The sequence below is a fragment of the Myripristis murdjan genome, chromosome 11, assembly GCF_902150065.1.
Source record: "Myripristis murdjan chromosome 11, fMyrMur1.1, whole genome shotgun sequence".
In the NCBI taxonomy this organism is placed as follows: Eukaryota; Metazoa; Chordata; class Actinopteri; order Holocentriformes; family Holocentridae; genus Myripristis; species Myripristis murdjan.
In genome coordinates, this window is record NC_043990.1 from 23,900,988 (window position 1) to 24,144,304 (window position 243,317).

Below are 243,317 nucleotides of genomic sequence, written 5' to 3' on the forward strand. Positions count from 1 at the left end.
GACCGCTCCTGCTCGACTTGAACCAGATAAGATTGGAGGCACAACTTGTGAGTTTTTATCTGGCCCAGAGTCGGGGAGAGAGGTGCAAGACGAATGGGAAGTGCTTACTGATCAGTATTCGAATGAGCCCGCAGAAATCGATAGTCGACGGGACAGAGTCGGCTCCAGGCTTTTGGGTTACAAGCAGGAGAGACGGAAAAGGAAACTATCCACGGACAGCCAGTTTCTAGCCATAGCCCACGAGGAGCTGAAAATATCAAGGCGGATGATGGAGAAGATGGTGGAGACCGACAACAAGCTGTTGGGGACAATGAACAGGCTGGCCAACAACCTGGAGAGACTGACCGACTCCATCGCTCAGGGGTTTGCAATGATGCGGCAGGTGATGCTGCAGCCTCCCCACGCCTCTCCTCTGCATCTCTTTCCACACAGGCCAGCCACATCCACCGCCACGCAGACAGAGGAGGCAGCGGAGGGCCTGCCCACAGTGAAGGAAGAGTACAATCAGCAAGTTGTGATCCAGGTCGAGGTTAAAAATGAACAAATAGAGTGAAGCAAAGCTCTCTCGATTCATTATCATCATCAGCGACAGACCTGCATACAGAATGACTGTATAAAGCCAGAAACCTGACTGTGTTCATACAAGCAGCATATTTATCACTCTTCAGTGGACTGATGTTTTCCTGGAAATGTGTCTGTTTTGATACCCAGTTATACTGTAGACAACATAAATTAAAAGATAGGCTGTGTAATTGAACCAAGTAAACTTCTGTTCATTTGGTTATGAGTGACTATACACTTTATTAACCGCTTAATATTCTGGCCCTTTCTTGGACCAATTTGAGGGGGAAATAAAGGGTCAGCAGTAGATGCCACATGGCTGATTCAGTGTCAAGTTTAAGGAAACTGTCAAACTTATTTGTAGTCAAAATTTGCAAAAAGAGAGAAAGGAAGCACTACTTGGATATATAAGTGCTCCTCAGTTAGGCAGGTGAATAGTAGATCTCAAACATAAACCAAGGAAGTCCTATACTCTTTGTAAAAAGTGCAGAAAACCAAGGAAAAAAGGAAACTGAGGCACTCCGTCTTCAGGTAAAAAAAAAAAAAAAAAAAAAAAAAAAAGTGAATTTATTGGAGCAAGGCAACTGCCAGACCTAAGCATATCGACCAAAAGTCTTCTTCAGGGTCTGGCAAACAATCAATCAATCTCAATTATATACAGGTGAAGTTGGTATTCAGTTTGTCACAACATGTATACAACAGGGGGCGCTAAAGGCCATATTGATAGGTCAAAAAAGGAAGAGGTGCATCCCACAAAAAATATAAACATGCAAAAAAGTAACAAGGAATAAACCCCACATCAATAGATGTCCAGTGCTGACATTCAATGTCTATAAATACCACCAAAAAATATATACATACAGTTTGAAAATATAGTGATATATATCTAAAGTAATTTTAGATGAAATAAAGTATTAATTCAAAATATATTTTGGTAAGCAATAATTGTTTTGTTTTTAACATAGCCTCTGTGCATTAGCTTTTTCATTTTAAAATATTGCCTTTATGTATTTAACAAGGACTGCTGTGTCAATTGTTAGAATATTTCAACACACAAAATACATTATCACACATTTCGTACAACTGCTGGGAATCAAAGAAATGGCAGAAAGTCAATCTCATCATTAAGTCCAGGGGGTTCAGTGGCCTTTAAAGTGACAAACCAAAAAGTCTCTCGTGGAAGGAGTTTTTTTAGTCTGTCCCCACTTCTTATGTGGTTAGGAATAACTTCAATAGCGACCGCTTTCAAGGAGGAAGGACTTCAGTGTTCTGCTTGATCATAGTAGACAGCCATGGGATAATTAGGATTTTTTTGTGCGGATTGCAGTTTTATGTTGCCCAAGTCTGTCCTTGAATCTTCTTTTCGTCCTCCCAACATAGAAAGATCCACAGGGGCATTCAGGACGATATACCAGAAAAGAGGTGTTACAGTTTGCGAAGTGATTGATTTTGTAGCTCTTGTTAGTAAACACATCTGCAAACCTATCAGTTTTAGAAACATTCTCACAGTGGCAACAGTTGCCACAAGGAAAGCAGCCCATAGGCTTGTGTTTTTGAAGCCACGTCGTGTTAGGTGTTAAATAGCTGTGGACCAGTTTGTCTTGTAAAGTGGGGGCCCTTTTAGAAACAAAAGCAGGAGGTTCGGGGAACAGCGTTTTCAAAGATGAGTCACTGTGCAATATACTCTAAATGTGTTTAATGATACTGCGAATCTGAGCAAATTGTTTGCTCTAAGTCGACACAAAGTAGACATATACTGATTTGAGGGGGGAATAAAGGGTCAGCAGTAGATGCCACATGGCTGATTCAGTGTCAAGTTTAAGGAAACTGTCAAACTTATTAGTAGTCAAGATTAGGAATAACAACTACAAACATTCATCCACTTAACTTGAAAACATAAGTTCAAGTGCTGCCTTAAATATGTGAGTGAACTTGACTTGAGATGGCAGTTGATATGAACATAGTTGAAGGTATCTTTACTTGAAATTAGAAGTTAAAATAGTTGGTAATTGTATGTTTATTTGACAAGATAAAGCAAGTTGTCTTTAATGGGCAATGTAACACAGTTAGGTCCATAAGAATTTGTACAGCGACACAATATTCACAGTTCTGCCCTTGTACACCACCACAGTGGATTTGAAATGGCAGTGTTTCCCCTATCATTCTATTGGCGGGACGCAGTGCCTCGCCAATGGAGCCTCCCGCCTCGCCTGAAAGTCACGCTAAATTAATTAAATTTTCAAATTAAAAAATAAATAAAATCACAACAGAAATAATTTAATGTCACGTGTCACATGTCACACCTACAGACTCTCTGATTTTGGGAAGGATTCTAGAAAAGAAGGAACACTGGCAGGAGCTTTGTTTACATTGGCTGATGTTTTTATTTTAGTTTTGCTTTTAAATCTCCGCTTTTCCCATTTTTTGGTCTTTTTTCAGTGTCACTTGTGCTTTTTCCCTTTGTTTTTGTCTTATTTGACGTATGTAAAACATGTATTTTTCTCATTGAATGTTATGTTATCTGTATGGTCTTTTATTGTTTTTAAATCGATTGTTTTTTAATTTTTTAATTTTTTTTTTTTTTTTTTTAGCTTTTACTGATTTGAAAATTCATGTTCCTCATTCTTTTTTCTGAATGTGTTTCTATACCTTGGTAAAGTCTGACGCCAACTAGGGCCACTGTGTACGAGAGGGGGGAAAAACACACAGCCGGGGGAGGGAAGGTAATAATCTGAGATATGAATCTGAATTATATGAGGGGAAAAAAAACATAAATTCACAAGAAAAAAATAGGATATTCTCTGAGATTGCAGGGACAATGATAAAAAAAGAAAAACTCACAACTTTACGAGAAAAAAAAAAACCTCCAAAATTTTGAGATTATAAAATCATAAATTTGCTTCAGATTGTTTGTGCGGTATTTTTCCAGTCGGTGCCGGTTGCTGCTCACTAAGCCTGGACTCGCTCAGGATCTGTCTCTGCTACCGCTTTCTTCTCTCCAGTCTTCCAAACTGGTTTCTCTACATCACATCATCATTTGGTTTCCTGTGACTGGTTTTTGGAAAGTGGTGCTGGTGTCGGAGTGCCAGCTGCCTTGCTGCATAGAGAATCAAATGTAACACAAGGTCCTGGTTAAAGTCAGGTTCCACCGAGATTTGAACTCGGATCGCTGGATTCAGAGTCCAGAGTGCTAACCATTACACCATGGAACCATACACACACACACACACATACACACACTAAAATGAGCAATGACATTAAGTGGATTTCTTACATGAATTGATGTTGTATTGTAAACCACGCCAATTCCTGGTAGCCAACATGTGGTTCTATGTAAAATAGATTTCATCAATCACTTACTCTGTTTGTGTGTACTGGTCATTCATTATGCTTTTAAACGACAAAATGTTATCGTTATACAGATAATTACTGACAATAAGACGGGTTTTGTCTCTGTGAAATGAGTACTGTGGCTCTAAAGAGACGTTGTGAATGAATGAAATGAATAGAAAAAATGTCACTGATATGAAAATCAGGTGATGTTCAAGGCCCAGATTACCTCGAGGAACGTGCTTTTTTTTAAGTTCTATGTCTGTCAACATTCAACTCCACAGTCTTCCCTTTTAGAGATTCATAGGTTGCTCTCCATCATACCTCCAATAATTTCTAACTGTATTTAAGATGCACTTTAGAATTCCCTTGCCATTTCTTAGAAGTTGCCAGGAGGCAGGAGCAGCAAACACCTGTACAGATAACCTGTGGCAGAGACTGAAATGTAACACAAAGTATACACCGATTCGGGTGAGCGGTTTGTGTACGCCGCCATCTTGTGGCGGCGCCATTGCTGCGGTGTGCGATGTCATGAAACTGTCATGCTATCAATAAAGACCGATATGCCAATAAATAATGACCGAGAGCATCACTGACAGCATGAGTAAAGTCACCTGGTTTGACGATGTCAGACAGTGGCCTCCGGTTACTGATGAAGGTATCTTAAATTAATACCGATATTAATTTGGCAATTAATAAGATGAAAACTATGAAGTATTTCAGAGGTGAAATACTGAAGTAGAAGGAAATGTGTGACTGTAAACACTGGCTAGGCTACGTTTATACTGATCTTCGCAAGCTAACAGGCATTTAATCATTGTGTACAAGCCTTCGTGATTAAAAAATAATGTAGGGATTAAATATTAGTTTCGTGGGCTAAAAGTGTTATGCCGAGAAATGCATGCCTGCCAAGATCTACACACAATAACTGAGAACTGAATGGATGTAACATGAGCTCAACCAAGTCAAAGTTGATAGAATAAAATGTGCGGACGGCGCCGCTTGAACTAAGTTAAAACTTGCTTAAAGATATTTTTAGACTCACCAGCAAACGTCGGAGATGGATGCGATATACGGCACAGCTAAGATCTGCCAAGATTTATATCCCCTGTCTTTTCAGCCACACACAGTTGCATGTGTGAAATTCACATTCATTTGCATAAACGGGTGGATCTCGGCGAGAAGCAATTTCTGTACATAACAGTGGTGTTTAATCAATATGGCCAGGCTATGACATGATTAAGAAAAAAAACACGTTTCTGTTCCATTTTTAGATATTCAGGAGTATTTTATTCATCGGCTGGCCAGCGATGACCAGCAAAAAAAAAACTACAGGTCACTGATTGAGGGTCAGAATTACCTGAGCTCTGGATGGGTCGGCCAAATACTACACTGCTTTTTGGACGACCACAGAATAATACTGAAAGGACACACCGCAGTAATGGCGGCCGCTCTACTTCTGGTTATCTCGCCGAATCAGTGTATTGGTTAAAGTCAGGTTCCACCGAGATTTGAACTCGGATCGCTGGATTCAGAGTCCAGAGTGCTAACCATTACACCATGGAACCACACACACGCTCAGAACATGACCACTCTGTCTGCTGATGTTGCTGGAGAAGCTTGACAAGCTGGCCAAGAAACCTGCCGCTAAGGAAGCAACACCACCACGAAAGCCGTAGCAGAGAACCCAAATCCCAGCAAAGTGGACTGATATTTATCTGCAGGTGATTTTATGCTCATCTCCAATACTTTTTGAAGAAAATTGTTTTGATAATATATCCTTTGAGTAGGTCTCCTGATGTTCTGCAGACAGCAGTGGTGTGTGTGTGTGTGTGTGTGTGTGTGTGTGTGTGTGTGTGTGTGTGTGTGTGTGTGTGTGTGTGTGTGTGTGTGTGTGTGTGTGTGTGTGTGTGTGTGTGTGTGTGTGTGTGTTTATGTGAGTGTGTGTGTGGTTCCATGGTGTAATGGTTAGCACTCTGGACTTTGAATCCAGTGATCCGAGTTCAAATCTCGGTGGAACCTGAAGGAGCAGCTTCAATTATGTTTCTGTCTCTCTGCTGCTAATTTACAGAGCTGTACCTAACTTATAGTTTCCTCGGTCCAATCAGATACAGATGCACAACACAATAATTAAAAGATTCAGCTACTTTAATTTGAGTTGTTCTCGCAATCAGAAAATGAATGAGGTGCAAGTTTCAGTGTAGACAGACCAATAATAATCAAAGCAGTCCCGATCAATCATAATCAAATACAACAGAGTTACACAAACCCAAACATGTGAAAACAGTGCTTATGACTTATTTTTTATTTTTTAAACATCCAAAAAAAATGTAACTGCTCAAATTATTGAACAAAATGACTACTCAACCCAAAGTATCTTAGTTAACTGAGGGGGTCTGAGATGGATTTGATGCATCAACTTTCAGGTGGCTGCCTCGCTAATGTAAAGTAAAAAACTTAAATGTTAACAATGTTACTGAAGTACAAAACACGGTTTACAGCTAACTTGATATTGTATGGGCAGTAATGTGAATGTAGATCTGAAAACAAGAGCAGAGGGCAGCAAGTCTTTCCACAAGTAAAGACACATCCACTAGAAAGGAGGAATGATGGTCATTTTGCACGGTTTGACTTGTAATTGAATAGTTTAAAAATAAAGATGAATTACTGTATTTCATAGTCTCATAAAACAGTTAAAAAATGTAGAGCTAAGAGAATAGTAAATAAATTCCCATTGTGGCAGCAGCTTGTATGAACTTAACATTTACTGACCAGTAACATCATGGTCAGAAGATGAGTGAACAGCGTTATTCAGCAAAAAATCAAATCAGTGCAGGAACCTAATTAGTGTACCACAAAAACAGTGCTTAAGGTGTAAGACTAAGAGCAGTGCGTTTTATTTTTCTCAGGACATCTCCTTTTTCTTTGTGGGCCATCATCTTCCTCCGGGTATTTTCTTTTTCTGGTTTGTGGTGTCCCATTTTCAGAGCATCTCCTGTTGTGGCTTGACACCGTGGGAGACTCACTAGCGACTGCTGTAGGAGTGAGAGCTGAGGGAGGGGGCCTGGTGATAGGTCTGGACTTATCAGGGGGAAATCCTCCTCATCCTCCTGAAAAATCAGCTCTGCTTCACCATTTCGGAGCCTAGCAGGCAAATGGCCTGTTTCGCCCTGGTGTTGTCTGTGTGAACCGTCACAGTCACTTTCAATCGCATCTTTTTCAGCTGCAGGGATGACAGTGATGTAGCACACATCACTTGAGGGGTCTTTTAAATCTAAAAGATCCAAAACCTCTGAGAGTTTGAAGCTGTGTAGAAAAAAAAAAAAACACACGATAAATGGAATAAACAGCTAAAAACCTTTAACACCTAGCATAACGCTAAGACTAGCCTATGTGTCATGCTAGCGGCAACAAATGTTGCCGTGCTAACATTTACTCTTCTTGTGTTCAAAATATGCATGCAGGCATAAAATTCTCATTATATATCAGTAGTAGACCCTTTACAAAATACATGTGCAAAATATTTCAGTTATATGTGTTAATTAAGGTATTTTACTTACTTCCTCTTGTAGAAGTCTGAGCCAGACATCTCACTCAGGAGGAGGCCTGGTCAGGTGACCATTCACACTAGTTACATGTAACTGATACAATTTAGAGGAGACAACATATTTATTCATTTTAAAACTTTAGGCACTGTGACTAAACATTAGGCACCTAAAGCCAAAACAAGACTTTTAGAGCTTCCAGAAGTTTAAAAAATACACTAGGGATTGTAACATCTTGTCCTTTCATCGAATCTTGTTACTAGTACGAATATGATGTTCACAAGTTATAAAATATACTTTAGATATCTGAAATGCAATTCTTACTTGTTACAAGCCAACATATGTTTTACACTTTGACTAGTCAAAATTGAATTTTCCATTTCTGATATCTTTAATGTAAGAACAATTGCGGATATCCACAATGAGCATTGCCACTAGTTAAAACTGATTTGTTGATATCAATAATTAACATTTTGACTAGTGAGAATTGAGTCGTAGATATCATTAATTACAATTGCAACAAGTCAAAATGACATTATGGATATGGCAACTTGGAATTATAACACGTCAAAATTGATTATCTGTAATTAATTTTGAATGGAAGTCAGTGGTAAAAGTTGACCAGTTGTAATTAAGTTACAGTTGTCTACGATGGAAATTTCCAGTAGTGAGAAATTAATAGGTAATAGTTAACATTTCGCTTCCACAGGCTGGGTCGGGTTGCGGTGGCAGACGGGTGGGGCTGTGGCCTGTTGTTGGCCATGCTCTTGCGGCATGGCTGTGTGTGCACCCAGCCGGCCTGGGCCTGGGTGGGTGCTGTCTGGGTAGGCAGGGGGCTGCTCCTGCGGCTGGGTGGCAGGGCTCCCTGCAGCCTCCACCAGGGTCATGATCAATGACAGACTGTGGAACCTTTCACAATAAAAGCTCAGTCAGCAAAGGTGAGAAGAGTAACCTGCTTCTACGTTGTTGCTTCTACTTTTTGTCATTTTCCAAATTTCACAATAAAAGCTGCACCATGAAAAACTGCAGCGAGGACCATTTAGACTCAACTGGCACAAAAATGTGGAGTATGTGTGGGCAATGAGAACCATGGAGACTCAACCCAATTCAAATTATGTGCTTGTTCCACTTGTGTCAGCTGAGTTTACAGGGTCCTCACTTCAGTTGGGTGTAATGCCCCTTTAAAAGCATGCAGTGTGCAGCGTGCTCTCTTCTCCTTTTCTAACTGCATGGTAAAGATTGCAGGTAACGCAGTTACTGTTTGGAAAAAGGAGCTCAGTCACTTTTACTGCCAGGACATTTGAAATGAGAAACTTTTTACTTTTACTGCAGGAGATTTTTAATGCACTACTTCTAATTCTACTGCAGTCAAATACCAGCAGAGGAACAGCTTTAGTTCTATCTGTATTTACTATGACAGGCTGCTACCCTCATTGACCTCTCATGAGAGTCGGACATTAATACATAAAAAAATCTGTCTTATGAAGAATGTTGGTGTTGGTATTGTGACAACATAAAGGTTTTAGAATGTTGTTAACATTTCTCAATACGAAGCTTCTAGAATGTTGGTGTTGGTATTGTGACCACATGAAGGTTTTAGAATGTTGTTAACATGTGACAATAGAAAACTTCTAGAATGTTGGTGTTGGTATTGTGACAACACAAAGGTGTTAGAATGTTATTAACATATGACAATACGAAGGTTCTAGAATGTTGGCGTTGGTATTATGACAACACAAAGGTTTTAGAATGTTATTAACATGTGACAATTCCGAGGTTCCAGAATGTTGGTGTTGGTACTGTGATGACACAAAGGTTTTACAGCGTTATTGACATGGGACAATACAAAAGTTCTCCAATGTAAGTGTTGGCATTGTGACAACACAAAGGCTTTAGAATGTTATGAACATGTGACAAAACAACAGTTCTAGAATGTTGGTGGGGGTACTGTGACAACACAAAGGCTTTGGAATGTTGTTAACATGTAACAAAAGAAAACTTCTAGAATGTTGGTTTTGCTATTGTGACGACACAAAGGTTTTACACTGTTGTTTACGTGACAGTGCCACAGTTCTAGAATGTTGGTGTTGGTATTGTGACGACATAAAGGTTTTGGAATGTTGTTAACATGTAACAAAAGAAAACTTCTAGAATGTTGGGGTTGGGGTTAGGAAAACACAAAGGTTTTACAATATTGCTAACGTGTGACAATACAAAGACTTTGAACAGGGGACAGTACAAACATCCTAGCATTTAGTGTTTGTATTGCAACTACGCAAACATCTCAGAATGTTGCTAACATGTGACAATTCCGAGGTTCCAGAATGTTGGTGTTGGTACTGTGATGACACAAAGGTTTTACAGTGTTATTGACATGGGACAATACAAAAGTTCTCCAATGTAAGTGTTGACATTGTGACAACACAAAGGCTTTAGAATGTTATGAACATGTGACAAAACAACAGTTCTAGAATGTTGGTGGGGGTATTGTGACAACACAAAGGCTTTGGAATGTTGTTAACATGTAACAAAAGAAAACTTCTAGAATGTTGGTTTTGCTATTGTGACAACACAAAGGCTTTGGAATGTTGTTAACATGTAACAAAAGAAAACTTCTAGAATGTTGGTTTTGCTATTGTGACGACACAAAGGTTTTACACTGTTGTTTACGTGACAGTGCCACAGTTCTAGAATGTTGGTGTTGGTATTGTGACGACATAAAGGTTTTAGAATGTTGTTAACATGTAACAAAAGAAAACTTCTAGAATGTTGAGGTTGCGGTTAGGAAAACACAAAGGTTTTACAATATTGCTAACGTGTGACAATACAAAGACTGAACAGGGGACAGTACAAACAACCTAGCATTTAGTGTTTGTATTGCGACTACGCAAACATCTCAGAATTTTGCTAACGTAACAATTCCAAGGTTCCAGAATGTTGGTGTTGGTACTGTGATGACACAAAGGTTTTACAGCGTTATTGACATGGGACAATACAAAAGTTCTAGAATGTTGGTTTTGCTATTGTGACAACACAAAGGCTTTGGAATGTTGTTAACATGTAACAAAAGAAAACTTCTAGAATGTTGGTTTTGCTATTGTGACGACACAAAGGTTTTACACTGTTGTTTACGTGACAGTGCCACAGTTCTAGAATGTTGGTGTTGGTATTGTGACGACATAAAGGTTTTGGAATGGTGTTAACATGTAACAAAAGAAAACTTCTAGAATGTTGGGGTAGGGGTTAGGAAAACACAAAGGTTTTACAATATTGCTAACGTGTGACAATACAAAGACTTTGAACAGGGGACAGTACAAACATCCTAGCATTTAGTGTTTGTATTGCGACTACGCAAACATCTCAGAATGTTGTTAACATGTAACAATAGAAAACTTCTAGAATGTTGGGGTTGGGGTTAGGAAAACACAAAGGTTTTACAGTATTGCTAACGTGTGACAATACAAAGACTTTGAACAGGGGACAGTACAAACATCCTAGCATTTAGTGTTTGTATTGCGACTACGCAAACATCTCAGAATGTTGCTAACGTGACAGTTCCGAGGTTCCAGAACTTTGGTGTTGGTACTGTGATGACACAAAGGTTTTACAGCGTTATTGACATGGGACAATACAAAAGTTCTCCAATGTAAGAATGTTGGTGTTGGTACTGTGACAACACAAAGGTTTTACGGTGTTGTTAACATGTGACCAAGCTAAAGTTCTAGAATGTTGGCGCTGATGGTGTGACAACACAACGGCTTTAGAATGTTGTTAACATTTGGGCAATACGAAGGTTCTAGGCTGTTGGCGTTGGTAGGTATTAGGTAAAACACAAAGGTTTTACAGTGTTATTAACATGGGACAATACAAAACGTCTCCAATGTAAAAATGTTATAGAATGTTGTTAATGTGACAATTCTAAGGTTCTAGAATGTCGGTGTTGGTATTGTGACCACACAAAGGTTTTAGAATGTTCTTAACATGTGACAATACAAAAGTTCTAGAATGCTGGTGTTGGTATTGTGACAACATAAAGGTTTTAGAATGTTGGCGTTGGTATTGTGACAACACAAAGTTTTAGAATGTTAACATTTTACAGTACGAAGGTTCTAGAATGTTGGCGTTGGTATTTTGACTATAAAGGTTTGGAGAGAGAACTCTTAGCGTTGGTTTTGTGACAACACAAAGGTTTTACAATGTTGTTAACATGTGACAATACAAAGACTTTTAACAGGGAGCAGTACAAAGGTTTTAGAATTTAGTATTTGTATTGTGATAACACAAACGTTTTAGAATGTTTTTAAAATGTGACAATTTCAAGGTTCTAGAATGTTGGTGTTGGTATTGTGACCACACAAAGGTTTTAGAATGTTCTTAACATGTGACAATACAAAAGTTCTAGAATGTTGGTGTTGGTATTGTGACAGCATAAAGGTTTTAGAATGTCGTTAACATTTGTCAGTACAAAGGTTCTAGAATGTTGGCATTGGTATTAGGAAAACACAAATGTTTCATAAGAATAAAATCAGCAGAAACTGATGTTGATTCTCTCATTGTTTTGTCATGAGAGAATAAAGTATGTGTGTATAAAGTGTATAACGGGCTATAATAAAAAAGGCAAACTCACCAAATGCAATGATGTTCTTGTGTTAAATTTTTACTTGCTCCCACATTCTTTCAACCCAAGGGGTCACACCTGAAGGAATTCAACTATACCTGTCATACACGCAACACATCTGCGCAGTGCAGTGATTTCATCTGTTTCAGCGTCAGATGTGGACTACTTGAGCCACTGATGTGTAACTTGCACATTTATGCAGTCGACTATTCGTTGCCAAGCGTTCTGCCTTCTCTTGGCGGCAACCACGGTGTTCAATTTATAGTGTAAATTTTGCTTTTCCTCCTCATACTTTTCCAGTATAATATGCTGCTTCTCCAGCGTGAAATATGTTGTGCGTTTTTCCTTGTAGGTCATGTTTGTGATTGGTCTGCTGCCTCGGAACCCAGCCCTTATATGTGCGTGTCCATGGCTCTTGATGAGGCAAACCTGGATCGAGTGAGCAAGTTGATGAGCAGCGTCATGATACCGCTTATCTCTGATCACCATGATCTCGATTAGTGTAGCCGAATAGGTCTGAGCAATCCAGGGAAAACTAAGCTTGTTTCGTGATACAGGCTTCAGGTTTTCAGATCTCACCTCAGCAGCATCACAAATGAGTGAGGAGGCTCATGTTCAATATGAAAGATGTGATTCCCCTCATGTCCACTAGGTAGCAGACTCTCCTCAGCTCAAGTACAAAGACAAGAGTATTATGGCAGACAGATATTGTTGTTTGGCTGTGTGTGTGTGTGTGTTGTTGTTGTTGTTGTTGTTGTTGTTTTAAAACTACTTTTCGGATCATTTTCTTGAAACTTTTTACTAATTTTCTTACAAATTTTCAGGTCATTTCTTGCTAAGATCCTTATCGAAAGTTAGGTGTTCTTTTTTTTTTTTTTTTTTTTTGATGTGCTGCACTTCACCCTCCAGCTCATGTCACATCCTCTTAGTATTTTCTCACCAATTTCTGTGAAGATGTCTTGATGTTTTCTGGCTCTGACCTGAACCTCCATAGGATGGAAAATTCATTGCTAGTTGTGAATCAGGTGTTAAGTTCAGGTATAAATCTGGGGCTGTGTGCACAAAACATGTTGTCTTACTAGTGAGAATCTCTCTAAGCATCAGTGAGACCTCATAGGTAAGAGTTCTCTCTCCAAACCAATTCACAAACCTGCCACCAACTTTTACTGTGGAACTGGGGGAACTCTTAAACTAAGAGGAGGGGTGGGGTTTACCTCGCATGAGGTGATCATGCATGAACAAACTGTGCACACTGTGATTGGCTGATAGGGGATGGCTCTCTGACACTGAAATGACCATGGAAGCACAGAGCAGATATCATGTTGATATGTTTAACAGAAGAAGGGAGCTGTGGGTTACAAGTTAATGCTGTTCACACAGTGACAATGTCTCTAGGTTTATGCCCCTGCCTGGATTTTGCCCGAACAGACGTTTGCAGACTCTGCACCACTAGATGGAGGCATCACCATATTAATTCTGCTGTCAGACTGATGCTATAAAATCATCACTGTAAGCAATACCACAGAGTGATTAGGCCAGCACTGATGCACATTTTATTTCAATCTCCAGTCACACTCTGATTAATTGGACAGTGGAGGCAGTGCAGCTCACAATAAAGAGTCATGTGAAGGGAAATTACAAAAGATTGAATCATATTTGTTATGTTATGGTCCTTCATTTCCACCTCATAGGCGACAGCTTGACAGCTGCTTTTTTACAGAACAAAGCTAGGAAGCATGTAGTCGTCCACTTCCTGAAAGTATCGTTTCCTGTCCCTAAAAGCAAACAGGGGGGAAACCAAAGTGCAACAGGAAAAGTAGATAAATCAGATTTATCTGTCAGTGCTGCTGAACTCGATGTAATGTACAATTCAGAATACACCAATGAGGAGTTTATAGGTGGTTTGTATTGGGGTTTAACTGAAGTGGACTTTTGAAGACCACAAATTGCTTGTATTGGAGCTGTTGAAAGCCTATATTATATGCTGGCATTAAATATCTTTACATTTGCCCAACAAATTCTCAAGATTCAGTGATTGCACCAGATACTTCCTCTTGTCAGGGTACAGAAGCCTGTGAAAATCATTTCACAGTGATCATCTCTTTGAGACAGTGTGACCTATTCATTGGTAGAGAAAACTCATGAACTGTCTCCTAATGAACAACTTGTTTACAAAAATGCTCCTGAAACATTAAATAATAAAAATGTGCAAAAGAAAATGAAATGTCCTTTTGTAGACTGTTTATATGCAGCTTTGATTGAGGTGAAATGTCCATCATGTTACAAGTCTATCACGCTGACTGGCCAATATCTAATATTTAATAAAAGCCCAGTATCAGCCCAGTATATTATCAAACTGATTTACCAGTGTAACCCTGGTTTGTTTATTTGTTTTTGTGTGGACTTTAGCACTGACTCAGAAGTCTTGAGGTCCAAACAGAATGCCATGCTTCAGGAAAGCTTCAGCGTCTGCTGACCGATGGGAAATACGCTTTATTTTCAGGTGCTACGTCACAGAGGCTTTGTCTGGCTTTTCCTCTGCCCTCCTCTCCAATAGCATGTTTGTTTTCGAGCCTGTATTTGTGTAGCCAACTGCTACCAGTAGGGGAAATCCTGTCTGACCCCTTCAGCCCATTCTCCTGACAACACTGGCACTTGGTGACGTCCAGGAGACGGAATGTTAATTTTTCTTTAACCCTTACGTAATTCACAGCTCTAATCTTTGTTTGCGCAGGCGATCCTTGGAGCCTCATGGAAACACAAGCGCTTTGCCTGGAAATAGAGGTTTTGGTAACGGTCTCAGACATCCATATTCTGCACATGCACAGATGTTTGCAATCAGTTTGTTTAATGTTTCGACTGATGTTACCTTTGGCATTCATCTCAAGAACATATGGGTTTTGTTTGTTTGACAAATCCTCTCTTATCTAATGCCCTTGTGCTGCTAATCATGGTGTCAGGGGCCAAAGCATATTGTGTCAGTTGGAGCAGGTGGTGCTTTAGTCATCTGTGGCTGTGCTCATAATTGATCCTCCAGCATGCACTGATTCCCTAAGAATAACAACTGCACCTAGTATATATCTGCTAGTGAATCTTAGATAATAAAAGCCTCCACCTGTTTGGATTGATGTATGAGTGTACACTAAAACACCCATACAGCAAACGTCCTGCGTTTCTGAGATGTTATAAAAAGACAGGAAAACTGAAATCTTACAACCGAGAGTGTATTTTTTCAAAATACCTCATTTGTATTAAACTCAAGGGGAAGCCATTAGCAACAGATTATATCTTTCACCGGCCAATTCTTACCCCCTTATTCCACTGGGAGCCTTTCAGAGGCAGAGCATTTTGCTGACTTGCTTAGAATTTGTTGATATCTTGTATTTCTCCACTCTCAAGATTAGCCTCTCGTCAATCATGGTGTCAAAAATCCCCTGACCAGTTCACTTCTGGGCTGGTGAAATCAGTTATGACATGATGTTGTTGTAGTGATGTGATATATGATCAAGAGTGTGCGCGGGGTGTTTTATTTTTAAAATCAACCGGATGCTCAGTGCCGCTCCTGTGTCTGACTTCCTGCCTGGCTCGATCTGCTCTGTGCAGTCTGAAGTGGCTTCCCTCAAAAATAGACACATCAAACGTAGGTGCGGATTTTTAGTGGAGCAGGGAGGAGAGCTACACCTCTGAAATGTGCTGTGGTCCATGTGGTCGAATCGCAAACATTGTCTAGAGTGGGCGCGATCAGCTGTGGTGGAATCAAGGGGGTTGCAGTGATCCAGATTTCCCACAAGGTTTTCAAAGAACTTTCTCCCTGAAAAGAAGGAAGTTCCCTCAAGAGACAGGCCATCCCAAATCATGCACACAAGCATCTCGCCAGCCTTCTTTCCTGCTTGTTTGTTTGATGAGGCAGGACTGCATGTGGGTCAGTGCAGATTCCATAGTCCCGGCTATTCTGAGTGCAGCTCCTATGTTAAGCTCTTCCTGGTATGTACCAAACCCTCATTGAGAGAAAACCACCGAAACAAAAGTGTGTCCGTTTGGGTGTAAACACTGCGAGCTAGAAGCCGAGAACACTGTGATTGTTTCTTGTTTTGCCTGTAGTGAGGAAAATACTAGCAAAGTACGTCATTTGTTGTTGGAACATGCTGAAACAGGCCAGTGCCCACTACACACACTCACCACGGTCAACAAGCGCTTTGTGAATGTCCGAAACATGAGGATCGTTGTGAATGACTATTCATGTGTGAGTGTGCATGCATATGAGTGTGTGCGGGTGAGCGTTAGGTTTGTGTGTGCGAGTGTGTGTGTGTGTGTGTGTCTGGTGTGTTTTCACGCCAGTCTGCTATGGCTGATCCAGACTTCCAGACAGTCCCAGGCCAGGCAGCGGCGCAGCAGGGGGTTGCTGGCTTTCGAAGCAGCCGCCGCCGCCGCTTCCCATCAGGCCGTTCAGCATGGCCAGTTCTGAATGGGTGACTCAGCAAGCCCTTGACGGACATTTTCATGCCGCTGCCCCGTGACAATGACAGGAAAGCAACACAGCGCTCCCCACAGTGTTTGAGTGTGTGTGTGTGTGTGTGTGTGTGTGTGTGTGTGTGTGTGTGTGTGCGAGAGAGAGAGAGATAGGGAATGTGTGTGAAAGAAGCTAGATCTTCCTCACCGATCAGAACCTCACTGTTGCTTTTACTGCCTCTAATGAAGACTCAGCTTCACACACTCTGCACAACAAAGACTCATGCATGCATTACGTCTGATAACACGTGTGTGTGTGTGTGTGTGTGTGTGTGTGCGCGCGCGTATGTGTTTCCTGGACCAATGTATTTGCTTGCATTCAGTTCTCACGCTCATTTGGCATTACGGATACGCTGATGATGTTTTGTTTTCCAACCTGAATGTATTTTTCAGGCGTCATGGTTGGTCAGCCGTCCCATTAGGACCCAGTCCGTTCACATCAATGGGATAAACCAAAAAAAACAGAGCAATAGATGATCAACCTGAGAAAAGACTGCACGATGAAATTCTCTCTGGAACCACAAAGGAAGACAAATTAGTTTTTCCAGTGCTGCTGCTCAAAAATACAACAAACAAACCAGAGCCAGTGCTGGCCTTATGTAACAGGCCATATACAGAGCAAATGGGCCCAAACCTTAGTGAAGCTGTCATCTGCTGCAGTAGTAAAACAATGGGAGTGAAGGGTGAGAGATAACAGAGTGCTACCCTGCTGTGATAATAACACTGTGGGACAGCTATATTTAGGGGCTCACTTTGGCAAAAATCACTCGCTGTGTGTGTGTGTGTGTGTGTGTGTGTGTGTGAGTGAGAGAAAGGGTGTATGAGTGAGAGAAAACACTGCAACTGGTCTGTATTATGAACTCAGCACCAAAACCGCATAAGGTTACCAGTGCATCATCCCTTAAATGTTGTTCTGGTTACACAAGTATACACTTCACAAGCCCAATCTGCATCAGTGGTGCACACTGGGACAACCGTGACCTTCAATCAGTGATGCTTGTAAGGCAAACATAAAAAACATTATTATTCTCTTTAAAAAATACTATCCACATATAGCTATTTAGCTTTAACCATTTTAAAATGGTTTGATAATAAAGCATGATGTTTAGTATGAATTTACCTCATAAACATTTATGTTAGAGGAACAAAGTGAGTACACTGAATATAGGTGTGGTTACCCTTCACTTCCTCCCTGCTTGGCAAACACACTCACAAACGCACACACACACACACACACACACACACACACAAACACACACACAATTAACTTTAAACTTGACCTTTTTGTAAAAGGACATTGTGGCCTTTCCCCTGCATTCTCAGGCCAAAGCACACCACTCATTAAACCAGCACCGGAGCTCGCTAGGAAGACTTTACCTCCTATAAAGACAGCTTAGGGCCTGGACAGCAGAATAATAAGGACCTTTCACTAGATTTTTACTCGGGTTTGAGGTCAGCTGATGCGTTTATGGGAGGTGCAAGGCTCAGAACCCTGGCTCTCTTTCTGCTCCTGTCCTCTAAAGAAACCCACACTTCCGCTGGGACTGTGGTTTTCACATGTTTCATCTACGTGTTCCCACTGCAGCCTTTTTGAATTTATGACAGACTTGGGCTGGGAAACTCACCTGGACAACAAGTGGAACCCCTCTATATCCTGCAGTTGTGTACCAAGGCACATTATAGTAAATCAAATATTTAAAACATATTAGAACAGAAAAAAAGGATCCAGAGGGTTACAGACAAATTTTTAAGGAGAAAGGCTCACTGCAAAATACCAGACATAGTGGATAGCTCTTCAGTCAATATAGTTGATTTTTCTAAGATTGCTGGTTAATGGATACGTGTTAGATTTATCTGATGGTCTGTCTGAATTGGAAAAAAAAACACCACTTAAGTTACCATGCCAGTGATTTTGGTCCATTTACATTTCCCCACATTTTATATTGGAAAAAAAAAAAATAATAAAAAAAAAATAAACATTTTGCAAATTACTGCTTGGTACTGCAAATTCACAACATATAAATCCTCACCGAAATCCAAAGATTTTTAAATTTGAATTTTTGTTTGAAATACCCAACAAAGTTGTCACCATTCATAAACCACAGAACTGATAATTGTTTGTGTACAGTAGATGTTTACCTGGGGACTATTTTCTGATGGAGGGACGGTTTCATTCTGCCCAATTTCAAAAACTAATGCGGATGACTTTAGTACAGTGATGGGATACTGGTGTGAAGAAAGTTTGAAGTCTCTGAAAGTTTATTTTTATATCATAGAATGATAAAGGGGAAAAAATGAAATGGGAATTCTAAAATACGATTGCTTACTTTGGGAAAAGATTAGCAGAAATGTTAGATTTTATGTTAAACATTGCACAATCACCAGTATAGCCTTTTATTAATGTATTATGCTGATTTTCTATCAGCCTGCCAGGTATAGTTGAGTGATGTGTGTTCAAAATGCTATGGAAAAAACGATATGTACAGCTATATAAGTCTGCCAACAAAAAATGAATGCCAGCTAAATGCATCCTCCTCCTTCTTTGGTTAATGTGAAAGAACTGATCCCGTCAATAAGCTAATCTGCTTCCGTTCTTGCATCCATCAAAATGTACCCAAAACATTGAGCAAATCATGAGCTGGCGCTGACACTGACAGCCAAAAGTGAAAGGACTGAAACATTTGCATGCAATCATAATCTGTTAAATATGGGAGTAAGCCAGGAAGCTTAACCAGCTTTTTCTGAGTAAGATCTTACTCAAGCTACTCGAGCACAGTTTGTGTACATGCATCAACCCAGGGTTACTTGGCTAACCGGGTTACCAAACAAACAAAGCCACTGAAGGGAACATAGCATTTGCTGGAAAACGAAAGAGACTGAAGGCGTAGAGAGATGGCAGCAGCTGTTACCACCAGGCGAGAGGTGAAACCAGGCGCTGGCAGTGACAGACAGGCCATATCTATAGTAACCCAGACCTCACCTCACACTCCACTCACCTCCCATCCTCACAGCGTCATTCCTTTCGCGCTGTCTCAGCACAGGATGTTTTCTCTCCACTGATTGGGGCAGAGCATTCCCTGCCCTGTTTCTATTGGCTGGTAGCCAGGGTTTTTTGAAGCCATCGTGGAGAGATAAGCCAATCAGAATGGCCACAGTAACCTCAGGGCTATCAGCATTGCTGTTTACCTAACCCTGTCCTCTGCTGTTACTCAACACTGGTGTGTGTGTGTGTGTGTGTGTGTGTGTGTGTGTGTGTGTGGGATGTGGGTTTATGCATTACATCTGTGACTATGTATATTTGTGTGTGTGTGTGTGTGTGTGTGTGTGTGTGCGCACTACCACAGCTCCATCCTGCTATTTGAGCTGAGTTTACACTGTGACCAGTCCAGTGTTTTGTTGTTATTATAGGAAATGAACCATCACAGAAGCAGAGGTATTACAGGATGTCACATCAGACACTTATTCCATCAGACTAGTGAGAACACATTATGAACACACTCACACACACACACACACACACACGCACGCACACTCACACACACAAACACACCCTCTGTGTCTCTCTCTGTTCCCCAGCACCTCCTCTCTCAATCTGTTTCAAACTCCTTCCCCCTCCTTCCTCTCTTTTTGTCTGCAGGCTCTGGACAGATGTGTTGGGGTTTGGGTGATTGCCAGTTCCAGAGATAGTGGAAGTTCACACATGGTCCTGCAGAACACACACACACACACACACATACATATGCACGCACACAAACACACAAATTATACACCTCTCCATGACAACCTCACCCCCACCCTTCTTCCTGCTGGACTGTGTCCCTGCTGTTCTGAGAAAAATTAGGTTTGACTTTTAAAAGGGAATGTTCTGCTCTTTGACAGCAGGGTTCGGTACCGGTCATCCAACTACGGTCACCAGGGACAAACCCAGTGTTAAATGTTACATCACGCCCTCCACCTTAGCTCCTGTTCGACCTTCCTCTGTCATCCTGTGCAGAAATTCACGTGGGGCTTCGACTGAATTATAATCTTGGGAGTTTTGTGAGGACGCCCCGTTGCACAATTAAGAGTCATGACTTTAGCACAATGCCTTTTGTATTGTCCAGCAGCATTATGAAGGTTGGAAATGAATCACATTACGTGCAATGTGACAGTTTATTAGGCGTGTCTTGTTTCCTGTGAAGTATTCAACAGTGTTAAAATCATCAGTGTTAATCAAACGCAGTTAATTTGACCATTTTCAGATAGAACAGCCAAAATTTGGCCATGTCACATCAACCTGCTCAGAGGGTGCACACTTTTTTTTTTTTTTTTTTTTTTTTTTAGGCCACTCCCATTGCCACGCCCACTTTTGCCAGTCAATCAGCTGTCTTTTGGCTCATGCACAACCTTCTCAACAAATCCTGTGCAAGTCTGTGAATCCATTTGGAAGTTATGTGCCTTTTTGCAATAGGCCGCTCCCACTGCCACACCCCATTTTAGGCAATTGGTATGAACACAAACACACACCTTCACACACACACATACACACACACACATGCTTGACCTCCATGCCAAATTTCAGCCTCCTTGAGGAAATTTTTGTGGATTTACCAATTGACCGGCCGACCAACAGAGTGAACCATAGATCTCTTGTTCACAGCTAAAAAACACTGAAAAAACACTGGAAGATTTGCTTTGTGTAGCTTGTTACACAAGAGTAACAGAATGTGCTGCAGAAAAAGATGCCGTCCAGTTTGTGAATAAGTTATGGCTGGATATGGAAACATCCTCCACTTTGACATTGAGATGGTTGGACCGATAGTCTGCAGAGGCTCGTGCACCAGATGTCACTGTTTTACACCGAGAAGCCCCTTGTGTCACATTACACCTCTCATTACTAGTGCTTCTTTTATAACTCCTGGAGACGGAGCGGCTTCTTCAACGCACTCAGCAACACAGTCACGCTCATATAATGAGGGGAGAATGGCATGTGAGCTCATAGTGCAGAAGACACCATGTTGGATCATGTAGATTGCAAACTGGAGACCAATTTTCAAAGTGAACATAAAGGAAACTGTAACGGGAAACCGCATAGATCCTCGTCCAAAAAAATGATAAATGGCTGTGATGTAAAGCGGAAAGTCTCAAAAGGCTTTTGGCTTCTTGGTCTTACAGTTGATCTTTGTGCTGCAGGGCCCACAAATCACCCTCACTGTAAGCTTGGCTGGCAGTCAGCAGCGAGAGTCCAAGTTCCTGGCTGATGCATGTACAGTACACTCCCTCCCCCTGAGTTTAAATGATTAACCTCTTCAATCAAGTTCTCCTTTTTCCAGCTGAAGCAGTTATAACATTGGAGGTCTGTTTAGTTTATCTCTCATTCCTCCTCTTCATGCTGCCAGACATTTGAGTTTCTCTGTATTGTTTAATGGACACTGAACTCAGCCTTGACCTAAACAAATGTGGTTTGGATTCGGGGAGTGTTGCTATTAATATCCAGTCAGTCTTTTGGCAGGAGATAGCTGATACTTAAAGAGCGAGACAGGGGATGGGAGGGAGCTGCCTGCCTGCCTGGTGCACAGGGGAAAATCTCAGCATAACTTAAGAATACTTTAATCTGTTCCACAGCTGAGAGTTTGACGGGTGTGCATCTCCAGATGCACAGCAAATTGCGCATCGCTGTTTTCAGATATGATTATTTGGAGTTGATGTGTTGATTGTTTCTTGACTTGTGGTTCTAGAGCGCATTTTTAAAACTATCCAACAAATGAACTCTCATGGTGTGGGCTCATGTAAATACTGGCACACTGTTGATTTTTTACACTCTCAGAGCTGAATTAGCACTGATGAACTCAAGACGCTCAAGGCATGATTGCAATTTAGGTCTCGATCCAGATTCACTGTCTGAGAATGTGACCTCTTTATGATGCACTGAAAGACAGCCTTTGAGCTTTCGTATATCACCCTCACAATCTTATTATCACTCCCCACTTCTGGTATTGTTTGTTATTGTATTTCTGTTTCAGGTGACATGTCTGATCATTCCTCATGCCAACACTCAAGATTCATTTGCCCTGCTTGTAATGAAAATCCTTGCGCCGGGACTGAGACGCAATGTAAACATTCCAAGTGATTTAGCCCGGGCAAAATTAAATTCCTCAAATGATTATTGCTCAACTCTTTTTTTTTCCTTTTGGTGGACTAAAAGAAAAGACTTGCAGGTGCAGGAAAAGCATTCCTCTATCATGCTATTGCCATAGAAAGGGGAGTCATGTTCCTTGCTCTCTCAGTGCTGTGTTCCTGCATCCCACAGAGTCGGAGCCAGATGGTAGGGTGGCGTTCCACCACGCAGCAATCCAACCCGAACATCTGCCTGGCAACAGCCGGGGGCCTTCTCACTGAGACAAAACACAGACCCGCTCTGTGCAATACCATTACAAATGATTTCTCTGTTTGATCGGGTGTAACTGCATCCTCACGCTGCCTCTTGCGAGGGAGATACGATGTTGGAGAGAGATTTGGGCCTTGAAGTGGGTGAAGGAAGTTCGGGTGGTGAGCCGAGGCCAAGTGACATGAAATGACCCAGGCCTCGCCCATTTTGGGAGGCAAAAACTCTTCTAACCAGCTTGCTATGTATGGACATAAGGCAGAGTTCAAGTTTGGAGTCTGGCCTTACTACCAAAGTGAGCCATCTGGAAACCAGCCAGGAGGTAGGGAATGTTCATCTTGGATGGATGGTAATGATTACCAGCTGACATGAATTACATTAACATATCACATAAGTTTATAAATAGGTCTAATGTTTGGATCTTATGTTGTAGAAAGAAAGCAACTATACTCACATCACGCACTGTAGGCGCAAGGCCATCAAAAAACCGTCAGCGAAGAAAAAAAATAACACCTACACACTCTGTTCCAAGCCATTAATTTTATTAGAGGCAACGTTTCGATCCAAACTGGATCTTGGTCAAATAAAGAATGAAGTGAAACAATGGAAACTACACCCATATTTCTACATCATCATCCTAAGAGGCTGACAAGCTCCGTGCTGGCAGGTGCGATTAACCATCTAAGATAGCATCCAAAAATCAAATACCATTAGAAAAAGTACTTCAAACACATTAAACATACATCTTATGTATATAAACATTACATCAGGTTCACTATCGCACATACCAAAATCTGCATGACCTGTTCATAAAAATGCTATATCACCTAAGAGGCAGCCTTGCACGGAGAGTTTGTCATTAGACAATCCCCCTACAAAAATTTGACTAACATAAATAATCATAGGCATAAGACACACCTGCTTGACATTTACGCAAGAGTACATGTTAAGATCTAGAAATGTAAAATATATACACACTGTGTAGAGAGAGCCCTAATAAACTGTCTGACTTTTGTCATATTCAGAGAAAATGTTTGATGTCATATTCTTGATTCAGACCTCTAGGTGTGAAGGTCTGAAGAAAGAAATTATAAAAACTTTCTTTTCGGAGAAACAGGGTCTCCTCTTCCTGGAGATTTAACATGCTCGATGCCAGTGTACCTGAGCGAGGCCACCGGGTGATTTACCTGATTGTATGTTATATTGTAAAAGACAGATATTACAGTCTAGGAGCTCACTTGTTGCGTATATAGCACAAAAAATATTATTAAAATGACTGTGTGCCAGTTGGTCCATTGTGAACTCTGAGGTTCTGCTTCTGTTATCTAAAAAGGTAGCCCACTGCTGTACGGTGACACGCATGACGTCAGGGTTTCAGCTTAGGTCACTTTATCCGAAACTAAAGGCTCACTATAAATAGAGCTCACTGACCTAGGCTGCCAGCTGGCCCTTTTCAAAGCTGCCATCCAAGATAGCCCTGCTATTGGCCTTTGTGTCATGTGATCCAAAACTGTCCCATCCTCTATATATTCATTGTCTGTGTTTCAAACAGAAAATTGAGTAACCCTTTGCTTGAAGTACTGCTTACAAGTCATTATGTGGCAAGACATTATTTTATTATGTGGGACCATATTGAAAAAAAAAAATACCTTGACTGAAATGATCATGATTTTCAATATTATTATAGCATTGTTGAAAATGTGTGGAAAATTTAAAATGTTAAAAATAATAATAATAATAATAATAATGCTCATTGAAATAATTTCTCCATGTTTTGTATTTGTTCTCAAGACATACACTAACAGTGTGTCTCCAGGTGGAACACATTTACAACCAATTCGATGACCTGAAGAAGGTCAGGTGTCCTGGGCCCTCGGTCAAGGGAGGACCCTAAATGATCTGCCCGGGGCCTTTGGAGATCATCTTGTCCTGGACACGAGCAACGGACTTGATAATAGTATAGTTACATAATGTGTTCATTTATTTAAACATAAATATTGAGCATTTGTCATTTGATTGTATTGTGAGAAAGGCTCTGCCATGCTTTTGCTTGGTTTTGAGTGTCCATCTGAACTCGTCATTTGATTCCCCACATTTTCAGCCTGGCAGAAATTAAAACAAATGAGGGTATACAGATTATAAAGGGGTGCAATTTATATGAGGTTTTTCACGAAAAGACATAGATTAATATAGCGTGATTGCTTTTTTTTTATATATATATTGGTGCTTCTTTGTTCCTTACATGCAGCACCTTTTGCTGTTATGCTCCCTTTCTAATGCTGTATAACTGTCTGTCTACCATTTTCATCTTTGTCTTGTAAAGGACTTTGTAACTTTGTTTTTTTGTTTTTTTTTTTTTTAAATGCTATATAAATAAAGTTTATTGTTGTTATTATGATGTCACAGGCAGTTTTGTTGTGTTTTTATTTACCACCACATCAAGTGTGACAGGATTTGCTGCGTGACATTTCTAAGGGCCTGGTTTGGAGTGTGTGTGTTGGTGTGCCTGAGGAGGCTGGGCCGCTCTGACGTACCCGGCCAGAAGAATGACAGGAATGTTCTGTTATTAGTGAAAAATCTCCTGTTATGTGGATTAATCAACGGCTCCGGCTTTGATCTCCTGACTCACTTTAAGCCACTTTGGAAGGAAGTTTGGGCAAAGGCACATTGTAGACTTGTTCAGATTTTGAGCACACACACACACACACACACACACACACACACACACACACACACACACAGAGAGAGAGAGAGAGAGAGAGAGAGAGAGAGAGAGAGAGAAACACACACATTACATTACATTACATTACATTACATATTACATTACACACATATGCTGCAAAAAAAGGTAAATTAATCTATTTTTGAAATTATATCTTATAATGTGAAGTTCTCAGTGGGAATGAAATTGATAATGCCTATTGTGCTGTGTTTTTGAATACCTATAGTTGTTAAAAAAAAAAAAAAAGTCTTCCAACAAGTGAAACTGCATTCATATAAAGTGGAAATATGCCATCCAGTTGATCACTTTTTCACTTGTTCTAAGAAAAAAAAAGATTTTATGATTTTGAGACTAAATAACTTGATAAGATGGACATTTTTTGCAGTGTGCGTACAAGCTTTTCAGGTGTGTGTGTGTGTGTGTGTGTGTGTGTGTGTGTGTGTGTCAATCCCAACAGTGCTCCAAGCTCTTAAAGGATTTTTAGGTTTGTAAAGTGGATGCCTCATTATATCCCAGAGCCATGCCAAGGCAAAGGAGAGAGAGAAAAAAACAGGATTATTTTGTTGCTAAATTAGCTCTCATGATTACTGAGTGACTAAGGCCCTGATGATGTTAGAAAGTACCAAAACAACAAGTGTCACCACAGCTTTGAACCGGCCGGAAAGCGAGTACAGGCAGTGCAGCTGGAGATGGAGACCTCTTCACTTTTTCCACTTTGGGGTTTTAGATTTCACACAGCGTCAGATTTTGAGAAGCAAAGACTTCATAGTAATAGAGTTTAATTCGTTTCATTGGCTAAGTTTGCAAATACAAACAATTAGAAGAACAAATTAAAATAAAAGGATAAATATACAAAAATACAGCCAATGTGGCACACTGTATATGATATGATGAATGCATAAATAAAGCAGTAACTGTCCCATTTCATGTAGGCTTCATGCAGCCTTTTGCTCTTTCACCCATTTCCTCCGTGTCTCTGCGCCAAAACCCCATGCTGTCTGGCTGATTAATGTTTGAGCGAAGCCCAATCCTCCCGCTCGGAGGTGAACATCAATACCAAACAGCAGGATGTCAACAACAGCACTCAGACCACCCAACCACACACACTTCATCCACACAGACACACCCACCAACAGGCGCACGCAGTGAATCACCCACCGTACGATGCCGCTTCGTGCACACGCTCCGGGGACATGTGTGTGCACACGGACACAGGCACACACTAACCATGTCGGGGTGACCCACTTCCATGTGGCCAGACTCAAAGTCTTGTTTACTTCGTGGAACCCTCCGAGGTTTTGGAGCCCTCAGAAAGGTCACAACACACTGAGTTTGGAACCCAACCATTTGCGGCATTTGAACCATCCTCAACACATCAAAACACACTCGAGCGTTTTGATGTCACTTTTGAGCCCATAATTCACCCCATGCAGGCCTACTGTACACTGTGTTTACAACTGGAGACAATTTACCCCATACTGATGGTGGTGGTGGTGGTGGCGTGTTGTGTGTGTGTTGTGTGTGTGTCTGAAGTATCTAGGTTCAACTCTAAAGGCCTTGGGAGAATTGGATTCCACCACATCTCTATTTCCCAACATGGGTCCGTGGAATTTTTATGTAACAGCCACATTTCTCCGCTGTTTTCAAAACACTGTGTATGCCCGTGTGTTTGCACGGCTAACCCATTTCGGCGGGAGGCATCAGGCTGTCTCTGCTGTCGATTGCGTAACTCCGATGCACTTAACTCGTGAATACAAACAAATAGAGCAGTGGGACTCGCCAGCCATCAGACCAGGCCAGGGATTATCCTTTAAAGTCTGTTGACCTGACAAGACCCAGGGAAAATCCAAACCTAGTTCTGCACAAAATTCAATAAATTTCCTGGCAGATATTGGGCTTTGAAGTGGTGGAGAGTCTCAGCTCCATAGAGAGGGCTCTATGAGAGTTTGTGCACTGCAAAAAAAACAGCTTAGAGCGATGGTAAACCCAGTTAAAAACGTGGACTTTCTTATCTCCTATATCCATCATCCACCAAGATTTGAGAGTTCCTTAAAGTCAATAACTGTAATAAAATGCAGTGATACAGCAGTAATACATTCCAGCAGGGCTGGGTGGGCATTAGTCCCCCTGCCGTGACTCTGGTAAGGCCAACCAACTGTCTACCAAAACAAACTCAAATAGATGCATATCTCACCAGCATTGCAAACAAATATTTTCATAGAGCTCCCTTGCAAAAAACGTGTAGTTCCATCCTGAGGCGGATCTACAGGTGGGCCTGAATGGGCGTAGGCCCACCCAGATTGACAGCTTGCCCACCCTATCAGATTCAAGACCAAAAAATAACTAACTACATAAATGTTTTAATGTCCTTTTTCCAACGTTTATTTTCTGCTCGTTTACAACCTCTCGGCTCGTTTACCGAGAGGTTTTTTTTTCTTTCATCATATCATTTTATACATGTCTATCTAAAAAAATAAACAAAATGAAATAACAGGCCCATCCAGAATTTTTTAGGCCCACCCATTAGCCATGTTCTGTATCCGCCACTGGTTCCATCTGTCAGACTGAAGTGCTTTGCTAACTATAGAATGGCAGATTGGTAAAAAAAAAAAAAAAAAAAAAAATCCTCTGCAAAATGGTGGATTCATACTGAGGAGCTGCAGCTACTGTTGCTGTTTGTTGAGGCTAATGGAGGGCAACAGGTACAGCTGAAGGGTCAATCAAACATGAACGGGAGGAATAAAAACTGTGATCTGATTGGATCGCTCCACTCTTATGTGTGAGAGAGACCAGTAATGTCCTACTAAACTGATCAGTCGCCTCAGGAGAAATCAACTGATAGACCCCTGACTTCAGATTCATTCCACACCCAAACCATTTTAATGAGAAATTACATATTTTGGTTTCCTATCCCTTTAACATGCCATGCTTGCACTGAGTCTTAGGCATGTTTGAACATGTTACATATAAAAAAAAAAAAAAAAAAATACATTTTTTTAGACTCAAAACTAGAAATAGTGTAAGATGGAAATTGCTGCAATGGACCCTAGGTTTCCTTAAGAATGTGTCAGATGATCCAGTCTAATGTGCTTCTTTCTTCCTGTGCAAGGCATAAAATGAGTTTGTCAGTGTGTGTGTGTGAGTGTGTGGGGCAGTTAATAAATTTCAGTTGCTGGTGAGTGGGTAGAACAGGTGCTTGCTCATGAGTACACCAACAGATTAGGCCTTGCTGACATGCCCGTGTGAAAAGAAGCCCTGGCAGTGGTTCAGCATCTGTTTGCTAATGTGCATTTCAAACAGATCATCCTTAGAGAAATGAACCATAAAAGAGTTCAGGTGGTTAGGAAACGGCTAAGTTGAAGGCCAGGCTGCAGCTGTCACCGGCTCACCACATCCTGAATCCCAGTTACATTTAGAATCAGCTGTACGATCGGTTTAGTGGAGGGCTGCAGGGGCGTAGAGGACACAGGGGGAAGGAGGGACACATCTGTCACTTCTGCAGTCTGTCCGCCTTTGTCCCCCACACTTTATTCCACCTACAAATCAATAGGGTTCATCCACTTACTAAATAGTTCACCCACTGTCATGAGTCGGCTGTCCTGCCTCATCTTTTTTACACCTTTCACAAACATTAAACCCCCTGAAACCAGAGCAAATTCACTTGATTTCTTTAAAAAAAAAAACACAGGGAAAAGGTCAGTTGGCAAATCAAAATATACAGGAATTTTGTAATAAAAAAATAAAAAATAAATAAATAGTGGAAAAGTAGCCAAAAAAAAAAAAAAAAAAAAAAAACCTGACATAGAATACATGGTATATTTAAAATGAACATAGAAGAGAATTACCACAATATTACCCCAATAATTTGTTAAAAAAGAAAGAAAAAAACACAGAAAAATGCAAAAATAAATGATAAAATCCAAAATTCCAAAACATTCCACTGAAAACATGAAAAATAAAAACAAATAAAGTGAATTTTGTTCAGAAGGTGCCCTGCTGCAGTCTCCTGGGTTTCAAAGGGTGATTGTATACATAATAAAACTGACACAAGCCTGTTGATATAATTTTATATAAAAGCATGAGAGTATAAATGAGCAGATTTGGGGCCGTCACTTTGGGCTCTGTGTCCGTCTGGACTGAGGAACAGATAAGAGGTGTGGCCTCTGCTGAAAAAAAGGAAAGAAAGAAAGAAAGAAAAAGGCGGGTAGATAATCAGACAGGGTGAGGCCTTTGCTGTTTCCGATTGGCTAATGGCAGGTTAAGGGTTAATTATGAATACTGTGAAACAAGAAAGGTTCAAATGGTTGGATTTGACAGATGAAAAAAAAAAAAAAAACAGTGTCATCTGCCAGCTTATCAGGAGAACACAGTGGCTCGCCCTGGTTTCAGCAGATAACAGATACAATCTGAGAAATATAAATAAATTTGAAGCGATAAAATCTCTGCCTGCCAGCCCCTTAATCACTACACATGTCTGCCAAACGCTGGAACAAAGCATAAACACTGCTGCAGTGACGGAGAGGTGGTTTGACATTCCATGTGATTTTTTCCCCCGTTGTGCCCAACACGCCTGATGTTGTCTTTGTAAACAAAGGCCTTAGAGAAGCCCTGATTTTGGAAATAGCCTGCACCTTTGACCTATATGTGGATCAGGAGCGTGTATTAGCCTCACGCTGTGGACTGAGGTTCCTGTGTGGGCCCACGGTTTGGATTTTGACCAGCAGTGGACACGCCCCTGAGACACTGCTCCATGTGGGCAGCCTGCCCGTGTGCTGGACGGAGCGCCACCAGCACCAGTGGAGCGGCCAGAACTGCGGAGTCCTGTGTTGTTATGTGGTTCAGCACGTTCAGATAACATATTTAAACCTCTGCTTACCAGATCCATGTTCCCGGCCCTCCTCGGACCTCGTCTCCTGTCAGACTGAGCAGGTTTCCACGTCGCTCTGAAAGCAGATAAGCTGCAAGGTTTGGTTAACCTGTGAGTGGCTGATGGATAGCTGAAAGGGGAGGAGGTGTCAAAGATTATCTAACGCAGTAATGTGCAAACAATTTATGGGCTGTAAAATAAGTCAGACGGCATCAAGGCCAGAGGGGACACGCTATTGGTGGAGCCAGAGTCCGAAGCTGCTGTTCCTCGAACATTTTTTTTGCCTGGTCAGACTCAATGTGTATATTAAGGCTCTGTGGCATAAATGATATCACATGCACACGAGATGACTCACCAGAGTAGATCAAATCTCCGATGCATGGGTGTAGTCATTTTAAAAACTAATAAATAAATTAAGAAAGCCTTTTACATCTTTTCATTCATTCATTTTCAAACCGCTTGTCCGCTTATACAATGGCCTGTACTGGGTGATGCTCAATAAATAAATAAATGAGCAATAAATACAGCAAATGGCATGAATGGATAAATAAATAAATAAATAATAGATGGATAGATACATAAATTTCTCTTGTATGGTGACCTTGGGTGTCTGGAAAAGTGCTTATCCAATAAAAAGTATCATTAATAAACAAAATAACATAAAAAATAAAAACAAATTTTTAATTTTGTTTATTAATAAACCGATGAACTAACAAATAAATGAATAAATAAGTATTTTACAAAATACATTTATTTTACAATAAATAAATGAATGAATGAATAAATAAAAGCAGACAGTCAGTCATAAACTGCACAAGGCTTTCCATATATCCCCAAAAACCACAACAATATCCAGTGAATATTATATTATGCTTGATTATATTCTGTATCACTATATATAATGTAATCAAATAGAAGAGAGTAGAATATGTGTTTATTGTGTGTCTGCTCAGAGGCCTGGTCGAGACCTGATTATTGCACTCCATGCTGTGATTTTCCTTCATATAGAGTGTACAGTGCCCAATAGTAGTTTTACTGAGATTATAGTATTTATCTCTCCTGTGGTGTTTCTATAGGGCCTTAGGTTGACATATGTATTACAGGATTACTGTACTTCTTTGACCTGTGTGACACTAAACTGTACTCGTCATATGCAGGCACAGGTCACATGGAAACCTCGAGACAGCAAAATGATACTTAAGTGTTTTTTAGGTGACAACAAATGGTTTCTTTGACACTGCAGGCTGAGCTGGGGCCTCCCTCCTCCTCAAGGGTTAAAGTCAGGTCTCATGGCTTCAGCACACTGCAAAGAGTGTCCACCTGCACCGGCCTCCTTGCATGAACATAAACATGAATGAATGTTCATGCTTTCTCAAAAGACACACATTGAGATCCTGTGTGCCAGCCGGGGAGATGGAGCACCCATGTCTGTCAATTTCCAGTGCACTTTGACTTGCTTGGGGAATGACAGGATGCTGAAACAAGGCGCAGTAAGGCTGGGCGCTCCACTGGAGACAAGAAAACCACACCTGATCTGCAGAAAACCAGAAAATCAGCCTGCTGTAACATCCGCATTAGGGCACAGTCAAACAATTTGACCTCGTTCTCTTTTTTCCACTTGTTTCAAGTCATCTTAACTTGTTAAAGCTGGATATTTTTTGCAGTGTGCTGCTGTGGAGAGGGGCGGGTCGCAGGGGAGGTTTCCTTCGGCGAGAGCGAGCGAGCGTGTGTGTGCGTGTGTGTGCTTGTGTGTGCGTGTGTGTGTGTGTGTGTGTGTGTGGAGAGAGAGAGAGAGAGAGAGAGAGAGAGAGAGAGAGAGAGAGAGAGAGAGAGAGAAGTCAGCTGGTCGAAAAGTGCAGCGTGAGATCGGTGTGTGCGCGTGTGTTTGTATGTGTGTGAGCGCGAATGTGTGTGTGTGTGTGTGTGTGTGTGTGAGTGAGTGTGTGTGTGTATGTGTGTGTGTGTGCGGACTCCGCTTCGGGGGGACAAGGTGAGGACAACAGCTCGAGTTTTTTGGGAGCCAGTGTGTGTAGAGATCCAGACGAGGACAAGTCGAAGAGCACCGGTGCCGCTGCGTCGCGCGTCCTGGACCCGATATCCCGAGGTGCGTCCAGCCCTTTAATTTATCATCACACCCGCTTTGTTTAATGGTTTGTTTGATGGGGAAAGCCATATGTCTGAGTAGGAAAACACATGGCTGGTGTCATGTTGGTCTATCAGCAGCCTTAGAGGCGACTCATTGCACTAGACAGGGATGTAAAGGTGGGAATAAAAACAACCTAAACTCACTTTATGCATCTTTTCAAATGGAGATTTTAGTGATCTAAATTTTCTTATGAGTACTTCAATGATGATAGTGTTTTAAGCCGGTTAAGTTGCATAAATGAATGCTTTTCCGGAAACATGATTTGTGGTTTATTTTTATTTTTCCCAACACCACCTCATTGTTGCATTTATACTTTGGCATTAAGACATTTCCACTAGCTCTCCGCCACAAGAGCTTCTCCTGGAGGCTCCATCAGTGCTACAAGCCGGGCTCCAATTGACTTCTCCTCTCCAAAGTCTCATCCATCTCTCTACTGTAACTGTACTTTGCTTTTGCTCGGGTGCAGGGCTATGCAAGAATGGTTGCATCAGGCAGAGCCGGCCTTTACTTTGAGTGCGCATGTGTTTTTTTTTTTTTTTTTTCCTTCTTCTTCTATTTGTACTTGTGTGTGTTGGTTGTCTGTCATAAAGGTCCATTAGCTGTTACATAATGCACACTAATCTCTGCACCCTGCTAAACTTCCTTCCTTCCTGCTGTCTAAAGGAGGCTACAGGTCCGTTTAGGATCAGGCAACATTACAGTGCATTACATATGTGAATGGCAGAATTATACTGCTGTGTTTATGGATCAGGTGAAGCACACTGGACAATATCCCATCAGTGCTGGCGAGGTTGTAGTGTTACATTTCTCTCCCTGAATGAGAAAATACAAGCATGTCTTAGTTAAGAGGATAGCCATGCTGCTAGAGGCAGCACTGCCCTACTCCTCAGTGGCAGGAGTTCAGTCCATTTGTAGTTGGAACGGTGTAGGAATGGGTGCGTTACATGCACACAAACACACACTCCCACTCTCACTTGTGACATTATTAAGTTGCTCCCTGCCCCGTTTAATTCTCTAAGATCTCCCTGTATGACCAGTAAAGCTGAATTACTCTCATTCTCTGCAGGCGGAAACACAAATGTCAGCAAATGTCAAGCACTCAGAGCACAGCTTTGCTTTCAGGCTTATTAGCTGCACATACAATCAGGCCCGCTTGCCCTTTTGGCCAGCTCTTTGATTAGTGTGAATGCACAAGGAAGCCTGTGCACGAACATGTAAAATACAAAACCCCACATTGCAGTAAAAAAAAAAAAAAAAGTGCAATGATCAGTTGCATGTAGGCACAAGTGTACACTCTTGCACACACATTCTCAGTCATCAGAGGGACCTAAAGATAGCAGAGCCCCAGTGGAAACGGTAATTAGAGGGGTGAAAAGAGAGGGGGAGGGACAATGAGGGGAGAGGGAGAATAGAGGAGGAGGAGGAGAGATATTGTTTGAACCATCTGATATCTGTTATATAATGAGCTGTACAATGGAGACATGCTGAGAGAGAAAGTGTAGAGAAACCAACAGTGCTGAAGAGTGAGAGGGGCTATTTAGTGAGAGAGGAACACCGAGAGTTCAGCATGTGTGTGTGTGTGTGTCTGTGTGTGTATCTGTTAGAAGAAGCCCACTAATGTCTATAGTAAATCTTTTGGCAATGCGACAGTGTGCATGGTGCTGATTTGTGTCACTTATAAGTTATTCGAGTTCACATTCAGTCTGCTGAGCCTTTTATAGGAAGTGGTATCAGCTGTAGCACCGTATCTCCCTGAGGTATGCACTGCAAAAATAACCCTTTCAGCGAGTCATTAAGTCCAGCGTTGCATCTTAAAAATGTGAAAAACCTGCGACCATGTGGTGAGATATCTCCACCTGTGTGTTCCAGCAAGGAGGTCATGTTTTTGTTATCTCAAAAACCTCGGAATGAATTTCCAGGAAATTTTGGTGGACAGATAGGAGCTCAGCCAAAGAATGACTGGTTTTATTTGCGATCTGGATCTTTAGTTTCTTAGACTGTTATTGTTTTTTTTTTTTGTTTTTTTTTAAGCCAAAACTGTGAAACTTCCAGAGTCAGTGGCTTGATTCCAGACTCTAAAGATGTGTTGACAGGAATGAGGTTGTAACAGCGCGTTGTTGAATTGTTGAACACTGACAAAGAGTTTTTGTTGACGTCTTTCAAGAAAAATGCGAATTTACGACTCAGGATGGGTATTCATCAAGCTGTGTGTACGTCCTCTAAGGTTGTGCGGTCAAAATAATTTATAACTGAACACAAAATACAAGACGGTGTTGGAGGCCTTCCCCCCGCGCACTCAAAGCAGATAATGCTGCACAATGCAGTGGAAAGAGCTGACTCCTATTTTAAGTCCCTTCAGAGAGGGTGCACCCTGACAGAGCATGTTGACTCGCTCTCTCCGCCCCCCCCACCCCCATCCCATTTGTCTGCAGGTGGTGAGCGGTCATGTGTTGCTAGCTTAGAGAGGGTTTCTTATTTAGTCTTAAGCCCGAGGCTTTGTTTGGGAACTGACTTGTGTGTGTGTGTCTTATACAATGGCTGTGTTTACCTTGGATTCACTGCGTGTGCACATGTTCATCCGTGCATGCACATTCATTCGCACACGCAGCCTTTGTTTTCTCGTTCAGCGAGAGGGCTTTAAGTGATTTATTTTTTTTAGGCATGTCAGATTAGATACCAGTTCCCTCAGAACTGCAGTGTGGTATTTCACACAGGCAAGCGCCACGCTCGCTCGGACCGCTCAGTCTATCCTGTGTATTGTCACCGTAATTTCCTCTCTCTTCCTTATTTGTTCCATCTATTCTGTGAGTTGTCTTTTTTTTTTCTTTCGTCCCCTTTGCTCAGTCTGTTTTGTGCGTTGTTTCCTTCCTGTGCAGGGCTCTGGTGAGACCAGTGGATGTGATTCCCCGCAGAGGGAACATTGAAAGAACACCATGGCCTTAGCGGGTTGCCCTGACTACTTCCTATGCCACCCCAACTACCAGGTAAATACCCTGTGTGTTGTGTGTGTGTGTGTGTGTGTGTGTGTGTGCTTCTCAGTTGAGGGATTTAGCATTTCACTCAGGAACCTGTGACTTAAATGTTACAGTTACTAGTGTAATAGTAAGTCACTGCTTTCGTTATTAGGCCTGGGTGATGGTCAATATTAGTTGACATATTCAAAAATATATCCCAATACCATCTCCCATTCATGCACACTGAGCTACCATAGATAAGGAAGGGCAGAAAACTTCACTTTCTCTGTAAAAATATCCCCACTTATGTGATAATGTGCATCAAAGCACAGGCAAACAACAGTGGCACTGCTATCAATTAGTATAAGTGAAGTAATTATACTACTTTTGAAATGGGTGAGAAGTATTGCAATGCTTTTTTTTCAGCACTTGGTGTTGCATGGTGTGTGTGTGTGTGTGTTACCGCTTGCTCCACAGTGAGTGACTCCTGGCCTCGCTCGGTGAAATGTGGTGTCTTCGCCACAAAACAAAACCCACTTCCAATCCGCTGTTCAGCTCCTACAGAATGAGGCCTTTGTTTCTCCGCTCGCATTCTCCCCTCTCCGACCCACCAATAACCTAAAGAATTTGGCATCGCCGGGGTCTATAAATAGAGCGCAAAAACAAACAACAACAATAAGGTCTGGGCTTTGTTTGTGCGACGGGGCTGAAAGTGTGGGATTGTCGGCGTGTGACGTCCCGACAGAGGCTGGTGGGGCGCTAAGTGACGAAGACTCAGCTGCCTTATTCCTCTTAGCGGAGGGACAAGAATGCAGCGCCTGCCAGCCCTGACCCTGGGCCTGCTGAGCCCCCGTTGAGCTGACATTAAGTTGGATTGGTTCGAGTTAGGCTTCAGGACGGGGTTTTGCTCCAGTAAGACGTCGCTGAATGGTGAATTGGACCCGCATCGAAAACATTCCTCCACCCTGAACCCTGAAAAAGAAAGGAAAAAAAGGAGTTTGATAGTTAGAGGAGAAGTGGGATACAGCCATGCACTGTATGCGTGTGTGTGTGCGTTATATAAAGCTGGCCGGTTGACATGACACAGCACACGCACACACACACACACACATGCTCACACTTCATGGCATCTCTCTGTGGGCACTGACTGTAGGTTTAGTGTGTACAGATAAGGAGCTAATGAGCTCTCTTTTCTGCATACTTACATAACGCTATACATAACGCTGGACATGTTTGGGAATCTGGGCAGTCTTCCAGAGCTGTCTCACAACAGGAGAAGTGTATGTGCATGTGTGTGTGTGTGTGTGTGTATGTGTGTGTCTAAGCGAGACCTTTGGATCTGAGCCAGAGATGTCTCAGAGGAAGCAGTCAGCAAACTCTCCCTTTCTTTCTCTCTTGCTCCCTCTCCCCTGTATGGATGCATGCATGTATATGTGTGTGCGTGTGTGTGTGTGCGTGTGTGTGTGTATGCACTGCATAGCACCAAACCACAGCCCAGATACTAGAGGCTCACTAAAGTTCTGACTTGAACCGGTCCAAAGGGTGGAAAGGACGGAAAAGGTGATCCGTTCTCCTGCATTGAACAATAACAGCAGGGCCTGTGGACTACTGGCCCTTTGTTGTTTATGTTCTCCAAGGTCAGAGGTCGGCGGCTGTAAGCAGTGGTTGCCACGGCGATGGGCACGCTCAGTCTCGTGCTTGTGCTTTCGAGGAAGCAAAGCCTTGGGCGCTCAGAGTAAAAGCGTGCTGAAACTCCTCGATTGGGATGTCCCGGGATAAATTTATCCTGGGAGGTTATTATGGGATGTTTACAGTAAGGTTATAATGGGGAAGGTCGACATGAGTGTTGACTGTTTTTACTGCTGTTACTAATGTTACAAGTGTCCTTGATAGGGGAAGGGATTTGCCTAAGCTATATTGTGCAGCCACTGATGTCCCTTAGGCCTGTCCTGCTTGCAGTCTAGAAGGACTTTTTCCCAAGCCACAGGACTGAAAATAGAAAAATAGATACATCGATAGAGCCGTGGTGTCCACACATTATGAGTAAAAGCCTGGTATCACCAAATGGCATATAAATAGCATGCCACTTAGTAGTTTCATTTTGTGCTATCACTATGCATGTCTTGCTTTTCACATTGTTACTTAACACCATTTAGCCCCTGTAGACTTCCATTGTGAAGCAACGGTGTGTCCAGATGATAGTATAAAGAACGACAAAGTCCACGTAAGGGTGTGGTCGGGATGGAAATGAGACTGGAGTTTGATTCCCCTGTGGAGTGAGACCAGTGCTCATTTTCTGTGACGACTACGTTTCTGTAACCCAAACCGTGACCTTTTTCTAACCGTAACCACGTAGTTTTGGCGGCTAAAGCTAACCAAAGTGTGACGTTGAAAAGCGTGACATTAAAACGACACGCCATCTCTCGTCAGTGGAAGTCCATGGAGACTAAGCAGTGTTAAATGACAACGTGAAAAGCAAAAAAAAATGTGTAGCGGTAATCCATGAAACTGTGCCTTAAAAGCAGCGAGCCACTTATACACCGTCCCATGGTATCATGTTGCGAGTAACAGAAAAAAAATTCAATTCCTGAACACACTGGATCAACCCCTGCTTTCGTTTATTTACTTGGAAGACGGTTTTATGACTGTTATGTGGACAGAAAAATAAATTAATGCAGATGGTATCCTGTCTGTGTTTGCAGGAATCTACTTTTCTTTCTACAGATTTGAAACTTCAGGGAGAGTCATTTCCTGAGCCCAACAGAGACCACAGTGCTGTGCATGTTGGCTTGTGTCTTTCTCCTATATGATGAGTAAGACATACTATATATCACAGGCAGTTTAGTGGGTAAGTTGTCTTGCTGTTCAGCCCTGGCTGAGGCCTGCAGACTGGAGTCTTCTCTGTCAGCCCACAGGCACTGCAGCCAAGTTGCCTTCCTTGGAAAGCCTTTGGCTGCTTCTTCTCAAAGCTATAAATCTTACTCTGGGCATTTATGGATGTTTTCGGAGCGCTGGGGGGAGCTGCGAGTGTGTGTGTATGTGCATGCATGCGCGACGGGACCTCTGGCCACGAGTAGTTCCTGGAATCGTTGCTTCCGCGTTCTTCTTTTTCCTGGAAAAGTGCAGATTGAAAATTTGTTTGGCTTTTTTCCCTCCCTCTCTCTCTCTCCTCTGCAATGCTCTTGCCTCGAGGCTGCTTCAAATTAGACAATGTGTGAGGAACTTGGCTGAGGGTGCGAGTGTGCGTGTGTATCCAGGTGTGTGTGTGTGTGTGTGTGTGTGTGCCTGAGCATGTATCTGTTTTTTTTAGCTCATGAAGGAAGTTCTGATGCAAATCCTGCATTTGAGAGTTTTAGGTGAGAAATGCATGTGTGTGTGTGTGCACGTGTGTGTGAGTGCGTGTGTGTGCGAGTGTGTGTGTGAGAGGGAGAGAGAGAAAGTCAAAGGGCATGGGGTTACAAAGTCATGGTGTTACAGGGTCAAAGTGTCACTGGTGTTTGAACTTGAGGCTCGATGTTCCTCGAAAGCAGAGACGCAGCCTCAAAGCTACTTGTTCGCCCCAAACTTTTTCCTCAGTAAATTGCTGTTAGATTCACGACATGCTCTCATGATATTACTTTTTGTGTGTGTTTTTTTATTTTTTTCTACTTTTGCATAGGAAACCATGGACCGGGCTTCCTCTCACAGGCCTGAAGAGCTAATTGTCCCGGGTTTTCAGCGCTCGGCCAATCAAAACTCTCCACATCACCATGGTAACTCTCTTCTTCCTCTGCTCTTCCTTTCCTCCTCTTCTCCTCTTCCCTCTTCTCCCCTGCTCTCCTCTCCTCCTCTCTCCTCTTCCTCTTCTTTCGTCTCCTCTTCCTCTCCTCAGTGCCAGATCTAAATAGACAGGAATTTACTGCCTTGAAATTTGCTGGCACACTTAAAGTACTTCCTCTCTTCCTAGAAATCCCTCCCCGGCCCTCTTCTCTATCTCTTTCTCCCACATTGTCTCCCTCCCTCTGCTGGTTCTGCTTTCCAGATGGAGAGGTTATAGACAAGATTTTTTTTTTTTTTTCCCTTTTTACATTGCTCAGCGCTTTTCTGCCCCAACTCCCCCTACCTCTTCCCTCCCCCCCCTCAGCCCCTCAGTCAGTATATTCTCAGAAAGCCCCTTGGTCATCAGGGAAAATCCTGGGAATCCTTTTGGAAACTGTCCGGTCGGAGAGGCTTTAAATCCTCCTGACCTCCTTTTCTTCCTCGGGGTGGGGGTGGCGGGTTGTCTGCCCGCGCGGTGTCTGGTGGTCATGCTCGTGTGAGAGTATTGTAAATATAGCCTCACCTGAAGACGATGGTTTATATAGGCCTGTAGGTCATGCAGTGCCACAGGGGAGTTTGCTTTACAGTAAGTAGGCCATAGGTCTCCAGGGCAGGGGTGGAGTTAGGAGAGGTATGCTGGTTCATGCACTAAAATAGGCAGCAGCTCCGCAGAGGATGCAGGTCTGACCGAGAGATATTTTATCCTGGTCCATGCCACCATGAAGCCCTGATTGATCACTGTACTGAATGTGATATCAGCTCTCTGGCTCATTAGTTGATCAGCTTATCCCTTATATGGAGAAGAGGGAGCCGAAATGGAAGTTAAATAATACAGGTTAGCTAGAGGCTCGGTGGCCGGCACAATTTATCTTAATCTCGCCAGCGCTTGCTAGGTTCCTGATCACTATCTGCTGGTCATGCCGTTGTAAGCATACACCTGATTTGGCTGCTATCTCACCACTGAAAGGACCTTATCAGTCATAATCACCCCCACAAGTAGGGGTTAGTGGGTCCCAGCTGCACCTTCTAGTGGGTCAGAAAGCTGTTATCATCTATTATTCTTGTCAGTCTGTCTTATCCAGTCAAATGAGACCCTCGAGCCAGATGTACTGTGACACAGTATGAAGCCAAAATCAGTTGCAGAAGCAGGTGGTTGGGATCCTAACTAGAGTGCAGATCAGGCTGCATGTTTTTGTCAGAACCCGACCCGAGCCAGAGAGAATAGTAACTGAGCCCCACCCGAACCCGACAGACAGACAACGGCAACCCAACCTGCACCCGAGCATAATTTCTACATTTTAGTCTGAAGCTGGCCTGACCGGATCGCCCCCTGGATCCCTCCTAACCTTAACCAAACTCTCCAGAGTGCAATTTTTTTGTCAGTGTCCTTACATTTCTGGTTGTATTATGTTGTTTGGTGGTGTGTTTACATGTCCATGGATAACTAAATGGAAATTATGTGATATTTAGATATTTCCAGCATCTACAATGCGAGTTTGACAGCAGAAATGTTTTCTTCAATCTAAATCATCTACAGTCAACACACGGTTTAGGCTAAAATCCTTCAGAATCAAAAAAACAAAACAATGGCTTCTCTCTGGGCTCACATTTTGCACTGAAATTCAACAACCACACCGGGAGAAATCCAGTGTAAAAGAGGCAGAGTTACACATTTCTCTAGAATAATATTACATTTCTTCATATTTTATTAAAGAGATAATGCCCAATAAAGAACAGATGATTTGTAGGAATTTATTTTTGCTTAAAATTTAACAGTGCTAAATTTCTTCATTATGACTGGTGCCTATAGTAGGTGTTATTATCATTGTTCCATGCCTAGGACTAGTGTAACCTTCCCTGATGACATGTATAATAAACCCACTGATGGGTGCTGTGAGGTGGCAGCCGGTGTCAAAGTCATCCGGCTACTGTTTCACTCTGACTCAGCACTACAGAAACATCACATCAACCTCAGTGACAGGCTCTCTGTATATTTAGACCCTGCCTGGCTCAGGTTACCTGCCCTGCCCTTCCCGTAGTCCTGTTTTTTTGTTTTTTATGACCTGATGACATGTGTTTGATACTTACCATGGTGTTTGCTGCATGTACAAGTTCTGGATTGCTACCGTTTTTTAAAATCTATCCAGGGAAAGTCAGCTGAGTGTGCATGCTCTTCTCCAGTGTTGCCAGGCTTCACATTCACTTAAACACATTCACACCTGGGAGCTGACAGTAAGAGGGGGGTTTACATGCGTTGTTGCGGAGGGAGAAGAAAGCAATACTCATTCACTTTTCCCAACCCACATTTACCCAGCCAGTCTGGGGATTGAAACTGGAAACCTTCGAGGCACAAGCCCTCACTTCACTTCATTTCACTTCACTTCACATCACTTCACTTCACTTCACTTCATCGTCCAAAAGCAAAATCCTGCTTGCAGCAAGGCACAGTGAAATCGCAATGCAGACACCATTACCCCATGCTACATATCGCAGTTTGTATCTACTGCATTTTGTAAGCTGAAGCTTTGGCCCTCTTCTCTAACCATCCAGGCTACTGTTGACGATTAAAGGTTGTAGTGGCCAAGGCAGGGGCGTCGTAGTGGGGGGAAAAGCGGGACTGATTACCCAGGGCCACAATGGGGGAGGGGGCCCTTGAAAGGCCAGAAATAAAAAGGTTTGCCTATTGGCCGGCTATACAAGGGCCCAATAAGATTTCTTTTCATGGGGCTCAAAATCCCTGGCGGCACCCCTGGGCCAAGGAGGGATTCGGGCTCCTTCTGTGTTTTCTGGGATCTTGCAGGAATTAATTCAACTGGCTATTGTAGGTATTGCTGTTAAATACCAGAGCAGCTGAGCGTCTACACAAAATATTGTTAGTAGAGGAGTGGATAAAGAGGATATTTTCCTGGTGCTGCTCTGGCTTCCGTGCCTCAGGCCATTGGCTCAGAGGTGGCCAAGTCAGGAGTTGGAGGAGCAGGAAGAATGCCGAGGCTACCATCATTATCCTTCTAAAGCTGCACTGGGCAAGAGTTTGAAGTAAAAAAATCTTATCCTTGTCAGTCAAAATATCATGAGGCTACAACAGAGAAGAGCATCCCAACCCCTCCCAGGGCTGTCAGCCCCCCCCCCCCCCCCCCCCCCCCCCCCCCCCCCCACCCCCCCCACCCCCCCCCCCACCCCCACCAGACATAACAAAAATCTCAGACTCAAATCCCATGAATAAGCAGTGACCATTGAGCAGTTGATCCAGATAAAGCTGAACCTCCTTCAAAAATCTTCAAAACAGTTACCTCTGCTGCCATTTGGGGACACCAATGGACAAACAAAAGCTGTCTCTACAGTACATGCCCATTTCTCTTTCAATCTCCCATACTTAATCATGTTCACATTATTTTCTCTCTCTCTCTTTAATAATTAATTCTTTTCTTATTTTTCTCACATTTTGCCATTGTTCCAACATCATCTCCTATTATTATTTTTACTGTCTCCCACCACTGAAGATTGCGGAAGTAGCTATGGATTGGTCTCCATCCGACACATACAATTTCTGAGCTTCTGCTTGGCTGTTTTGGTTGAAACTTAGGGAAGTGATGGATTTTTGACAATAAAATTGATTGGCTCGCCACAGCGCCACCACCAGGCCAACAGCATCCTAAGCTTCACACCCAATTGACCCTGCTGAGTCAAATTTCATTAACCTTTGGGGAATGATGAGTTTTTACACTGATACCCAGCATCTAGAAAATGAAACTGGTTGGTCCACCATGGTACCACAACCCAGTCAAAAAGTCCCCAAGTTTCAAGTGTCTCTGACATCTTCATATCAAAAACAAACAAACTTAAAAAATCAACAACAACAACAACAACAACAAAAAACAGTTACATCCAGGACTACTTACATCAGTCCCATTCCTCCTCTTTCATGGTTGTCTGTTTGTTCTGCTCTACTGTTCTTTCAGCATCCTCAACGTCCCACAGGGATGACATTGACGGTTTCACTCAGTGTGTAACTGGCTAAATCGGGTTCTGTGAGAAGAGTGCTGTCCCCACCAAAAAGGTCCACTGCTTCTTCAGCAAGTTTTGGATCAACAGGGACATCTAAGCCCTGTTGAACAGGAAGAAGTGGACAGGGGGCACTGAAGATACCAAGAAAGAAATCTATAGGAGCTGAGGAGAGAGTTGAGGAGAGCTAAAGTCTGCCACAAGAACAGGATTGAGAGGAAGCTGCAGTAGAGCAATCTGAAAGGAGGGGCTCACAAGTTAAATCAGTTTTACAACAGGTTTTAGTCACCGACTCAGGCTGAACCTCCCTCCTCCTCCTCTAATGTCTCCATTGACACCTTGGCTACCCCCTCCTCTGCATGACTCCCTGTGGCAGCGCAAGACTGGGCATCTTTTTGACGTCTCCCTGAGGCAGAAAAACATGCCCAAAATCTGGAAGACATCCTGCATAGTCCTTGTGCCCATGAGGGGACATCCCAGTGCTCTCACTGACTTCAGACTTGTGGGTTTAACGTCATGTCATGAAAACTTTTAAGAGGCTGGCTCTACAGCGCCTCAGGCCCCTAGTGCACAACAGCTTGGATCCACTGCAGTTTGCATACAAGGCTGACCATTCCATCATCTACCTGTTTCACAGAGATTACACACACCTGAGAAACCACAAAGCACTGTGTGGATCATGTTGGTTGACTTCTCCAGTGTTTTAAACACCATCTAGCTACTTCCGGTGCAACAAGACGCACCCGGCTCTTTTCACCATAATGCAGGAGGAAGTGGAGATCATGGACACCTTCAAGTTTCTAGGGGTACAACTCAACCAAAAACTGGACTGGTGGGACAACTGTAAAGGACAGAGTAGACTGTTCTTCCTGCGGAGGCTCAGATCCTTTAATGTGTTCACTAGGCCTCTATAGATGTTCTACTAGGCTGTAGTGTCCAGTGCTATCTTCTCTGCTGCGGTGTGTATGGGGAAGGTGGCATTGGGACTTGTGGTGCCAACAGACAGGCCAAGCTGGTGAGGAATGCCCGCTCTGTGGTTGAGATGGAACTGGACAGTGTGGAGGCAGTGATGGAGAAGAGGATGAGATGGAAGCTGAAAGCTGTCATGGACAACCCCTCGCATCCTCTATATGCTGAGCTGAAGTGGCTCAGGCGTATGCTTAGCCACAGACTCATCCAGCCATGGGCCTCATAGTGCCTAAGGGGCTCTTTCATGTCATCAGCTTTCTCCTCAACACCACAGCACCCAGTGCCTCCTACTTCCACTGACTGAGACTCACATCCATACACAACACAAAGTTGAACTCTCACCACCACAGATATTAATCATGTACATCCAAACAGATATTGCATGTGTGGATGTACAGTATGTATATTTTATAAACGGCAAATACAAACAGAGTCCCCATCTTCTGTGCTGCATAAAGGTGAGGGGGTGTTTCCATTAGGCTAGACAAGTACTGAGCATCAGGGACTCACATCAACTCTGATCCCGAGTTGTAGCTTGCAGTGCTTCAGAACCAGGACTTACACATGTTAAGATAACCTCTGTGTGGCTATGGCCACAGCTTGTTGGGCTTATGCATACAGTGCACACAGATGTTTTGTCTTGTCTTGTCTATGGTTCTTCCCAACTGTTTCGCCCCATGTCTCAGTCATGAAGACGGGAATCACATGACCCAGTGTCCCAGACTGTCCCCTTTTGTGTGTGTGTGTGTGTGTGTGTGTGTGTGTGTGTGTGTGTGTGTGTGTGTGTGTGTGTGTCTCGTTTACCTCTCTGTGATCTGAGATCAGACAGTCTGACTCTTGCTGTGCTTGGTATGGCATTGGCTTCCCCCTTGCAGTTTCTAAATTCATGTTCAGTTTGTGTGGGTGTACATGTGCATTTTTTAAAGAGTTAATTTATGTCCTTTATTTATGTGTGTAATTGCCTGCATGTGCTCATCACCACATAGCCTCTATGATGTTCTAAGCTATCTCTGGTGTGTGTGTGTGTGTGTGTGTGTGCATTTTTGCCCTACTTTTTCCTGGTCATTTGGCCACCACGTACCACGTACAGGCTGGTGAGCGTTCCCCGAGTGCGGTAGTTTCTCTGTGCAGGAATGTCAGGAATTCTGTGTGTGGTGTTGGGGTGGGACACACTCAGGACCAAACGGCCTTGGACAACACACACACACACGCACACTTCCGCAGACATACTTCACTTGTAAAGACATTCAGCTGTATTATATTTGTTCCTACTAAATGCCTAGCCCTCATGGTAACCTTAGGCTACCCCTCATGCTGACCATACTTCAACCCTTCACTCTAAATTGGGACCATTCCACAATGAGGGCTGACAAATTATCCCTTCTTACATAATGTTTACCTCATCTCTCTATAATTGTGAGGACATTGTGAAAAAGTACAAGAAAACATGTGCACGACACACACCACCAAGACATGGAACCTCAGGCCAGGAATATAGAAATCAGGATTGCTAGACATCAAAGCTGTTCCAGTGTAACCAGCCCTTCATTATTCTGTGAGCATCATCAGATACAAAGACTGCCAGTGGGAAACACAATAAATGCAAAATCATTCTGGATCTTCTGTTGTTTTGATGAGGTTTTAATCATCACAAAGCATTGCTGCTCTGAGCCCCTTAATTAGACCACAGCAACTGAATTAGGTTTTTATCTTGTAAGCTGTGTCAAGCAAAGTTGTTCACTAAGAGCATTACTACATAAAGCGCATTGTCACAATCTTTATGGGATCATTTTTATGGCCATCAGCTGGTTTTACAGGGTTTTATAGCTGCAAATGGATGTAATCCATTGTGTTTTATTGTTTTTTGCAGAATAATCTTTCCCATGCTGTTCTTCTCTGAGGCGACACCTAGTGGGTATTTGTAGCCTTGCAACGTGGACCTCTCACCCTGTTCACACTCTGCATACAGAATTAGTCATGCATAATCTAATAATATCTGATTGTACGTATCCACATAAAAATTCTAGTTTAAACACACCCAAGAAGCATCCAGAAAGTATTCAGGCGGTTGATCAATTAAATTTTAAATACTTCTTGGATTGCTTACACTTGGATTTTATACAATTAGCTAGCTATCTGGCCACTTAAAATGCATTTTGTATGCCAGGTGTAATATCTTTCTCTCTCTGTCTGTCTGTCTGTCTCTCTCTCTCTCTCTCTCTCTCTCTCTCTTTGCAGACGATGATGTGGATCTGGAGCAGCTGGTGAATGAGATGAACTCCTCCATGGAGAGTGTGTACTCGACGCAGGCCGACACGGCACTGCTCCTGCACAATGGCCACATGCACGGTGGCCACCACCACCATCACCACCCTCACGTTCACACTGCCCACCCCGCGCGTGGCCAGGCCCACCAGCGCCCTGCCCCACCCCTGCAGCCCTCTTCCCCGTCCAGGGAGCGGCTGCGGCGCTCTCAGCCCATGCACATCCAGGCTGTCAGGTAGACCCATGCAAAGATTTAATTTTATCCTTGTTAGATAGAGGAAATGGGGAGAGAGTGTGCATCTTACTGGAGTTATAAAGATCAACAGTGTTTAGTCAGATTTGAGCAATGACACTTCTAGAGGACTCAACAGGAAGTTACGACATGCTAGAATCACACATTCTCAATTTTTAAGGAAACACAGTCTTATACGTACATTGATTTTACACTTATTGCACTTTGTAAAACAACCCAGTAATTTATAAGCACCCTCCTGGTGTCTATACCAATAGGCCAAAATAATAGCTGACCCTGCTGGCTTGACGATACTCTTCAAAAACCTGATAAACAAGTTGTCAGTGATTACAGGGATTATAGTCCATAGATCTTTTCTGGGTTATTATGATGGTTTTGTGATGCAATTATGGCCTGGGGTGTCAATGCGCTAAGCCACTATGGTCCCTCATTTACTTTGACTTACCAAAACTTCAAGAACTGGCTTATGTGGATTAGACTAATGAGTGATGACAGCCAGGCTATTAGGATTATATAACATGAACCTTTTTTTTTTTTTTTTTTTTTTTGAAGATACATGGCTTCCAGGTATTTTTTATTTATTTTTTTTTCATTTTTGGAATGACTGTTGCTCTAAATGATGAAGATATGGTCAAATGTGGGCTATTGTATGACAAATGTTATACCTTTTTATATCCAAATGATGGCCAAGATGTTGTGTTGAACTGTTCAGCTGAGACACGTTGACATGCATGTATGTATGTGTGTGTGTGTCTCCCTCTGCAGGCGTTTGCAGGAAGAGCAGCATTTGCGCCCGTCCTCCATGCCTGCCATCCCCAACCCTTTCCCTGAGCTCTGCAGCCCAGCGGGCTCCCCCATCCTCAGCCCCATCCAGACCTCCGACAACCACGTAAGTTCTCTTGCACCACCTGCATGCAGGTGTATGTGTCTGTGTTCACACACACTCACTCTGTTCTAAGCTTTTTGAACAACCTGTGTGCAGCAGCTCCTTAAAGGTCGGTAGTTAGTTATGTTTATACTCAGGTTGAGGCTTCTTTGTGAACATTCTTCTTCTGTCACCCACACAGGCCTTTTTAGGGTTGGCCTGATATATAACCAGACAATCAGGATTAATCAATATGAGCTGAATAAAGCAATATCAGTATCAGTCTGAAAAACAATTTAACTGCTGATATTCAGCTCATTGTGAAATCTGGCAATTTTTTTTTTTTTTTTTTTTTTACCTTTTTTCATTGGAATGATACAGCTGTCATGTTAACAACAGACCAAACGTAACACGGGATTTTATTTACAAAACACGTGACTTTCTATTCCACTTACAAAAATTCATATCGGTACTGCCTATGCCAGATATTGATTTTGGTGTAAAAAAAAATCCATATTAGTCCTTTCCTTAACTGCTAACTGGTTGGACCTCCTTCAGAAATGTCCTGCACAGTTGCCGCTTTTTCTGCACATTGGACGCTGGCACATGGCAGCGTGTGCTGCAGCACGTAAACAAACGCACATGGCGAACTAAAATATAGTGTAGTATTATTTGGACATTTTATCAGTTTAAAATACCTGATATGATTAAGTTTACATTTACTGATGGAGTCCTCATTGTGTTGGTTGTCCTTTTCTTGACCTTACTGCAAGAGTGTGTGTGTACGAGTTGAAACCAGCTGACCGTGCAGTGCAGCATGTGTGGACTTTGGCTGCAGACAGCCTTTCTTTCCATTACACAACAGCTCGCCCCGAGTTATCTGACCATGTGTATGTGAGCGTGTTGTTGTGGAAGTGCGGCTATCTATCTCACGCACACACACACACACACACACACACACACATACACACACACACACACACACACACACAGCAACGGAGATGTTTTGTTGTGGAAGGAGGTGAGCGGCGGTTCCAGGATGCTGATGACGGAGTTGCGTGGAGGGCAGGCTTCCGGAGCGGAGCTGCAAATACGGCTGGGAACGTCTGCAGGTCGGATCTCTCTGAACCCTCAGAATCCGTCCGGCGGCTCCAGCAAGACAGACGCTCGTTTCCCGTTCACACGCTTCCTCGCCGGCTCTGCGCGTCACAGCATGTATGTGTGTGTGTGTGTGTCAGAGTCTAGCCCTTCCTTCCCGCAGCAGATCCTCCCTAACCCAGGAATGTTCTGTCCTTGTCAGAGAAGTTCTCAGGATGCCCATCCTGAACAATAAAAGTTATTTTAGATGCACTCTTTCTCCCTCTTACCAATACACATGCACGCACACACACACACACACACACACACACACACACACAAATGCATTTGATAAGGCAACGCGATTACTTATTCTGTTGACATCATCTCACAAGGTCTGGAGTCAGACAGAAAAACTTTGCACAAGGGATCTTTTGTGTGTGTGTGTGTGTGTGTGTGTGTGTGTGTGTGTGTGACTATTTTGAGTGTGAGAGAGTTGACTGGAGGTTGCATCATATCTCTTCCAGAACATCTCCATCTTGTCTCCAGTTTTAAGCCTGCCTCATCTGTTTGCTGTTTTCTCTGTCTGGAGGTTTGTCTCACTTGCAAGTAAGCAGCTAGTGTTTGTCAAAGGCATCAAGTATTCAGTGTGTTTGTGTCTCTTTGGTTTTCTATTGCATTCAAGTCTGATTTTCCCTTAACTTTCCCTTGAGTATCTCCAAAGCATATTGTACTACGGTGTCACATACATATTTTATATTCACCGGTTGCAGTATTTCATTGAAGCTGCCGCACACTTACATCGAGTGAAATATTCAAAGCCAGGATGCCGCTGTTTCATGGCTGCAGTGTTATGTCAGATCCAAAACATCTTGAGCATAATTTTATACACATTTCTCTAAACACAGCAGCATATGTTTGGGATCTGTGGAAACCTTGAGATCTCCACTAAATAATTATAATAAGGTTCTGTGGGTTACACTTTGAGACATACGTATACTAACTATGAACAAATGAGACCATCAGCCTCTGGCCTCGACACTGTATTTCTCACCAGGTCAGATTTTGTGTGAAATCTGTTGGAATTGCAAAATCAAAACGGAGCTAAAGTGTGCAGAGTTTGTGGCAGAGGGTGGAGGCAGTGAGAGGCTGATGGAAGAAAATCCCTTCCAACGTGTTTATCCTCCTCAGTCAAATCAAAGAGGAAACCTCGACTGACTCAGCAGAGAGGGCAAACGAGGATAGTGCTACATCTGCGATAGGATGCGATGGGGATTATGGGAAGTGTGGTCTTAAGTTTGAGAGACACTGGCACTAACAATGCCAGTGTGAGACTAAAGCTCACGATTCACTAGCCGGCAATCCGCTTTGAAATGATTTATCTTCCTGGAAACCTTTCTATTAGGTTTGTAAACCACCATTTGAGTCAACAATTTGATACAAAACGTTCAGCCAAAATGTTGCATCCATGTGTGATTATCCTTTTTCATCTGAAATATGAAAACAGTCACACTACAGTATTACTTATACCATTCTAAAAAAAAAAAAAAAAAGCATTATTTGCAAGTCATGAGTTACCCCATGTTAGATAGATAGATAGATAGATAGATAGATAGATAGATAGATAGATAGATAGATACTTTATTCATCCCACAGGAAATTCACAGTTTTTCAGCAGTATCCACAGATTACAGATTAAATAAATAAAAAAAGATAAAAAAAAAAAATAAAGAATAAGATCTAAGTACAACAGAATAAGATCTGAGTACAACAGAATAAGATCTGAGTACAACCCAGTGTGCAAAAAGCAATGTGCAACAAAATAAACAGAAAAAACCGTGTGCATGGGTGTATAAAATGTGCATAGAGGTAGGTCAATGTGCAAATTTGGAAGAAATATACAGTATACACATGATAAATAGCAGTAAGCAATATAAACACTATAAACAAGGATTATAAAAAAAAAAAAAAGAAATATGAACAATTTAAACAGCAGTGGAAAATAACCTAACCCATGCTGTTATGTCTTTTTTTAAATTAAAAAAATCATCAGTTTATATGGAGTCATGCCAATGTCAGAACGATTCAGTTTTCTTATTTCTTCCAGCAAATTGATAATTAATACAGTGATCCATTTACATTTAAAATGTTACATTCTGTATAGTGCTTTGGATCTAGCCAGTGGTGCCAGGATAAAGTGGTGTCCCTCTCTGGAGCTGCACCTGGAGCCTCCAGTTGTGGGTTCATGTGGACTCACCGTGCACTTCAATATGCTCTAATGCTTAAAATGAAGCGTGGTCGATCCGCGGCTCATTAAGTGAAACCTTTTTACCAGTTGAATCGGTTAAGACCGGCATGATCAGTGGCAGACTGGCCATGTCAGGGCATTTAGCTCGGCACGCCATGTTGTGTAATGTCTTCCGTGCGCTAAAAGAATGGCGAGGCTGGGCTGAGGTTGCGCCTGGTTTGCATGCATGGGTGTGTGCCGGTTGGTGGGGTTATGTAGCATGAGCAGGATTACACAACAGTGCAGATGAGGCTCAGACATGCCTTGTGGTGGTCTAGCAGAGACACAGTTACATCGTATTTGCCTTTGCAAAGTTTTATCACACACCCGACTCGATCTCTCCCCCCCCCGCTCTCACCCAGCTGTTGAGCTGGAATCTGAACATTCTCCACAGTCTTTTCTCATCGCTCTGATTCACACAGGCTTTATGTTATGAGCCAGTAAAATTGTGTATGCGGTGTGTGTGCATTGCAGATTTATGGTCTGCATGGCCTTTGATAAAATAAATGGATTTGTCCTCAGGCTATCATTGGTAAATAACATTAAGTTGTGTCTAGATCAGATTTTACAAGGAAGGTTAGTGCAGTATCCATCTGTGCAGCCTCAGTTAACCCTGCGCCGAGGTCTGCTAGCCGCTAAGACGCTGAACTAATTCAGTGGTGTGACTACAGTTAGCACCGAACTCTGATAATAGCTGTTTCCCACGCAAGCTGTGGTGAGGCTAGTCTTACACTATACAATTCAGACATCGCACCACAACTCATAAAAGGCTTATTTAGTCAGGTCCTCAGGGATAGGTGTCCCCTCCGCTGCCTGTCATCACTGGAGGGATGGATTTGCTTTGGCACTGCGACTGCGGCTGTAATGCAATTCTTGTTTTTATTGGTGGCCAGGGGCACAGAGTGAGGAACAATGGGCATGGCCTGCTGCTTACAGAGACCATCCCTCAGCCGACGGAAATGGGTCGAAGGCCTCCGTGTCGGCAAGAGCCTTCCCTGCTGAAATGCCCTTGAGCAAGACACTGATTCACCCAGCAGCTCCTCTGACCTCTGACCTCCCCACCAAGAAAGTGAAAGGAGTATTTCAATAAAGAATAGATGTGCACAAGTGCATCTTTCTTCTCATGGCTGATTGTCAACGTAACACTTACCTGATATTTGTTGTTTGGTAAAAAGTACAAAGCCTAGCGCAGATTATGGACCACAGAAATTGAATTGGGCATAATCGATTTAATCATTTTATTGACACTTCCATCATGACAGGACAAGCTGTTGGCTGGGTTCATACGTGGATCTCTCAAGGGGCGCCCACTAGTGGTCATGGCTCTTACCTGTCAGGTTCTCTATTTTAAAAAATAATTCCATATCTCAGTATTGGGGAAAAAAGTCCACATCCAAATTCCTACAAGCAAATATTGAAATGTTCGATTTTTATGACCCGTCCCTGCAATGAAATGACGTTATGCGGATCAGTTATTTACAGTGTCATAAGAACTAATGTAATACTAAAGCTCTGAGTGACACACACACACACACACACTACAGTCAGCTGATGTACCTCTGCACGCAAAGGTCTGCTGACCCACTGCAGACAGATCAGGTGCTCTGTGTGTGTGTGTGTGTGTGTGTGTGTGTGTGTGTGTGTGTGTGCGTGCGCGTGTGTATGTCTCTGATTATGAGTCTTATGAAAGTTTTGAGTGTTTGCAGAGCGGTAACACTATTTTGCATGCTATGTTAACATGATGACCTAACGTTTCATTGCACAATTACGGTTCTTTTTCCTGCCATGTAACTCAATAACATTCGGTTCAGAATTATCCAATGAGTGGATCAATCACAAAGAAAAAAAAAAAAAGATGAAAAAAATCAATGAGTGGATTGTTCGGGACATCTGCGTCAGTCTTTGCATCAAAACGTCATGTTTCTGCGAATCCGATACATTTAAAACGCTCAAAGAAGTGTGCTTTGCATTGGCCTGAGATGTTTGTGTCTTTTTGTTTTGCATAAGGTTTGTCCATGTGTAGAAAAATTGCACTCCAATCTCCTGAAATTTTGTAATGTGATTTGCTTAGTGTAGCTGGAAATTGAGTTGGTGTAGATCAGCCACGGCATTTTAGGGTGTTAGGCCCATGACTGTCCCGCTGAGTCGTCCATTTCTACCAACTTCTACTCTGACAAGTTTTTTTTTAATGCGCCACAGCTGGCAAAAATGCACATTCTGCACAAGGCGCAACATTTTCGCCCATTTGGAGGTCACCCATATTTACAGATAATCCTGATTAATTGCACTGGTTCTCAACAACTGTGAATTCAACCCACTGCCACAATCCAAATGTATCCAAAATACATTCCAAAAATAGAATACTATATACACATGTATCATTAAAGGAATACTTTTTTCTGATTTACCCAGACTTCACCTCTGTACCTCCAGTGGTTCAGTTCCTGTGGGTAGCATTTCATGTTAGCTTAGCGTAAAGACTTGAAGTCTATAGGAGTCGTTAGCCTGGCTCCATCAAAGTTAAGAAATAAACCTTACAGCAACTCTGAAGGTGTCTTATTTACGCTGTATATCATGTGTAATGCTGCCCACAGGAAGCGAACCCCTGGATGCACAGACGTGAAAATGGTATCAAACATCTTTTCTCAGTCTGGGTAAGTTGGAAAAACGGCATTTGGTCCAAAGTGTCGGAATATTCCTTTAAGCATAGAAAACCACAAGAACCCCACAGAAGGAAAACAATAAAAAGGAATAATGCAGTGCCAGATCTTTGTAAAAGTCAAAGTAAATGTCTCGCCACAGGAGGCATTTCATCCTGCGCTATCTTATCACTTTGCTGCGTTGTAAAATTGTAGTCTTTAAATATGACTTTTCACTTCACATAACTATCTCGCCTACAAGCAAGTGGGGGTGGCAACGGGAAGAGAAATCATGTGCTACCATGGGATCACCTTAATTATGTGATCAGCCTCCACAGGGACTGATGTTACATGTGTCATCCATGCTAGCGATGATCAAAGTCGTCTTTCGAGGCAATTTTCTGCTGGCAGCCACGCGTCGTGTCGCTGCCAGCATCATGATGGCCAGCTGCGCCATTGATCAAGCCGTTTCAAAGTTATGCCCTCGAAATAATACAAGATATTTCCTCCCCCCAGAGGAGTAAATGAACAGACCTCTTCAACTCTGTTACGTCTGTCGTCAGAAACAAGAGGAGTCAGCTCGTAGACGACCGAGCTGTTCATCAGACATTCATTATGCCGTGGGCTTGAGGCTGGAGAGCCTTGTGGTTCCTGTTCAGACATATTAGATGAGATGTAATAATATGTGGGTGGGATCCTTGTGGGTAAAAATATCAACTGTTTTGTCAAATCCCCTGGGGCCCAGTGAGACTCCTTGATGTGTGTGAGCAGCCATGTGATTTCATACGGGCCAAGCTCCAGCAGGGACTCCTATGAGCTGCTAGCCATCAGCCAGTCTGTGTATATCTGATATCTGTAAAGTACTCAAATCCTTCACTTAATGGAAGAATACATTAAATAAACATATGTTAACTGGACAAGGTACCTGGGATACTACAAAGGAGTAGCTCACCCAAAATGCATCATATTTTTTATCAAGTATCCACCGTGTGCTGACTTCAACCTCCGACGAAGAAAGCTTTACTCGCAAACCCTCTCATGCACAGTCATGAGATGGCTGGCATTTTCAGAATACAAGTTTCCTGTGAAGGCCCACGAGTAAATCAATCTTGGTCGGAGGTCGAAGGCAGCACACAGTGAGTACCTTATACAAAAGGTGAATTTTGGGTGAATTATTCCTTTAATATCGAGGATACTGAAGGCTGAAAACCTTTACCCTGAATGCTGTTTTTTCAAGCTCTTTTTTGAGTGAAATGCAACAAAGCAACAAAGCATCAACAACCGTGTACCTCTCTAACATCGAATTAGTTCAGATTTTGGGTGTTTTTTAAAGCAGGTGTAAAGCAACTGGCTGATGACAGTTAACTGCTCGGGTACATGCATGTGCAAAACGGAAATCTGTGGACTGGGCAAATTAATGTCGTTGAGATGCAAATTTGGATAAAGTAATTCACAAAAGCAGGAAATTCAATGATGAATGTGAACAGCTTATCCTGGATAACACTGTCCCTGGGATGTGAGCTAGTATCCGGGATTGTATCCGTGAGAGTTTTTTTGAACTTATTGTATCTTCTGCATGTTCAGTGAAACCTCATCCTGCTATGTAAGAAGTAAAGAAACACAAAATTTCCCCCCGTAGTGCAGTGGAGTGTCACAAGCCAGAAGTACTCAAGTGAAGTTACAGCACCTCAGTTGTACTTGGGTCAACTTTGCTCCTCTCCACCTCTTTCTACGTGTGTGTTTGTGTGTGTGTGTGTGCCGTGTCAGTGTCAGGTCATGGGGTAGGTGAGGAGGTGAGCCACTGAGTGAAGCTTTGTAGTGACGCTCCAGTGGGGTGAAATTGAATTTGGCCTGTCTGCAGAGCTAATCAGCTCTGTCTGGCCTGCGACCCGCCCAGACGCTCTCAGGCATGGAAGAGGCCTGATGCTGGAGCGGCTCGGCTCAGGGAGGGGGACCGCCGCCAGCAAACAGCCAAATGCTGCTGCTGGGGGCGGCGGGCGCTGCACCACCCTTACACCAAGCCGTCATCTGGAGGTAACCGGTAATAATTGTTGGATCGTGAGATAACTGATCAAAACAACACAGTGTGTCCCCCTCCATGGGTCGAAAGTGCAGGTAAAACTATTTAAAGGTCCACCATGTAGTTTTGACAAATATTTGTTTCCGTTGCCAGAGCCTGCAACTATACACACTTTTGTAAACAGCAGTGAACCGGTGACTTTTCAGTAATATAATATAATGTATATTTTTTTGTATACTACGTTTTTTTTTTTTTTTTTACATCTCTGCATTTGAAATTTATCTCTCAAAACTACATATTGCACCTTTAAGTGTTGGTGACCAATGCACATCCCAGGAAGGAGGTTCATGGGAAATGGCTTTAAAGCTGATCGAAAACAATGAGGAAGTACCGCTTATGGCCAACAGGCGCCGCCACTGTGCCAAACTCCTGTGGCGCAGTGTCGCTTTAATCCCTTCAGCCCTGCCGGCTCCGTCTGTGGGTTTGTCCCTGCTGCACAGCCGAACTTAGTTCAGACCAGCAGAACTTTATTTTAAGTTCCAGTGGAGATCCCAAGGTTCCCAAAGATCCCAAACATGTCTCGTTGAATTACAGAGAAATGCGTATTACATGGTGCATCTAGATATTTTCTATTGGATTTAATGCTGCAGCCATAAAATAATGGCATCCTGACTTTGAATATGTCACTCAGTATAAATGTGATGTAGCTTCAGTGAAGTGCCTTCACCAGGCATTATTACATTTTTCACATTTTTGACGTTTGGTTACTTATATTATTATAGTTCCATTGTGGCTCTCATTTGCCACAAGGTGCTATTCTATTCTATTCTATTCTATTCTATTCTATTCTGCCAACATATAAAAGACTGAAAAGATTGCAATATTAATCCATTTTTCGCCCATTGATAAATTGCATTTTAAAAATACCCAAAACATCTATACATTGACTCAAAATAAAACAAGCGCTCTGTTCTCTGAAACACCTCCAATCATCATTACTGTGGAAAAGACCTGCCTTACGTTAAAATGTGTGTGTGCCTGCATTTGTGTGTGTGTGTGTGTGTGTGTGTGTGTGTGTGTGTGTGTGTGTGTGTGTGTGTATAGCCTGATGGGTTTAGGGACCCATAAACCTCTTGGTCAAGTGGACCTGACCTTACGCAGATTACTGTTTGACCTCTGACCTCCCCTGCATACAGTGTGTGTGTGTGTGTGTATGTGTTTATGTGCATGCAGGTGTCTGTCCCTGACCCTTAAATCCAATATGCCGTGGCTCCAAGCCCTCTTTAAGTGTGTGTGTGTGTGTGTGTGATTGCTATAAGCAGCCAGAGTACCAATAACCCTCCACATTTCTTCCCCTCACCCTCTTGTAGTGGAGGCAGAGGAGGAAGTGGGGGATGGGACGGGGGGGAGAACAAGGTGAGCCAGACTTCATCCCAGATGGAACACGGCGACAGGAACAAGGGAAAAGGGGGCAGCTGTGAATGGATGAAAAAGTCGTCCAAAAGTAAAAGAACAAGCACACACACACACACACACACCGGCTGACATAAATAGAAGAAAGGAGGGAAGAAAGAGGAGATTAGAAGGAGGGAGAAAGAGAAGAGGGAGGCCTGTTGAGTCCCACGATCAGATCTGCCCCGCTTGGCTCTCTCTCTCTCTCTCTCTCTTTCTCTCTCTCTCTCTCTCTCTTTCTGTCTTGCTCTTTCTTTTTTTTTCCACACCCAACCTTTTCTTCCTTTCCCCACTTATTCACGTGTACATGCGTTATCTTCATTGTGCACACACACTCACACACACTCACTCAGTGAGACCCCCTGTTACACTCCTCCGACCCCGGACAGCTGTAAAATTGCTGGCTGAGAGTCCAAAAACGAATAAATAAATAAATAAATAAATAAGTAAAAATAAAATGAAATTGAAAAAATCCATCGGCCGCTGAAGTCAAAAAATGGCTGGGGCCGGTTAGCATAGCTTACATTTCTTCTTCCTCTTCTGTGTGTGTGTATATGTGTGTATATGTGTGTGTGTGTGTGTGTGTGTGTGTAGCTAACAGTTCTCATGCACAGTGTATTAAGGGCCAGCTGGGTTGGCCCAGTCCGCACATGAGCCTGATTATGACTCAGTATTGCATTACTGACATTCCTCCTTGCCTCTCTCTCTCTCTCTCTCTCTCTCTCTCTCCTGTCTTTCTTTATGTCGCCCACCCCCCCCCTCTTCCACCTCTCCTGAGGCCGGGCAGAATCGCTGAGCAATGCCCCTTGCAAACCCCCCGCTCCCTCCCCCGTCCCCCCTTTACGCCTGACACACGATCTGGACTGAATCTTGAAAGGACCTTTTTTTTCTCTCTCTCTCTCTCTCTCTCTCTCTCTCTCTCTCTCCCTCTCCCGACTCCCGACTTTGAAACCTCGCCGCCGCAATCAGCGGTGCGTTACACGTGTTGCTCCGGTCCAAACACTCCCGCCTAGTATTTCACATACAGCTGAGGAGGGGGAGGAGGAGGAGGGGGACGAGGAGGAGGAGGGGGAAGAGCAGGGGGAGGAAGATGAGGAGGAGGAAAAGGACGGAGGGGAGGGGAGTGGGTGGACTTTGTGTTTCTCTTTTTTTTTTTTTTTTCCCCCTTGTGAGGGAGAAATTGAAACCGTGAGGCGGCTCTGAGGAAATGTCAGTAGATGCATAAGAATTAGTGGTTGTATGTCTAGATGTGTGTGTGTGTGTGTGTGTGTGTGTGTGTGTGTGTGTGTGAGTGTGAGCGCTCCGGTGCTTCGTTTAGTAGTTTAGTGCCCTGAGCTCGTTCTCTCTATCCTTGTGTGTGTGTGTGTGTGTGTGTGTGTGTGCGGCTGTGGGCGTGCTTGCACTAACTGAGAGAGAGAGAGAGAGAGAGAGGGAATCTGTTACTTTGGTTGCAGGAGTTGCTGGAAAAATCTGGTATTTTAATTCTTTTTTTGGTTTGAGGAGGGGTGGGGGGGCTCTGAGCGCGGCCGGTGCAGGTCTGATGAGGAGAGGGTACGTGACAGGTAGCAGCTCACCGTTTAAAAATCCCACACTGGGTTAATCCACTGGCTGAGGAGGAGGAGGAGGGAGGAGGAGGAGAGGAGCGCCGGCTCATACCACTCCTCGCAGCTCAGCCTTTATCCTGCCCAGCAAGAGAAGAAGGGGCAGGCTGTCTCTCTCTCTCTCTCTCTCTCTCTCTCTCTCTCTCTCTCTCTCTCTCTCTCTCGTCCTTCCTCTGTCACCCCCCCTTCCTCCTCGCCTCTTACCTCTCTCGCATTCTCCTTGCCAATCTGTCCCTCCCTCTCTCTCTCTCTCTCTCTCTCTCTCGCTCTTCCCGACTTCCTTCCCTCCTTCTCTTCCTCCCCTCCCTCCCTCCCTCCCCCCACCCTCTCTCTCTCTCTCGTTCTCTCTCTCTCCCTCTCTGTCTCTGTGTCACTGGAGAGCGTCTCAGTGTGAAAATGCCATCCTGCTCTCCAGACTGTTGCCTCTTTCAGGCTGTGGAGGTAAGAGACTTCTGTGTGTGTGTGTGTGTGTGTATGTGTGTGTTTGTTTCTGTCGTGCGCTCCGTCTCTGTGTTTTGTCCCCGCTGAGTGATGAGGTCCTAACTGCGTTTTCTTCGCCCTCTCTGACGTTTTTCCACTCCAACTTTCTCGTGCATCGTGAAATGACTTTTTTCTTTTTTTTTTTTCTTTTTTTGGCGTTGGGGAGGGGGAGGTTGTGCGGGGTGAGGGAGAGCTGTGACGTCGTTTTCTCGTAGCGTCCGGGGCTCCTGCTGTGCCGCCGGTGATGGTGATCCTGTGGTCTTTTTTTCTTCCCCCTGCTTGTTGTCTCGTTTTTTTAAAATGTCATTTCGCGGCCGCTGTCGCTTGTCGTTTCGCCGTCCCGTGTTGTTTCCATGCCGCCGTGCCGTTGTTCGACTTCACTTTCCGTGCCCACCCCGGGCGCTCACCCCCCCTCCCCACCCTGCCACCCACCCACCCAAGCACCGGCTTTTTTTTTTTTTTTTTTGGGCCTTGTTTTGTGCCATTTTCAACAGTTGCCCTCCGCTGGATTTGCGCAAAGTGCAGGGCGAACTGAACGCTCAACAGATCCAGTGTGGGGGCGTGCGCCGAACAAACACCAACACACACTCCACACACACACACACACACACTGCACTCTGCGATGCCTGGAAGGTGATCCAAGTTGTCCTTGTGGTTCGCCCCGCACTTTTACATGTTCATTTGCGCATATTTGTGTGTGTGTGTGTCACCTTGTGCGAGGGAGCGAGCCTCGCATGGGTCTGTCCCCGGTCCGTGTGTGTGTGTGTGTGAATCTGCGTTTACAGCCGTGTGAGGCGGCTGCTCTGTGGTTATCTGTGGAGAAACTCGCAGTTGAAATGTCGCTTGGGGCAGTCCGTCGAAATGGGTCAAAATGGCGCAACAATGGGAGGCGCTTTGGCTGCGAAACGCACCGACGTGCTGCTCCCAGTGATATTTTAAGACTGGAGGCATATTTAAGATGAAACATGTGCAAATACGGGTGCATGTGCAAGTATGTGTGCATATGAACTTTTTCTGTCCCACTGTGGATGTTCTGGTTTCGTATCAATGTGCTTTTGGATGTGTGTGTGTGTGTGCGTGTGTGTTCGTGTATGAGCTGTGGACAAAAGGGTTGAACTGACAGTCCTGGGGCCGGCCGACCTTCCTCCACATCTCCCTTCTGTTTTTTTTTTTTTTTTTTTTTTTTTTTTTTTCCTAAGCGGCTAGCATTGCATTTCAAGTCAGAGCGCCGAAACAATGTGATCAGGACTTCTCAGAGGCGATGGACTTGACCAAAGAGTTGCTTGTGGAGGTAAAGGCAGCCTCTGAACTGTGTGCATCCTCGCTTTTTTTTTTTTTCTGAATCTGAATTCCTGGAAGTGGCACATGATGCGTCACGCCAATGCAACCCTTATCCCACGTCTCCCGGCCTGCGAGGATCTGACCTCCGTCGCTCCTCTGTGCATGCTCCCACATCTGTTCATGCGTTTTCGCCTTTTCTGTGTCTTTGCAGATAGTGAAGGTGTGGAGCGAGGATGGGGCCGGGAAAGTGGTGGAGATCCCGGCCGACATGACGGCCCGAGACGTCTGCCAGCTCCTGGTCTACAAGAGCCACTGTCTGGACGACAACTGCTGGACGCTGGTGGAGCACCACCCCATCCTCGGCCTCGGTATGGACGTGCTCACGGTTTGGATGTCGACATCTAAAAAAATCACTCAATATTTGCAGAAAAGCCTTGCCCGCTTAAAAAGTCTCCATTTTCACGCAGCGCACAATGAGTTTCATGCTACTTTCCTCGAACATACGCTATGAAATGACTTATGTCGGCGTTTAAAGGGTTGTTCCGCAAATTAAAACGAGTTAAAGTGAGTTTACCCTCTGCTACATCTCTGTACGAGTCATGCATTGTGTGCATGTGTTCGGTGTGTGTCTGTACTCCTATTGTGTGGTTGTGCATGGGCGGGGATACTCTCTTGTGTGTACCCCCAGTGTGTATGTTCACTTGAGCATGGCACGAGTGCTCGTATGCCTCCTATATGACTCAGGGAGGGGGGGGGGGTGTTGCGGTGGTCGTAGGATTAAGCGTTTTCCATGTTCCGCTCACATTCCTCAATACGCTCCGAGGGGGGGAAAAAAAAAAAAAAAAGGGGGAGACTCGTGCTTCACTCCTGCTCCGTGCCTTTCGGAGCGTTCTATATTTCTTTACTTTATTGTGTGTGTCGCTCTTTGTCCCCGGTGAGGCTTTTCCTGCTCCGAGTCGTATTTTTAGAGTCAAAGGATCGCTTTGTGCTTTGCTGCTTGATCGGCGTTTCTGGAAAAAAGTGCACTGGAGAGATGGAATGTGAGGTGAAGAGAGGAAGGGAGGGGGGGAGAGAGAGAGAGAGAGAGAGATGAAGAGAGAAAGAGAGAGAGAGAGAGAGAGGGAGGGTGGGGGAGGGTGGGGTGTAGAGGCCTGGACTTAGCGTCATACCAGAGCAGCAAGGAGCCAATCACAGGTCTCCTTTGGACGAGCCCCTAGCCTTCCCAGCCAATCAGTCTGTCCTTATCCCTCCACAGGAAATTCCCCTGCTAGCAGACAGGGTGCACAGACACACACACACACACACACACACATGCACGTACGCAAACACACACATACGTACACACACACACACACACATGGATGTAGCTCAACCATTTCCACCCCTAAAACTGCAGCCAGCACTTTATTTTAGTATAAACTCTGACTACAGTTTCAGTAAAATGTCTGTTGCACAGTGTGTGTGTGTTTGTGTGTGTGTGTGTGTGTGTGTGTGTGTGAGTGAGTGCGCTCTTAACAAAACTGTGACTGTCTGACTTAATCTGGAAGAGGGGGGGAATTACTGCTAAATCCTAGTTGCTATCATTTCACATGTGTGTGTGTGTGTGTGTGTGTGTGTGTGTTCATGCAGAACTGGAACATCCTGTCACTATCAGTTTCTAATCGGCTGCGCTCCGAGATCATGTGCCCTCAACTTCGAGAAAAGGGAGAAACAAGGACGCGCGAACACACACACACACACACACACACACACACACACACACACACACACACACACACACAGAGGGAGAGAGAGAGAAAGTAATTGGGCCTATGTGGCACACAGTGGGAAGGTTGGGTCTGAGTGAGCTCTTAATGTGTGGTTGTGTGTCCCTGTGGCTTGTACTTTGCTTATGGCTTCGCTGCTCTCAGCAATCAGCCTAAATACATGACATCATCTTCCTGCAATGCCCCCCCCCCTCCCCCTCCATCTCATCCCGCTTTTTTCCTCCTCTCCTCTTCACCTCCTTCCCCTGCCTCCCTCTGAGTGCTCCCTCCTCTCACAGCCCCTCCTTTATCAGCCTCTCCCCCCCCCCCCCTCCCCCTTTCTTTTCTCTCGGTCACAGTAATCCAGCACATATATTTTTATTTTTTGCTGTGTCACTGTTAACCTGCAGTGCCACAGTTCTGCACACCGGTGAATAAAAATAATAATGTGAGTAAGCTGCGGCACCATGTCGGTGGTCGTTTGGGGGAAAATAATCAGTGCAAAAAAAAAAAAAAAAAAAAAAAAAAAAAAAAACAGAAAAGAAAAAAAAATCCTGCTGTATCTTCAGTGCAATGGCTTGTTCCATTATGCTCTTTCCTCTTAAAGGTGCGCTATGCAAAACTGAGGGTTGATCGTAATGAGGATTGTTTCGACTCAGCTGACAGAAAACATGGAATAAGCCTGCAGATTATCAGTTAGTCAAACCCAACCCTCAAATTTCATGCTGTTTTCATCTAACTTACATCAGTTACTGTGATGTTAACAATGAAAATCCATTGTAAATATTTATGTCTGACTAAATGAAAGCTGTCAGATTTTTTGCAAATAAAAATTTGTGCGATTTAAAAAAAATGGGTCAATATAGCGACAGTATAGAAGACAATATACATTAGTGCACCTTTAAATAATGCTACTAAACATCAGTTTAGTACTACTTGCTATGATGTTAGCCATGAGTTTCCATCTGACAAAAAGAATGCTATCAAACTTTTCTTTATTTAAATAAAAAAAGGTTTTATTTTTATTTATTTTTATTTTTAATTTTTTATAATAGAAATAGGGACAAGCTGCAACAATATAGAAGACAACATGCTGTTTTACCGAATGCACCTTTTAAATGATGCTGTCATCATCTACAATACACCAGTTCAGTACTACTTACTTACTACTAGCTGTGGTTTTCTAACATGATCATTTATTTCAGACTACAAGGCAGCTGTCAAATGAAATGTCAGTTGTTATTAATATTTTTAAAAATCTGGGTTACATCTCTGCCTCCACAGGTAACAGAAGTGAACAGCTGATGATCTTTCTCTCTGTCTCTCTGTCTCTCTCTGTCTGTCTCCCTGTCTCTCTCCCCAGAGCGGTGTCTGGAGGACCATGAGCTGGTGGTTCAGGTCCAGGCCTCCATGAGCAGTGACAGTAAATTCCTCTTCAGGAAGAACTATGCCAAATATGAATTCTTCAGGAACCCCCTGGTGAGCCTCTCACCGCCTCTGACTCATTTAGCCTCTCTCTCTCTCTCTCTCTCTCTCTCTCACACACACACACACACACACACACACACACACTGGAACTGGATTCAGCTGAATTGTTTATTTTAATGGTGATATTTTTTGAAGTTGCTGATGACTAAAATTTTGAGCTGATGTGCAGTGTCGTTACGTTTGACCATTTCAATGCAATCATTTACAGGTACTCAGTGCCTCCACTATGCCAAAACTGATCTTGAATAGATCCATAAGGAATATGGTATATGAATGAGTATCCATAATATTCACATATGTAGGCCAACTGTGTGGAATTGGATCTGATAATCTTTTCCCAAAGCAAACAGTCGTATTTTGGAACTGCCATATCACTCTCCTCCCTTTTTTTTTTTCCAGTCATTTGTTTCCAGTCGTTCCACTACGACATGAAAATGAACTTTCAGAGACTTCAAACTTTCCTCACACCAGTATTCCATCGCCATAATAAAGTCGTCCACATTAGTTTCCCTAAAAGCAGCAGCTCTGTTGTGTTTTGACCATCTCAGAGGCCCATCGCCTGTCAGCCAACAGCGATTTGCCGTCTGGGGCTCACCGGCCAGTTTTTCAGGGCTTCTGGCGGAGCTGCTGGCTGTTCGCTTCTGTTTCCGTTGTGCATTAACGTTTCCATTTTCTTTATTACACGAGTCGTCTCTTCAAACAAAACACAAAAATGAATACTTTTTGTAGGTGTTCCTTGGAATACAAAGGGAAACCGGTACACGTCCAATCCCAAACTATTGTCCCTATGGATTCCAAATCTGTACATGTGTAGAGTCTGTTTACAGAGATTAGTGTTTGGTCTCTCCACCTTTAAATAGCCCCCAGGAATACAGTTGACACAGTGATGACATTATGTGGTTGATGAATGGTGACGACATTGTTAGCCACAGAAGCAGAACATTATCAAGTAGCTGTAGCAGCCAAAAAGTCAAATTTGATATTGATATTGATTATTTTGATTAAATCTTTAGCACCTCAGCCTGCTTTGCAAAACAGCTTGTTGTGATGTAAAAAGTGGGGAGATTGTAGTAAATGGGCCAAACATTCAAACTCGGTGATGTGGTCATGAAGGACCTCCCATATATAACCTAACACTGAACAGTTCTGCAATAAACATATAACACAAACATTCACATTCATCATATCAGAAGTGCAAAATATTAACTAGATAATGTCTTGGATAAACTAAATGTATGACTCTTACCCTTCACAACACACTCTCAGTAGATTACAGTGTTATCATGTTATGTACCTTTAATGGATGGACATTTGCCATTTTCTTGATGTTTTTTTTTTTTTTTTTTTTTTTTCCCAAATATGATGCATAAGTCAGATTTTATTCTGCTGGGTCAGTCATTGTTGCTTTGGATCAGAGCGGGAGCTGAATCGTTCAGCCCTTCGAGGCTTCGCTCGTTTTGAGGATGGCATAATGACGGCTCCCAGCTTGGCAGCAGACGGTTTGCGTGGCATGTTTTGCTGCTGTGCGAGCGTGCGGCGTGGCTCTCTGCTGTTACACTCCGGGTATACGGGGAAGTTATTGCCGAGGTGATTTAGGTGTGTGTCACAGCCAGCAAGTGACCTCAGCTCTGTGGTAATGAGCACAGTAAAACACCGGAGCGCTGGCCACGGCTTGTCAATCACACTAAGAGTAGCGCTGCCGGCTAAAGGGGATTACATCAGCGGGTGAGATCATACTGCATCTACTCCCAGGCTGGAGTGCCCTCGCTCTCCCTCCCTCCTCTCTCTCTCTCTCTCTCTCTCTCTCTTTCCCTACCTCGCTCGCTCCCACCACTCCCACAGCTTTGTCTCTGAGTCCTTGTGCTCATCTGACACACTCACAGGGAGAGAGGGAGGCATCCTCTGCATACAGAAACCCAACCCTGTGCTGCTGAGTTTGTATATACACCAAGTAGTTTATAGTCTCTCCCTCTCTGTCACTCATCCATTGCTCTCTGTGTGTTTTTCCACCCAGAATTTCTTTCCAGAGCAGATGGTGGCTTGGTGTCAGGAGTCTGATGGCTCAATCCCACAGTCACAGCTCTTGCAGGTGAGGCCGGTTTCCATAATTATCTCCATTTTCAAACCCAAAGCATAACTCATTTTAAAATCACAGCCAAATGACAAAAAGATATTTTGTGACCTTCTTAGCTTATTTTCCGTATCATACACACGATACAGCTTTTTAAAGGATAGGTTTGATATTTTTCAACGCAAACCGTATTAAAATGTCGACAGCCATCATTTAGAGCCGCAAATAGCACCACCAAAATGACACTGTGCTGCAGCTTCTTATCATTGGCCAGGACAGTTTTTTCATATTAAACTTGTTTCAATTAATAAAACCTGTAAGAAAGCACCGTTACTATTGGACTGAAAATTCCAAAAAGTTTTCAAAAAGGACATTTCCACTGGTTTTTCCCGTGTTGAAGGCTGATGTTGCAGCAGAGTGGTGAGTTTCTCCTCACTGAAGCTGGTGATGAGTTTGTGCTGAAAATAGTGCATCTTGTGCCAGTAGGTTCACATAAAATAGCACATTATGACCATCTCTCTGCAAATATAACAGTCCTTCCCTCCCTAACTGGTGTGCCACTAGTTAACTCTTTATAATTTTATAACTCTTAAACTAACGTAAACCTTTCTATAACTGAGCCTTTAGCCCATTTTTTTCTTTTCTGACAATTATAAAAAAAATATTTGGCTTTTGAATGGATTTCACAAAACCTAGCAGCAGGTCATTTTCAGGACACAAGCAAGAAAAACACCGGCGTTTTGAGTCATAAGGATTTCACTGAGTGGTACCGTTGCCGTGTGTGTTTACTTGCAGAACTTCCTAAACTCCAGCAGCTGTCCAGAGATCCAAGGCTATCTGTACGTGAAGGAGCCTGGACGCAAATCCTGGAAGAAGCTCTACATGTTCCTGCGGCGCTCTGGCCTCTACTACTCCACTAAAGGAACGTCCAAGGTACTCAAACTGTGTTTTATTGATTGAGGGCATTCAGCAAACTTAAAACAGGCTGGGAATGAATGACTTGCATGAAGGGGACCAAAGCGATTGCTAGACTTGCATCTTAATTGTCATCCTGCTGATTTTTTTTGTGTGTGTGAAATTCAGTGTCCAAGCCAATATTAGCAGGATGTACGACGAAGCGGTTTAAACCTGTTTCTAATCCCTCCTTCTCTTCATATTGTGGCTGACATGTCCTCCCCTTCCCCTGCCCCGACCTCCGCCTCCCTCTGACTGGACAGGAGCCCAGACATCTGCAGCTGCTGGCAGATCTGGAGGACAGTAACGTCTTCACCATCATTACCGGCAAGAAACTCCACAACGCCCCGACAGATTACCAGTTCTGCATCAAGGTAAAATGCAGGAATTGGATGGGGCAAAACATCCACCGCAGCAAGTCACTGAATCCAGTATAAACGATTGCTTTTCTTAGACAGTAAAACAAATAAATCTTCCAGTGGGATGTGGTCACTCCACCCGGTCCCAATCAACTTGCTCCACAAATTTGTTTTTGAATCCTGCGTCATTATTGTATGTTATTATCTTGTTCCAGGCAAAGTGCTAGCTCTCATTTTGCCTTGTTTTAAATTGTAGCCACTTGTTTCCCAGTGAGCCAGACACTGAAGTGGATTTACCTCTCTGTGCTGGCACAGTTTAGCACCTGTTTTGAGGGAAACAGCACTTTCAGACTCAGTACCAGTTGAATTAAGTGCTGAGGGTTTTTTTTTTTTTTTGCAGTGTTCATGTTAATCATGTTACAATACACCAAACATTTAAAATGACTTTTGGTAGTTCAGTATGTTTGTGTGTTATATGTCGTAGGTAATGGATGGATAATTCATATTGTATGATTTTTTTTTTGTCTGCAGATGAATTTCTGATTGATGTTGTTGATGAACAATATTTAATTTTCAGTATCAGTATTCAGTATCTTTAAGTCTGAACAGGCTTTATCTGAAAAAAAAAAAAAAAAAATGACACCAAAACCTCTGGGAAAGCCAGGAAAGCAATGATCATAATCACCATGTTCATATATACTTGTGTAGAATCCAGTCCAAATTTTATTAATCAGTTAATCAATTCAGGTTAACTGTTTTCCATTGACCAGTGTAGTATTTACCAATATTACAAAAATAGGTAATCAGTCAAACTGGATCAAATCCATTATATATACACATCCGCTGATTAGCTGATATGTGATCTTAATAAAACCCTAACCCAGCCTCGTAATAGATGTAGCTGTTGGCTGTGTGTGTGTGTGTGTGTCAGAGGGCAGGGAGGTTAACACTACCCAGCAGGAGTTTGAACAGACACTCAGCACTGTGTGTCCTGCTCCCAGTGTTACCCATGGTGGGTCACCTGCTGATCTGGGATAAGACCAGCAGGATAAGCTGGGATGGGACAGGGAATCCAGCCTGCTAAAACACTACCTGTCCACACACACACACACACACACACACACACACACACACACACACACACACACTGACAAGCATGTCAGATGCTGTCTGCAGGGGTGACTGTGTATGACTGGGTAAAGGATTTTGTGTGATAGGCGGGTGGTTGGATTGTCACCATGGAGACGTGGATGAATTCATCCTTACGAGTTGATTTGAAGGAGCGGTGTGTCTAACGGCTTTCTTACTGCTGGAGGGACAGAGAGCAATGCTGTGCTATGAAGCTGCAATCATCCTCACCAGAGTTAGATCAATATGTATCAGGCCGATATGGGCCTTTTTATTAAAAATGACATATCTGTCAGTTTCAGCCTCCATATAGTGGATGTGATCCAGTTTACATGATTACATGTTGTAAGTGGGGAACAAAGGCTCTAACATGAATTAATTGATGAGAAAAGACAAGACGAGACATTTTGATCATATTCCACATTAATATGCATGCACACATGTAGCCTGTTACTATCAGCAGGCGTATTATCATGCTGGATTTAAGTGTCTCATGATGGTCTAAATGCTGTTGTTGAGGGTTTTCCACCATGACAGCAGCTCAGTTCTTAGGAAAACAGTTGCTACTTGAATTTTGTGTTTAATTAATTAATTAATTAATGCATGTATGCATTGAACAAATCTGGTCAGTCCGTTGAATTATATTGAATTTGCCGTCCAGTGTAGTTTTAAAATACTGGTAGTTAATACTTTGATTCTTTTCTTTCTTTCTTTAGTTCATTCTTTCTTTTTTCTTTTTCATTTCTTTCTATTTCTTTTCATTTTGTTGTTGTTTTGATGGAGCAAAACAGGCAAATCAATCAGTTGGCACCAAACATTAGCATTCAACTTCAATCCAAACATTACTGGTGCAGGTTATCAATGGAAACCAAGGCATCATCGGCGTACAGACGCTGATGATGCCATGACAGTGGGTTCAGTTTGGCTTGGCGCATTCACAAAGTTGCATAAAACACATAGTCATGAAATTTACAGGGTAACGCTATTATGTGTATCTTATCCCTTTAATATTCCATGAGTGACCTGATGACTGTTGTTTGATTGACAGCCCAGTAAAGTGAGGAGTGACTGTAAGGAGCTGAAGATGCTGTGTGCTGAGGACGAGCAGAGCAGGACCTGCTGGATGACTGCCTTCAGACTGCTAAAGGTACTTCCCTCGGCTTTGACGTGGCAGTATTATAGCTGTAGCTGAGCCTAGGACTTGCATAAGAACATAAGAACAATTTGCCAGCACCTTGAAAGGCATGTTAATGCTATTTCCTCCCTCTTGTCTTCACAGTACGGGATTTTACTGTATCAGAACTACAATGTTCCCCAGCAGCAGAAGTCTAACCTCTCGCATTTCTCTGCGCCTGTGGTAAGGATCTGCTCTTGACCTACTCTCTGAGATCCCCTTCTTACAACCCTGCTTAAATGCCTCTATTCAGGCAAGGCCAATCCACATTGATCCATTAATTAGCTGATGGTGAATTAGAAACCAGTCCACCTCGTGGCTCCTGGTCCCGCTCCTTGGTCGAACGGCGATGCTTAAGAGGAAACACAGGACCGCTGGCTGGATTGGTGTTTTGCATAAGAGGGATTTATTAAATGTTGCTGAAATGAATTTCCGTCGGAGTGATCGTTGCTGGGTTTGACCTGTGTTAATGGGGTCAAAACAATGTTCCGGGCCTGTTGTGTAGTGATTGGCTTACGGTCCAGATTCAGGTCAGTGTTGGCAGGCCGCTTGATAAAACAATCAACACTCTATAACAGAAAGTACATCCTACACATAACATCTTAGCCCAGACTTATTATAAAAACAATGAACATTTGCATAATCTTCATATGCACATAAATACTGAGCAAAAGTTGGGATAAATCTGCATATAACAAACAGGAATACGTGTATTTGTGCATATACAGTGCAGTGCAGTATGCGGCATTACTCTGAGGCTGATTACTTCACACAATAAGGTGTGTTTAAGAGTGTTATAAGCTACTTTGGAAAGATTTTAAAGGGATTAGTAGATCCCTAGATTCTATACAACACTTGTATTGGGTCTTAACAATGTAACACACTTGGCTGATACGGTAAATACAGTTGAAGGGCTCATGCAGTCATGGAAATGTAGATTTAGCTGTGAGCTGTAAAAACATTGCGTGAGCATCAGTATGTCTAAAGCAACTTAACTACACTGCTGTAAATTGCTAGGACTTGAAAATTCTTGAAAGTCTTTGGATTTGCAAAACCTAAATGGCCTCAAAAAATTGCTGATAATGACTGAATGGCCTTGAAAGTATTTTTTGATTGATAAATCTTTGATTGAGTGAAATGCAGCACCCATATTTCTCAGCATATCTTAGCTCTCTGGACCAATCCTCACACCCTGGGGAAATCACTGTGGTGGAGATTTGCTTTGCAGCAGTTTTAAAATGATTTCATCAGGATTTCTTGACTGGACAAGATCGTTGCTGAAACATGAAGCCTTTATGAAGTCTCACTTCAAAACAATTTTGAGTCTTTGAGTCTAAAGTTCCCCGCCAGTCATTTATTAACCCCCTGAAAATCATCTCTGTCCATCAGTATGACATATTTAGAAGTTTTTTTTCCATGGAAAAACATCCCTCAGTGCCTTAAATATAACTGTATATGTTGCCGTCATTAAAAATGTGCAGATCTATGAATATGCAAATAGTCCCCGCCCACCCCCTTGCCTGCTCACGCACCAGCTTGCAACCAGAGCTCTGTTCACAGAATGAGGAGGTTTCGTCCCGCCACAGTCACGAAAACTGTGCCATATTTGAAAATCGAACCATGGAAAAACATACTTCACTTGTTTAGTGAATCTCTCAGTTACAATAATTTTGCTCATGTGAAGCAGCCATTTCGAGTTGGTCTCACTGTTGAAAACAAAACCAGACCAGCTGTCCAGCACCAGCACCACGACTGGCAGGACTGGTGCTAATGATATGCAAAGCGACACCCTGTCAGCTGACAGGATTGGCTGTTGGATTTGTGACGTATCAAATCTAGCTCACTTTGGGTCACACACACCTCCACCTTCAGCAGAGGAGTGTGAAAACACATCTGTAGGTACAAACTTTGCACAGATACAAGTCAGCATAGTCAAGCTCATATAAAAAACACATTTTTGAGTTGAGGGAAACTTTAAATTTGTATCAAATAAAGCCTTAAATGTCATTGAGAAATGCTTGAATTCAGTGTGCCAGTGAGAGTGGGAACCCTGTGTGTAGAGTGCAGTTGAATTAAGTCTTGCACATAAATAAAATAACAATCCTTTTGGAGAAGGCTATAATAAATTGTGTGAAATGAGCTAAAGCAGCCAGGCTCGCGCTGTTCATCCTAAGGGTATTTGTGGTTTTAGTGAAGTCATTTAACTCCAGTATCGCCTCGTACTCTATAATAATATGACTTAATTGCTTATGAATTACGACTGTGACTCCTCAACATCTTGCACAACTGTTTTAGTTTCATTAGACACATAATACATCATTATATTTTAAGAGAAGGGGCCTAACAAAGAGGTTGAAATGAACATTTGAGGCTCAGCGTGCCTCAAGTATATAAGTGTGTATTTCCCAGGAGTAGTGATTAATTAAAAGCATACAAATTATTATAGCAGTTCCTCAATGCCACAGTTGTTTAGTTTAATTTATTTTCAGCTGGAAATGGGCCTGTGCCATTATATTTTTATAAAAAGGGCACAACCAAAACCAATTGGGCAAAAATGAACAGGAGAGCCAAGAAACTCAGGAGGGGCTTGTGCTTTTCTTTGGAACGGCATTTGTGGATTGACTGAAGTGGGTCTCTCTGCAGACAGGATTTGTCACGCCTCAGTGAGTGTGTCTGGCTTGTTTGACCTCTGACCCATGTCTGCCACCCCCTCCACACACCCCCATCCTCCCCTGCCCCCCCCCTTGCACCCCCACCCCCACTCCGTCCGCTCATGTCCCTCTGCAGCGGAGTGTGTCTGAAAACTCCCTGGTGGCCATGGACTTTTCTGGACGGACCGGCCGCGTCATCGAGAACCCCGTCGAGGCCCAGAGCGCCGCCCTGGAGGAGGGACAGACTTGGAGGGTAAGAACTGAGGGAGGGGGGGCATATGAGAGAGGGACAAATGAAGGGAGAGTGGTGAAATAGAAAGGTAGCGAGAGAGAGGAGGCATTTAGGATAAGCAGGGGAAGTAGGAGACTTCAGTATCAGAGCATGGAGGGAGTTGAGAGCTTGTCTTATATGAGAAAAACGGTAGATGATGACACTATCACCTGTCAGGTGGTAAATACTACCTAGGAACTGAGGTTTTGTCAGTGCACTCAGATTTCCCTGAACAGCAGGGGAAACAAATGTAGGTAATGCTAAGTTCATTTCAAATAAAATCAGCAAAATGATTGATTTTTCATCCTATAAAATCATTTTGTGATCCTAGCTCTTGCTCTGACACAGGTCTGTGATTGAAAGCGTAGCAGTTTTGCCCAATAAAAGAGAAATTTGCTGATCCTGCGAAACCAAAGTTAACAAAAATCTTCCAAATTGTTGCTTTTTAACCATCAGAGAATGTTTTAATGGGTAATTTCTCTATGATATGAATGCAGCAGCATTTGTCAAAGTCAGGACGCAGCTTGAGGTCTGGAGGCTGACCACACAGATTTTGGTTGGCGTCTTCTTACGGCTAATATTGCTGCCGTGTTTTTTCTCCCATGCAGAAACGGAGCCAGCGTATGAATGTCCTGGGCAGTCCCAGCCCCCTGCACCCACCCTCTCTCAGCACAGGTAAGACCGATAAGAAACACAACTCTGATCACCTTCTATGGACTTTGGCTTTGGCTCAGCAGCAGCATTAAGTCTGTGTAAATGCCGTGTGAGATTCGTGCATTTGAACTTTTTAATGCAGATACTCTTGTTTTCTATTCAAAGCTAACTCAGAGTGGTTGTGAACACGCGCTGCTTGAGACAGTCTTGAGAGAACAGAGGCCTTGTCTCATCCTGTAGTTTTGTGTTTCAGTAATCCACAGGACACAGCTCTGGTTTCATGGTCGCATCATGAGAGAGGAAGCTCACAAAATGATCATCCAGCAAGGCCAAGTAGACGGGTAAGAGCTCAGCAACTTTGTTTGAACAGCTCGATGGAAGGGACTCTGGTTTTACCCTGTGGCATTTAGATTTAGTGAGTAGATTAAACTTTAATGATGTTTCATTCATGAGGAATTTTGGTCATTGTAGCAGAATAAGCCACAGCAAAGGAAAGGATATAAATAAGAATTGAGGAAATGAGGGCCATTAAACATGACACAGTGGATTATTGCAACACTGGAACATATTAAGTAGAAATGAATGAAGGAAAGATATGAAAAATGTTGCTATCGCTTTTATCCCATGAAATCCCGTTGTCTCCAAAAGTCAACTAAAAAAAGCTTTTCAAAAAAGTGCCACAAGACCCAGTGTCATGGAGTTTCCCGAATCCATACAGCAGCATTCAGTCATGCAATCAAAAATAAAACATGTGGCATCGTTTTCACAACAGCAGCAATTGATTATATAACATGCTCAAAGATTTTTTTTTTCTGTTCCTAAAAAAGAAAAGTTGAATAATTGCTGATGGTCTGTTCATGGACATTTCACGTTCTTTGTGCCAGGTTGTTCCTGTTGCGGGACAGTCAGAGCAACCCCAAGGCGTTCGTCCTCACCATGTGCCACCACCAGAAGATCAAGCACTTCCAGATCCTACCGGTCAGTTGGTACTCAGTGCAAAAACCAAAAAAGTCTCAAAAGAAAAGAGTCTTAAAGAGTCTTCTTTATGTTAAAAGAAATGAAATAGAGGGGACTGTTTCTAATGATCAAGAAAATTCCCAATACAGTTGTCCCTCGCTATAACGCGGTTCGACTTTCGTGGCCTCGCAGTTTCGCGGATTATTTTTAGTGCAATTTTGCATGCTTTTTTTTTTTTTTTATTGGACTTATTTTTCTACGAAGGTTTGAACTTTGAGAGTGTTTAAACAAGAGAGAAAAGTGAGAAAATGTTAATGCCTGTCTGAGAAAAGTGTATAAAGTGTGTAGTGAGGGGTTTTACAGCCTTAAAACATCTAGAATAATTGAAGAGCTCATTTGCAAAAACAGATATCTCCATTTGAATTTATTAAACCTTTTTAAACTTTTTTGAATTTTATTAAAATTTACTTAATATTTATTTCTATTTTTTATATGTTTATTTAGTCTGGCATAATGTTTATTATCCTAAATCATGCTTTGTGTGTGTGTGTATGTGTGTGTATATGTGTGTGTGTACTCCAAGCAGTATCAGTGAAAAAAGTGTATCCATTTTAAGAATGGCTTTTATCTGTTTTTGCAAATGAACTCTTCAATTGTAAAAAATAAAGAATGACTACTTCGCGGATTTCGCCTATTGCGGATTATTTTTAGAACGTAACTCCCACGATTAACGAGGGACCACTCTATCTTGAAACAAGGTAGATTACTTGACTAGTATCAAGAGAATAACTTTTGGTTAAAAATAAATTCACAGAACGTGTTGATTTGAAGTGGAATCAGGTGCCATTATTTCATTCCAGTATCAGAGTTTTTTCCCCCACTTGTTTAAAGAAAACTAAGAACTTAGATGCTGCATTCTCTTTTGGTGTTGAAAGTGCTGTTTGTTATTTGATGGCTCACTGTCCTCCTTCCTCCCCCTGACGCCTGTGTGCAGTGTGAGGAAGACGGTCAGGTGTTCTTCAGCCTCGACGACGGCAGCACAAAGTTCACTGACCTGATCCACCTCGTGGAGTTTTACCAGCTCAACAGAGGAGTGCTGCCCTGCAAGCTCAAACACCCCTGCACCGCCGTGGCCTTGTGACCCCGTCCCACCAGCCGGTCTCGCAGCCCTCACTCGGACAACCCGCCCCTGAAATGCTCTCCCCCTGCCCCACATGTGGCCCTCCCTCACCATCACAAAGAGGTTGAGGGCGAGATTCAAGGTGAAGTCAAGTTGTGTGGATGTGAAGAACTCAGCAGAGGTGGGCTTCGGGCTTCGCTCCGCCCTACCGCTGTCCCATGTGGACCCAGCAGTTGCCAAACTCCTGCGTTGTTTTGTCGTGGAAATTTGGTTGTTTTGTCGTTGAAGTTCGGCGTGCAAGAACATCGTGAAAAGACAGACTGCTGAGATCTGGTAAGCCGGAGGGCTGCGGGTCCCCTGGGTGGATCCCTCCCTCACGTAGTCCTTCCCCAAACCTGACCTCGTATCCCCGCCGGCCTGATAAGCTGTAGTGTCCCCCAGCCCTCTTGCACCAAAGCTGGTGGAGATGGGCCGGGGAGCGCCACCCCTCTGACTTCTGACTCATCGATCATCAGGGATGGACGGGAACCTCTCTGGGTCTCATCTGGTTCAAACGGATCCAGGAGTTTTCTCAACCTGTGCAGTCCAGTCTGGATAAGCTGACAACCTGTTCACCCTAAGCGGACTTGACGTGGCCTCAGTGATCGCTACCGTGTCCTATCCCACAACTCCACAGTCCCCTCCCCACTGCACACACACATACACACACACACACACACACTGCAAAAACTCAAAATCTTACCAAGATTATTTGTCTTATTTCAAGTAAAAATGTCTTATTCCTAGTCAAAATATCTCATTACACTTAAAATAAGACATGATCACCTCAGAAGTAGCTTGTTTTTAGACAATTGTCTCTTGTTTCAAGTGAAAATTTGCTTGAAACAAGTGAAAATTTGGCAAAATTTCTTGTTTCTAGCTAATTTTCACTTATTTCAAGTGAATTTTCACTTTTTCCACTGGCAAATTTTGCCAATGAAACAAGCAAATTTTCACTTGTTTCAAGTGAAATTTCACTTGAATCGTCTAAAACAATTTACTTCTGAGGTGATCATGTCTTATTTTAAGTGTAATGAGATATTTTGACTAGAAAAAAGCCATTTTTGACTTGAAATAAGACAAATAATCTTGGTAAGATTTTGCGTTTTTGCAGTGCACACACACACAGCCACACAAGCTCAGAGACATTTCGTAGAGTTAAAAAAAAAAAAAAGTTAATGGCTAAACAAGCAGAAGAGTCGCGAGGGTTTGCTGAAAGGGCAGAGGAATGTTTCATCAGGAGGGCCGTAACGGGCCTCTCTTGAAGAGTTGATTACTTGATGTCATTTTAATGCTGTTTTATTACTGTTGATTCAATGCAGAACTAGTTTTGCACTCTTGGGCGGACAGGCGACAGCTGTCCCCTCTAGCTGAATGAAGCTGCCCACTTTCCGTTGGTCGTCATCATCGTTCTCCTCCTCCTCCTCCTCCTCCTCCTCCATCCCCATGTTTTTGGGAAAACGTGTGCACGCATATTCCCGGCTCTGATTGGATTACAGCGGCGTGGGAGTGAGGGAGTCATGGCCGATGGTGCCGTGCCTTTCAGAAGGGTTTCAGGAAAATCTTGGACCTTGGCGTGGCCTGTGTCAGCGTGGTGAATGTGAATGTGCTGTGGAGCCGGCTGCAGTATCCCGAGAGCAAGAGGAAGGAGAGGAAGACTCCTGAAAAGAACGCCCCCCCCCCTCCCCACACATACTCCCACCATTTCAGTCATTTTTGGAATCTTGAGTCTAAGGGTTCAGTGTGTTGGTTTCCCAGTCAGTGAATTGGTCTATGAATGTCATTTTCTATTGCTAAAGTCTGTTCTGAGCTCACGGCTTGCACATTGTAGTCCCCCTGACGGATGATCTGAGATTTGGTGGGTTGGAGAAGAAGCGCGCCGTCGTCACGATAGGATTCAGCTCCGTGTGGAGACACTGACCACTGTCCCCCAACTCCAGAGACAAAGACAAATCAACAAAAGCACTCCCACAACTTGTTTTCCTTTTTACGTTGAACGGAACAAATGACTTGAAACGTGGACTCGTTTGACTGAGTGCTGATGCGCAGTCAACCGAGCTCCACTCGCCTTAAGTGAAAATTGTGAGCCTTGTGTATGAAATGGAAGCTACGTTGCGATGCACATACAGTGACACATTTCCGATTTTGCGAGGATGGACTAATCAACAAGAGTCTTTGTATTTTGTCCTGATGACATGGTTTAGAGCTCTGTTCTGCAGCTTACAGGAGAAATCCACCCGAAAACATGTCGACGCTGTTAAAAAAAACATCATGTTGGGGATTTACACCGCATTCCTGGATCCAGTCTTGTGGCTCGATGGTGCATTTTTCATATTGCCGTGGACACCTGGCCATATGTAGACAATGTGACTTCAGTGTGACTTGTCTAATATATTCAGCCGGGGCTCACTGATGTGCTGTCAGATTGAATTTATTCTAATTCACATAAGAAAAAAACCTGTGCTGTGGGCATTTTGAAATGCCATAACTAGTCTTACATCTAGATTTTCAGTTTACCTGACTGGATTCTCCAACTTGGTGGGGTGTTCATGAGCATCTCCTGCTGCAAAACTGGAACAAAAAAAAAAAAAAACTGAAATGCATCAAACAACAGAAACTGACAGTGTGTGAGGGTGGATTTTTCCTTTAATCTGGCAGTACAATATAATTTCATAGTCTGGTTCCTTGTCTTCATCCAGAACAAAATTAACCACCATATCTCTAATAGATGTCCCAACAGGAGAGGAGGCTCGGGACAGTGTGTGTGTGTGTGTGGAGATGTGGAACGGTCCTCTTGTCTTTTCCTGTCCCGTCTCAGCCTGCGTCGGTGTGTCATGTGACTATCAAATGGAGAGCTGCAAGCCACGCAGGCGTGCGACAGAGTACCTGCTTTAGCCTCGCCCCCTCTGAACTGCCCCACCACCCCGTCCCCCTACCCCTCACCACCGCGCCCCCCCCTCCGCCCCCCTCCCATTCGTCCCGTGCCAGATTTACAGTAAATAGGGTTAGTGCAAGGCCATTGGGCTCCCTGCCAGGCTAACTCTCTCTCTCTCTCTCTGAGTACTGTCATTGTCACACATGCCACTGCCACCACCCGTCAGCCAATCACTGACTTTCACCGACTCACCAGCTCTGCGCTCCACCAGTCAGGCCTTAGTCAGCCAGGGCAGACTCTCCAGGGATTGGATAATGCTTGAACCCCCCGCCCCCCTTTCCCACCTGTGTCCAGCCTGTAAGCTATGACCCTGCGGTGAAAGTGTGTGTGTATGCAAGCATGTGTGAGTGTGTGAGTGTGTGTGTGTGTGTGTGTGTGTGTGTGTGTGTGGAGAGTGCCAGACTGTTATATTCACTATTCAGGATCGCTAACTCTGCTGGTTATCGTGCTTGCCTTTTAGATGCAGTTAAACAGGAAGGTTGCATTTTGCTGGGCGCACTTGGTTAAGTCAAGCGATGCCATCGAGTTCTCAGAGGAGGGAGGGAGGCGTGCTGGGGTTCAGGGCGCCTTGTTTTGGGGGTATCCCGGCATTCCCAGCAGGCCTCTCTCGCTCCAAACGGAGGTCCCTCCTGTGTTGTCCGAGAGGGACGCGGAGAACGAAAACAAGAAAAACTACATCCACATGGGTCAAATCAGGACGGCCATGCAGCGTCCTCTCATTTGCTCTCTCCTCCCCCCTCCACTTAAATCACTGTGCTCTAATGCAGTCCAGTACTCAAGTCCAAGCATATGAATATACCAGTATACAGTATCATTTGTTTTCCAAGTATGTGAAGCTATGGAGAAGACGTAGATCTAACACTGTACCTAGGTCACAGATCACTATGTATGGGGTGTTATGCTTTTGCTCATAACTCCATGTAAAATGAAGAATGATTTATTTTGTCCTTCTTTCCATTATGATTGTGTGTATATTGACATTATTGTATACTTTTGTTTTTGCCACAAAATGACCCTATGTATACACACACATATGTGTATATATATGTGTGTGTGTATATATATATATATATATATATAAAAGAATATACCACAGTATATACAGTATTAAATTAAGCTGATTTTTTTAAGCAATCAAACTGGATATTTGACTTTGTCAAATTTCTGAACATCAGTTGTGTGTATAAGCTGACAGGCTGTCAGAGTCTTTTAGATTCTGCTAGCATCCAACGCTGTCTATTTACATGATGTCGTTCATCTAAAACCACATCTTCTGAATATCCTCTCTCTCTGGCTGCCAGTTGTACACTCAAGCCTCAAGAAAACACACATCATCATTTTTCACACCAGGTTTTTCATCAACACTTTATCATTGGGGATATTCTTGCCGTCTCAACACTTTTTGTACACTTTTCATCACAAGTAGTGCAATTATACGCCGTAGGCTCAAGAGGGTTGTGCATTTCATTATCAACCTCCATTTATTCTGATTTCATGGTGCATAACAAAGCGTTTTTTTTTTTTAATCTTTTTTCTTAAGCAAGCCTCTTCTTGCAGCAGGTGCCTCTTGTTTCTGAACAGTAGCGAGTCTTTAGTCGCCATCCGTCCACTACATTCATTTACAGTTAGCTGGGACTGTGAATCATAATCCTACTGGAACTAATCCCTGATTTCAGGTATAAATTGCATAGATGTCCCATCCACGTTGGTGACTCACAGTGTAGATGAAAATGTTGACTCGATTTTAATCTTTTTTTTTTTTTTTTTTTTTTTTTGTGTGTGTGTGTGTTTGTTTTGGATTCAAGTCCTCATAAGCTGTCTTCAAAAGTAAAAGAAACATTTCAGGGAAAGAAAAAAGGAGCAAAAGAATGGTAATCATTTTTAAGATAACCCCACTGTGCTTTGCTTAATTCTGTAAACGTCTGTAACGCCTCCTGGATCTACATTGTATCCTGTTCAGGTATTTTTGTACAAATAAGGGACTGATATATTCTCTGTTTATTGGAAATTAGAATAAAAGACGACATTGCTATAAACTGAACGTCTGGCCTGGTGCTGCGTGTAATCCATGCTGTTCTGCTCGCAGGGCCTGAGGGGTTTTACAGCAGTGACCTACTCATCTGTCAGCTGTGTGCTTTGAGGCACCAGGCTGCACATTTTATTGCTGATCCAAAGGCTTCGGTACTGTAAGTTTTCACCCTCCCTTCACTCTTAATGCGTGGATTAGCCCTGTCAGGGTGGAATAATCCGGAATGTACTGAAGATCAGATAATCCAGCCGGGTAACTGTGCCAGTATCACATCTCCCACACGCCCAGCACCGACCTGTCCTGCTGCAAGCTGCTCCGCTCCACGTGCTCAGGTGTGCAGCGCCTTCCTGCTGCACTTCCACGTCTGAATTTGAAACTGAAGCTGTAACGTTCATATTGAAGGAGGACGCAGAACTTTCCCTTATGAAATCAAAGCTGAGACGATGCATGAGGACTTTGCCCACCATCTAGTGGTGAGATTAAGAAGCATAGATCACAGTGAACGTCTGCGTCAGTGTGTGAATGCAGGGATCTATTCGGTTATGATCATATTTACTCGAGTGGGAGCGCTTCACTTTATGGCTGACTAAGTCATGCATATCGATTGGAGACAGACTCTTCTCTCAGCAGCCATTTTGACAGGAAACAGCAGGATCATCACAGGCGTTACTAACAACATTAACGAGAGCAGAGGCTTTCCAGTGAGCCAGCAGGAACAGCACCTGGCTCTGCTGGAGGAGAGCCTTAATTAATGTTATTAATAACCCCTGTGATTACCAAAACTGTGCTGGGAAAAACGGTCTATTAAACATTAAGCAAGCAGGTGCTGTGTTCCAGTGCTGGTAAACTAATGCGCTGATTAATAAGCAAGCATTAACTATAAAATAAATAAATGATATGCAGAAATCTCACTGAGCAATGGTTTCACGTTCCATTAGACGAATCTTTGAGTGAACTGTTTATTTATTATATTTGAATGATAGATCATAGAAAAGTGAATCCTACCACAATCACTGCCCTTGTTTCCTTGACAGTATTTTACTCGTCGCAACATGTTATCATATTCATCAAGATTATATTTCACTGTGGCTGCTGCAGAGTTGGTGAATAAATGAAATCATGGCAAATAATTAAACTGTTTGCATTCTAGGTATTAATTGATCATAATGCAGTGAGACATTAAGCAGCATATAACTTAATAACATTAAGCAGACTGTAACTGAAGCCTCAAAAAAATGGATGTTTGCACACTCCTGACCAAATGCGTGACCACACACACACACACACACACACACACACACAGGAGATACACCAGCCTACACTTGAGATTACATCCAGTTATGCTCCAGTTATATAACATCTTGGTCCTGCAAAACTTCATATTGTAAAATGGTTTCTTTTTATTTCTGCCTGCCATGCAAACACTGCATGCCTTCAGACTGTATCCAGTGTAAGTAGCTAGTACTATTAATGTTAGTACTATTAGTACTATTAATGAAATGTGGATGACATTTAGGGATTATGCAACAGGCCCTCAAAGAGACTTTCGATAACGCTCGGTGAATGATTAAGAGATCACACCCACGCGTGTAAGTCTGTTAACAATTCAAGGGATTTCCCCAACGCTTTCTAAAGATAGCACAGCGCTAGATTTGCCTCAAAAAGATTATTCAAGTGTGCAACATACACACTTGAATAATCTGAGCTGTCAGTTGACTTTGAATTCTCTTGCTTTAGGTTACGGCACGGCAACTGATGAGATTGTGCTGTTTTTAAGGTTTCATTACTGTAAAATGACCATTACAGCAGTGTTCTTTAAATGGGTATAATTTATGAAACTGGAGAATGTCAGGAAGGAATGTGATCATTAGGATTGCTAGACGAGCTGCCACTTTCCCCTCCCAGTACAAACCTCCTCAGCGGTTTACTCACCCGTTTGAAGGCGTCTGAAGACGAAGCTGACGCTCCTTCATGGCTCCCGGTCTGCGGCTCCACGGCGGTGAACCTCAGCTTCCCAGGACACGACGTGCTGCCAGGAGGGAGGCAGTGGACTGCAGCCACGTGTGTGTGTGTGTGTGAGGCAGATGAGGCCTGAGAAAACCTCAAACAGACCTTTCCTACAAGCAGCTTCATCACCAGCTGGCACCTGCACTGCTTAGAAATGACAACTTTAAATGTCACTGAATGTTGTTTCCACAGCAAGTCAACCTTTTAATTCTATCTAAATTACCGCTGGGTGATACAAACAAAATTAATTATCACAATATCTCTGATCAAATACCTCGATAATGATATTGTGACAAGACGATATTTAATTTCATACTGATGTCATGCCCAGCCCTTTTTTAAATACTAACGTGGTGATTTGCATTATTTGTCAAGATACTGGCTTTTATTTCTAAATCCAATTCATTTTCAGCAGGTGTCAAGTCAAAACTGAGACCAAAGCAAATCCAGTCCCACTGAAGGCCACAACAGGCAATAAACAACAAATATTTCCAAATGTAAAACATTGCAAAGGGGATTCAAGGCTCAACAGATTTTTTTTGCTGTGAAGAAAAGACAGCAAAAATAATAAAAGGACTTGATATTTTTAGGCAGGCAGGAGGTAACCAACGTGTAATGAGGGCTGATATTCAGATGATTCTGGAGTTGTGAAATGAGAAATTATCCCCTCTAGCAGATATTTTTTTACATGTTTAAAAAAATATTTTAAGACTGAATGACATTAAATGACTCCACACGTCCTCCACATTCAGGACAGTAGCTGAGTGAAGAAAAGATATTTTTCCCATTTAAATGATAAAACAAAAAAAATGAATGAATGAGAAAGGTACAAATAAATCAAGCAGGGGTGCATGTGTTCAGTATGTTTAATTCTCAAATAACTGATGGCAAATGAAAATATTTACAAGAAATAATAGGTATGGTCTGTACAAAGGAATATACATGCAATGATAAAAACAAAACAAAAAAAACAAAACAAAACAAAACAAAAAATAATAATCATGAAACAAATTAAACTGGAAACACAAGACAAAAAAGGAAGAAATTAAAACTGAGGTATCCAGTCCAAGTCCTTGTTTTTAATGGCCTTTGCACACTAAATAATAATAAATAAAAAAGGTCATAGAAGCAGGACTGGGGTCTCTTTCTCTTCCTGGTAATGCATCCGAACCACAAAATAACACATTTAGTCAAGTTAGGCGGTGATACTCTTGGCTCTGCATGTGTGTGAGCTTTCATTTCCAGCAAGGATATTGATGAAGCTAAAATAACGTCAGTGATAGTCAAATCACTGGAGACGCTGACACTCAGAGTAAATCTTGCGTTTGGGTTTGTGCCGTTGTAAGAGCACAAAACAAGAACATCACTCTTCCTCTAAAGTGTTTCCTCCTCTACAGGAACAGGGGTTTTATAAAAGACAGATTTTGGCAAAACAGTATCTGTACACAGAGTGTGAACGGCAATCATCTAAAGATGCAAAAATATCTGCCATGTAGCTCTTCAGATTAGACTGCACTGCTCATTCCTACCTAAATTAAAACAGCATCGTCTTTCAGTGATTCCCTGCATTGCAATGAAGGGAATGGAGGACGCAGCAAAGTAATCGAGTCCTTCCGATGTAGTGTTTGTGTTGTGTAAACAATTATTCCTTGTGGTTATAGTATACCTAACTTAAGTGAGCCATAATCACAATAAAACATTTAATTAAGTACTGTAAAGCTAGAGCAACTTTGGTGTACCAATAACTACATAGGCGTACAGTACAGTACAAAAAGTGTTAAATTATTTTTGATCAAACTGTCATGTGAGATTGTGACCCCTAAAAATTGGCCTGGAAGTCATAATACTCAACAGATCAAATAATCAAATAAACACAACTACCAGCAGTGCTTGCAGTACCAAGTACATGCTTTTCTCTAGATTTATTACAGATACAACAGATGTCTTCATAAATAGTTGCATAAAATGTTAAAGCCGCAACATTGCACATGATAAGAATCAGAAACGTAACATACAATGAGTGCATTTACAGTAATTTGTCTTCCTCCCCCTCCACATTCGCTCCCATCCGATTGGCGATCCCTGCAGCCGCTCAGGGCTCCGACACCTAACGACAATCAGTCTGAGAGTTATCTGTCCTGCCGCTCAAAGAGCAGGCGTCCGCTGTGAATGTGAGGGAGAGAAGGCAGTTGAAAGTCTATATACAAAGTAAGGCTTAAACATCTTATATCTGCGCAACACAATTTTGTTCTAGGAAAAGCCAACAATGAATCGTTTTGTCTATTGTTTCTTCTCAGAGATTGGACAGTGCAGCATTGTTACTTGCGACATGGTCATCATGGTATCTTAGATTGGGTACATACTGTAAGCGCAGCAATCAAAAAGCTCTGATCGGATGTATAAATGTCTCAGTAAAGTCGAGAGGCTCCGTCGCTGGGAAAGTCTTTCCAGGACCGGGTGTCTACAGAGTCCCAAGTAGCACAGCAACTTTCAACTGATGAACATTTTCTACTATATTTGTGTTTTGTTTTGTTTTTTTTCAAACATGTTCTTGAAAATTTATAGACAGTACTTTCCTTTGTATACATTGTTTCTTTAAGAAAAGGGGTGCTTCTCAAAAGTCTTTGACTTACAGTTAGTGTAAAAGAGCAAAAACACAATGTCTCTGTCCCTCTCTAGCAACAAGAGGGAAGCGTGGCGTTGCTCTCAGCGCTATCACTAGCTTGTTGGCATCACTTTCTCCTGAAAGCTCTGCTACTCTGTGCAGTGGCGTCAAGGCTCGATCTCGTGGCTCTTTTGATCGGCTTTAACTCTCGCAAAGGAAAATAAATTACTTCATAAGTTTTTTTTTTTTCTATTTTTGTTTACTTAACTACAAAATTGGTTTTGAGTTGAAACCAGCAAGCAGCAGTAGACAAGGACATCCATCTTTTTGTGTGATTGGTGAGAACTCTGTTCTCTAGGGCTCTGATTGGCTTAAGACCTCAAGTTGGCCTCAATTTAATTGGTGAAAGGACCACAGAACTTTAAAAAATCAACATTTTGTGAAAGAGGATGAGATCAGCATTCATTATTTCCGCTCCCTTGACATTGCCCAATTCCGGAGGACTTGCTGCCCCTTCAGCCTTAGCGCTTACAGATAATAAGCTACACAACATTTTCAACTAATACGTGTACTATCGTTTTCACGATGTTACTTCTGTCTATCCAATCTGGTCGGATCTATGAAAAAGCTCAAGGCGGTAGGGGCTGAGGGTTGTCAATCTCTCCTTGGGGCTCAAATCCGGGGCTGGAGACGAGTTTGGATGAAGGTCCGGACTCCTCCGATGGGCCGGGCGTCAGTCTGATGTTTCCTCCGGTCTATGAAGGAGATGAGGCGGGCGGTGTCCAGGCAGCCCTCCGCTCTGGCCCGGCCGTCTGCCTGGCCAGCCTGCAGCCAGGGCTCCTGGAGGCAGAGCCCAGCCGGAGGCCTCCTGCCGGGGTCGGTCCTCAGCAGCAGGCAGACGAAGTCCCGGGCTGCCTGGCTGACGCCCTGGAAGTAATCCCTGGGGAAACTGAAGTCTAGCCGGCAGATGTTCAGGCACGTCTCCTCGGCGCTCTCGTCCAGGAAGGGGGAGGCGCCGCTCAGCAGCACGTAGGTCACCACGCCCAGGCTCCACAGGTCAGAGGTCAGCGACACCGGCTCTCCCAGCACCAGCTCAGGGGATGCAAACTCGGGGCTGCCCAGGAGAGGGTGGATGTAATGGGCACTGTTCAGCTGGACAGCATCGCCGAAGTCTGTGAGTTTGACTGTCGGCTGGCCGCTGGAGCTGTGAGCCACCAGCAGGTTCTCAGGCTGGGGACAGAGGGCACATGCAGAGGATCAACTTTAACCTTGTTTTTCTTGATTACTGTTGATGTAATGAATACCTTCCATCATGAAGCCATGTACCACAAGGAAATTAATGCAGATGGTGGAGACAAAACATGATGCAAAGGCCAGGAACACATTGCATGACTTTGAACCACCATTGATGACGAATGGCCAATGGTCGTCATCAGTTTCATGGTAATCACAATGCACCAGTCCTTTCAGATGGTCTTGTAGTGTGTTGTCCTGTCTTTCTGTCACAAGCATTTGCTGCCCAAGTGTATAGAATATATTTTGGTTGCTTAAAAGTCTTAGAAGAACTTACCTCTATTCAATTCAATGCATGTCGCTAAACAGAAATTGAATTTGCCTGGAAATATATTTGTGGTATGTTTACATGCCAGCCGAGTATTCACAAGATGGAATAACCTAGTGAGTTGGAGCTAAGTTAACCTTAACTTAAGCTACCAAAGCATATTCTGGACAAACCTTTGAAACTGATCTTTGTGACATGATCATAACTGTTGACGACAAGTCGAAACAGATCTGGCATGGACCTTTGGACCAGTTTCCAATGTTGTGTGACAGAAACTGGTAACAGTCAATGAGGGTTGAGCAAGAGACAAGAAAAGACATATGCCGAGTGTGGAAAGAAAACCGCTCTGCCTCCATGTCTGTTTTTATCTTGTTCATTTAGCAGTTTAGCAGCAATATCTTGCAGTTTGAGAGCTGTATGTTTTTAACATTGGGGGTGGGGCCTGATTACAAAAATCAAACACTGCCTTTGGTTAAGTTTTGATGTCCAATCTTCTCAGGTTATCTAATCGTGTAGTGTGTCCCCTGTTTTGTGTATCAGGCACTAATGGGTGAAATTACATACTTTTACGTCCAAATGTACTATCCTGCAGTTGTGAAGGTAGTGTAAAGCTTCTAAGATGTCCCGAAGGTAGCAGGCCACTTTCTCTTCCGTCAGATTGCCCCAGCTCACGATGTAATCCAGCAGACGGCCTTGGTCGACCCTGAAACACACACATGCAAAGACACACATGGTAAAACATCAACTGGAAGTAATGGAGCTGAAGCTTCATCAAGTTTCACTCCAAATTACACTGTCCATAAAAAGGCCTAATTACTGTGGTTGTGATTACAGTCATTACTGATTACTATCTATTAAAGGCTGCAAATGGAGCATCCTTAAAAAAGCAAAAAGAAAAAACTTTCTTGACCAAAACGGTTAAGTGCTTTGGTACTGTATCGAATGTGTGTGTTTTTGAGTATGTACACTACAGGTACTCACATCTCCAGGACCAGGGCATAGCTGCTGGGGGTTTCATACGTGTCTATGAGACTGACTAGGTGGGGGTGTTGGAGCCTCTGGAGCAGGTTCAGTTCCTGGGTCACCTGGTCTCTCCTCATCAGCTTCTTGTTGACCATTTTGACAGCCACCGTGCGCTTGGTGCCCCGGTGGTCACAACGCTTGACCACAGAGAAACGACCTCTGGCCAGAAGGAAGAGCCCATGGCAACCTGTTATTTCCTTGTTTTCCATTATCACTATCATTTGCATTTCCTTAATTTCCACAGTAACAGTTACAGTCATCACCATGATTGTAACTGTTACCATTATTGATATCATAGTTTTATACACTTGAGTGTGGGGTCAACTGTGGTTTGTGGAGACTAATACCAATATTTATTCAGATTGAAGCAAACTGAAACAATTTCTTCAATTATTTTCATACCAAAACTTTACAAAAAAAAAAAAAAAAAAAAAATAGTATTGAGCATTTATGCCAGCATTTGAGAAATCGTGGCAGGATGGTAAAGCCACCATTAAAACAAGTGATTATCAAAACAACATTTAGACCACAGGACATATAATCGGCAAACCATATGTACAGGTTTTATCCTTCTATCTAGAGTGTACTGTATGCAGATACTGAGAGGTAAGAGTGGATTTACCTGCCCAGCTCCACCACCTCAGCATAGTGAGACTCAAAGTTGTCTTTCCAGCTCACTCTGACCCCGTCGCTAGACACAGCTGAGAAAAACATCCACAACACAAGAAAAATGAATTCAACACCAAGTTGAGTTAAAAACTAAAAAAACATGCAATCATTGGTAACACTCACCTAACACTCTGAGGCTAGCTGACGATGTTACGCTGCCCAGGTCGTTGGTGGCAACGCAAGTGTAAACGCCGTCATCCTCAGAGGCTACGCCGATTATCCTGAGGGTCGCTTCACCCGTATCACTGGAACGAATCCATACATACATGTAAATATACTCGAGTCTCTCAAAGATCAGTCGCTTATCTTAGCACCAAAGACCAAATTCATCCCTGCCTGGGAGTTCATCTCTGTGCTAAAAGACAACAAACCCAACTCTCATGGCCTTAGCTTAACTGAACCGAGCGTGTGTTTCCTCACCTGTAGGCGATGCTGAAGTGTCCGTTGTTAGTGAGGCTGCTCTGATTGGGTCCCTTCCAGGTGACGGTGGCTCGGGGTCGACCGCACACCTTGCACCTAAGGGTGACGCTCTCTCCGTTGTCGCACGTCACGTCACTCAGGGGTACAAGGAACTCTGGGGGGACTGGAGGAAGACGAGGGTCAAAGGTCAAATGCTGTTGCAAACAGGGTTGAGAAGATTATAGCTCAACTTTGAAAAACTGCACCAAATGTGTTAAGGGCAGCTGGTTTACAATCAATAAATATATAAAACTGCTTTAAATGCTTCCAGGAAAATCGCTAGCATTTACTGAAGATCAGCACTTGATGCCGTTGTTGCCTCCTGATTAGATCTTTGCTTGTGGTGTATAAACATCTCATATGTACATCGCTTAGGATAAAGCATCTGCCAAATGTGAGCTGTAATTGTATTAATGGGTACTGCTCCTACAAAAACAATTTTCCAGGAAATGAAATAAAACAACAACAACAACACTGTGAGGTGTCTAATCAACTAGCACTTCATAGGTCATTGGGTGTGACAGTTATTAAAAACATCAACTTACCATCATAGATGTAGTTTGGATTTAGAAGCTGGAAAGAAAAAGTAAAAATGTCAGAGGGAAAGATGAACTACAGCAGAGGCAAAGCAGCTTGAGTTTCCTCAACTGTAAGGATGAGCTCACCTTTACTGAAACCTTATTGGCCAGGCCTTCTCTGGACTTCCTGTAACCATTTTCCAGCTTGGTCTCCTTCTTTGCCTCCTTCTCCTTCTTCTCAGACTTCTTCCGGATGCGCAGGGACGTATGCCAGGATGAAGACTTCCGACTAAAATAAAGAGACTCGAGGTCAAATGAGAATACTTAATGCCAGGTGGCATGACTATAGGGGCTTTCAACGGATATTACCAGACTCAGGATTTCTGATAAATAAACATTAGTAATGTGGCCATGCAGGTGGAAGCAGGTAACAGTCTAATAATCTTAGAAAATCCCTTTACTGTCATATTACAATGACATTAAAATGTCTAAAATCCCAGACAATATGTAGCCTCAAATCAGCATATCGATATATTCCTTACTTGATGGTTCCCTCTGTGCAGTCGGGAACGATGGCCGAGGTGTGTCCCAGCACGTATCCGGGGATCCAGCCCTCGGCGGCGGGGCCCTGCTCAGTTGCTGCCCTGAACACCAGGAACATGTTTTGCTGGTTGCTGGCCAGGATCTGGACCACCTCGCCCTGAATAACGCTGATCTCATCCTCCTTCACAGCCACGTAGTCCTGGGTCACCAACATGGTGGACATGCTACTGCTGCTGCTACTTTCACTCTGCGGCACAGGAAAGAGGGAGTGTAGAAGGTTTTTATTAGACAAACACACACTAACAGAGACTACTAAATCTAAAACTACCTTAACCCTTTTTTTTTTCCCCAGATCCGTGTTCATTTAAAGGGATTTTTTCAAGCTCTTACTGAAGTCATACATAATGAAAATTGAATACATTCAAATTTGCAAAAGTTGCAACTCAGCTAACATCTTATGAGTCTTATCTTATGAGTCATTGTTACACAAACACAACCTTATGACAGCATCCAAAGAACAATATACAACTTACAACCATTGGTGAGGGAAAGAGAAGATCGAAGGTCAAAGCAGTAGAGAAAGACAGTATGACAAAGACAGAGAATAAACATTGGAGATAAACTGAGAGAGTGGTTGCTGTCTGCTGGGTAAAGTCTTCAGAGGGGGTTAGAGTGAAGCGCAGGAGAGACAATAAACAGTGAGTCATGATTTTCTTCTTGGAGTTAAAAAAAAAACAGATGGAGAAAAGCAGGAGGAAGATGAAAAATTCCATTTAACCCGTCTTTGTTCTGACGCTCAAGGCAAAGACGTGAACCACAAAACATTGGAGGTTAGTTGTAAGATAGTAACACGCCCATTAAAAGAGCAGGAGGTGAAAGACGGCCAAGAGGAAGCCAGGTGTTAGTGCAAGCTGTGTTAGAGTTGAGGAATCTAGAGACAGCCTCGACAGGAATCACTGAAGAGTTGAAGAAGGTCCACTAGAGGGATGTAGCGTCTGAAAACGTGTTAAACCCAGCGGAAACTGCTGCTAGAGACTAAAGTGTCTTTGGAGATTTGTCTAAAGACAGAAAGGATGATGTTGAAGAGCAGTGAAGGCTGTCAGAAGGATGCACAGTACAGGCCTGATTAGTAGCGCTGGCTGCAGCAGGACAGGAGGCAGCAGGCAGACCAGGCCTCCCGGTGCAGCAGGTTAGTCGGGGCAGCAGCTGAGAGTCTTACCCCGTTGCTCTGGGTGGACTGGATGGACTGCTCGCTGGCCGATGAGCACGTACTCATGCGGTCGGCATCCTTGCTGTGCGTGGAGTGTCTGTGGGTTTGGCTTTGACTCCCAGATCCAGAGCCGGTCTGGGTCTGGTTTTGGTTCGGACGGACCGGACTCTCTCCTGCCTCCCCCGGGAAGGTGAACGAGCCAGGCCGGCTGGCCGGAGAGCCCGGCATGGAGCTCCAGAATCCAGATCCGGACTTCTGGCCAGGGCTGGGAGGGGGAGGGGGGAGGACGTCCTTGCCGAAGGCGGGAGTAGCCAGGGGTGGGGCCATAGGGGAGATGGCGCCGGGGCGAGGTTTGGAAGTAGGGGTGGTGGGCAGCGGCCCCACTGTGGCGCGGGGTATAGGGGTTACAGCACTGGCAGGAGTGGGGGCCTGTGTTTGGTCGTCTGGGGCCTGGATGGGGCGCTTGCCCTGTGGGCTACTGCCTGCAGGGAGCAGGGGAGGAGGGGCAGGACGGGGGGACGAACCTGGATCACAAGTGAGCACAAACTCACACCTCAGTCACAACTTTCTTTATGCCAAACAAAACAAAACACACATTTCACACATTCAGACTGCAGAGAGGAGCAATACCTGACAACTTGCTGGGGCCGTCAGAATCGGCCCCGGGATGGTGGCGTAGGGGCTGGGGCAGGCGGGAGGGCTGGGGGATCCTGGAAGGCCGACGAGAGCCGCCCTGGGGTGCGGTGGGGATGGAACTACCCTGGGAGCCTCCGCCTGCACCTCCACTTCCAGGGGCTGCGCTGGTCCCACAGCTGCCCCCAGCTGGAGCTCCCACGTTGGGCGCACACGGCCCGCCGCTTGCCCCTACGTGGTTCCTCTGGTACTCGATCGGGGAGGTCAGGGCTGCGGATAGAGAGGGAGAAGGAAGACGCCATTTAGATACGGATCTACTGCCCTAAAAGTCACGCTCCTCTATGCGAGTGTCGACCTACCGTTGAGGAAGTTGCGCTGGCTCTCCAGTATCTGGCTGATCTGTAGCATCCAGACCTGGCGCACCCCTGGGTGGGAGGAATGCAGCACAAAGGACTCTGTGCTTCCATTGGTCGACCGAGAAGTGAGGATAAACTTACAGGGGTCGCCTTCCACGCTCTCCTCCAAACCTAAACAGCTGACCTGCAGACAGCAAAGGGTAGAAAAAGAGAGCGAAATGCATGGTTACATACGGTAAAAATGATGGTTACCAACCACTTCTAAAAAATATTCACTTAATGTGTTATGATAAAGGAAAGCGGCATCTATTAACTGTTTTGAATTTTGGAACTAATATATTCTAACTTTGTACATGGCTCACATTTTGCAGAAACCAGTGCCGTTGCAAAACATAATTATTTTTACTCAAGTCTACTGATAGCTTGTTGGCCTACTCTTGACACTAAAAATACACTGCCTATGTAGTGATAATGAATCTTCAGCTAAGATATGTACAGTGAATGGTCCATCTTTCTCTCTGTGTTTTACCGGTTTTGTGGATTGAGTAAAGAGAAATAGTAGAAAGACCGCAGTGAACAACATGAAGCTCAAACCTACAGGACACCTCTTGTCCTCGCAAATATCTGTTACCTTGATGCTGTTCTTATAGAGGAAGCCAGGCATGGAGAAGCCTCTCTTCTTGTCCAGGGGCTCGCTGAAGATGACCAGCTGCTCAAAGAGGAAAACTCTCCGCTCCTTCATCCGACCCAGCAGACTCCCTTCAGGGTCGGCCACCAGGAATGTGTCCTGGAGCAAGAGGCGGCCCTGGGCCACGATCTTCCCCTGGAGAAGGAGAGAAGCAAGGTGGAGATAGAAGGACGGAAGGGAGATGGTTAAGGGATCAAGTGTGGAGACAGCATGGGAAAATGCGAGAGAATTGAGAGAACGTGTTGATAAAGCATGCGTTAGTAAGTCATGCTTTCGAGGATACTTTGTACAATATACAGCATTATTACCATCATTTGCAATAAAACATGATTTCTTACATCGAATCCCTGAAGCCGGCCGACATTCATCATGTCGTTGCACCTCTTTGGCACGATGCACATGACCTCCACCGCTTTCTGTGACACAAATGAAGTAATAAAAAAAGTTAATGGGATTCTGCACATAGTTGATTTATATCAGGTGTCTGTGGAAAGCTTTATCTTGTAGCTTACCTCCAACTCCACTGACTCCAGCCCAGCCTTTTTGGATAATTTCAGGAAATCCTAAAACAGAGAGTAATGTTAGGGTAAGACACCATTGGCATTATAACACATTACAATAAAATCTTTTTTTTTTTTTTGGATTATTCAACTAATCCCTAAGCCAAATACAGAGCTCTGTGGGCTACATAAAATGAAAAAATTAGAAAGTGGCAGTGGTAAGTTTGAGAATGATAAAAGACAGAAGGTCTGTATATAACTAAAGGGAAATCAGGTCTACTAGAGCGTATAAAGTGTAAGTTAGGAAGAACATGATTTTACTGACACTAGATGGCAGTGATGCAACATAACAGTATGGCACATGATCCCAAAAGAGGAAATTAAAAGCAAAATTCTTGGGCTCTGACGCCCCCTGCTGTACAGTATCACACCGACCTTGAGCAGCAGCTGGTACTTCATGATCCTCTGCACCGGCTTGATGAGCAGGTCGGTGATCTGCAGCCTGTGGCCCAGACGCTGCTTCAGGTCCTGCACGGGGTCAGAGGTCAGAGGTCAGTGAACCGCTTACAGGCTACAGGGAACTGCTGTGCCCGATGAGGTTTGATTTGCACAGAAACAGGGCCGTACCTCGAAGTAGGTGTCGATGTACTCTGAGACAATGTGCTCCGACTTAGGCTTGTTTTGACAGTACACCACGTACATGTTTAGCCTCCGTTCCTGAATACAAGATATGCGCACACACACAGACACACACACATTTATATGTATGCATTTTTAGATATAGTCAATATATTTTTCCTGCTGCTCCAGGTGATCTCATCTCCCTTCAACTTCTCTCCTTTTTTTTTTTTTTTGTCATTTTCGAGGGTTCCGTTTCATTGTCACTCAGTGCCGCCTGAGGAAGAGCACACTGATTGAAACGCATTGCATATTTGCATGCATATTGCCTTTTTGTCCATCTAAGCTCTCTATTAGTGTGTGTACCATGGCACAAGTGAAGCTTTAATAAATGTCTGTTTACAAGCAAAACTTCAAACCCTTTTTTTTTCTGATTGTGATATCTGAATTTCTACATGTGATTACTCTGACAACTGGCATTAAGATGCATCTCCAGTACTGCTCAATGTTTCCTCTTGTAATATTTATGCTATTTAAAACTGATCACAAACACCTTGTCCCCTATCCGCTAATATCCAGGTAATCAATTATATGTGACTACCTGAGCATCAAGCAACCTGTCTGGTTTGTGTTTATGCTGGATCTATGTATAAAAAATTGTTTTGTTTCCATAACAGCTGTTGTGTATAAATGTTAATGTGGCCAAATGCATCTCGCAACACTTATGGAGATACTCTGGGTGATCGGGTCTTCAGGGTCTCGGATGCTTTGGCGTCTGAATTTTGTGTGTGTTTAGTCTAACCATGTAAAGTCCAATCAACCAGGGTGAATGTTGACGCCAAGTGGAAAATTTTGTTTAACACGTACTATAAATCCACTTGGAAGCAGAGCAGTCGCACTGACCTGTTTGACAAAGAGAGGGGCCAGTCTGTCGGGGTCCTCCAAGCACTTTTCCAACTCCCCCAGGAAGAAACTGAGCGAGCCAGAGACACAAGAGGACAGGAAGTGAGTTACTCATGAATTAGTGCGGAGAAAACACTGTGTTCTCTGTGCGTGTGTGTGTGCCACCTACTCTTTGTGCCAGTCGTAGATTTGGTGGATGTTGCCAAAGACGATCTTGTCTTTCCCCTTCATGTCATCAGGGACGCCCTCCTCCTTCATCCTGCTCATGTAGCCCTGAGGACGGAGACACACGAGCACAATGACTCACACAATCTGCACCAGCATTTCCACAGTTGGAATGGCAGGGCGTCAGCAAAGTTATTTAAGTTAAACACAAGATATTTTTACTGCCAGTTAGAATGACATATGACATCAATTTGAATAAAACTAAAAAAAGTGAAAAAATAAGGAAATGAAAAGGCTGGTTTGCATGACTAGGTTGATATATATATATATTTTTTTTACAAGAAAAACAGCACATGAAGACACTATGACACTCGGTGACTGATTATAAATATAAGGCAGTTTTTAAGTGCTTAACTCAAGGTTGCTATTACTCTATTAATTAACATTACATATCAATAAACTGACTCACCTCCACCACCAGGCCGAGGTCTCTGACATAGTCTCTCTCTGTCTCCACCAACTCCAGCAGAATGTAGCTACAGCGAACAGAAGACAGCATGTGGTCAGGTCAAAATCCTATTTACAAAAGTGCCAAAGCACCACGGTGTGTGTATGTGTGTGTGTGTGTGTGCGCGCGAGGAGAGGGGCGTACTGTCTTTTCTTGAGGATGCTGCTCTTGCGTTCGTCCATCTCGTCGATGGGGGAGGAGGAGGAGAGGAGGGAGTTGTCGGAGGGGTTGAAGGAGGGAGAGCTGCTGTCTCCCTGCTCTACCGACAGAGAGCTGGGTCGGTCCTCCAGAGCCTGGACCGGGACACACGGAGGAAGTCATGTCAGCATGTGAACGATTCAATCTGACATGAGACATTTACGTCTATATGCACATTTTAGGCTTTCACCTGACGGCATCATCCACACCAAGTCTTCAAATTTCATCAAATTAAACGTATGACTTTTGAATACTTTTTCTTGAGGCTGGCCAAAGTGAAATGTAAGACCAATTTCTGCAGTGAAGCCTGTGTAAAAATAAAACTAAATGTACTCTCACCAGAGTACAGATCTGGCCAACTGAGCTGATTTCTCACCAGAACAGGTGTTGCAGTAACAAACCACATTTGTAGGTCTGCTAAAAATTAACTTAAGACTTCGATACTTTATTGCACAGTATCCAAGACTCGGTTCCAGACTTTTTCAGAGACACAAAGTGGACACCACAAAATAGCTCCACACAGGAGATAGTCTATCAAAATGAAGCAAAAGTTTACCATCTTGCTTTTGACCAGCTCCTCGATGGCGCTCACCAACTCGGCGGCACTGGGGGTCTCTGAGCTGGACGGACGGACCGACAGACGAGAGGAGGTCTGGGCAGAAATGGAGAGATGACAGGAGGGAGAGAGGAATGAGCAGAGGAAACTTCATCTCCAACCACAAAATCCAACTTACAATACTAATCCTATTCTTTAGTTTGCATGAATGCAACTCTTCCAACATAAAGGAGGAACAATGGCAATTACTCCTCATTATTACTGTATACGTCTGAGGCAAAAGGCTGTCATTACAAATCAATTATCTGAGAAAAGCTTCTTCCTAATCCCTCGCATGCAGAATAAATAGTCAAATTATGTGTTTTGTTTGAAAAGGCTTAATAAAACCATGAATTATGCAAATTTCTGAGTGCTTCTGTAAGTCATGACAGGCTACTTCTTTTCACATTTCATATATATTAAAATACTTTGTGGATTATTTCTACTGTTGCTCCATTTAAAAAGGGTTATTCCATGGCAGAGCTGCCACAGGACAACTGTAAAAATATACATTTGCAGTTTCATTTCAAGTTGACACTTCTATTTAGATACTTTTTTTTTTATTATTATTATTTAAACATCTGTTTTTGTTGTAAATGAGTGTTTTTTTTTGTTACTGGAGTAAGAAAATGACTTGGTGTGAAAATGTGTCAAAGTGAAACATTTTAAAAAGGAAAATGAAATTAATAACAAGGAGGATGTGAAGTCTTTCGATCTGGCACATTTTGAAAACAATGAGGGTTTTAACCTGAATTCAGCCAATGAAACCCCAGTGCCGGGGGAAAACGTCTTCGAAAGAAAGTGAGTCTTGAGGTTTATGAAACTTAGAAAACTGTCAATGGAGAGGTAAAAAACATGGGGCTGGAAGAGGGGTGAACGAGATGCAGATATGAAGAGGAAGAAAAAAGAAATGTCAGAAAAAGAGGCGGTGTGGGCAGTGAAAAATAATTTGTTTCGTATGAATGAAATATGCCTGTTTTCGGTGAGGATGAAAAGCCTTGAAAAGAAAAATGGATGCCAACAGAGAATGAAAGAGGTATATATATATATATAAATATATATGTGTATATATAGTTCAGGAGACTCTCACCCTTGCTGTGCTGCGCTTCAAGACTTTCCCCAATTAGGTTTTCTGGGTGAGGCTGTGTGCCCTTCTGGCCTCGCCAGCGTTTAGAGATGCCAATTACTCGCATGGGTAATGAGGTTAACGCACAGAGGGTAAAAGGGGGGTGAGAACGAGCGGAGAGGGGGGGTGGGGGTGGATAATGGGGGGAAAGGTGGGGTCGCGAATCATCTTGTCATAGTTTGGGGGGGGGGCGACATATTTAGATTTCCATACATGCACCAATCCAGGGAATCCGACCAACTCTCCTCCTATATTTACATGGACGCCTACTGCTTTTGAGCAACTCTGACACTAAAGCCAGCCACCAACCTGTGAAGGATAAACAGGTAGAAAAAAAAAGAAAAAAAAACTGTGGTCCTGTGCTATTCTACCACCGCAAAATTCTAAATTTTACTCCAAAATTCTCCGACGTTGGCGAAACTGAGGCAAAAACAGCTTTCAGATCAGTGCCTACGGGACAAACAAAGCCTACATGTGGACTGACAGCAAGACGCCCTTAGAGTCAACGGCTGAACACATCCTCTCTGAAACTTGCCCGTGATGCTTGCTCATCTGCCATTACAGCTGTGTTTTGAACGAACTCAGCGGTCGAAAGAAGAAGAAAAAAAAAAGGATGGAAGAAGGGATTTCTATACTGAAGAAATTAAAGAGGCGTAAGAGTTTCAAAATTAAGCAAAATACGCAAATTAGGGAGTTAGTTTTAGAAGGTAAAGTAAATTTTAAGAGAGAACTAAGGTGATCTAAATAAATCTGGGGAAAAATGCTATGTCCGTTTCCCTTCAATCAACTGCCGTGGAAACCAAATGAAATAAAACAAACAAAAAAACAAAAAAAAGGCTTTTGAAATCAGCAACTAAAGCTGAAGAGTGCCAAGAGGGGGAGAAAAAAAAAGAGAGAATTGAAGAATTGTCTGAGGGAAAAGACAGAGGGGAAGAGCGGGGAAATTTCAGATGGAGAGGTATGGAAACTGAGACAAAGCAAAGACAGGACATAAATCAAGGTAATGCTACAGTGTGGCAAACAGCGAACGATAACACCAGGAAACAAAACAAAAGAGAAACAGAAATTAGTGTCAGAGGAGTGTCCGCTTTAGACGAGAAGGTGTATTACCTGAAGCTTTGCATTGCCTACTGCTTTAGAACAAGAGGGGAAGAATATGATGCAAAATACCAAGATCAGACAAATGTTATGCATAACGTAAAAACTTAGGAGTCACTCAAAAACAGTGTCAGGAAATGTCCTTTTCGGGGCGGGGCGGGAGTGAGAGAATACGACTGAAATGAGCGAAAATGTAATCTGCAGAAAGACTGGAACTAAAAACAGCAATGACGAGAAAGAGAGAAACTACGTAAGAAGTGATTTGGTTTATGCTAAAGAGGATCATACAGTGTTTCAAATCTTAAAAGTAAGATAGATTTGTTACCCTGAACTCCAAATGTCTCAAAAATATAAGTGTTTCATTTATTTTGTTGTTCCAAAAAAAATATTTAACTGTGCATCATCAAGTCTCATTGCTGTTATGGAGGAAGTGTGAATTGTTTTTTATTATCGGTCATTTGACCAGAACATCTATTCTAAGGCTTTATAAAAGGCTTTATGAGGGAAGGAAAAAAATAAAAAATAAAAAATAAACACAGTCACCCCCGATGACTTTTTGCACATTTTCTTCTACAGTGGATGCACAATTCTGCCAAGTTTCTCCAGTAAAATTAGAGATGAGAAAATGAACTAATAATAGACATTTTGTATTTTCATATGTAGTGATGGAAGGATTATATTATAGTTCATGTTTTCTACTCTAGCAGCTGGCAGCAGAAAACACCATATAGCTTAAAAAAAAAAAAAAAAAAAAAAAAAAAAGGAAAGCCTGAAAACATCGGCTAAAAGTTCCACACACAATAAAACAGGTAAAAACAAGGTAAAATCAGAGCAATTCAATAAAGAAACTGTATTTGAAATGTCTTAATACATGCTATATTAATACACAATAATATACTAATCCATGCTTTGGAATGTTGAGAGCCAGTGAGGCAATATAACAAATCTGGGAAGAAATAAAAAGAAAAAAACAACATCAACAAAAAAGGTGATTTTTAGTTGTTTTGACATAAAAAATACTAAAGAATCATAATAATAATAATATCAATAAAAATCTTGTGTACATTTTAGACATAAAATCCCAAATAAAGTGAACTGAAACAAATTTTGTAGTAGCAGAAAATGTGATAATAGTCGAGAGGGGGTGAATTGTTTAGTCACCTACCTCAGCCTGCTACCTAACTCACTGCCCCGCAGCAGTTTGAGTATCTGTGCTGAATCATGTTGCAGTTGTCTAATATTTCCTACTGAGCCAAATCACAGTTTCTCCTGCTTGTCCGCCTCTCTCCCCTCTCTCTGACCCCCCTCGTCTCTCCACTCCCTCCCGCTGCCGTCTGCCCGTTCTTGCCCGCTGCTCCCCTCTGGCTGCCCTCACCTTGTCGTCCTGGGAGTCGGGCTGCAGCAGGCTGTGCTGCTGGATGGCCATGGGCGGGGGCAGGGGCACCGAGTCGGCGCCCTCCTCGCCCTCCTCCTCGCCGCAGCTCTGCATGCCGGACGAGCTGGACTTGGACAGGGTGCCGCTGGACAGACCCTCGTTACGAACCCTCTGCAACACACAGAGAGCAAAGTCGGTCAGACGTGGAATTTTCCATTAATTTTTCCATTTTGAAACTTGCTTTGAGGCTGGGCAAACCGACTGTAAAACAGGAAGCATCTCTCTGCAGCAACACTAAAATCCAAGGCTGAAAGTATCACTTTGGAGAAGCTCTTCTACACTTTTACATTTTGTTTTTTTAGGTTTGTGACTGAGTAGTTCTTTTGTGCTCCTCTGCTTTTTTATCCTTTGATAATTTCTAATTAAAAACGATCTCGTTTGAACAGTCCTCTCGTCCCTTTTGCCCTACATGAGAAAGATCATAATGATATAATAAAAATAGCAATACTCTCTATTGTAAATAACTAACTCATTAACTTTGACTCTGAGTGAACTTTGAGAGTTACCTGTTACTTTTGCTGAATGGGGTTTTATTTTTTCTGTACATTTTCTCAAATTTTGCCAGAGGTTTTAATTCTACCTGAGTATAATGTGGGTGAAGTAAAAGTAAGATGTCACTGTTGGAATTTATGTCAAAACGGATCGTTGTTGGTCCCATTTGAATCAGATCAGTGTAAAAACATCACACCAGATCCCGCGACGTTCTTCATCCTCATGAGATCAAAATGACCTATTTTGACCTTTAATTTTCTTTATCTGAGCATCTGATTGGATGTGCATGCTCTCTTTCTTTTATCATACTCTTTCCACAATTACTAACACCCAAATATGAATACTAATGATTTCCAAAATGTTAAACCCAGAGAATAATCAAATTTCCCACATGTTATAACTGAAAGAGCTGCAACTCTGAAAAGGAAGACGGTGAGTGTGTGGTATGAGGTGCTGTGTGTCTGCTCACCTCCTCCACGGTCTCGTCCTGAGGCGTGGCGGCACTGTCGTCCGAGTCTTTCTGGGATCCCATGGTCATCTCCCCGCTCTTCCTCACCTCGCGGCTCTTCTTGTGCTTGTGCGCCAGCTTCTTCACGTGGCCGTCCGCCTTGCCGCTGCTGAGCCGGCGCACCGGGCTGGTGAGCCACTTCCGCAGGGTGTTACCTGGGAAAGACAAATGAATTTCAGTTCACTGGAAAAAAACACACTGTAGAATACAGGCAAGAGGACTCATCTTTTCTTTAGGTATTTCGGCTGACAGAATTCATTATTATACGATACATCATTCAGAGAAGGGGCCAAGTGCCAAGAGGGATATTAGTCGATATTAATCAGATCTGAATTTGCTAATATCTCGTGATAATAAATCATAATTTAAGATAAACAGATAATATCAATATCCACTAAATCACTGGTGATGAATCATCATTTAAGGCTATTTTGGACTGATTAGATGGTGGTTTTAAGCAATAGCGTGCAGATTTTCAGTTCTTGGTCAACTGGGAGAAGCTTGCTTCGCTCCGCGCAGTGTGTATACCTGGTCGCTTGGGCCCGGGCGAGGTGTGGGAGCCCATGCCGTGACCTGGCTGTAGGGTGGCAGACGACCCCGGCATGATGGAGTCGTTACTGCACACTGACAGGGTGTCTGAGAAGGAGAGAGCCATGCTATGAATAAAAGACTGCTTTACAACACAGACATCCACAAAGTGATACGTTCAACATCTTCAAGGTAAGGGTTAACTTGTTATGCACACAGTTTAAGAAAAATGATTTAGCAGTAGAGAAACTTAACACTAGAGAGGCTAAATCGGGGACATGTTTTGGTAACAATGTCATTAGTTTCAGTGTGTATCAGGTGGCATGATGATGACATTCCCACAGCATTTACATTTCCTAAAAAAACATAATTATACGGGGCACACGCTCCCTCATCCCTCACATATGCATCTGACCGGGATGCATATGCGACCCTGTAGCCCGGACCCCCCACCTACCTTTGTGGTTGAAGATGCCCTCCATCTCCATGGAGGATCTGGAGTGGGCGATGCAGAGCATGGAGCAGGGCACCAGGCCCTCGTGGGCGGGGGAGCGGTCCGTGGTCCTGACCAGGCACCAGTCCGGCTTGTCGTGGCAACGCTCCAGAACCTCCACCGTCTGGCCGCGCCGCACCGTCAGCTCATTGCTGTTGCCTGCCATGAAGTCGTGGATGACGACGGTCAGCTCACAGCCACCAGAGAGCTGCGGGAGGGAAGGAAGGCCATGAGTCAGAATTTGAGAACTGCGAAAAATCTTGGTGTCTCACCTGATGTTGACAAACAACAACTGAGTGGTGAAATGTGTGTGTGTTCTCACCTTGTCGCTGTCCAGTGTGTTCTGTGAGGTGCGTGAGGCCAGGGAGATGGTGTCTGGTTGGCTGCTGCCTTCACCTTGACTGTCCAGGTCCTCTCCATCCCTATAGAACACACACACACACGATCACTGAGTGTGTGTCTATGTGTGTTTCCAATATTGACTGTGTCTTAAAGTGAGTGTGTGTGCAAAAAAATGAAGTTCAGATTACATGATACAGTGTTCAGAAAACATACCAAATGGGGGAATTTAACATAACTCAATCAACAATTCAGTACGACAACATAATATATAAAAACAAATATTAAAGAAAGAAACAATGAGAAAATGATTTCACAGCATACAGTGTCTGCAGGGTGTAAAAAACAACAGAACAAACTGAGGCAAAGAATCTAAAAAAATATGAGGAAAAATTGTGTTTTAAGATAATGCAGAAAATTGTGCAAAAAAATCCTTTTCAAGTATATTTACAGATACATATGTGTACAATGTGCCTACAGTCTCTGCATCATGAGTTTACCTTCGCCCCTTGTGCTTGGCTGTGGTGGCCTTGGGGATGTGGATGGGCTCCTTGAGCGCCCCCCTCAGGTGAATGGTGCGCTCCTGGATCACCTCCCTGATGTGCTTGATCCAGTCCTGCTTGTTCTCAATGCTCGACGCCTGCCATTGGCCGATGATGAGGCAAGAGGGGGTGTCAGAGGGTCAGAGATTAGAATCACCCGGAAATTAACTTAACTCTTTTGAACTACTTATTTTTTTTTTCTCTGAGTGTTTCTCACACGCCTGAAGTGATCTCCCCTTTTCATCTCCTAGCTTGACTGAATTGGAAATATCTAACAAATGGCTGGGTGAAAGCAGGTCTCTCGCATGGATCGAATTGGTCTTGGAAATCTGTTGTTCAAGACGAAGGAGGATGCTGAGAGAAGACTTGTTCAGACGAGTGAGAAGTGGCTGAGGGCTGTGTTGTGGGTTAGTTTGTACTCACCATGGCTCCATGTTTGCATCCCTGACTTAGCTTTGGTTAAAATATAGAATAGAGAATTTTACTGGTTTGGTTTTAGACATTCTTTTACGGTAAAAAAACAAAACAAAAACGTTTCAACATGGTAGACACGTCACGTACAACACTGATAGTTTGCTGGATAGTGTAGGCCAATCGAATGTGCAGTGCATTGTAATGGAGGGTCTCTGTGAGTGTGTGCAGACAAATGCAGTTAGTGATGAGACACAATCCACTTACAATGCACACGCCACATGAGTGCTTCTCAGCGGTTAGTTTGGAGGTCAACATGTACTGTAGACTTATAACAATCGAAATTTACTGTGTTAGGGATTTTGGCAACATGCTTTTCCAACGGCTGACACAAACTTTGATGCGTTTACTTCAGTATATAACTGGAAAACACACAGGGAAAGTTGAGATGGGGCTCTAGAAAAATAAATGTATTCTGGAAAGGAGAAAAGTTAACTCAGAATTCAATAATATCGTTAAAATTTTAGCTTCCTACTCCTGTAATCTCTGTCAAATCGTATGGGAACTCATTTTTCTGGCAGGGAAAAGATGGCTACCCAATCTCTTTGAAGATGTGGCACGCAGCCAAGAACAAGAACTGTGGGTGTTCAGGAGTTGAATCAGCAGCGTTGGTGGAAGCATGTTCGGCTACAGAGAGAATCAGAGATACAAACATCCACAGAAAAACAAAACAAAAAAAAAATACAGCCCCAGATATATAGATGCGTTTGCGTTTGTTAACACATGGAATGAAGCTAGGCAGAAACCAACCAGAAGACGGAGAAAGACAGACAGAGGTTGGAAAGAAAAGAGAAGGGAAAGAGGTAGAGGAGCAGCTTGTGGGTACAGAAAGCTTCTCGACCAACTTGAAGCTGCCATGCACTCAAAGAAGAAGAAGAAGGAGAGAAGGCAGAAGACAGAGGAGAGTCAAAGAAGACGGGTTCGCTGATATATCAGATTGATATGGGCCTTTTATTAAAATGATGGCCAGTTAGAGTCATTGATCTCCAGAGCAAGGGGACTACAGAGTTTCTTTGATTACATATTAATGGTATAATTGATCAGTATGTGGACTGGATCCCACAAATGTATGAATGTGATTTTTTTTCAGAGGAAAGTTGTAGTGTCCCAATGTCTAAATGTCAAATCAAAGGCCTTTCCATTTAGGAAACTGGATATATATTTTTTTTGCTGTGAAAATAGTCTAAATTATACCAAAACATCGGTATTGGCCTCTAAAAGCCCATCATATCAGTCAAACCCTAAAAGAAAAGTATAGAAGAAAAAGGAGGGAGGAAGAGAGGTTTACCTTGAGCACAATCTTGTTGTCTGAGGTTGGAGTTCGTCCCACCCAGAGAGCAAACTTACAGGGGTCTCCTTCAACATGCTCCGTCACCCCCAACTCTGATGTCTGGGCAGAGAGAAGAGCAAGTTTAAACTGTGTGTTTATATTTGGAGTTATGTATTGAGAGAGATCCAAGGAGCCTATTTTGAAATATCCTGGTCCAACATTTAGAGAACATGTATGAATATCCACAAACTCAGATTCACATAAATTCCAGGTTGGACAATTGGATTGGCTGCCTGTTTAGTCAAAAAGGTACTACCGAGTGAAATTGTTATCGAAGGATCAAAAAACTGGAAAAAGGAAACGTGAACGTCTACATACAAACAGTTTGCTCTTGTAGATGTATTTGCTCCTGCCGTTGGAGTCCTTGACCTCCTTGCTGAAGACCAGCGACATCTCGAACAGGAAGAGGTGGCGCTCTCTGCCCTTACGGATCAGAGTCTTTGGATCCCAGACCTGGAAGGACTCCTGGAGGATCAGTTCACCCTGCGACTCAATGTTCTCATCAAAACCTGGAGACGGGAGGGCAAATTAGCATCAATAGGTCTTCCACTGAAGTTCAGCTTAAAGAATGAAACAATCCCAAACCTCTCTGAAGCCTGACATCTAATGGTGAAAAACAGAGCGTCTGGCCTAGGTGATGTTTCTACCTGTTGTACTCTACAGAAGGTGACATCATCTACCACCAGAGACCAGCTGTTCCATGTTTCACCATTAGAGGGCAGGCTTCACAAAGATTTGGGTTTGGAGTTTGCCTAACTATTTAAATTTGTGCTGTTTTGTTGTCTAATTCAACTTCAGTACAGGCATACATGAGCCTGTGAGAAGCTTTAATCTGATAAATAAGTCATGACTTTGCCAAAACTGTCACTTACCTCACATGAGAGCATTAGTGTGTGTGTTTGCGTGTGTGTGTGTGTCTCACCTTCCAGCATGGAGAGGTGCATGGCGTCGTTGGCTCTCTTGGGAACGCTGAGCATCACCTCCAGGCCGTCCTTGATCTCTCCTTTACCCTCTTCGCAGCACGTCAATAGCTCCTGAACACACACACACACACACAGGTAGTAACCATGACATCAGTAACCATAGAGACAACAACCACAGCAACCGGATGGCACGGTGGTGTCCTGGTACTGCGGTTTACCTTTAGCAGGAGCTGATACTTGGTGATTCTCTGCACGGGCTTGATCAGGTACGAGGAGATGGAGTTGGCCAGTCGGTGCCTCTGTTGGATCTCCTGTTAAAACCCACAAAGAAGAAACGCAGAGCTGTGATTGGACAGTGTGCGATCAAAGAAAAGAGACGCTGGCGACTAACGAGTGGATGAGAAGACCGGTTTATCTCACAAGGACTCAAACATTTGGCTGCGATTCAGGGAGTGACTGGACTGGATGTGATCAGTGGATGTATCCATTTTGTCACCGATCAATAAGACAAAGGTCATACTCACATCAAAGTAGGGCCCGGCATGCTCCAGGATGAGCTGGGTGGAGTCGGGCTTGTTCTTACAGTAGTTCACATACATCTGGAACTTATCAGCCTACAGGAGATGGAAACAAGTGGCAATCTTGTAATTCTAACTTGAGGAATTTTCTTTTCTTGGATTTAGATTCAGTGAAGCACTTACTCTCAATTCCAAAAACTTTTGACTTTTACTGGAAACCCAAAAAACATGGGAAAAGACATACCCATGTGACAAAGCAATGGCCCACATCCTCTGGTAGTTGCTCATATTTCTCCAGCTCTTTGAGGAAGATGCTGTTCAAAAAAAAAAAAAAAAAAAAAAAACAGACAGTGAGAGAGAGATTTGAAAAACAGCAAGAAAGGCTATTAAAACAACATATATCCAGTTTGACAAGATTTTTCCCCCCCATCATTCAATATCTTTAAAATACAGAGGAAATACAGAATGTATGTCACTGATGACATCGCTGTTCTTTAAAAGGCAACATTATTTGTTTACATTTTACGCTATCAATCACTTTGCAAGAGTAGGTGCCATGTTCCCCATATGGCAAGTAGCTCTTTTTAGAGCCAAATTCCTCATCACGCATTGGTTTCAGTACAGCGGCAGTGCCTCTGGCTTACTTGTGGTGGAACTCGTAGAGGTCCTGCATGTTTCCAAAGATGATGTGCTCTTTGTTGATGATCCCAGGAGGAATCTCCTCCACTCCACTGGTCATCTCCCACAGGTACGTCTGCATGGGGGGGAGAGGGAAGATGAAAAATCGTAAACAACACCAACGTTCTTGTATATTCTAAACTTTAGAAGTTCTTTTTTTTTTAAATATAAATTTTATCTGCTTTACTGGATTTAAAACTGCACTTGATATACTAGATGAGGTATGCTGACAGCTGTTAAGCAAGCCTGGCTTCCTGAGCTTCGGTAGAACGTTTTAAACAAAAATTATATGTTCTGTGTATGAGAAGTGAGAGGAATATGTTTTCCCACCAAGAAAAATTACATGGCGGAGGCAGAACTGGAAGCAGGTATGATGTTGAAATAATGTGGAAGAAAGTGAGAATGTTGTGGTTGGCAAATCTTCCTTCAGCGCTCACAAGGCAGGGTCCAACTCCAGACTTATGCCAGTTTTCTACTGAGTCACACTGTAGCTTTTACAGAATTTTTCTTCCTTAACCATGATCAAAACCTTACATTAACCAAACTAATTTAGTTATCTAGAGAAGCAGTGCAATCATCACATGATTCATGATCTTCAACACATTATGTGTGTTTCAGAGTTAGTAGTCATTTCACAACATTTTGAGACTCTGCTGGGTTAAGCAGAACGATTTTAAGCTGGGCTGTACGTCTCCATTGCTGCAGAATATCCCTCACAAAAACATGAGCCTAGAATTGCCTTATTTTTAACAGATTTTAACACGACGGTGATCTCTTGTCCATGAGGCATTTTCACATGAACAGTGCACTTTTTCTGCAGCTGAACTTACATCCATGCACTCCCGCAGGTCTCGCACGTAGGCTTTTTCTGTCTGAATCAGCTCTGCCATGATGAACCTGAACCACACACACACACACACACACACACACACACACACACATACACATACAATTAGCTGTTGTCATACCGTCCTCATCCATCAATCCCCTTGTTCCCTACTCCACAGTGTGATAAATCTCATGCCGATAGCTCCTTCCAGCTTGTCGGCTCCATCCATTTACGCTAATGAATAATGAAAGAGTTACAGGCCATAAAACAGGGTCATAAACCAACCATGAATTCCTAAAATCATGCTGATGATTTGTGTTGCACATATAACATGAGGCAGTCCTGTTTCCCTGTGCGCTACATGTTGATTCATTTGTGGTCGTGTGGAGGCTGAATGCTGCCAGTCTGCATTCTTTGTGCTAGCGCAGCAACGGGGAAGCTGATGTGTGGAGGTGGGCAAATGGAGGGGGACATTTAAATAATGTACGTTCACTTTGTGTGGAAATTTACATTTTAATCATTTAGCTGACCCTCTTATCCAGAGCAACTCACAGAGCAACTCTCTAGAATTGATAGGACAAAACAAACAGGAAGTGGCGACATACTCCTTTCTGCGTGCCGACTTGCGCTTCTCCTCATTGAGCTCATGGGCGGCGTCCCTCAGCTTGACCTCTGACCCCGGGGCTGTGGCCGGGATGATGTCCAGCTGAAGATCTTTGCTCTGGGAGACAGAGAGAACAGAGAGTGAGTAGAGAAAGAGGCAGTAAGAGAGTGAGTATGAAAGAGATGCAAATGAGTCCATTTTCTGGAGCTGTAGCTGTAACCTCCTGCTCTGCTCAAAGTTTGAGCACCCACAAACATCCTCCGCTCCCCTCCCACACACGCACCCACCCCATGAGCTCACACACGTGCGCACACTCACAGCCTTGTTGGAGTCGGAGGAGATGCCCAGGGCTTTTTCCAGGCTGCAGCGGTACTTGTCCATGCGCAGGGAGAAGTCTCGGTAACGCTTGTCCACTGCTGTCACCCATTTCTTTATCTCCACAGCGTGGCTATGGCCCTTATCGCAGAACCCGTCAGCCAGCTGGATCAGCAGCTTCACACGCTCCTTGGTTTGCTAAGAGAGAGAGAGAGGGAGAGAAACAAAGACAAAGAGCGTGAGAGGGGAAAAGAGAAAGGTTTTATATTTGAAGGCTGTGTGAATTTCAGCTGCCTGGTTGGGCTGTATGTGACAAATGCTGTATTTACTGCATGAATGCATGCATGCATGAGTGTGTGTGTTTGTGTGTGGTCAACCTTGGCTGTGATGTGGAAGTCCTCGTGCTCCTTCAGCAGCTCCTGGGTGTGGTGAATGCTGGAGCCGGTAGAGGTGTGTGTGGACAGGTAGAACTCCCCCGTGTCGTGGATCCATTCCAGAGCCTAAAACACACACCACAGGATAACACACATTGCTGCATTACTTGGGATTACAGAGCAGCGGGTATGTGCGTGTGTTTATGCGCAAAAAAAGAAAAAGGGAAAATGTTATATTGCTTTGGCAACACAGGGTTATTTCCTGTCAATAAAAAAAAGATTTGATTTGAACTGAGTAAGAGTGTGTGTGTGTGTGTACCTGCTTGGCACTGCGTTCAAACACCACATACTGCTGACACTGGTCCAGGCGACGTTTCCTCATGGTCCAGAAGTGGAGGACTCGGTTCTCTCTCTGCAGCAGCTCATTGAGGATGTCTGAACACAACGACAATATGTCCAGAGAGAGTTGAACTGAGGGAAACTGGAGTCTTGAAGACATTTCACTTCTTATCCAAACAGCTTCTTGGATGAGAAGTCCAGTCCAGTTGCCCTCAATTCAAGTCTCCTTGGATAACCCTGACCTGGATGACTGAGAACCGTCACAGACAGCGACAACATGGCTGAAAACCCAGACACTCAGACGCACTTTCAGCCAAGTCACAACATAAAATCACAAGTTTGATGCGGCAACAGAAAAACCCCTAGATTTCTTACACCAGATTTCTCCTTTGTGTATTCAGAGGCTCTGTAAGGCTTTATCTTTTACTGAGGTTTGGTTTGGCTTCAGTCCTACACTTTGGCGTATCCATTACAAAGTACACATTTTGTAGGCTCTCCATAAATGGGATCAGAAACAGGACATTATTTCAGCAATAAAAACAAAATTGTTTGCATTCTGACCTCTCGTTCTTTTGCATTCTGCGGGAGAGATTGTATGTGACAACATCTGTACTCTAAAACGGCAAACAAGTTAAAGGAATAGTTCACTCCACTATTTCCCATCAAAGAATACAGACCAAACTGTATCTACCTGCTTGTATCTACCTAGTATCTGTGTCATTTTGCAAAGAGCTGTTGCTGTTAAATCACAGATAAATTTGTGATGGTTTGAGCTCCATAACCCACCCCACACTATTGTGTTGAAATGCTGGGAAACAGGGAAGACTACGGCAGACTGTACACCTCAACAAATCACACACAATCTACCTGGACTGGATGGACGGCACTAAGGCTAAGAGGGATTTTTCTATAAGTTAGGTGAAATGTTCCTTTAATTTTTACACATAGTGCAGTCTGAGGAAGATACCTCTTACTTTTACATTTTCACATCTACTTACACTAAATTTGACAAAGGTAACAGCACTTCTCCTTGGACAGGATATTTTCGGTGCTCGTGTGAAACCGCCTGTGAACTTTGTGATACTCACTCTTGACCTGCTGCTCTGGTGCTTTGACGTGGCTCAGCATCCCAGGCATGTTGACGCTGTTCCTGTGCATGTACTTGAGAAACACATCGGCGTTTCGTCTCGCCAGAGTGCATGCCTGATGGACACAAACACAAACACACACACATGATTAAAACTGAACGTGAGAGTGTGTTTATGGTTGCGACACACCTTGTATTTCTGCGTGTGTTACCTTGAGGAAGGCCTCTTTCTGCTCCAGGTGTTTGCTGATCATGGGGGTGACGTGGTCCGTTTCACAGTTGGGTCCCAGTTTGTCGGCTCCTCCGCACCAGTCCTCCTCCCTCTTGTACTCCTGCTCCAGGCTCTCCAACACACTGCAGACCTGTCGGGGGTCACACACACACACTCACTCTGTTGTCTGCAGAAAACACTGATTCATCTTCTTTTATTGAATTTTTGAGGCACGGAGTTCAAAGGCAGTGTATATCACGGCAACATGCGCAGTTTCCACCCAAGAAATCTCACCTGCACCAAACGCATAAAGGTCAAACCCTATTCTTAAAGTCAGAATATGCAAATGAAAGGACTCCCACCTTATTATGATGTGGCAAAGAATGATGAATTCCAATGTACCTTAGAAATGAACTCTTTTAACCCATCATAACCCAAAATATGAGCATTTCACTCCATTGTTTATGTTTTTTGATATCAAAATGTTAGATTTGAGACAGGTCTTCAAAGCTGAGGGGTTTTATCGTCAGCCATCCTTAACAGTAAAATACAAAGTGATGTGCCCTCCTGTTTGAAACTGCATGAACATGAACACATCAACATTATAGTCTACTAGATTATAATATAAACCACTTGCAATTGCGCATTATCACCTACAAACAATGGTAAAACTATTTATTAATGAAGGGGAACTCCTCGGCGCCCCCTACCTGCTCGGAGGTCTTGTAAAAGGCCACGGAGGCGTTGACCAGCTTCAGTCGATCTTCCATCTTCAGCATGAGCTGCTGCCAGTGGGAGGCGACGCTCTCGGCACAGTCCCTGATCAGGTCCATGTCGTAGTGGTTGGCCTGCAGCAGAGCCTCTGCCTTCTGCTGCACCTGCAGGGCGCTCTGGTGGGTTTTCTACACAGACATGAGAGGGTTAGCATGTGCTTATGAATTTTTAAATTATGATTATATGTTCAAATATATGTCAATAAGCTGGAAACTTCACATTGTGCGCATTTTTTCGAGGAACTGAGAAGTTTACCAACTAAATTCAAGTTTCGGTGCAGGCTATTTTTTGGTGAGAGTTTTAAGATTGCAGTGATATGACCATAAAACACAAAAATGCATGTGGGTAATGTTGCTTTTGAGGTCTTAAAATGGATAAGATCAATTCTTGAAAGCTTGAACTTGAATTGTAAGCATGTGTGTTTTATGGATTTGGAGGCTGTGTTGTGTTTCCTCAGTGTCTTGTGGTATTTGATTACGTATTTATTGCATCTTGTTTTGTTTTGAATTCTGCTGCAGGGAGGCCAAAGGCAAATTTCCTCATGTGTGCGCAATAAAGTTCTATTCTATTTTATTTTGCTGCTGCTGGGCGAAAAACCTCAGAAATGCAGCTTTTTTTTTTTTTTTTTCGCTGCTCAAAGCCAAAGTTTACAGGGTCCTTTATGCACCGAGTGAGTTTTATGACCCCTGAAACCCAGTTCAAACAGATTTCCAAATTTCAAAAACACACAAAAGTCAATTGTAAAATAGTTCTTTTCGCACACTAAGTTTGGCTATACAAAGTTTGGTCTGGCAGCAACTTTTTGGTATGAGAAAACAGAACAGAGACTGAATAAACAAACGCAGTGTCACCTCGATGGCATGCTGGAACTGCTCGTGCTCTCTCTGGAGCTGCTCGGCCTCCTGCAGGGAGCTGGCAGTGATCAGGCCGGCGTTCAGCATCGATTCTCCGTTACGGATCCAACCCAGGACCTGGACAGACAAAGGAAAACCACAATCGTAAACCCTGGCTTATGTTAATCCAGAAAAAAGTTTGATCAAAACGCAGTGGTCGGAATAAAAAGTAACACAGCAAATCAAACAAAACAACTTTATTATGTCACTTGTGAAGCTCTGAACACAAGCATAACAAATACTGTATCTGCTTAACCATGGCCTAAAGATGGCGCCAACAAACACCACTTGAACTATGTGGACGTGTTTATGTTATTAACTATGTGTCAGTGTGTGTGTGTCCTGCCTGTTTGACTTCAGCCTGCAGGTGTCTCAGCTGCACACACTGCTCCAGGTGTCTGCGGTGCTGCTCGGCTGCCAGGTCCAGCTCCTGCTGCTTCTCGTGGAGGAACTCCAGCAGGTCCTGAACCCGTGTGGCCATGTCGACGTCCCGGTCACACAGCAGCTCCACGCCTGGAGGGACGAGGGGGGAGAACACATCAGCCCTTGAAATGAAGGTTTATGCTGTGCTGTTGAACTGTGTATACTGAGAGTAATGGTGAAGAAGTGCCGCACTCCTGAAGGAAAACTCAAATTTTGGTCTTTTCAGCTGTGCGATGAACGAGTGGATTAATCAGATAACAGACATGGAGTGTGAAGAATCACCTTGACACCTTGAATTAACACCTTGAATTTAGATCATTTGTTAAAAACATTCTTGCAGAAACCCTAGTGCTGGCATATTAAAGCATCTGTGCGTGTGCTGTTTTCACATTGGCGAGTGAGCTGGGTGTGGACTCACCGGAGGCCTGCACTTCGTTGACGTACTGCAGCAGCTCCTGTCCCTGGTGGATGACATCGAAGGTGAGGTTGTTCATGGTCAGGGCCTTGTCGGCGTGGTGCTGCAGCCTCTGCTCTGCCAGCGTCAGGTCCTCCGTGTCAAACTCATTCATCTGACCTGTCAGCTCCTCGTTCCACGACTCCAGGTCCGAGATGATCTGAGGGATGCCAAGAGTATTACTGCCTTTTCTGAGGCCGCTAACCTTTTGCAAACAAAGTTGAACGGCACCAAAACCTCAGGACTAAAGGACTAACGTTTAAAGTTTAGCCCCCTAAACTAACACTGATGGTTCTATCCTTCTTAGGAGAGGAATTTCCATTATGACTGTCATACACTACATGCAGTGCTCTGGCACAATGCCATAGCAGGTTAAGGCCATTGGTGACATCTATCAGACAGACTCCACATTGTGCTTTGCCAACATTTTTATGCAAATTCTGATGTATGTTAGAAAGACTGTAAGTAGCAAATACAGATAAAATTCCCACAACAGCAAAGTTTTTACACTTGCTTGAAGTGGATATGTGTTTGTGAATATAGAAATGTTGTGATAATAAAGCAATAAAAGCATGAACAAGTAACAGAATGGAAAGGAATAATACAATAAGTAATGATGAAGTGATATTTGTACATAAAAAAAAAAAAAAAAAAAAAAAAAAAATCCACCAAAGTCTATATTGCCAAAATCTTGCAGAGAATGTTGCTTTGATGCATAAGGCACCATCATGGTTGCATTATTTGGTGTTTTGCTTTCTTCTAATCTTCAACCGGCGTGACATATGACCGACATTGAATAATTTTCCTAATACTTTCCCAACAGGAAGTCTACTTATCTGCTTCCACCCAGCCGACAGACAGGCGCCTAATTTGTATTTTATTTCTTGCAACATTTCAAAAATATACCCCCTGGATTGAAACATAGCTATTAAGGCTAAAATTACTAGAACACTGACCACTAGCTGCTCAAATGCAGACACACACACACACACACACACACACACACACACACACACACACACACACAACAGTCCCTTCGCTCCAGGCTGACTCACATCGATGGCGTCCCTCTCAAAGATGCGGAGCTGGAGGAAGAGCTCCAGTTTGATCTTCCTCTCCTGGAAGAGCTCCTCCATCTGCGCCTGGGCCTCGTCCAGCTGCTGCAGGACGCTCTCGATGTGGTTGATGGAGCTGTTGTGGGGCGTCTTGTTGCTGGAGATGGCCGAGTCCCTGGCAGAGAAACACGCAATTAAGCAATGAGCCACGAGAAGCTGCGCTCTACAATGATTTTAGAACAGCTAAGAGGCGTTTTTCAGGCAGGACGCCAAGCAGAGTTAGCTGCTGTAAACTCGTCGAGGCATGGCCTCCAGTGGCTCATGTGCTTTTACAAAACTGCAGTTATAAAACAGTGTATTTAAAAATACTGCTTGAGAGCTAATGTTCATTTAAATTAAACTTCAGCGTAAGCTGCCTGAGGCATTCAGGTTAGCTAGATAAGTGCTACCTTTCAAATTCCTCATTCAGACTTGATTTTATAGCTTGGCTTTCATGCAATGATTTATACTAATTTATCTTTTATATTGTATATTTCTTTTGATGCCTATTTTACTTTGATACCATGTCTTGCCCTATTTGCTAACTCCTTAAATTCTGTTTTTAAATAAGAAATACATTAATCTAGTTTATTATTATGGTACTACATTTTTCTTATTCCATAAGCAATACAGTTGAACTTGACAAAAAACAGGATGGCACAGCTACCAAATGGCACATAAGTAGTGGTATAAGTGCTTATTTTCCATTAGCACAATGCTATTACATTAACAATCAAATGTGTGTGTTTACTGGGTGTTTTTTTTAAATCAGCTCATGAAGTGACTCAGCCAATCAAAAATGAAGACTGCAACTATCCTTTCTGTAAACACACATATGGCACAAATCAGCTGATGTGGGATTTTGAAGGCGGATGGCAAAATTTGGTAACTGGAGACTGTCAACAAACGATATCTTTAAACTATACCAAATCTGGCAAAGACAAAATAAAACAAAACAAAACCAGTACTTAGTGTTTCTAAGTGGGAGGTAAAGCCTCTGACAGAGCATTTAGACCACGGAAAACTGAAACTCTTCACTGAAACCCAGAAAAATGGAACAATATAATGATGCATACTTGTGTGGAATTCAATCAAAATGTCTCTTTAAATTCAACTCAGGTTAAGGGCTTTCCATAGACAACCAGTGTACTGACGACCAACTGCAAAAACATCATCATATCCCTCCGATCAGAGGTGGACGACATTGACCGACTGACATCTGAATTGAAAGCCTGAATTGATCCAACTCTAACACACACAATATGCACCATCGAGTGTAGAGAGTTGGCTGCATAGATTCCTACAGGGTTTGGTGGATTAATCGTTGTGACAGATGCACACATGCATGTGCACACCAAAGAGCTTAGCAGAGTTATAAAAAAAAAAAAAGACACTGGAGGTCATACAGATCCTGATTGGCTTTAGGTTCATTAATCAGCATGACATATTCACCCCGACACACAAATGAAGCCAAATACACATTCAGGAACGCCTGTGTGCACACACACAAACACGCGCACACACGAGTGAAAAGGTGTGTAGCGTTACAGTTGCCTCCCGGTGAGACTGCCACACAATTAGCCACGCTCTTATGAAAGCTGCCTTACGTAAGAATACACTGTGGAAGCAGCAGACCAGGGAGGGAGAGAGGGATGAGGAGAGAAAGAGTGAGAGAGAGAAAGTTGGATGGATGGACGGATGAAGAAGAAGGAGAGTATGAAGGCTGGAACATCCTCCGTGTAAAAATAGAGCTGGTGAAAGAGGGTCAGAGCGGTCAGCTGCATCCACCTCTCCAACACCTCCTCCCTCCGTGGCTCTTTCTCTCTCAATCTCTTTCTCTCTCTTTCTCTCTCTCTCTCACTTCATCTACTTAGTTTTCGCTCTTCCTCTGCAAGTCCTCCCACGCAGCCCTGGCTGCCCACTCTCTCTGCGGCCCTCCCTGGATGGGATCCTTCTTGTTTCACTCCTAAATAATTAGTGTCCCCTATGATCGGCTTTGGGGAGATCTCCTGTGGATCACGCTCAATCAGTTCATTCACCCATTCACCTCTTATTTCCCACATCTCACAAATCACTGAAATTACACAAATTTTAAATGTAATATCCTGATATCTTCCGAATGTTGCCAGCAGGGGCATTTAAGCGTCTTGATAAATATTTCCCCCCCTGAGGCTGTTTCATTTGCTGACTTTCCAAAAAGTTGACTATAATCAGACATGGATGTAGATTGCCTTTATTGTCATGTCAACCATTTACAGCTCATACACAGTGGGATGGAACAACGTTTCTCTACGAGCGTGGTGCTACACAGAACAAAAATGAGCCACATGAGACTACACAGATCTAATTAGCACGATGAACACTGTGGCCCTGATGTAAACTTCCATGACCTTCAATAACAACGTCAGAACACTTTCGTGACCTAAAAATGGGATTCCTCTGTGGCTAATTAATGTCATATTCCAGCTCAGAGGAGGCTGGAGCGGTCCAGTCTCCACAAGATTTGTCCCAAAGCATCCTGAAAACGACCATCTAATGCAAATGGCCATGTGAAACAAACTGTAAAAAAACATTGTGATATATTCCTGCAAAATGCTCTATTTGTAAAATTCAATATTCCAAGATGTCCCCTGACAATTCATCAGATTCCTAGTTTGGGATACACCTCTCTAATTCCATTATATCCTACAAACTCTAAGACTAGCAGAGGTGTTGCAAAATCCAGAAAGAAAAGACCAGTCTACAATGCGAGGGGATCTAGAATATGTATTTGCATTTTTATATAACATACTGGAAAGTTTGATCTTTTTCATACTTGAATAAGTTGTTATGGACTGCTTCAAAGTGTGACTGCATCATTTCTGGGGGCCAACATGCTCACTGTAGCCTTGTTTCCCTTCATTTCAATGCTGTCACTTTAACTCTGTCATTTACTGGTTGAAGGGACTCACAGGGCTGGCTGGGCTCAGTTTATGAAGCTGAAAAGATGCCTGAGACTGTACTTCTACAAGTCACTGCTGAACGCGTCAAGGGAAATCATAGCCCAAATGAAGAACAATCCTTAAAATAAGACACACATGGCATGTGTGTCAGGGTGATACTGATTTTGCGGCATTTGTTTGGATTTTAGTTCCACATTATGGTTCAATTTTAGCTTGGTTTCACTTCATGTGGATGTTTAGGTGGAGTTTGATAGTTTTAGCTTGGGGTCTGTTTTGCCTAAACAGGTTGAATTTTAGTTTATATTTCACTTGGTTTCAGTTTGAGTTTAAGCATTCATATGCTTAGTTTTACAACAAGAATGCCTTTTACTTGTTTCTAGTTAGTTCTCCACTCATGTTTTGGCTTTGAATGTAGCATATGAATATTCTTTTTTTTATTTTTATTCGTTTTGGAGGCGGCAGTTGTAACTTTTAGTTCAATCTCAGTTTGTTTTATACCCAGGATTTAATTTTACTTCGGATTACTACAATGATTTTCTATTGCTTACTTTCTCACTGGCGTGTGTGTTGGTGTGTGTGTGTGTGTGTGTGTGTACGTGTGTGCTACCTCAGTTGCTGGATGAGGTCCTCTCCCTCCTTGATGACGTTGACAGTGACCTGCAGTGTGGTCTGCTGCTGCTGGCCGAAGCGTTTGATCAGGTCCTGGACGGCCTCCACTGACTCAGCGTACACGTCGTCTAGTAGCTCCTTCTGAAGCTCCTCCAGCCATGTCCATAACTGAGGGGGGAGGGGGGGAGGTGTCAGACACTCACCCACATGCTGGTACAAGTAAACCCAAGTCCGAACACCAAACCAGCCTTCTGTAGAAGTCAAGACTGGCTAAGCTTCCTCATTGCGGGGTGCTCATCTTTCTATCCTTGAATGGACCATTTGGTCCCCTAACGAACAGAAGTACAACAGCACACACGGGCAAACACACATTCCACTTCATCTGTCACTTCTGTTGCTCTCTCATTGTGAAGGCTTTCCACACACACACACACACACACACACACAGAAACCTTGCCATGATGTCCCCCCCCCCTTCCCAGCCTACCTCTTTGACGTGTGTGTGGAAGGCGACAGACATGTCCAGCAGGACTTTGCGCTGCTCCACGCGGCGAACAAAGTCTTGGATCCGGTCCTCTAGCTGGTGGGCGGCCTGGTAGATCTCCTCCGGGTCGCACTCCCCGGTCTGGGCCAGCTGCTCCGCCGCCTCCAGCAGCTTATCAGCATTGGTGTACGTATTCTACACCGAGACCAGGGACGGACACAGATAGATGTGTGTTAACCCAGGGAAAGAAGAAGATCCAAATGTACTTTGAATGTAAGCAGAGAGAGTGAGAGAGGAGAGAGACGAGGCAGAAAGAAGATGAAAGCAGGATGTGCAGAGGACTGATACACTGATAGAGCTGAAGAGATAACAAGCCAGAGGAAACAGCGTAAGCCAGAGCATGTGTGAAGGTAAAGTCATAAACAGGAAGAGAAAGATGCTACAGAGGGGAGGGTTAGACCAAGTTGGCTTTTTGAAGGTTGATACTGATATTTTTGACCTGATGCTGCCATGAAATGATATTTTATGCTCATATTCTGTAGACATTTGACCATATTAAAGGTAAACTAAAATAATGTAAGATTCAGTGTGGAACAGCGTTTAGACCATTATATGGCACTAAAACTTTCCACTTAAACACAGACTACTGACATATTTTACACAAGGTGGCGACGCCTGAAGTCAGAGAGATTGATCTCTATTCAACGGCACAGGTAACTCAGAGACGCCTCACTGCTTTTAAATGAATTAATTTACATAAAACATTACTGCACAATTAGATGAACGACTAAAACGTGCACTGAAAATCAATTTTCACTGCAGGTTTTATGGACCACTCGTGTGTAGCAGTGGCCAGGGAAGATTCTGCACCATATCAGCGATAGGCGACACTTACTGGATGTCCCATATCCAATAAAGGGTCAATATCAACAAGCTGATATATCGGTCTAACTGTAACAGGGAGTGAAAACTTCAGAAAACAGAAGCAGGGTACCTGGGCCACTTCCTCAAAGTCTTCGTGGCGTTTCTGTAGGGCGCGGGCTCGGTGGAGGGACTTCCCCACGCCCGTGTGTTTGCTGAGGAACGCCTCGCCGTGGTTTTCAATCCAGTCCAGCACCTGGATGCACAGGAACAGATCCACAAAATGACACAGGCATACTGAGCTTTGAGCCACCACTTGGGGGCGCCCTAAGGTGGTAGATCGGCCACGACAGTTGATGATAATCAGACGAGGGTGTTAAGAGGAGAGGGTGGAGGAGCGAGATGATCAGCATTATACTGAGCATTGCAGCGAGCCGCTCTTTTAACACTCCTCTTCCTGCTGTCCGTCCTTCATAGCACTGATGGGTGAACGGCATCTGCATGGACAATGACCCAATTCGGTTGCCAAAGAGACTGTTGCCATGTCAACACACACAGATAAACTCCATGCTTCTAGGACAGTGTGTGAGCTTATCATACTGGCCGCTTTGACTTCGGCATACTCATTATACTTGTTTGTCAAGTACATGCAGCTCTTCTCAGAGGCATGCTAACATATTATGCTCATATTTTATGCATTTGGGCAACGTTCTTATCCAGAGCGACTTCTGACAAGTGTGCAGGAGGGTTTCAGCATTTGTTCAGTGCAATAGGATTCATGGCTGCTGCTGGGATCAAACTTGGGACTTTCCATTAAGTCCCTCTAACCACTAGACTACCCAGTCATCGCTTACTGTACTGTACAGTAACTGTACTGTGTACCTATACTGAAAATGTCTGGCAATTATATTTGGCAATGGCCTTAGTGGCTGTTTAAACCACTGTGTGTGTGTGTGTGTGTGTGTGTCTCTGTGTGTACCTGTTGGACGTCCTGCTGGAAGACGCAGAGCTGCAGGCGCTGGTGCAGCCGCACTTTGCGGTGCTGCCAGATGTTCTCCAGCTGTCTCTGGTGATGCAGCACCTCATGGATGATGTCCAGGACGTGGTGCACTGCCTTGGAATAGTTGGCTGACGCCGTCAGCGAATCGGCGCTGCCCGGGGTCAAAGGTCGCTGCAGCTTGTCCAGCAGGGCTTTGCCATCCTGGCTCACCTGAGGAGCAGTAGGGAAACAGGCTGGAACAGTGCTCTTCACTCACAACCGTAACAAGCATAGATAGGAGTGGGTGGGTCTAATGATATAAAGCCTGCATTTGACTTGACATCATTGACCTGAATCAGCCAATCAAGAGGCCAAGTGCCTCGGACAACCCACACCTCTGTTACAGCAGCAGAAATGGTACAGATGAGAAGTTTATTGCAGTATGCAGCAGCAATTATGCTAATTCCCCCTATACTCGAAGTGAAAAGTAGTCACTTATTTTGTATTACGTTTGCAGTAGAGGGTGGCACTGCGTGGGAATCGGCATGAAAAAAATTCGTATTTTGACTTTACGCAGCAAGATTTAATTGTATTTGAGAAAGTACGAGAGGTGCATTTTTCAGAATATGAGGAGAAAGAATAAAATTCAAGTTTAAATTTCAGTTTGAGAGAAAAGTTAATTTTCTATTTACCAATGCAGTTTTGCACAATAAATAAAATATCTTGGTCCAACGACAGTAAATATCCTAGTAGTTAACCTAAAGTAACCTTAATAGTGGCTCTTCAAGTTGCCACACCACAGATTTTATGCCTTCAGAAGATTATGAAACTTGGAAGAAAAAGTGAACAGGCCATGATATCTAGGCCAGGCATTTAATTTCAGTGTGATGTGAATTTCAGGTCGTACCACCCACACCTGTACAGACACCTATTACGGTGTACATCTGATGTCTTTTTGCATGTTATGTATTTGCAGATGAGCTGCTATGTTACCTCAGAGTAGGCAGCAGTGATGTGTTCGTACAGGCCTTGGTGGTGGTGGATGGCGTCCTCTAAGTCTTGCAGCTCAGAGGGCAAATCTACCTCGCCGCACGCCTTACACCATGAATCCACGTTACTCATATACTGGAGGGAGGAAGCACATACACACACACAAACACACCCCACAGAGAAAAGACTCAATAAACTGAAATGTAAAGCATTTCACAAGAGACATAAGATGTGACAAAGCTGATGTATAGTATCTGCGTGTGCTCATCCCATGAGTCACACATGAGTCAGACACGCCATCAAGTACGATAAATTGCCTCAAGTGCAGCTCCTGAGTCTTTTTCAAACATGCAGAATTTCCTCCATGTGTGGTTATGAGCTGTCTCAAATCCAAGACGTCTCCGGGAGAATGATCCCTGCGTGGCTCAATGTGCCGTTCATTACCATGCCTGCGGTGACTTCCTAGAACTTTCTCTCTACCCCCCCGTGGGAGGAGAGCAAAACAAAGAATAATCAGTGAGGCTGCCTCAAAGAAAACACCAGAAAATGCCTTTTGAACTTTCCCTCCGATGGCAACTGAAATGAGATATTGATGAAGAGTATGAGTGGAAATGAGCTTCTGTGTGTGTGTGGGGAGAGGGAGAGGTTGGGGTGAAATCCCCAGAAAAAAAAAGCTATTTCTGTTTCAACTCTCAAACATGAAAGGCTGGTCTGATGACGGCAATATCCCAGGTCGGAAAAGTCAGAACGCCCATGATGGGATTCTGCCCGTGTGTGTTTTACAACTGTAAGTCGTTCCATAGTGGCCCAACTAATGAGCACAGACATAAATAACCACAGATAACAAATGCTTTACTTACATTCTGCATATGTTTATGTAAATATATGATAATGTGATGCATATATTAACCTGTATGGGTTTAATGGTGCCAAATGGGTATTTTCAACACAGAAAGCATGTGGTGCACATGAACGGTGCATCAAAATGAAACCAGGAAGTGAATGCACTGACATGTGAGTTGCCGCCATAGGTTGCCGCTAGTAAACAAACCTGTGAGTTTATAATTTCAGCCTTTTTTTATTTTTTACTATGTGCACCTTATTTTTTTTTTACATCTTTTGTTACTTGGAGATTCTGGACAGTATTTGTCATCGTTGCAATAATAATAAACATGCTGCATTAGCAGAAAGCAAGTATTTGTCTACTCCTATGTTGATATGAGTATTAAAAACTTGAAAAATATCTGTTTAAGGTAGATTTAGAACAGCTAAAAAATATTAGATTAATTTGCGATTATTCATGATTAACTATGGACAATCATGCGATTAATCTGATTAAATATTTTAATCGATCCACAGCCCTAGTATCAATGCATAACAACTCCTGTTCAATACTAGCACCTTTTCAATACATAGGGAGCAATGGAGAAATTGCCTTGTTTGATTATTTCTGCTGTTCTCAATGTAAACACAAGACAAAAGGCAACAGAATTTGATGCAAAACCATGTTGAAGACAAGTAATGTCAATGTCTTTTTATCAGACCAAGACTCTACATAATTTCTTGTGCATGGTCCCTGCACATTTTCCATTATAAAATTACGTCATTTTAAAGGCCTGGATTGAACTGGATTTCATCTTTTGGTTGTTTTTTTTAATATAAAAAATAGTAAGATATGGCAGCAAAGCAGGTCACATTATGCTACATCACTCTACTCTTCAAAAATAAATTGAGCACAATATCTATCCCAGCATGTGAGATGAAAGTGGGTCAGCAACCAAAGTTGAAGTTACTTGTATCAGGAGTCAAAAACAATGCTTTCCCTCACACTTTAAGTCCTGGAAATGATTCATTAACTTCTACTTCTTCTATACTGTTCCAGACCAGCGTAGGTAGTGAAGCTTTAACGATTCATTACACTGATGCATTGATGATAAATTCTGCTACTTCAGCTGCATTAATCTGCTAAAAGCCTTAATAAAATGAGTTGCTCGGGCTTTGGCCTGAATCCCGATGAAAAAAACATTGAATCAAATCATTCACAATTCTTTAAAAAAAAAAAAAAAAAAAAAAGCCTTACATTATTTCATGTTTAATGGATATAAGATTTTGCTACTGAAGTAATGCATCACTGGCTTGTTCACAAATTCAAACTGAATTGTTCCAAAAAAGAAAACGGTTCTCAAATTGAATTGCCAACTGGTGAACTGTAAGTCTAATTGAATTTCTGTTGAGCCAAAGATTCACAGCTCTATTAAGTAGCAACCCTGATTATATAAATCTGGAAATCAAACATCTGTGTTCTGAGTGTCCGCGGCCGGCCTACCTGGTCACACTTCTGGTGGAAGCTGGCCGACATCTCCAGCAGTGTGCTACGCTCGTCCAGCGCTGCGGCGAAGGCCTTCCACTCCTGCTCCAGCTGGCCTGAGATCTGCTTGATCTGCTGGGAGGCGTAATGACCCGACTCTAGCAGTCGGTTCCCCACCGACATGATCCGGTTGATGTTCACGTACACATTCTGCACCGCAGTGGAGAAAGAGAGAGGCAGAGAGAGAGAGTGAGAGAGAGAGGAAGGGATGGAGAGGAAACTCCAATGAGTCCAGGAGCGAGGATTAAGTGCAACACAGTGGGTGTGGCTGAACGTGGAGAGAGGAGAGTGAGATAAAGAATGATGAGGCAGACAGACGATAAGGCTGGGAAAAGAAGAAACAGAATGACACAAGTAAAAGAGGAGGAGGAGAGAGCGGAGGGACTGTGGTGCAGATCTGACTGGCGGCATCGTTACTCATTCGGAGGGGAGAGAGCAGCTCGAGCAGCAACATTGATTCCTCATCCCAACAGTTTCATAATGGTTACATAAGGCTGGCTACGGATAAAGAATAGAATTATCTAATACCTGGCTGTACTGTTCTGGACACACACACGCACACACACACACACAGACAGGCACATGCAACCTCGCACAAACACTCGTACACACACAGCACTAGAGGTTGCCACTAAGCGCTCCGGCTACACAATTATACAGTGCAGGCCGAGGATTTGATGGCTCAAGTGGGTGGAAATGCACTGCCTCCTGCTGTGCATCTGTGTGTGTGTGTGTGTGTGTGTGTGTGTGTGTGTGTTCTTACCATGCAGTTCATAGCGAAGTGATTGTGCTGGGTTTGAAGCTCTACAGCGTGGGGGTGGTTGTTGCCAATCTCTGTGTAGCCTGCCAGGAACAAACCCTTGTTGTGCATGATCCAGTCAAACATCTGAGGCAAGGAGAGAGAGAGAGTGCACACACACACACACACACACACACACACACACACACACACACACAGACAGACAGACAAAAAAACATTATGCCAGCTGAGCAAAAACACATACACACAGGCATGGGCACAACACCAACAGTCACAGATCAGTGCAAAAACACATACAAACAAACTACCAGCGGTCTGCCGTGTGGATAAACCTGTGTTTGTGTTCTGCTGTAGTGTGTGTGTGTGTGTGTGTGTGTGTGCAGATAGTGATCATCTTTCCCGGCCAGAATAGAGATAGATGGACTAGCTCTATTAAGAGAATCTTTGCAGGCTCTCCTAGAGAACAACTCATGGCCCGTGGTGTCCTAGCAACAAGCTCCTACTACTGCAGTCGATCCAACACTGCAGCTCTCTCTCTGTTACTGCAACCTGCTATTTTATTCTACTCGCTGAAATAAGAATGCATGAATCTTTGCTGTTTGTCTCTCCATCTCTTTCAGCTGAGCGATACAGCTGTCATCACCTTGGCTATGTATGTAACAGACATCCTACATCTCTGTGCCTCGTCTCCAGAGATGTGCTGGAGGTTCATGCCACGTCGACTCAGTTATGCCTGCTGTTTATTTGTGAAACAGACTTCGCCCATCTTTTTAGGGATTACATAAACCACTACAACCACTGTTCATGCACTTTTTTTAACCAATAGCTGGCACTGAAAAGGTGTCTTGAAACACTATATATGCTGTCAAAGCCAGCCTATACTTTCGATACCGTATGTGAACCTCTCTTGAACAAATGACTACTAGACAAATGCCAAGATATTTTTTTCCTTTCATTTTTCAAATCCATTTCAAGCTCAAGCAAAATTTTCAATTGGGTTGATCAAAAATGTGGAGAGCATTTAGTAAATGAGCAATTTTGTCTCAGTCTTCACCAGACTGAGACAAACTGGTGCATGAAAACACACAAGGGAATTCCTAAAGCGCTAACCCAGTGGTTCCTTCCTCTGTAATTTTTCTTAATTGGCAAATCAGTCTGTAAAAGAGCTGATGCTGTTTTAGTGAGATTTCTACAACTTTTGCAAGACTTTTATTAATGTTTTTGATAAAAACTTCTCCAGGGCCTTCAAACTGTATTTTCAAATGAAGTGACTGTTCCAGCTTTTTAATGTCTGAATGTATCCTGTAAGGACATGAATTAGTACATATATTAATAAGCGGCATGAGCATAAGGTATAGGGTGGAAAGACAATGCGTTTCTGGAAGTTTAATTCATTTTTGCTCCTATTGGTGGTTGTTTGCCTTACAGTGATCACCAATTGGAGGAGAGAGTCACATCGGACTCCAACCTTTCTACACCCAAGACACTCCTGCACCCACCTTCTCGGCGTCCTGCTCGAAGAGGCGCAGCTGGAAGCACTGGTCCAGCTGGAGCTTGCGGACGTGCCAGGCCTGGTGGAGGTGCTGACGGGTGGAATGCAACTTGTCCAGCAGCTGGGTGACCCGTGGGACCAGGCCCTGGGTGTCGGCGTTACACACTCCACCACCGCTGCTGCTGCCGCTGATGCTGCCACTGCCGCCACTGCTGCCGTTCCGGTTGGAGAAGGACTCGCTGCTCTGGATGCGTTGGAGCAACCTTGAGACGGGATGCCAATGCAAAGATGAAGGCAGTTTTTTATGCAAAGTCCTTTTGAGTTTTCTTGTTCAAAACTTTTACAGACGTTGGCATCTTTGTTTACAAAGAATGGGAGGCTTTGAGAAATGTACTGAACATAATATTGACTTAAGCTCCCTCTTTATATTTACATTCTAGGCATTCAGTTCACACGCTTATCCAGAGAGACTTAAAATGAGCACAATAGTGGAATACTGAATCAGCAAAAACTGCAGGAAGCCAGAAAGGGGAGCATAAAGGCCTTAGTATTCTTAGTTTCCCCATGACCATAGAATTGATCATGTGAGAGTACAGTGATAGAAAAAGAAACAGAATAAGGACTTTTATTAAGAGTGAATAGAGATGGGAAATCGGTGGGAAGACGGTGACATGAGGCTCTTCTTTACACCTCTTTGACCGATTCTTTATTTATGACATCGATTATTCCCTGACTCAGTTTGTGTGTGTGTTTACCTCTGTCCCTCAGTGTCCAGCTCCTCTATAGGGGCTTTGATGACTTTCTTCTTCAGTGTGGCATGCTCCTCTATCATCCTCCTGGCTCCCTCCAGGTCTTGGGGAAAGTCCTTCCTTGCCACTGTTTCCTGCATCTCCTCTAGTCGGGCCAGCATCTGGCTGGCGTGGCCCGAGAACTCTTCAAATGCCACCCGCACCTGGAAAAACGCAGATGGACATGTGGGCTCAGGGCTGCTAATTTTTGTTGTTATTTTTGGAAGGGTATTACCTTCCATGCTAAGGGGTTAAAAGGGTGCATTTGTTATTAGTCATTTCTCCTTTTGGTGTTACCAGTATGTTCTACATTTTTGGCTTGTTATGTTTTATACTTCTTGAAAAGTAGTAAATAATTAATTTTCTTCTTAAAGAAGTATATAAAAGTCAATACACATAGGATGTAAATTATCTTGTGGATATCAATGATATTGCAACAATGGTTGCTGTTGTTTTTTTTTTGTTTGTTTGTTTGTTTGGTTTTGTTTTGTTTACTAAAGATTGTTATTGTAATGGTTATGCTGAGATTAACATTTACGTCATGGTGAAGGGGGAGGTTTCAAATAAGCTATTGCTTCAGCCTTACCCTTTTGGCAGATTCATTTTTTTTTCCACAGCTCAGCTTTGTCTTTGTTATATTTATTGTCATACAAAACTGATGATGGAATTACACCAAATAAATTTAATTAAATAATTAATTCATTCATCCATCCATCCATCCATCCATTCATTCATTCATTCATTCATACAAAAATATAGCCTCTCTATCAGGTTCCCAGGATTTGCTCTGAGCTTGGGACAAACAACTTTCTATTTATCCCCCTGGTCTTGGAACAGCCCTCAGAATGTACTAGACATCTTAACAATCTTGTCTCCTTGGGTGAATTCAAAACCATGATAAAAAGTCCACATAACTGAGAAATGCAATTGCCTTTTATGATCCAGAAAGAACTGTTACTGTTGCGTTTTTCGTGGGTAGACTGAAGGTTTGAGCCTCACAAAACAATGCTCTTCAAGCCCCATAGTTTCACAGAAACTATGTGGGTGGATAAACAGCACTAGGGGTAAGTGGGGAAAAAGCTTTGTTTTGGGGTTTGTGTGAACTGTTCCTTTAAATCCAGCCAGTTCATTTCCTGCCTTATTGAGAGGTACTCAGGTTTTGATTATGGCACTTCAGCTTCACAGTGCACAAGCTCCATTGGGGGGATTTTAGAGATAATGGGATAGATTTACAGATCAAGCTAACAGGCTTGAGTGATGGATGGTCAGGCTGATCTTACCTCTATCCACTCTTCGTGGTTGTAGTCCAGACTGCCCTCGAAGTCTGCCGTCAGCTGGGAGGGGTCCACTACCTTGGACAGGCCCTCTAATGACACCATGGTGGTCTACAGGAAGAACAACCACAGAGGAGAACAAATCATGAGAACAAATTCATTTCTATCCCTACGACGTGTAAAATAAGACTGACAAAGGCTGAATTCTCTGATACTCGACTTGGGGAAAAATGGAGGACCGCATGGAAGCCATTTAATCGATCCTTTCAAAACAATCATGCACATTCTCTCCTCGTCATCCTGCTGTGGCATTTCATTTCCAAAACCTCTGTCCATCCCGTGGAGAGAGTTAACCGCGATTCGAATCCTCTCCGCGCAACAATTACATTTTGCATTATCAATGTTACAAATACAACAAGGAAATGTCTTCCTGTTTGGTTGCAGTGCCTCGATGCTTCTGCCAAGCCACCTCCACAAAACACCCCCACACACATGGCCTGAGATGGAGGGAGATAGAGAACGATAGATAGATAGCAAGGGCTTTGTGTAGGCTAAACAAAGTAGAGAGAGATTGTTGTCCTTGGGTAAAAAAAAAGGGAAAAAAACTATAGTCTCTGGCAGGGACTAACACCAATTCTGCTGCTGCTGCTCAAGTTAATTGATTTGTACGAGTAGTACTCAGATGAATGGAGAAAAGGCCAAGGTTGTTGGGTAGAAGGCCTCAAAAGGATGCAATAAGAGAATGAAAAAAAAAGATATTTTCATTCTCAAAGCCCCTGTTCTCCTTTCTCTGCCTCTGTCTCTCTCTCTGTCTCTCTCTCTCTCACACAATTTTAACAAATGGAGTCAAGGTCGGAGTTGGCTTTCCGCTCCTTCAGTTCGCTGCATCTTTTCTTTCCATCTCCTCTCGGAACGTTCCAGCTCGACAGGACGGAGGGGAGGGAGAGAAATGCTGCCGACTGAACAAAACAAGTCCTGCTGCCGCTTTTCATTTCCCCGAGTGAGGAGAAAACCCCTGACACACACACACAGCCACAAATGCACACACACTCAAAAATCTACGTGCGGTGAGTTGATCGGTGGTGCGGACGCTGGAAGTTGTGGGGCGTTTTATTTAGGCATGGAAAATTTTGGCAGGTGAATGGCACCGTGTCGGCCTCAGTTACAAAGACACACACAGACACTCACACACACACACACACACGCACGCACGCACGGACGCATGCACAGAATCCCAGCAACAGTAGCCCAGGCCACAGGCTTATGTCCGATTGAGTTAAATAACGGTAGATGACAACTCTCTCTTTGCACCCTGCCATTGGTATGCAACACACATAGCACAGAGACATGCAGCCATGCGGGCAGGCAGACACACACACACACAACAATGGCTCAGTGGCATGGTAGGGCAGGTGGTGGTTAATTGTAGCCTGCCCTGTGGCAGCTGGCTGCTCATCCAATCATCCAATCAATATGGTCATCAGACTACAGTGGGCCTGTGTGTGTGTGTGTGTGTGTGTGTGTGTGTGTGTGTGTGTGTGACGGGGTGTGTGCATACGAGCAAACAATTTCCACACCATTGCATGCTTTAGTGTGTGTGTTTGTGTGTGTGTGCGTTCACGTAGATGGCTAAAAATAAATGTGTGTTTCCATTCACAATGTCAGAAACACACTGCACATGGTACAGGGATCCAAACACATACAGCAACAAGACTCCACCCATATTAAAGTGAAATATGCTTTAACCAGCACATGTTTCACAACAATCATTACATTAATGTTATTCTAGCTAGGAAAAGTGAATTATATAACATTAATTATATAACATGACTATCATGCTCTGATTATAAGGCATTAATAACAGACTGGAAAGACCTGTACAAACTTCAAAGATATTGAAAATTAAAAATATGCATTGATTAATCAAGAAATATTCTCAGAGTTGAAACGGTGTGGTAATGAACACTGGAGCATCGGCTTAAAAGGCTGAACTGGCCCAAAGGACAACAGCATACAAATAAGGATGTTCTCATGAATATATGATGAAATTAGCTGTGAAAATATGCTCCAATGGTTGACTGACACCATTACAAACACTAACTGCGCTGATCTGTTCTGCGCTTTCATTCACTTGAATGTGATAATTTGGTCTTGAAAAATCTCATCTGGTAGACAGTGGGCCAGTAATGTATGCATCCCAAGCAGCGGGGGAGGGAAATAATGGAATCTGCTGAAGCTGAGCAGCTCAGGGCCTATGGCGGTCGTTATCACGACTCAGCTGACAGCAAAACGAAGGAAAACACAGGTTCCCCGCATCTCATTTTGTCAACTCATTACCTCGCAAACCCAAACAGAAAATCGGAGGCAAATTTGTGCCAGTCAGGATTGGGATATTTTTCCACACCTGGATGCTTTCACAATTCACTGAAGTGTGGAGAAGTGAGCAAAATAATTGCACACCCATTTCTAATCTACCTTTCCTTGGCAAACATTTAGAAAAAGTTCAGAAAAGCCCAATGTGGTGACTGAACAAACCACAGCACTGAGACAGTCTTAATGAAAGCTGTTAAGTGACCTGAGAATTTGTGGCCGCAAAAAATACGGCCGTCCTTCTTTTAGACCTCAATACAGCATTTGGTACTATCAATCACAAAATTTTAATTGACAGACCTGAGAAAAGGGTGAGTCTCTCTGACCATGTATCAGCTTGGTTTCACTTGTACTTATCTGGTAGCCAGTTTTTTGTCAGTCTGAGTGCTTATGTATCAGAGAATAATGGTATTTAATATGGTATTCCTCAGGGAAGCATTCTTGGCCCAATTTTGTTTTCACTGCATATGCTCCCACTGGGAAACATATTAACCACCGCCATGTCAATTAACATTTTTATGCTGATGACACACAATAGTACATGTTTCGCCAAATGACCCCAATGAATTGCATGCTCTCACTGCCACGAAATGAGGAAAAAACAGATTGTTTTCATAGGACCAAAAGAGGCAGAGAACAACTGCACTCAGTGCTCGATGGTTTTAGCGAACAGATTAAAAAACACATCACAAACTTGGGAGTGATTTCAGACTCTGATTTAAATTCTAACTCCCATTTTAACAAGGCCATTAAAACATCCTTCATTCATCATAGGAATATCGCCAAAGTCAAACCTTTTTTTTTTCTTTTAAACTAAGAAAGATGCTGAAGTCCTCATTTGTGCTTTTATTACTAGCTATTTAGACTACTGAAATTCCCTTTTAACTACAGTTAGTTCAGAAAGCAGCAGCCAGAACCTTAATTTTAAGGTTTAAAGGTCTATTACATGTTTAAAAGCTTTAAATGACCTTGCCACCAGAGGTTTTCTTTCATGTTATGTTCCAGCCAGATCATTAAGGTCCTCCACAGTTTCACTTTAAAATATTCTGAAAGTGTGCCATAAAAGTACTCGTGAGGCTAATTGGTTTTCATATTATTTTTTTCCCTTATGTTTAATGCATTCCATTCATTTGTTTTTAAATATTTCATCGGTTTATTGTTGTAAGTTTATCCTTGGACAATTTTTAATATCTATTTATTCATTTATTTGTTTATTGTCTGTGTTGTTTTAAACTTGCTTTGTGAAGCACTTTGGGCTCCATATTTGTATGAAAGGTGCTATATAAATTGAGTTAAGTCTTTCTTCACAATCAAAAATGCGCTTAAGTGAGCAGTATCTAATAAAGAAAAGAAAATACAAGGTGTATTATTGTAAACATTTAACACACGGTTCCCACTCTGCATCGAATGAAAAATTTAGACTTTTCCGTGAATTGCCATGACTAAAATGTTGAATTTCCATGATCTATATAAACATACCATTAAGTGTTTGCCATGTGAATATTAAAGGCTTTTTGATACTTTTCTCTAAACAGAGTGCCTTTGCAACATTTCTTTTTGAATTGTAATTCTATCCTGTGCAAAAGAGCACCTGTTGGAAACAAACATCTGAAGTCTCCGAGCACCCTGAGCCCCTTTGTGTCTTGTCATACCATTAAGTGTGTCTTTTTTTTTTTCTTGACCAAAATTAAAAAAAAAATTGGTTTCAACGGTCTTATTGAAGTTTTTAATTCTGTTTTATTCTGCAGGGGGAAGTGATGAAGACAATGGAATTCCTTGGCTTTCTCTGACCTTTCAGAAAGGTGGGAACCCTGTTAACATGAACTATAAGTCTTCACATTTTAGCTGCAACACAGCTCCCATAACTCAGTTTGTGTGCAAATGAACTTTTATGACGCACTTTGGTGTTCTTCATCAATTAGTTTACATGGAGCGCTGCTGTATGTTCCTATATATGGCTAAATAGTGATGCCGTTGAGACAACACATACTCTGCACTTATAAATCACATTACGGTATAAGCAGTGCTTCCATGTAGCTGTGTAATTGTTTATGAACTGTTTGCTAACATTCCTGCATTTTCCATAGACGAGATGAAGGCAGATGATGAAATGGGGAGCCAGAGAGCTGGGATCGCACTTACATAAACTGTTAAAAAACATAAATTTGGTATATACGTCACTGCCCCACCCTCCGTCTCACTTGCATTTTGTTTGCCAAGAGAGAGGGGAGATTTTCCCAGCTCACCTCGAACTCGAACTTGGAACTGCCGAAGTTGGTCCTCTGCTTCTGCCAGAAGTTGTCGGGTTTGATGATGAGGGCGACGTGGATGCAGGAGGGGAACGACTCCTGCAGGATCTTCAGCAGAGGCTTGATGCTGTCCCACTTGGAGCCGCGCATGTCCACGATGACCGTGAAGCCATGTTTACACACCTCCTCGCTGCGGCGCGCAGAGGGAGGATCGGCGAGAGTGGGAGGAATACAAGAGGAGACAGGAGAGGGAGAGCGGAGAGGTGAGGGAGGGGTTAGTGGGAGATTGGTGAGAGTATAATCCAGAGAGATAGAGAGAGAGAACAGAAAGAGGAGATGGGATGGGTGGAGAGGAGAGGAGAGAGGAGAGGAGAGGAGCGGAGAGGATCAAAACAAACCATGAGATGACGCATTTTCTATACAGTGAGGAGCCTACGCAGCAAGCAGGCATCCCACACACCGCCCACACACAGACACACACACACACACACATAGACACACACACACACACACAGAAAAACTAGAGCTGCACAAACTGAGATGAAAACACTAGTCCCAGTTACTCTGAGCATTTATCTCAACAGCCTTGAAGTGCAAATCTTCACTGCGTGTTTGACATCTTCTATCAACTTTTATCATGTTACACCTTGCATCGTCACATAACCTACCTTCACCTCCTTCCATCACTCTGCACGTCGCCGGAACAAGCATCATTTTAAAACTGTGTTATTGCTCCACATTGTTTCGTCTTCTCTAAATATCTCTATCCCTTCCCAAATGTCTCCCTTCCTCACTCCCTTCCTTTTCGTGGACTGCTAAAAATACTTCTATTTCGGGATCACTCTGTTCCTGCACAATCATCCTTTGCTTCTTTCATCTCCATCCATTCCTCAAAAAAAAAAAAAACCTGTTTGTTCATGTTCTCTCTCTCTCTATCCACAGCCTGTCATGAACATAGAGTGCAGATGTTGCCTTCCCAAAATAGAACAACACCTCTGGTCACCAACAACAACACAGCGAGAGAGAGAGAGAGAGAGAGAGAGAGAATGTGAAGATATGCAAAATGTGACATGATGACAGGGGTGGTTATATGGCTCGAAATATCGAGGATGTATCGAAAATGTGAAAAGAAGACATTAAACCACTTGAAATGAATTTGCAAAAGGTGCTCAGAGGTGAGGGAGCGAGGGAGCAGACAAGTGGGAAAAGATGATAAATCGACTCCCGTGGAGAGGAGAGGTGGAAGGAGGGATGAGATGAGATTGATGGAGGGAGGAGAGGAGTGACAGGCTGGATGGACGGATGGATTAAAAAGCCCCAGCAGAAGATGGAGAGATGGAGAGGAGAGAGATTTTTTTACCTGGGAGGTGAGGAGCTACGCACCCACAACAACTAACGCTGCTCCTGCTCCTGCTCCTGCTGCTGGTGCTGCTGCACTGCCTCGGCTACTGCGACACTTTGTTTTGCTTTCACACACACACACACACACATACACACACACACATACACACACACACACCTCCTCACACATGCGCGCTCTCTCTTGCTCTGTCAGTTTTAATCCCCACCTCCTCCTTCCCTCTCTCTCTCTCTGTCTCTCTGTTGATCCCTCCCCCCTCCCTCATTTGTTTTCTGTTATAGATCTCTTAGCTTAGGCTCCCTCCCTCCCTCTCTCCCTCCCTCCCTCTCTCTCTCACTCTCAGTATATCCATGTCTCTTTCTATGTTGTGATGGAGTGTAAAGGAAGAGTTTTTTTGGCAGCAGAGAAGCTGCGGCAGCCTCTCTGGCCCTGAATTATTTCTTTCTCTCTCCTCCACTTCATTCCATCTTCTCTCTACTTTCACATGTCCCTCTCTTTTCATCCTCCCTCCCTCCCTCTCTCTCTACTATACTCGTTCCTCTCTTGACCGCCGTGCCCCTCCCTCTCCTTCAGCACTCACATGCTCCTCTCATCTCGCTCTCCATCTCTCATGTGTTTGCTTACAGATGCTCATCCACTTGCTTGGGGTGTTTGCTGTTACTTCCTATCGAGCCATCGCTAATCCGCCTCCTTAGCAAAATGACCGCACACACACACACACACACACACACAAGCGAGAGATACAGATACAGTGAATATGTAACCTGGGGATTCCAGCGAGGTAGGCGATGAGTCTCCTCAGGTCGTCCTGTCGTATTCTGTCGTGGTTGCTGCGTGATGGAAACGTTAACACCGGGCCACCGCGTTTGTCTCTGCCGCCTGCGGAGACACACACACACACACACAGACAAACGCGGTAAGATCAGAGGAAGAGCATGACAAATAAAGGTGCAACAGGAATCACTGCCATCCTTTTCCCCCTTTATGCACTGTAATAGCTGAACAGATCCAATGAGGAAGACATATCAAAAAAGCAGGTTTGGTGTTAAATGGATGGTGATTTTGCAGCCTCATCCAGATAGAATAACAGCTGCCCAGGCACACTGTTCACTTTGGCTGCAATCACGCACGGGACTGGCACTGAAATCAATTCAACAAATAATAACAAGACTTAATAATATGAGCACCGAAAGTGAGAGAGACTGGGTGAAATGCCAATAACAACGTGGCGTGATTGATTTGAACGTGGATTTCCAACTGCTGCATCAATCTGTAACGCTGGAAAATAATACGCCCTGTTGATATCGCACGGCCACAGCCTTTCAATAGTTTGGCTGTAACTCTCGGCTGGAAAACGATGAGGGATGATGTTTCCGCTGTAAACAAGAAATTACCGCTAACTTAATTTAATATGTGTCAAGTAACCTGTGTCAAAACAAAAAGCTGGCAAAAATTATTAAAAGATGTTAGCGGGCATGTAATCTTTGCCTAAAGAACTGCAGCTGTACTGAAGTTAGAGTGAATAACAGCACAGCTATAAACAAATCAGTTTTGACGTGATGCTTCAACAAGGACCAACCATAACTCATACAGAGAGCAGTGGAAGAGTAGTTCAAGCCAAATGCGCACAAAAATTATAATTCCACACAAGCTGAATGTGTGTGTTGGTATGAAGTGTCTTCCTCTTGACTGACGCATGTTTTTGTTTGTGCAAAATGTACAAGAGAAATGTCTGCTTCCTACAGCCTTATGAAGCAATAACTCGCTTGGCTCATGATCTCTTCACATCTGCTAGAGTATTCCAAGTACATGCGAGCTAAATTCGGCACTATATTGTGTCTTCTGTTTATTGCTGTGTATTTTAAACATTCTGTGTTTGGTATTTTTTCCCTGCAAGAGCCTTATAGTCACAGTCCAACCTCATCACTACCCTTTAGTTATTTTCACTTTGTGAACAATACCCATTTGCAGTAATGCATGGTAGTGAAAGTGACGTCTGAAGTGCAGCTTTCCTGAACTCTGATTTCCTCGTGCTGTAATAATACTAATGGTAATAATAGTGATGATAACAGTAATAATAATATTCAGCTCCCAGTTCCTGACCAGTCACTGCAGTAATGAGTTGCTGTAGTCATGTGGGAACACGTAAACACGGGCCGCGTCCAGCCCACAAATTATTGAGTTCAGTTGGGTTGCCGTGCGCCTGTGGGCTCGCCTCGGCTGCTCAGAGGTGAAAATCAAGCGCTCACGCGGCGCACGGGCGAGCGCGAGCGAGCGAGCGCGGGCCGACCCGACCGCTTCATTACAGGGCCCAATCCAGGCTAATGGGCTCCGCTCATTTACCCTCCTTTTTTTCCCTCAGCATCCCCTCCTCTGCCTCCTTCATTTCAAAGCCAATTTACTTCGGCAGCGACTATTATGGGATGTGGCTGCTGACTGTAAGTCATCTCCATGACAACGCTGCCCTCTCTCTCTCTCTCTCGCTCTCAATTTCTCTCGGTGTGTTTGTCTGAGTCATCGTCCTCATCATTGTATTTCTGCCTGTGACCTTGGCTGCGTGCACAAGGAGAGCAAAGAGGAGCGAGAACAGGACGTGCTCGCACGCACGCACACACACACACACACACACACATATATTCACAAACACACATTTCTATTCATCTGATATTCCTCTTGCTACAGTTGGAATCTGTGTGAAGGTCTCTTAGCGGCGTATGCATGCACGCAAATGTGAATAAAGCGCATAATGTATATAAACACACACACACACTATACACGCTCACTTAAATGAAGGAGTTGAATAATGTTGTTGTGCGTTGTGCAAATAATCCTGCTGGATGTTCTTGGCAGTTCCTATCTCCAACTCGGCCTCCTGGGAGTTTTCCCTGGCACAATCTAGTTTGTGTATGTGTGTGTGTGTCAGAGGTTGGTTGAGCTCGTAGACCTCTGTAGGCCTGTTGACACTCGCTGAACAATGGCTATCTGTGTGTATGAAAGTGAGTTAAGTGTGTGTGTGTGTGTGTGTGCGTGAGAGAGACGAGGGGTCAAGACTTAAGTGTTGGGGCTGCAGTGTGACCCCTTTTACAAACAAAATAATGGATTTCTTATTGCATCCAGTGTGTGTGTGTATGTGAGTGTGTGTATGTGAGTGTGTGTATGTGAGTGAGAGAGAGAGAGGAGAGAGCAAGCAAGTGAAAGGCACAAGCTGTGACAGAAAGTGTGTACAGCGTAATACCCGGGGGATCTGTGTGTGTGTGTGTGTGTGTGAGTGTGTGAATGTGTGTGCGTGTCAGTGTGTGTGTGAAAGAGAGAGAGAGAGCGATGGAGAGAAGCGCCAAGGAAAATGTACTTCATGTTTCATTAACCTTATTTGCAGGGATCAAATAGCGGTATCTGCTTGTGAGACTACACATACAGTACACACACACACACGTGCAACTATATACATATATACACACACACACACACAGACTCACCTGACAAAAAGGCAACTTTTTCTTTCAGGATGGGAAGGACCTCCATTGCTCTCATCTCCTCATTTCTCCTGAAACCTGAAGAGAGAAACGAGAAAAAGAACAAAGTGAGAGGTGAAAAAAACTCGACTCGGGGGAAAAAAAAAACCCTCTTTCATCTCATTAGTGACACATCTCTCCTTCTCCGCTTTTCTGGGCTGTTACATCGCTGATCTGCCATCGCCTCTCTTGCCTTTCAGGGCAGATTATTTGGAACAGGGCAGATTTTTGTCCACTTGTAATCTGGAGATGTGCAGTGTTTGGAGACAGAGGCTTTAGGCCCATTTCAGACGGCTTGCATCATGAGGGGAACGATGGAAAGATCCACACACACACACACACGGATATTTCCACTGGATTTTAATGAGCACTTGACTGCTTCCTTAGACCCGACCGACATGAATGTACATACGCACATGCGCGCACACACAAAAACACACACACACACACACTGAGAGGAAGCGTGGAGGCTGTGGTCAGAGCAGCAGTAGCTCTTGGACAAAGCGAGTCGAGGCTCAGGGGAAGTTCAGAGACACAAAGAGCTGTTGTACGTCTTTCTGGAGGTTAAACGGGGTGAAGCAACAGGAAAGCCTGTGGGTCAGATCAGCCTCCGTTAGCCAACTAGTGGACTCAGGGTTTCAGTGCAATCCTACAATTATTAGCAGGACTCCCTAATGGTGAAAGCGGTGAGTGAATTTTGAGACACATGAGGCTTGTTTCCTGTCCCGGGAGTCAGACATGCAAATATAAAGACTTGAGGAACAGATTTGAGCGACACAGCATCAACACCAGGAAGCCAAGGCGGCATCCACGAGGGTGACCAGGCCTGTTTTCTGGGCACGTTCCCCAGATCTGATGCTTCATCCCTTGCTGGATGAAAAACGTCCCAGGATCCCCTCTCTGCAGAGGGCACTGGTATTACCAGGCGATGCCTTGTGACTTATAATTTTTAATTTCAACACCACAAGAAACCTATCCTGCTTGTGGGTACACGCGGATTATAAGTCGCTGCTGGTGTTATGTGAAGAGTCAACTTTTCCTGTTTTGTAACTGGCGGCTACAAAAGTGACAGACAGATCTAAAATTTGAAAAAAAATAAATAAATAAATAAAAAAGGCTTGTAAAAGGTCTTTCACACTGCAAAAACTCAAAATCTTACCAAGATTATTTGTCTTATTTCAAGTCAAAAATGTCTTATTCCTAGTCAAAATATCTCATTACACTTAAAATAAGACATGATCACCTCAGAAGTAACTTGTTTTTCGACAATTGTCTCTTGTTTCAAGTGAAAATTTCATTGGCAAAATTTGTTTCTTGTTTCTAGCTAATTTTCACTCATTTCAAGTGAATTTTCACTTTTTCCACTGGCAAATTTTGCCAATGAAACAAGCAAATTTTCACTTGTTTCAAGGGAATTTTCACTTGAAACAAGTGAAAATTGTCTAAAAACAATTTACTTCTGAGGTGATCATGTCTTATTTTAAGTGTAATGAGATATTTCGATTTTGGACTTGAAATAAGACAAATAATCTTGGTAAGATTTTGCGTTTTTGCAGTGCACAAGCATTTGACTCATTTCTGTTCAGATTCTGTGATGCTGAACGTCTGTTGAGTGTTAACCATTAACAAATCTGAAATGACCCAGATTCACTCCCAAAAACATCTGGTCACCTTATCGTCAACCGATGTGCATCATCAATTTAAGAATTATGATATCCCAGTATTCAAATGCCCCCACACTCTCAGTACAAACCAGCGTTGTTAGATTTTTTTTTTTTTTTTTTTAAATCACTATGAGAGAAGGCCAACAAGCTGTCAGTGGAAGAGGGTAAATATAATTATAGTTTCTGTACTCCTGCTACTGACAGCTTGTTGGCCTTCTCTTAACGTACTAATCCATGACATTTTCATATAAGTGAATGTCTGTTTTGCTCCTCTCCATTGCTGATTGCTGTTACACAATGGCGATTACACCCGGCTCGTGAAAGCTTTTCCATTGGCTGTTCTGAACTCTCAGCTGGTACTGCTTCTGGGGGGAAAAAAAAAATCCACCGGTGCACAGGAAGTGATGCGTTTTATTATTTCATTCTCAATAAGACCTGGGTAGTTAGCGTGAGCAGCCACGGCTGGACAGATGAAAAACAATACGGGCCGGACTGTTTGTCTGCAAAGTGATCTCTGGGACACAGTGCAATGATCGGAACAATAAACTGTCACCCTATGAATGTCAAGCTGGATCCCATGGGTGCAATGGTGGGAGAGATCCCCCATGCTGTGCTGCTAATACCCTGTCAGAGGAGGATGGATGGCAGTCAGGAGATCGTAGACGAGTCAAACGTCCTTCACATAACCCCCATATATACACACGCGCTCATACACAACTCCCCGATGTGATCGCTCACACACACATACACACACACACTCAACCTCAGCACACACAGACAGACAGAATGGGCCCAGGCTTTGTCCTTTAGACACAACAGCGGTCTGGTTTGTGTGAATGAATGATGGTTCAGACCCGCCGTGCCACCTGACCGTATTTCCCTCTCGACCTCAATTCAGCATCCTCGACTTCTTCTTCTTCTTCTCATTCTTAACTCTTTAAGACTCCCTCTCCCCCTCTAGACCTCATGTGAGTCATTTTGTATGTCTCTTCCTCCCTGCATCTCACCTTTCATCTGTCACTCAGCCTCCTTTGCTCTCTCTTATTTCCCCCTTTCCTTCAAGGAGGGAAATAACCACCAGCTACCAGTTGATTGTCATACTGGCAAATTCTGTCAGTGGCTGCTAATATAGTCCATTCCACCGGCTGCTTTTGCACGGAGCCAGCCATTGATTACAGCTAAATCTCAATCCTAAAAATAAAGTCCAATTTCACCACTGAAATGAACAGGAAAGGCTAAAAAGAGTGTAGTCCTATCAGATGGGCTGGGGAGAACGCTGGACTCCGTCATAATGAAGCAAGGTCTGTCATCATTTCCAGGATGTCTGCGAGTTTAATTACGTTCAATTGAGGAGCTTTGGAGAGCGCCGCGATGCCAGTTAGAGGGAAATGAAGGGCCAAGCTCACAGCCGAAAAAAGTGATGCCGCACAAAGAAAACGGCAGGCTTTGTGAGACGTCTTAAAGTGAATTTGAGGATTAACGATTGCATTTAACAGCATGCAAGGAGTTTTGAGGCGCTGAATTCAAATAATCAACACATTTCCAGGAGCTGAACATTTCCTGCTTTCAGTCCAGCTATCCTGTATTCCTCTCTCTCTCTCTCTCTTGGCCTCTAATTCTCTCTGGAGGACTGTCAATTTCGCGCTCTCTCTCTCTCTCTCTCTCTCTCTAACACACACCAATCAATATGTGTGCTCTGACCTATACAGGACAACATCCTTACTAGTGAGGCAGACAGAGAGAGAGAGAGTGAGAAAGAGAGAGAGAGGGAAAGAGATGATGTCATTTGATTATCTGTCACGCTTACATGGCTAGTCTACAGCGCCTTATAGTGGGATGTATTGGTGAGGCACATGGTGACTCTCTCTCTCACACACACATGCACACACAAACTGTTACCATGTCTTACATAATGGGTAAAACCTAAAAGGGAGTTGTAACAAAGTTCATCCCTCTGTAGGCCTTTTTCCTGTTGTTACAATGCAATTACACACACACACACCCCTCTCGGGCACTGGTAGTGTATTGTACTCCAGTCTCTGCTCTGAGCGTGCCGTTGTATTTATGGCTGTATGCTAACGAGATGCTAATTCCCTCCACCACCAGAGGAGATGAATGAGAATCAGGACTCTCTATTTTTACTCCTCTTTCCTCCTCTCTTTCCTCCTCTCATTTGTCTCCTGCCTTCCCTCAGGTGCCACAAAAACAAATTAGCATGATCAACTGCGTTTCCCACCGCAGCCAGCCTCTACAGAGCCGGCCTGGTACTGCTTTACAGATGATGTCTGAGAGCGATGTCTGAGGGATGGAGACGCAGGAGGCCTCACTCCGCCTCGATTTCTGTGAAACACGAATGGGCCCGTGTGTGCGTCTGATGTTTAGAGGTTTTGTATTGCACAAATTTCAAAGCAACCACAAGATTTTTCTTGGAGGACTGCTAATACGCAAACAACAGCCAAACAGGCCTCAGTTAGTTGTTAGCAATCAAGATCAAGTATGGTAGAAACAAGTGTGATATTCCCATCATTAACCATCATTCATTTCATAATGGAATAATGAGTAGAGCTGCTCATTTAATAATTAGTTTACACTATGACAACTAATGACATGTGTGTCATCCCAAAGTGAGACTAAATTGCTGGAGACGAGTGCCTGGTGATGATTAATATTCAAGTTTTCACTGATTTGTTTTCACTATTGAGTGACTCATCTTCTGATGCGTAAACGATCTTTGATGTCAAACAAACTGTCTGATTGGCTGGCTGCCATTGAGCTGCAGGATAATCAAAGGTCAATGAAAAACCTAATGCTGACAAGCTGACAGGCAGTGTGTATGTGTGTATAGAAAGCACAGTGAGTGCCTTGTAGAGCTGTGTGAATTCACTACTGTACAGTAATTTAACGGTCACTGGATTAGGATCGGCCCAGACACACTTGGTCCTCTGTGTCCCACACACACACACACACACACACACACACACACACACACACACACACACACACACACACACACACACACACACACACACACACACACACACACACACTTTTGCAGGTTAACCAGAGTCTGTCTGGGTTTGTGTTCACTGTGTTTGAGAGAGAAAGTGATCATACAATGTTTAATGTTTCAATACTTTTTCTAAATGTATACTTTGCTGTTTTACTTGTCATGCTAGTGAAGCACCTTTGAATTGAACTGAATTGAAAATGAGCGAGAGTCAGTGAGTGAGAGAAAGAGAGAGAGAGAGAGAGAGAGAGAGAGAGAGAGAGAGAGAGAGAGAGAGAGAGAGAGAGAGAGAGAGACTGATTCTTAAAAAGCTTAAATCATTTTAGATCCGCATTCTCCAGTATTCGACTGTTTTCTTCTCTGCTAATCTCCAAATGGACAGTGGCATTAACACTGATGGAACCTACTAACCACGCACCCCTCTCTCTCCTCTGTCTCTTTCCCTCTCTCCTTTCTCTCCTTCCCTGCAGCCAGCAGTACGCTGGGTTGTGCCTAACGGTGTGAAGGTACTGGCAGTCGCAGCAACAACAGCAACAGCAGAAAGCAATAAGGACTGAAAGAACGGTACAAGCAAACATGCAACAGGCAAAACCTGTTCAAAAACACAGATGAACACTGTCATTGCTGCTATTCCAAATGCAGATTGGCTGCACGCACTGTCTGTCTCTTCGCTGCCTGTGGAGTCTTGGATGCCAGATACCTCAGGCTCAGGACAGGTGCTGTTTCAAGGTAGACAACTCATCAAGATGAATGACAAGTGATGGGATGTGAGCTCTACCAAACGAGCAGGAGGGAGGGCAGGGCCAATAACTAATTGAATAATCAGTCAAGAAAACAAGAGGGCATTTATGAATGCTAAGCATGTCGGGATGTATTGTGAATTCAGTGTGGCTGCTCTTCCACCGGCTGTCTATCCAGTTATGGCAGGTTGACAAACCCAGTTTGCTTTTTCCTCCAAAATGCGCTAAATCATACAACTATCAATGGTGTCAAATTCATTTTTAGATCTTTTCAGATTTGGAGAACTTGCTCTGTCTCACTCCTTCTCTCAATCCTAGCTGTATTAAAGGAACTAAATCCCTCTGATAGTTTTGGAGCACCCACCTTCCCCCAACCTACTCTGTTTACTTCAAATTCAGTTGGTAACCTCCTATATTTCCCGGCATGACTTTTGACTACCATCAGAAGATGTTCTTCAACTTGTTGCATCCAGCTGTTTCACATATACATGATTAGAGCAAGACGGAATGGAGAAAAAAGTGAACTATACACACTGGTCTATTGAAGCTAATGTCAGTGGAGTACTTGCTCTTCTAGAATGAATTTCTCCCTTTATGATGATCGGTGCAAAATGGTGAGTTTGGAAAGAAGCCCTTGTTCTTTGATTCTGACACCAAAGCCTGGCATTGACTATTTATGTGTGAGATAGCTGAAAAAAAAATCCCTCAATTAAACTGGCACATTGTAACTGCTGGAAATATCTCAATGTGATGTCACATCAACTATATTTGGCCAATTATCCACAGGAAAAGAAAAAAAAAAATAGACCAAATGAGAAAATGGGCCCAGGAACGAGACATGCTGCCAACAGATGTTTTACACAGTATTAAAGTGTTTCATGGTGGATTCTGTCTTTAGCCAAACATACAGGTGCTCGAACACACACATACACCTCTCCCCTGTGCTCTGCACCACTCGGGGACTGTAGAAAGTGGCACAGCAGCTAAATATAGTGTGGCCAGGTCTCTCACACACACATACACACAAAGGGAGAGTGAGAGATTTCTGGATGCCAGGGAGAAGAAGCAACAGCGAGAACGGGTGAGCAAACAAACCCGGAGCAAGGGAGGAAAAGAGAGGGAAATTGTTGGTGAGACGATGTCATCCTGGCATAAGTACATGGGGAGAGAGAAAGAGAGAGAGGGAGAGAGAGATAGAAAGGCAGACAGAAAGAGGGAAGAGATGGGACAAGTGTTGATGAGACAGACAGACAATTCCTCTCTGTCAAACACAAACACTCTCCCTCTCACTCTTCTTTTTATTTGCTCCTTCACACTCCTTCTATTTTCATTCCCTCTCTCCATCTCTCTGTCTTCCTTCTGGATGTTTTCTTTGCAGTCAAACCAATATCCAGAATTCAATTCACTTCCAATACAGAAATCTAATATATGACCATAAATACCCCTACACCAGAAAAATGTTGTCATATACGAAGCCCTCTAGATATGGTGAAATATTTGTGGTGCATATATGTTCAACATATAAGTGTAGCTTGTATGTGAAAGCAACATATAGTCCTTATACAGTCATATACATGCACTCATACCTGCTCATCACACATTTATGATAATGGCAGCTGTAGCACGGAGAGCCCGCAGGTTTTCATTCCAGCCAAAAACTCCACCAGGTGATTTCACTACTTACCTCACCTTCAAGCAGAGATGATGAACTAATCAGTGAAATCACGTGGTGGAGTTTGTGGTTGGAGCTCTTGGCCCTCCACGGCACATGGTTCCCCACTCCTGTACGTATATTATATTTCCAGCAATGGATGGAGTAAAATGGTGAAAAGGGGACTATGATTGCCACTGCGGCCTGTCGTAACCATGGCGCCATACCTGTCAGCTCGATGAGGGCGGAGCCTGTCTGGGCGTACTGCCACTCATGATAGGTCGTCAGAGATGACATCCAGTGGATCCCACCATTACAGCAAAATCCATCGTTTTTTGGAAATGTGGCCATGCTGGCTGATGGGAAGCGCAGTCTTCTCCCGCCGTTAGCTAAAAAGACGCTGATGGGACAACGTGGCGAAGAGTTCCAAATACGTGACGGACAGAGCCGCAGCAGCCGAGGCTAATCTCAGGATTGCTGAAGGAGAAATTCCAACCAACCGAGAGGCAACCAAAAATTCCCGCTTTGACATTTTCCAGGCCTCCGTATAGAAAAGCTGCAGCAAACATTTCCAGGACAAACCGGGCTATGAGTGCGGCTAGACTGTGGCTGTGCCGGTGTAAATTACCTGTGCTTCGGGTGCTATAGGCTTTCACTGCGCACCTCCCGTGGCTTTAGGTGAGCTGCTAATCCGCCTCTCTTTTAAGAGGGAGGGAGGAGGTGGGGGTTAAGGAGTGTCATTGGGAAGGCTGAGCTGATGTGGGGTAATAATTATAATAATGCCGGCACTGCACTTATGCAGCCTGAGAAGCTGCTTAGCGGGAGCTGGGAGACGCGAGGTGGAGGAGGAAAACCCTCAGAGTCGAGGAGAGGGATGGACGCAACGTCGAAGCCATCGCACACCGAAGGGTTTGGGAAGTGGGAATGTTCTCGAGGCTGCTCATCTGATACTGTGGACCAGCTGAGAAAAGTGTGTGTGGGAAAGGAAATGATTGACACCCTTCCTTGCTGTCAGCAGAGCAGCTCAGTGGCATACAGCAGAAAACTGTGGTTGGACTGGGCAGCTCCCATGTCTGGATGACTCTGATGCCCTTTTTCCACCAAAAAGCTCCTGGGTCTTGGTCTTTGAAGAAAGTTCTTGAGGCAAGTGCCTTAAGCCAGGGGTTCCAAGACTTTTTCATGCTAGAACCAACCTGCAGAGGTACTGTTTGTCTTGAGAGCCACCAGCTATTTGGTTTGGTGAAACTAAGTTGTCAAAAATTAGTAAAGCTTCTGAATGGATTTACATCCGCAATTACAATGAATTCTATATTTGTTCTGTATTAAGTTAAACATTAAACATTGCCTTACATTCTATATGAGCGAATCCATGAAATATATTATTTGCTCGACATTACATGTGATTTAATGTTGACTTTTCCTGGCAAAGAACACACCATCACATCCTTGACATGTTACAAAATAGAATTTTCTTTTATTTTTGGTATCATTATTGTTTTTGGACAGCACATCAGCTGCTCTTTGATTTAGGGCTTGTTGCTCTAGGGGTCCTGATTGATGTAAAAACTGCCTACATTGTATGATTCAAAAATATCTGCTCTGTTATCGAGAAAATAATGCATTACCCTTCCCATGACCCACCTGTTTCCAGACCCGGACTCACAGTTTGAAACTCTCTGACCTGTTCCATTCACCACATCCAATAAACAATCACTCTAGTCACTCTGTTTGCAGCTGACAAAAGCAAAGCAGTCAACATGGAAGGATGGATGCTGAAGCTGTTGTTATACTCATGAATATTTAGTACTGTGCCACTGTGATCTTGCACTTGGTTTTGGAGACACACTAGAACAGATCAAAAATGAAAAAAACGGACGCTTGAAATGCAAGAGCCGAAAAGAATAAACTGTTTTTATGAGTGATTGAGATCAGCTGTTTCACGGTGTAAAGTCACAGATGAATGATATGTTTTCCTCTCAATTAGTAGCTAAATGATGTCTTGATAGAACAGCAGTGAGTGCTACTTTTGCACTGCTCATCATGTATAATTAGTCCACCCTGCTGATCCCTGTGAACTCAGGGAGCAGTATCTCAGTTGCAAGACCCGTTTTGGGACCCAGGAACTTAACCTTTGTTGCAAAAAGAGGGACTGGTTCCTCTGGTGAAAACACGGTTTCTGATTCCTTGAAATGGTTTTTGTGTTCCAGGGATAGTTCCTGTGCTCGAAAAGGGCAACAACCGTATGAAACGTGCATGAATAAACGCAATAGCTCCATCTGAACTATTCACATGCCTCTTGTGCAAAGGGCAGAATGAAGTTTGTCACACAAATGAAAACAGCTGCAGGGGCCACTCAGATAAATTAAGAGCCTATCGAACTGATTTCTGTCGTGAATTCATTTTGAATTGGAATTGAATTTTGTGCTGAATTTTGTTTTCAAACAATCAATGTTTAATGCGGCCAAGCGCCAAAAGTGTGTCAGTGAGCTACAATGACCGTAAGTCACTCATCTGTTGCACAGAGTATCTGTACAGTGTGTGTGTGTGTGTGTGTGTGTGTGTGCCAATAATAACTAAACTGAGAGGCAGTCTGAAATGTAGCCTCAATAATCAGATGGAAGGATCATAATCTCCTTATGTTGCAGTGCCATTAGGTTAGACTTTATTTCCTGAAAAATATGACTTACTGGGCTCACTGAATGAAATGTGAATAACAAGTTATTAATAATCTTGACACCGCCAAGGTACACTGGAATATGACCTGCCAGGGTGCGCAAGTGTTCTGTATTGCTGTCAGGTCTGTCCTCAGCACGGTGCTAATCTGTTGTTTCTCAAGTGCTCCTTCTACCTCTTAAACAGACACATCACTGCAGGAATGCTACAGTGTGCTAGTGGAATGACTTCATGCTTAAAACACAACGAGGGAGAAGTGTTGAGGCGGTTGAACTTGTTTGAAGCTATCAAATGCCATGGTTGAACTTTTCTGTCAGCTGGATTTATTTCTGCTTAGGGAGTGATATATCAGTAGTTTACAGCAAACCAAACATGCAATGTTCAGCTTCAAGGAATCCAGTGTGGTTGTGTTCTGCCATAGCACTGTGAAAACCACCAGAAAATGAATCCTGTAATGAAATTTTGCCCTTCTCTTTATAGTTAATATTTCATTCCCTGCACTTGGCTACAGGTATTTCCTCATGGGTTGTATCTAAATTACACCAATCAAACCAACCAAAGTAGCATTTACAGCCAAAATGCTAAGGTGAAGAGCATTTTCAAGCAGGAAACTCGTATCTCCTATCAAATGCAGTGTTAAGTGGATCAGCCTGAGAATTTCCTGGGTCAATCATCCAAACAGGCACCAGTAAGATACAGTAACCAACCAATATGACTCAACACTAAGAGCTGGGAAGCAGAGTGAGATGCCAAAAATGTCCAACAACTTTTGCTGCATGGAAACAACCAGACTGCAGTGACAAAGCCATGTCACGACTGTTAATGGGATGTATGTGTGTGTGTGTGTGTGTGTGTGTGTGAGTGAGAGAGTGTGAGAATGCAGCATCACTCCGTGCACACCTCTGAGGCTTGAGACTTGTCGGGGCCTCTGAGAGGTCAAGTGGGCATTAAACTGGCTAGCGCTACAAAGCAATTTAGTCAACAAACACCCTTACAGGTCTGCCGCGGAGGGGCCACACCAAACACCCAAGGGGGGGTTGTGACTGTGTGTGTGTCTGCATGAGAGAGAGAGAGAGAGAGAGAGAGAGAGAGAGAGAGAGAGAGAGAGAGAGAGAGAGAATGCAACAGTTGCCTGGACCAAGACAGATGGGAAGGGTGGATGTACAACAGAGGGAGGGGAAAAGTTACCCACATACCACACACACACACACACACACACACACACACACACACACACACACACACACACACACAATCTGATTTAGTGCCGGTTACATACAATCTCATAATGGCCCTTACCAGCAGCTGACTTGGACACACTGCTTCCAAACCAGCTGTTATGGGCCAAGAGAAACCAGAACCGTGTGTGTTCGTGAGCATGTATGCGAGTGTGTTAATGCGCATGTCCGATTCTGCATAGTTGAGGACTTCCCACATTCACCGCGTTTCTGGAATTCCTTACTGAGGGCTGTGTGGGAATGGCAGGAATTCCCTGAGGCTGAGGGAGTGGACAGGAATAGAGCGTCCATGACTCAGACCTCTGACCTGCATTCTGATCCCCGACGCTCCTCAAAGCTACAGGATGCCTGGGAAGTCTGGAAGAGGGTTCGACCTACATATCAGTGTGATGAATACTGAATGCCCAAATGTGAAGATCTTCGATACTTGTCCCGTTTGCACTAAAAAAGTTCCAGGACCGAAGCTGCTGGGTCTTGCTTTTGGAAGATGGCTCCAGGGGCAAAGCGAGCACCCTAAGCCTGTGTGTGTTTGTGTTTCCACTGCACCCCCACAGCAAAATGAATGCAAATAAGGAGGAGACACCTAGTAATTCTGCATTAGATGGAAAACAGCAAAAAACAATCCACACAGGAGATGTCAAAGCAGTCATTATGTTCATAACTGTTTACCACCGTGTCACTGTGATGTTGGAAAACTTGGAAAGGTTCGCACGGAGATTGAAAATGACATTGAGGATGCTGGTAAAACAAGAGCTGAAAAGAGGAACCCTGCTTTCACACAGAGTCATGGAGAACTGTGAAGACTAACATATGTTTTTCTCCACTCGCTGAACATCTCTTGATAGAATAATGTTTTAAAAAATTTACTGCTGATGCTCCAACCTGCCAGCCCCCAGGAACTCAGGGAGCGCTATGTCGGCTGCAGGGAGCGTTTTGGGGTCCAGGTACTCAACCCCACGGGGGAAAAAAAGAGCGAATGGTTCCTGCAAGGGGAAACGAGGGTGAGGGTTGCTGTGTTCCAAGGACGGCTTCTGCGAAATGGTGTAAATGTCAGCTCCAAGATCCCCTCAACTCAAAACCCTCTTCACTCCGCTCTCTTGGGCAATCTGCAGGAAAACGTTAAAAACTGCATAACCAGCCCCCATCCGCACCAAACAAACTGCAGTCGAACTGGATATGCTTTGTCAGGTACAAAGAAACGTTTGCAAACGTGTCTGGAAGTTGGCAGTGGTCGTGTTGAGCACATTCTGGGAAAAGAACGGGTGATTTTTCCAATGCTTCCAGACTTTTCCAACGCCCCGCGCAAAGCCAAAACATGAACCCCCTGGCTTTTAGTGGTTGTGCAACACCATGTGAGATGTAGGCTATAATCACACTGAGGTGAAAAGGACCAGACAGGTGACAAAGCAACTATCTGCCTGTCTGTGTGTGTGTGTGTGTGTGTGTGTGTGTGTGTGTGTGTGTGTGACTGATGCAGGTGTCTCTTTTCCCCTGTCAGAGATAGAGAGGCTGTTGCAGTGAAGATGCCAGGAGAACAACACTACATCGTTTATCACTTTCATTCTCTCCATTTGTCTCCATCTCCCTCTCTTCCCAAAAGGCTCATCTGACTCGCTCCTTTGTCCCTCCTCTCGTCTTGTCTGTCTCCTCTCCCCGCTCTTCTTCTCTTTCCATTATAATTGTCTTTTTCTGTCTCTACTCCTTTAGTTGCAGCCCGCAGCGCTGTGTTACCCTCCTCCTCCTGTGTCTTTGCGTTGCCATTAGCCTACTTTACTTTCGATCGGCAGCGCTCATCCCGCCTCTTGCCCCGATTGGCTGCTGCCCCTGGACGGAGTTGCCCTATTTGACGCCGAAGAAACAAGAGGGACCGCTTTTATTGGCAGCTGTGATCAGACACAGCTGTGGCACTCTAACAATGCACTCACTGTGGGTACAGCTGGCACCGGCTACGCCCCTGGACACACACACTGCACACACACTTGCACAAGTGGGCAACCATCTAATAACAAAGTACATGTAATTACAGCCTACTGTTCCATGTCGGGTATGACCAATAAGAGTTTCTGAAGGCTGATACCAATGCTTGACCGATATTTTGCGCCAATCCACTAACGCTATCTAAAAATGGGACTATTTTCATGCCAAAAACACAGCACGGTTAAAGATTTTCCTCCTAAATATTATTTTTGTCAGGGTGGAAAAGCTTCTGAAACACTACTTGGACCATCACAGGACACTATAATTCTTTCTGGGTTCACTGCAGGTCTTACAGACCGGCTCCCCTGAAGCGGTTGAGGAAGATTCTCCCGTGCTACACAGGAAGGGGTTTCACGAAAATATCTGTTTTTTTAATAAAAGATCGATATAGGCTTGATAAATCCGTCTAGCCCCGGTTTCATGGTGCATCGAAAATCAGGCGTGATCTTAGTATCATCACCTAAAAGCACCAAACCGACAGCGTAAGCGATTCAGCAGCGCAGCCTGGGTGTTTGTTTCCAGCCCAGTCAGACTCTCCATCTCCTTCCTCATTTTCCTCTTTTGTCCCCCAGTCTGAGTTGTGGCCTGAGAGAGTGAGAGAGAGACAGAGAGAGAGAGGAGAGAGAGAGGGAGAGAGAGAGAGAGAGAGAGAGAGAGAGAGAGAGAGAGAGAAGGGGAGGGGGCAACCATCTTTCCTTTACCTCCGCCTCTTTCTGTTCTCTCCGTCCGTCCAGACCTCTAATAGCAGGGTAGGCTAGCCGAGCGAGAAACAGGCCAGGGTTACCCCAGCGACCCAAACACAGCAGGAGAGGGGAGGAGGGGTGATGAGGAAGGGAAAAAAAGACCAGACAGAAAGGGAGAGAGAGGGAGAGAGAGAGCAGGAGAAAAGATGGCTTGTTGCTGGTGCCAAGAGTTCATCTGCCCTCGTCTCTCAATGCCACCTGATCTCCCTTTGACAAACTACAGGGGACAGACCTAGTATTGTTACCGATGCTAGGTTTGATATCTAAAAGTACTAATGCGCTGCCATGGTAAACAAGAAAAACAATCATGCAGTATCACAGGCCGACCACGCTGGCGACTCTGTGAAACGGCAAAACAACACTATGTTTTCCTCCTGCCACCAGATTAGGTGAAGTGGGATTCAGCGGCCGACTGTTACCATGTTTGCAAGCTGCTCGACTGTCAACATGCGCCTCTTCCTACTGCAATCCCTTTTCTTCTTTTTTCAACAATTTTAATCTGCATGTCAGATATGCCCCCTGCAGGTGACGCTGAGATGGAATTTCAGCTTGCAGAGCGTGTTTGATAAAAGTACTGGATGTTCAGAAAGAGAGAGAGAGAGAGAGGGGGAGAGCAGAAAAAGAGGGGACCAAAGTGATGGAAGTGAATAAGCTCCCCATATCATCGCCCCCCCCGGCCCCCTCCTTACTAAAAGCATGTCTCAGCACATCTGTCGTGGTCCAAAGGCATTAACATTATTACATAACACCACTAACCCCTCCCTCCCCTCTCTCTCTAACCACCCGGTCAGACTGGTGGCGGAGAAGGCCAGGCTAACAGATGGACCGGCCTAATCACATAACCCCCGCCCACCACCACCACCACCACACATACACACGCGCAAACAACCCGGTAACCCTGTAAACCAGGAAGTAATAGCCTACAATCGGCACAAATCTGAAGAACACTTCCCTCACGAGTGAAACAGTAACCATGAAGTCGTGTCACGGCTCCAGGTTGGGATCTGAAATGTGTCAAGTGCAGCTAAACATTGTCACGGGTCGCACCAGCGCGGTGAAATTTAGTAGGTCTATGCATGTGTGTGTGTGTTTGTGTGTGTGTGTAGCATGCATGCATTCTGCGAAGACATTCTGCTGCTTCCTCCTTTGTCTCTGATTGGCTCTGACCCTGACACCAGCCATCTCACCCCTCATGCCTAAGCCTAACCAATTTAACCGATGAACTGATTGAGAACCAATCAGATGAAGAGTAAGGCAGATCTTTGTGGAAATGCGGGTGGGCAAAAATATAAGTGTGAAAGTAAAAAAGTAAGTGTGAGTGTGTGAGACTGCACTTTGCACTCCTCCTCAAGTGACATCACAGCCGTAAAACGCAGCGGTGATTCAAAATGAAGACAACTATTAATTATTTTTTCATCAAGAAAAATGCCGCAGTGTGTCACACCTGTACCCGGCCCTACAAGGACCAGCACACCACCTACAAAAAGGCCAAAAAATATGCCTTTCTTAAAGAATAGCCTGTCCAATTTCCATGGCTCAGATGATAAAACGGCCAACATTATGCATTACATTTATCGCATGTCAAAGCATGGCTGGGAACAGAGCTTATACTGTCAGAGAATCGCCGTTCTGACTTGAAAAATTAAAAATTAAAAATGTCTCCAAGAAACATGTCCTGTGTCATGTAAAGTGAGCGGCCAGCAGAGCAGCCCCCCTCCTAGATGTTTGTACAACAGTGTACAGTGACATATGACATGCAACCTATTTAAATAGTTGTTAATCAGATACAAATAATATGATATGATTCAATAAGCATCTATAGGGCCAAAATTATGGAATCTGAGTTATTATTTATTACTTTGTTTTATTTTTTCATGATCATTTATCTTTTTTAAAGAGGCATTTTCCTAAAATATCTCTTTCCTGTGTACATTAAAACTGTTCCAGTGGCTTAAGGATATCGTTTACATAATGTGCTCGGAAATTACCAATGTGTAATGGAACTGACAAAATGTAATGCTATTGCACCTAACTGAAAAAGCCTATGTAAAAAGTTAGTCTGGAGCCGCTGTGTGTGTGTGTGTGTGTGTGTGTGTGTGTGTGCATATGACTGCTCATGTAATCTCTCAGCCTCACATTCTATGACTTTTCTCCATCATCCTGGGCTCAGGAACAACACGCCAACTCACTGTCCTGCTTTATAACTCAGCCTAGATTCATGGCTGCATTCAGGATACTTCAATTTGACAGTTTTGGTACCAAAAAAGTTCCAGAACATTACAATAACTCGGTGCTTGGCCCAGAGTGTTTTTCTGTGAGGAGTGGAAAGGTGACTGAAACACTGGTTCCACTGGAACAGGTTAATAATAATAATTATCAGAGTAAAAGTCATGTATTTGAATAAAATGTCATATTAGACTGAACTCAGGAGGTTAATGACTTAATCCCTGGATCTAACCCTAGTTAGAGCATGTCACTTTTAGGCTTGGTCTATATTCTGTCAATGATCATATTCACCACACTGTAAGATCGCAGCCATGGCTGGTGGGAAAAGGGGAGGAGAGAATGATTTCAAAACAAAGCAAGATCATTTAGGGATGGGGGAAAGACAAATCCTACCAGGGGAGACAACAAAAACAAGAGGGGAAAGAAACACTGAAAGTAAAAAGAAAGGGTAAAGGGCTGAAGGCTGGAGGAGCGAGAGGGAGGGAAAAGAACGAAGGCTGGTGGCACCGTTTGTCTCCACTCATCACTGCGTCTCTACGGAGACGGGTGCCTAGACACAGGGAGCCAATCACAGCGTGGGGTATACGGGATGTGATGGAGGAAGGAGATGGAGGATGGTGGGGTGAGGAGGAGAGAAGGGGAGGCGGAGAGATGTGACAGTCTGTGACAGATTATGGTCGATGATGACCTGTCTGTGTCACTGGGAACACTGAAATATGAATTGTGCGCCCCTGCATGTGTGCGTGCATGTAGTGTTCTTGCTTCATAAACATTTCACATTACAACACATAAAACACATATACACACCCTCTACCACAGGTACACACACACACACACAGATGGGAATGTAGATGGGAAGCTGGCTGAAGGATTGTGAGGAATTGTGAATCACTGCATCCGTGTGTGTGTGTGTGTGTGTGTGTGTGAGTTTGTTACCTGCTATCTGACTTGATACATCTCCTTTTGGCTCTTTAGGGAGGGAACCGTCTGTTCAGAGAGAGAGAGAGAGAGAGAAGAAAAGGAAAAAAAATATGTTACCAACACAGAAACAGGAAAAAAATCTAGATTGATTCACCACCAACAGCATCAGGCAACTACAGAGAGCAGCGTTAATTTCCTCAATGAAGACAATGACCAAAAATGTTCGCCAACAACCTTTTTTTGCCATGACGAAGACGAGATGATATGAGCTAAAAACAGATCATGCCGACGTGTATGTTCGGTTTTCGATGACGTCGACACGAAAATGTTATCAGTGGACTGTCAGACATTCTGTTTGACGGTCCTCGCTGTTGTGATCATCTGTCAGTATTACAGTCAATGCATTTGCATTTTGCAATGTTACACGGGAAGCTGCTAAATAAAGATAGCCACAACAGCTAAAGAAAGAATGTTTTACTTCTTGATTTGCAGTGAACCAACATTCAGTGCATGGTCCTGTTCCCCTACTCTTAACACTGTATCAACAAATACATGGAGTTCAGACTGAAGTGCAGCTAAAATCATGTGTGTGACTGATGAAAAGTCACTGTGCTGATTTCATTTTAAAAATCACAAAAACTCATTTGACTAAAATGAGATTAAAACTTCTACACATTTTGTTGACTAAAACCAGGCAAAAACTAACAATGGCTCAAATGACTAAAATGTGACTAAAACTAATATGCATTTTAGTCAAAAGACTAAGACTAAATCAAAATCAGATGCACAGATTGTTAAAGTGGAAAATGTAGCATTTAACATCAGCAACCCATCACCACACTGATTTTTAGACAATTAGTACAAGCTGCTCAAACAGATGAGACTGCACTTCACAACATGTACCACCTGATCTTGGGGGAAATCAGCTGGATTGCTTTACAGCACAAAACAGCACGACGGCGATGTGTCTCTCCTGCCAACTGAGTTTATGTTTTTAGAGTGAAAACATCATGCCTGAGGATCATTTTTGTACTCTGTCTGCACTAGGGAGGAAGAGGTGTTAATTTTTTCAAATGTTCTTGAGCCTTAGTGTTGACATATCACAGCATGGAAGTGACAAACATACATAAGAATATACTGAGCGTCAGAGGCGTGTCACATCTTATCATCTGAATGCACTTTTCTCCACCAAAAGGTTTCGTTTTTCTAACTGGAGGGTTTCTTGTTTCTTGACCTTATTCTTGACCCATCTGATAAGATTTAGCCTAGTTATTCCATAACTGTCTATACTTCTAGTCAATGAAATAAAAGTGAAATTAAAATATTCCCCTGGGGGTCCCCAGACCCCAAGTTGAGAACTGTTGGCCTTGATGTTTAAAAATGCTCCACATGACACTTGTAACCAACACAGATCTATTCTCTTCAGGCCTTTTAAAGCTCCATGATCACAAACATGCTGTGTTCACACCGGACCAGCGCACCCAGCAGTCATCCCATCGTCACCCTGTAACCCATGACTGAGGCCCACTGCTTTCTCAGCCCATGCCACAATAACCCCATTGATCCGGCCTATAGCTCATCTGTGTGAGAGGCTACTGCTGTGACGGAGGGGAAGAGCCGGTCAGCATCATGTGTTGTCAACATGTAAATAGGCTGGGCAGCTGACTGGCTGCCTGACTCACTGGCACATGCTCCCTCTGTTCTGGCTGGGGCGCACTTCCTCTTCCTGTTATGACGTCACTGGCTGCTGCATGACGGGGGAGAGGAGCTGGCGTTTATTCTGCCCAATATAGAGCTGGGCATTGTCACAGACCTCAATTCAGCTGGATACTTCAAACAGAATCAATACTACATGCAAACAAGTGACTGAAAATTGCAGCAAATTGAAACACTATACATGCGTCATTTAAGTATTACAACATGGGGTTTTACGCATTACTGATATGGTCTGGAGAACAAAACTGGTTTTAATATTTCCTAGGTAAATGGAGTGTAAACAATACTCTAAATATGCACACAATATGCTCTTTGTGCTCCACTGAGGTTAACTTCAGGTCAGATGTGAACATGCGCACTAATAAACATGCTTATTCCTGTCAGATTTAACCTTCAGCTGGTGCCTTCCAGGTACGTATGCAAATTCAAAGTGCAACCATTCTGTTCTGGCTATGCTTATACATAACCTTCACTGAGTTACTCCTTTTCACTCCTTTTTGTGTGAACTTGAAATGCAGCTAAACATCTGTGCAGTGATTTGCTTTTGCTGACGTAATACTGCGAACTATTACTACTGAACAAGCATGGGCTGGCAGGTGTAGGAAGTCACACTGACATGGGAAGAATTAAAAAAACAAAAGCTGCTATTCTGTAGCTGTAAGATGACAGTTATATCAAAAACGCAGATTCTGAATCAAAATTGGATTTGTGATTAACTTATACTTCATTAACTCTCACTTATACTCTGAAGTGTCATTAAAGGGGCTGGAAACAGAAAAAAAATTTTTTGGAGGTGTCACTGATATTTAGGTGTTGTTTGAGAGGCTATTTGAGACAAAAACACTATATGCATTATCTTCACATGTAACGCGCATATGTTGAACTGCCAATGGTTTCAGTGCTACATCAACAGTTAGTTAAAAGTTAAAAATCAAAAGTTAACTCAAAAACAAAAGGTGACCGCCACTGGATGTTTCAAAGTACTTTAGGCTGCCTCCTCCAGCTCCCCCTACACTGCAGTTTTCAACCAATGATGTAGGCGACAAGGAAAAGGAGGAAGTGAAACTGGGGGAACTGTCAATGTTTAAGCAAGACAGTTTCCAGATAATGGACTTCTGACCTCAATGTGGAGCGGGAGGAGTTTCCCTACAAACATTAGAATAAGATCAAATTATATGACCCTGATGCCACTTTTACTATCAGCTAACTAGGTCCTTAAGATAAGACTTCAAGTAATGCCTGGTTACCTGGCAAATTGTCTGCTTCATTGGCTGCTCCAGCTTACAGACAGCCCAGATTTAGCCGTGGTTGGCTGCTGGTGATTTCCCAGAGTGAACATGCTGCAGCACAGTACACATAAAACTGCAAATGAGCAAACTTGCTGACAACAAGCACCTTTGTCCAGTGCCACTGGGCCTAACGTACAACAGTGTACATTGGGGAGAAGCTCATATACATACACAAACACAGAAGACAATTCCCACTCAAAATCAAGAGACCAGCTCTGAAATTAACAGGGAAGGGGATGAAAGAGAAAGAGGGGAGAAAAGGGAAAGGAAGAGAAAGACCAAACACCCACATACTTTGCATTTTTGCAATGCCAAAGACGTCTACTTCAGCCACACTGTAATGTTGCACCGCAGTAGCTGTTGCCCACATCTTATCACAATCTAAACAATAGGACTTGTAGCCAAGCCAGAAGTCAAACACACACAGACAAGCATGGGATAAAAACATAATGTATGTGTGCAGGCAGAGATGCAGATACACACATACACAGGTTAGTTTGGGATCTGTAACCCAACCTGAGAGCACTAACGCTTTCTGTTCCGTTCCTTGGAAATGTGACCGTTGGAGAGGTGAGTTAATCTAACCACACACGCAAATACACACGCGCACACACACAGTCAGAGTCAACTGTGTTACAGACCATAGTAGGATAAGCCCAGCGCTGGTACGTCAGCCAAGCTGTTTGGATAAAGTTAAACAGATCACACACACATCTAACGGCCACTGAGGAAATGACGAAGCAAAAATGCAACGGGCCCGGTCCCATGAAACCTGTGAACTCTCCTCTGCACCTCCCTTCTCACAAACACACAAGCACACAAACACACACTTAGATACAGAGAACGCACCTGGAGCTCAGCCCTGTTAAACACTGGCTATACTGTATCCCGAATCAGGCGCTTTTCCACAAACAGCTCTCTCTTGTCCTGATACACTCTCTTTCCGTCTGCCTCTCTGGGCCCGCATGAACACGAGACCACCCTTTCAACGGGCCCCTGCCTCCCCCTTCTCGGCAGGCACACTCATCGTTTGACTCACACGCAAGTAGGAAAGACCCCCTTTCATTTAAACATGCCTATTGTCTGGTTCATATATGAGACATGAGGCACAAATGTAATGAGCGATACCCAGTTGCCAGTGCTTTGTTGAGGACTGTTGGGAGTGTGGAGGTATGTTGTGCAGTAGGGTAGAGGTTAGCAAACATTTAAATAGAAAGGCCTTCACAAACAGATACCAGGCTCAACAATAAATAAAAAAAAATCAGATTGCAATTATGTTGACAGATTTACTGCAATATGATTCACGATTTTTGTGGGAATGATGATTTTTGCATCATTGTTTCCAGTTTCACTGGAAAAAAAAACTGTGAAGATGTTATGATTTTTCCTGAGGTCTGTAGCAAAGTTTTCTTGCATCCTCAGCACGCAATTTGTGGGCCAGGACTTCTCTGTATCACTATAATACTTCATTATCGCCACCAAGGAGGTGAAGCTCCAGCCGGGTGTTATGTAGTCACCCCTGTCTGTCAGTTTGACTGTACACAGAATAACTCAAGAAGTACTGACCAGATTTGCAGAAAACTTTGTAAGAACTCTTGTGCAAATTCCTTCTGTGCAATAATCCATATTTAATACCATACCTATATGCAATAACCTATAGTGCAATAACTCCTGTCCATGTTTGCACTTGTACATATTTTTTTATTTTATTTTATATATATTTATATTTATACTTATATTCCTTTCTTTATTTTTCTTGACTATTTGCTCTTTTAACTTGTACACTTGGAGTGGGAGTTGTTATTGTAACAAAAAGTAATTTCCCCCTGGGGATCATTAAAGTATTCTGATTCTGATTCTGAGGAAGTAACCTTTCGGGGCCAATCACACGAAATTCAGTTCTTACCCCTAACACTTAGCCCTAAGCCTTTGTTTTGCATGTTCACACGCAGGGATAGGGTGTCCCGGATCTTGTTAAGATAGAAGGGAAGAGTCAAGTGCTAGAGCTACATAGTCAGTAGAAGAAATGTGGAGGAAGTGCTGAGAAAGCAGTCCATAAATATTCGTAAATTGCAAAAATGTAAAAAATTATAATAGCAGTCAGGATATCTTAGTTTAGCACAGATGCAATGAAATATGTCATCTGTTCTTTATGACGAGCAATTCACAAAAATTGCTCTTTACGATGTCAAAAGAACGTCAGTTAAACGGCAATTTGTGTGTGATGGTGCAGCATTTTGGCTTATTTCCATTTCCTGAGAATGAGCTTTTAAATTTTAAGTCCAGCACTGAATTTAATTTGTGCAATTTCGCCTCCTCTGATGTCAGCGCAGGGCAGTGAATTGTTATAGGAACACTGTCCTGTGTTGTTTTGTGTTAGATAAAGTCGTCTATAGAAGTCCAGCAGCCTGGTAATGTAGTGTTACGCTGCTGCTTTGTCTGATTTTTCTTTTCCCAGACTCATTTCCCCTCTACTCATCAGTGTAGAACTTTGGCTATGGCTACTGGGTAAAGATTTCAACCACTACCACCTATAGCTCCGTTCTGAGGGACCAGTACCCAGTTGAGGGCATTACAAAACTAGGGTGTGGCCATGGGAAGAGACCTGAGATTGGCCCAAGAAGGTATGGCACAGACAGGGCCCTACTTTCCAAACATTTCCAAGATAGCATCACAAAACACAGTGGGGCAAATGGACATGGGTCAAGGCCACACTGACCGACTTTTAATGCCAATTGGCCAAAAGGGGCATGTCCTGTGACAGCTGTATTGCCTAAAAGGGGCGGGACTTAACACAATCAGGATCATAACATCCAGCAGCCACCCTGGCAGAGGTCTGCTCTCCACTCAGCGCCGTCTTGTTTATGACTCTGTCACACATTTTACCTTCATCAAAAAAGGTAAAACTGCTCCTGTAGTTTGTGTATTGCATTTGGCCATACAAGCACCAATGCCTGAAATATTTTGATTTGTGGTTCAGTCCTAACAGATACAGATTAGGCCTTGACTTCCCATTTGATAAGACTTCACCGTAGGGACACACTCTCAGAAGAAAATTACTCTGGTGCCGCTGACTTAAAATGAAGTAATACTGAAATTGAAGTGATAATCCATGAGATTTGTGCCTTTTTAATCTTTATTTTAGTTACTTCTTTAATGCAAGCTTTTCATCACTGTGTTCTTGGACTCCCAGAGATCAGAAGCACTCTAGGTTTTCCATTCTGCCAGGTAGTACATTGCGTTCCCCTTCGACCCAGGTATAAAACAGACCCTGACCACCAGCAAGGATCGAGGTCCTGTGGGACTGGGATTGAAGACTTTACACTATTCCTTATTTTGCTTGGGAACCCCTGGGATCCCTTTAAGAACCCCGGTGGTCCTGAGCTGATCGATTTCTCTGGCTTACTGGCCCTTAGCAAAAGAAAGAGGGGCTGAAATGTAGTCGGAGAACAAGACAGGGACAGCAGGAGAATGCGAGAGCGATGGGGAGGGCAATAGTGAGATAGCAGTTTTGAATGCACTGGAGACCCAAAAAAAAAAAAAAAAAAAAAAAAAAAAAAAGAGTACAATAGTCTTTCAGGACTTGTCCTAGTTTGGTTCCCTCTCTCTCTCCCAGTCTCTTAGTCTCTCTTTCTTTGCTCAAAATAGGAGCAGAGGCCATTCTGGCAAATCTTTCATACCGATCCTAATCAATTGTGAGCCATTTCAAATCCTCTTTTGACCACTTTTATGATCCCGTAGGAACTCTGTCAACACAGCCTGCCAGTCCATCTAGACACCCCTCTTCACTATCTTCCCAAGGTCTCTCTCTCTGTTTTTGCTTTTGCCTAGTCTTTCTCACCTATTACTCCCACCTGCACTGAATGGACTTCCTTCTTTTCCTTCTAACAGGACAATAAAATCATTCAGTCACTCCAAGGCTGATTGTTTATGCTCCTTTAACAAGAATGCGTGAAGAAAATGGTTATCAGCGCACGTGAATTCACGCCCACTCACAACCGGCTTCCCCCTCTCCCTCCCTCCAACCTACCTCCTGTCTTCTCCTTCTTCTCCATCTTCTCTCCATTTTTCTTTTTGCCCCCTCGACTCTTTTCTCTCTCTTGTTCCAGCTTGTTTTTAAAGAGATGGTGGCGGGGCTGCAAATTTTCCCCGAGCTCACACCAATTAGCTATCACGCCGGAGAAATTACTGAACGAGAGCACGGCAGACGAGAGGGAAAGTGGGACAACCTCCTTTTTATAAACACACAGAGGCGAGAGGTTTGCATGTATATGTGTGCGTGTGTGTGCGTGCAGGTTTTAGTTGTTCCTGAAGGGGGATTCAAACAAATGAAAACTCCTTCATTTATGGATCAGACGTATGTCTTAATAGTTCAATTCCCTGGCTGACAAATGTGTTCAAAACAGCTCACTAGTTAGGAATTTGTCTCAGATAATAATAGCAACGCACACCAAAACTTAGTCTGATCCAAATAGGATCATGGCATATATTTTACCTCACTGGGTTATACTTTATAACCGTGTTACTTAGTAAGTAAGCGTTAATGTTGAAGCAAAAGGGCAAAACAGTACTGGCCATTATTCATGTCAGTCAAAGGCACACGTGTCTCATATCTGGCCTGTACCTAAATCTGACTTGGCTAGATGACGTGCACTTGACATTAAAATGTGTCACCAGTATATCTACTGTATTTGGATTTCTCTTTCCCCTCGCACAAACTGCAGATTCACACATACACTGATGACGTTCCATATTTGTGTGTTACCATATGAGAAGCCTGTGTGGATTAGACATACCTTGCATTTACACTTTGTTATAAATGGGTCTCTGACCAGCTACAGGGCTGGTCTAGAGGACTAATGATCTTGAGTGCACAGCTGCATTACAGTTTGATCAGAGCCTATGTTACAGTCATGAAAAGGGGTCAGTTATTCCCAGATCAAAATTTACTTTTTTTGTTTTCATTCAGTTTTGCCAAATACTGTACTGCAGTGATAACTGGAAAAAAAAACAAACTACATTTTGGCCACGTTTAGTAGACATTTTAAGTTTGTTTTAAAAGGAAATAATTTTTGCAAATGATTGTAAAGTTCATTGGCAACACAGACTGTAATATTCATGCAATGTATCCTTGGACCCAGCGGCCAGTATCAGGACCATAGAAACTGACTCACTCTTAGCTCTTATCAACTGGCCCTTGTGTTATCTGGTCTGTCTGGGTGGTAACCTGTGTGTGTGTGTGTGTGTGTGTGTGTGTGTGTGTGTGTGTGTGTGTGTGTGCAAGTGGTAAAAAGTCACTGACAGAACAGGCTTTTTCTTTGCTGGCCTGGTTTACATAGGCCTAGCAGTGAGGACATAACATAGCTCAGACTGACAGACATCGCAGCTGTTGTTACCATGGTAACAGACTCCTCGCCCAGCCTTTCATGGTGGCTATAAAACCAGGCTAAAACTCCACCTTTAGCAACAAAACCTGTCTGTATTCTATTTTATCCTCATGTGGTGGTAAAAAAACCTCACTTCTCTCTGGTTAGGGCAACGACTGCGTCCTCGTCTGCTGAAGCCTGTTTGTGTGTTTGTGTGTGTGTGTTTGTGTGTGAGTACACTGCCCAATCAGCATCCCCCACCTACATACACTGCCCACCATTTCATCTCCCAATTTATTTGTGTTCTCTATGCCTCCTGTGCACGTACACAAACACACAGTAATCCCAGAGAGTAAACACCAGATTAGATTGGGTCAGTGTGTGTAATCCAATGAACTCTCACCTCTAACATGACTAATGCTGTTAGAGCCAACACATCCAACAACCATCATCCAACACACACACACACACACACACACACACACACACACACACACACACACACACACACACTCACAGCAACAGGGACTTGTTGTCCTGCTGCTGCATCACTCTGCTCCCAAACACACTATAAAGCTGTTTAAGTAAGTAAATTAAAGCCTGTCTGCTTTTCCAAACAGTCCACACCCTCTGCCGGGAGAACACCAACATGTTCAATATAAGGTAACAAGACTCTGGAATCAAAATACAGTTTATACATTACTGTGTATACATGAGACCATAAATCCTCTCTATTTTATGGAGCCATGTGCTACTACTAATATGTACATGTATGGCAATTCTCTAACAAACTTCAAAGCAGGATAGCTAGGCAGAGAAGGTCAACTTTCTACGTTTTTCATCATCCTTTTCAAAACGCTCCCTAAAGCCTGTTCTACCTCATTGGTAAGCCGTTACAGGCCGCTCTTCACATTGCCATGTACGGCACATCCAGAGGCAGACAAAACTTGTTTACAGGCAACTGACTGATTATCAGGGAAATGAACGCTGTTCCCCCTGAAAGGCATTCTGCTTCTTTTTTTTCTGGTTTAGGGTTGTGTTGCTGCTGGTACTCTCGAAGTTCACACTGACATCATGCATGTTTTGGGTGAAAAACAATATTGTGATGCCATCCATGTTACTCTGTGGCTTTTGTTGCCGTAAATCACTCTGTTCTGAAAAATTACAGTTACCCAATCTGTGGGCTTTGTTTTTACCAGCACTTACTCAGTAGAAACCAAACTGTGAGGATAGCCCCACTCCAGCTTTTGTCTGTTACAACGGTCACGCCCAAATCTTCAATTTGCATCAATAATCTGTCTGTTTGCGTCAGTAACAGCGCATGTGCCAGTGGAAACACCGTTCATTTACATTGCACAAGGTAGCTTTGTCGTCAGTTGACTCCTTCCTGGTCTTTGTTCACAACACAGTCTGTTTGTGACGTCCATTCTGGCTTTTAATTTTTTAACCTCTATCTGAACTTCCATCTGATTGGTTCCAACCACTAAAGGTTAGCGTGGTTCAGTCAGGGAGCCATCTGTTATTCCCTCCTTCTGCCATCGTGATGAATATGCCTCTTTAGTCACCTCATAAAAGTAGTTGGACAGCACGCTCTTCCTCTTCATCCAACACAGAGCAAAGCTAAGCAGGCTAATCTGAGCTTTTGCACTGGAACCGTTCATTCCTCACTGCCAAAGTAAACCTCACCCAGATGACCACTCTTCCCATGCTGGTGATATGATACACAGTTCGCCAGCAAACCGTGTCCTTAAGCAACCTGATGTTTTGTACCATTCTGGCATCAGCTTTACAGACATTTCTTTCGTCTGTATTTGTGTAAAGAAAGTTAAAAGAGAATGTATGCACTTATTGAGCAAACTGTGGTACAACTGATTCATCTGTGTCTATAAATTAAACTGTACGTAACTACAACTAGGGCCTGCTGTGTATGACCAAATTGTGGTAGCTCTTTTGCAAGGGAAGAGCTGCGTGCAAATTAAGAAATCTGAATAATGCTGCAAGAGCAATCATCATTTACCAGTAATTTATCAGCAACTGAGCACATTCAAAGTCAAGGGGCGAGCCCTGCAATCACGTTGGAGCAGCTGAATGACAGGTCAAGTGGTTTGCCTCATAACCAATTAGCCATTTCATGGACACAGACAAAAATAGCTTTGGTTGAAAAGGTGGAACTGACTGATAGCAAGAGTCAACTCTCCTCATTCTGTCTGAGAGCCAAGCCTGGCTCTAAAACTTGTTGGAGTTGCGAGATAAGCTCTTTTGGGGTGGACCCTCCATCATGGACTTCAGAGATCTCTAGTACAACCGGCATACTGTGCTGGTGTTCACTCGGCAACTGGGGGTCATATGTCTTGCTCAAAGGCATCTTGATAGTAGTTGTTGGAGGAAGACTGATTGTCTTACACACTTTCCCTGCCTAGATTTTCCCAGCTGGTCTGACATTTGCACCAGAATCCTTGCAGCCCCGCTTGTCTAAACTCTAAGCTTTGCCGCACCACCACCAACTTTCCCAATGGGCCTGAGCCCACCACTGCATTTTGGATTCCTCTGTAAACTGGCCATTATCATGCACCCAAAGAAAAATCATGCCGTTGACATTTACCTAAAGAATCCCTTACACAGAGCCTGTGACTCCCTGTAACAATCTTCATTTCCAGGTTGTCAGACTTTCAAACTGCACTATGCTATCGAGGACTTAATCACATATGTTGTTTCAGACTAAAGCAGCTTCGCTCATACCCTAACAACAAGTCACAAGTCACTGTATTACAGTGCTACTGTATGTTTTAGCAGCTGTTAGCCCTATCTGTGCTGTGAATGTTAAGAGATTGGAAAGTTTCCTTAATGTACCGAGAAGCTATAAGTCAAGTGATGTCAGGGGTGGAAGTAACTACCTACTCATGTCACCGAGCAGTTTCTTTGTGTACTTGTACTTTTGAAACTCAGTATTTTTACTGTTAGTTAAGAACATTTTGTACTCACTGGCTACAATTTAAATTCTATCCATTACAGAGTTAAGATGCTGTAGGCACTCTATAAGCATCAGAAACTGGACCATCATACAGTAACAAATGGTGGAGCCTTTCATAGTGAACAGTCAGTCAGCAGGGATGAGAAATCTGGCTGTACTTTCTTGTACTATTTGGATATTTCCAAATTTCTAATTCAAAGAATCTACTTTGAACTTTCAGCCTTTTAGACTTGCATGGAGAAGATCTCACAATATTTAAATGACTGTTTATGAAAAATAATTCAATAACTCTTAAGCACAATTTATATGGGCTACTTTTTACTTTTACTTTTGTCAAATCATACAGTGGTACTTACTCTAAATATCAGCAAAGTCACAGTATTTCTACTTGAGTAGCAATTTCAAGCACTCTCTGCATCACAGCTCTTTGTACACTGTGCATCTTTGAGAATCTCACTCCCACGTGAATGTTTCTTCTTGCATTCCAGCTTGAAAATGCATTTTGAATCAAGCATACCGTGGGTTAAATTTGCTAATCCTGGTCTGCCGTGTCATTCTTCCCACTGAACAGAGAGGAGGGCACCTCCCTCTGTTTGAATACAAACTGTTTACTGACCATTTGGCTGTTCTGCTCAGGCCCTCAACATAAGATGACTAATACAAGAGAAAATCCCAATCCTCCCAGCAAAACTGACCTTACAGCAGACTGAGAGGGATCGAGCTGTAACCCGCCTTTAATATTTGATGCACCTGCACCTGTTAGTAGGCATAGGAATGATTACATGTTTACAAGACTGCTCATGGGGAACTAAGAAGTCAACAATTTAAATAATTTACTTACACTAAATTTAACAGTTGACAAACCGAATGAAATTTTTTAGCATTGCCTCCTAGTTTTCTCATCTCTCCTGCCTGTCTCTGGCTTGGTAGGGGGCTAAATGGCTATTTTATAAATATTGCAGAGCTGCTGGTGCATGACAGATACAGTGTTAATCAGGACACGATGGTAATGCAGTTAGGCTCCAACTGGGTCGTCAGATAGCTGTCAGTTATGTCTGATTTGGAATATTTCTACTCCTGTCGCAAGCCATTTGAACTTTTTCTCTTCTTCAGTGCGTTCAAAAAAAATATGCGCAAATTTCCAACCTTGACTTCTTATTCACATTTTTGTGACGCATGCTTTCATTTGCCTCGCCGGTACTTTACTATCGCCAGTTCCTGCTGATCTTGTTACTATATGCTCTCTGTTGCATTTCTCTCTCATTTTAACAGCTGAATGTCCTTGGAACCAAAACATCACATTTTAAATGCACAATAGCAACAAGAGTTGTAATGAAGAGAGTGTTGTTTATCTCCATGCTTTAGTTTAATTTACAGGCCCTACTAAAAGTCCTTTAACCAGGCCATCAATTTGCCCTTGACTGAACATATACGGCTAAAAAGTCAAAACCGTCATCTTTGCTTTTAGCCAGTATCCATTTTAGTATGCTTCTCTTTCTCTTTCCACAACAATAGTTACTTAGTATTACAGGTGTGTGTGTGTGTGTGTGTGTACCTGAGCGCTCACTCACTGTAGGGGAGTGAGGCTGAATGTAGGTCACAGCGACCTTAATAGTACAAAGACAGGGAGAAGACGAGATGGGAAGGGAGAGAAGAGACGGGGTCAGTGAGAATGGCAAATCAGAGAAAGTGCTTGTGTGTGCGAGTGAGAAAAGCGTGCGGCGGGGGGGGGGGGTGGCTGGAGGGGGGGGTGAGAACAGTGACTGCCTATCACAAAGCCCCTTCTGCTGCTAACCGCATGAAGCCTGAGCGTCCATGACACTTCCCACAATTACCCAGTTTGAGGATCTTACAAGTTGTCCGTCCCTGGCTGATTTCTATTCTCTGAAGCCTCTTTGCCGCTGAATTATGCTCATTTTTGCTTTTATAACTGCAGGTGTGTGTGACACATCTGAAGGGACAGCTTGTACTTCCTTCTCAAACTAAGTCACAGAAGCATTTACAGCATATCAACGATCCAGTGTATTTGAAAAGTTTTCCAAATCTAAGAGCAGAATGAAGTGACAAGCAACCAAACCTCCTCTATTTATTGACCTGTATTGTTTGGTGATGCACCAATTCTGTTCACCTCCATCTCACAAACACAGATGACTAAAAGACGTCTGCCTTGGACAGTATTAGGCTTTAGCCTCCGCTCTGCCTCTGACTTGGCACCTTCAGGCCTGGAGGAAACCTTTACTCAGAGGCCTCAATCAGTCTCCATCTCCTGGATCAATATCCATTAGTCTCAGAGTGTGCGTGTGTGTGTGTGCAGACCTCAGCCTGGGTGAATGGGCCTGAGTCATAAGTGCAAGCTCTGGATCAGATTTCTCTCCCTCCCTTGTCTGTCTCACTCTCGCTCTCGCATGCAAACACACATATACTGCGCACACGCACGCACGCACGCACGCACACACACACATTGATGCCCATTCAAACACACACTGATCAACCTTGTGAACGGAAGGTTGTGGCCTCTAAACTTTCATTCATGAAGACCGGTGAGTGTGGATTGTAGTGATGCCACTACCGCCATGCAATAGCTGTATGAAAACAACAGTAAATCAGCCTGTTAGTCATCGGTGTCGCCGAGGATGTGTTTGTAGTGGAATGACTTGATGATTGACAACATGCCACAACACAACTCCCTGTTCCTGAGCTATGAGGCCTAGGTATTAATTCCAGTCTGGAACACAGGGGAGAGAGAGAGGGGGAAGCTGCTTTTTTTTTTTTTTAGTTGTCATTTTACATCATGACAGAGTAGCCCAATGCAACGCACCGAGCACGAAAGAGGCATGCAAACGACAAACAGACAAAGGCGGGAGAACACGCAGACAGTCGACAGACAGAAACACAGGCAGCGAGGAGGACTAAGGCAAGAGGGAGTAGATGAGAAAGACAAAGGGACCAACGCCAAGAGATGGAGATGGAGTTGGAGGGAGGGGAGAAGGAGGGGGGGTGGGAGCATAGCCCGTGGCAAGACACTCAAACCTGTGCATGTCAGAACAAGACTCCCAGATCTACGAGGAGGAAGTTTGGGAGCAAAACAAAGAGGAGGGCAGCCCCAAAGTGACACTCAACCCTTCCAACCAGTACTATGCACAAAGCCATGGGTGGGCTATCCATACTTTGGCCTTGAAGTGATTCCACTACTGATTTTCACGATTGGGACACCTGGTTCAAAACATAGCTCCCAGCTAGGATGCTCCAAGTGTTTTTGAGCTAATAATGATAACCATTTTTTAAAAACTCCTCAAATTAAACATGGCCATTAGGCAGTAATAACCTAACACGGTGTGCCTTTACAAAAAAAAAAAAAAAAAAAAAAAAAGATTTCAAAACCTTAGGGGAAAGGCATTTTAAGTCAAATACTAAATAGCCAAACACTTCTCTGCTCTGTATTTCATTTTCTTTCCTGCTGGGTTTCGCATGCCTCAAAAGTGTGCAAATAAAATGCATTATTACTGGTGTATAGTAAGTCCTTCATTTTTATTTATTTATATATTGCTTTTGTTTCTCAGCCTTGGGCAAGCTCTTTTCTCATTCAAACAAACAAAACAGAAACACTTATTAACAGAACGTGACTAAAACACTGCATGGTGGTAAGTAGCTGTGAATGTGACATAACTGCTTGTAGAAAACAGCATTGGATGCTACACGCTCTTTGTGGTCAAAAGATAATGGACACGGCTTGCATTCTGTTAGCCACATCTAATCTCATGTTGTTAGTAAATACGTGACCATACTAATCATTATCCCCACTCCAAACAAACACACATACTGTAGGTGGCCTTGTCAATCACAGTCCTGTTGCTGGCAGTGACATCAGCACACTGCTGCTGGTTGCCAGGAGCTCTCAGGGGGGTACAACAACAAGGAAGGGGCATCCCATAATAACCACAGCTAGACAGTAGCCACCACCTGAGCGATTAACTTTACATTAAGTCCAGGTCTGTCTGTTTGCAGCGGCAACACAATTTGTGACACGCATTAACCTCATTTAATCACACAGCAGCTTATTAATACACAGTGTTAAGTACAGCTTTTAAAGTGCGATTAGCATTGTAATTTCTCAAATAAATAAATAAATAAATAAATAAAATAATAATAATTAATTTAATTAAATTAATGAATAAAAAATATGCTAGTTAGGAATCTTCCAGTAACATAGCATACAGACTGAGAAAGTAGCATAAGATGGACATTTGATGGTATTCTGGCAGTATCTAAATTAGGCTACACGTATTTAACAGTTAAAATATTCTGGAGCTTTTTACAAGTAACCAAGGGCTGCATGATATATCACTTCAGCACTGACACTGCAATGTGCACACGTGCAACAGTCACACTGTAGGATGTGCGATGTCATGTGAGGCAAATCAACTCAAACACTTCATGCTATAACTTTTCTGCTGCTTTACACAAAAGGGTGGCGAGGTCGTCATTTTCCATGACTAATCTACAAGAAAAGTCCCTCTGATAGAACATAATTTAGTCTGATTTAAGGGTTCTTGAATGCACTGAATTTGATCAGCTCTCAGTGTGCTCTGGTGATGGGGTGCGCTTGATCACTTTATCAAACAACCAAAGCCCTACTAGTCACTGACCACAGCCTAGACATGAGCGCTGACTGTTTTTTAATTTTTTTTTTATTTATTATGGTTTTTTTTTTGATAAACTAATCAGGAGGCAGGCGTTTTGTAATGCAAGGTGACTTTAATGTGTGTATTTCTGCTGTAAGTGGCACCTTGTACTGGTGCTGGTTGAAAGTTAAAAAGTTACTGTCATAGAGCTGGTTGGTGCCCTAATGTCAGAAACACTTAGCACACATTCCCAAAACTAGCTGTATCCAGATCTATCTGTGCTTACAACTTGCCGGCATACAGATAAATCTGTCTGTTGCTTGAATTTAAGAGTTTTACCATGCTCAGCCATGCCGTGGGGCCTGTGTAACCTCGACCACACAGATTAAGCATACATTTGAGCATTGTTACAAATGGTAGATTACATGTAAATAACATTCCTGTGACAGCATTTGAAAAGTTTATTATAAAACATATGTTTTTCTTCCCAAAAACCTCTCCACTTGTCCAGGCTGGTGTCAGAACTGCATAAGTGGATGAGTCCAAGCTGATTTCAGGAGGGATGGCTGAGGGCTGAACCAATTGTGGCAGGACTAGAAGGGATTTTTTTTGTGTATAAATCTGGTGCAATTTCCTCTATTTTTTCATACTGAAATATATATTGCATTGAAAAATGATATTGCAAAGTCAGTTTATTCCAATATCATGCCGCCCTACAGCAAACGTTCACTCATAATCCTTCAGCTTCTTCTTCCAAATAAACAGCTCATCTGTAAATGTCTGGTAGGACACACATGAAATGGAAAAGCAATGGGAACATTTGTTTTGAATTAAACTGACATCTCTGTTATATTAATTTAATAGTGGCAGTCTAGTTGCTGCTAGAAAAATGTAAAGACAATGATAACTCTATTATCTGCCCCATTGGTTTGCCCGAACAAACAAATCAAGGTAGATTAGAGTTGGAGTGCTCTATATATCATGCTATTAGTGCCTAAAGAATAGTTTGTAGACCACAGCAGCTGTTACAGCAGATACTTGTGATAAGAACAGGCTGACATGTTTCCCAAAACTGAAATTATTCAAAAGATGAACAACAGATTTGATTGATAATTTGAAGCAGAATGGCTGCGGTGCCCGCAAAACTAACAAGCGTGGTTACAAGTCAGTTACAGGACGCCTGGATGCCCTTTGCCTCTCTCTCACTCTCTCTCTCTTTGAGGAGGCTGTCAGAGATTAGCTCAGTGCGGATACTGAACTTCCTTCTGTGGCTTATTATCTAGCGAGAGACACAAAACCACAGGAGCCAGAGGCTGGATGTCAATACTCTGCCTTCTCTTCCTTGTTTACACCCCTCTGCCTCTCCTTCAAAAATCTCAGTTCTGCCACAGTAGTCCTACATATGACACTGCACTGCTGGAACAGCTAATGATTGGGCTTGTGAACGACACGCACACACGCACACACAGTCTAACTATTCTGTAGTCAGCACTGCCTGTACTGCCAATTCAGAATTTTCAAAATCAAATCAATTTTGGCTGTTCAATACGAAGATTTGCTTTTTTTTTCATATAGATGGCACAATTAAGTCCCGCCCACGCCAGGAGGGAAACAACTCATCCCTTGACTTTGTATTGTGTGAAAGTGCCTGGTGGTGATATACACATACATACCACCAAAACACTCAGCGTCTTCTGTTGCATCCTGTCATATCCAGTTTGAAGCAATCTGACGGGTACTTTCTATGTGATGACCGTTGGAAACCAAGGAGGCACCTTCACACAATACAAAATCAATGTAGAGTGATGAATCCCACCCCACCCCCCACCCCCGGTGGGTGTGGTTGCCAGAGTATGACATGTTGTGCTCTGTCTCTAGAGTCTATCTGGCAATCAGAAAACCCATTGGCAAGAGTTTCATTGAAGAGTTTGACAGCATTAATAAAATCAAAAGCAACAGAGTCATGGAACATATTTTTGAGCATTTAAAAATCAATAAAAGATGAATATGATGCAAGATTTGAATTGCAGTCCATTTGAATTGCCTATACATAATGTTGGGGTACCATATGGATTTGTTGGAACAATATAACAGGCAAAACACCTGTCTTTCTGTTTAAAGCAAGGTCTTATAGCCTTTTTTCCCCCAATTGATGCCACCTAGATAGCCTAATTTACCAACCATTCCACCTCATGTCTCAGCTTCTTTCATCAGTTAACCACCAGCCCATGCTGTCACATGGATTTTTTTTTTTGAGCCAGTACGCTTGCCATGCAAGAATATAAAAATATATCTGATTTCCATTATTCATAATTCCTTTTGGAAATGTTATTTCTGTGCATTTTTGTAAGATTCTATCTGTTTTGTTGTGTTATCGTAATGCACACTGACTTACAAAGAAAAAAAGAGTCTCAAGTCGACTCAGGGGTCTCTGACAGATGATTGACTCATCGACTTTCAGGGGGCAGCCCTACTATAGTCTCACAAAACCTTTTCATTTTGTCTCATATGTACACCATTATTCAATATTTCAATATGAAGCACTGATCAACAAGAAGCAACAACCCCTTACCACTCTACCTGCATGTTTCCACATCTCTGTCAAGACATATTATAAGGTAGATTTTTAAGTATGCCATATTTAATTTTCATTGGAAAAGAGAGAGTACCCACCAAACTCATCAACCTGCAAGAACAGCAAATGGTTCATGGAAAAACTTGTTTTCAGTAACCCACCATTCTAACAAGCTACCAAAACAAGCCGAGTTAGATGATGAAACTGGCAGACATGAGATCGGGCACTGGATCTGATACTTTGCCTGCAGTTTAGGGAACAGAGGCTGCTAGAGGCTTATCTGGCATTAAGTGTATCCCAGGGGCTCCCCAACTTTTTCATGTCAGGGACCTACAAAAAGATTTGCATTCAACCATGAACTGCTATTTCAAAGGACCGAGTCCCAGAGATCTCCATTTAATTTCTTCTGCAGCCAGTCAGGATGTTATGTACAAATGCATACATTAAGGGGGACACTAAAAAGCTACAATCAGTCATCCTACCTCTGTTTGGTGAAACAATACTTTTCTTATTCCTCATATAAACCTCTTTAAGGACCCCTCGGAGTCCCCCAACCACATGTTGGGAGCCGCTGGAATAGCCTATTAAATCGATGTAGGGCCCATGTTAGAGCTTCAAGTCCCAGTCTTTGCTGACATATTGGCCTCGTTAGCTCATGTTAGCAATCTATACGTGCAACTAAACCTCATCTATTAGTGTCTAAGGCAACAGTGTACTTGCGTGAGTGAGTAAATCAGTGTAATAGCTTCATTGTGAGGTTTTGCAACACGCAGTGAGCCGCGATAATGGAAAAAAAGGCTACCTTTTGGCCTGGATAGTTGATGTTACATAGCTAGCTTATCATGCACACAGCACACCCAAGACTGTATGTGCCACGCCATGTATTGTTTACATAGCTCGCCCGGTTGTGTTCATTTTGACAGCACATAAAACAACAAACACAGAGCTAACAAGACTATTTCATACAAACAAGCACTGGATGTGTTTGTATTTAATCTAACAATATCATGTTAGTCCAGCTTTGCCAACTCATTGGCATGCTAGCGATAGCTAGCTAGCGCTCGTTAGCTTGGACCGAAAGGGTTCACTGATGACTGAAAATGACGTTAGCTCACATGCTAACACGGCTAGCATGTAAGCTGGTGTGAAAACTAGTTAGTTAACGGGCATAGGCCCATTATCGGACACGTCGGACGTGCCTCTTAATTTCCACAACATCTGGCGGACAAACCCACATAAAATCAACGCATCACATTCAGCCAGGGTCACATTAACCCTGTGCATATTTTAAGTGCACATGCTTTTTGTAGTGAAGAGTCAATTTGATCCGCCCAAGCAGCCGCTGGACGGACAATCTGCGGTTACGGTACCTGGTGTTTTCAAGGCTGCTAAGCCTTGGATCAGTGGCCAAAGCAACAGCTCAGATCCACATTTTGACAACATACTGTTGTGGTAGCAAAGGGAAATAATACCGGGAAATGGTGACAACGATTTAGGCATTAGGTATTATTACCAACCAGGCTTGGTCCGATAATGGACCTATGGGTCGACTCAAGAGGTTATATATGCTGCATCGGTTGTGGTCAGTAACAAGGGGGAAGACGTGGATTAGGTACACAAATGAGTGATGGGGACCTAGTTTTATAACTACTTTGACAGTATCAATCAATGGTGTGTCGGCAGATAAACTGGATAAAGAGACGATCTTACTGGAAAGTACACAAGTGAAATCTTACCAAATCTAGCTAACGTTAAATTGTGTCCGATAATGGACCTGGGAACGTTAGCGCTCTTGCTAACGTTGCCTGGCCACACGTTCATGACAAACTAATTGTTATAAATACATGCAGTAAAGCTCTTTTCAGCTATTCTTATTCCTCCGAATGCCATTGTTTTTTGTTATTCACTCCGTTTTTGACAATAATCTTAAAATTCTTCCACTTGAACCTCCCCCATCCTCCACTGTCTGAGCCCCTGAAAAACAGACAGGAACAATGTCCCTCATGTAGTGCGACCAACGGGAGCGGCTCTCGGCGGAGCTCAATCCGACGTCTCCCACTCAATTTTGGGCTTACCGGTCTTGAAAAACGCCGCTATGTCGGCGGCGTCCTTCGCCGTCTCCTCCGCTCCTTCCCCGGAGCTCATGGCTGCCACAACCCGAATCTGGAGCTCAGTTATCTCCAAAGTAGACCCCCCCAAAAATCGACAAAAAGACGACCCAAAATCACTTCTGTCCTGACAAAAGCGTCAGTAAAGACACACTGACGGTTACGGCGACTCCTAGACGCTAGCTGTGCCATCTGCAGACCTCCATCTTGGGGTAACGTAATTGGAAACGAACAGCCGGGGGGCACCGGGTTCCTCCTCGGACTGGACCGAGGGGAGAGTCGCTGTAGCTGGGAGGAGGAGGGGGAGGAGGGGGCGGGAGGGGCCGGGTCGTTGCTCGGTGAATCTCCGTAAGTCTTCGGAAACGAGCACACGGTGGGTCATTAACGAACGACGGTCAGTGTGTGTGTGTGTGTGTGTGTGTGTGTGTGTGTGTGTGTGTGTGTGTGTGTGTGTGTGTGTGTGTGTGTGTGTGTGTGCGTGCGTGCGTGCATGTGCGCGCGTATGTGTTAAACGCACGGATTTTTAAAATCAATGAGTCACAGCAAACTTTAGAGGATGTGAGTGACAGACTTATTTGAGTAACCTTACAATAGGTTGAGAAGCACTAATGGGAGAGATGACAAAGTTTTGGGGAATTCAGCGGACTGTGATTCATGCTGTGCTTCAGTGAAGTGTCTATGGAGAGCAGGCATTTAAGTCTTTTTACTCATATTGTCCAAGGACTGCAGACTGGTAAAAGTCAGCTGAAAAAAAATCCACACAGGAAAGGTCAGCGGGGCTGTTTGACTGTCAAAGATGGGTTCACAAACCATCACTGGTCTTCCTTTCAGTGGCCTCTGAGATCTGAGATGTGTGACTGATGCCATCTGCAGGTTGAGGCTGGAAGTGATGTGTGTGGTCTCATCTGCCTGAGTATTTTGCAGCAAGAAAATGGAGAAAAAAAAAAAAACAAGCAGTTTGAATTGATTACTATTACTGTTTCTGCATGCTTTAAATGCAGTGTTTATGATTTCACCTCTTTGAAAAACCTGTAAGTGTTTGACTGACATGGGCGAGAGGTTAGAGATCATGCCTCACCTGTAGGAACTGGTGCAATATGCTATATGTCACCAAGCAACCAACCTGCTAATGTGCCCTTTAAAAAATGGATAAAAATAATTTCCCCACAGGTATCACAATAATAAGTATGACAGTGTTGATTATAGTGTACTGCATGTTGTATTTGTGTGTGTGTGTGTGTGTGTAGTAGGTCAGAGGTTACTGGGTGAGATCTTATGTCATGATTAATTCCAAGTGTTTGCTTGACGTTGATTGAAACGATCAGCCCAAGTCAAATTAGCGCAGTGCAATGTGAGGCTTGAGCCTAAGCTGTGTCCCTCGTATTGCCACGACCAACATTCAAGATTATCTGGATAATGCTGCTGCTTGTGGATTACATGACGATAATCCAAAGCTTGTGGCTGTGCGTTACTCAGTGACATCCAGGGCCTCTTCTCTTAATGTCAAGTGGATATTGTCTGGGAGGAAACACAGGGTCCTTCTAGTGCTGAGAACAGGACTTATCACAGCATGAGTGCATCCTTTAAGTGAATTGGCTAAGCACACACTCACACTCTCTCTCTCACACACACACACACACACACACACACTGGGGGAAAATGCTTCAACCGGTTTCCTGTGAGGAAAAATGCTATTGATTAAGTCTTGGGAAAATTTATCAGCAGATAGAAGGCGGATTTATCGATGAGATGACATTACAATGTCCTTTTATAAATTGGAGTGAACATGCTAATTGACCTGTATTACATTGATTAAAGCCCTCTCAGCGGATCACTGTGGAGCAGCCTCCTTCCTGCTGTTTTTCATGTGATGCAGCTGTCAAATGGGCTGCTTGAGGATTCAGCACCACACTGTTGTAATTTGCCATTGTATGCAGGTCTACAACCCTTATCTGCTTTAGTGCAGCAACATCAGCATCATTTCAGCCAGTGTTTGAATATGATAAAAACAGTCATTTAATCAAAATTTCAAAACAAACAACCCCATCCGAAAAACACTATTTATTACAATTCAGGTGAGAAAATGAGCATTCATAGCAGTGGCTTATAGACTTCGACAGCCTTGAACACATTGCAGATTTTATTATGTTTTTATGGACCCATGTCATCGAAACAAATATGACTGCGGGTGTTAGATTAGATTAGATTAGATTACACAAAAGACAATGATGTCCATGGGGAAATTGGGTCACCACAGCAGCAGAGAACGGGATATACTGTAGTCAAACAAACAGAGCACTGAAGATCAGGCTAACATAAATCTTCATGTTAATCCATGGTGTGAATCACTGTGAGTTACACTGATGGAAGTTATATAAGAAAAGGGGGTCTTAAGGATAAAAAGCACACCCTTTTTATAATAATTTTTGTTTCTATCGGCAGTTGTTTGCCTTATTACGATAATAACAGAACAGAAAAAAAAATATTTTACCACCTTTATATGTATAACTATATCACTGGAGACAACATATGTGAAATATGAAATGGGTCCAGACATACAAATGTGCAGTGCAAGACAGTCATATGCTTAAATTTCTTATTTACAGAAGGAAGTCGGCATATAAGCAGAAAAATGCTGGGAAATATGTCTTGGTTCATGTGGAGCAATATGTACAGAAATATGTACAGGCCATGTGCATGGATGTAGATCAGATTGTGCCAAGAAGGACAGATGTACAGAGTATATGTACAACTGCAAACTGTAGATTCAGCAGTATGGCGTGCTGCAATTGAAACTGATGGCAGCTTCTCCAGCTGATACTGAAACAGCTGTTCTCATTACTGAAATACTTAGAATTTGATCTTGTTGTGCAAGAGCTGTGTCGGTCAGAAGAGAGTATAAGCTCTTAGTGTGCAGCGTGCTACAGTAGTGGTGCAGATTCAGTGCATGAAATATAACTTTCATTTTAGAATGTTTTATTTCGTTGCCTTTATATACATTATAAATCTGTCCCATGTGGATTTATTACTGGATGTACTACTGGAGTTGTCCAGCAGAGGGAAGGCTGATCCCAGTGATCAACGTTCTCTCTCCATGCCAAAGCTGGTTAGGAGAGGCAATGTAATGATGGGTAAATGCTTCTCTCCTTTTTTCCTCTTCTTTCTTTCTTCCTCTCCTCTCCTCTCTTCTCTTCTCTTCTCTTCTCTTCTCTTCTCTTCTCTTCTTTTCTTTTCTTTTCTTTTCTTTTCTTTTCTTCCCCTCTCTGTTCTTCTCTCCTCTCCTGCAATAATGACTGGGACAACAATTTGGTGAACATGGTGATGGCACCTAGAATGATTCTCCAGAGATATGAACACCTTTGGTTTGTGATGATAAGACTTGTGTGCGATTAAATATTGGGCTCGGCTCCAGCTCCAGATTTGCTTTTTTGATAACATTGTAGCGATTGTCCTTTGCTTTATTACCACCTTCCACATCTTCTGTTTTTGAGAGATATTCATTCGTTTTAAAAATTCAGTGTGCGGTCCAGTGTTGGCAGGTGACCAGTCACAAAATCCATTGGATGAAAAGAACCAGGATGCTTTTTTTTTCCCCTGCAGAAAAAGCACTGAATCTGCAGTGACAGCTTGAGCAATATGCCTGGCTTCACATTGACAAGGACTGCCTATTTGAAATGAGATTGAAACATATGCAGCGGCAGAGGGTAACACAGCGTTTAGTTACTAATATCATGCAAAGCACTGGGACTGAAGCAGTGGGGGGAGGCTAGAGATAGGGCTCAATAAAGCTGGGACCAGGCTTTAATAACTCCAGGCCATTGATGGGAGAGCAGAGGCTGACCCTGCCTTCACATGGCTTCAATCCCACTGTGACTCAAGCCAAATAGCAATATCTCACTCCTAAATGTCAGCATAGTAATTACTCCTGTGCTCCAAATGATCAAGGCAACTCCTAAAATGAAAGTAAGCAGGTCACGATCATGCTCTTTCTCTTCTTTCTCTCTCTCTCTCTCTCTCTCTCTCTCTCTCTGTCTCTCTCTCTCTCTCTGTCACACACATACACATGTATTTCACTGTTGTCAGGAAGAACCTCTTGACCTGCTCAAAACTGTCATTAGTTGTATCAAAATCTGTGCTGCCTTGCTGTCAGCGAGATAAGATTCAGAGGTTTCTATATTGGTTCTGTGTGTGTGTGTGTGTGTGTGTGTGTGTGTGCGTGCATGCGTGCGTGCGTGCGCGTGCACATGCATGTCTGTGTGCGCACACACGCACGTGTGTATGTGTGTGTGGGTGTGTGTGTGTGTGTGTGTGCGTACATGCCAACTCTCAGCTCAGTGTATAATGTTCCTTATTGGCCACCTCCTGCTGCTTTACTCTAATTATGTGGAGAGAGAGAGAACAATAACAGCAGGTGGAACTGCCACACACACACACACACACACACACACACACACACACACACACACACACACACACACACACACACACACACACAATCTAACACATACACACATGCAAACAGGAAAAAGCAAGGTGTGTCACTATGTCCCATCTGCAGGCCACTAAAATGGAAAGGCTGAGAGGTTAACAGGATTGATGTGACTGTGTGGAAAACGTGTGCTTTCTCTCAGGACGCTATCACTGCACCACACACACACGCACTTAATTAGACTGGAACTGTGGCAGGATTACACAAAACACCAGCTGTGTGTGTGTGTGTGTGAGAGAGAGAGAGAGAGAGGGGGAGAGAGAGAGAGAGAGAGGAAGACACATGCACAGATTCCTAAATTCCAACCCAGCTTTTAACGCCTATGAGAAGTAACCATTTTTATGGCACAAAATAATTCTGCAGTTCATTTACTTGCACTGTTTTTTTAAAAAATGTTTTCAATTCCTACTCATTTTACGACATTCTCACCAACGAGAGAGGAAGCTAAAACTTAAATAACACAAAACTGAGGAGAAAAATGATGTACTTGTCATATTTTAAGTCGTTTCAGGGCAGCTCTCCCCACTGGACTCAATTTACCAGGGATTAATTTGAAGCACACCATCTCTATCTTTACATATTGCAGAGGGACTGAGTGGATATTTATATTTTACTTCAAGCCTGGGCAATTGGACTTCCTTGTCACCAATAATTGAACCCCATATTCCCCACTACGCAGGAGGCATAGTCCGTCCAATGAAATAAATTGTTTCTGCTGCTGAAGTTACACGGCAGACGCAGTGAAGGACCTTGGAGGACCTTGAAGATGCAAGGTTTATTAGGATAAAGAAAAACAGAGAAGAGGACTCTTGTGACACCGCAAAGATGAAGTCAAAAAAACAACATATCTTAAGAAATAGTTCCTCTGGTGATAGAGAAATAAGTAGAGACAGAAAGAGATTCTCACATACTCTTTCCTGACTTTACAGATGTGACATAACAACTTAAAAAAAAAATAATGCATTCAGTTTGTGGAATAAATGATGCCTTCAAGTGCTGTTGCAGTCATAGTAATTATGAACGACCTAATTACATTTATACAACTATAGTTATGCAAATATTGGCAAATATCATAATTAAAACATCAATTACATTGTAATGTGATGTTGGTCTATTAGTTTATCACACTGATTAAATAACACCTTCTTAGTCGTTTTCATTGCTTCACATTGTCCCTGGTAAATAATATTATGTACAGGGAGAGTGTAAATCCACTGAATTCATGACTTATTTGCTGCCTTTATGTCTAAGTTATTTGACCCTGAACAACAATGCTTGAGCCAAGTCACATATAAAGCATGCAGAGAGTGAAGTACGAGCTTCCAGAGAGGCTCTGAAGGCAGCACAAGTGCAATCAGCTGAAGTGGGCCGGTATCCCGGCAACCGTAGACGCCAGGAGCTCCAGCACAGGCTTCACATTTCTGAGGCATTACTGGAAGATGTTCAGACTGTAAGATGGATGTTTCACAGGAAGCAAAAAAAAACCCCTCTCTGTTCCTTGTCTGTGTTCAGTTACATCCCACCACGACGAAATGAACCAAAGGAAATGACTTACTTTAAGCGTGAGGCCAGGGTAAGTTAATAATTGATACATGCCTGGTTAGCTTGGTTGACATAAACTAAGCTGACTTAAGCTGACTGTTCTGTGCTGTTATATAGGCCTAATATTTTAGAAGAATCAGACTTCCCACTGAAATATCACTGTTCAACCTTTTGGGACTGCTGTTAGATGAAAAACCACATTGAGAAACCAGGGAGAATTTTACTAAGTCAAAGTCATGGCAAGATCACGGCCAGTTTAAAAAATGCCAGAATGAGATGTATAATTCAAAAAGGTTTGTTACATTGTGATTGGTGGAGTCCCAGATGATGTAAACTGTGTACAGACAGTTGAGTATTTTGCTAGCACCTGGCCCTGAATTGCTCTTACTGGATTGAAAATGGCTATAAAACTTAAATTTAAGAAAAACGAACTAAAACATCATTGTAAATTCACTGGTTAAATTTTGTCCCAGTGGCTGCTTTGATAATTACAGTTTAAACTCGAAACTGATGGAGGAAGCACTTAAGTGATGTGATTAACTTGATTAAAATACCACTGGTGATTTGTGATTGCTCATCAGTTGCCAGTCTCCTGATAGGACTTTGTTGTGGTTTTTACCTCCAAGATCTTGCCCAAAATGCTAAGCCTGCCTTCCCTCTGACAGAGGAGGGGGTCTTGTATGTGTACCAGCTGATGTGTGTCTCCTCACCCTCAGGCCCCGGAGGTCTGCACGTATGACCGTCTGTTCCACCAGGCTGAGGGTTACGATAACAAAGTGCACCGCGATGACAGAGAACACAGCAAAGGCCGAGGATTCGATATTTTTACGGAGGTAACAACCACACCCCACCAGCTGTTTCACCTCACACCACCTCACCACAAATGTTACAGCCTGCTAATGAGCTCAGCCTCGAGTAAAGTTGACCTGCCATGTTGATTTAGTCTGTCTTTGTAGATGTTTGACCAGTCCCAGGCAGCGCACTGACACTAAAGGACTACATCAACTTCGTAATAATACAGCTGAGGAGTTGCAGCTGTACAAAAATGAATTTGTCATGAATGGAGATTAGGTTGACGTGGTCGGCTGGTCACAGGCATGCCACATGGCACACTCAGGTTGCTGAGGGTGATGTGCATTGATTTGTAGTGCAAAAAAAAAGAAAAGAAAAAAAGACAGCTGCTTGTTAGCTGTCTTCCTCCTTAATGATGGTGTTGTCTGGAAATCTGCCAAAATAAGACAATGCAAAGCAAGAAAAATAATGTTATATTCTTATACATTTTGATCAATAACTGTAATTTAATTACATATTTTCAGTCATTGTAACGGATTACTATTATGTTTATTTTTGATTTAATTATGTAGTGCTGTTACATATTACTAGTTCCTTCCCAACACTGCGAGTTATGTATATGATATGTTAGAGGTGCACTGTGAAAAACTGAGGGTCAGTTCAAGTTAGGACCACTTCGACTGTGACAAAAACATGGAATAACCACATAATATATCAGTAAGTCCTTCAGGTGACGAGAACAAGATCAAATCTTGTGCTTGGTCCACTTTTCTTATTTTTTGGTCATGTGAGTCTAAATGGTCTTCATGTCTCAGCAGTTTCACGTAGCGTACCTTTAAGGAATCCCAGGCGACCAGCATGATCAACAGTTTGAAAATAAAACCTTGGTGCTGTTTTTTTTTTGTTTTTTTTTTATTATACAGCCCGCAGACTCATGACTTCCGAAAAGAGAGTCTTAATCTTCATTCGTCAACAGAGAGCAAACTTTGCTCATTTGCTGTTTAAGCAAAACAAATAATGCACGGCTCACAGGAAGGCAGACCTTATGGCCTTGAAAGTGTGTAGTTTTTGTCCAGTTCTTGTCTATTTCACCAATCCCCTGATCAAGAACAGCAGGTTTAGAGGCATGTTATTAAACTAAACTTAATATAATCAACATAATTTCAACCAAAATGAATTAAGACTTCTTTTTTTACTTTTTACTTTTTACTTTTTTTTTCTTTTTTTTTTTTTTTAAATTGATCTAACATCAACTTAACAGCATCCATCTGTGTTGTATTACATTGTGTGGTCAGTTGCATGGACACTGCCATAGTGACTGTACCAAGATCGTGACAGTGGGTGGGTGGGTCCAGTTATATAGCTGGTAAAGTTTGCCCAGTGCTGTTTGTCAAGACTTGTTCAGACTGGCTGAATTTAGCCTTCCAGTCTAGAAGTATGTCGGAGCAAAATGGAGGTCAGAAAGTTTCAGTAGGGGGCATTAAACACATCACGATTCAGAAATGCAGAGAGAGCAAAGTATGTAAACTGCAATGCCTTTCCAACAGACACTGCAGCAGTAATGCAGATGATCTGTATGTGTTTGACTATCGTTTTTAAATTGATTTGAATATTTTCACATGTCCATTTGTGCTGCTTAACAATATTAACATTGCTTTCATTTTGTGTGAATTGGCTCTTGGTGTTTCTGGCTGGTGCAGTGTGGCTACAAACACAAAACTCTCAAGCTTCCCTTCTGAGAGGACGCTGCCAAAACGGCTGCGAAATGAATCACAGAAGGACATACCAGTACATTAATGAAAATGGTGCTTATTCTTCCAATGGTGGATTGCACAAATGAAGCACTCTGCGTTTATGTGGGCAATGTGTTTTAAGATATGTGGGTCCCTAAACATGTATTTCTCAGTCGTGTGACATTTGGTTTTGCCTCCTTTTGGAGCCTTTTCATCTCCATAGAATAATAATTCTTGTCAAGAAAACTAGCTCACAGTGAATTTCTGGGTCAGTGAAAGCAGGGAGCATGCTGCTCAGCTTGTAATTACAGTGAGCTGAGTGGAGCCTCTCAGCGCTGGTGATGGTTCCTAGTGTGAATTAGGACAATTTTCATTCCAGAATTCTCTCTGGAATATGAATAAAGACCAAATTATACTATTTAAAGCTAATATGCAGTTTTTCACCTTAAAGAAAAAGTCCACCCTCTGCTACTATTATATTGTTAGATACCAATTTATGATGTTCAGAGCATTCCAGGAGTTATTTTGTGATTAAATGGTTTGGTGTCCCTTCTCTTCCCCCCAGCCTGCCTTATCTGCTTTTAATCTGTTAGTTATTTCCTACTTTTCCCGGAATGATCCTTAACCCTTTCCAGAGACAAGCTTCATGCATTAAGCTGTGGGTTGTTTTCATGTGGAAACAACAGTGTTCTTTTTTTTTTTATTATTATTATCATCTAGCTGAAAAAAAAGGTTGCAGAAAAGTGTTGTGACCCTTACTCAAAATGTGTCATGGATGTGCTCTGGTCTATTGTGGCTATTGTCAGTGGAGAAATTAGTATCCCTTCCTGTGCAAGGACAGATTTCTCCCTGTTATTCTGCCTTCAACTGCAAATCAAAAGCTCATTTTTTTCTGACGCTATAACTGCTGCATATGGCTTGACCAGTGCCTTGAATGCACATATAGAGTAACCATAGAAACCTGATAAAAAAAGAAATGGACACTGTTAGAATCCTTTTTTTTTTCGTTATTACAAAAAGCAAATATTCAAGTGTTGCTTTTTATATCAGCGGCACAATGGAGAGCAGAGACTGCACACCAGGCTGGAGGGGGGAGGACTATGAGTCGGAGTGTGTCTGTCTGTCTGATCATCTGTCCGCTGGCATAACGTCCAAATGTTGTATTTCCACCAAATTTGCTGGGAAGGTTGGTCACGGGCCAAGGAAGACGTGCCTAACTTGTTGTGCCTCTTGGCTTATGGGGTGTCCTCACATAATGTCCAACACCGGAGCAAAACCAGCAATATATTGTCTTCTAACACTGATTGGACCACGCCCACTTCAGTTTTTTGCAGTTTCTCCATAGGGGTGAAACGGCAGCAGGCGTGGCCTACCCCAAAAAATCACATTTCTTTCCAACAGCTTTCCAACATATTAACTGCTCACACTGATTTGGCCATGCTCACTTCAGTTTTTTTGCAGTTTCTCCAAAGCAGGCCATGTAACGTGTCCTTTAACTTGCCGTACAGCTGCCGACAAGCTGGTTGACACACGGCCACGCCCACTTCTGGCTGTGCTCTTAATTAGACATTCTGGACCAGAGCTATTAGCTTTTTGTTGTCAGGAAACGTCAACTCTAAAAATTAGGTGTCACTGATTTTCCCTATTTTCCGACTGGTAATTAAAAGCTTGAAGGTGCATTCATGTTCTTAGTAACTCATAAATATGGTAAATGGTGAATAAGGAAAAAAAAGAGGTAAAGCACTCGAAGGCACTGTATGACACAGAAACGGGACACTTTTGTCTCAGCTCTCGTCAGAGACTTAGACTGAATTAACCGCCTGTGCAATTAGAAAGTAACACTGATGCTGCAGGGTGTTTTTGAGCAGCAAGCTTCACTGTTCCTCTGTTCCTTCATTTATTCCACCTTTGCTGTTGTTATTACCTCCCTGCCCTGTGGCTGCTTGCTTCATTGTGGTAGCCACCACCCAATTCATCACTGGCCACAGTCACATGACACACCCATAGGAAATGGTAAACGCCCCAAAAATATCTTGAGGTTTAAAGGCTGGTGAGTGCATTTTTACGGTTTTTCTTAGTGCAGCTTTAATAGTTATTTGCTCTTTCTCTCCGCGCCCTTGTCCTGCTCACTCCCAGGAGATATCCAGAGTTGTCCCAGTCCGATCGTCTTCAGAGTACGGCCGTCGCCCTCCTCCTGCCCAGCTGCTCCAGCCAGGCCAGCAGTATGCCCGTGTGGCTACTATGCAATCCGAATTTTTCAAGAAAAATGGGATCACCTGGTCTGTAGCAGAGGGATACGGATCAGTGGTCCCTGTTTGATACTGAAGTGTCAAAGTATGACAAGTGAGCGTTTGCTACAACTGTGAATAAATGTATGAGGTGTGAAAATGTTTGTGATTTGTCTGTTGACTTTGGATGATAGATTTATGTAGAAGATATTTTAAAGACTATTTAGTAAAAGTAAAGCAAAATAACAAGTGGAAAGCAGTGTCTGCCAAACAACTCAAAAGAATGAATAAAAAAGGAGGAGGTGACATTTTCCAGGAGGACATTTTTTTATATAGATAGATAGATAGATAGATAGATGTACTTCATTGATCCCGAACTGGGAAATTATAGTGTTATACCTTAATTATCCTTTTTATCTGGGTGCACAAAATATTCTGCCCTCTGCCTCAGTGTCATGGCCATTAGATAGCACCTTATCGTTTTCCTCGCTCACTCCAGTTGTAATAAAGAAGTATTCTTAAGCAGCAATCAATCATTTTTTATTTTTTTTGTCTCACACATAGATTAGCCTGAAGCTGTACCATCAGTGAGCGAGAGAGCGTCATCTGAATGACTGATCAACTGACTTTCCTGAATTTGGCTCCTGATGAGCACATCTTTCGCCGTGGGAAAAATAACTCATCTGCTGACACAAGTTGATGCCAATCGCATGATTCATTTTGCGTTTTGGTGCGTTTCACATCATCGTGTCTGTGCACATATTTGTTTTCCCTCAGGGCCACCAAAGTCACCAGGTTTCACCTTAAAGACACACACACACACACATATGCACAGCTGAGTGCACTGGAGGAACGCCTTAACAAAACATCCCCAGATTTGTTTCTTTGGTTAAACGTTAAACCACCCGGCCTTATTCTGTACATCCATTAACTAAGTCTCCTATTCATGGCTTGTGTTGCAACTACATGCTATGCTATATTCTGTTTTTATTCTTTTACTTTTTTTATTATTAGTAAATTATGTATACTTATTTCCAGTGATATTCTGCCTGGAGAATGCCACTTTTCAAGCCCCTTGATTTTAAGTAATTCTCCCTCACATTTCCCTGCTTTTTTTTTTTTTTTGTATCTTTTATAAAGTTCCTTATATGTGTAAATAAGCAAACCAATCTAAACCATGTGATCCCATAGGTTGTTTGTTCCAGCCCTCTGATACGACCCACAGGAGCGTTTCCTGAGCGAACGTTTTAGTGTCACTGTGTGCCTGATTTGTGACTCAGTGCTGTGGAAGTGAATGGAGACATACAAATATATTATTCAGAATTAGCAGCCCAGGGGACCACAGAGAAACTAATGAGGAGATTTCACCATCATGTGGACTCTTATAACGCCCAGGTAACTTTACAACCCAGCACTCTAACAAAGTTCAGTTTTGCTGTGAGTTCTCACCTGGGTGAATGGACAAAATTAGTCATTTTGTCGATTTGTTGAATTTGTCTTGTTTTGGAGCCACCGGCCTTATCTTTTCAAGCACATTACAGCAAGTAATGTGGCAGCATTAATCAGCTATGATTCACTTTACCATAATGTACAGTCATCAGCATAGTTGTTACATATTAGTCGGCTATAGGACGAACAAAAAAAGCACAAGTTTCTTCAGCACATTTAAATTAAATTGGAAGATTAATTTGACTAACAGTACAGTATTCACAATGTTTGTGTTTGTGTGTTTTAGACAAAAAGAATCTAGCAAGAACTCACACTAACAAATAAAGAAAGAGAGAGAGAAAAAAGAGAAGAAAAAGAAAAAATCATTTGACTTTATGTCCCAGAAACCTATAGCTGCTTTAAATAATTGAATGCAACCATGTGTATGTGATACAGTGTAGCCTCCTCGTCTCAGAACTGGTCATAGTCTGCTGACCAAAATGTCCTCTCTTGTGCATTTTCAGTCAGTCTTATACCTTATGTAAATAAATGAGAGTCTTTTCTTCTGCATCAGTTGGTCTCTTTTGGATTTTCAGGCCTTTTAAAAAAAAAAAAAAAAAAAAAAAAAATCATAGTGCAAGTTCTTGTTGGATTCTTGTTGTCAGTAGTTGCTGAACTCATGCACCAAAGACAGCGTTTCTAAATTACAGGGCTTTACTTTAGAGTGCAGACATCTCTCACTTGTTCTGCCTGTGTATTTTTGGAGCAAGAAACATTTAATTTAAAAAAAAAAAAAGAAGACAACTACCTCTTTCTACTTTCATTTTACAACTACAGCACTTATCTAAGAGAGTACCACCAGGAGCTGGTAAAAATGATGAGAGTATTTTAAGAAGGAGAAAGAGTTCAAATCTGTATGTTTCATTTTGAGACACTTTAAACTTCAGATTAATCCTCAGAGATCTCTGCCAAGCCCTAAATGTAGTATGTTGCATACTGGTGTATTTCAGTTGAGTAGCAATTATTTATTTCTCCATGTGGGCCTTCATGGCAGTCTTTTCATGATACACTTGTACTTAGAGTACCAGAACAAAGACACAAAAGAGAGAGGACATCAACTTATATACAAATGTTTAATGAATAACAAAATGATGGCAGTGAAAATTTACATACTGTTGGTTTGGTTCCAGATGAAGTAAAAAAAAAGAAAGAAAGAAAGAAAGAAAGAAAGAACTCCAGTTTGCACCTTGAATCTTCTGTCTGAGCCACCTACTCTTCAGTGGGACAGAAACACAGCTCTGAAGCTATAAATACAATTCACAGATTTTTGGCAAACTACCCATCACGCTGGCGAATTTGTTGGAATCGAACGCTGTATATGACAATTAACTATTGTAACGTCTGTTTGGAATAAAATGGAACAGACCGGCTCACAGTGCCAACCAGGCACCCATTAAAAAAAAAACAAAAAACAACACAGCTCGGCAGGCAGCTCAGTGCACTGAAATGTAAGGCTCTGAAGCACTGCAACACTGGCATGGTTAATTATCTCCTCACCACTAGTACTGTACAGGTGGGTGACTGCAGTCCTTGAGAGCTGCACTGTCCTCTGGTTTCAACAAACCTCCCTTCAGTCAGGCGCTCCGATCCACAGCCAAGAGACTCCGCTGAGCGATGTCCTCGACACACTCCAGGCATGAAAACCATCCGTAGTGCAGCGTTGAAGGACTGTAGCGTCGTGCCTCAGCCCTGCTCTACTTTGTGTTGCTAGGGAAGGAGGAGGGATGTGGGCCTCGACTGCAGTCTATCCACGGGCACCGCTGGCTTCTGGCGATGGCGTTGTACTCACAGAGTCATGGCGAATCACGTCTACAGCTGCTTTGTGTGTGGGATTTGTGTTTTCAAGTCTGTCGATTTTGTACGCGTGCGTGCCGTGCTCAGGGCATCACTGTCCCCTGTGACAGAGACCGGGTCATCTCTGTGTGAACAAAGTAGGTCTTCAGCTCTCCTTTGCCCTTCACGTTGATGATGCCTCGACATGAGCACATGTACCCCAGCGTTAACAGGATGTGACTTGTCTCCTCCGTTACCTGTACGGAGTGTTATAGGTTCAATTTGGTTAATGTGGTCTGAATTAAAAAGCAAACCACAGAAACATGATTAGAGCAAAATACCCATTTCCCAATTTATGCAGACTAACACAAGGGGCTCTATTTTCCCGGCGCAGCGCAGGGTGGCGCAGTGAGGCGCACCCTGCGCAAAGCTATTTTCGACCAGCGCAACCCGTGGGGCGCACAGTTTCTTATTTTCCCAGACCGAGGTTCGCCGAGATGGGAGTGGCGGCGCAGCAGGGGGAGGTGCCGACAGATTCAACCTGGCGCAGTGACATTTTGGTGCCAAAAGGCTTCGCCGAGGTGCGCCAAAAGCTCGCCTCCTGAAACCACGTCTACTTTCGGCGCAAGGCGCAGCGGGGCCGGCACAGTGGAATTTTGGCTGGCAGGCGGGCAGTGCGCACACGTCTCCAAAACCTCACAGATTGTCAGGCACAGTAACAATGCAATAAATAAACACAAAAAACACAATTCAATGCTATAATCTCAATCAGCACATAAATGTATCTCCATATCGACTGTCCTGTCACAACTGATGTCAGATCAAAGAAGATTGGCACCGTTTGGCAGCGTAATGGAAACCCAACCTGATCACCTGTCAGTCAAACAATGTATCCAGTATGGTGATGTCTTTTTTCCAGTCATGGTGTCTGGCACTGCTCCTGTTAACTACACAGTTCTTCTTCCATATATATAAATATTCCACTCTGGGTTTCCGTTATCCGGTAATCACCGGACTATGACTGGTAGCCTAAAATCAGCCAAAGTCCGGTAATTTTTAAATGCCCGGTGAAAATATTCCCTCTAAGCACAATTTGAATTTTATTAAAACAGTCAATTTTCACGTAATTTTATTTATTTATTTATTTATTTAAAAAAAAATAGCCTGCGTGATCCCTGTCTCCAATGTACCAGAGAGAGAGAGAGAGAGAGAGAGGTTTTTCTCTGCAGAACCGGATCAAAACAGCGCAGCAAAGTTGCCTGGGGGAGAACAAGGTCACAAGACTGATGCGCATTGCAAGTTGCGGAGAGACACTTGAGACTTTCGATTTTAATTCAGCTGCTGAATTTAGTTTTTATTGCATCTATTTGATTTCAAGTTGGCAGCACGCAGCGTTATTAAAATGGTATGAGCCAGTTTTTTTGTTTGCAAATTGTAGTTGCATTTGTTTGCAATTGTATGCAATGTTCATGTTAAAAGAGCACAGGCTTGTGCAATATTTATTTATTTATTTATTTATTTATTTATTTTAGACGTTACGCACTTGAGTCAATTGACGGCACTAATTTTATTTGATATAGCCTACTTTTCAATAAAAATATTACGATATAAATTGACATGCCTTGATGTCATTCTTATGTAGCCTGCATATAATTTTAAGCTCAATAAATTCAGATAATATTTGACCGGAATTTCAAACATTTGTCCGGTAAATTGAAAACCTGCCGGTCATATTGTCCGGTGCCAATTTTTTTTCTAGGGGAAACCCTGATTCCACACATATAGAAAATGTAAAATGCATCGGTTCCTTGGCAGACTCTGGGCGTTTAGAACAGCAAATGTAAAAGCTTTCATGAACCGGATTTTGTTTTAATCTCTAGTATGTCGTTGCATCAGTAAGTGACGGGAGTCAAAAGTTGCAAAACAAACATGTATTTATATGAATATCGTGAGGATTATCCTCTGAGGTAAAAACATTCATTAAAAATGGGGGCTTCACAGTAAAATTTATATTTCCTTGTAAAAATCAATAACTTTAACAGACGGTGACAGAGCTGGAAAAAGAGAGATGCGAGGCAGGTAGGTAATGGAAAGACAGGGGACTCAGGAAGACGAATTTAAGGATAGATGCATGGATGGATGGATGGATGGACAGATGGATGGCAGGTAGCTCCAGCGACATTCCAGCAGCCAAGACTGGCCTCACTGCGTGTGTGTCGCGGCTGCTCTCTTTCTCCATGTCAATTGTGTGAACGTTCATTACGCCTTCGCGCAGCGCATTTTAAAGGTGAGGACAGGGGCTCATTTGATTGGTTTAAAGTGAATCGGCTGTGTCAAACCCACTCCACGCCTTCTCTCCTCCCTTGCGCCGGTAGGAGGAACGGCGCAGTAGTTGCGCCAAGGCGCACGGCGTGCCAAAATAGCAAAATCCACTTGGCCACTCCCAGTTGGCGCAGCGCAGCTGCGCTGCGCCTCCGCCTCGCCTGGTCTGCGAAAATAGAGCCCAAGATGTTCGATACCATTTTCACCACTGAACATCCAGTGGTTCGGTTCCTAAGGGTATGATTTTGGAGTTGCTGTAAGGTTTATTTTATCAATTTGATGGAAATAGGTTAGTGACTCCCATAGACTTCAAGTCTTTATGCTAAACATGAAATGCTACCCAGAGGAACCAAACCACTGGGCGTACAGAGGTGAAAAAGGTATCAAACATCTAGTCTCAGTCTAGGTAAGTCGGAAAAAGGCTATTTTGCCCCAAACGTTGGAGTATTCCTTACACAGACATGCAGTCCCACCTGTATTTTCCCCAGTACCCCTGTGGTCTCCATCCTGCTGGCTACGTTCACGCTGTTTCCCCAGATGTCATACTGAGGTTTCTGGGCCCCGATAACCCCCGCAATCACCGGTCCGTGGTTAATCCCTAGCCAGGAAAAATCCAAACTATACAAATATGCTCTGCAGCATAGTTTTTAAGGAGTTTATGCACATGGGAATCACGATTGAATGTTCTCACCAACTCTGAGCTTGAAGTCATTGAAGGAGTGTTTGTTGATGACGTCGAGCTTCCCGACCAGAGCGAAGGCAAACTCCACCATGGTGCCGATGTGCATGTACTGCCTGTCATGCTCCTGGAAGAAATGCAGAGGGGGAGAAAATGAGTTGCTAAGATATCTATGATCTATGATCACTATGTCTAACAGTTTTAACCGTGAGTTAACTGTGGTAGTGTTGCATAGGTACTGTGAACAAATGAGACCATAGAGAAGATTGGTAGTGTCGGTCACATGCAAGTGGTACTGTAAGCGCTAGTGTTTCTCAAAATTCCCCGTAACTGCCTCTTGCATCTTGTTGCAAAAAGCATCTTGGCTTCTTCGGCCAGAGGTTTTCTCTTTGCAGAATTAGATGAACATATTGGAGGTGACATTTCCACCAGCGTTTCACTCCTACCACCATCTGTTACTGGACAAGTGAAGGTCAAACTCAACATTTGACCTTCACTTGCGCAGGAAGAACGACACCTTTCCACTGTTTTTGCAAAGTCGCACAATCCAGTAAGTTTCCTGCCAAACCTGTCCTAATATAAAGGCTGGTAGAGGCTCCTCTGAGCAATGGTCTCATTTGTTTGCAGTAATTATACCAACACGATATAAAAATGCTACAACTTGTGTGGGAAGCTCCTTAAAGGTGCTACCCACACAAGTTGAAACAACAGGAGCAAAAACACAACAGAGTACTCCAAATGCATTATGGACAACAAAACACTCTTTGATGCTTTAGCTTCATCCTGTTTTTGATAATAAATGAAAAATGACAACATTGCCGAATATGATCTCAGCCTGCCAAAATACTTTTGGCACCCTGAATTAAGTGGACCGTGTGCAAAAAGGGTTGTTATTCTTTGCCTGCATTCAAATTAAAGCCGGCAGTTTGAACTTTAATCTCGTAGTCATTGTGTCACTGTGCATCTAATGTGGAGAAAACATTCAACAATGTTTGGCTGTCTGAGTACGTCTGCACCTCGCCACACATAATGGATGAGGTCAGGACTGTGTGTGCATGTTTGTGTGTCTGTAAATTAGCACAAGTGTAACAGCTTGCCTGTGTGCAGTCTGGTCCCGGTGTTGCATTGAGTCCTGTTGCAGCCATGTAGGTGCTACCGATGGTCTTTATCTTCTCCACTCCACTGAATTTCGGCTTGGACAACAGCTGCAGATGCATCGGGAATACATCATATAACATAACTATGACACAGGGGCAAAATAACACAAGTTAGCACCCAAATATTGGTCATTTTTTTTGCTTCTCCTACAGTGCAGCTTTGGCACGTAACTGCGATAAAGTAAAAATAGCAATTTGTCTGGTGATTCAGTAAAAATGGCTGTTGAATTTTGGAATCCATCCGCCAATGTCCCTGTCAAAAACCTGGTAATGAGCCATATTTTCAAACAAGATATAAATATAAAGGCAGCTTACCTCATCAAAGTCTGCTATGATCTCGTTGAGCAGACGCAGACACTCCAGCCCTTCCTTATTGACATCGGACTCGGTGTAAAACTCTTTGAAGTCGGGGATGGAGGCAAACATAACGCACACCGACTCATATGACTGATGATATAGATCCTGATAACACAGCAGATAGAGCAAAGAGAGGATATGTGCTGGATACGTGTTGTTCTGGTGAAGCAAAGCTACAGAAAAGCGGCAGATAGAAATCGGCCGACGCAAATGCTTCTTAACAGGATCCTGATCTGTGACCAGAATACATAGCACTGAACAATGATATTCACTGTTCAGCTAATTAAGATAGGATGACACTTTAATGATCTCTTTGGGAAGACCGAGTCGTTGCAGCTGCAAAATAGAGCCCGGATACATCACTAGAATAGGCTGTGAATAAGAATAGAGCAAATGAGGGGTTGTGAGCATAATGCAACCAGCAATTACAATATTATAAGATATCAAATAGAAACATGAGAGAAAAGCGTACAAATAGCTAACATGAATTATAGCAATTGTGCATCTCCAAATAACAGCAGTGGAGCCTACTGGAAGGACAAGTAATGAAAAATATTCAGAGAATATGGAAATGTATGCAACGTCAAGATGCAGGCATTGAATAACAAATGAGAAACCGAGGATATGATGAATGTTCAGCATGCATATAGTCCTTTTCATTAAATATATTCAGTTTACAGAGGTTGACGACGCACATAAATAGAGTAAGACCATGTTCTCACCTCATTCTTCCAGTTGCGTCCCAGGAAGTGCTCGGCGACGTGGGCCGGCAGCACGTTCTCCAGCAGAACCCGGTTGAGGTTCTCCATGGTTTCAATCTCCTCGCACTCCCTCTTGAACTTGTCCCTCCACAGGAAGTCTAACCTACAGTAATATTCATTCTGTTACAGGAGGACACAGAGTAAAAGAGATACCTGCGTCATTCACACCCTGCATTCTGCTCCAGGGCCACAGGACACAGCAGCAACTTTCACCAAGTGCATGAGAAAGAAAAAAATATCCGACAAAGACAGTGAAAAGCAATCATTTTCAACTCATAGATAAATGATATTTGATTTTTGTGTGTGTGTGTGTGTGTGTGTGTGTGTGTGTGTGTGTGTGTGTGTGTGTGTGTGTGTGTGTGTGTCAAGGATTCAAGTGTTTGCATCAGCCTCTTGTAGTCCTCCAGCTAAATTGGTATTCATCCATGGTATGAGATTGCTCCATGAGATGGGCTGCTGGTATTCTGGTCTACTCATTGCCGCCAAATGGAAACTTTATAGGATTTCTGGGAAAAACTAACCAACTGAAACTAAAGGGCATGCTTTGTATTCATAGAAAATTAATGTCCCAATAAGATGACAATGAAACAGTGTGAGGAGCTGCTCTCATTGCTCAAGGAAATAGTGAGCAGACAACACTGTTTTGCATAAAATATAGCCACTGCTTTTTCATCGGTTATTCATGCTTGGAGGACTTCTAAACACATCTAAATATGTCGGCAAATCTTGTCTATAGGGGTCAAAACACTCCGGGGGTGTGTGTGTGTTCATCAGATGGAGTCCCCTGAATGCAGCTTCATTATGCCTATGTGCACAAAAGCCCCAGGCTACCTGTGGGCTGGTACCTACAGTGTGCATATAAATGTGAGTGTGAGCAGATCCATTATAGTACCTCCAGTCTCCAGTGAGATGTATTTCAAGCTCTGTGTGTTGAGCAGTCTAGATGATGTATGGATGTGTGTTGTGGAGCTCTCCCTCGAGAACAGAACGGGGTAGCAATCATACCAGGGCTCCTACAGCACCGGGTGCTCTCCAGTGAGATGCTATGCTATATGCCTGATGGCCTGAGGTTGAATCAGGAATGGAGACGAGCTGCCAACCAGTACTCTTAGGAGGGCTGGTTGGCAGTTCGTGCCATTTGCTTGTATGTGTGCTAGTGTGTGTGTGTGTGTGTGGTTGCACTTCTCCTAGACCAAGGATCTCCACTACCTCCAGGAGTCTAGTTAGTAGGCCAAGAGAGAGGAAGCTCATTCCAGATATAAACCAGCTAACAAGGTTGTAAATGAGCGTCGCTCCAGCACACATCTGTTCATCAGGGATGAATTGCAGCAGCCTGCGTTCTCCTAGCCTGCTTTCCCCTCCCTCTGACTAAACAGCAGGGAACAGTCTTATTAGGATGTAGAATGGGATTTTGCAAGGCAAATCTGTTAATTGTGGGCTAAGAGCATGTGACATGGATGCACTCAAGATTAGTGTGCTTGTATCTAGTGATATAATTTCCGCACTTTTACTTCTGCCAAAGCAGGAGAGCCATGGCTGCACCAAACTTTCCTCTCTTTTTGCCCTGTTTTCCAGAAGTAGCTATTTTGATGATAACTGATGAAGCGTTTTATTCCACTAATTTACAGAGGTGAAAACACCCCTGGGGTTCTTCCAAACAACATCCGGAAGGATGAACACAATTACCCTCGAAAGACCTTGATGAGAGCGCAGCCGTGAATGGGATATGACAGTAACGAAGAGTTTTACACAACAAAGTTGTGTTTCCAAAACAAATCTTCCCCTCCCTCCTGGTGACCCAGAATGAAAACAAGGGTTCGGTCCAATTTTTGTTCCCAGGGGAGCACCAGTTTGGGGTACATGGTCTCAGAGGGGACACTTCCTGTCCAGCACATCTGCTTCTGGTCAGGGCTGATGGATGATACCCTAGAAGAGATGGTACACACACGTGTGCGCGCACGCATGCATGCACCACACACACACACACACACACACACACACACAGAACTTCTCTGTCCTCTCTAGATATCTGTGTCAGCTGCATTTAGCTCACTGTGCATGAACTGAGGAGGCTGGATGCAGAGGAGGTGAAGGTATTTGAGCAGAAGGAAAAAAAAAATGTCTACCATGACCAGCCAGTTCATCTCAAACTGAGTCTTATATTGAATCTCGACCAAGGGATGACCAAGGGTTTGAGATCTATTCATTTATTTTCAATGTAGCTGAAACTGCAATGAGGAACTTGTGTGATTAGTTTCTAGATCATCATTATCCCAACAAGATTTTTTTTTTTTCCAGTAATGACACAAATGATAATACATAGTGGAAAAAAGTGCTTTATATGTCAACAGTTTCATTTTGCCAAATCCATTACCTAGTGATGTCATTATGATGTCCAGTGGATGAAAACTACTGACCTGCCTGGCTAATACAAGAAGAGTGATGAAAAAGATGAAAAGAGACACAGAGCCCATGGTCTTTAGATCCTTGAGGACCCCTGGTCTGATATGTGAGAGAGAGAGAGAGAGAGAGAGAGAGAGAGAGAGAGAGAGAGAGAGAGAGAGAGAGAGAGAGAGAGAGATGTATTAGTTAAGCAGACATATGGGAATATGCCTGTTATTTTCTGTATTCATGTTACAGACTCTGGACTAAGAGTAACAAAAACTACTGCTGACAAAATGTCCTATAATGATTACAGGATATATTGTCAGCAGGGTGACTAGTTTATCTCTCTTTTACTGTGACATCAATGCTTTTATTAATATGTCTAAGTGCTTTGGCAGCACATATACTTTTCATGCCAATAAAGTCACTGCGAGTGAGAGACAAAGAAATGCATGTGGTCAGGAAACTTTTTTCATAATGAGAGTTTTTCAGTATTGAGTCTCTCACTGTCAGTCACATCTGAATCCATCTCCATCAACACAAACTGCTGTATCTCATCTTACGCCAATCATCATCTCTGAGGGTTGCCGCTGATTGGCAGCCAGTGGGAGGACTGCTTCCACAGCAATGCTCTCCCCCTGAAGGAAAGGGCCCCGTCTCATTAGTCATTTTAACAGGCCGTCCTCGAATTCCCCTCGGTGCTCGCTGATACAGAGCAGGAGGCAGTGTAGGAGGGGGAGCAGAGGATTTCAGATGGAAGGCAGGTGCTCCCAAGCAGGCCTAAGATTTCATTTCTTTTCTTCGCCCACTTATTCCTAGTCAGGGTCACGGGGAGCTGACACTTATCACAGCATGCGATGGGCGGAAGGCAGGGGAACACTCTGGCCAGGTTGCCAGCCCATCAGATGGACAACACAGACACACATTTATACATGTGGACACTTCAGACTTGCATGTCTTTGCAAGTTCTCCCTACGTCTGTGTGGGAGGCACCGAATGAGCCAGGAATCAAAACCATGCTGAACCACTGTGTTGCTGAAACTAACTACAAATAATTATTAATGCATTTATGATAATAAGTACACTGAGAATATTTACACTGAGTAATAAAATATGACAGATGAGTTTGCTTCATGAGTAAGACGGAATTTGTAAAGATTGTTTGTTTACTTATACATGCACATCAGCTGTTCTGCGAGGGAGGGTCATGCACAGGAAATGATGAATAATCACAATACATACTGGGCAAGATGGGCTCCTGATGTCTGCATTTGCTTCCGTGGCCCTCGTGGAGTTGATCTCAGGCTGTTCACATGAGTTATCAGAGTAATGGAACGGCACTTAAGACGGCAGCAGGGATTCCCCTGAGAGGAAGTGCCGAGGGGAAGTCAATGTGGGAATGACTAATGAAACAGGGCCCAGGAGACGATCTGTCTCCCCTTTTTACCTTTATGGTCGCTTAGCTGTCGCTCTTATCCTATCTAGCTTGCTCAAGTAAGTAAGCAGGTAGGTAGTTTAGCGTCTTGCTCGAGGAAACTTCAACAGAACATGGCTGCTGCTGGAACTGAACCTGGGACTTTGTAGTTATAGAATGGTCTATTTAAGCCCAAGGTTATATTACTTCTTATAAAACAGATGGTGGGGAAAAGACAACCAGGGTGTGTGTGTGTGTGTGTGTGTTTGTACAGTTTCCGTGTACCTATCCAGTGTCTGAGTGCGGTACAGCGCTTTGCTATATCCATCCAGCAGGGGTGCATGTGTCTGGAGAATGATGATGTTGTATATCACCACGGCAACCAGCATTACTACCATCTTCAGCTCGTAGTTGATCCGCAGAAATACCGAACATGACACGAGGCCCAGTATACAGCAGTAGATAAAGTACTAGAAGAGAGAGAGAGAGAAAGAGAGTAATAAATAAAACAGTGTAAAAACTTTCCTATAAAAGTGTCAGCGCTGTGTCACCTCAGCAAAACCGAATCCTAATATGAATGCATAACCAAGTCTGCCCTTCATAAATTTATTTCCCACAAAATTTAAGTATTGTACAGAGCTTATATACATGCCAGAGGAACAAAAATTGCACTATGCATCTTTATTGGTTCACTGTAATGTTCTACCAGTAGATGCATGTGGCTGACATTAAAGTCTGCCTCTCACAGTGCACCAACCACACCACCCTGTTACAAAAAGAGGGAGAAAGGACTAGTTTCTGCATACTGAGAGCAAATATATATTTATGTAACAAATATTGATTGAGCTTATGTAATACAAGAGAATGCAACAAATACCAATACTGTGTGTATGCTGTGTCAGAAAGTCGAGAGAAGTTGCTCTGCAGTCATATAATGAAGCCTCTACCATGCCTAACACTAATAATTCAGAATATGAATAAAAGCTTTAAGAGTTCACTGTCTACATTTTCTAATTTGTTTCATTAGGCATGGGGGGGCGTGCGGTTGGAAAAAAATCCAACCATGCCCCCCATGGAATATATTTCTTGTTTGGCTGTTTTTTGCTCAGAAGGCATAACTTTGGTAATGAACGTACTTAATCAATATGTAGCGGATTTCGAATGGGTATGCAAGAATTTCCCTCTGGCAAATTGAGGGGAAGTTGCCGTGTTGTCTCTGTACTCTGCATTAGTAGTGCTTTACAATGAGGGACATCATTCCAGCAAATGCCTCACAGCAGGTCAACCCAAGTATGGCCATTTACAGAATATCACAATGTCACAGTCATGCCAACATATAAGCACAGCATGTCCCACTTTAAACTAAAGCAGCTACAAGTCCCTGGCTGTTATAAACACTTATCTGTATCAGTACGACTATGGCTTGAGAATTTTGCACTTTTAGATAAATATCTTTTGTAGCAAATGTAGCAAATAAAAATCTTCTTATAAACTAATAAGCAGATTTGTTTCTCACTGTTACTGTTTTGAGTCAATCCACATTTACGTAAACATTATAGGCTATTTTTTCCTACATTTTAATTGCATCCTTAACAGAGAATACACATTTTGGCAGTTCTCCGTAAGCACTGCAACTGATGGCTAGTTGTAAAGTTCATCCCAAACATACCTGTACGCAAGTGTAGGAAAATTTAAAGTTAACTGACTGTAACAGTAAGTGCACAGTTGTATTCATGATACTGTAGCAGCTCGGTTAACACTGCTGTAGGCTAAAAGCTGTTCGTGTAGCTAAATTATAACTGTTTTGTGATTGCCTGGCTGTTTCACAGCTAGTTTGCTTGCCTTGCCCGCATGTTGATACGGTGCCATGCCATTGGTCCAATGGCCCATTATTCCAAAACCCCAATAGTCAGAAAAATGTCCTATTGGATTGAAAGGCCATTAGTCTGAATTCAGTGGCTGCTGGCTCTGTCCATGGTGCTGAATTGTCAAGGGGTTTTGCCCTTAATAATCTATCTTTCTGACCTTACAGCAAAGGACGTTTGAAGTGATTTCACTGTCACATACAAATGTCCAGTGTTGGAACTAGCGTTATGGTAACCCTAACCCTTTTTGGACTATGGGGGTTTTGGAACAATGGCCGTTTGTTTTTACGATAATGGGCCATCAGACTAATGGGTGTTCAGTGCAACGGGACATTTTTCAGACTCATGTGGTTTTGGAATAAAAGGCCTTCAGACCAATAGGCAGTCCACATTGATGGCAGTTAAAACACAACATGAGCTGCTTTTACTAGCTTTACTTCCTTCCTAAATAACATTATAGGAAAGTAATAGTGGCTGACTCCTACACGGGTAGGGAATTCTGTCACTCTTTCCACCCCTTGCTGTTTACCTCTTCTCTGCTGTACTTACAGGCAGGTAAAACTTGTTTTCACCTGCGAGCTGGATGGGGCCATGGGAGTCCAACAGGCTGTCATTGGTTAGATTCACAGGTGGAACAGCTGATAGGACTTCATCTTCCAGGAAGAACTAGAGAACAATGGCATAGAGGGCACAAAGTTCAGCCGTCACCACTGACACCAAAAGCACCAGAGGGGACACTAAATGTACATCCACATAAGCTGTGGCCTGCAGCCTCTCACCATATTGAAGACGGCCATCACCAGTATGAGGGTGGTGGTCATTATGGTGACGACCAGTCGCAGCCAGGGTTTGTTGGCAATGATGATGTGAGAGGAAGTGGGAAACCAGGTAAGGGAGCAGAGAGATCCCTTCCCTCGCTGCTGAGGGTGCACAGGAACACAGAGAATGATCATAAGAGGAGAACGAGGAGAAAAAAGGGGGACAGGCACAGTATAAATGCTTCTCGTTTGAAAAGAATTTCCCAGTTTGGGATCAATAAAGTAAATCTATCTATCTATCTAAAACACATCATGGAGACACACGTGTGCCCACTTAGAAGACACAGGATGGAGTTTACCATAGATAAATTTCAGACCCATCATTGTGATTAAATTGGAAAGTTGGCTGGTAATTTTAGCAACAAGAAGGAAAATACAGTGATAGCACACATTTGTATGAATGAATGAAACAATATTTTTTTGTGTGTGTGTTATGCCATGAAACCCATGGCCCATCCCACGTTGGATTAAAAGACACATACTAAGTTACACTCCTGGCATTTGGCCTTGAGAAACCAAACAGTTACAGTAAGTTAATAAACCATAAGTGGTTTACTGAACTTCACCAAACCCGAGCCTGAAACTACTGACCCCAGTCCAATCTGTTGTGGCAACCTGGTGTAAAACCTGGAGGGGCCTATTAACAATGAATAGGGGAGGTGACTTTTGTAAATTCAACAAAGTATGATTAATGAAAGTGTATATTATTTATTTATTTGTAATATATTTTCCATCTAAGCTCTTACAGTACCAAAGGCTTGTATGCCAGAGGTTCTGATTGCATCTATGCACAACTTCACAAAAATTACTTTTGTTTACCACCAATCACAACAACGGACGTAACCTTTCAAACATAATTTCTGAGATGTTCATTCCAGCTGTGTTTTAAATAAAATTGCAGAGAACTAGAGAGATTTGAATGGCTGCAAGCAACATCTCTTCCATTTTGCACTTGCCAGGTAGAACTACTGTTTATGAAATAAAACTACAAGGAAACATGGAGGCATGGAAATTATTGGCTGTTGACAGATGATGACTGCAAAAAAGATCAGATGTGGCTGACTTTGTTCTGCCAACAAGCTTGTTGGCTGTGTCACAGCAAAGTTTGTCTGGTCACTCTGTGGGAAATGACTCTACAGGAAAGGAGCTCTATAGGAAATTGACTTCCGGTGACTCACTGATCATGTTGCTCAATGCACAGCAAAGCATAGGAAAAAACACCTCCAAAAAGTGATATTTGTCATATTTTCCCTTAACAACAAGGCTATATGTCTGGATTTGGCTGGGATTTGATATCAAAAAACAAAAACAAACAAACAAACAAACAAAAACTGTCATCGCAGTCTGAATGTGTGAAAGTCTGAAAGTTTTTATGTGACACTGGAGTGTAGAGGTTGCTGGATGGAAAAAAATGAACTTATAAGTTTGTTTATTGAACTGAATATGTTTTATATGAGTGCACAAAATGTTCATTTCCCTTATACTCGCTTAAGCTGGGAAGGGAAGGCGTTGGGATCTACGTGGAGAAATTCATTGATTGCCTATAAACAACAGTGACAGCGAGGGAAAAAAAACACTCAAACCTCTACTTGTACTTTGCCTGGGGGAAAACAGATGTGACAGACTGGATGAACTATTACACGGCGAATAAAATATAGATCAGTGCATATAATCTCCAAATAAATGGCTTGTTTGTGTGTTTTACACAGACTTAAGTGCTTGTGGAAATATTTGCCTTGTCCTTCAGAGAATACACACTGTATTTCTCATATGGAGCACTTTGTATTTCTGCTGAGTACCTGCATGGGCAAAGATTTACTGTGGCCTCAAATAGTGGAGACAAGCTTTTTGAAATATATGACAAATATGTGCTACGGGTGTGTGTGTGTGTGTGTGTTCTGTACACATAAGAGGCATTTTTCTTTGCTTGATTCCATTCACTTTTTTACTGCTATGACTTCCACGCGGGTGTGTATGCATGTCTATATATACTGTATAAAAAGGAGTACATTGGCAAATGCATGCAAACTCACCAGAATGTGACCAGCAAAACATATGAGCAGGATCAGTGCCAAGAGCAGGAATGCCATTCCAAAGGAGATCCCCAGTGCAGCAGTTCTGCAATGCACAAACACACACACACACACACACACACACACACACACACACACACACACACACACACACACACATGCATTACACTACACTTCTCAGCACTTCTCTGCCCTCTGCAGTGCCATCAGGGGCAATAAATGTAATGAAGGTCCTAATGTATTCTACTTCAGACCTGCAATCCATTTATACTGAGTAAGCACTTATCAAAAGTGGATTGTACAGTGGTGTATGTGTTTCTTGATGAAGTTCAGTTCATGTTCCAGGGATAAAGTTTTTCTAAAGAGGAACAAAGTGTGGCTGATTTAAGGACCCGTGCAATAAAAGGGATGATGTCACGTCTAAATGGTTCAGAGAGACGCTGTGACGAAGAGAGAAAGAAAGAGAGAGAGAGAGAGGGAGACAGAGGTGAATCAGAAAATCAATGGCCTCTCAGAGGGAGGATTACGCCTTTGGCTCCTAGGAGCGGTAAATTAGCATGACCATGAATTTCTCTCCTCGCCATTAAAGAGACGCCACTCTTTGATTCACTTGAACTAGAATCACTACCAGACACGGTGCCCTTTCATCACTCGCCGCTTTTTAGCATTCTGCCTCCAGCTCCCGTGCCTCTTTCATTTCAGCATGCTCTTGTTGATGTGACAGCTGGTGTCAAATGGCTTTTTCAAATCAGCTCGCTGCCATTTTAAAGTTTGAGTTGGCTGATGCCCTTTTTCATATTTGGGCGAAAGCTTGAAAGAAGAAGAAATGTGGGAGAAAAAAAAATCCATAAAAAATCCTCAAATTTTGAAAGGTAGCCCGAGAGGCAGCTGAGGTTTGAAGTGTTTTTTCATCAGGTGGAGAACGGAGAGTAAATTCTTTGAGGGGATGCAGACTCACTTGGGCAGGACCAGGATCTGCACGATGAAGATACAGGAGAATATGAGGCAGGCGCAGGTTACATAGTACTTGAAGGCGGGTAACGTTGTGGATCTGTACTGTTGAGACAAGATAAGACAAGGTCAGATAACATTTAACTTTAAAGGAAAAGTTCACCCAAAAATAAAGATGTTGTCCTTACTCACTCACACTCACTGTCAGCTGAAACACTGGCGGAGGTTGTATATCACCAGTGTGTTTTAGAGTTCAAAAAAGGGCCAAAAAAGAGAAAAACAGCATAAAACTACATAACAGCATGAAGATGTTGTAAATGCATTCAGGTACATTTTAGTCAGCAATAATAAAATAGACCCTGAAACAAAAGTAGCTTTATTGTGACTATTTTCAAAGTGGAATAAGTTTGTGTGTGTGTGTGCTGCAACGGCATCATGAAAACAATATTTTCTTTATTTATACTCAGTTTTGTGTTCTGCGTTTGGCGAAAAGTTGTTACTTAAAAGTTAAACAAAGAGTAAGAATGTCTCTTCTGAGCATCTTGTGTGTGTCGTGTCAGTTTGACTTTCCTATTTGTATGTAGCATGGGGTTTCATGGGGTTGGTGTCACCTGTAATGACTATATTTAGGACAGCACAAGGCAAGGTCTGCTTGCTACAGTTGTTACAGTTGGCATAGCAGAGGTCTGCGTGTCTGTCAAATGATTCTGCATTTGCTGACTGTTGGGTTGCTGACCTCTATGGCACGGTGCAGAACAAGTGTGAAAAATCTTCAATCTTATTATTATTATTTTTTTTTTACCGTTTAGGATCTCTATATACTGTAAACTGTCTCCTTTCACTCTTGCTGTTTTGCACAACTGCATAATCAAAACGTCATTTTGTGTTACATAAATATATAAACTTCAGTGTTTCAGCTGTCATGAAGTGAAGGTAAGAACAAAATTTACATTTTTTGGGGTGAACTGTTTCTTTAAGGCGCTCTATGGGAGTGTATATACAAACACTGTAAATTCTAACACTAGAACACATAACACAGAATATATTAAGTATGGACAACAGCAGCTGAGGCAGTGCAAAGTACTGTAGCAGCAGTAACATTTCCCAACTCATTCACTGACTTTATCAAGGCAAAGAGAAAATCAGTCCAAATTATGCTGACCACACGAAAAATATGAAAAATATGCAGTAGGAAATAAGTGCAAAAAGGATTTTAAATTACTACAATATCAATCAGGATATTTTAGGATATTACTGGTCAAGTTAATATATTATTGGGTTTTATTACATTTTTGATCAAGTTAAGTGCACATTTTTATTACATTTTCAGCTGTTATTACTTTACATTTTCAGGAAATCATTCCCTGGTGTGTTTCCTGTGGTTCGCTGCTGTTTTGCATGCATTTGCCTACCTCCTTCTCCAGCGTCTTATTGTGAAAGAACAGTGAGATCCTCTGGATGTCCTCGGACTTGAGCCACTGCCTGCAGACACAAGAGAAGCACAGCGCTGCAGACACAACAGGACCACGGCTCAGCTGTGCACTCTGAACACAAGGGGTTCAGAGTATTACCCGAAAATAGTTCTTTAGACTCGTGCCACACCTTCTATTGGTGCTTTAATGAGCTTTTTTATGAATATATGAAACACTAAAATCAATATGTGAGGTATATCACAGGTGAATAGAAAAAAAGAAAGAAATCCTTTCATCCTGTAGTCCTCAGTAAGAGCACTTCTTCCTCAGTGTCAGAGCACATTTCCTGTTTCACTCTAATGAACACCTAAATACTTACTGTTTGTTCTGATTAATTATTTAGGACACACTAGGCATCTGGTGAGAATCTCATACTTACTGCTAGTGCTATTTTTTGCTATTTGACAAGGCATCAAAAAACAAATGTTTTGCACACACATGCTGGAAGTTATTATTGTTTGGTGTGCTTGATGCAGCTGGTATAAAACACATAAATTACCTATTAAGAGTTATTTTGGTGATTGTATATTTTATGAGACAATGGTAGTTACAAAAGCAAAATACAATGTTTGAAATTTGACCAATTCAATCAATATTGCCATTTTCACCAGTAGTGCCTTACCTTTAAAGACTTTTTAAAAAAAGCTAGTATGATTAACTTGATTTAGGCCCATCTGTTTTTTTATCTGAATAAATCAGATGGTTGTGTGATTTATTATTATTTCATACAGAGGCAGAAGGACCATATCTGAACCTGATCTCTGACTGTCTAGAGTTATGTGATGAGGTTGTGTGGACAGAGGAAGAGCAGCAGAAACAGCACTGACTTCTGCGAGTTGATGCCATCGATGGTGCGGATCATTCGCTCATTGAGCTCCTCCTCAAACCTCCTCCTCTGAGATTTGGACCTGGGATTGCAGGAGGTTGAAACACATTTAAACACAGACTCAAAACGCCCCCTCAACGTGCCATAACCTTGTAAAGATGAGGCAGTTATGAATATCCAGCCAGCACTGCTCCTATCTCACCGTTCTCGTCTCTGGAAGTGGTACTGCCCCATCGGAACATCCTGAAACACGGATCACACTGTGAGTTAGACTGGTTAAGAGTAACTAACGTCAGTGTGTGGGTGTGTGTGTGTGAGCGCACTGCATCTGCTCACCGTGGTGTTGATCTTGCCGTTGTCGGTGGTCATGCTGTCCCGGTGGTGGAGGTTGGCGAAGGGCTTGGCGGCGCCCCAGGACTCCAGGTAGCGCGTCATCCTGACAGAGGCCCGCATCTTCCCCCCATCCAGAGAGGGACGTGAGCGGACACCCAGGAGTGGGCTGTGCCTCTCAGTCTGGGACGGAGAGGGAGATGGATCACATTAACATCCTGTGCTGATTTTGAGTTACGGTGAAACTGTGCCAACCACTGATAACTCAATGTGATGAGATTCAATTTCCGGTGTTTTCTATAATTGGGATAATTTATTTTTAAAACAGGCTTAGTCACCACATGTCATGCCAACAGTGCTCACTGAACTGAAATGAACTGAACCGAACTGAACTGAACCAAACAGGACTGGACTGAATGGAACTGAATTGAATTGAATTGAGCTGAATTGAATTGAACTGCACTCAGACTGTAGGACCTTGGATTAATATAATCAGATGTAAGAACAGCATGCAGCCCATGATACCCTGTAAACATGTACTACACTATGTGACTTTTCGCACAGTTTGTTAATCTTTGAAATTTATGAGAAAGGAAATTTCGCAATAGTAGCTGTGGTGGAAAAAGCAGAAAAAGCACACTGTCATCCATCATCTGCAGAGTAAATAGGACTGTTTGACATCTACTGAAGTTTCACTCAGTGGGTGTCAAAAGGAGTGAAGTGCTTTGCTCAGAGGACGCATAGCCGCTTGATATGTACGATCCAACTTTCAACATCTACAGCTACTTAAGCGATTGATTTCTTTAGGCTCCTACATTCTTTAGCCGAGAACGGTGCAGCTCTTGTTTTATTGTGCCGTTTATGCCGAGAGTTTCTCTCTGATAAATAGCGCACCATTTTATTGCTGACAGCAACACTGCCCTACATAAAGCCAGGCTGCGGTGAAACGGAGAAAAACGACTGCAAACTTTATCTCCTGTCCCAGCAAAAGTTCAGCAGAAATGGCCTGGGTACCATTTAACAGCATTTAGGCACTGAATTTGTTGTGTAAAGTTGTGTAAAAGAGGCCCTGCACTGCCTATTCAAACAATAACTAAAATGTCCTATAAAAAAAAAAAAAAAAACAATAGAATAATGGAAATAGAATAATGTTCATTCCAGTGAAGTGATGACACCAGTGTCAGGTACTGTGGAGCACAAATCAACAATGAACCGCAGACGGATAAGCACCGGAAAGGCCAAGCAGTGCTCGATCGACTGAAATGAAACATCTCAACCTTTAATTTTCCAATACTTTTCTAAGACTTTCTTTCCAAGCCACTGTTAGAAAATCATGCAAGGAAAAAGTAATACTAATCTTACTAATATTATTAAGATTAATAACAATAATAATCCTTATTTATACTGCTGCTTTCAAAACACAACTACAAAGAACGCTACAAAGAAAAAAAAAATGAAATCAACAGCAGAATCAATAAAGCAGCAAACAGAGTCATACAAAGGGAGGATGGAAACTAATAACTAAAAGGTCATCACATAAAAGCAAGTCCATAAAAATGGGCTTATGAAGTAATTTAAAAGAAGATTTGGCCAGCGTGAGAATAATACAGCGCACGGCCATCATCTGACAGCTTGTTGGCCCAAAATCTACTGGCATTTCTAGTTTTAAAGCCGTGTGCCCGACAGTGCCGGCGTCTGGATGCATGAAACTGACCTTTGGGTTGACGACCAGGTAGGTGACCACTCCGTGCTCCTTCAGGTAGGAGTCTCTGCCCTGCCCGTCTCCCGGCTCCACCTTATAGGAGCCCTTCAGGTGCTCCAGCGTCACCGAGGAGATGTGCACCCTCCTGGAGACGAGGAAGAGCAAGAGCAAGAGGAAGACGCTGGATGACGAGAGGTAAATAGTTCCCTTCGTCTCTCTGTGCCTTCAGTAACCCCATCACATCTGCTTCCCAGTTCAAGAGCAACTCGCTGCGTCATGTATGATTTATTGGCTTCCATTGCATCGACTGCGCTTGCTCCCATTGCAAGTCACCAATATGTAATCGATGCATTGCTCCCTCGGCTGAACCTGACTTAGTAATTACTGGGGCTCAGTCAATATGAAGGCCGATACTGAAATCGATAATTAGTTTTAGGCTCAAAAGTGGACACTAGCTGACATTTCACACCGATATTCATCGTCTTTACATTTGATTTGAAATTTCTGCACACACACACACTTGTACAGAAACACCAAAATATATTTAGAAAGATATTTAGTTTTTGGGCTGAAGTTTGAGAAAGTTTAAAAGACAGTTATAATGAGCTATCCCTGAAAAAAGAAGTTTGAATATTACAAATTCACAGTGACTGCCACCTGCTTTAACAGTACACAATAACTCAAATACTGTTTATTCTGATCTTTCTAAATTTTCTGTGCACATTCATGGCCCCAGAAACAAGACCACTCTTGATTTGGGTGACCCCGTGACCTTCCTCTGGCGCCATCATCAGGCCAAACTGCTGACATCAGCAAACAGCACTGTGGGGTAGATTAGGAAAGAGGTTCATCAAATTAGGGTCACAGTCACAAGGTTTCATCATCAGCTGGTTAAGCCTTACCCTGGCACTCCCCCCGCCTCCATATGGTTGGCCAGTGTGACATCATGTGACCAGACGTCATACTGCCACTTCTGGAGGCCGATGACGCCGCACAGGACGTTCCCAGAATGCACGCCGACACGCATGTTGATGTCAACTCCGGTCGCATCTCGGACCTTCCTGTGGAGGAGATGGAAACTGAGCATGGCACACCGGTTCGCTATCCCAGTGGACCTGCTGCTGACCAATCAGGGACTGAGCTGGGATGCTAGGTGGATCAAATTAACTTCATAATTAACTAATGAACCAGCTGGTAGCACAGAAAACCAGCAGTTGTCAATAACCGATATATCATCCTATGATGCTTCTGTTTGAGTGTGTTTTTGTGCATAAGACAAAGAGATGCAGAGAGGAGGGAGGGTTGAAAGAGAAATCAATTTACAAATTTATAAATATATTTCTTCATTTGTTTAGATTTATTATTTGTTCAGTCGGCAGGCTTATCATATCGCATTCACATTGTGTTTGCTCTGCAGTTCAAACACAGCTGAAAGCAAGTCTGGCATTCCTTCTGCTCGGTCTGTTTGACAGCCGCGCCTCGCCGTCTATGTGTGTGTGTGTGTGTGCAAGCGCGCGAGTGTGTTCGTGTGTGTTTGCATGTGTTTGCATGTGTGTGTGTGTGTGTGTGAGAGAGAGAGATGCTATTTTACTTGATGGCCTCACACATATCCAGGCCCATCTTCACACAGTTCCTGGCGTGGTGAGGCAGAGACTCAGGCAGGCCGGACACACAGTAGTAGCAATCTCCCAGGATCTTGATTCGCATACACTCGTTTTCCTTAGACACACACACACACACACACACACACAGAGAGAGTGAGGAGGTAGTGTATATTCATTACAGATGTGACCAAACATACTCTCTTACCTGTCTCCAGTCGTCAATGTCTGTGATAATGATAAATTATTTGGTTTGTAAACAGGCCCAGTACAATAATAGTGATTCACTCATATCTGTAACAATGCATAACAGTTCTAAATCTGAAGATATGTTGTTATACAAACCATTCAAAAGCACCAGAGGACATATTGGACATTGGAGTTATTACTGTGTGTTTGCATGTGCTGGGATAAGATGGTCTCTCTTGCTCTCTCTCACCTCCAAACAACCCTCACAGACACACACACACACACACACACACACACACACACCTACACTCACACAGGCATCCATCAAGTCCAACATCATACACCCACACAGATAACACGTGTGCTCTTGTTCCACATGTGGGATGTGTAACAGCTCATCGTTGGAGTGCGGTTTATATAACCGCAGCTTTATCAGGCAGGTGGACAGAGCTGCCGGACAGAAAGCCGAGAGAGCCTGACTCAACTATACCCATGAGACCGTGAGATACACACTGACCAGCCCACACTGTTACCACCTGCAGCTGTCAACACACACACCCACTCCGGGAAGGTAATGGGGGCTGAAAGAGGCCGCGGGAGAAAGAACACATTTGTTTCAAGGCCGCGTGCGACTGCATGAAGGGTGCAAAGTGGTAACTGCTTGGCCTTGTGCCCTCACTTTCATTTTGTAATTCATAATGTGTGTGAACACATTCATTAACACGGATATGTAAAGGCATTCTCCGTCGAACCAGGCTTTAAAGGACAAGTTCGGCATTTTTCAACCCAGGCCATATTAAGATGTTAACCATTAGAAATGTCCTTTTTGAAAACAGGGAACTCACAGAACAGTCAAATACGTCTTCAAGTTGTCCACCCGGAGGATGGTTGTGAATTGTGCTTTCTAGCAACTTTTTTTAACATTTATAATCGTACTTTACCTTGTGCACATCCGCATCTGTTTCTTGTAACTAAAGCTAGCATTGAGGTTGTGCTAAGTATGGTGATAAATGTCGGGCATCAACATTTTAATGTGGCCTGAGTTGAAAAATACCACGCCGATCCTTGAACAAAGTATAATGAGTCAAAGATTTCTCCAGGTATGGTTTGCTGATAATGCTTGCAAGACACTACTCTAAATAAAAAAACAATTGGTATGGATACTTGGAGCTAACGGGCCCTGCCATCATCAATATGCACTCTGTTCAGTGGGAACAAGTGGCCGCTCCAAAGGCAGTTATCAGTCAAAAATGTGAAAAGCTTTTATTTCATGGCCACTTCAAAGGGACATGCAAAAAACAAGTCCAAGGAATTTGGGCCACGAGGCCTTCATCAGGGAGTAGCACACCAAATTATGTTTTTTAATATGTTTGTTTTTTTTTTAATTAGCCATGGAATAAAGGCTTTACAAATTTTTCCTGACAAGCGCCTGTTTTCAAAGCAAAACCGAAGTTCACCTTCAACAAATGCCCTCACGTGCCAAAGTCCAACAGAAACACTGTATCCTCGCTGAGAGATGAATAAAAGATTTGTACCAATCAATGCTAAATTCTCTGCAACATCACACCTCAGAAAACAGGTTGATGTGGCTGCACTGGCTGTAAATATATAAACGTATGCTCCACGTATTATATATTGTGCACATACAAGAGTATTTTGTTCAAACTATGACACATGTTTGTCCCTGGAGATGGCTGCTTCTGGGCTCTGGATCAAAGAGAGAGAGACAATGCGCTTGTTCTACGGTGCACATTCTTTTAAAATGTCTTCACTTGATCTTTGTGTTACCTTTGCTATCTGGTCAAACTTGCCGAAGAGTTCGTTGAGCATATGCACGAGTTCGCCTGGGGAGCAGTCGCTGGCCAGTCTGGTGAAGCCCACGATGTCGGCATACAGAATACTGCAAAGACAAACGGACACTGTCAGTATTGTAACAGACTGACATGTGAGGGTTTAACTGGACTGAAAAGAGAAAAAGACAGTTGTTAACGCCGTTACTGAGATTTCCAGGATGTCATGTGCTTAGAAGCTGTTGAGCCTGTCAGTCACTTCAGCTACCTGTGACAGTGACTTGTTGAGATATCTGTAATTGGCAGAGAGCTAGAAGAGATGTTTACGTTGTTCTTGTTCCTGTTTCAGAGCAGGGAGTTAGACTAATGTGAGTGGAAAGCCAAGTGGGATGCTAAAAGCAGGGGCGCCGCCAGGGATTTTGGGCCCCATGAAAAGAAATCTTATTGGGCCCTTGTATAGCCGGCGAAAAATTTTGATGCTGTTTTATATAAAACTATGCATTTTAATGATATTTTTTGACTATCATTCCCATATTTGTGAAAAGAACAACATGGTAGTTGGCATGTGTTGCCAAATTAGCCCGTTTGTCAGTGTCCCAGAACACGTATGGTTCACGTGTCAGGATAGAGTAAGAATGATCAACTTTCCCATTGATGGATATGATATATATTGCTTTTGTGTGGGACAATTTCAACTCTTAATCACTGAAATAGCAGGCAAAAAACTTGAGATATTATTGTGGCATCAACATTAATACACTTTGAATTTTATATAAAGCGTTTCAGATGATCTAATATATCTGGCAGCCATACTGGAAGTCTTCAGCTGTTTGCTTTTTTTAAGTGCACAGCTTGGCTGCCACAACTAGAGATGACACCGGTCCCTTAAAATACAGAGTTGTCCTGTATTAGAGTGAAATGATGTGTCCCTAGCTGAATCAATATGGAATGTGATTTGTTCCAGATTAGGCAGAAGTGTCTGATTCTGTCAGCCTTTTAGCTGGCTAACCGTGGGATCTGATCACCTAACCAGTGTCTTGTTGGAAACACACTTAGTTTGTTTGTAATGGCTCGTAGCTGTTAATTAACTTAACTCTTCTCGACTCTTAAAATAGACTAAGAGAAAAGACAAGTCACTGTGTCACATTTTTAAGCACATACCTTATCAGACTATTCACTTCTATTTATAGAACACTGAATGGATCTACAGTCACACCTCTCTTTATCAGGCATTTATCTCCTAGTCTGGTCATTATAGGCCTATAATTATTTTCCTGACAGACAGTTCTCCACAGGTCCTCCATGATGGCACTAACCATGTTTGCCACAAAATTTGAGGCACGACTGCAAAACCGCTGTAGTTGCGACTGGGAATTTTCCTAAATACACTCAATGCCATTACAATCTATATTTGAATCCACTCTGGCAAACACAAAACCCAATCTAATCTGCCTTCCAACACCATCCACCTATACTTAGAGCTGGAGACCCGATAATGGATGCATTATAGTGTTTGGCTTTTGTGTGGGAGGAGCCCGGTGGAGTCTGATATGTAACAGCCACACAGCCTGCATCCGTCCTTGGGTATCAGTTCTGTGCTCTGGCGAGATCATCCTCTTCAACCATACATAGGCTTTGTGAGAAAATGTTATTATTAGAAGGATCATGACCAAATCATAAACACATACACACTCGCACATGTGAACGTGCACAACAAACCCACACTTGAGCCCCACTTCACACCAGGGACACAGTCATATTGTTTCCCCTGGAAAGCTCCACCATGACGGGAAAGGGGTTTTTAGAGGACATCCCTAGGAGAGGCTCTCACCATAAGCCTGGATTTGTCTACTCTGCTCCCCCTGCATGAACTCTCTCCTTCCCCCGACAACACAGAAAAGGATGCCACTGAGAGTGTGGGGCATATGCTTCTCTTCATTTGGAAAAGTGACCTCAGAGTGCGCTAAAGGTGGATTAACTGCGAATTGAATTTAGCCGCTGCAGATGAAAAAGGATAAGGAGAAGACGACATATACAAGATAGTGAGGTACCGTAGGGCATGCATAGGAAAAGAAAGGAAAGGAAAGGAAAGGAAAGGAAAGGAAAGGAAACAAAGGGACTGGACAAAGGGGCGAAAAAAGCCAAGGGCAGAGGCGTGATAGTAGGTGGAGAGCAGAGGAAAAAGAAGAGGATGAAGGATGAACAATAGAACAGGAGGAGGAAAGGATGATAGCGGCAATCAAGAGGTCAGAGGAGAGCTTAAAATACTCGTTCTTGTGAGGAGACAGATAAAGAAGTTGCAAAACACACTTGGCTGCGGTGTCACTCACCTGACGTTGGTGTGCCGCTGCACGTAGAGGTTGTGGAAGTTGTTGGTGCTCTCTGCTCGGCCAAAGTTTGGACCCTGCAGCCTCTGGATGATCTCGGCTTTCATCACCCGGGCTATATGGGAGGGCAGCAGGGACAACAGCAGGCGCTCCTGGACACAGACAGAGACAAAGACAGAGGAGTCAAATGCAAGCTAGAGAGACTGATAGAGAAGCAAAGAGAAAGCAGCAGGGAAAAGGGCAGGAAACTCATACTGACTGCATTTACATGCGCAGAGAAATAAGACTTTTAAGACTTTAACAGGCAGACTGGTTGATTCTGAAGTTCACTTCACAGCTCTGATATTGCACCTTTCTAATAGATTTTTAGAGCTGCTCAAATGATGGTTGGTTACCCTACTTAAGCAGCTATTGAAGTTAATTTTCCATGACTGAGCACAAGGAGACATAGAGGAGTCGAGAGGGGAGATGGAGGCAGAGAAACACATTTTCTTCACTTTGATTCATGCAGCATGGCTGGGAGAGAAATGCCAAAGGATACATCGTTTTTTTTTTTAGATGCATTAAAGGAGAAAAAAAAAACCTTTTGATGTATTTACTTTGTATAAACCTGCTTGTCTACTTCAGTTAGTCATTTTACATTATTCCCCAAATTGTTTTCAACCCCTCCTAACACAGGCGCATGAACTTGTTGCTTCAGTCTAAGGTGGGTGTAAAGACCGGGGTGCCACCGCTGCACCCATACCTGAGACCACCGCGTGTGTTCTGGCAGCATTGCATTCTGATCCATGGAGGCTAATATTGGTTGAGAAACTGGTGGTGAATTCCTGCCTCCTCTATGGAGGATCTCTCCCTGTATGACTGCTAATTGCTGGTGCAAAATGGTGAGTCTAGAAAGAAGCCTTTGGTCTTTGATTCTGAGGGACTGTTTCCAGAGCTGGTCAGGTGCATGTGCAAAGTAAATGGCTGCTTTGGGCACCTGGTCATCAGGGGGCACTGTGGCAGGCAAAAATAGCTGATAACACAATCTAATTCCAACATACTTGATAAATGATCGCATCAGTGTGAGAGATAATAAAAATAAATAAATAAATAATCTGGTGTTCTTGAGCTGTTTATTCTGGGGCCCTGGCATCCCCAGTCATGTAGTATAAATACTATGTAGTATGTGAGAGAAGGGAATCAGATGGAAAGGAAGAGAGATAGCTACTTCCATCATCAACTCTGGGAAAACAAGAGGAGCCTGGCACTCAAAATGAACGGGTTTGGACCTACATAAATACATGAGGCATATTTGTTTGAGCAGCATATTTGAAATACGTATATGAACTTAGCAATGTTGTAATGTGTTTACTTCAAAAAGTATTGAGGACTTCATTTTTCATTCCCTCCTTTAACCCTCTTTGGTAACAGTACACACACACTTGGAAGACTGAACATCACTTCGTATTTAAGATAAGGTGTTTTGGTCACCACACGTCCCTTTGACATAAACTCTTAGATGGATGGGTGAGGTATGAAATGTTTTAATAAATCTTGGACGGTTAACTTCACTATTTTGTAACTATATTATCACTCATAATTTAGTCAAGGATATAATGATGCAACTGGCATTGTGTTCTCAAATTATGCATTTATATTCAGTGTGTTGCCTGAAATACTTGCACGGTATTACTGGCCTGTGGCACGCCAGGAGAAACCCTGCGTACGCTTGGATTCTCACTGACTGACTGAAATGAGTGGCACTCCCATGATGCCGTGTGTTTTCCAGATGAATCACGTTTTGGAACAGTGCTGCACCACTGCACAAATTATTGATTTCCGAATAAATGCATGATATTTGGCATTATTTTTGGCAATATAAGTATTTTTTTGGCCTGTACAGTTATAGAGAAAAAACTGAATTATTCTTTAAGAGCATTGGAGCACCTACAGTCGTAATTTTTTTTTTTTTTTTTTTGCTCAAGAATAAATAGTGTATTGAGCCATGTGTGTAGCATTTCTTCAGTGTGCCATCTGCTTCAGTAAGCCATCTAATTATCTTCTCATCAGTCCCCAGTTGAGTATTTAAAGGTTTTGTCCAAACAATGGCAGACTGTCTTGTGTGTCACTAAGATGCAAAGTGACTGCTGTGACATGGGGCCCCCAGATCATACTCTGCTCAGGGCCCCCCCAAAAGACTATGGCCAGCCCTGCCAAAGCCTGACATTTACGGATCATGTTTTACATTGCTGAAAAATGTTTCTATCAAACTCTGTGCCGAAAATATCTTGACACTGCATCAGGTCGTGTATGTTTGGCCAGCTGTCCATGGAAATAAAAAACAGAAAAACACCACCAAACAACAAAATGGAGCAAGACCGACAAGGTTAATTGCCAGTAGCTGTTTTTTTAGGTGTTACTGTGCTTTAGGGTGATTTTTTTTTCTTTAATTTAGAACCGTACACAGTGGGAGGGGGGTTGTTTGGGAATAGGCGATTTTAGGATGTGTGTGTATGTGCGTGTGTGTGTGTGGGTATGTGCGTTGGTGTGTATGTGTGTGAGAGTGAGCGAATAGCTGCCTGAGGGGGTGTGACTCATAAATGCGGCTCGCAGCAGAGATGGTCATTATATTGTTCACACACCACAGGCTCATTTCCTAAAACACAGCAGCAAATTAACTGGAGAGGGACGGGAGGAGGGGTAGCTGGTCGAGGGGGTAAGAGGGCGGGGTGTGTGTGTGTGTGCGTGTGTGTGTTTAAAAATAGCAACCTCCACCACCCATACTTACTTAGCGCTGAACCAATGCTGTGAACTCAAGGAGGAGAAATAATGTACTGAGGAGATGTGGTTCGATTTTATATATCTGATGAATGGATTAAAGCAACTGGCAGCTTTTGGATGTTTGGTTGTTACTTTATGTACTGACACGTGCTTGCATCCACACACCCTTACACACACACACACACATACATACATATAGATGTACTATTCCAACATGAAAAAGTATTTACTGCACTTTAACTATAGGTAAATATATTTCCATAAGTCTAATATCACCTGCAGAAAATATAAAGTAAATAGAAAATAAGTATGTATTTACACAGAATATTGTAAAAGTATGTGACTATCCCGTGGTAATAAATCTTTTAATGCTGAATACATACTGTTTAAACCGACGGCTTGACTATACAGCCCAACTCTTTTGGATACATCTTTATTTATTTCTTATTCTAAAGCATGTGTCTCCCATTTCCCGTAGGAGCTCCTCACTAGAAAAAAAAATCCAAAGTATATAACATTTTTTACATGAATAGCTTCATTGAAACACATTGAAATTATACTTGCAACTTATGAGGCTTTTTAATTTAATATTTCTAGAAAAATAGGTATTTTGAAAATGACCTAGTTCACCAGTAGTAAGGAAATACTTTTTATAATGTTTGCTGTTTTAAGGATGATATTTCAAGTCAATATCACAGTTAATCCCTATTGAGCGCCCCCCCCCAGTTATTGTTGCATAATTTCTGTGTCATTTCCCTGTTTGGGGAGAAATAACGCCAGGGCAAAAACCGATAATGTCAAGTGAATATCATTGCACAATATCTTTTTATAGTTGACTGATTTTTACCACCTCTTCATCCCTGACAGAACTGAGGAGTGAAACAGCTTCGTGCAGGGACAGAATACATCAGAATCTGATGCAGAATACACAAAATATACAGAAATATTGAAGAGTTAAGAGCTTCTGTGATGGCTGTAAAATGACTTTTAGACAGATTTCTATCAGCTAATATTATATTGTTGTATTTCTTTGTATTAAAAGATTAACAAAATCATTAAAGACTGGGTTTAAAGGTGTAGTACCACAACCGTTTTATGGTATAATTTAACGAATGACTCAGTTAATTAATGCAAAGTTACCCAAATTATCATAACTGAAATCTGACGCCCTCAGGTTGTCAACAAAATCAAACTTTTAATCAGTGCCTTCACTGGTCGATAATGCGCATACTTAATGAGATGCCTCATAGCAGACAATAGTCAGACAACAACTTGACGAATACATGCCAAAGTCTGTGAGCCTCCACTGTTGCTGCTGCTCAAGTTCCAACATCTTGTTTGTTCTCCAAAGATAGAATCATTGGTCTGCAGCGGACGGCGCAATTATAGAGAAGGTTAGGCTCTCACGCCTACAAGTTCTGAACCACATGACCATCAAAACCTAAAAACAAACATGCTCCTTGAGTTCGAAATCAATATCGAACTTTTCCCGACTGAGTTAAAGTCATTGCACTGAATCTTTTAGCTCATCAGTGAAATGAAATGAAATTGCTTTTTGAATGTTTGATTTTTTTTTTTTTCCTGATTTGTGTCTAACAAAGATTGGTTGAAATAAACATTGGCTGGGTGTCAGCAAACACTGCAATCAAGCTATTTATTGTCACACAACACCGAGATAATCTCACGCAAATTAATACGGAGCAAGTATTATCAGGAGCAAATAGATTGCGCTATGATGAGATTATTGTGAAGGTAGGGGGGGCAGTCCAAACCCTCGCTGTTTTTGCCCCGCCTGACATCTTGCAGGGCCCACTGCTGCTCCCCGATCCTCCGCTATTTGATCTGAGGCCGCAGGGCACAGCAGGATGTGATGATGGAGAGGCTATGTCCCAGCAAGGAAAAGGCTTATGCACTTTGCTCTTCCAAAGCTTAGCAGAGCTAGCCCTATGCCAGTGGCAACACCTGGAAGTGAGAAGCAGCAAGCAGCCGTCATGCAGGAAGGCAAGCAGCGAGCCAGCATGCAACTAGGCTTGCCAGGATGTGTGCACGAGGCGTATCACTTCACCCTGTGGGTTATACCCACCAGCCCACAGAGGTTGATAAGGAATGTGCCCACAGACACACACACAAACGAGATGTTAATTTTGAAAGTTACATTCATAGCCTGCAGTTTTACTACACTCTGATGACAGGAGCTGGCTCATATACAAATGCGGCTAGAGTTCACTCAAAAATTATTAGAAATCTGTGTGTGTGTGTGTGTGTGTGTGTGTGTGTGTGTGTGCGTGTGTCTGTGTGTGCGTGTGTGTGTATACCTGTTGGTGCTTTTCAAACTCTAGCTTGATGGGGGACTTGATGCAGTTGCAGGTGTCTTGGTAGGTTTGTTTGAGAGCCAGGTCCATCAGATGCTTGTGATACGCCCCAGCCAGGTTACCACAGGTGAAGATGATCACATTGGCTAAGATCTGCCTCATACATCAGCACACACACACACACACACACACACACACACACACACACACACACACACAAACACAGGGCAAGGCATTAAAATCACGTTAGGAAGTGACACACACTGATATGCCTCCCTATGTAATTTTCCCGGTATCTTACCCCGCACCACTCAAGCCTATATTATTACCCTGTAAAAGCTGGCCAGAGTACACACTTCCCCATTACTTTTCCGTCTCCTTCCACCACTGTGTCAACCTCAAGCGCTTTAAAATGTGGCCATGCATATCAATAGGCTGCCCTTGGTGCTGTCGCCAAGGGCAATAAGCTTATTCTAACATGCTTTATTGTCAGTGTGCTTTTCCACTGTGTGTGCACGTGTATGCGTTCATGTGTTCATATGTGTGTGAGTGTGTGTGTGAAAGAAAAGGAGTCTACAGAGATTAGAGTGTTATCACTGTGTCTACTCTCTGCCTTGATGGTTTATTAGTAAGCGTCATTGCATTGTGTGTGTGCGTGTGCGTGTGCAATCTCAGCAGTCAGACATGCATGTAATGAGAAATCACTTCCACTTGACTTTTTGACTGCATCATAGTGGGTGTGTTAATGTGTTTGGGCCCAAAAGACACTGTTTGATGTTAATGTTATTGGTTTGTGGAGTTTTATCACTAGATACTGAGCTCTGTCTCTGCTCTGCTAAGGTTGATGGTATTGATAGAGGCTATGCTATTATTTTTTATATGTTTGTTATTTGTTTATGCATTTGTTTATCAAGAAAGTATTTATAGAGACACTTTTAAAGATTGCTGTCTCACAAAAACTTAATCGACAACTTCTATTAACTGTGTAAGGATTTGCTGAATGCTCTGTGACTAATTCTCTTTCACTTAAGATACACAGACACACATCAAAAGGTTAATGTACAGCCAGTGTTAATTATCAGTAAACAAGTATGTGGATGAAGGACAATGGTACAACCTAGTGACTGCTGAGCTCTCAGTAATAGCAGCTTGTGTAATGCCTGAATGTCTGAAATAAACCAAAGGACCAAGTTAAAACATGCCCAAAACATGAATATAGGCAAACATTCTTGAAATTGCAATATGTGATCTTATTTGCTTTTGAAATTGAAGCAGAGTGCAATAGTGTCTGCCTGAAATTAGAACCTCATTGTGGTGGAGGATGCTGTGAGCCCCAGTGACTCTGAGAGCTACATCATCAAGATCCTGCTGCTCGGCCTTCCTGAAAAGGAGGCTGAAAGTGCACCCTAAGGGGCTTCAGACAATGGGCAAGCCTCAGATTCAGAGGCCACAATGTGTATTTTGTCTTGTTCATAGAAAAGTGAGCATGATTTTAACCTTTTAGAGACAATAGAGGGAAAATGGAAGTTTCCAATTCCTAACATATGTTTGGTGGATTTGGAAAAGTTCTGCCACCATCTTCCTCGGGGGAATCTTGGTGGAGGCGCTGCAGAGGCATCAGGTGCTTGAATGGCTCTTGGCGGCTTTTCAGTTCTCCCACACTGAGCGAGAAGTGTTTCCACATTGTTGGCTTTAAGTCAAACGTATTCAAGATGGGTACGAGACAGTAACATTCCCTAGCCCCTGTCTTGCTGTGTGTGTCTGTTTGGATGGCGTCTGCACTGTTTGCAGATGATATTGTTCTTTTAGCGTCATCAGACCATTATCTGTGATGTGCACTGGAACAGTTTAGGGATGAGGATCAGCAGAAGCTAATCCAGGGGAAGGATCGCTAGACCTCGTTTACTAGCTGTAGTGAAAGGGATTGTGAAGTTGATCACTAGTTATGTGCAGTGGCTGTAGTTATGTAGCAATTGTATTTGGCCTTTGTGGCGACAACAGAACTGAGCCACATAGCAAGTATTTAAACTTAGTAGTTGATTCTTGTTATGACCTTCAACTATGGTCATACATTTTGGATAGCGACAAAAAGAATTAGATCATGAATGGCCACAGCCAAAATTAGGCTTCTTCACAGAGTGGCTGGCCTCATTTCTCTGACAACAATATGGGAGGATCTCAAGGTGAAGCCACTGTACTTCCATATTGCAAGGAGCCAGTTGTGATGGCTTTGGAACCTGGTAAACCTTAGTAGTCTATACCCCTAAAACCAGCTGAAAGGACTTCATGTCTCAAGTGGCCTGGAACAACCTTTTTATTCGCTGAAGGAGCTGGAGGAAGCTGCTGGGGAAAATGACATGGGCTGCCCTGCTTTCACTGTGATCCTTAGCCGTATAAAGATCAAGACAATGGATAGATGGATATAGATTGCAAAATTCCAGTTAACCAATAAGTTCAAAAATGTGAGGAACCTGTGAAAGAGGTTGCAAGGTCTTACCTGCCAGACAAGTGGTTCCAGTTCTTTGACGGTAGAGACCAGACAGACGCAAAGGGTGACAGTGTGTGAGGAGCAGGTGACTACACTGGCGATAATGGCTCCTTTCATGGAGAAGGGCAGCATGGTGTACACCACAAACACTATAAACAGGAAGAAGGAAACCTGAAAACAGCAAAGAAGAAACACAGAATTAACAGATAAGAGTCCGTAAGTGGTGCCATAGTATTGTCCTCTAGTATTTAGAAACATTCTTCTGGTATTTTATGGTGCTGTTGAAACCTTTGATAAATTACTTAACCTTAAACTACTGCATATTCCCCCAAATGCGTATGACTGAAACTCCTACAGCAGTGCCAAAACATAGGCCACTTGTATGACCGAGAATTGAATCTCTGTCCTGAGGCCCCCTATTTGCTTTGTTCCTCCATGTCCAAATAAAGAATGCAATCATAAGAGATTCTCTCCTTGTAAAATAAATTATATGATGAACTGATCCCCACAATATTTACAAACTCAGAGCACCTCAAAAATACTGAACCTTAGTGTCAAATCATTGCAGGAGTTACCCAAATAATTCCATTGGGAAATAGCTCTGCAGAACCATGTGGGACTTTACCATGGGACATTTTTGTAAGAAGTGCTCTGTTTGTTTTCAGCCAGCCTTCTATCTTTTCCTGGTTTCCATCAAATGCCCTATCTCTGGCCTTCAATCTGCCTTGGACTGTAGATGTGTGTTGGATTATGTGCTGTCCATGTAGATACGTCATGCCTTAACCCCCACTCTGTCCCTGTCCACTTCCCCTGCGGACTGTCCACCCCTTCCTGTTTTGGTGGCTGTGGTAGTGACCAATGTGAATGGGTCACAGTTTCACTGGGACACCACATGAACTCTGGCCTTCCTGCCTGACTGTTTATTTCCTGTGTCTGTCAGGTTCAAAGAGCCATTCAGGAACTGTAACTGGAATCCACTGACAGTGATAGCTTGGAATGATTGAGTTTAGACAGGGTGAGAGATACTGACAACAAACCGCTGTGCAACTTTGATGCCACAGGATCATTCCAGTTATTTTGAAAATGGGTCTTATTTCTCTTTTTTCATGATGAGTGATTGTGTTCAAAATTTTATCACTTGCTTTACAGCTCTTTGAGAGTAATAAGTAAAACAATGTTATTTTTTAAATAAGATGCATATGAGTTTTACATGAGTTTTCTTGGGGGAGGAGGTGGATGCAGCTTTGGAAGAATGCATGAGTTTCCAGAACACACTCAATAAAAAAAAAAGAAAAAAAATCTATGAGTCTAAAAGAGCAACTGAGCCTGGTGTGAAGGGAAAGTGGTGTTTTGTGTAGGCCTGAAGTGAAGTTTTTTTTTTTTTTTTTTTTTTTTTTTTAAGCCAAGGCAAAAATGTGGACTTGTGGTATTTCAAAGACCCGAAATATTCTGCTTTAAATTGAAATTTCAGAGTTTGTCTCAGGGCACCAAGTCTAACATTTGGGATTCTCCTCATGAAACCTGACCTCCCACCTCTTGAGTATCAAGGACAAAGGGCCATTAGTGTTTGAGGTCTGCTCTGTGTGGCTAGCTGGGGGAATGGAGAATGGCAGTCCAATTTCAGGTGCGTCATCTGGGCCGGTCTGCAAGCCAGACACACTCAATCTCCACAGCACTCCAGACTGAATCCTAATACCCCGTCAAACACCGCAAGATGGGGTTTGCAGACATCATCGCAATTCTACTGCTTCAGTTACTTTTTTCTTCTTCTCTGTCTCTCTGTCTCTTTGTTGCTGACACACAGCACTCCACTGTGTCTCAAACCCACAAACCACAAAAGTGACACTCTACCCAAACATGCACGCTTGAAAACACATGGCTTGATGAGGTAACTCAAAAACACTTATATATATTTCGCCTTATTGCTTAGATTCATAATAAAATAGAATTATGCATTTAGAGAAATTGTTTTTAGAAGTTTTGCTTATTTATGAATGCAAGCCCCCCTCATCTCTATTCATTTATGTATGCATGCTGTCCTTGGATCTCGTCCCTACTGGAGTTATAGGTGTGAACACACCTGTTTTTACATGCATTAACAGGACAATATGTGCAAACACACACACACACACACACACACACACACACACACATTCATACACACACCTGGACAGACAGGTCAGTATGATTGTGTCTTGATATTGGGGTACCAGGTGTGGTGGCCATGTTCAATCTATCAGTGAAAAAGAGCAGAGGCCTCCAGAGAAATTGAATCAAGCCCAGACAACAGACTAATGCAGCTAGAGGCCGGCTGACTCAGCCTGTGTTCTATATGTACCAAATATTATGTGCTTCTGTGTGTGATTTTGTGTGTTTGTGTGTATGTGTGTATGTGTGCATGCAGAGAGCAGTCAAGTGTAGTGGGGGTGCTGTGGGGGTTAAAAGTGAATGACCGAGCAAAGCACCAGCCACTCTTTACTCTCTGCCTTCACTGTAATGGAAAATTTGCAGCGTTCATTATCAGAACCAGGCAACGCAGTCTGCTTTCTCTCTCTCTGTCCCTCTCTCTCTTCCTCTCTCTCTCTCTCTCTCTCACTCTCATTCTACAGTGTTATTAGCTCAGTGAGCTCCATCAGACAAGCTGCTCTCTCAGTAATCACAATCAATCCAACCTACTGAGAGAGGGCTACAATTCCAACTGTTCTTTTCTCGCCTGATTTCTGCTTTTCTGTGTTCTTTCTTTCTTTCTTTCTTTCTTTCTTTCTTTCTTTCTTTCTTTCTTTAACTTTGCATTGCATGAACTGAAAGTTGCAGAGAGATGGAATTAGCAGAGAGCACAAGAATTGTACATAATACAGGACAGACAGTGACATAGATAGATAGATAGATAGATAGATAGATAGATAGATGATAGATATATAGATAGATTGACTGATTGATGATAGATAGATAGATAGATAGATAGATAGATAGATAGATAGATAGATAGATAGATGGGGTTATAAGCAGGAGAGTCAAGGGAGCAGAATGGAGTGATTAATAATGCAGAATGATTATGCTCTCACAGGTGGCTGAAGATAAAAATATCTCCACCAGAGAGAGGGGAGGGAGTGGGGGAAGGAGAGATGGGAGGGGGACGAGGGAATTTGGGGGAGATGGGGGGGAGGGGGAGGCAAGTGGAGGAGCGGGGGAAAGAAAAATGGGATATGATGAATAGGGGGAGACAGGGCGCTAGTGGGAGAAAATAGGATTCCTGAGACAGAAAGTGAACGAGTCTGGGATGGAAAACTAATGCGTCTGTCTGCAGACCTGCTCACCTCCCGCCCGCATCAGGGTTCATTAACACTCGTCACACGTGGAATTAATTCTCTGTGCACACATGCATGCTCACACACACACACACACACACACACACACACACACACACACATGCACAGACCTGGTCCCAGGGACAAAGTATTCCTCCTGAGAACATGAACAGGTAACCCATGGCGACCAAACAAGCCCATATAAGGAGAGAGAAGAGGCGGAGCATCCTCTTGAAGATGGACTCAATGCAGACAAGGATGAAGATGGAGAGGAAGAGGAAGAGGGTGGTGGGCACTGTGATCAGGAATGCCAGGTGGTCCTCTATGTCCTGCAAAGAGAGAGAGAGAGAGAGAGAGAGAGAGAGAGAGAGAGAGAGAGAGAGAGAGAGAGAGAGGCACATGGTGAAATATAGGAAGAAAGTCCTTGGGTCATATTGTTGCAGTTTTGAGTGAGACAAACACTCATACATTCTGTGGGAACACACTAACTCGCCTGTGAACTTGCACATACAGTACACACACATTCAGTACTTGTGAGGACCTTCTACTGACTAAATGCATTCACAAGGCAAGGCACGTTCATGCAAGCGCAGAGGCCAATGCTTAGGGAAATTTGCAATTAAAAATCCATACCACAACTAAAAACGACTAGAAAAAATCTCATTTTGTTTGTTTCTGTATCAACAATTGGCAATGGTGGCAGATTTTCAGGAGAAAGTGTCAGAATTAACTTGTGGCATCTCTAGCAGCTATTTTTAAACCCCTTTCCGCTGCATCACATATCCATTGTTTTTCCAGTGTGTAAAGACTGTATATAACCTCAGATGGGCCTATAGAAGCCAATCTGTGTGTGTGTGTATTATGTAAGAAAACAGGGTGTGTAGGTCAACAGTTTTCATTTGTGTATGTGTGCCTTGTGTAGGCTTTGTAACAGTCCTCACTCTAACCCAAACCCTCACTACTGCATGCTGACGCTTAAAGCAATACACTGTTCAACTTTGTTGCTCCATGCCAAGTATGATATGCAGCTAAACATGTCGGGTTCGTGTAAAAATAACTGTGCGTTTGTGTTTTGAGCAGGCACTACATTCCCTGTCTCCATAGGAAGTGAATGTTGTCAGGTACCTGTTACTATGGAGAAGTGTGTACAGCTGGATGAATCACCTTTCTCGCTTTATAAATTTTTCTAAAAATAAGCCTGGAAACATTAGAACACATGTTGAGTTAATGATATGCCACTTTTGAAATTTATGAATCAAACAAAAAAAAACACTGACAATTTTCTCTGACTAAAAGGTCGGTCAACTTAATTTGAATAATGCCAGTCACCTATTATCCATCAACATAGTGAGTTGTAAAGTATTACCATACGGTTGTGGAGCTAATAATCTTCCAGGGGACCCTTGGGTGATTTTGGTGTCTATAATCTCATCATTTGTTGGATCAAATGACCAACAGGCCAAACTCCCATAAACTTATTTAAGCTAAAACCACAGTGCAAACCCCAAGCTAGGTCCTGTGAAGACAGGTAAAATGCTCTCTCTTTCATCATCTTTTTGCATTCTAGTGAGGACATGTCACAAGAATGCACACACACACACACACACACACGGACCAGACGGTCCACAGCTCGGCAGTCAGACAGTCTGAGCCCAGAGAATGTGCTACAGTGTCACTTCTGCTCTCACACTGTCAAAGTCAGCATTTAGAAGCTGTCAACACTCTCTCTCTTTCTCTGTCCCCCGTCAGACCTCTCTCGTGCACCTTCTCATTCCCCTCTGCACAAAGCCTCTCCCTCGCTTTCAGTTTGTCACATTTATAATTCACAAGGATGTGCAAAAATATCCATCTCAACAAGTCATTTATTATTGTCTTGACTCCTGCAGTCTTATTTTTCTTTGACAAAGTCAAAGATCTGCCACTGGGTTTAGATGATTGCCCTTGCCTCCAAAGCAACTAAATGACTTTAGACCTATATTTTTTGCAGTGTAGACTTTATTCCCTTTAGCTCCCAGTCATCATTTAGCTGTTATTCTCACTACAACGGTAACACGTCCATGCAAATCCCCCGTGGAGGCAGTTTCTTCGATGAATGAAATGCTCTGGATAATGAAACGCTGCAGAATTCTGAAGCCAAGCTCACACAGTTAGTCTAATCTGAATGCAACAATAAACGAGGGCTATGCATTACCAAAGGAGTGTATTATTCCACTGATTTATATATATATATTTTTCTAATGATGTCTGCTGGGTAGATTGTTTGGTCCAGATGTCTGACATTCAGATGAGAGAGCTTCATCTAGTCTTCATTGTGTTAAATTATTACTGTTAACAGGGGGAGTCGGCCACACTTTTCACTTCTCTTTAATGTCTTCATCCCTGACTCCTTCAATTTAGTAACCTGTCCATGACCCCTTTGTGTGTGTGTGTGTGTGTGTGTGTGTGTGTGTGTGTTAGCATGTGTGTTAGCACGTGTGTCTGGGCAGCGTTTTAGCCACTCACACACCCAGTCAGACTCTTAATCAAGTGTTCCCCCTGTCCCTTTGCTCTCTTCAGACTATGTGAATTATGGAACTGAAGCCAAATCACCATAATTCACTCCAAAAGAGGATGATGAATTCACATCCAACATCCGCAGCTCGCAGCTTCCACAGGCTTTTGAAATGAGCACATTTGAAAGACTTGATCCTGCCCAACGCCCACGTAACCCACTTAAAGTTATTCCAAGGTTGATGACCGCGCTGATTGGTCCAGCTGCTGTAGATGGTAGAGCAGCAAACCGCTGTGTGTGATTACATGCCATCGTTTTCGACAGCGAAATGAACCTCCGTGTAGGCGCAGTAACGTGGCTTTGCTTTGATTCCCTTACATCCATTTCAAGCTGCATTTTGGCCGTTTCTGCAATGGAAGGAAATAAAACTTCATGAGTCTAATAAGGCAAAGAGTTGGACGTGCTATTGATTTTGCAATGTAGTATAGACTTAATGGCTCTTTGAGGGCACCTGCAGCTATTTTACCAAGACTAATCCAGGATGAGAGTGTTTTCGGCATGTATCGGTGTAGCAGCACAATGTAGCAGAGGTAGTATGAGTCAGGGTCTGGCTGAGGGACCCCAGGGGACCGGGCTGCTGACGTCACCCCAGCTATACAGTCAGCTCGGAGTGCACTCTGAATCCCAATGAGGATGTTAGCCAGACGGCACACTCACACAGTGGACTCGAATGGCCTTCGGTGATAAAGACCCTCAGGTAAACCGTTTGCGCCGGGCTTGCTTGAGCACCAAAACACCCTTGTTTTCCCAGGGGTGTATTCAAGTGTGTCAGGGCTCCTACTAGCAAAATACTGAATAATACACACATATGATTATGGGGTGGCAGTGTACCCTAGTGGTTTTGTCACCAGCAGATTGCAAGATTGCAATTTCGGCAACTGTTGAAGTGTCATTGAACAAAACACTGAGGCCTTTACGTGTTCGCTTATTTGAAGCCAGTTGAGATCTCACTTAAATATATAATATCACACTTATTATTATGTTTGCATGCATTTGTATTGTTAAAGGAACAGCTCACCCAGAATACCGAAGAAAAGCTATTTTCCCACACCCATAGTGCAATCCATCCATCCAGGGCAACAATTTCCATGTGAAAAACTCAGCTCTTTCCTAAACCTGCTGCAAAAATACCAGGTATAAACCACAGCCCTCTGAGGTAAAGAGTTGTTGGGAATTATTATATATCCACCTCAAATTCAGAAACATTGGTGGCGGATGCAGGAGATACAGTTTGCTGGTGTTATTCCCCACCCCGTTGTATTGGGGTGAAGAGAGACAGGGGCGACTGCGCTGGGGTAGAAGACTGTAATTTGGGTGAACTATTCCTTTAACATACAAACAGAATATCAATTCTTGTGTGTGTGCACATACACACACACACACACAAAGAGGCATTACGCAGTGCGTGAGCCGCTCTTTCACCGCTGTGGCATTTTTACTTATTTGTGGCAAAAGCATCTGCACTTTGCACGTTTCTCATTGTGGCCCATCTAAGCCTATTTAAGCCCTTCTGAAACCATTTAAAGCCATTTCCCCCCCCGACATGGCATAGAGGGAGAGAGCGGCCCCTGTCTGCCATAATGTAACGCATTGTCAACCAGAACAATTATTTCCTACTTTAACCCAGTCTGGCTTATCCAGCCTTAATACCAGGAGGAAAAGGGGAACAGGGAGGGAGAGCAAAAGAGTTATCCAATTATCCTCCAGTGAGATGAGCAATGCTGCAACTTTTATACATAAACATATATCATGTCAGGATGTAAAGAGAGTGGGCGCAGTGGCACAGGAGTGCATGTAGATAAACACAAATCATGACGCAGTGTATGCACTTTCCATGTTTGGGAGCCTGTTGAATATTTATCCCGCAGATGAAGCAGCTCTTACAGCGAATTGCTCGATTCTGCTCTCAGCCTGGATATGGAAATCATCAATAATCAACAAGGCTTCCCTGAGTGCTGCATTCCCAGCGTGGAGGAACATTAACACGCGCTGCTATACAGGTCAGAGGTGGATGAAAGGTTTTGCTCAGAAATGACACCACCACTGCTTGAAAAAAAAAAAAAAAAAAAAAAAAAAACTGATGGAGAAAAACGAATAAAATTTATGGTACTATTTAAAGTATAATAGGTGCTTTAAGTCCTTTGACAAAATGTAACACTTTAACAGTCTGGGTTGTCTACATTTTGGAGAAATTGAATGATGAACTTCGGGAATATTTTATCTTTTTTTTTTTTTTTTTTTTCTCTTGCTCTTAAAATGGATATTAGATTAAAATGAAACTTTAATGAATCCTGTGAGGTAGCAGGACGGTTGCAGCAGCACAGAGGAATATAGAATACTGCTACACATTATTATAGATATACATAGATAAATAGAGTACTTTATTTATACCAAAAGGGAAATTCCAATGTTGCAGCAGAGTTCACATAAATGACCAAAAGCGACATAAATTCAGAAAACACACAGTGAGATGTGTGTGTATTAATCACAAAATATATGCATAGACCAAAAACTGCTAAATAAAATAATCAAAAGTAAAATTAAATAGAATTCAATTTGAACTTCTGGTAAGATAACTGCTCTTAATTTCCAAAAATGTGGAAAAAAAAAAAAAAAAGACAAAAAAGAAAGAAAAAATTGCAAAATAACTGCAAAATGTGCAATGTGCATTGTCCAGCACAGAGGGGAGTCACAGTGGACGGCTATTGCAGTAACAACCGAACACAAATTAAATAAATAATAAAAGACGGAGCATCTTTGCTGACAGATGGAAGCGAGCGTGCATTGATAGGTAATCACATTAACTGCTGCACAGCTGGGAGAGCAACAGGAATGTGTCAGAGCCTGTGATGTAAACAGAAATCGAAATGAAAATGGGTGAACTCTGATCAGTGATTATCATGAGGAAATGTAAAAAAAAAACAGCATCTTCATATCTCAGATTTACACTTACAGATTTTCACCTTAAAGATTTACACTAGCACTAAAAAAGGTGACTAAACCGAGTTCAGGTGGCTTCACCCGCCACTACATCTCTGTTTGGGAGTGTGCCTTTTGATTTATGATGGATTGTGATTCTTGGTAAGCTGAGAGCTCTTCAGAGATTACAACTTTGTTTCCAACAGTGTTCCACGTGTTCACTCTTGTCCAGGGAGAGGATTTCACCATTACCATGGTCAAATGCAACCCTCAGCACTCTGATTTCACAACTGTGCAGATAGGGAGAGAGAGAGAGAGAGAGAGAGAGAGAGAGAAGGCAGAGGGCACAGCAGCGGGATGGTAACCAGTCCAAGGAGATCAGGGAATGAGCTGCGATTCTGAAATGCATCCACGAGTGCAGAAGTTCCCAGCAGCAACACGATGAATAACACACACATATGCATCACACAAATTTGGGTTGGCAGCGTAGCCTGGTGCTGAAGTGTCCTTGTGCAAAAACACTGAAACTGCTACCTGCTCACTCACCCTGAAGTCAGCAAGGACCTCAGCTGAATATGGCCACACATATTATGTCTGTACGCCCTTGTACGGTTAAAGAGACATTTCACTCAAAATACAAAAAAAAAATATATATAAAATTTCCCACTTACAAGTATTGCAATCTATCCATGCAGATAGTTTGATTTGGCAAGGCTTCCAATCTGTTTCCCTTCACCTCAGCACAATGGGCACAATGGGGCTTGTTTAGATCACACCGCTAAAAATTTACAAAGCTCAGCAGCAGCAGTTTTTTTTCCAAAAACAATGACACATATAACCAACATAATCCACAGTGCTCGGGGGCAAAGACTTTCATTAGGAGTTATTTCCTGCTGAAGAACGTCAACAAACTACATCTTTCTGCCTCTAATTGGTGGCGGGCGGATAGATACAGCTTGCGGCTGTAACTTCCCTATCCCATTGTATTGGAGTGCCGGGGAGACAAAGCAGAACGTGGAAGACTGGAAACCTCACCAAATCACCGGAACACCGTCCAAATGGATACATCACCTCAGCGGGTCAGTGAGAGCGTATCTTTTTCATTATTTTTGATTTTGGGTGAACTATTCCTTTAATATGCAAACATAATATGAACATTGAAATGCGAAGATTAAAAATGTGTTGTGTACAATGGGATAACATGAACCCAAACGAATGCTGTGCTCGATGAGAAGGGGCCGGCATGGTCCCTGATGGGAATCATGGGAATCATGGGAGCTCTTTTGCTCAATACATGGATTTCCAGTGGGGCCATTAACCTGGCCAGTTTGGGATGGATCTCGCTTAAACTGTAAAACGATGTTTCAAGTGTCGTAAGTTAACATGCTGTCATGTAATTGCCTTATCTGAATGGTCGTGCACACACACACACACACACACACACACACACACACACACACACACACACACACATCAATAAAGCTTCAAGACCACAGGAGGGAACAAGAAGGATTATTTTTTTCTGAAAAATGAAGATAAGCTTAAGTAGGAAATGAGAGACTTCCTGGGACAAACACACCCAAACACACACATACACACACACACACATACACACAAATATACAGGCATACACGCATACACACACACATGCACATTAGGGTGGAGGGGGTTTACATTTTAAAAGAACACATGCACCCTTATAAGCCCTGATTTGTGGAATAAGATAAAAGCGTACAGCATTTTTGGGAGTATTAGTGCTGCTTTGGTCGGGTTTCTGCTGGCCCACTGATAAAGCCTGTGGACTTACAACAACATCCTCCCCTCCCTCCCTCCCTCCCTCCTTCCCTCCGTTCCTCCCTCGGCCCGGCCGTGGCTCTAAATCTACCCTCTATTTATTCCTGCCATTCTTCTTTGTCCAACAGTAATAAATACACATGCCCCACTGGACAGCCACTCCACAGCTATAGATGAAGCCCTCTGTCATACAATGGGAACAATTTAGAAAGTGAATTGATCAAGGACGAATGATTTGGATTGACAATTTGAATCATGGGAGATGATTATGCGCAACTGCGGCAGCGAGAGGAGAACCTGAAGGATTAAAGCAAGCGCCCGGGGCGATGAATTCTATTGATTTGACTTAAATAGAAGTTTAGAGATTGATTCGGGTGAAGCCCTCCCAGGAACGGCCACTCTGTGGAGCTCGATTGAATGCAATAGGACTTCATCGACAGCCACTGGGGGTTACTTTGAGAGCGTGTGACGCACAAAGGGGGCCATGTACAGTACATCCTGAGCATAAAGGAGCAAAACAATTGATTAGCGAAGAGAGTGGGCTTGCTTTTGTACGGCTATTTTATAAAAGCACAAAAGCTGCACTCCAGCAACAATACCTTTGTTTTTGGAGTGTTTGTGGCCAAAACAGCAATTGACAAAACACAGTCACCCACGCAGCTCGAAAACCGTACTCTCATCCCGCTCTCGAATCCTTTTGCAAACCTGACGCCGCGCGTCAAAGTGGCACCTCGCAACCTCTCGTGTGTTGTCACACATAACCATAGACGCAGCTCGGTCGCCCTGCCTCCTTCTCTCTCCCCTGCTTGGACCAAGAAACCCTCGTTGCTTCAAACACTCTGCGCAAAAAGGGTCCTGTGTAGTGCCAGAAAATGGTTTATCGAGCGTGCACTATGGCTTGATGCTGTAACAAACCCTTTATGAATGCATGCAATGTTGCAAATTAGCCGACAGAGCTTTTTAAAGCACACTGTGTCTTTTATTCTGATTTACCATTTTATTTTTTAATTGCTCTGAATGATTGCGGTTCATTGTGCAAAATTAGCTGTGTTGACCATTCATTGCGACTGGATGACAGGCATCCCTGGTGCTATTTAAAAACCTGAATCTTAAACCAAGCAGAGTGGCACTGAACTGTGAACTATGAATAGAAAAGTAGCGAGGAAGGTTGTTTACTGCTCGGCAACAGGAAGTAATCTCAGCGGTGAAGGACCAATATCAAATGATTTAAATGGTCATTTGCAAGATCCTATTCATATTTTTGTCTCCTCTTTGGCTCTAGTGGTCACTGCAGGAGTAGCTGTAGATCACCTGTTTATCGCACAGCGTGGGCACCAGCGTGACGTCTTTCTCCTTGGATTTTCTGTTGATGAGGAGTTTGAGCTTCTGTAGGTGTCGCTCTTTTCTTTGCATGGTGGCTTTCACTGCTCAGGCTTAGGGTTACTAACCAGCTCTACTACTGCTCATTAATTCAGTAAATAAAAAAATAACTAAATACAAAAAAGCATCACTTCCTGTGCACCAGAAGATTTTTTTTCCAGGAATGAATGACCCATGTTAAAGGTGCACTATGCAAAATTACTGATGGTCAATTGAAGTGACCCAAAATATGGAATAAGCATGTAATCTATCAATGAGTTAGACTAATCACAAGAACCATGTAAATTAATCAAATGAAATGACATGCTTAATGACATGCCAGGAGTTTAGTCTAATCAGTCCTCACCTCAGATGGCCAGATTGTAAATTTTGCATAGCACACTGTTAAGAAGGAGCAAATGTAAAAGCTTTCATGTACTGGCTATATGTTGAATCACTTTTGCATCACACAGAGTAGGAAAGACATATTCATATCAAAATGTCAAAGATTATTATTTTAAACTAAAACCAAAAGTTTTGCATTTTTGTGTAATGTTACAATAGTAATCTGAAGATGTTGTAATTGTATAAAAGCAATAACATGGCTATTGTCACTGGTGGTTGGAGGAATAATGCCACAATACAGACATTATTGCTGAAATATATAAACACGTGCAGTTTCACTATAACCTAACCAAGGAACCCTTGAAGAACTCTTCTTTTTCAAGGCGTATAAACATACACTTCCCCCCACCAACATGCCCAATGACCTACAGTAATCCTTGTACACACATACACTCGAACACACACACACACACACACACTCACCAGTCCAGAAGCGAAGAACACGGCCAGCAGAGCGAGGCAGGCTCCCATGACGATCAGCAGCAGGAACACGATCAGCGGGTGCTGCTGGCTCATCCTGTAGTACGACTCATACAGCCAGTCCTGGGGCTTCTCGCCCTCCACGCACACCTCACCCAGGGTCCCCGAGCACCCGTCCCCGGGGCCATCGGGCCCCTCGCCACCTTCCCCGCCATCGCTCTTCTCCAGCAGGTAGCGTCCGCGGGTCCGCAGAGCCTCCTGCCACATGGGGAGCTGCCGATGATGGATGGTCTGCACCTTTCTGACCAACAGTGACCTGAGGGGGTCAAGGGAGTGGGGGATGCTTTTGCACCCCTTTGCTCCTCTTCCTCCTCTTCAAAATCCCTCCTCTTTTTCCTCCTCGAAAGTTTGCAGGGCTGTGATGGATGGAAGAGTGAAAAGGTGTGCAGCTGCTCCTTGCTTCCTCTTCTTGCCTCCCCACTCTGCTCCCTCTGCTTCAGGTGGCCAAACGAGTCAAAACAGAGTGAAGGTGGGTGTTCCTCCTCCTCCTCCTCTACCACCTCTACTTCTTCTCCCTCCTCTCAGAAAAACAGGTTGGGCTGAAAAATAAAGGGGAGGGGAGATGAGGCTGTCGGTCCTTTCCCTTCTCTTCCACCTTCTTCTTCCTCTCTCCTCTTCTTCCTCAGACGGATATGGAGCTATCAGTCTCTTCTTACCGCTTGGTGCTGCTGCGACGAGGCAACATGTTACTCTGGTGGCGCGCAGACAAGGACTGAGAGAGAGAGGAAGAGGGAGAGAGAGAGAGAGAGAGAGAGTGTGTGTGTGTGATACTGGCAGAGAGGAATAGAGAGCAGGGAGAAGAGAGAGGGTGTGTACCAATGTGAGAGCTAGTGGGTGAAAGTGTGTGAGTGTGTGAGAGTGCGCTGCTGCCACAGCAAGTGGAAAATGTGTGAATGCTGATGCGTGCAAGAGTGTCGAGAGAAAGGGTGTATGACTCAAGACAGTGTGTGTGTGCAAAACAGAAAAGGAGAAAGAGACGGAGAGAGAGAGACAAAGAGAGAGAGAGAGAGAGAAAAGGAGTATGAAGTTGACAGTGTGCGAGCGGCAGAAGAAAGAGACGCCGGGGTTACGACCCAAGACTGTGAGCGTGCAAGTCAGAGCACGAGGGAGCGAATGAGAAGGCTTGTAACAGCTGTGCTAATGCGAAGAGAGCAGCAGAGAGTGGAAAGAGACTGAGAGTGAAAGGGAATAAAATGCCATCCAGCAGCCACAGAGAGAGAGAGAGAGAGAGAGAGAGAAAGGGCAACAGAGGGAATGGAAGACAGAAGGGGAAGGAGGGGGAGGAAGAGGAAGGAGAAACAAAGTCAGGAAGGGAAAACCTCAGGAGAGAGAGAGTGTGGGAGGACTTGGGAAGAGGACTCGGTGGCTTCAAACAGAACAAGAGGAGGAGAGGAGGGAGCGATCCCGCTAATGAGCGAAAGTTTGGGAGCCGTGGAGGGTGGAGGTGGGGCTAAAATAAGATCTGACAGACCCGGGTCCCGGTATGCATCCTCTCCTTTCACTCCTCCTTCTGTCTCTCTCCTTTTTTGACTTCGATGCTCCCTCCCTTCTTCACCCAGTAACCCCCCACAAACCCCCTCCTCACCCCTCACCTCCCCCCTTCCTTCCGTGCAATGCTACATGCGATGCTCTGTGAAGTGTGAAAATGGCCATGCCGCTTCAATGTGTCAGATCCACGTTGTTTCCGTTTAGCACACTAACGGGGGAGACAGAGAGGATCGCGCCAAAAGACACCCAGCCAAAGCCAAGCAGACAGCTCATCTCCCTCTCTCTCTCTCTCCCTCTCTCTCCCTCTCTCTCTCCTGCCTCTGTCGGGTTTGCTGCTGCTGCTGCTGATAATTAGATGTTTTCACTCTGGAAATTGCATTTTACATATTAGACATTTTAGCTGACGCTCTTATCCAGGGCGACTTATAATGAGCGTGATGAGCTTCAATTTTTGGATCACCGAAAATGACAGGAGGCAGCCGTGAACGTGTTGCCCCATGCGCATTTTGCATTTGCCCTCTGAGAAACAAGTAACATGTATGTGACAAGGGTAAGCATTACTTAACAGTCGTTTCTGCTTTATTGAGAGAGACAGGGAGAGACAGGGCAGAGAGAGGGGATGACGTGCAGCAAAGGGTTCTGGGCTGCGGCTTTAAAAGGACGAGCATTTTTCAACTTGTAGCAAGTTTGTTGCAATGCATTTTGTAGGGCTATTTGCACCATCTGCTACTTTTCCACTGTTCTTTTTGGCATTTCCAAGGCTCCACATTGGCTGACTGGAGCCTTCAAATGATGCAGTCCCTGCTGGGTCCAATCACGAAAAAGCCTTAGAGGGGCAAACGGCTCGAGAAACTTAAATTGGTGTAAAAATCCAATGTAATGTACACTGATGATGCTGGAGGCAGAGTAATTGCTGGATACACCAAATCTCATGTCAATCCATGTGAGCCACTGAGTTTACATGGCGCACGCCTCGGCCCGCTGAGCCTCCAGGATGGGCTAATTCTGACCGTGCTGGGGCGCGGCGGGGAGATGCATCATCCCCCCCAAAGCCGGATCACTGATATCTGAGATACCATGTGTGACACACAGACAAATAAACTGGACGGAGGCCGATCCATACAGCTCCTGCTCAATTTCATTATAAAGGATTACATGCCTTAGGGACATGGCTGCATTTCCAGTAATATTTTTCATTTATGTTGTTATTGTCATTTAAAAAAAAAAAAAAAAAATGTTTTACATTAACTGTGGATGTGGTAACAGAATATTAATAATATAGTGAATGACGTGTGAGTTTTTAATTGTTGTTATACTGTTTTTTGTTCATACTGTTGTTCATAGCTTACTGTTGTTAACACATGAAATTGAAAATTTAAAATGAAATTTCATACTATTAATCATGACAAAGGACATAATATGCTGGCAATTACATATTCAGAAAGACAATGTCAGAGATTTTCAATTAAAAAAAAAACAAAAAAAAACAAGAATAACACAATTCAAGCTTATGCTGTTGTGTCACTGCTGAAATATTTGATGAAAATGAAAAGAAAGTTTATACCGTTGTGTAACTTTAAACCCACCTGTGTGTTACTTTCATGCCGACCGGCAGGGTTGAAAAGAACAAAGCACAACCTCCGTTCAGAGTCAAATTCTACTGAGGTCCTTCTGCATTTGTAAAAATAGCCCTTGGTATTGGTGGGAAAGGCATGTGAGCTGTTCATCACGACAAAAATGAGTTTAAATCTGTTATGTTATCTTTTAAAAATGTATCTGAAAAGTGTGACTTTCACACCAGCTCTCCCCATACGTTTCTGCAAACCACGGATAACCTCCGCTGAAATGTCACGGTAGCTTGAGCCACTTTCATTATCTTGTGTTTTGACTCAAACAAACTCAAACAAAGAAACAAACGTTTAATATGACAGGTAATTGCTTGCATAAGCCTACAGAGTAAAAAATGTGTGCGCTCCATATAAAACAAGGTAAGGTTAAAGCAAATAAAGATTCTAAATCAAACAAGCTGTGGTGTTAATTGTTAAGGTGTGGTGGAATGCAAATGAATAAGCCTGTGCAGGTAAGAAATTAGTGAAACTATACTGAAACTAATGCGGTGAGAAAGTGTGAATCATGAGGCAGTGTTAGGCTGTGTGGCCCTCACATCCGGATTGAGATGTTCCTCCAGAAGCAGGCATGATGTGGAGTGTGATAGAAGTCCAGTCAGTCTGTCCGCTGCGTCCTGACAGAATGACACTGTGTTACATAAACGCTCACTTTGTCAGCCACAGAGGCACTTGACAAACGTATGATGAGGTCTTAATCTGCCATGTTTATGTCTGTGTTTTGTCTCTGTATGTGTGTGTGTGTGTGTGTTTGTGTGTGTGCAGCATATCATATGCCTCCCGCTTGGTTTCCCTGAATAAGCGTGTGTAATGTAATCTAATTAGGCCTGCCTCGACACAACACGGACAAGATAAATGAACACGGCTCCACTGTTCGCACACGCAAACATATGTGCACACCCGTCACAGCTTCGTGTGTGTGTGTGTGTGTTTGCAGATGTGTGAGTGACAGAGGATAAAGACACATGGAAGTTAGTTGTTTCACATTAGTCAACTTGTCTTACCTTCAGTGCCTGCGCCCTTGAGCATTGCTGCTAAAATGAGGTGATTCTCTTTTTCCTTTCCTAGCACACATGCACACACACATGCACACACACATGCACACACATACATAGATATTCCCCAGGTTGCAGGAGCGGAGCTGTGGAACTAATCTGCAAAGTGTAATTTAAAGTGGAAGGGGAGGAGGAGGGAGAGAAAACTTGAGGAAACAACCCCAAGAGTAGAGCCAAACCCTCACACACACACCCAAGCACACGCTCACACACACACACACAGAGTAGACACAAGCAAGCATATGTGTGTGTGTGTGTGTGTGTGTGAGAAAGAGAAAGGGAGAACCAGAGACAGAGACAGGGAGCGGACTACAAAAGTGGTTTATTAGCATTTCCCATGTTCTACATGCATCCCATTGGTGTGTATTTGTGTATTTGTGTGTGTGTGTGTGTGTGTGTGTGTGTGTGTGTATTGTGCCCTAATTGGGGTATTCTATATTGGCTATTTTACTCCACCACATTAACTAACAGGGGTTGTTGTGGTGACCACCTGCTCCCTACACCACACACACACACATACACGCACACACACACACACACACACACACACACACGCACACACACACACACACACAGAGCTACTGGCGCTGACAGAATGAGAGCGCGCTGAGGAAGAGTGGCCTTAACACGCTAATTCTGCATCAACACCCTCCCACATACAAACAGAGCCACAGAGTCGGGATAGAAGACAAGGCAGCACTAGCAGATGGAGAGAGGAGAACGGCGTTATGGTGCCTTCAGGTGCTGTTGGAAATACGGCCACTATGGGGTTGAGGGCATGCGAACGACGCCAAGCGAGGTGGTAAATACAACTGGGAAAGCTGAAACGTCTGTGCATTCATCAGAATTACAAATGCCTGCTGCGTGGCTGAGGTTTGGTCAGACCAAAAGCACTTTATTTTAGATTCTAGTGCAGATTCTAAGGTTTCCACAGGTAGTAAACATGTCCCGCTGTGTTACAGGGAAAAGTGTATAAAATGACGCACAAGACATTTAAATATTTGCTATCTGATGTAATGCTGCAGCAAGAAAACAACAATGGCATCTGGGGTTTGAATGTTGTGATCAGTAATTTCCATTTCACATATATAACGTTGTCTTGACCTACTTTCTTTTTTCCACTTAAGGATTATATGAGACACTGAATTTGAATTGAAGCAGAGTAAAACATTTTGACCTGTGGCCAATTAGAACACAAAAAGTTAAAAATATCGGTTATTGTCAAAAAAAAGCCTTCACAAAAACACATCAGCTGGACTTTAATAAATCAATCCAAGCACGCCTGATGTGCACCATTTTCCTCTTTATTCATGCTGCTGCTGCACAAAGCCGTTCTGTGCCGTCTGATTTGAACACCAGCATCTGATACATAAAGATCGTCTTTGTCAACAGGGTCCATTCTGTTGCTATTTCTGTCCAAAAGCACTTGACCGCAGCAAACAATTTGTACTGGTGACTTCTGGACCTTCTGGATGTTGGAGTGTACGAGGGGCACTTGAAGGCAGCATTAGTGCTTGCCTGAGGTGATGGAGCAATTACAGTGCCATGTTGGATGGCTGTGATTTGACCTGCTGCAGCGCTTTATGGTGGTGATAATCTGTCTGAAAGGGCCTCTGTATGTTCAGCCGTACGTGTGTTCTATAACATGCAGCCTGTGGGTAAAGGCCATGAGTCACTGACAGGTCGACTGTCCTTAAGTGTCAACTGGGTGAGGCGAGGCGTGGTGTTAAAAAAAAAAAAAATACTTGGAATAAAATTACAAGCAAATAACATGAAGGACCTTTAAAGTCATAATGAACAGGCATTTATAGAGCCTCTTGCTTTCATGTTTTATGTTTGTCCAGTTGAAACATGTTGTTGGGGCATGGCCTAAAGGAATACTCTAACATGTTGGACAAAACACCCTTTTTTATATTTCAAATACACAAAACATTGTTTAAATAAAACAGCTTTGGACTTGCTGTAAGGTTTTTTTTTGTTTGTTTGTTTTCACTTTGATGGAGCCACGCTAATGACCCCCATAGACTTCAAGACTTCAAAATGCTACCCACAGGCACCAAACCTGGACGTACACAGGGGGAAAATGATATCAAACATTTTGTCCCAGACTGGGTAAATCAGAAAAAAAGGGTATTTTGCCCAAAATGCTGCAGTATTCCTTTAACATGGAGAGATCACTTTCAAAAGTGTGAACCAATGGATGATCAATTAGGGAGAGACAGGCAGTTTGATTTGATGGGAGCGGTGTGATTGTTAAAGAATTGATGACTTTATTGGCTGAAATTTTTGTTCATGCTCCCTGGTTCTGCAAGACATCACCACTGAGGGCCTTCTGTTATCTTAAATGGAGAGGTAACTAATAAACTAACTGTATCAATAAAAATTAATACATGCTTTATACATTTTATTGTGACTTTAAGTTGATTATTTAGTGACCCAGGTATAAAAAGTAATCATGGTAATCAAATGAGCATATTTTGCTAGTTTTCAGGCTTTTCCACTTTGTTCCCAGAAAACAAACACTGTTTAAGAAGTTTATGTGGCAAATAATTTTGGATGCAAGGAGTTTGAGTTCAGCTCTGATGAATATGATGTTCAGCGCCTACATTATTACATCTTCCCATGCACATATTCATCTAAATCATAAGCAGGTTTTTAGGTAAGTGAGTCCAGGGCAACCAAATGGACACTTTCAATGCGATTTGAATGAAATGAAAGACTATGATAGACCTGCTGACAGAAAGCAAAGCGAAAGAGAGAAAGACAGGGAGAGATTATCATTTTGTAGATGATGAGGAACGGAGAGAATTACAATTGGGCTGTAATATAGATTTGTTCATATGTGTGTTGCACTAAAGATGACACACATGCACGCACGCACACACGCACACCAGGATATTACCAAGGGAGGAAGAACAAACAAGTCGGGAGGCAGTAAGTCTAATTAGTCAGACAGCAGCTTATATAGACTCAGATTTATGCCTGCTGATACATTGATCCCAAAGATGAAACCAGTGGCACAGATCCACCCGCACTCACATGGGAAATCAACAGCGCTGAAGATCAATCCGGTCTTGTGGATTCACTGTGAAGCCCACCCATGTACAATCCATCCTTGTATGCCCATTGATAGGGACCGAGGTGAATGCCAAGTCATGGAGAACAGGATTTTCATCTGAGGAGCTCTGGGGGGTAAAAAATGAATTGGACTGGAGTTGATCACAGATGTAGTTCAGTATGAGCGCTGATAATTAGAGCAAGAATGATGATGTCTTACAAATGAGGCAAATTTCCCACCTTGATGAGGAGAAAAGGGGCTTAATTCATTGACTAACTGGGGTGGTGTACAGGAGGAAAATCATAGGGTCTCCCAACCAGCCCAACGGTAATTAAACACACTGAGCTGACCTAGATAAGCAGTAATCAAGGTGAGAGAGAGAGAGAGAGAAGAGGGGGGGGGCACACAACACCCACTCTCAATACTGCAGATTCCTCATTAAGACGAACTCTGTGGGATTCATTAAAAACAACGTGCTGTAAATGTCTTACTCAATCAAAACTACAGTCATTAAAATCAGACTGTGGACTCAACCTTTTGTGCATATGATCCCTTGATAAAAAAAAAAAAAAAAAAAAAAAAAAAACATCTTGAGATGTGAGATGCACAGTGAAATCGGGAACCGTCATACTGCTAAACTAATCAGGCATTTAATTGCCTTTGATTGCCCCGGTTTGGGGAATTCTTGGGGAGGATTGTTAAAACACCGGTCGGCTCCGGTTCCTGCAGCGGATGATGACAGACAGACGAGCTTCGGAGCCGGATGATGATGACAGAGGCTGAGGTTTCACCCTGGATGACGCAGATTGTAGCCGCACAGCATCAAGAAAACCTGAACGTGACCTCATTTTGCACTGATACCAGAGATGAGTTCAGTAAGGCCTTTGATTAAACTCCACTTACTATCACAAGATAAACAATCAGTAACATGAACAAAGAACACTTTTACTTTCAGAAAAATAAATATCTTTGTGCCGTTAAAACCCTTTCCCTATATAACTTTTCCAGCTTGATTTACTGTATTTACTGTGGTGTTTTCCATTAATTTGTTCATTTTAATTGACAAAATAGTGGGGTGATTCCTGGTTGAAGCCAATTTTTATGGCCAGGAAATTTAACAATAGCAAACTTCCAAGTGTTTTCCCCACAACTTTCCTCTTCAGCATCAGAAACAGCATTTCGACCAACATGGGACACAAAAAATCTTCACTGAGACCCAAACTGATGAAATTCCATTAGGGCAAAGCCAGAAACCCACCTTCGCCTACTCCATGGTAGAGAAACTAATGAAAGGACTCATTAGACCTTTAAATCCAGAGTTGGTGCTCAGAGTCGGTTATGGAGCAATGATAAAAAAATACACGTGCAAAGAACATGAAATTCTATTACAGGTTTTACAGACTGTTTGAGGGAGCTGTGATGAAGGTGGGACATCCACAACACTGACAGGCATACATCCAATATTCAGTAAAAGGCCAATATTAGCAAACCAGTGCCATGGCAAACTGATGTATGTTCTCGCTGCAGCATCATGGATTTGTGCCCAGCTCACAACCTTTGTCCCTCTCCCTCTTGTCATGGTTCCTTCTCTCTCTACTGTTTTCTACGTCAGAGACAAAATAAACGTGGATATGGCCGATGGCTGACTTGCGACAGATCCGCCCAGCCAGCCTTGCATGGAGCTTTGCCACCCAAAGAGGTTTAATTCAACACTGGCCGAGAAGAGGACTGCTGGCCTGGATTATCAAGTGGCTGGCACGACTCAGGCGCACCAAGGCCAGCAATCTGCTCGGCGGACAGAGTCCTCTCCAAGTATTGGGGACACTTTGCTGTTTGTGTTTGTTGTGGAAGAATGGCATTTATCAGGCTGAAGAAAAAGGAGGCCTTTACTGTTTGTGTTTATTCTCTACTCTACTCGGCCTCTTTGGAGTTAGTTGCCTAAAGAGGTACTCGGACTCCTCTTTGAGAAACCTTTGATTCTCCTCTCCTCTTCATCTTTCCCCTGTCATCCCTCGCTTGTTCGCTCCTCCTCATCATGCCTCCCAACACTAATCCAGATGTCGCACCTTTGAATCTCTGGCTGCTTAAGATTCAAATGCGATGCCTCCTTTCTCCCTCGTGACTTTTTTTAGCCCCGTCACCCTCTTCAGCCACGGCTTTGACTCCAATCTTTCTGAGCCTCTTCTGTAATTCAAATTCATTCCTATTCGGACAGAATCATCTCAGCGGGAATAAAAGTGGATGATGGTAATCAGGAAGACGGCGGGAGTGGTGCTAGAGTGTCAAGATGAGGCTGTAGAAACAGGCCTGAGTGCGTTCAGAGATGGGCGCACTGAATCCTTTCCA

At 43.1% G+C, this 243,317-nt stretch overlaps 4 protein-coding genes and 3 non-coding genes across 13 annotated transcripts; 3 read left to right on the forward strand and 4 right to left on the reverse strand.

Annotated features, from left to right (window-relative positions):
* Window positions 1-3,701: 3,701 nt before the first annotated feature.
* On the reverse strand, window positions 3,702-3,773 carry trnaq-cug (transfer RNA glutamine (anticodon CUG)). Its single transcript has one exon. It is a non-coding gene; the product is annotated as a tRNA-Gln (tRNA).
* Window positions 3,774-5,387: 1,614 nt separating this feature from the next.
* Window positions 5,388-5,459, reverse strand: trnaq-cug (transfer RNA glutamine (anticodon CUG)). The gene has a single exon. It is a non-coding gene; the product is annotated as a tRNA-Gln (tRNA).
* Window positions 5,460-5,841: 382 nt separating this feature from the next.
* Window positions 5,842-5,913, forward strand: trnaq-uug (transfer RNA glutamine (anticodon UUG)). Its single transcript has one exon. It is a non-coding gene; the product is annotated as a tRNA-Gln (tRNA).
* Window positions 5,914-32,461: 26,548 nt separating this feature from the next.
* Window positions 32,462-75,975, forward strand: LOC115367629 (growth factor receptor-bound protein 10-like). Of its 2 annotated transcripts, XM_030063469.1 has the most exons (17): window positions 32,462-32,620; window positions 35,539-35,646; window positions 39,275-39,368; window positions 46,624-46,885; window positions 47,669-47,792; window positions 60,817-60,973; window positions 63,714-63,829; window positions 65,853-65,927; window positions 66,705-66,842; window positions 67,127-67,237; window positions 69,399-69,497; window positions 69,630-69,707; window positions 72,312-72,428; window positions 73,055-73,121; window positions 73,354-73,441; window positions 73,985-74,078; window positions 75,052-75,975. In XM_030063469.1, exons 2-17 carry the CDS (start codon window positions 35,596-35,598, stop codon window positions 75,196-75,198), a joined length of 1,818 nt encoding a protein of 605 aa, XP_029919329.1. In that variant the 5' UTR covers window positions 32,462-32,620; window positions 35,539-35,595; the 3' UTR covers window positions 75,199-75,975. The 2 variants fall into 2 exon arrangements, with proteins under 2 accessions (XP_029919329.1, XP_029919330.1); XM_030063470.1 differs by lacking the exons at window positions 32,462-32,620; window positions 35,539-35,646; window positions 39,275-39,368; window positions 46,624-46,885; window positions 47,669-47,792 and adding an exon at window positions 59,231-59,285.
* Window positions 75,976-83,037: 7,062 nt separating this feature from the next.
* Window positions 83,038-174,626, reverse strand: LOC115367628 (triple functional domain protein). Of its 4 annotated transcripts, XM_030063468.1 has the most exons (63): window positions 174,310-174,626; window positions 153,711-153,761; window positions 136,820-136,894; window positions 134,108-134,222; window positions 131,981-132,173; window positions 127,371-127,475; window positions 126,058-126,254; window positions 125,310-125,565; window positions 123,814-123,936; window positions 123,009-123,200; window positions 120,686-120,817; window positions 119,693-119,923; window positions 118,847-118,969; window positions 117,856-118,047; window positions 117,367-117,536; window positions 113,779-113,953; window positions 112,688-112,883; window positions 112,193-112,359; window positions 111,805-111,924; window positions 110,890-111,081; window positions 110,181-110,330; window positions 109,970-110,084; window positions 108,862-108,977; window positions 108,546-108,668; window positions 108,172-108,366; window positions 107,855-107,970; window positions 107,251-107,317; window positions 106,387-106,496; window positions 105,987-106,056; window positions 105,749-105,838; window positions 105,443-105,535; window positions 105,224-105,335; window positions 104,620-104,810; window positions 104,260-104,361; window positions 102,924-102,953; window positions 102,459-102,598; window positions 101,942-102,041; window positions 101,584-101,827; window positions 101,127-101,234; window positions 100,560-100,753; window positions 99,539-99,709; window positions 95,901-95,996; window positions 95,291-95,439; window positions 95,108-95,174; window positions 94,643-94,746; window positions 94,474-94,543; window positions 93,580-93,669; window positions 93,388-93,480; window positions 92,965-93,015; window positions 92,791-92,868; window positions 92,396-92,587; window positions 91,768-91,948; window positions 91,406-91,678; window positions 90,785-91,299; window positions 89,565-89,812; window positions 89,170-89,311; window positions 89,050-89,077; window positions 88,466-88,628; window positions 88,169-88,290; window positions 87,999-88,077; window positions 87,335-87,535; window positions 86,918-87,056; window positions 83,038-86,022 (listed from the first exon to the last, which is right to left on the reverse strand). In XM_030063468.1, exons 1-63 carry the CDS (start codon window positions 174,377-174,379, stop codon window positions 85,465-85,467), a joined length of 9,351 nt encoding a protein of 3,116 aa, XP_029919328.1. In that variant the 5' UTR covers window positions 174,380-174,626; the 3' UTR covers window positions 83,038-85,464. The 4 variants fall into 4 exon arrangements, with proteins under 4 accessions (XP_029919328.1, XP_029919325.1, XP_029919326.1 ...); XM_030063465.1 differs by lacking the exons at window positions 153,711-153,761; window positions 174,310-174,626 and adding an exon at window positions 144,145-144,594; XM_030063466.1 differs by lacking the exons at window positions 102,924-102,953; window positions 153,711-153,761; window positions 174,310-174,626 and adding an exon at window positions 144,145-144,594 and having other exon boundaries at window positions 85,465-86,022.
* Window positions 174,627-180,281: 5,655 nt separating this feature from the next.
* cfap90 (cilia and flagella associated protein 90) lies at window positions 180,282-185,818 on the forward strand. The gene is made up of 4 exons (XM_030063471.1): window positions 180,282-180,404; window positions 181,090-181,206; window positions 185,035-185,241; window positions 185,691-185,818. The coding sequence occupies exons 1-3, from the start codon at window positions 180,291-180,293 to the stop codon at window positions 185,215-185,217; spliced, it is 414 nt and encodes a 137-aa protein (XP_029919331.1). The 5' UTR covers window positions 180,282-180,290; the 3' UTR covers window positions 185,218-185,241; window positions 185,691-185,818.
* Window positions 185,819-187,713: 1,895 nt separating this feature from the next.
* adcy2b (adenylate cyclase 2b (brain)) lies at window positions 187,714-234,975 on the reverse strand. 3 transcript variants are annotated; one of them, XM_030064285.1, is made up of 26 exons: window positions 234,402-234,975; window positions 233,689-234,284; window positions 224,369-224,566; window positions 220,939-221,100; window positions 218,445-218,594; window positions 213,370-213,518; window positions 211,038-211,149; window positions 209,051-209,178; window positions 208,362-208,520; window positions 207,472-207,604; window positions 205,764-205,940; window positions 205,630-205,670; window positions 205,429-205,509; window positions 204,542-204,611; window positions 203,137-203,234; window positions 202,179-202,263; window positions 200,107-200,247; window positions 199,877-199,993; window positions 197,748-197,932; window positions 196,081-196,165; window positions 193,625-193,783; window positions 192,861-193,007; window positions 192,486-192,593; window positions 191,401-191,515; window positions 191,183-191,307; window positions 187,714-188,644 (listed from the first exon to the last, which is right to left on the reverse strand). In XM_030064285.1, the coding sequence occupies exons 2-26, from the start codon at window positions 233,950-233,952 to the stop codon at window positions 188,492-188,494; spliced, it is 3,342 nt and encodes a 1,113-aa protein (XP_029920145.1). In that variant the 5' UTR covers window positions 233,953-234,284; window positions 234,402-234,975; the 3' UTR covers window positions 187,714-188,491. The 3 variants fall into 3 exon arrangements, with proteins under 3 accessions (XP_029920145.1, XP_029920146.1, XP_029920144.1); XM_030064286.1 differs by having other exon boundaries at window positions 200,107-200,244; window positions 233,689-234,975; XM_030064284.1 differs by having other exon boundaries at window positions 233,689-234,975.
* Between the last annotated feature and the right edge of the window lie 8,342 nt (window positions 234,976-243,317).

Bases quoted from the DNA above. Each gene is read 5' to 3' on its own strand.
- LOC115367629 (XM_030063469.1), top strand. From the start codon at position 35,596: ATGGCCTTAGCGGGTTGCCCTGACTACTTCCTATGCCACCCCAACTAC. The intron at 63,830-65,852 runs GTGAGCCTCTCA...TTTTCCACCCAG, and splicing joins AATTCTTCAGGAACCCCCTG to AATTTCTTTCCAGAGCAGAT. The intron at 74,079-75,051 runs GTCAGTTGGTAC...GCCTGTGTGCAG, and splicing joins AGCACTTCCAGATCCTACCG to TGTGAGGAAGACGGTCAGGT.
- LOC115367628 (XM_030063465.1), bottom strand. From the start codon at position 144,268: ATGGCCACATTTCCAAAAAACGATGGATTTTGCTGTAATGGTGGGATC. The intron at 108,669-108,861 runs GTACACACACAC...TGTGTGTTTTAG, and splicing joins TTGAACGCAGTGCCAAGCAG to GCTCTGGAATGGATCCACGA. The intron at 105,536-105,748 runs GTGAGTATGACC...GGGTTTTAACAG, and splicing joins ATGCCGGGCCCTACTTTGAT to GAGATCCAACAGAGGCACCG.
- cfap90 (XM_030063471.1), top strand. From the start codon at position 180,291: ATGTTTCACAGGAAGCAAAAAAAAACCCCTCTCTGTTCCTTGTCTGTG. The intron at 180,405-181,089 runs GTAAGTTAATAA...CCTCACCCTCAG, and splicing joins ACTTTAAGCGTGAGGCCAGG to GCCCCGGAGGTCTGCACGTA. The intron at 181,207-185,034 runs GTAACAACCACA...GCTCACTCCCAG, and splicing joins GATTCGATATTTTTACGGAG to GAGATATCCAGAGTTGTCCC.
- adcy2b (XM_030064285.1), bottom strand. From the start codon at position 233,952: ATGTGGCAGGAGGCTCTGCGGACCCGCGGACGCTACCTGCTGGAGAAG. The intron at 193,008-193,624 runs GTGAGAACATGG...CTGTGTTATCAG, and splicing joins GACGCAACTGGAAGAATGAG to GATCTATATCATCAGTCATA. The intron at 191,308-191,400 runs GTGAGAACATTC...TTTCCTGGCTAG, and splicing joins TGACTTCAAGCTCAGAGTTG to GGATTAACCACGGACCGGTG.